This window comes from Enhydra lutris, unplaced genomic scaffold (assembly GCF_002288905.1).
Source record: "Enhydra lutris kenyoni isolate GAN:26980312 unplaced genomic scaffold, ASM228890v2 scaffoldscaffold29, whole genome shotgun sequence".
In the NCBI taxonomy this organism is placed as follows: Eukaryota; Metazoa; Chordata; class Mammalia; order Carnivora; family Mustelidae; genus Enhydra; species Enhydra lutris.
This window is the reverse complement of record NW_019154113.1, coordinates 4,413,185-4,699,625: the sequence shown is the minus strand read 5'-3', so window position 1 is coordinate 4,699,625 and position 286,441 is coordinate 4,413,185. Positions and strand designations below refer to the sequence as shown.

At 49.3% G+C, this 286,441-nt stretch overlaps 3 protein-coding genes across 5 annotated transcripts in view; 2 read left to right on the top strand and 1 right to left on the bottom strand.

Annotated features, from left to right (window-relative positions):
* The first annotated feature begins 26,930 nt into the window (after positions 1-26,930).
* On the top strand, positions 26,931-64,075 carry LOC111152582 (aldehyde dehydrogenase 1 family member A3). Of its 3 annotated transcripts, XM_022511078.1 has the most exons (13): positions 26,931-27,079; positions 33,045-33,149; positions 35,203-35,343; positions 39,978-40,107; positions 40,450-40,511; positions 43,178-43,306; positions 45,070-45,183; positions 47,423-47,525; positions 49,628-49,812; positions 53,176-53,340; positions 54,503-54,660; positions 55,921-55,995; positions 62,215-64,075. In XM_022511078.1, exons 1-13 carry the CDS (start codon positions 26,981-26,983, stop codon positions 62,285-62,287), a joined length of 1,539 nt encoding a protein of 512 aa, XP_022366786.1. In that variant the 5' UTR covers positions 26,931-26,980; the 3' UTR covers positions 62,288-64,075. The 3 variants fall into 3 exon arrangements, with proteins under 3 accessions (XP_022366786.1, XP_022366787.1, XP_022366788.1); XM_022511079.1 differs by lacking the exon at positions 45,070-45,183; XM_022511080.1 differs by lacking the exons at positions 39,978-40,107; positions 40,450-40,511; positions 43,178-43,306 and having other exon boundaries at positions 26,932-27,079.
* Positions 64,076-72,098: 8,023 nt separating this feature from the next.
* LOC111152708 (leucine rich repeat kinase 1) lies at positions 72,099-199,996 on the top strand. The gene is made up of 33 exons (XM_022511281.1): positions 72,099-72,433; positions 106,642-106,805; positions 114,801-114,972; positions 118,181-118,360; positions 118,777-118,925; positions 138,784-139,010; positions 140,057-140,184; positions 140,273-140,436; positions 141,310-141,447; positions 143,389-143,501; positions 144,793-144,869; positions 149,356-149,485; positions 150,050-150,162; positions 150,589-150,803; positions 152,892-153,056; positions 153,550-153,722; positions 154,699-154,819; positions 155,107-155,266; positions 155,687-155,963; positions 159,676-159,847; positions 162,403-162,566; positions 163,807-163,946; positions 165,944-166,193; positions 168,295-168,461; positions 170,377-170,574; positions 171,620-171,897; positions 174,024-174,218; positions 174,757-174,908; positions 180,953-181,070; positions 182,122-182,238; positions 195,448-196,298; positions 196,652-196,753; positions 198,616-199,996. Exons 1-33 carry the CDS (start codon positions 72,337-72,339, stop codon positions 198,791-198,793), a joined length of 6,045 nt encoding a protein of 2,014 aa, XP_022366989.1. The 5' UTR covers positions 72,099-72,336; the 3' UTR covers positions 198,794-199,996.
* Positions 199,997-281,005: 81,009 nt separating this feature from the next.
* Positions 281,006-286,441, bottom strand: part of LOC111152674 (chondroitin sulfate synthase 1) — a 69,494-nt gene continuing 64,058 nt past the window's right edge. Inside the window, exon 3 of the mRNA XM_022511234.1 lies at positions 281,006-283,002. Within this exon, the coding sequence (XP_022366942.1) occupies positions 281,413-283,002 (1,590 nt within the window). The 3' untranslated portion in view covers positions 281,006-281,412. The remainder of the gene's footprint in view (positions 283,003-286,441) is intronic.

Below are 286,441 nucleotides of genomic sequence, written 5' to 3'. Positions count from 1 at the left end.
TTTAGGCAGAAAGCATCACGAAGTCTGCAATTTACTTTCAAATGGTTTACAAGGACACACATACACAGAGACGAGGCAGAAAAGGCAAATACTTGTTAATAACTGTGGGATTCTGGGGCGCCTGGGTGGCTCAGTGGTTAAGCGTCTTCCTTCGGCTCAGGTCATGATCTCAGGGTCCTGGGATCGAGCCCTGGGAGGAAGCCTGCTTCTCCCTCTCCCACTCCCCTGTCTGTATTCCTTCTCTTGCTGTCTCTGTCAAATAAATAAATAAAATCTTGAAAAAAAAATAAAAGTAACTATGGGATCCTGGTGGTAAGTTCATAGTTTTTCATTACACTGCTCTTTCATTCTTTCTGCATATTGAAAACTTTTCATAATTTATTTTGAAAAAAAAAAAAAGATCTGGCTAGACTTATTTTGAAGTGTGTTGCCTAAAAGGACAGCTGCAACCCAAATCTTCGAACATAAAGTTACAATGGAGAAGGAACCTGAGATACAGCACAGTTCCTCTCATCTTAAAGATGAGAAAGGTGGCCACATTGAATAGTCAAAAGCTATTTAAGATACAGTGTTATCAATATTTCCATCAAGTGTTTATTTATCCTTTTAAACATTTTCACAACATTGAAGGTGGAAAAAATTAAAATGTAAATAAACCATGCTAATTTTGCTAATGATTTTTTTTGCTAACAATTTTTAAAATGTCTAACATTTTAATAAATTAGTATTGCTGGAAAATCATGCACGTAAAGGGCAGTGACTTGCATATCTGGCTCATGTCATAAATGAAAGTAAAGAATAGAAAGACCCGGGACTTGACCAGACGGCAGGCAGACCCGGGTTTGGTTCTAGACAACTAGAGTGGAGGAAAAAGGAACATCTTAAAACCTGGGGAGAAGGGTGGAGAGAGGGTGTAATGTGACGATGTTACAAGTACTTCTACTTTGTTTATACCCACCAGGCAACATGTGGTACAATAAATAACCCTAGAAAGCCAAGTCCAATATGAAGGGACCAAAGCACATCTGAGGAGGCATAAGCCAGGTTTTTCCAGATGACAGCTTCGTGATGGGACCACTGCTGCCTTATTGGACCAGGGCAGTATGCATCTGCCTCCAGTAGGGAGTGTGCCCAGCGGGAGGTCCAGGGTCGAGGTGGGAAACCAAGAGCATGGATCTGGAAGTTATCAATAACTCTGTCCCCACATTCATGGTGTTCACCCTCTTCTTCTTCCCTTTTGTTCGCCATCCCCAACCTTAACTGTCTTCTTCCATCCCCCAAATCAGTGACTGCAAGACACCAGGAAGGTCCACCACTCACTTTCTCTTGTTTCCCAACACATGGACTAAAAAAAAAAATTAAAAAAAACACACAATCATTGGAACTGTTGGTTTACTAGAATACCTGTCACCCAGGTGTTTCAAAAATTCTCCAAATTGCTCTGTACCTGAGGAACCGGCCACGGGCACTTGTTGGAATGGGGAGCAAGGGTAAACCTGAGGGCTTTCAGAGCTGCTCCAGAAAAGTTTCTCCTCCTTTGGCATTTTGCTGCCTGGCCCTGGACAGCAAGAACCAACCTCTTAAAGCACGCTCAAACAAATACATCATCAGGTCTGAGAACGGATCAAAATCTTCATCTGATTTCCATCACGATACGCAAGTATTTCTTCATGCTCTCGATCTTGGATAAAATATGTTCCAATAAATTAAAGATTTTAAGCCACTCATACATGTCATGAATTAAATATCCAATTACTTCCATTTCATCTTTGTTAATTGATATGAATCTTTTAAAATTTACACTAACTTGCAGATTTATTTAATTGATCCAGTAGTTCTAGAAATAAACATTCCTGGAAGGTACACATTCGTATAACAGGTTTAGAAAAAATTGTGGCTATTGTTTCAAGTCACCTTGGGTACTTGATAAAATCCTGTTCTCTGGGTACTGAGTACTAGAACACCCCAGCAAATTTGTAGCAATTGACTTTTGACACATCTACCCGTTGGACTCAGTTCTGTGGCATTACGCTATTTGCTTGGGCTGTAGAGCATATTAACAATCACTAGAAAGATGAAGTCAGAGGGAATAATGCGGGTCATGGAAACTGCTTGGGATGTTGTATTAAGAGCAATGCCAGCAAAACTTCATGACCCTGACCTTGAAAGGTGGCTGGGGACCTGGCAACCTATTGTACAAGGTTCGGCTCGGAGGGTGAAACTCTGACCCTGCTGAACGTTGCATTAATGATCTGGGATCTCCTCCCCCGCCAGCTCCCAGCTCCCCGCTTAGAGTTTTCCCAGTTACTACATGAATCAAATTACAAGCACCTCTGCTGGGTTTCCTGTGAAATAACCGATCTTACTGTAACCAAATATTACCATCTCGGAAAAACTTTATGCAACTAGCGAGGACTCTTCATTCTCAGGCAACAGAGAAAAGCTTCTTTGTTTTGAGCTTGAACACCTGGAACAAGTTATCTGTTGGGGGGAGGGGGGGGCGCTCCCTGGACCCACAGTGGAGAGGGGATTCCTAAGACCCAATCACATCCCTGCGTACTGAAGGCCGGCCGCCGGAATCTTCCTGCCGGCTCCGTGTGGCCCAATTTCATTGGAACTTGCAGTTGGCTGGAACCCCGTGGCAGAGGGACCCCAGCATCTATATGGGAGGATGACAAAGTTAAGGACCACAGAACTCCAAGACAACATGCCACAAGACAGAGAGGAGGAAAGAGCTTAGGATCCGGAGATGGGAAGCATGCAACCTCTCCTCCTGCCCCCAGACTGGTCTGCGGTCCCCTCCCACCCCCCAAAGCAATTACCAACTAAGAATCCCAGCTATGCCTCGGAGAGAGCAGGCAGACATCTGGCACGGGATCGGTCAGCCTGCACATCTGTGCGTGGCTGCCCTTGCAAACCAGCGAAACTCAGCGTTTCCACCTTGGCCTCCAACCATTTACTTTCCAGAAGAAAATCTAGGGCTGCTTCTTTTATCTTTACACCATGGCTGGTCCAGCAGCCACAGAAGGGGATCCATCTCGGGCCAGTACGGAGGCAGGAGGAAGGGCTGGTACGGTAGGGGTCAGGATAGAAAACCGTGACCTCACCTGCTGTGAGAACGGGACCGCTCCTCAGTGTGGAGAACCCGGGCGACCGTAGGCAAGCCCCCATCCACACGCTAACGCGACTCTTGGAAGATAATATTCCATCTTGGTTCACACCTTTTAGTCTTAATAAAATGTCAGGCAGGTCCTTGCGGGAAGGGACCGGCTCTTACCCATCTCGGGGCCACTCACCGAAGACGCCTGGATGAGGTGTGCGGTGATCAACACACGTTACGAGAACTGGTCTTTCAAACCATTATGGGCACAGCAGTGCCCTGGGGACTGGGGCGATGCAGAGTCTGAGTCAGTGACAGAGTCCGGCCTGACTTGGCGAATTTTTGAGTGAGTTCCCATGAGATGCTGGGGCTACTGGCTTCAGGTGACACTGAGTTAAGGGACATCCTGATGACAGTTATTTGCCTACCGAACAGGCAACTTCCCACATCTGGTGAAATTACCATCTTTGACTGTGTATCTAAGATGGTTGTATGAACATAGCTTCTCCCCCAACCAAATAACAACAACGTGTAATTGTGTCTCCGTATTAATTCTTGTGTCTTAATTCAGCCATACGAATGGCGAGAACGTATCTAAGCAACTCACAACACTTTCTTCACTTATTTCTAGAGAGAGTGGGGGGTGAGCCAGAGGAGGGGGAGAGAGAGAGAATCTTAAGCAGGCTCTGTGCCCAGTGTGGAGCCCAACACAGGATTCTATCGCATGACCCTGAGATCATGACCAACCCACTGGGCCACCCAGGGCCCCCTAATTCACAGCACTTCACATGAGGATTCAGGAAAACAAAGCTGAGACTTTTTTACGGAGTGGTGGGAACTGTATTACTGTTAAGCTGTTGCTATTTTTAATAATTTTAAATAAATTTTAATCAAATCATTTAAGAAAAAAACCCTGCTAAAGACACAGGTGTGTTTGGACAGGGACAGAAAACCAGTGAAAGCTTCTCTGAAGGCTTTATCCTTTGCACAAAAGTCACTGGGAGTCTATACCTGGTTGATGCTTTAAAAACTCATTCCTTTACTTCTGAACTGTTGATAAAGGACTCTTAGCAGACGATTTCCCTTAAAATGGTAGGGCGACTGTTAATTATTTCCCTCCCAGGGATCTGTTTCAAGGGACCCGGTGTGCTTTTACTCATCCAAGCTGGTCCTTCCAGCAAAATGCAATTCGGCTGCTCCTTCTGGCTTTAAAGCAAGTTTAATTTACTCGATTAAAAGTACGCCTACGTTCGTCGTGTCTCCAAAGAGCCAGGGGAGACATTCATGAAGACTTTCCCTTTGAAATAAAATATACAGATTTTGTTTCCCGTTGTTTCCATGTTGATCTTCCTTGCTTTGTTAGTTTTCATGTAGTATCCAATATCACAGAGGCTGGCAGCAAAATGACATTGAAAGGCTTCTGATGAGGGCCCATTCTCTGGGCTTGTAGGCATAACATATATTTTACAAGAACAATGAGAAATCAGTGAAGGATCCACTTTGCACGTCCCCATAGAAGGAATGTTCTCTGCGCTAGAGTTGGGGGGGGGGGGCGTTGGTGTTTAAGTGACTCTGAAATAAAGCCCTGGCCAGAAAGACAAGCATCCCCCCATTTCTTGGGATTTTTCTATCACTACATTCTCTTCTACAAAGTTCCCCTGTCTAGGCTGTTCACACAAACCATAGAAATTTATAAAAGAAAAAAGGAACCCTATTGACCAGAATGAATTACCCATTGTTTAAAAAAAAATTGAGTGTTTTATATTTATTTGTATATTTTTATCTTTCAGAGGAAAGTATGTGACATACCTTATTTTTACCATCATGTGCAGAAATTCCTTAAGCAAATATGTGATTAGACCATTTAAAATGGAAGGCGTATTTATCCGCAGCTCATACCCACACATTTATTTTTATTTATCCAAAAGATTGAAACTGCACTTTCCTGGCCCTTTCTTTGGTTTCCTGTTAAAATATATAATTAGGCCGATTTTTTAATATACTTAATAGCCCTGAGGAAACTAAGCAGTGATCTTTTTTGAAACTTTAAAAATATCGGTAGGAAGCGGTTCTCTTTTCTTTTTTCCCCCAAGTTCAATAGCTCAGCTATCCGTTTCCTGTTTCCAATAGCCAAGGTAATTAGACCATAATGAGAACTCTTTGCTTGGAAGATGACATCTGAAAATTGAAACTATTTGCTGCGCCAACCTTGACACAAGGGGGAGGGGGCAGGGATCGCCTCCTTAGAGAGAGAAAATTCTGCCACTAGAATGTCAATCCTCCAAAATTATTTCTTCCTGGAAAGACTCTGAAGTCTGGGAGGTAAAGTGACAGGCATACTGTGTTTTGTTGATTTGTTCATTTGTTTTTTACGGAGTGATCACTTCTTCATTGTTAGGGAAACATCTCTAAAATCTTCAGAAAGAGCCAGAACATGCAGGAAACCTGTTCACTACATTAACCGCTTTTCTTTCTAGGCACAGCACCTGTAATGTAAAGTGCATGTGTCTTGAAAGTGTATCTTTTTTTTTTAAAGATTTTATTTATTTATTTGACAGACAGAGATCACAAGTAGGCCAAGAGGCAGGCAGAGAGAGAGGAAAGGAAGCAGGCTCCCCGCTGGGCAGAGACCCCGATGTGGGGTTCGATCCCAGGACCCTGAGATCATGACCTGAGCCAAAGGCGGAGGCTTTAACCCACTGAGCCACCCAGGCGCCCCTTGAAAGTGTATCCTGATGGCACAGCAGAGGGAATACAGTCAATGGTGTTGTAATAGTTGTAACAGTTGTGGTAATAGTTGTAACAGTTGTGGTAATAGTGTTGTGATAGCGCATGAGGTGTGGTGAGGGTGACAGCTACACTTGTGAGCACAGCCTAAGGTATAGACTTGTCCAATGAATACATTGTACACCTAAAACAATGCAAATGTGATTCAACTATATTTCAATATGAAAAGTGTATCTTGATGAAGTTTTCATCTTCCCTGACACACCTGTGCACCTACTACCAGCAATAACAACTGGAAAATATCCAGCCCCTGAAGGCTCTTAACCCCTTCCTGCCAATACCTACTCCCTAAGGGAGCCCCCATCCATCCTGATTCCTATCCCCCAGATCGATTTTGCCTGGCCCTGGATTTCACGTAAATGCAGCCACGAAGTTCATACCATTTCTGTCTGGTTTCTTTCTTTCCATTTTGTGTCAGATTCAGCCCCCTGGTTCTGCATGCGTTGGGTTCCTGCATTTTCATTGCAGTGTGGTGTTTTCTTCGTGTGGATACGCACACTTTAATTGATTCTACCTTTCACGGACATTTGGGGGTGTCCCAGTGCGATGAACATGGGCCACGTCTCTAAGAGGGGATACACACTTGTCCCTTGGGGAGGAGAAGAACTCCTGGGGCATCGAGGGTGTACAGCGTCGGCAGGTTCTGTCCAACCACCTTCCAAGGAGGTTCTAGCCGTCCTCCCTCCCAGCGGGTGCCCACTGAGCACTTTGGGAATGGCAACAGGGGTCTGGTCTCCCTGTTGAAATCAAAGTCCCAACTGTTCCCTAAAGGGATGTCCTAAAGGGAGTCCACTGGGAGTGAGCAAGAGGAGAGGAAGGAAAAAACAATTCACAAAATGAAAACTACTCCCCAGGGAGGAAGCTGGTCCCAACGATGTGGGCTCTGGTCAGTGTTCTAGGGCCTCTCTGGATGAACCATTTCCCACCCACGCTGGTGGGGTAGTGGGGGCCCGTGGCACCGGTCGGGCAGCTCACATCCCCAGGGCTTTCGGTCACATGCACACGGCCAAGGCTCTTCCTGAACAAGTAAGACTGTCTCAGGGAAAGGCTGCCTCTAGCCCTGGCCAGCCTGGTTCCCAGCCCTAGAGAGGGATACTGAGCCTTTCTCAATTCGACCAAATTCCTTATGTTCTCTTTTTCCAGTAATCTTTCTAATGATTGACCAAAGAGTGACTAGTGGGACTATCTAAGGAATAGTCCTTGTGGCCAGGAATCCCCCAACCCGTGTGGGGCCTGCTGCCCTCTATGGGTCCTGCCTGCCTTCTGGGGACAGCACCTCGTCCTCTCCCCTTATACACAGACCCTCAGCAGCCCCAGAGGGGAGACTTCATGCTCTGAGCTTTAAGTAGGTCAGAATCCCAGGGGAGGTGAGAATCCTAACCACCCCCACCCTGCCAACCAGCAATTCTAGAAATAAAGGAGATGGAGGTTCATAAGAGACCATTGCCCCTACTGACAACTTCTCTAAACAGACACTACAATGTCGTTTTAAAAGTTTAATACGCCTGCTGTTCCCTCTCCAAACTGAGAATCCCTCGCTGGCAGGAGCCCTGTGGGTTGTCAAAGGGTGACTTGAGAGACCTTCTACCCGTGGAGGCCAGAGCCTCAGGATCAAGCCCCTGGCTGTACACATCTTGCCTGCCTCTCTCCCCACCACCATCGTTCCATTTGCTGACTTCCTACTGGGTTTCCTCTCAAACCTTCTGCTCTTTCCTCTTGTCTGGAGCCCTGATTGGTTGAAATCTCTGCTGGGAGTTTCACAGGGGCCTGGATGTTCAACAGGCTCTTGGCCTTGAAGTTTCACTTATAACTCAAAGGGTTACACACACGATGGTCTGTCATTTCTCTGTAGCACAGACTTGAACCCAGGCCCTAGGAAGCTTATGTGCTTAGTATATACTGAGCTAGTGAGGGGCCCCAGCCATCTGTGCACCTTCTGCACAAAGGAACATCTCAGAGTGCCTAGGCAGAGACCCCTGACTCCAAAAGGCCAACAGGCCAAAATTCCAACAGTGGCAGAGCAGAGGCTGGCGTAGGCAGAGAAGGGGTAAGAGCAACCTCAAGGACTTAAGTATTTCCCTTCTTTCTCTCTCTTTGGCTTTACTCACCAGGAGACCCTTGAAAGGCTTGTACTCCTCCCCTCTCCCCATCTTCCCAGTTGGAGAGAGAGAGGGATAGGCAGAGAGGCCACAGCTACAACTGAGGGGGGTGCTGAACTGGGGTCAGAATTACTCATAGCTAAGCTTTTCCCAGATTTCTGAGTAAGAAAAATAAATGTCTGTTGGTTGAAGCCACTAAGCTTTGGAGTAATTTGTTATACAGCAATACTTAACTAAAATAGAAAGTTATTGGTACTACTAACTAAATATTTCTGGTCTACCTTCTAGAAACATAAGGAAAGGACATGCCTCCTCACCTTGGAAGTTAGATATGTACGTGTTGATTTTTTTGGTAATGAAATCTCAAAAACTAATGTAGTCACCTCTGTGAAGGCACCTCAAGAACCAGGACACTGTCATCATTTCTTTCTCCCTCTACCAAACCAATGGTCAGTTTTTCCCAATGCTTCATCAGCTTAGAGCCTAGAGTGGAGGTGAGGGCGTGAAGAGCTCTGAGCCAACTCACCGTGGACATGGACATGGTAGCAGGAGAAGAAAAAATTCTTTGCAGGTTTAAACACCTCCATTTTGGGTGTTTGTTACCTCAGCAAGACCGAACTATACTGACTAATGCAGGCAAGGATGCTCAGGGATCCCCTATCCCTCCACCTCCATTTCTTCCTGCCAATACCTCCATTGAGGTCAGCAGGATTCTACCCTTAATGTGGGGTTCCTACCATCTGCACAGGGAACAGTGCTCTCTCCCCACGGGGAGCCTGGTTCAGGAGTGGCTTGGGACCCTGGGCACAGTCCCTGTGACTCCTGTAGGTTAGAACCCAGTGAATGGGAAAAGCTGGTGTGTGAGTTAGAGGAGTTTAAGGTGTTAACGGCCCCTGTGATCTGGTTCTGAAAGTCACAAAGTCAACACTGATTGATCCTTTGCTTTCTTTTCCGGAACCATAGAGAATTTGGGGGAAGTTACTGTCTGGCCACCCAGAAAACAAAGGCCAGTTAGGATTTGTTTTATTTTCTTTTCTTCCCAGATCAATCCCCAGTTCCCCAAGGATCCGGTGTGGTTTTGAGCTTCCTCTATGCCTGTTCTGCTCTTCTCCACACATCCCCTGCTCACCCCTCCCAGCCCCCTCAACCGTTCTCTCCTTCCCCACAGCCTCCTTTCCCCACCCCCCTGCCCCCACGGTCCTTGGGCCGTGGCCTCCTCGTTAGGAAGTGTTAGAAAGTTGCTGGAGTAAGAAATGAGCCTGTGAAAGCTCCTTGTCCTAATTAAACTTCAACGAGCAGAGTGACAGGAGGCGACGGGGAGGAAACGGGTGCCACAGGGGTCTCAGACTGGGTAGGGGCTGGGGAGGGACATTGTCCTGCAGAACAAAAGCTGGTGTTTGCATGTGTTAAACCCCATCAAACTTCATCAGACCCAGGTGCAAAAGCCCACATCCCAAATGCCATCCCGGCTTATGCCACCTTCCAGAGGGCTGCTGGGGCCCCAGCCGTCAGCCCTAATCAGGACAGGGCCCCACATCAAAGCTGGGCTCCCTCCACAGACAGCTTTTGCTCCAAGATGCATTGTTGTTAGGACTCCCTACGCGCAGCCCTTGCCCCACGAATTAGGGCACAGAGCCCCCCGTGGCATGGCTGGTCCCTGCCGGCCTTGTTGTTAATGAGGTAGGAAGGGCGGGTTCCTCCTGGCCTGGGACTGACATAATCACATAAAGCTGTTGCTTTGAAACAGACGGAGCTTCCCCAGAGTCAATTTCCCTGAAAGCAACGCAGAGCAGCGCTTCCTGGGAGAAGACACAATGCTGTCTATTGTCTCTGTCACTTCCTCTGCACCCTCCCGGCCTGGAAGCATCTACTTGGGAGCCACAGCCCTTTGCACAAAGCTGTTTGCTGAGGCCCAGCCGCGGTTTCCAAAACCCCCGTGAGAAGCAGTTTCTCTCCGCAGTCATTGTTTCCAGACTGGCCAAGCCGGCTGGGAAGGAGAAGCCAGACCCAGGGAGACTGTCTTCCTGGCCCTGGGAAGAGGCCTGGCTTGCAAAGACACTGGACCCTGGCGGCTCAGGGCGTCTCAAGATCTCTAGAAGCACCCCGTATCTGGGCAGAGGCCAGGGAGGTCGCCAGACCCAGCCAGAGACCCCTACATGGGCCGGGCCCTGAGTGAGGAGAAAGCGGGGTCCCTTAGGAGGTTCTCAGAATGTTGCTGGGGCTCTGCAAATGCCCTTCCTGCCAGGACTCTGGGCAGCCACCTGGGCCACCACTTATGCACCCCTCCTTCCTAATTCTGGCCCATTCCAGAGGCACAGGCCTGCTCCCAGATGTGGCCCACCTGGGCGGAAGTTCCCCTCACACCCACCGGATATCCCCACATTTCTCTCTGCCCCACCCCCCTGCCCCGCTATGTGTTCCAAAGAACCCAAGCAGAAAGAAGATGGGCCTGGGGGAGCCCAAAATGGGCTGAGGAGGGCCTGGGACAAGACTGGGGTATGGAAAGGGAGCGGAACCTGGATGGAGTGTGGGTGCTGGTTCCTGGATGGGGTGTGGGTGCTGGTCTCCGCTGAGCACTGGCTAGGAGGCGGGATGTTGCCGCTGAAATTAGGTCTCCGCATCTTCCCGGCTCTGTGTTTGGGGGGTTCTGCCGCATTTACTGGGCCACTGAGAACTCTGGAAGGCACCAAGATTCTAGGGGGATCAAGATAGGGCCCTGTCTTACCAGCTGGGAGAGGGACACGTGAATAGCCAAACCTAACCCAAGGCAGAGTTTACTGAGGATGTTTGGAAGGTGGCCTGAACGAGGAGGAAAGAGGATGGTTTGGTGCGGGAGGAAGGGAGCCAGCCCTAGAGGGCTGTCCTCACTCAGGCCTCAGTGGCCCTGGGGGACGGTGCAGAGAAGGAGTGGAGCAGTGGTGAGGGGAAGCCCTGACACGTTGATCACAAAGCGGGCTCAGACACTTTCTTTCCCCCACAGCCCTGCATTAGCCTTGTCTCCAACCAAGTCTTTGGCATTCCTGGAATGGTGACTTTGTTAACCTGCGGCCAGCCCCCCACATCCTCCTCACCTTTCATTTTCAGTCTGGCACATGTGGCGGGCCCCCCGGAGAACACTCGCCCATCCTAGGGGTGAAGCCGTGCTGTGGGGCCCCTGGAAACCGAAAGGGCCCACTTAAGCAGATCACTCTTGGATGCTGGCAAGAGTGAAATCACTAGATAGGTATTTTGTCGTGTGTTTCTTTTTAACTATATATAAAAAAAAAAAAGGGTGGATGTGCAAACCCAGCCCAAGAATACCTTGGCTCAGGCTCAACGAGATGAAACTTTAAAAAATGATTTAATGTTCTGTTAGACTGTTGCATATTAAAGCAATGTAATGCCTTCTAAGAGAGGAGAATCAGATTCTGAAAGCAATGACTTGGACACATTTGAAGAGTTAGAGCTCACTTATTATAAAAGCAACAATAAACATCCCACCACATGCATACAGCAGCCTGGACCTCTAAGCAAGGTACGCAACTGTCCTTTCGTTCCCAGATTATAACGCTCCCACCTTCTACTTCCCTTCCAGAGCTGCACTTTCCCAAACAGCAACCGTGGGTGGGGGTTGCTGAGAAGCTCCCGGGAGAAGGAAGTCTGTGGGGCTGCGTGATTGCCCTTCGCCGGGAAACGCAAGTTTCCGATGGCTCTCTGGCCGGGCTTGGCAGGGGGCAGGCAGCAACGGTGTGCGTCCGTGATGTTGCACCTCGAACAGCGCAGCTGTAGAATCTCACTGCAGAGAGGCATTCATGGAAAATTATTGGGCACTTGGCCCACAGCAGATGTGACGGGAAATCGAGCCAGGAGGAGCTGGGATGAGGCAGGAGAGAAGACATGGAGGGACTTCGAAGTCTTGCAAGGTGACCACAGGCGGAAACCTTAAAAAAAAAAAAAAAGAAGAAGCCATTCCCACCAGTGCCAGAAAATGGGGCTAACTTAAAATGCAGTTCCTTTCCTTGAAGTGGGCTTGGCAGGCCCAGTTGTTGAAAGGCAACAAAAAGGAAAAAAAGAAAAAAAAGAAAAAAATTAAATTAAAAGAAAAAAATCAACATGTTTTACATTTGTCTAGCTTACAGTTCCCTCCAGGCCCCCCTAGCATGCTGAAATGATGTGTGAGATCAGAACAAAAGGAATTTAGAGAAATTCTTGCCACAGGGAGTAGAGCTAAGGAGGCTACACTTTGTAATTTTAAAATATTGTTTCGTGCATTTATGATGTGAAATCGTCCAACAGGTAGCAGCATGCCAGGCCCTCTTGGATGTTTCCAGACTCACAGAGCTGGGGCCTCTCCAGCCATGGCTTAGGAGGGTCACCTGTGCCCTTTGCCCCCAGAGGCCATCTCAGCCTGGAAGCCAGAGGGAAGTGTGCTTGTCCCCTTGCGTTCAGAGTTCTTTTTTCCCCATTCATGTTCCAGGACCTTAGGTCCTCGCCTCACCTACCCCCATCCTCCAACTCTGTTCTTCTGGGAAGAATGGAGACTTGTTTATACTCTAGTGTGAATGACAACCCCGACTTTTTCTTTGGATGGATAGGAAGGCTTCTGTTCTCACTGGTCCTAAGCTAAAGTAAGATTTTTTTTTTAAAGATTTTATTTATTTATTTGACAGATCACAAATAGGCAGAGAGGCAGGCAGGGAAAGAGGAAGGGAAGCAGGCTCCCCGCTGAACAGAAAGCCCGATGCGGGGCTAGATCCCAGGACCCTGGGATCACGACCTGAGCTGAAGGCAGAGGCTTTAACCCACTGAGCCACCCAGATGCCCCAAGCTAAAGTAAGATGTTAAGCAGATGAGGGAATTATATTTAGGGGCAAAATGTCCAAACTGGATTCCTATGAGCCTTCCTTGAAGGCTCCATGAAATTTCGTACCTTTGGGCCTTATGCAGCACTTGGTTCTTTCCATCTGCAATGCTTTCTGCATAATCGATTCATATTTTCTTTCTGCTTAAAGATGACACACTTCCCCAGAATGGTCTTCTGTGATTGCGAGTGTCTCTGTGGCAGAAGCTGCTAGTTGTCTACCAACACCTCTTCCCCTTTCTTCTTGACTAACAGACCCCTATGTTGTTGGGAGCAGCAATGGGGCCAGCCAGAAACAAACAAACAAAATATAAAACAAACAAACAAACAAACAAACAAACAACCCTGCATTTCCTGGGTATACAGATATCTGTGGCTGAGGAGATTTAAGTAGAAGACATCGGGGATAGGGGGAAAGTTCTTCAGAGAAAGTTCTTCAAAGAGGGACTAATTAAACCAGGAAGCCAGTTTTCTTCTTTGCCTTTCTCCTTGGAATATGGCCATGATGGCTGGAGCTCCAGCAGCCATCTTGGGACCAACCTGAGGATGGAATTAATAAGCCAAGGTGGCTGAGCAGAAAGAAAGACCAAGCTGTCAGGCTTTCTAGTGACTCGGTATGGAGCTGTCTCACCAGCCCTTGACGTTTCATCTATGTATTTCTTTTTATTTTTATTTTGTATTTCTGTATTTTTACGTGAAAATGAACTTGCACCTTCTTTAAGTCCAGGTTCTGTTACTAGTTGAACTTAACCTAAGTCCTCCTCTCTCTGCACTTCTTCAGATGGTTGTTTACACTTCCAGTTTCTCGTTCTGAGCCTGTCTTCTCCCCAGTCTGTAAGAGCTATGGGGTCAACCATGTATCTGTCCTGAACTTTCACCTTTGGAGCCTCAGTGCCTGCCTTGGAGTCTGGCGCATAATGGCAGCCCTGTACATGTTTGCTGACCGAGGGGCCCCTGAAATACGGCTCTGCCGTGGGTGGGCCCACTTGGAGCTCCCTTTCCATGAAGTTAACCAAGACTCCAGGATATCGGGAGCCGAGCCCATGAGAAATCAGTATTTAGACTAATTTGGATTCAGAAAAGGGAAAAGCACCTGTTTACATTTATTTATTTTTTTAATAAATTTTATTTATTTGTTTGACAGACAGAGATCACAAGCAGGCAGAGAGGCAGGTAGAGAGAGAGGAAGGGAAGCAGGGTCCCCGCTGAGCAGACAGCCCGATGCGGGGCTCCATCTCAGGACCCTGGGATCATGACCTGAGCTGAAGGCAGAGGCTTTAACCCACTGAGCCACCCAGGCGCCCCAGATTTACATTTATTTATAACAACAAAATAGCTATTTCTGAGCACCTGCTATGTGCTCCAAAAATTGGCTCCCTCTGTCCCCCTTCACCTCCCATTCTTTTAAGATTTCCGCCTGTGCGTCATTATTGCAGATTAAGACATATTCCCACATGTACATTGCCTACCTCACCCTTCCTCTCCTCAGCCAGGAATTTTCCCCAGTGAATCTGTACAGGTGCACCAGGAACCAGGGGCCTCCCTGGGTGGGGTAGTCAGGAAGTGGGGGATGGAAGCTTGACCCCGGAGCCCGGAAGGAGCCCCTGGAGTTCGGTCCCCACAGAGCTTGCAAGTTTTCCTTTGTCCACCCCTGCATCTATTTTGCCCAAACGTGCTTTGGGGCGAACAGTTACCACGGAAGTGCAGGCCAGGCCCCCTGGCCTCAGAGCTCAGCCTTCAGGGTAGGGCAGAAGAAAGAATGTAATCAGAGTTATGGCTTAATGAAGTGAACCGTGATGACCGTAAACAGACAATTTGGGATTTGGTTTGTTATTTTGTACAAGGCAGTACCTTTCAACAGTGACTGGTGTTCGGGTCGGGCTTAAACATTTTCATGTCACCCACCAAAAAAAAAAAACAAAAAAAAACACTGTATTTTTCCACCTTAAAATGGGATTGGTTTTGTGGGTTGGGAAAGTTACCAAAAATAAGTTTCTTCAATCATAGGAGTAGCACAAAGGAAGTTGCTCGATCATTTGAAAGATGGGAGAGGACCGTAGGTAAGAAAGAGCGCTTACCGACAACAGAATGCCAGATCACCTACACTCTAGCTTTTTTATATTTGATGTATATAATAGGTGGTAAATCCAGCATAACTAGAGGAGAAAAAGTAAGTTTGTCTACTAGTTCCTGTAGATGAGATAGAGCCCAAATAGGTATATGGGACAGCTCCTAGCTGTGTGCTATGTTTTACGGAATAGCAAAAAAAAAAAAAAAAAAAAAAAAATTGCCCCCCCCTTGAGAACAACCACCCCAAATGCATCGAGCCCAAAATGGAAGTGCCCAGCAGCATGGTGATGGGGCTTCCTGAGGTCAGGATGAAGGGAGATGGGGGGGGGGGGGGGGCATGGGCAGTAGTGCCTCCCTCTGCTTTGGAAAAGGGCTCTGCTATAATTGGTGGCCTTTATTTTGTGTCCAAACATGTCAGCACTGCCTAGTAATAGCCCAAGTCAGGCCTATTTCTGGCCCTTTCTGAGTTTACAGCCACTCGGGGGTGCCCTGAAGGGGTTGCTCATCTTTTTTTTTTTTTTTTTTTTTTTTTAAGATTTCATTTATTTATTTGACAGACGGAGATCACAAGTAGGCAGAGAGGCAGGCAGAGAGAGAGGGGGAAGCAGGCTCCCTGCTGAGCCGAGAGCCCGATGCGGGGCTCGATCCCAGGACCCTGGGATCATGACCTGAGCCGAAGGCAGAGGCCTTAACCCACTGAGCCACCCAGGCGCCCCTTGAATATATCATCTTAAAAACTTTCCTTCTACCCTAGAGTACCATCTCTTACCTCTATCTCTCTGGGATGGCAAATCAGGCATTATTCTACCTGGACATGTTTTCCCAACTAAATTAGAAACTCCTTGAAAGCAAAAACCATGTCCCATTTCTCTGCGGTCATCATAACCAACTCTTTTAACAAAGCATAAAACTTCACTTGGGATTGACCTTTTTACTTCTTCCAAGATAAAAACCAAGAGAGTACTTTGGCACATGCAAGGGATCATGGTTTCCCACCTGTAGAAGTCACCATAGGTCTGGGAGCCAGGTGGCTGGGGTTTCTAGTCCTGGCTTGGTCACAACTGATGCCCTGACCTGGACAATGCTGGTCCTCCCGAGTCCAGAGCTGATTTGCCTGTGAAATAAGGAAATAGGTTTTGGAGATCTCTGTGGCCTCTTACCAGGTCTACGGCATAGGCTAACCATTGAGAATGGCATCTCATCTAGGAACTTCCCCGGGACAGGTGGGAAAACAAGCGGGACTTACTTGTAGTACTCCAACTCAAGGCTTTTAACTTGTTCTAGAAAGACAATCAATGGCGATGCATTCACTGCAGACCTGCAAATGAACTACCAAATTCACAGTTGATGAAAGTGCGGAATAGGTAAACAACCACTTGCATTTTGAATATTTGGGGTCCTTTTGGAGATCTAGTACCAAGCTGTCCTGGGTCCATGACGCCCCCTGGTGGCCAGTGTGGGTAATGTCTCTGCAGTTACGCATTTGGATTCTGGATGACTTGGTGTCTCTCTTGACTGAGCATCTGCTTTTGGCTCAGGTCATGATCTCATGGTCCTGGGATTGGGCCCTGCATTGGGCTCCCTGCTCAGCAGGGAGTCTGCTTCTCCCTCTCCCTCTGTGCATGCTTTCTCGCACTCTCTCTCTAATAAGTAAAATCTTAAAAAAAAAAAAGAAGAAGAAGCAGCAGCAGCAGCAGACGCAGGAGACCAAACAATAAGCCAACTTGGCAATGGATGGTAAGTGCTATAAGGGCCGTAGGACAGGATGTTGTGAGGGAAGAATGTTGTGTGTGCTAGTCAGGGAGGCTTTTCTGATGAGGCAGCATTTGAGCTGAGACTGTCATGACAGAAGAGGTCACAAAAGAGCATTCCAGGCAGAGGCAACTGCCGGTGCAAAGGCCCTGAGGTAGAAATGAGATGGACGTGTTTTCAGAACAGAAAGACACACTGTGCAGCTGGTGTCTGGTGAGCATGCAGGGGCGCCTGGATGTGGCACAAGATGGAGGACAGACCAGGAGAGGCGTCGCCGGGTGTGAGGAGTTGATTCTGAGTGGGAGGGGTGGGGAACCAGCAGGGAGAGGAATGTGCTACTCCTATGCTGGATGCCTTCCCTTTCTTGCACATTCCTTATACTTCAGTCAATTCTACTTCAGACAGTATTTCTTTCTATTCCAGGCTTTATTCAAGTAAAAAAAAAAAAAAAAGAAAGAAAGAAAAAGAAAATTCTCTTCCCTTAATCAGCCTTCCTTTCCATCCCATTGAGAGCAAAATGACCCTACCTTTGGCCAATGTAGATCCTGTCGTGTTGGAGGACCCCTACTTGAGGAGATGAAGACCAACCACACACGCAGCCTGACCAGACACCCTCACCTGGAAAGGCCCATTTCCAGAACAGTCCAGCACCTGAGCAGCAGCCATCCACAGAACCGTGTGCTACTAAACGGTCCTGTCTTACAGGGTAGAAAGTTGGAGGTTAGAGGTCACCTCAGGTCCCACGGCCAACAACTTCCAGATTCAGGACGCTAGAAACTACTAACTTGGCCTTAGTCCATAGCATAATACGGAAGCAACGCGTGAACTCAAAATTGCGTGATTTTTTTTTTCATATCCACTATGCTAGCCACATATAGACAATGGGGGAGAAACTAGGTAGTGTTCCTGCCCCCAGAGTTCCAGTCTCATAAAGAAGGGATGCCTGGGTGGCTCAGTCGGTTAAGCATCTGACTCTTGAGCTCTACTCAGGTCATGATCTCGGGGTCTTGGGATGGACCACCACATCGGGGTCCCCGCTCGGTGGAGAGTCTGTTTCTCTTCTTCTTCTCCCTTTTCCCTCCCCCTGCTCCTGCATGCACTTTCCCTCTCTCTCCAAAATAAATAAAGTAAATCTTTTCTTAAAAAAGAAGACCCATATCAAATCAGTGACTACACAAAGAGATGTGTAATTATAATTTTGCATATACAAAATCATATGTATATTATAATGTAGCTGCCCCATGAGTCATGGGGAGAGTTACCACTCCTACAAAGACACCTGAGGCTCGGTGCCATCTCCCCGCTCTGGCCTCTCATTTGCTACATTGATTGTCCACTGTCTACACTTGGCTCTTTGCTATCATTACTTGAGCCATTCTGGGCAATCACCTTGTCAGGACCCACCACCCCCAGGGGGAAGGGTGGTCTCATGTCCCAAAATGGGCCCCCTGACCTGATAATATCCACCCCAGCCCCTCCGGTGACACAGAACCTAATCTCCAAAGTGCCCTAAAGTCACTCCCACCTTCCCTGAGTCTGTGTCCTGTTCCATTAAACCTGCCTTCCTCAAGCCCCAGAATTTGACATCAGTCTAAAGAACAATTTTTGTTCCATGTAATGAATATATAACCTCTTCTTCATAGTATTGCCTTGGTGTTCCTGGGCTTTGATTTTGTAAAACCGATTGATTAAAATTCTGCAAAGACATTCCTTTGGGCATAGCTGTAGGGAGTCTCTGAAGACTGGGGGGCAGCTGGCTCTTGGCTGGCATGGGTATTTGATTTTCCTTAGGCTTCTGGTGAAATGTGGGCCTACGGTGGATCTCCACTTTGAAAAGAAACAGAGAGCTGGAGAGAGGAAAAGGACTCGTTTCAGCCATCGGGACTAGTTGGGCTTCAGCTTGGGGGTGGGGGAAGAGCGTCCCTTCATACGGTATTGGCCAAGCAGAGACCAGAGCCTGGTGGGCCTCCTCATGCCATGATATGCATACAGAACTCCTGGGGCTCTGGTTCCAAGAGATTCTATCTCTGTAGGTCTCGAGCAGGGCCTGAGAGTCTGCATTTCTAAAAAGCTCCCAGATGAGATGCTGATGCTGCCGTTCTAGACAGCACACTTCTTAGATACTTGTTAGTAGCTGGTACGTGGTGCGGAATCCGGAGCCCACCTCAGGGATCGAGTCTGTACATTAACAAGATCCCAAGTGATTCCTGTGCTAGGTACAGTGTGAGAAGTCTGGTTTCTAGAGCAGCTCTGTATGTCGTGCCCACGGCAGACATGGCTAATCAATCACTGCACTGATGATGAGTTGAGATCCTTCTCTGCGCGGAGCTGCAAGTGCCCTTCTAATGCCTGAGCATCTGCCTTGGGGCTGGAATGCACTAGAAAGATTGGAAGAATCAGCCCTAACATGAGACACATGAAACAAGGGAGCCAAAAACAAGCTAGGGCAAATTTAGGCTTTTCAAACCAAAATGTTTTTAGAAGGAGCCCAGGAAGTGTCTGCATTGTCAGGATGAAGCATAAATACATATGAAGGGGACGTGTTTCAGAAGGGGTAGGCCTGGAGTCAGCCAGAGTAGGGTCTATGTCCCGTGGTGTCTGCAGCCACTGAAAGCTAGGACATCCATCAGAGAGAAAGCCAGGAAGAAAGTTCTAGAACAGCTGAAAAGCTGCCCACCCGGCTGGATGTTTCTTGGCTGGGGCTGAAGGAAGGGACTAGGGTGTGTCCCACTGGAATGAGAGTCTCAGGTGGCTTACGTGGAACATTCACCACACACCAAGCAGAGACTGGCACTGACACAGCTGTGATGTCACTTAGGTTTCTCTACCTGTGTGGGAGGTCCCAACACCTCCTTCTGACAGATGAGGAAAGTGAAATCCAGGAAGCTTCAAGAATGAGGCTAATAAATGCCTTAATGGGAGTCCTATCCAGTCTGTCTGCCCCCCTGGGCTCATATATATTTATCTTTTGGCATCAAAAAAAAAACAAAAAACAAAAAAAACACAAAAAACTATTTCCTGTAGTCTCTTGGCCAATTTCCATTAGAGGGTCCTTGGCTGTCTTGCCTGTGTGAGGGGAAGGAAAGGATGAAGATCAGGCATCATCCAGAAGGGAGATGCCTGGGAGCTGAGGACAGGCAGGACAGGGCTCTGGTGATGCTGTCAGTCAATTATGATGTGGGCAGCAGTGATGTCTTCCCGTCTCTTTTACCACAGGTGTGCTTGGCATGTCATACCTGTTCTCCTGTTAAGTCCCATGACCTTGCTGGGAAGGAATTGTGACTCTCGTTTTCGGAAGAGGAAGTGGACAAAGGGGTGATACGCGCTTAGCTCATGTGCCAGGTCCAAAGTGCTCCCTGGACAGAGAGTCACACGCACATGGGTCTGATCACAAAGCTAGGACCCCTTTACAGGTTCATGAAGAAGTGAGTGGGATTTTGTGGGCTTGCCTGGGCACGAATCCCCATTTCTAGCATCATGTCTATGATACGGGTAAAGTTTTGGGTACTATCAATAAGCTTTTGGAGCACCATTTATTTGTAAGTTGGGGAATTCCTGTTTCTCACAGTGGAAAAAACATTAGTGGCAACTTCCTACTGAACTTGGTCCCATGACATCTAGTGGCCACCCGAAGGAGTGCAGTGGGACCACACCGGACATTGGTTAGCAGGTGCAAATGCTGATAAAAGATGGGCTGAAATTCACAATAATTGAAGTATCCATGGAATTTAGAAAATGCCTATTTAAGCCATGTGAAATTTGTAATTCTTGTTTTTGTTCCTACTCTTTATGCTTGCTTACTATCACTGGTAGAAGATATAGCTTATCCAACCCATTGTCTTTTAATTGATAAACTATGTTTAATGATTATAATTTATAGTATGGCATACTAAAATATAATAGAAGCTCAATTCTTGCATTATGCTCAATAATGAAAAACAATATAAAGTTGGAGCTGCTAGAGGAGTTCAATTAGTCTATTCCCCTGGGGGAGGGGTGGATATTTTTGGATCACCATAATGCCCTATCAAAAAAGCCTACAGGACAATACACATAAATAGGCCTCCCATCTGTTATGCCTAAACATATTATAAGATCTGAGGGCTTTACAGAGACTTTCTGATTATAGGGGAACTTCTAGGGTACGGCTCGAGTAACTTTCACGCCACAAAGGCACGACAACAGAATCCCCAGGCTATTTCGTGAGAACACAGATTTTAACAGCTCCTCCACTCTCCACCCCCCATCTCTACCCCAGGATGCAAATAGTGGCAAACATCCAAAGGAAGATTCTTCTGTAACCGATGCTCCTTTACAGGGAGTCCTGGCTGAAAGGCAAGAGGAAAGTCTTGTCACTGTGAGGCTAGGATAGATGAGTCCAAGAGTGATTCGCCAAGCTAACACACTCAAATTAGTTTTCAAACATTTTGGGTTTGGCAAACTGCATCTCGCTAAGTCCCCTTTCCCAACATTTTTATACCCATGTGGATTTCAGGGGAAATTTAATATGTATGTTTCTGATTCACTTAGGCTTAACTCAGTGCCATTGTTTAGCAAAAGCCACTTTTGTCCAAGAATCTTCCAGATCCCTTTTATAAGCCCCTTAAATACCTTTCCTTCTAACCAGGAAGTGTGTTTTGCCAGAATCAATTGAGCTCACCGCCCCCCCCACACACAAATAATTCAAATTTTGTTCAAAACTTAGAATCCCTGAATTTCGAAGAGGCTTGCAAATTTGGCAAACAACTCCTCGTGTCACTGAGAAAGTCCAGTGGCAATACTGAGAAGTGTGGGATGTTATGAGAGAGACACGATGATTATATGTAGTGACATTTTGTGTACTTTAAAACCAGAAGTCTGACTTCTTGCTGCAAGGATTGAGGGCTGGCCTGGCCAAGCAGCTTCCAGATCTGGGTGGCCCAGGGACCTGAGCTCTCTAAGCATTGGTACCTTACTCACTCGGTAGGCTGGAAGGTGCAGCTAATTCCCATGGGCAATATAGGATGGTGGGCCACCTGCCCAGCCCTATAAAAATTCTCTTCCCTGGGAAGGACTTTAGCATCCAACTTAGGTAATCAAAGCTGTGGATGAACGAGTGGGTTAGCTTCATTTATTCCATCCCAGGGTTAATTTCATCTTTGTTTTTTAATTTACGAAACACCTGAGCACAGATATTCAGAACATTTAATTAAAACCAGAAAAGGGAGAGATGGTGATAAGATTTCAAACACGTTGCTTATTGCATATAAAGAAAACACAATTATTCTACCAGGGTTTAGAAGTTTGTTTCTTTTAGCCTCAGTGAAATAGTGTGATTTAAGTAGCCGGTTGCATCACTTAGGATTAGATTCAACCTCATATAACAGAAAGCCCAAAAAGCAGGCTGTAGTAGGACAGGGATTTCCACTGTGCTCACATGAAAGAAATCCAAGGGAGGAAATCCAGGGCAGAAAGCCTGGTTCTAGGGTCATAGGGTCTTCTTGTGTGTCTGCTCCAAGTTCCTTATCATATAATTTCCATTCTCAGAATTGCTTTATGGTCATAAGATAGCTGCAAGAGCCCCAGCCCTCACATCTCTGTTCCAGGCAGCAGGAAAGAAGAAGAGCCTCTCAGCTAACTCAGCCCCATGAAAAGAGCTCCTTCAGGAGCCAAAACCAAAGAGTTTGGCTTTGATCTCATTAGCCAGTCTTGTCTGCAAGAGAGACTGGAAAATATGTTTTATCCAAGCACACTGCTGTCCTCAATAATATGAAGTTCTGCTGGCAGGAAGGAAGGGATGAATTGGGTGATCAACCAGCTCTCTCTGCTTTACCTGCCATGCCCTCTCCTGGCCTTGTCACCACTCTTAATCACTGGGGTTACTGGTGGAAGACGGACCCTCAGGGCAAAGTTCCAGCAGCCATGAACTGTCTGAGTGTGTGGAAGGCCTAATCAAGGCCTGACCCACAAATATTTTGATGTATCCTCTTTGCTTTTATGTAGTTGCTTCTCTGCGTCTGCATGGTCTGAACCTGATTTACCTGACCAATACTGTGTGTGAAGATTTTCCCTCAAGTCTAGAAAGGACTGGAGGAGGAAGTAGCTGAAAACAGTGGTGCCGTGGCCCTTTCAGCTTTGACGTGGTTGGCGGGGGGGGGGGGGGGGGCCCGCTGGCTCATCTTCCTCAGGCCCGGATGCTCCTGTCTCTGGTATAATCACTAATGAAAACTCACAGGAAAACAGCTCGGGTGGTGTGTTCCCTGACAGAATGATGAAGAAGCATAGAGCGATCTTCACAGACCTTGACTTATAGTGATTGTGAAAGCCAAGTAGCTCCCTACTCAAGTAAAGTTGAGGCCACATTGAACACTTCACATGAAAGGGGGAAACTACCTTATCGACACCAGCGGGGAGATGCTGGCAGTAACGTTCATCTTCCCTCATTTCTTTTTTTGAGAGTTTACTAATTTATTTATTTATTTGTCAGAGAGAGAGCGCACAAGCAGGCAGAGTGGCAGGCAGAGGCAGAGAGAGAAGCAGGTTCTCTGCTGAGCAAGGAGCCCAATGTGGGACTTGATCCCAGGACCCTGAGATCATGATGTGAGCTGAAGGCACTGGCCTAAATATATTATAGGTGTCCCACCATCTTCCCTCATTTCGAGGGCACCTCTCAGCCCATTTTATAGCCAAGAAAACTGAGGTTAGGTCACCTGCCCTGGGGCACCCTGCTTCCCAACTTCTGAGAACCACTGTCCCCATGAGGAGCCTGGCTTTCCATGAAAGTGTTCTGAACACCCAGGGGTTCCAGAGCCTGGCCTTGACGTCTAGATGCTGAGTGAGGTGAGTGGCCTTCGGGAGGCAGTTCTGCAGCGAACCACCGGCTATGGGGATGCTGAGGACCTTCAGGAGATCTCTGGGCCCCCCTGCTGAGACTTGAAATAAAGTACAACAAAATGTGGGATCCATGACTATCTCCATCATTATTCATTACATTTGCTACAGACTCTCTGTATCTCCCGCAATGTTTTATAAGTTTAAAATGGAATTAGATGGAGCTTTCAATGCTGGGGGAGGAGTGGAGAGGTCATCTAACTTTGATTTTATCTGAGTTCTTTCTTCACGATTCCTTTTACTCAGTGTTCATCAAGCAACCAACCCCTCCACATGCAATGTCTCCGACTCCTAATGAGATATGCCAAGAAGCCAGACCATAGCAGTACCACAGAGCTGAACACGAAATAAAAAGAGTATTTCTACAATGACATTAGTAGAGCGACCGCGGATCAGAGACGTTTCCACAAGTCAGAGAAGCCGGGGAGCTCGTGAACTTCCCAGAAGAAAAGTCTGCAGAGAGAAAATCAGTCTCCGAGAGGAATGGCAAAACGGAGAACCAGCATCTATACGACACTTCACAGTTTAGAAAGCATGCCTTTGCACTGTTCTCTCGCTTGAGTTTCCGCAAACACCGAAGTGGGAAGGAGATCATTTTACAAAGAAAGTACGAGAAGCTCAGAAGGATGAAGTGTCCGACCCAAGAAAACACAGCTGGAATCTAGCCCCGGGATGTGGGCAGAAGGGGCTGGGCCTCTGGTGCCCTGGTGTTCTCTCTGGCATGTGGATACCCAGCAGCGGACTGTGGAAGGAAGGGGTCCTTCCTCCTCCCTTAGCAACAGCGCACACTTCCTCAGAGGTCAGGACCTCAGGGTCTGATCCCTAAGGAAGGCACAGCCTCCTGGGATGTGGCCACCATTTTGCACCAGGACCTTCACTCCGTTCTGTGCTGCTCCAGACACGTAGGGCCACGGGACACAGGTGCTCACCTTGGTGAGAGAAGAAGGGCAGACAGAAGAAGGCGAGAAAAATCCCTCCTCCACAGTCTGCCCCACCCACCCCCACACAGTCTGGCCCTGATTCCTGCACGGCTGCTGCCGTCTGGGGCAAGTGTCTGCATGCCTCTGTTTACTCACCTGTAAAATGGGGAGAAGAGCATCTTGCCTTCATCCCTCCCACTGGGTGGCCAGACGGGAGCAGCGGTAGCCTGCTGGTCTAGACAAGCCTGGCAGCAGGCTCATCCTCCTGACCTGTTCTCTGGGAGTTCCCTGCTCCGGCTGAGGGCCCCACTCCCATCCCAGGCTCCCAGGACCCTGTGGGTGGCTGTCAGGACGATTTGCAGGTGAGGTGGTCGGCATCGTGGCAACTGGTTCGCAAGCCCGGATACAGCAGGTCACAAGTGTGTCTTTGGGTGGCAGTTGAGGTGGCCTCTCTTCCAGATTTCATGACAAGCGAGGCAGCAGCAGTCTACCTTCGAGCAATCAGACTCCGCTCTGTTGGAGAACACAGTTCTAAGTCCCCGCCCTGTCTGCCTCTCCCCATCCATCCAGCGGTTATTAGCAGAATTTCCTCCACAAATCTTCAGACTTGTTTTTAAGCCCGACACAAACGACATAAGTTCAACCACTCGGAATCCTCCAGAAACTCTTGGAAGGAGAGTTCCGCTTAGAAAGCTTGTCCACTTGCAGTCTTTTCCAGCTTGGTGCCCCCACCAGGCTGGGGGCCTGGCGCTCAGGGCAGGGAGAATCTGCTGCGGGACTCCGCAGGCCTTTGTGGGCCCAGACACCCAGACGCTGGGGCTCAGCATCCAGCCAGGAGCCCTGACATGAGACATCCACCCACGTGTTTCCAACAGGGCTGAATGGGGGCCACGGGCCAGTCCGGCAGGGCAGGGAACCCAGGGGACTGGGTAGGAGCCACTGAAGAAAAGAGGCAGCATTGCCCCGGGGACTCATCAGTGTTAGTGAACACGGCAGGCATCCGGAGGCAGACTCACTGATGTGGGTCAGTGCTAAGCAAGGCAGGGGACCTCGTACCCCCTTTCCCTCCCTCACCTGTGTATTCTAACCCATAACAGCATAGGACCCTTTTATCCCCAGCAGTCGGGTGATCTCAGGAAGGGTTTGCAAACGTTTAAAAGCTTACTTACTCCACTATCTAGAAGGACACCCAGTAGCACTGCCGTGAGGAGGGAGAGAGGGGACAGAGGTGGTCACCATGACCGCAAAACCAACAGAAAGAACATCGCGACAGCGAGGAGTGCCTTCGTTTCCGGTCCCGCCAGTTGAGATGACTCACAGAAGGAAACGGGGCCGAGGAGCTGAGCCTAACTGGGGATTAAACCCATGCTTTTGTTGCTCAGTTCGTGCCCCACATCATTGTTCCAGAAACCTGAGGTATGACAAGCACGAGAAGCCACGGCCATATCTCAGATGGGACCCAGTGCAAGTCCCTAGGGTTGGTGTAGTGTTTGCCAAAGGGCAAAAGGAGAGGAGTGGGACAGGCCTCTGCTTCCCCGGGAAAAGATGAGCAGCCTACTGGACAAAAGCTTCAACTCTTAAAACACAAAGCCGCAAAGATCTCCTGTGCTTCCTCTCTTTATTTTGGGTTTTTTTTTTTTTTCATTCTGTTAAATTGACGTATAATTTATTCATTTGGAAGTCGAAATAATTGCGCCCAGGGCCCCTGCTGAAGGGCAGTCTGCGCCTGCTGAGGTCAGAGGCCCAGCGCGGCATAGGAAGGGCCAAACGCTGCCCCCCCCGCCCCCGCCCCGGGCCTTCTGGCCCTCGGCGTCTGAAGCCCCAGGGCCACGGGGAAAGTCGGGCCATCTGGGCTAGCCTGGCCCTGCAGGCGGTCCCAGCCGGGGCCGAGTGGGGCGCTAGGCGGGCGTCTGTCCTGAGAGCTGGGACCCGGCGGCCGGACTCTAGGCCCAGGCACGTGGGCTGCGAAGCGGGGCCGCCCGGGCGGGTTCGGCGACCCCTGATGCGGCTCGGGGTGGGGGGCCCCCCGGCGGGGTAGCGCGCATTCCGGGAGCGCGGGGCGCCGACCAAAGTCCGGCGAGTGCGCGGAGCCGCGTTGGGCAGGGGGCGGCAGGTGCGGCGGGGCGAGCTCGCCTGCCTTCGGGGAGAGAGCCGGGCGCTGTGGCCCCGGCGCCCCCGCTCCCTACCCTGGCCCGCTGCCCGAACCCTGGCACTTCCGGGGCCCGGCGGCGCTTCGGGGGAGCTCCTCCAAGGGCAGCCTCCGGGGGCGGGGGAGCGTGCGGCGCGGTGGCCGGGCGGGGGGTGGCCCGGCTCCCGCAGGGGCGGCGGGCGGGGTGGGGTGAAGCAGGCCGGCCCCCTCCCCTCCCGCCCGCCCTCCCTTCCTCCGGTCCTGCAGCCAATTAGACGGCCCCCTTGGGCGGGAGGCGTGGGTCGCTCCATAAAGCGGCGCGGAGCTGTCACCCCGCGAGCAGGCTGCGCACCATCCAGGCCGGAGCCAGTGCCGCAGACTCGGGCGCCTCGGGCCGGGGAGCGCAGAAGAGCCATGGCCACTACCAACGGGGCCGTGGAGAACGGGCAGCCGGACAGGAAGCCGCCTGCCCTGCCGCGCCCGGTCCGCAACCTGGAGGTCAAGTTCACCCAGGTGAGGCGGGCGCCCAGCCCACCCGACGGTCGCCTGGCTCCGCGCTGGGCTGTCCTGGCCAGGGTGGCGGGGACGAGAAGCCAGCAGGCGGGGAGCCCAGCCGCCCCGCTCCGAGGGTTCGGGGCGCTTCGGGCAGCGCGCCCGCAGCCGAGTTCGTCCCCCCGCTCCGTGACCGGAGCCTCTCAGCCCGAGGCCGGTCCTCTAGAAGCCGTGTCCGGCGGCGCAGGTCGTCCCGGGCGGGAGCGCGTCCGCCGCGCACCCCGAGGGGACTCGGCGATCTGCGCTCCCGGACGGGCTCTCGGGCGGCGGGGCTCAGCGCTTTAAGCTTCCAAGCCTGGCGAGGGCGGCTGCTCAGCGCCCGCGCGGCTCTGGGCTCCCGCCGGCGCGGCCCCGACGTGCCCTTGCCGGGTCCGCTTGCAAGGCGAGCCGAGGTGCGGGCCGCCGTGCCCCTGGCGCGCTGGCCTCCCCGCGGACCCTGCGGCACGGTTTCCGGGGCTCAACGGGTCGGGCCTCGCGAGTGTCAGAAGGTGCCTGAGAACACCGAGTTAGTCTGAGAGCTCGGGCTGCACTGGGGACCTGCGACTTGGAGATTCCAGAACCAGGTGATCGGGAGTACAGGAGGGACGTCGTACCTTCCGTGCTTGGCCTACCTACCTTACCAGTAGAGCCAGGGCGGGTAGGAAGGTGAACACAGATGAAACTGCCCTGGAGCCCCGCGGCCCTGGTGTTAACAGAGACTGCGTTCTCAATGGTCTCCGAACCGGGGCCTGGGAAGCCGTGGGTGGCCAGGCCGCAGTGCGCCGCGCACCATGGAGTCTCTGCTATTTTGCGCTGGGCTGGGAGGCTGGAGCGTCTGGAAAGCGGTGAGATCACCTGCCTAGGGCAGAAAGGAAGATGGCGAGGCCTGGAGCCCAGGCTGAAGAGGGCTGCCGGGGGCGCGTCCCGTGGGAGAACCCTCGGAGGCTCTCCGGAGGCTGCGGACTAGGGCCGGGAGTGCGGCCGGGTCGCCGGCCAGCCGAGAGTCTCGGCTGGCTTCTCTTTCCCCAACTTTCCCTCCTTTTAATTTTTTTTTTTAATTTGCATCTTATCCATAACCCTCCCCACCCCCAACTCCAGCTGACACAGCACTGAGAAAATTTCCCCATCAATTTTACTTTCAAAAAGTAGCAATTATGTCTCTCAAATAGTTTTAATCAGGCGGAGAAAGTTGCCGACCACTATGTGTGGCCTTCAGATTTTGGTCTGTTGGCACTTCATGTCGGCTCTGCCTCTGATCACATGACATTTAAATTAACTGTTTTCAGAGGGCTCCGTAATCAACAGAGACACTTCACCATAAACGCTGGAGATTATTTTTAATGTAGTTTCCGTAGTGGTATCAGCTTCAGAATGAAAATTCCAATCACCAATTCTGGGAACAGGCAGCAGAGTACCTACTTCTTTTCAGGCCGTTATACTGTTGGTGCTGGCCTGTTGTTGGTGGTGGTGGTGGTGCGGTTTTGTTTTATTTTTGTTTTGTAAGGTTTTTGTGGGTTTTTTTTTTTTAATGCTACAGAAGCCAGAAATTACTGTGTTACTGTCCTTTGCCTTTCTACCTTTCTGAGTCCTATCCGAGCAGTGCAGCCACTTATGGGAAGTTTCCTTCTTTCTCTGCAATTCTTTGTGGCCCTTCACAAGTGGATAGAGGGAGGATCTTAACAGATTCACAGAGCCACCAGTGTCTGTGGTCTTGCTGGGTGCCCCCTCTTCTAGTGGAACAGAAGTGGCTGTGTGATTAAGGCTGGGGAGAGGCGATGAGACCTCCAGCCGCTCTGTCCTTTGCTCCCGGCCCTCAAGCCCACCACCGCAGAGGCCTACCTCAGGAGCTGTGGGCCGCAGGCAGCTTGTGTGGTGATGGCTGAGGGACAGGAACCCCAGCCAGCAATGCTTAGGGAGCCTCTGGCCGGAGAGGCAGCAGACAGGGCCTAGGAAAGAGGCAGGAGAGCCAGAACTGCAGAACGGAGACCTGGGGGCAGACAGTGGAGCCGGCAGTGGGGAGAGGTGCAGTGTGTGAGCCCCGTAAAGTCCTGTTAGTTTTCAAACCTGACTCATGGAGCTTCTTGCTAATGGAGAACACGCCAGAAATGGTGGGTCTGAGCCCCAGCCTTGGGGATACCATTTCCCAGCAAAGTCCATTTTTCAGAAGGATGACCTTGTCCCGACTTCTTCATTTCTTCTCATGTTATTTGTTTATGAGAGAGCAAGAGAAAGAGCAAGTGAGCATGGGCGGGGGTGGTGAGGGGCAGAGGGAGAGGGAGAAGCAGGCTCCCCACTAAGCAGGGAGCCCAAAGCGAGGCTGGACCCCAGGACCCTGAAATCATGACATGAGCCGAAGGCAGCCGCTTAACTGACTGAGCCCCGCAGGCACCCCTGTTCTCTCATTTTAACATTGGGCTTTGCTATGTGACTCCAATAGCAGGGGGGCAAGGATCCCCTTTTGTATCCTCCCCTGCCAGATCTCAGAGGATAGCAGCCTCTTTCACTTTGGGGGGTGGGGGGGGGTCCTTTCCTTTCCTTAGAGAATGCCTTCCAGTCACAGAGATTCTCTGTAAGACTTTCTGGTTCACTCAAACACCCGTTTTTCTGATCTCTTTTATAAAAGCTACAAATCGCTCCAATATCCTGTTCTGAAAACATACTCCTTCAGGTTTAGCTGGAGTCCGGTGGAAGTTACTGTAAATGGCATCAGCAGACCTCACTTGTGTGGCCGCCATCTTTACCCCAACCCCCAGGCACCCGGCTCCTCTGAGAGGCTGTGGTTTTCCGGCTCAGCCTGGGTGACATGCCATTCCACTCATTCAGTAAAATGTAAATCCCGGAACCTAATTTTTATACCTCTGTAAGGTTTATCTGAAACCAATTCACAAGTCAAGAAGTACAGTTTTGTTTTGTTTTGTTTTGTTTCTGGACCCATTATCCTGAATCGGGGCTCAGAACAGTCCAGGCAGCATAATTGGTAGGCCACACTTACTGACCCCTTCTTTGTGTTTTTGTTTTGTTTTAGTGGAGAGAAAATCAACAGTAGAAACCACTTACAAGATTACTTACCAGCGTAGTATACAGAGAAAAATTTTTGCAAAATTGGCAGCCTTGCAATGGGAAAATATGGTCAGAGTTGAGAATCTGGTTTTTTGTTTTTTTTTTTTTTAAGTCGCTGGTTAGGAGGGACTATGGATCAATGTCATGACCGACCAAATAATTTTTTTTTTGGAGGAACATGCTTGGAGATGAAGTATAACAGACATCTGATCGTTGCAATCTGTTTCCATCCTCCTTATTTATATTCTCTTCTACCGTCTTCTCACTTTCCCTCCCCCTTGGAATTGATACCAGGAAGGATCTAGAATCAGCAGTTTTCACTGATGGTCTGTATTTTCTAACCCACGAAATTTCATCTTCCGACAAATGGGCCTCTCTCTCTGGCTGCACTTCCCTCCGCACCCTAACTGAACCTCTCCTCTCCACTTATTAATTTCTCGCTGTTACCGAGCGAGTGCTTGCTGGATGGCAAGAGTGAACTCTTGGATTTGGTTTCAGCTGGAAGAATAAACCTGTAATTGTAGCCTGGCCGATTCCACATGCTTCCCTGGGGGCCTGGCCTCATGGTGAAGGCACTGAGCTTCCAGAAGTCGGATGGGCACATCCTACGGGCAAGGGATGCTCTCAGCTCTGGATTCACGGGAGACAGGGTGCCTCTGCCCACCTGCCCCGTAAGAACTGGCCTTCCATGCTTTGTCCCTGCCCGGCTGAGCCATCCCTGCTTTCCAGGGAGAGTGATCAAAACGGTCTCCCCCAGCAGCTTCCCAGAGCGAGTTTCTTTCCTGGGAAGCTTTGGAGTTTTTACAGGAGAGCCCAGGGCGGAGACCGTAACCAAGCCACACTCTCTCATCTGTCATCACTGGGAAGTCAAGTGTTCCAAATGAATAAAATTCACAGTAATTGAAATTAGCCCTTAGAGGGACACGATTCTTACAAAGGACTCAAAAAGAAGCAAATGATATGCATATAGGTACAGAAATGGAATTCGATGAGCTAGGTTTGTGCTTAGAAATTGTTCATGGCATTTTGTTTGAGGGAAATGCTTCTAAAGGATCTTACTCATGTCTGTGACTGGGGTCTCTGTGATGCTATGATGGGGTGTGATGACCAGCCTGTCCCACACCCATACAGCGGCAGATCGGCTGTCTTCTGGGTAGGCAGGACCTCCATGTTGTCAGAACGTGCTTTGTGTATCATCTGTCACCTCTGTTCCTGGTTTTTTTCTGAAGGTCCTCTCTTTGAATGAAGCACTTTTTTTTTTTTTAAAGATTTAATTTATTTATTTGACAGACAGAGATCATGAGTAGGCAGAGAGGCAGGCAGAGAGGCAGGCAGAGAGGGAGGAGAAGCAGGCTCCTTGCTGAGCAGAGAGCCCCATGTGGGGCTAGATCCCAGGACCCTGAGATCATGACCTGAGCCAAAGGCAGAGATTTTTTTTTTTAAGATTTTATTTATTTATTTGACAGACGGAGATCACAAGTAGGCAGAGAGGCAGGCAGAGAGAGAGGAGGAAGCAGGCTCCCTGCTGAGCAGAGAGCCCAACGCAGGGCTCGATCCCAGCACCCTGGGATCATGACCTGAGCCGAAAGCAGAGGCTTTAACCCACTGAGCCACCCAGGCGCCCCCAAAGGCAGAGATTTTAACCCACTGAGCCACCCAGGTGCCCCTAATGAGGCACTTTTTTAGGGCAATTAGCAGTAAGAGTAAACTACGAATAAATAGTACACACTTTTCAGCGTGGGAACTCTGTGAATTCCTTTTAGTTTGCTCATGATATCTTTTTATTTTATTTTATTTTTTAAAAAGATTTTATTTATTTATTTGACACAGAGAGAGAGCACAAGCAGGGGGTAGTGGCAGGGAGAGGGAGAAGCAGGCTCCTGCAGAGCAGGAAGCACTATGTGCAGCTAGATCCCAGGACTCTGGGATCATGATATAAGCGGGAGGCAGATGCTTAATCAACTGAGCCACTCAGGCGCCCCTGTTTTTATTTTTAACGTCCTTCTCAGCTGTGTTCTAGATAATGGAGGCTCCTGATGAAGTGATTTTTGTGGATTAATTCTTTGGTTCTAGATATAAATGGTTATTTGCTACATCTGTTCATACAACCAGAACATTTCCCAGACCAGATAGCTTATCTTTCTTTTCCAACACAAGCTTTTATTAAGCCCAACATGAAAATAAGCATTTTAAAGGGAATGGGGGAGGAGCTAGTTCCTTGGCAATCCAGCTGGGGGTTTCAACAGGGAGGAAAACAGAAGGGAGTGCTCACTACTGACCTATCCTTCAAGGTCAGGAGATCCCTGGGCACTTTGTATATATAAACCTATTTGATCTTCCCCCCAAACTCGATGAGGGTGTAGGATTTAACTTATACTCTTTAACTATTTGACTCGGCTCTTCATGAATCCACGTTAATGATTTAAATGGCTACCTTTGGCTCAGGTAATGATCCCCAGGGTCCTGGGATCAAGCCCCGAAGTGGGCTCTCTGCTCATCGGGGAGCCTGCTTTTCCCTCTCCCTCTGCCGCTCCCCACTGCTTGTGCTGGCTCTCTCTCTGCATCAAATGAATAAGTAAAATCTTTGAAACAAATAAAAAAGAGAGACAAGATATTTAGAAAAATTCTAAATGACTTTAGTTTCATTAGGACAAAAAGTAATTCTCTGAAAACATATTAGAAGTCAGGAGACTTGGATTCTAATTCGGAGTGTGTTCTTGGTTGGGCACATGACTCCATCTCCTCTCCTGGTCCCATCTGTAAAAGAGTGGGGAGGGGGGAGGAAGAGGGTGGGGGAGGACAAGACATTACCTAAGGTCCTCAGCATGTTGGAATGATATGATTTTGATTTAAGCCCTAATGCATTACAACTTCCTTTCCTGGTTAGATATTCATCAACAATGAATGGCACGAATCCAAGAGTGGAAAAAAGTTTGCCACGTATAATCCTTCAACTCTAGAAAAAATATGTGAAGTAGAAGAAGGAGATAAGGTGAGTGCCTCCCCTACCCCCCCCCACCCCCCCAAGTAATTAAATTACAGATAACTAGAGGATAAGGAGGCAGTATGGCTCAGCTCTAAGACAGACCTGGCCCATACTGGGGGTGGGACCTGAGTTTGCTGCTTTTCACACACGTGGCCCAGAATGGGATCAATTAGGGACGAGCCACTGCAGAGTCGTTCTCCTTTGATAGAGTTTCCCCATCTATAAGGATGACCTCAGCGATCCTCATCACGTGGCTAAACGAAAGGTTTTTATCAGTGATTTGAACCTGGAGGCACGAAGCCCTCTTTCCAGAAAGCATTTCCGGCTGGTATGTTTCACCAAATGCCGCATTCTGGCAGGAGACACTTGAAAGAGAAGGGCTGGAAGGGGAAAAGACTTGCTAACCAAATCATGCAAAGTTAACAATGTCATGCCGTCACCAGATTTCTTTTCTATCAGAACCTGAAGGGATCATGGATAGCTATAGTCTTTATAACTATATATGTAGTTGTGTATATATATAACTTCTGGATGTATCCTTGATACATTGCAAAGCCACAAAGTATCTTAAATATACATGCCTTTAGAGGAAAGGTTGAAGGTAAAACTTTTCTAAGGAGGGAAAGGAAATCTAACCCTCTCTTCCACCCCCAGATAATCATCTGACATTCTGAAATGTGTAGGGGTAATGTTGAATGGGGACAAGGTGAAAGACATGTCAAAAAGAGGCTTGAATTGGATCCCACTGGTGAGAGTTCCATGACCGGCAGGAAACACGCAGTGGTTTCACCCATCCAGACCCTCCCATGCACAGTGCTTCAAGCTAAACTCTGTTTGCAAAGATAAGAGCATCAAGGAGCTCATCTTTGTATGGTGTGAGGACGTGGGGCAACTGGGCCGGGGGCAAGATGTGGAGCAGGGTTTCCCGTGGGTGGTTCCCAGGTGCAGGACCCAGGAATCAAAGAGGAGAATGAGATCCCTGCCCCAGGCTCTGGTTTTTCCCTTGGTCTGGGGGACTGCTCTCAGCACCCACAAACAGACAAGGTCCTGTCCCCTGCAGCTAGAGAGGCCCAGGCTTCCCCACCGCCCCAGAGCGTGGGACGAGGAATTCATAGTTGTAATATCTCCTTTGCCAAAGCTTTCACTTGCCTCCAAGCATGCTTTGGAGGCACAGAGTCTTGGTGGGGTGTCTCTCTTGACTCCACTGGGTAGCCCTTGCCTATCGCACTGCCCCAGGGAAGTGAGGCTCAGAGGGGCCTGGGGGAGGGGCCTGGGAGATGAGGCTTTGTTCCTCAGCAACCAGAGCCTCAAACTCATTTTCCTGCAGTAAGAATGGGTGACATTAAACAACTCTCACTTCTTGCCTTTTAAGAAGGTCCCATTGTAATTCTTCTATGGGTGCACAGAAAATCCAGTTCCTTGCTCGTGGAATGGTGCAACCCTTCTGCCTCCAGGCAGGGTTGGGGGGGCAGTAGAGATGAGGCTGAAGACAGAGAAGAAATTCCAGATCCTCCCTGTCTGTAGACTTTTCCAATGTGGTCAGTTCCGAGATCCCCACAAGCGCTCACGCCCCATTCTCACTATGGGACCACAGTCCTCGGCTTGAATAGAATGCCGAGACAGACATGTCCCACCTAACTGATGAACTGTGGGAGTGTGCGTGTGTCCAAACTGGGCGAGCAAGTGGAAAATCTTTTCCTACTTGGGTCACCAAGAAAAATAATTAAGGTCTCTAGTCTTGCAAGCTATTTTAAAATGCTTTTATAAAAAAAAATAAATAAAATAAAAAAATAAAATAAAATGCTTTTATAATCAGAAGAAAAGTTCATACTTGACCATTGTAGAAATGTTGAAAAAGACCCAAGCTATAAAGAAGGAAAAAGTCACTTGAAAGCCCCAAACGGGGGACCCAGCAATCTGGAGCCTAGCTGCTACCTTCCTCTGCTGTGCTGATGGACGCAGGTCTCTGCCGTTCTCTGTAAGTGAAGAAAGACTGAACTCTCCCAAAACACGGTCGCGACACAAGGTGACACACTCTCTCTGGTTTTTGGCCGCTCAGGCCGACGTGGACAAGGCAGTGGAGGCCGCACACGCCGCCTTCCAGAGGGGCTCACCCTGGCGCCGCCTGGATGCCCTGGGCCGGGGCTTGCTGCTGCATCAGTTGGCGGACCTCGTGGAGAGGGACCGCGCCGTTCTGGCTGTGAGTACACGCCCGTGGGCGGACAGGTGCGGAACCGCCCGGTGCCCACGGGACTTGGGGGGAGACCCAGGGCTCTGGTTTTGTGTGGAGCTGTATGGCAGGTGCTTTGAAGTAAAGCTCTCTGGCAGTAAGCATGTGTCCACGCCATCCGGCTCAAACTCTTTCCCTTTAGAAGTCAGACTTTTGTCCTCCGCACTTCATGTTCTTGACCAAGAACTTGCCTAGAGGAAGTTCAGATGCATTGGTGGTTCCCATACTCCAGACGGTCCCAGCCAGGCAGATGAGTTAGGTCATATCCTGGTCCTGCCTGTATGTTTAGGAAATTAACTTTTTTTTTTTTTTTTGATACATGAAATCTCTTTTACTATTAAGTTGAACTTCATCTTAGGTGACAAAATCCATATATATTTTTTTGAATATATATTTTGGTATATATTTTTTTGAATACTTATTAAAATAGATGCCGCCTTTTAGCATTGAAAACATTGATCCCATAGAACTCAGAAATCACCCCTGTTTCACCCCTGAACTGGGCAGTGGTGAGCACATGTGGAGTGATGGTGAGGGCAGGGTAACCTGGTTATGGGGAAAAGCTCAGGCTCTGAGAGACCTCAGTTCGAATCCCAGCTCTGTCACTTACTAGCTGTGTGACTTTGGACAAGTTGCTTTACATCTCTGAGCATGTATTTCTTTATGAGATACCAATAATAATGGATCTTTCAGTGGTGTGAGAATGATCCATTTAAATCCTTAGCAGAGTCCCTGGCATGCAGTAAGCACTAACTAGATGATAGCTATTATTAGGAACACCGGTCCTCATAATAATGCTGCCCACCCAGCCTCATGCCTTCCTGGCCAGTAATTTCTAGGCACCTTAGTCCCCGTGCAGCAGAATAGGCATGGGAATTCAGCCCGCTCCGTGAGGTTGGGTCGCTCCTACCAGACCGGGCTGTGAAGACATTTATAGGTTGTAAATGCATTATTTACAGGGATCCTAAGACCTTCCTCTGGTCTTGCAATGAGTGAGCAGAGGAAATCCCAGGCCCGCCTCCTGCCTTGAGGTCCTTCTCAACCCGCACACGCGGCCCTCCCACGTCTCTCGGGCTCCTGTTTGGAAAAATTGCTCCAAACCTTGTGGCCCAGGGGGTAGGAGGACTAAATCTCCTTTTCAGCCTCCGATTTGAACAAATGGTTCTTTCCTCTCTTGATCTGATGTCTGGAACGAGCCGTAGAGTAGCGACATTCCTGGAGACCGTGCCATCCAGGAGGCTGATACTGTTTTTGTGCCTGAATGTGTGTTTGGGGGCTGGACAGTGGGGGAGCTCTGTATCTGGGAGTTCGTCTGCCCAGGGAGCTCAGCTCTCCTTCCTTCCCGCCCCGCCAGCCAGGCCAGCATGTTTGCCCCCAAGTCCGGGCACAGATGGCTCCATCCCAGGGTCAGCGTTTCTGTCCACGGAGCCTCTGGTTTCTTCCTGCAACGAAAGCCAGCCTCAACTCTCAAGCTGCCAGACTGGCTTTTTCAAAAACATTTCTGTTTTCACCCAGCATGAGCTCATCAGTCTGCAATGTCCGTGGGGACTAATAGGCGGGAGAGGATGTGCCCTGGGCACCCCTCCCCACCCTGTCCTCAAGTGTCAGTATCATCTATGGGAGCTAGTGGCGAGGCTGCCACCTCTGCCTTCAGCCCGCCCCACGGTCCTGGCCAGGACTGGGTCGCGATCACAGATGGAGAGAGTTGCCTCTTGCCATCGGGACCTCACTGCCCACAAGAAATAAGATCCAGCTCTTTGCCACATCATGAAAGGAACAAGAGAATTACTGGCAAATATGGTTTTTCAAACCGGGACCACATCATAGGAGAGCACCCTCGCCCTCCACCTTGATATGGTTTTCCTGCATTTTCATGCTGCGAAGTGCTTCTTTCCATCATGTTCTCTTGCCGGCTCAGTGGTTTTGACAAAGCTCCGTATTTACTTCTGTATTCGATGTTTAGAAACAGATGTGAGGGGATCCAGCAGCCCTAGCTTTCTCCCCCTTCTTGAGGCACCTGGGGTCCAGACTCTGGCTCTGTGGGTGCTCTTTCTGGAAACCCCCAAATAGGGGCCCTTCCTGTTTACTCTCTTTTTGACCCAAACCCCATCTCTGGGCTTCCTCGTTTTAAGATATTGGCACAGTCACTGAGTCCCGGGGCAGGTTCCCTCAGCCCTTGTCTTCACTCTTTCCTATCTGAAGCTTACAGTTTGTTAATTTTTCAGGAGGCATATTTTTTCCTCTTCAAATGTCAAGGGAAGTAAACTGGGGAGCAGCTGTGGTTTGCTCACGGTCCAGCCCCAATAACTGTTAAAAAAAGAATTAAAAAGTCCACATCGGTAGCTAACGATTGATTTCTCGGGTTGAGCCCTATCTGGTCATCTGCGAATCTTTTTTTGTGTTTAAAAAGAATTTCTTGTCTAAATCTATTATGACCCTGATTCGCTTGGATAGCTTCCCATAGAACCAATCTGGCAAATTCGTCTTGTCACTCCGGGAAGCAAATGCACCCAAGTTAATAACGAAAGCTAGCCAACGCTTGCCAAATACTCACCATGGGCCGGGCTTATCATAGCCACTTGGCCTGCACGTTTATTATCCCATTTCAGAGAGGAGGACACTGAGGCCCATAGAGGTTAAGGGACCTAAGGTTATCCAGCCAGAGGAAGTCATCCAGGACTAGAGGCAGGACTGCCGCACAATGCTACGCTAAGGTTCTCTGCCTTTCTCTTCCTCATCTGATCCCAGAAAAGGGCCAAGAATAAACCTCCAGTCCCACAGACAGATCTGCAGATGCTGTCCGGAGTGCCTGGGCCAGGACCTTTCGGCACGATTTGCCACAATTGCGTTTCCCGTGGAAAAATAAGTTTCAGCTTGGAAACAGTAGGAGCCAAAGTACAGTGTTCTAGATGTTACCTTGGCCTGACTTGGTCCCTGAACAGCATCCTGCAGGGGTTAGGATCCATCCCAGACCTAGACCAGCCCTGTCATCTTCAGCAACGCACACTCCTGTCTCCTTGGTGTCCCCAAGTAAGGATCGCCGAAAAGGAAGCTGCCAAAAAGGATAATGAACATAGTCATCCCGCCTAAAAATGTCATCATTAAACAGTTAGCATGGTACTTCCTGGGGGCAGGCCCCGTCCTAGCCCTCACCCCAGCCCCATGAGGCAAGTACCACTCTTAGTATTATTATTCTCCTTTACAGATGAAGAAACCGAGTCAGGGAGGGATTTTTTTGGTGGCCTACCGTTCAGGGAAGTGGTCGTTCCTTCCTAGGAAGGCTCTGCTCCTCCCCGAAGCAAAGTTCTGAGACAGTCACTATGAGCACCCTGGGTAGCCATTCTGCAGTCTTCCCAGATGCAAATGTCCTGGGGCAGCAGCCTAAGGAGTAGTCAGTGTGCTGGCCAGAAGTTAGATGCCACTGAATTCAGTGCCCCTGCTGGGTGACCTTAGGTGACACCTGGCTCTGTTAGCCCTGGTGTGGGCACCTAGAGGTGTCAGGGTCAGAGATGAGGCCGATGCAGGTGCACATGGAGGCGCCTCTCTTCCCCAGTGAGTCACCGTCTCACTACATGGACTCTAAAAGGAGAATCCAGCCCCAGGCTACGTGTCCGGGTGGCCACTTCCTGCAGAGATCCATGACAGGCGGTTTCGGCGCCGGGCTCCACTGGGGCCGCTTGTCTGAGGGACAAAGGGGTCCTCTTAAACCCCAGGCTGGAAATAGAAAAGAATCCCGGCCATTGAGTGGCTGCCCACTCGCCCTGGGTAATCACCTCCCTCACCACCGAGGGCGAGCCCGCTCCCTCCCGACTGCGCATCCGGCTTGGGCAGCCCGGTTGGGGAGGACACTGCCTTTTGTGCTGGTGCCTCTACCCTTCGGGGCTCCGTCGCTCTTTCCACAGGCATGCTGGTCAGCCCAGCCAGGAAGGAAGAACCCGCAGCATCCCCCCTTTTATTAGAGGATGCAAGCCCTCTCTAGAGCCCCCCTGAAAATCAGCTAACCTCCCGAGAGCTTCCCTGGGATGCCACAAGCCCATATGGCCAGGTCCCCCAGCTGGGCTCCAGACAGAAGACCAAATGCCACCGTGCCTTCCTTCCCAGGAGGCTCCAGATCACCCTTCCACCTGCCTTCCTTCGCGGGGATGCCTGCCCATGCCCTGGCCAACCCCTCCCCTCCAAACTGAGCACTTCTTTTCCCCCAAGATTTTATTTATTTATTTGACAGAAAGAGAGAGAGAGAGAGAGAGCGGGAACACAAGCAGGGGGAGTAGGAGTGGGAGAAGCAGGCTTCCTGCCGAGCAGGGAGCCCGATTCGGGACTCGATCCCAGGACCCCGGGATCATGACCTGAGCCGAAGGCAGACGTTTAACGACTGAGCCACCCAGGTGCCCCCCAAACTGAGCACTTTTGAAAGCAGAGTAATCCTTGACAGTCTGAGACAGGCCTGACAGGGGGAAACACAGTGGCCTGATTTTGGAAGGGACACAGGGAACAAGGCAGACGCGGTGTCCTCGGACTGTGTTCTCTTGCTCCACCCCCGGCTTTAACCCCTGATGGCAAAGAAGGAAACTGCGTGTGACACAGATACTGTCTTTTCCCTGCAGACCCTGGAAACGATGGACACGGGGAAGCCGTTCCTTCACGCCTTTTTCATCGACCTGGAGGGCTGTATTAAAACCCTCAGATACTTTGCAGGGTGGGCTGACAAAATACAGGGCAGGACCATCCCCACAGGTGAGCCAACGTGGGACTCGCAGCCTCATTGGGGGGCCCCCCGGGGGCTCTGTCTTCTCATTGTTTCTGGTAGCCTTTCCAGAGCACCCTTGTTCCCCACCACCACCACACCCCTCCCCTCAGGGCCCCCTTCCCTGTTGCAAAAGGAAGTGGGCTTGTGCTGATTTCTCCTTTGGAATTTTACTTTTAACATTGAGTTAAATGTCCCTTCTTTGTGGACTAGACAAGACTTGGAGCTGACACGTTGGTGGGCTTCTGGGTTTCTTTCTTATCTTTTTGCAACATAAAATGCTCAGCCGAGATTAATCCCATATGTTCTACTCCACGAAACCTCTCTTGCAGATGACAACGTGGTATGCTTCACCAGGCATGAGCCCATAGGTGTGTGTGGGGCCATCACTCCTGTAAGTATGGCATCTTCTCTAGAGAGATCCATGTAGATTCCACCCCACTCCCCGGTGGCCTCTAGAACCAGTTTCTGGTGTGTTTCGGTCACACTGGCATTAACTGAGTATTTTCTCTGTGGCATGGGGCTGGGTGCTTCAGAGTTATTGGGGTGGGTTAGCTCCCGTGCCTGCTCTCACGGGGCTGACTCCTGGAGCACAGCAGAAGGCACTGTGGATTCCAGCCGGAGGGCTCAAGAATGCCAGTTTCTCTAAGGCAGGGGTTTTTTAAGAGGGCCTTGAAGGATGAGAAAGAGTCATTCCATAGGAAAATGGGTCTTCTAAGCAGTAGGAATGGCCCCAGTGAGGGTGTCAAGGTGTCTGGGCTCCTGGGGGGTGGCTGTGGGGGAGAGGGAAGCAATAGCAGGACAGCTGGTGAGGCCACACTTAGATAAGGACAAAGTGAGGAAGAGGAGGAGCACATGTCCAGTGGTCCAGGCCGGGCACCCCGTAGGGCGTGGCTGCTGAGGGCCTGGGACTCTATTCACTGGGCAGTGGGGAGCCTGACAGGTAGCAGGGAATGGAGTGATGCTGCCCATCTGTTGGAGAAAGCCTCGGGCCACTGCAGCACCTGGGCAGGAGGCTGTGCAGAGAGGCAGCAGCGTGGAGAGAGGACTGGGAGTGTGCTCCGTGTGTCCCTTCCGCCAGCCGTTGGGAGCCCACTGTGAGCCAGGCACAGTGTCAGGGTCCTAGGTACTGAGGACATGAAGCCAGTGGGCTCAGCCCTCTGAGGGGCCCTGAGGAACTCGCAGGTCAATTAAAAGGCTGAGAAGGGAAGCCCCAAGAAAAATGGTAAGACAGGACCTGTTGGAAGACCAAGGGGAAGCATGGATTTGAAAGCTCCTAAGGAGGTCGAGTTGGTGGAGTTTAGTGTCTCATCAGAGGTCAGGGGTGAGTCATGGCTGGAACTGGGTGGATGGTGTTGCTGGTGGATTTGCAGAAGACTGGGGGAGAAGCGGGTTAGGGTGGAGTGCCATGACAGATGAAGGTCATTCTAGACAGATTGTCATAGAGGGGCTAGTGGAAGAGACAAGCAAAGGGTCCCATCGGACATTTGCATATTTGGCTTGGGGGCTCGAGAGAGGCAAGGCCTGGAGACACCCACAGGCAGTGTCAGGACAGAGGTGTTTCCTGCCCATCAGGTTGGGAGGGGGGGATCATCCAGAGAGGGATGCAGAGTGAGAGAAGAGGGCCCGGGGCCAAATCCCATATGTTGTTAGGGGATCTGACTGAGAAGTCTGAGCAGCTAGGGTCAGGGGCATCCTGGGAATGGAATACATTTCCAGAGGAAGACTATGGTCAATAGGGTCCTCTCCTTCGTAGCAATTAAAAAAGACACAACAGTTAGATTTGCTCACTGACAGCAGTATGGGGAATTTGGGGTGCAGTGGAAGCCCCATTGCTGGGGCTTACAGAAGGGGACCTAAGCCTTCTTAGGACCTTAGGGGACCTAAGCATGTGGGCACAGCTCTTCCAAGAAGCTTCGAGGGGAGAGAAGGGAGCTGCTGGAAGTGGCAGAAGCCAAGGGAAGGTACAGATTTGCTTGTCAGAGAGGAGAGATTGATGGTATTTGTGTGCTAAGGAGTGGGGGTCCAGGAAGAAGAGGGGACCCCAATCATTAGTTGGGGGGGTACCCCCAAACAATGCCTGCCATCATTTAGCCGAGCACATTGGCCCTTGGGAATTGAGATCGTGGATTTGTTGTCTCGTGGTAGGAATTCCAGAGGGAACTGGGAGAGAAATTAGAGTGGCCTGATCACGAGGTGGCTACCTTTTGCCAGCCCCGTGCGTATAGCTTCACAGAAAGCTCCTCTGTTTGGCATCCTTGAAACATAAGGAGCCAAAGGGACTGCTTTGGGATGGGATGGTTGGGGGACAGCTAGAATCAAGCTACCTGCTCTCTTGGAGATGCTCAGTTTCATTGTGCCTCATCAAAGATGATACTCAGAGGGGCAGGGTAGCGGGGGACACAAGGCTCGCTATGAATCCCGGCCTTCACCTGCTAGTTTGTGACCTTGGGCAAGTGACCTCTCCCTTCTGTGTTTCATCTGTAAATGGAGGGGATAATAGGACTAGCTCATATGCATTGATAGGGATCAAATGAGTTAAGTGTTCAGTGACTGGAACAGCACCTGGAACAGAGTAAATGCTCTGTGGCTGTTACCTCTTGTGTTAGGCTTCTTATCACAGTGATTTTGGTATCCTTGCCTCTGTAGTTGAAAGACGACAAGAGACACATTTCCCAACATGATCTCCACCAAACAGCAATCCAGTGGGGGTTCAGTATGTATTCTATAAGAAGAGAAAAAGATCCTGTAATACCTGAGTTTAGCAGAGGTGGGCCTCATTCTTGCAGTATTTTTCAGATCCTTTAACACGCTGATAGCATCATAAACCTCTAAGAGGAGAAGGTAGTGCGCCTACAGCAGAATCCTCTTTGCAAAGACTACTTATGGCAGGAATGCAGGTCTGATCTTTGCACACTCCTATATTACCTCCAACACCCCAAATCTAGACCATCCAAAGCAAATTCCTCCCTGGAGACCTTAATGGGCCTCCAGGACAGGGCAGCGGGGTGGATCGGGCTCCCCCCACCCCCACCAAGCTCCTCTATGTTCTTTCCCCAGTGGAACTTCCCTCTGCTGATGCTGGTGTGGAAATTGGCACCCGCCATCTGCTGTGGGAACACCATCGTTGTGAAGCCGGCGGAGCAGACACCCCTCACTGCCCTTTATCTGGGCTCTCTGATCAAAGAGGTAAGGCATCCGAAAAAGAAAGAAAATATTATGTGTTGTTGATAACATCCCCACCCCACCACTGTCACCAGATAAAGCTGCCCCATCAAGCCGAGGGGTGCGTGGCAGTGCCAGCCGGCTCACAGCTGAGTGGGAAATGGAATGGCTCCCCGTGTTGCCCTTGGCAGGTACGCGCGCCCTCTCTCCTGCTTGTGGTCACTGAGCTAGAAGAAACTCCATTGCTCCCACAGATCCTAATGAGAAGACTTAGCTCTTATTATGGGTTCAGACCTATGGTTTAGGAGCAAATGTTTTGTCTGGAGGGTTTGCAGGAGGGTCCCTCCAAGTGTCAGAGGTTCTTCGGGGCTGGCCTCTGTGGTGTAGGCAATGGCCCGTGCTGTTCTCCTGGAGGGGTCCTCTTGCCAGCTCCCGCTGAAGGGGCTGCGGCAAGCCAGGCTCGTTCACCCGAGCCTCCCTTCCAGTGCTCTGCGCTCGGGCCATTGTCTTATCCCCTCTACTCCCCGCCCCCTGCAGCCGCCATGCTGGGAAACCAGCAGCCGGAAGAAACACCTCCTTCCAGACACACCTGGCATCATGCTTCAACCCTGACGAGCCCAGCTTGTGTGTCGCCGAGAGGTTAAAAAAGAAACAGGAAGGAATGAGGGATGGGAGGAGAGACCCATTCCTTTCACTTCTCAGCTGGCTCGTACGGTTGGGAAGCAGGATCTCTACTACTTAGAAATAATGCTACAGCCGCCAGGAACTGGCCCGTTTCCCACTTTCCTTCGACTGGGGATGTAGGACATGATTACATCATATTAATGAGACGGACAGATTCTAAAATCACAGCCATGAACACACAGCACCTAGGAAAACGAAAGACTCAAGCACTGTGTCCCAAAGTCTTGCCTTTCTAAAATAGTGTGTTTGCGTGAGATGGTAATTGATAAATTGTTCATTAAATAACATCCTCCACCTCATTCATTTGTGGTGTTCCTGGTGAATAAAGAGGCCTGGGAGGAGCAGGGTAGGAGGCATGAATGTGAAAGAACGGACTGTCCCCAGCCTTCGGGATATGCCAACTCGGGGTGTGGCCCAGGTTCAGCAAGGAGGAGCTTTGAGGGCGTGATACCGCATTGCCATTTGGAACATGGAGGGGCAGGTTTAAGAAATGGGAGCTGAAACCCAGCGAGAGGATATTCTTTTTTTAAGATTTTCTATTTATTTATTTGACAGAGAGAGAGAGATCACAAGTAGACAGAGAGACAGACGGGGATGGGGAAGCAGGCTCCCCGCTGAGCAGAGAGCCTGATGGGGGACTCGAACCCAGGACCCTGGGATCATGACCTCAGCTGAAGGCAGAGGCATAACCCACTGAGCCACCCAGGCGCCCAGGAAGAGGATATTTTGCAGGGGCCTCTGAATCTTGGAGGATGTAACCAGGGTGTCTCTCCTCCCTGAGAATACATATGTGTAGACAGAGCCACACACACAAGCACACACACAGAATGGAGCTCAGCTATGGGGGTTCACTGCCATTTTGCTCCAAGTCCCTTTTGGGTTATGAGATACTGCCTGGAAGGAAGGGTGTATGTATGCCTCGCCCGGGCCCAGCCTGCACCCTGCCCACCTCGGTCTGGGTCCTCGGGGTGGCTGTGTGACTCGGGCCCTGGCTTCCCAAAGAGGGAAACATTCTATAGCCCTGGTTCCCTCGGCCTGAGCGTGGTCTGTGGCAGACATCTGTCCATTCTCCTCCACTGATGGCCACCTTGATTTCCATCCAGGTCGGATTCCCTCCAGGAGTGGTCAACATCGTGCCAGGATTTGGGCCCACAGTGGGAGCAGCGATTTCCTCTCACCCTCAGATCAGCAAGATCGCCTTCACGGGGTCCACAGAGGTAACCCTCCTCACCCACGGTCAGCCAGCGTGGCAGCCGCTGTCTGAGCCGAGACCTGGGAACTTTCCCCTTGAGCAGCTGAGCTATGATAATTTCTCCTAAGTGTGGCCACGTTTCAGTGCGTAACAATGAGTTAAAAAAAAAAAAAGCAAATAAATAAAGTCACTGGTCCAGTTTCCAAGCTAAGTAAGTATCTAATAGAACTCAGAAGCCTGAGAAGAAAAGATTGGTAGATAAGATAAAATAAAAATGTAAAACATCCAGAGGACAAACAGTGTCATAATCGAAGTTCACGGATACATGGCAAGCTGGGAGAAGCCCAGTCATGATGTATGCAGCTCTCCAAAGCTTAAAATCCATAATACCCTTAAAAATCAGTGAAAAAGGAAAAACAAACAAACGAACAAAAAACAAGCGCTCTAAGTGGTGGGGCAGTGGGTAACTCAGAGAAGGGAAACACCAAATGTCCAACAAGCTTGACCTGGCTCATTGGTCATCAGGGAAACGCAAATTCCAGTGAAAGTCAGAGTCTTTGTCTGTCAGATGGGTAAAAATTGGAATCTGGCCGTGGGAAACCAACAGACACTCCCCCATGGCAGTCCCCAGGCACAGGGCCGCCTCGTAGTATTGATCCCACATTTGACTCAGAAATTCCATTTCAAAGCCACTGGTCAGAGAGAGGGCTTCTCATGAGCCCTCAAGGACATGTCTTCCCGTATACTGTGTCCATTCTGTACGGGGTGTTACAGCCATTACAGTAAGGAAGACTGTTTGCTGTCTGAGTTTGAAGCACACAAAAAAGTAAACCGTGGGAAAGTAGCTACAGAATGATCCCACGAGGAAAAGTGTGTGTGGAGAGAAATCCGTAAGGATACCCAAGAAGTTCTTCCCGTGGCCACGTCTGTGCAGATCCTGGGGCATAGGGGAGAAGGGAGATGAAAACTTTCCCCCTTTGCCCTGACACACATCTCCTTGTGGAATTATATGTAATATTCTTCTGTCCTTGAGAAAGAAACAAATAAATGCTTCCCAAGCACGAAGTATCCCCCCCTTCTCCGCCATCTCCCCACAAATTTAGTCCAGCCAGGAGCCCAAGCTGTCTTCTCCCCCAATAGCAGATTCGTCCCTTCTCCTGTCCATCCCTGGCTTCTCTGCAGAGACACCCGAACCTCTCTAGGAGCCTTTAGGGCTGCCCCATGGGTCCAGTGGGGTGGTTTTCTCACTGGGCAGCCAAACTCAGGGACAAGAAAGTGGCCTCTGCCAGTGGCCTTACTCGGCTGGCCGGCATCTCCGGAAGGGGGACAGGGGTGCTTTCCCACCCTAGGTCCCCCTGCTGCACCCAGCCATGAAAGCCCACCTCAACCCCACAGGGAATTGCCAGTCCATGGCAGACTGGTGTTACTTCTGTTGCTCTCTAGGGACAATCCCTATCACTGTGGGACTATTCCAAATGTCATTTACTCCATCACCTATGAGCTGGCCAGTATTTAAAATGTACTCACACCTTAGTTTTGGGGGAACAGCCTCTTGCTGGCTGCCTGGTCTAAGTGTCTGTGTGCGGCTCGGTCTCCTGAGAGTCTGTGGGGCCCGCCGTATGATGGTCCGGGCCTCCACTCTGGCAGTGTGTGCTGTGATAGGAGAGACCCTCCGGGTACATGAAGGAGGTTGGTGAGGCGTCCTGTTCCTGCCCCATGTACCGGTTCTCTCCCTTCCCCCTGGGGAAGCCTCGGTCTTGAGTCTGTTGTCAGAGAATTGGCTCTTTCTCCTCCTGAAGGTCAGCTTCCCTATTACCATAAATTTGGAGGTTCCCGCAGATTATACCAAAGAGCCCCGCAGAACCCCGTCCCCCATGAGCGAGAGCTGGAACAGCTACCCCTGGGTCCCCTCGAGCCCTTTTCCAGACGAGCTGGACTGGCCTGCTTCCAGGAGCCGGCTGTGCCAGGAGCTGGCTGTGCCAGGAGCCGGCTGTGCCACTAGCCAGCTGTGTGGCTGTGGGCATATCGCTGGGCCTTCCAGAGGCTCCCGCTCCATCCACCCCTGTAAGTGGAGCAGCTCAGACAGAGTGATGTCAAGGTCTGATCCGTGAGGAGATGCAGGGAGAGGCCGGGGGCTGGGGAGGCAGCCTCAGAGGCCTAAGGCCCCTGGGCAGAGAGGCAGGAGACCCATAGATTTATCTAGAACGTGCGGGCCACGTCTGGCCCCAGCCGAGGTTTCATTTGGTCTGTTTTTCATCCTGAAGGTTGGAAAGTTGGTTAAAGAAGCCGCCTCTCGGAGCAATCTGAAGAGGGTGACCCTGGAGCTTGGGGGGAAGAACCCCTGTATCGTGTGCGCAGATGCCGACCGTGAGTGTCTTCCCTTCTGGACGTTACTGGGGTTTAGTCCTTAAATCTCTCCCAGATTCCTTGTGCAATCTCAGAACCAGCTGAGAGAGAGACACACGTATACACACGAAATGGCGATGTTTATCCATCTTGGGTTGTCCTGTCCTAAGCAGGCAGATGAGATCAAAACACCAGTTTTATTGCTCATGGAAAGGTGCCTTGGGGAAATATGTGTCCTGTGTGGGGGCCAAGGGGCTGCCTGTTTCTGCCCTTCAAGATTATGTTTGTGTTCCCCATCCCTGCAGAGCTGGGGCCGTAAGGAGCCGATCCAGATCCTTCTCCAGACTCTCCTGTGCAGGGAGACGGCCAGGAGAGGGAGGAGCTGGGCAGGTGCTCCCCACTCACAGGCATTAATCACCCCCCACCCCTCTCCGAAACTTGAGATGTTTCTTCCTTCTTTGTCTCAGACCTGACAAATGAGAGGACAGTGGCAGCGGACCCTTAAACATGTCCCCCTAGTCTGGGTCCTATTTGTCTGTCTGTCTCCCGCCACCACCTCTTCTCTGGGCAAGCATCCCCGCCCAGCAGCTTGGGGGCGGTGTGTGTCTTGCTAGAGGTTCCTGAGATGATATGAAACTGTATGCTATTCTTGGCTGCCATGTCCAGAGGAAGGAAGGGCCATGTTGGGCATTCAGTCTCCTGCTGACAGGGTCAGCTGCCAAAAGGTGTGCCTTCCCAGGTACCCCGAAGCACCTTCTAGAAAAGCCTTCCTCACCTGCCCCCTGGAAATTCCTTTCATGGAGAACAAAGCTTTACATTCCACTCTCAGATAAGGTGGGTGCTGCAAATATCCCTGAGAAAAAGGACCCTAGTACAATTTCTTGCTAAAGTGTAAAGGACTGATATCACTTCCTCTCCTTGAAGCTGGCTTTCTGTGGGAGAGCGAGTGGCCTGGGTGAGGCAGCAAGCTTCAGGGAAGGAGAAGGAAGCTGGGCATGAGGACAGATGGCTCCTTTGTCGCCTGGGCTTGTGCTCCCTTGTAGAAGCCTTGGTGGTGTTGGTAATGGTTTCTGGAACCACACAGAGCAGTTCTGGGTGTTGCCACATCTGGGGTCCCAAACTCCAGTCCTGAAGAGCCAGGACCCTTGTTTCTCATTCTTGTGCCACCATATCTGGGCACCCGGTCTCCACCTCAGCTCCTCCTCTCTCCCTGGCACTGAAGAACACTGCAGCTAGAACACAAAACTCCCTCCCGTTCGGGGGTTGGTTTTATAAGGCTCATGAACGCCGAGGGCAGCATTCCCCGGAGCTGCTTCAGAGCGGTGCCGGGATGTCTGGATAGCCTGCCTGTGCCCTGCAGGGGCCATGCGTTTGCCCAGTGCAAAGTGTGCAAAGTGTGCCCAGTGCATTTCCTAAGCAGTAGCGTAGCGTGCATGTTGGAGGGGGGCGGGGGGTGCAGAAAAACCAGCTCACTGTGGAGCGCTGGAGACCACACTGTGAGCTGTAAGCGATACCCCACTGAGCATTCTTCTCCCTGAAGCACGGCCCCGAAGGTTTTCCTTACTAAGCACCCTTCTGGTTTTAACCCGATGCCCGCTCTCGAGTTCGGATACAGACCTCCTCGGGCAGAATCGGTGCTCTCTTTTTAACCCGTATCTGTCCTACATGGAGTTAACATTACTAAGACTTAATAAGCAAAAGAAGCTGACTTCGTAGGACTTGGTAGTGAAGGAACCTCAAGGAGGACTAGCTCTCACCTGTCGGCCTGCATCAGTTCTTACTTATGGAAGACTATTCTAGAACTCTCTAGAATGCCGGTCCTCTAGAAAGGGGGAGGAGTGGGGGTCCGGGAGTGGGTGAACCGGGGAGTGTAAACTCTGTGTGGTCCTTAGAGTAAGGAAGTCCTGCACTCAGGGGACTGATTTCCCCCCACACTTGGGTGCACCCAGAAAATCCTTGTTCCCATCCTCTCTGTTGGGAAATGCCGGGAATAAAATTAATTTCTGCAACTCGGCTGTTCCGGGGCCTCTTTTCTGGTGCGGGCAATTAGCATTGCAGCTGTCACCGGTCCTGCCCTAACGACTTAATCGCTTCCTCCTGCCCCCGCCACCCGCTCCATCCAGTGGACTTGGCAGTGGAGTGCGCCCATCAGGGAGTTTTCTTCAACCAAGGTCAGTGCTGCACGGCCGCCTCCAGGGTGTTCGTGGAGGAGCAGATCTACGCCGAGTTTGTCAGGCGGAGCGTGGAGCACGCCAAGAAGCGTCCGGTGGGAGACCCCTTCGACGTCAGAACGGAACAGGGGCCGCAGGTAACCCACTGATGCGGCAGAACCCGCAGTGTGCCCCTGGGGGCTGAACCAGGCAGCCCCTCTCGCCCTTGGCCCCTTACAGCTCTGGTGCTTTTCCATCGATTCCCGGGTCCCTCCCAAACAGAAGGGAGGCTGCCTTGCCTTCCGCTTGCTTTCGTGTTGACACCATCCCTTGGGGTCTCTGTGGGCTTATAAAGCGGGAGTAGACACACAGAGGTTTTGCTCTTTGTGGCTGATAATGCCAGGCTCAGGGCCCCGGCAAGGAGGAAGGCATTCCCAGTTCATATGGCGCCATGCCTGCACCCTCCAGCCAAGAGGACCGTCCAGTCTCTGAGCCACCAGGATTTCCAGAAGAGAGACTCGGGCAGAGGCTGTGTTACCTGGCTGGTCTCCTTGCAGAAGAGGGGTTATAACCATGGCCAAAAGGCAGCAAAGTATAGGCAGAGGCCAAGTACCTAGAGCCCACGGTCTGAGCCTCCAGGACCTCCCTGGAGCTCACGTGCACTGTAGGACAAGGTCACTGTCAGAAACCAAAGAATCCCAGTGGAGAGGGAGTGCAGAGGGCTCAGGGAACAGGGCTGCGTCTCTGGGCAGGCGGAGCCCGTCTCCGGAGGCCCGGTTTTTGAAACTAACGACGGGATGAAAATGATCATAACCGCAAGGTTTAATAACCTCTTTAAAAGGGCACATCGTGTATCACTTTCTTACTAATTATGCAGTACAGCAGATGGATAAATATTTAAAAGAGGGCAGCCTGACCATCTATGCATTATTGAAATAGAGCTCGACAGCAACCCACTTTGCTGGGAGCCAAAGTCCTGCCCCAGCCACGAAGTTGCAAATCCCATGTCCAGACTCTGTACTTGTGTCTGTCCCGGGAGCTCAGTGCTTCCGCACTGCACTGGCACCGCATGTTTACATGGGAAACCACACAAGTTTGGCTCTGTGACTTTGTGGAAGTCCCAAGCTCTTGCCAAACCTCACTTTCCTCATCTGGAAAATGGAAATAATGGATGAATATTGTGAATATTTCAAGGTACCTAATAAGTCTTTATTTTTTAAAGGTGGAGGCAAGGGGTGTATTCAGTGACAGGCTCCCTGATCCAGGTGGCAAAAGAAGTGTATGACTTCAGGCCATGTCTATCAGGTCTTGCTTAACCATCCCTGGCCGGGGAAGGGGGAGGACCATGTGGAAAAAGGTGCATTTCTGGCCACTGTGCCCATCCTTGCCTTGCCCCAGCCCACATGCATGGCAGCTCCAATGCCACGTGACCCTGGTGGAGAGAAGCATCCCAGTTGTGGCCAAAACTCTCCACCCTGCCAGACCTCAACTCCAAACCTAGTGGCCAGTGACACAGAGTTGTCTAGTGACCTCGGTTGGATTTCAGGTCTGAATGCAAACATGGCCACAAGCCATTATCAAATCCACCGTGATTGTAAAGTTAATCCAGACTCCATGGGAAATATGCGAGCTGATCCCATACTAAGGAAAACCTTTCACCCCATCATTATTCGTAAGTCTCTTTCCAAGGCTCCAGGCTTGACTTCTGAAGCCAGATACAGAAAATCTCTTCCAAGAGAGCAGATTCAAGCAGAATGGGTGTTGATTTCGTCGGTGCTTTTGATGCTGCTGCTAAAAGTCCTTCTGAAAGCTCACTTAAGCTGCCTAACCTCAGCATATTATTTTAGGACGATGTTGGATTTTTTTCTCCCAAAGTGCTTTTTCATCTACGGTAATAAGATTTTTACTCAGAGAGGATTTACAGCTGTCCAAATAGTCCTGTCTTTCTCCTGCCTATTAAAGAGCTAGCTGACCTAGATCAGTGTCCACGGCAGACAGCCAGCCAAATGCTCCAGAATCGTTCAGGTTTATTTGGCAACTGAGCAACGAGGCACATAAACATTGCACAAGACACCTGGTGGGGGTGGGTCTGGTGCCCTCTCCAGCAGAGCCAAGTGTAGCTTCCGACCTGTCCTTTGGGGTCTGCCTGACTCTGTCCCTGGTGTTGTACCCAGCCATGTCCTTTACTTCTGGAAGGTTCTCCTTCCAGCCAGGAATGCACCAGCTGACATTTCTTGGGGGATTATTAGATTGAGACAATGTGTTCACATGGACTCATCAGGAAGAATGGAGTCTGGATATGCAGGCTTTCCACGGGGACCCAGCCCTGCCCCCAGGACAGACAGACAGAAAATGGTCACAGCCATTCAGGACCTGTATTTGGTTAAGCCCTTCAAACCCTCTTGGCCTCTGGGGAGGAGGGAAGAGTATCTTGGAACTTTTAACTCCAAACTTGGTTCACCCAAGAGAAGTTGAGAGAACCTTGAGATACTACTGGAATCACTGGAGTTGTTTGAATTACTTGCTTAGGTGGGAGTACATTCCCAGGGGTTAAAACCTAGAACACATAGAGAGGTCAGTGGAGAAAAGGCTTTCTTTCATCCCCCCCTCTCCATTCATAGGCCTGGTTCTTAACCTTCCTTCTATGGGTATCCTACAGTCTTAGTTTCTCATGTATCCCTCCAGAACTTCTTTATGGATATAGAAGCAAATATGAATATGTGCTCTCATTTCCCCTGTTTTTTTACCCAAAAGGTAACTGATATCTATCCTGATTTTCACCTTGGTTTTTGTGCCCTTGTAAGAAACTTGGAAGGGCTTTCTATATTGGCTGGGGGGTGGGGGTACAGGGTAAGGTGGTCAGCTTTCCTTCTCCCTTCTCCTCTGCACCATGGATGGGCAATTCCAATAACTGTCACCCTCATCCAACATGCCCTGTAAGAAGAGGGCAGGGCTTCCAGATAACCTACATGACACTCAGCTAGACTGGAAGTTTAAATAAGCAAAGAAGACTTTTTTTTTAATCATAAGTATATCCCAAATAAGGAAAGACTTCTTTAGCATAAGCATATCCCAATCATGACTTGGGATATGCTTATGCTAAAAAAGTCTTTCATTGTCATTCAAAAACGCAAATTTAACTGGGTGCCCTGTAATTTTATTTGCGAAATCTAGCAACCCTTGCAGGATGCAAGAAGTTGGGAGAGCAAAGAATGTGACCATTTCAGATCTCGTTTCATTCACAGGTTTGCTTAATAGCATGGAAGGGGTCTGTGGTAGGATAGACGGTGCACGGGAAAGGATGAGGAGAGCCTATTTCCCCATCTCTCCCCTGCTCCAAAAAGCCTAGACTTGTGCATCAGAGGAATATTCGCATACAAGGCACATCTGTCCTGTGAATTATGACTTGGCAAGAACACTTAGGGGTGGGACAGCTGATCATGTGAATGGCCGTTGGACCCATAAGATGGCAGCCGCAGCCCAAAAGGAATTCAAGCCATACCTCTCCTTGTGTTTTGCAGATAGACCAAAAGCAGTTTGACAAAATCCTCGATCTGATCGAGAGTGGGAAGAAGGAGGGAGCCAAGCTGGAATGTGGGGGTTCAGCCATGGAAGATAGGGGGCTCTTCATCAAACCCACCGTCTTCTCGGAAGTTACGGACACCATGCGCATTGCCAAAGAGGAGGTACTGGTGGTGGCAGGAAAATCTTCATCTCAAGGGGACTCTTGTGGGGTGGGAGAGCGAGAGGAGGGAGTCTTACAAACAGAAGTCTTCTCTAGGGCTCAGGGACCCCGGAAGTCATTGTGAGGGGAGAGTTTTCCTTTCTCCTGTGGCTTTCTTCCTCTCCTTTGGTTTCTGAGGGAAGCCATCTTGCCTACCTGCCTTTGGGAACCCCTAGCCCTATATAGCAGCTGAAGAGTTTGTCCTAAACCCCCCATTTTCACATGTCTCTGGGGAGCCGCAGTCCCTCTTCTTTCTTCTAACACATCCTCGAGTTAGCTCATGGTGGAGGGTTCTTGCCCCCTGTGGGTTAAAACAGTGGATTCACAGCCCAAAGCTACCTTCAGCCCCGCTAGACTGAACTAAAATGAAAAGTGTGTTCATTCAAAGAACCATCGGGGCTGGAATTTTCTTTGAAGTTTTCTGTCACGAGCATCCTTGGAAATGGTGGAAATTGAGGAGACCCCCCCCCAGTAAAAGTGGGATTCTAACTTGGTCTTTCAATCTCACTGTGAGTCTGGATGGACACTGGTTCCCACCTAGGGTTCCAGGGGGTCGGACCCTGGGCTGTGTGGTGTTTTGGGATGCAGAGAAAGTGAATCACTGCTGCGCGCTTCCTGTGTGGGTATTTTATAGACTTTCTCCTGGAGGTTTTTATGGGATTTTTATTTTTATTTTACATTGCGAGGAACAGTGTCTTCCTCTGTCCCCTGGGAGTTATTAGGGAGACATTTTATGGTGCCTTTGTTGATGGAAAACGTACCACCAAGAGGCCGGGGCACACAGCCCTACAACCCCCTCAGCAATAACTTTCCACAAAAAACTCGCCAAGTTTTGTCTTGTGGGCATATCAGCAGGCTGGGGCTTCTCAGAAGCCCTGATGACAATAAGAGAGAGAAGCCTGAAACATGCTTTCGGTTGGTATCTTAAGTTCGGCTTAGTCATAATCCTTCCCTTCAGATGTCAACTGTCCAGTAGCTCAAAAGATCTCCGCAGGTTCTTTGCTCTCCAGTCCTTGCTCCTCACACGTGTGAGCGCTCTGGATGAAACGAAGGCCATACTTGCTCAGAACGGATGCCCTTCGTCCGGACGCCCCTCTCACTGCCGTTCTTGTAATTCCACATAGATTTTTGGACCGGTGCAGCCAATCCTGAAGTTCAAAAATATCGAAGAAGTGATAAAAAGGGCCAACAGCCTTGAATATGGACTCACGGCAGCTGTGTTCACAAAAAACCTCGACAAAGCACTGAAGCTGGCTTCCGCCTTGGAGTCTGGAACCGTCTGGTGAGTAGCAGATGCGTGCGTTTCTGTTCTCCGGAGTGGCTGGCTTGCTCGCTTCACCACCCTTCTATGGACAGACAGCTTCTAGTCACATGTTCTGGGCCAAGCACTGTCTTAGAGCTTTGGTCCATCCTCATGACCACGTCTGAGACGGACACCATCATTGTCCCTGTTTAACAGAGGAGGAAATGGAGACACAGAGAGGCTGGGTGATTTGCCTAGGGTCACACAGCGGGTACAGAGCAGAGCAGAGCCCAGAGCCGGCCGGCCAGCTCCGCTGCCCCTGTTGCTGACCACCGTGTTGTGCTGTCCCTCGCACTCCACTCCCTCCACCTTTATTTTTTATTCTGACTCTAAAAGCAGTGCATGGTCTTGTCCAAAATGTGAACCAAAGTCCCTGCTTCCCCAGTCATCTTGCCAATGACATTATCCTCACTGGAATGATGATAATGCTTTGGGGCTCAGAGAGGCTAAGTTACAAGCCCAGAATCCTTACAAGCCAAGAACAGGAGAGCTTTGAGGTCAGGTCTGGCCGATTTCAAAGCTAAATCTTATTCCCCGATGCTGCAGTTTCCCTCTTCTTTCTTCTCGCCTTGACATTCCATTCCTATCTCGGCAAAAAGCTTTATGCTTAGGAATATTCAGATTTTAGGCATGCCTGGGTGGCTCAGTCAGTTAAGCACCTGCCTTCAGCTCAGGTCACGATCCCAGGGTCCCAGAATCGAGTCCCACATCGGGATCCCTGCTCAGTGGGGAGCCTGCTTCTCCCTCTCCCTCCACCTGTTGCCCTCCCCTGCTTGTGCTCTCCCTCTATCTCTCTCTGTGTCAAATAAATAAATTAAAATTTAAAAAATTTTTTTTAAGATTTTATTTATTTATTTGACACAGAGAGAGAGGTCACAGTAGGCAGAAAAGCAGGCAGAGATAGAGGGGGAACCAAGCTCCCCGCTGAGCAGGGAGCCCGATGTGGGGCTCAATCCCGGGACCCTGAGATCATGACCTGAGCTGAAGGCAGAGGCTTAACCCACTGAGCCACCCAGGTGCCCCAAAATTTAAAAAAAATTTAAGGATTATTTAAATTTTAGCTTCTGGTGGGAAGAATGAGAAGGCAGAAGTTGAAAACCCACTGTTGTCATTACTAAAACTTTGACAGCAAGTCATCCTTTAGGCAACGGTCTGTTTCATGCTCCTGAGAGCCGGGACACCCGTGACCCTGGTCGGCCTTCCCCAGGTAATTGTGAGCATCTTTCGTTCTTCCTCTAGGATCAACTGCTATAATGCCATCTACGCACAGGCTCCATTTGGTGGCTTTAAAATGTCAGGAAATGGCAGAGAACTGTAAGTATTTGCTCTCGCACACCTGCCGGCAGGTGAACAAAACACACCCTAGATTCGCGGTGGGCAGGAGTGCGGGCAGGTGCTCTAGTCCACCAGCCTTGCCCCGTGCCCCACTGTGTCAGCCATGTCAGGACGGCTGGTGCCCCTTTCCCTCTGGGACTGCGATGGATCTCTCTCACCCTCTCTGTCCCTCCTGCCTTCCCGCTTCTGCTGTCCTCCACCCTCATCCTCATCCCCTGCTCCTTTGGGCCCCAGGACGAACCTCTAGCCTCAGCTTCTGTGTCCTCCCCGGCACCTACCACACATGGAGATGCCAGTAGAGACTTGGCCCAGGCTCCCCACACGAGGACAGGGGCAGAACTGGAAAAGGGCACTTTTTGCCAGACTCACACAAACCCCAGCCCTCAGCAAGGAAGACAGGCTCTCTCCCAGGCTCCGCAGGCAGACTCGGGGTACTCTGACTCCTTCTCCGTGCCTCTCTGGGAGACATACTGCGGTGCCCTTCGTGGCTCCCTCAAATCCACCACATGCTCCCAAAGGGCTGCTTTCCATCTTGCCCGCTGGGAAGAGGCACTCCGTGGGCAGAGAGTCATGGACAGGCTTTCTTGTGTCTGGCCCAAGATAAAAGGTCCAGGCACAGAGCCGGACAGAGCATTCCAGGAGTGGACACACTGTCGTTTCCAGCTGGACAAGGCCTTCTCTCCCACGTCCTTCTTGGTGGTTTTTATTAGCCTTTGTGGACAAACAGCTTTTGGGATCCATCTTCCCAGGGGGACCATCTGTGACAACAGGCAGGGCTGCTCCTGGAACATTTCAGAGGGCTCAGAGCTCTTACTCTTTGTTAAACAGTTTGTGTTATTTATATACAAATGCATTACCTCGTACTTGTTTGTAGATCTTCCAATGGGAGAACTCAGATGCTTCCCCTCAGCTTGGGCCTTCGTGGGGCCCTTGGGCAGCTCCCCTTCCAGATTCTTCCTAAAGACGTTATGAGAGAACGGGGCTGGCTTCCCTTCCTAAACAAATCCTTTCGACTCTTCTCCACGGAACTGGGGTCCCTCCCCCCATCTTGGTCTTTCTTTTTGATCCATTCCTGAGTCATGGCAAATATGCCAGAAACATCCAAACATCTGAGGAAAACATGTCTACTGGTGTCCCTCTTATGCCTATGACGCGTTTCCCCTTCAGAGAACCTCAGTAAATTCTCAGCCGTGAGAACCCTTTGTAGAAATCATGTTTCATCCCACATGGCTTGTCTGTTTTCTGTTCTATGTGCCTCTGCTTCAGTTTCTTTCCACACCCTCCTGCTTGAGAGAGGCATGGGGCCTGGGCTGGGGTTACCTGGGTCCCTGTCAGGGCCCGCCACCAGCCGCAGTACGGGTGACCGCTGGCCGGTACTGAGCACAGACCGTGCAGGCTCTGTATGAGCACTTTTTCATGTGTGCCTTCACGCCACGCTCACGACAGTCCACAAGATGGTGTGTCTTTGTTCTGCTTGCCATGCCAGAGTACTGTGTAGACGGGGTGGCTTAAACAGGAGATACTGATTGCTCACCATTCTGGAAGCTGGAAGCCTGAGATCCAAGTGCTAGCAGATCTGGGGTCTGGCAAGGGTTCCTCTCCTAGTTGATAGAAGGGTGTCTTCTCACTGTGTCCTCACATGGTGGAGGGGGTGAGGGAGCTCTTGGGGGTCTCCTTTTTAAGGACACTTAACCCTATTCATGAGGGCTTCCAACTCTCCTAACCTAACCACTTCCCAAAGACCCCACCTCCTAATACCTTCCCATTGGGAGTTGGGGCTTCAGTGTAGGAATTTTAGGTGGACACAAACATCGGGTCCATTGTAGATGCCTGCTACTACCACTAACTACCCATGTTTCCGGGTACTACCCCAGGGATGCCAGGGAGGTTCCCTGCCTTTCCCGGGTCACACTGCCAGTAAGGGACAAAGGCAGGGTTGAGCCCTTGGGCCCACCACACCACAATGCCTTGCTCAGCGGGGGTGTCACCTCTGTAAGCCACATGGATTGAAGCCAGACAGGGCATACGTGGTCATTTGTCTCCTCTGATCAGCAGCCTTCAACCAGTCAGGTCATGACTGATGAGGAGGGGACCCAGGACCCCACACGGTCCTCCCCTCAGAGATCAGATGCAGTAAGAATTTGGGTCCCCAAGCAGACGACCTTGGATGTCAAAGCTGCAGGAAGGGTGTGTGGGGCCCTCCTGACTTCTAGTGTGTACTAACTCACACCGACTCTGGCTTATGGCTTTCCTCACCTGTGTCATTTGCGTCTCCACTCCCCTCCAACCCCAGGTTTTAACGGGCTTTCAGGGCCTCAGCACCCCTGTCTGGCTCAGGGCGCAGAGCGCAGCGCGGCTCTCATCCCGCCGCAGCCGGGACTTTTTTCCATGTGTTTTTTTGACCCTTGGCATATATTTTTTCAAGACTTTTGATAAAGCACTTTAACGTAATCCACAAGGGGCCTGGAAACTGACTTGAAAACCAATTTCCATTTGCACTGGTCTCTGATTAATGTCTTCATGTTCCATCGAGTTCTCCTTTTGTGTGTTGGAGCACGGGGAGGGGGATTCCGTGGTTTTCCCCAGCCCCGGCCGCCTGGACCGGGCTGGCTCTCTGCCGCCCACCCACAAGCCCCTCCGGGGATCTGGTCCTGTGCGTGTCTTGGGACGAAGCCTCCAAGTTCTCTTCCTCCTGGGCACTTTTCTTGATGGTTTTGCAATCACAGCAACAACAAGCAACAAAATCCACACAGTCGAGAAGGGTGGAAAGCTAGGCCTCCCTCCGCGGATCCTTAATCCCGTTTGTTAGAGATAAGCACGGTCCCATCACTCATTTTTGCCCCCATTTGTTTACTTAGCCAATATTTAATGAGCACCTTTGGGGCACGTGCTGGGTTCTGAGCCCAGAGCAGCGATCACACCTTCCCCTGCCAACGTTCTGGTGGGGTCCAAGAGGAGAAGGGCCGGGTTCATGATTGGCCTCGAGCGCCAAGACTGTCACGACTGGGCAAGAAACCCATTAGGAGAGGCCACAGGGGGTCCAGAACTTGAACTTTGGCAGGGATTGCAGGAATAGGAAGAATAAGGTGATTCGTGTACTTCATCCTACAGGAATGGTTTAAGACTGGACTTGATTAGTTAATCAGCTAAGTAACTGAATGTGCTTTCATCATTTGGTTTATTACTTTTCTTTACAAAGTCGCTATATCATTAACTATTTCGCGTTTTTAACAACGCAATACTAGATATTCACTTTTAGAATTTACTTGTGTATTTTCTTTGTAGTACATTCTTTTCTGTTTTCTTTTTTTTTTTTTTTAAGATTTTATTTATTTATTTGACAGAGAGATCACAAGTAGGCAGAGAGGCAGGCAGAGAGAGAGGGGAAGAAACAGGCTCCCTGTTGAGCAGAGAGCCCAATGCGGGGCTCCATCCCAGGACCCTGAGTTCATGACCTGAGCTGTAGGCAGAGGCTTTAACCCACTGAGCCACCTAGGCGCTCCATTTTTTCTGTTTTCAAATGAAATGGGAGTGAACTTTTTGGGGGCTTGAGAATGGGCTTTGGATATTCCTCCATTCTTTTTATTAAGGGTCTTCTGTGATGGACTTTTCTGTTATATCCAAGGGCTTTTCCTATTACGAACCATTCTGGAATAAATCTTTATGCACTTGTGGGAGATTATTTTCAGAATAAATTCCTAAAATTGGGTAATCTGCTCCATGAGAAATGAGCTCCCAGTCTTTTGGTTTGTGTGTCTTTAATTGCAAGGGTGTTGAGCATGTTTTTCACACTTACTAGTAATCTGTATTTGTTTTTCTGTGAACTGACTGTTCATGCCCTTTGTTGATTTTTCCATTTGTTTGTGGGCTTTTTAAATTGGGTTTTAAGAGCTCTTTGTATATGAAGGAAAATGGCACGGTTTCCCACACAGGGTTGTGATTGTAATTTTTTTCTAGCTTGTCATTTGTTTGGGGGGGGGTTGAAATGGATTTTCCACTCTGCAAAAATTGAATTCAGCGTTCTGCGTATGGCTTTTATATTTTGTGTTATGTTTAAAAAGGATTACAAAATACTTCACTCATTCTCACGGGTTCTTGAACTATTTGTTTCAGGGAACTACCAAAAAAAAAAAAAATCTCAATGACTTATTCATTAAGAAATAATAATACTTTCTACCCTTTATTTATTTAAAAAATTTTTTTTAAAGATTTATTTATTCGACAGAGACCCAGGGAGAGAGGGAACACAAGCAGGGGGAGCAGGAGGGGAAGAAGCAGGCTTCCTGCCAAGCAGGGAGCCCAATGCCGGGCTCGATCCCAGGACTCTGGGGATCATGACCTGAGCTGAAGGCAGATGCTTAAGGACTGAACCACCCAGGCACCCCTACCCTTTATTTTTTACCTGTACGTAGGAGGTGCTCTATAATAAATCATCTCCAAACAAGATAAGGTCAAGGAGGCGATGGTATGCCCATTTTAAAGATAATGAATTGGAGGCTTAGGAAGGCCTAAGTACCTGCCTGCGTGGGTCTAAGCCAGTAGTTCTCTAGCTTGAGTGTTATCAGAATCTCCTGGCTTGTTACAGATTTCTGGGCCCCACTTCAGTAGGTGTCTTAGTTTTCTATTGCCGCTACAATAAATTATCACAAAATTTGTGGTTTGAACAACCTAAATGTACTATTTTACACAGTTCTGTAGGCTAAACATCAGACGGTCTCACTGAGCTGAAATCAAGGCATGCACGGGGCTGCATTTCTTTCTGGGGACTCCAGGCAGAGAATATGTTTCCTTGTCTTTTTCAGCTTCTAGAGGCTCCCCACATTCCTTGGCTGGTGGCCCCGTCCTCTGTGCTCAAAGGCAACACCGTTGCAGCCCTCTAAACCCTGCTTCTGCAGTCTAATTTCCCTCTGACTCTCTTCTGCCTCCCTTGTACCCTCTTAAGGATCCTGGTGATTATATCGGGCCCACCCAGATAATCCAGAATACCCTTGTATTTTATTTTATTTTTTTAAGATTTTATTTATTCATTTGACAGACACAGATCACAAGTAGGCAGAGAGGCAGACAGAGAGAGAGGAAGGGAAGCAGGCTCCCCGCCGAGCAGAGAGCCTGATGCGGGGCTCGATTCCAGGACCCTGGGATCAGGACCTGAGCCAAAGGCAGAGGCTTTAACCCACTGAGCCATCCAGGCGCTCCTAACCTTATATTTTAAAGCCAGTTAATTGGCAGTTTTAATCCCATCTGCAGCCTTAATCCCCTTTTGCCATGTAACCTAACACCAGTTCCGAGGGTTCAGATAGGGTCACCCCGACTCTGGCGTTATTCTGTCAACCCCTGGGGAAGGGTAGGGGGCCTGGGAATCTGCATTTGGGGCAAGTTCTGAGGTGTCACTGAGGCGCTGAGACCACACTTTGAGAACCACAGATCGAAGAGACGAAATGGGACTCTGCAGACCCTCCAGTGGTCGCCTCAATTTTGAGCTCTTTTCCTCAACAAGGACACATTTGTATCTACCTAACAGCAGAGAAAGTGTCGTAGAGGCATTTAAATCTGTCCAAGGCCACATCTCAGTTCTGGGAAGGGGAGCTACCCTGAGGAAGGTCCATGATACCTGAGAAGGGGCCCCTGGGCTCCGCAAGACGTAGAGAAAGGACACAGAGCAAAGATGCGAACTCAGAGGTTGTGGCCCCCCGCGTGTCTAGTCTGTGCTCACATCTGCTCCCCTCGCTGCTCTGGGCTGGCCTGACTCCTCCTACAGCTGGTCGCCAGCTGTGGGCTCCGAGGTCCACTCTAGGCCCCTCCATGTCCCTCTTCCTTGTGGATCCTCTGGCCACATCCCCCGGTCCCCTCCTTGTCCACCCATGTGGGCCCTCTTCTCACTCTGTACTCCCCACCCAGGGGATCCACCTCTCGCCCCATCCCTTTCATTCATTTAAGGCAAATCTTTCTGAATATTTCCAAAGCATCACACACCAAAAAACCTCATATTTAAACTTAAGTTATACATCGAGTTACTCAAACATACTAATGGTGTGACTGTCCTGGATATTCCCCTATGAAGTCATCACATTCTGACCTTTTGCGCCGACTCCAAACTGCCCAGCCGAGTAATTGGCCAGCCAAGCGTTAGAACACAGTGGCGACAGAATGGCAAGGTGACATACCCGTTTTATATTCTCCTCTTTTCTGTGATCGCAGTGGTGAGTACGCACTGGCTGAGTACACAGAGGTGAAAACTGTCACCATCAAACTCGATGACAAGAGCCCCTGAAGGAAAGGCGGGCTCCTTCCTCAAGCATCTGACAGCTGAATGTGGCAGATCAAATTTTGCCGAAGAAAAAACTGCATTTGCCGCCTTCCCGGGGTTCCTTTGCTCTGGAGACTTTAAATCTACTGGATTTGAATGATTTCCACTTTCCTTTCACACTCCTGTTTTAGTGACCAATCCGTTGTATATGTGGAATTGCAGTCCTGCCTGGGGATGGAGCTCAGGGTCCTTTCCATTTTTCCCTTTCAACCAGGTCCCTTTGGGGACAGTGAAGGGGCTCAGGGCGTGGCCAACAGGAAGTGTTATTTGAAGTCTCCAGCGGTCCCTTAAAAATGTTTGGCCGATTCTGACTTCGGTAAGAACTTGGAAAAACGCCCGGCTTGCTCTACAAACAGGGCCCTGCACCTGCGGCTTCTCGGGGTTACCTGCCCACGACCCGAGACCCTCCTACCAGTTAGCGGAAAAGAAACAGAATGAAGTTCAAAACAAACAAACAGGATTGTGAGGATCCAATGGGGGCCGCTTTGGGGAAGCAGGTGCCATGGAAAGGTACTGAAGGTCTTGGGTGTGAAAGGGTGTGGGTTTTTCAAGGACTGCCTCTTGACATTGACCATGGGACTCCGCTTAAAACAAAAACTCCTTTTGGAATATGACCGAATCAGTGCCCAACATGCTTATCTAAAACTATGTCACGGGCGACCTTAACCAAGGCACTTTCTTAGGCAGAAAACATCGCTAGTGTCACCTTTGCTTCTGATGACCCAATGATGACGGCTTAGCAGCTGCGTTTTACAAACCAGAGCCATAATTCCCTTTTACAAATTCTGAATTTCTGCACCTTGCATTAACGGGTTATGATCCGTCTGTGTAGCTCTCTATGTCTCCAGCTTGGTGATCTATGTTAGATTAGCAAAGCATACACAACTGGAAAGGCTGTTGCTTTAATACCACTTGGTTTTTTAAAGTCCTATTTTGATATTAATGATTAATTAACAAATAACACGGGACTCCGTGGAAGAACTGGGTCCCTCAGTACTAAAGTGGCCTGAGGACTGCACTAACATGTTGTGAATGTTTCTTTTCCTCTTTATATCCGCAAATGCTGTGCAATCCCAAGTTTTAAAGTGTTCCCCGATTGCTTCTAAAAAAACAAAACCAAATGGAATTGTGCTGTTTGGATACTTCCACTGTTACTAATTAGTTACTTTTCTGAGGGTGCTTCTATTTGGGAATTCAATTATGTTTGAGAATTAAACTGGGGGGAGGGCAATAAGATGACAAACGTCAAAACCAGTGTATGGATGAAAGAAAGCCCTGTATGGAATGGGGTTGTCGTTCTTGTCAGAAATAGGCAATAGCAATTCACCTTCTCCGCATCAATAAACACTTACCACTTAAACTGTCAACAACTCGCTAGGTCAGGGGTTGACTTCGTACACTGAATTTTCAGGATTTTATCTCAAGCAACTATAGACACTAACCTTGTTAGTAATCCATTAGAGGGTTCTTATTCTCTCATTGTACAATAATGCCTTTATTATGAAATGCTACGTTATTTATAATTGGTATAGTTAATGTATCTTTTTATAGTTGTAAGTAAACAGAGGTGGTATATTCAACCTTCTGTAATATACTGTATTTAGAAATGGAAATCTATATAGTAATAGATTTCACTTCTTTTAAGGTTTACTCCTGTGGTATGGTTTCAGAAAAATCTATTGGCCTGGGAATTCTGACCCCCAACTACCGATTATGTCCGACAATGCAACAATGATAAAATAAAATCGGATATTTGACAAACATTATTTTTTTTTTCATTTAAGGACCAAACTCATTTTAATTCTGCGGCAGACCTTTCTCTTTCTCAGAGCTAATGTACAAAATGGCTTGTCATTAAGCAGTATCTGTGGCTTAAGATTCAAATTCCATTTGCTCAATCGATCAGGCCTCACATTTAGCCTGAGTGTGAAACCTACTCATCTGTGTTTGCTGGTTGAGCAGACAGGGAGCTCGGCCTCAAAGGCTCCGCGGCTTAGCTGGTGAAGTATAAGCTGTCACCTAAGCTGCCCGAGTTTCCTTTTACTAATGAGCAGGTGAGTCTGGAAAATGGTGGGGAGGATGGCACAGGGGTTTAGAGAAAATACTTCATTCTGCTACTGTCTGCACACGTTTCCATTTTTGTCACGAGGATCTTGGTGTTTGGGTTTAACCCAACCTTGAGTTTCTAACATGCCTCAGTCACCAAGTCGTGAGCTGACACTGAAGTTGGATCAAAAGCTTCCCTTGTACTTGGTTAGGTCCATTGAGTTACATCTGTGTATTTGATGTTGATCATCCAAGGTCACTTTGGCTATGGGGTGACAAGGTGCCACCTTTTTTTTTTTTTTTTAAGAGATTTTATTTATTTATTTGTCACAGAGAGAAATCACAGTAGGCAGAGAGAGAGGGGGAAACAGGTTCCCCACCAAGCAGAGAGCCTGATGTAGGGCTCGATCCCAGACACTGAGATCATGACCTGAGCCGAAGGCAGAGGCTTAACCCACCGAGCCACCTAGGCGACCCCCAAGGTGCCACCTTTTAAGAGAACACTTAAGAGAGGCCTGGATCAGATCTCTCTTAATGTACCCACTTACATAGGTATTCATTTATTTAGAAAACTTTCATTTCTCAATCTCAGTGTGAGCAGAACATTCTAGGAAAATGGCCTTTTCCTTTACTGGTTTATTTATTTTTTCCTTTTTTGGTTTACCTTTCCTTTTTTGGTTTACTTATTTTTCCTTTACTGGTTTACTCTCTGAAGGGAACCATTCTGGGGACACACACTGGCTGTCATGGGTGTGCATGTGGTGGGGGATGCACAGGAGGGGGGCACATTTTCTCAAAGTGGACCTTATGGAATACCCTAGCTTCTCCTGGTAGCGGACAAAGAATTATTGCTGTCCTGCCCCTAGCATGTATCTGACTTGAGCCTAAAATGCAGATGATAAAGGATTTTTTTATAAAGTATCCAGAGAAAAATGTCTGAGGAAACTAAGTTCGCAGCAGAAGAAATGACTAAAAGTCTGTGGGGGTGGGATGGCAAGGTAGCAGTCAGCCACTAGGCCTTCAGGAGGCAGAAATGTGAGGTGGGGGAAGCAGCTTCCACTTGATTACACCTTAGGAGCGGTCATTCCAACTGAGATGCTGAGAACCTGGGTACGCAGAGCAAAAGCTAGAGGACCACGGGTCAGCATTGGCAGGGGAAGTGACCAAGAAGCAGAAGGAAGAGATCTTAACTGACCCGTAATAACCTTCCCGTGCAAACCTGTGACTAACTCATGCCTAATGAATAGAGTTAAATGTTGGGATGTAACCAGCTCAAAACACTCCAGTAGGCTGGTTTTTTTTTTTTGTTTGTTTTTGTTTTGTTTTTTGTTTTTTTTACATTGGAGACATTCCCTAGCCTCTATTCCCAAACTCTTGGAAAAGGGAAGCTGAGTTGCCCCAACCACATTGGCCACAGGAGCTACAGCGTCCGCCCGGCACTGGGCGTGCTCTTCCTCACGGTACCGCTAGATGGCGCGGCCGCGCGCCGTGGAGGCGCCGCGCCGGGATTGTCCCGCTCGCTCAGCACTGCGACGCCACGCCCTGCAAATTATTAGGGACTTTTCGGTAGCAATCCCACTGCTGCCTTTCGAGTTCTGCCGTTAGGACCGAAGTATTGAGGACAGGATTGAAAACCGCATCCACCCTTTTGCAAGGGCGTTCCGTGGCAGGAGAGCTGGGGGTCTCCTGGGAGCAAAGCAAAGCTGCCCGGGGGTGCCCTTGCCAATGGGCCACTGCTCAGAGTGCCCGCGACGTCGTGCGGGGGTCGTGCGGGGGGCCCTGCGTCCGCCCGGCCTTTGTGAAATGGCAGTGAGGGTGGTGGGGATTTGCCTCCGTCTTGCCCTAAATCTCATGTAACCTTACATGAGAAGCGTTTAGGGCGCGGGTCCTGCCAGGCTGCGGAACCATCTGCTTTTTTCTGAGCAGACTTCTCTTTCTGGGGTTGGCACGTGGAGCCAAATCTGAGGGCTGTCGGCAGCCTGGGTGTCCGCCTTCAGAGAGTGGCCTCCGCGGTGTGATGAACATACTTACATTCAGTCGAAACAAAACAAATTGCCAACATTCCACACTGTCTTATCTACTAAAACAGCCCACACCATTTAAAATGATTCACCAAATAGTGACATCTTTATATGTACACCCATAATTAAATAAATTCTTGTGACGGGAGGGGCACAGTTTGCAAAATACAAAAGCATTAAAAATATGTATTTTTATACTGCCCTATACAGAATTGTACATAAATGAATATTTGCCTGACTTTTAAGTATTTACTGCGAGTCTACACCTAGTACAAGTCAGACGTTAGTCGTTGGATTTTGCCCCCAAGCAGAGCCAAGGGGACAGTGAAAGCTGGGCTGAGCTGAGAACCGACCAATCTTGTCGCTGCGCCTGCCCCGCCAGGAGCGGGCAGGGTACCCAAACCTGGAAAAGACCTCGCGCTGCATCTGGGCACCTCCGGCTGGGGAAACTGAGGCGGGCCACCACAGGGACCCCCCCGCCCTGTGCCCGTCGCGGGCCGCAGCAACCTCGGCCGACCCTCGCCGTGCGCGCTCTCCGCGCCTCCAGCCCGCGGGCCGCAGGATTGAGGAAGTGCGTCTGGGCCCGGCCCGGCCCCGGCGCGCGCGGCCGGAGGCGCAGGGGGCGGAGGACAGGGGGACGGCCAGGTCCCGGCCCGCTGTTGTCCGCCCCGCCCGGCCCCGCTTGCCCAGCCCCGCGTCCCAGGCGTCGCGGGTCCTGCCCCGCCGCCGCCGCGGGTCCTGCCCCGCCGCCGCCGCAGCCGCAGGTAAGCACCCGTCCGGCCCGCGCTCCAACCGGGGGCCCTGGCTGCTTCCTGCGGAGGGTCTCGGGGAGCCCCGGGCCCCCACAGTCCAGGCCCGCGCTCCGGGCGGTCGCGTGCTCCGCCGAGGTGGCCCTTGCGGGAGGGGTGGGGGGGGCACCGAGGGCCTGGGCGATCCCCGTCTTGTGGCCCCGCGGCCTCCCCGGCCCGCGGAGTGGGGGAGGGTGCGAGGCCCTGCAGGGCCACCCCGAACTCCCGCGCGGGCCGTGCCCGGGGCCGGAGGAGCAGGGGCAAAAAAACAAGTCAGGAAGAGATACACGGCGTCTCTACAGATGTCTCTACAGACATTTCCTTCAGCCCCGCACGGGCCCAGTGTGAGCGCGCCAGGGTGCGGGTGAGTGTGAGTGCGTGTGCGTGTGCGTGTGTGTATGTGTGTGTGTGTGTGTGTGTGTGAAGGGGAGGGTCTGCCCAGGATCTCTGGCCCCCGGGGCGGGGTCGGGGAGCTGCTTCTGAGGGTCTGCCAAGCGCGCCAGTCCCCCCACCCCGCCCTGCAAAGCCTGGGCTGGGCTTCTGCCCAAGGGACGAGGCTCTGGCAGGTCCCCGTAAAACCCGCCATCTCTGCCACCTTGCCTGGCAGGGGTGCAGAGATGAGTGAGGTCCAGGACAGGGTAAGGAGGGAGCCTGGCAAGGCTGGTGGCCAGAGGGAGATGGTGAGGGAGAATCTAGGGACCTCTGGCCAGCCCACCTTGTCCCTGCATGGTTAGAGGCCAGGAAGTTTTCTCCCCAAACACATTGGCAGGGTTCAGAGAGAGAGAAAACAGGAGCCCGCGGTTAAGTCTTTAGCAAGGCTCTCACTGAATACACTCTTTTTAGAGTTTGCCAGCAAGTCAACATTGTAACTAGGTACCCAGACATTAAACCGTCGACTAGATTGACTAAGTATTTTTGCTTCTGTCTGGGAAGAATAAAAAAATTAAGTTACAAACATACAAACCTCACACCTGACTTGTCCCTAAAGGAGGTTTTGGGGTCAGCCAAACATTCCTGCCCCCAAGCTTCCACATCTCAGGGAATAGGCCCATATTCAACTCAGTTGCTCAGTTGCTGGGAATTTTCCTCTATCCTGTACCCTCATCCCTTGAATTCAGTCTGTTACCAAGTTGAGTTGGGCTTACCTGTGTGTCTGGGTCCAACCCTTCTTTCTCAGTGTCCATCCTAGTCTAAAGTAGGAGCACCCATTTCTGTATGATTACAATCCTCCTCTCCAGTTCTCTATTTGACATCCAGAGTGACTTTTTTTTTTAAATAGGTAAATCAGAATGTGTCAGTCCTCTTCTTAGAACCCTGCAATAATTTCTCCTTGTGACTGGCATGAAATATAGGATACCTCCTTTCCCTCGGTTTGTTTGGAGTCTGGCATCATGAACCACATGATCATTGCCCATGTCACCCCACCACAATCCCCCCGCCCCCGCCACCCTAGCCCATCTCACTCTTCAGCATGTGGTGTCTGCTGTCTTGACCCCTGATTCTTCACAGGGCCAGCCACCCCTCTCTAAACCCAGCCTCTTTTTTACATCCCTTGCTCAGTGTCCATCTGGAGTCCCCACTGGTATTATGGTCTTTCTTCATTTATTAGTTCTCTCCTTTAACTGCCTGGCACTCTCTACTGGACTCCAGGGGTTCGAGACCATTTGTAGGCACCAGCATTGCTCACTGCTGCTCTTCTTTGCCAGAACTAAGAGGTGCCCAGTACATACAGGTGCAGGAATCGAATGGCTAATGGACAGGCATAACTTATTTGTGGTTTCAGACTCATGAAGAACTTCTGTTCCCAAACCTTTGGGTGTTCATCTGGGACTGAGACCTACACATTTCTTGTCTGCAGCTCCTTGGTATTTTGATGTCCATGAATCCATTAAACACATTTTGGAGACAAGCCAGTAACTGATCAGGGGAGGCTAGTAGTGCCAAAGGGATATCGAAGACTTTGGACCAAGCATCTCTACCACCACACTTTTCATTCAAAAAATTACCAGATAATATGAGCATTGCTAACATGCTTCATTTGCAAGCATTTTCCAGCCCTTTGGTACTGGCAATCCTTTCCAAGCCTCCTGAAAAGACAGGTGAGCAGGTCCTGAATCTCCTGCCTTTCTCCTCTGTCAGAAACTTTGTAGCAAGCACTCACTTAACTATACCTTCCCCACAAGCTGTAAAGTTTCCTGAACTCATGGAGTTCCCTTCTCATAGAAAGGGCCCAATAAAAACATTTGCCCAATGAATGTCAGGTTCTCCCCACCTTTTTTTTTTCCATTAAGTATTCAGGTATTGTTCATTAATGCCAGTATAAAGATTTGCAAATGAAAAATTGGTGAGGTTTTAAAAGGTATTAAAATGATCATGACAGAAAACCTCTTGAAGCCCTCTTAAGGATGTGTACACCATAATGAAAACAAGACATGGAAGTTACAACCATGATTTGTTGCACTGGTCTGAACCCAAAGGAAGTAGGAAGAAGCAAAGATCCGTTTGAGGGTGAGGTTAAGCAAAAGTTGAGTTACCTCACTTTAAAACTTCTACCTTAGAGTCTGAGCCGACATACAAATTACAGTTGAAAAACTGCTCCGGTTGTAATATCCTCCATCCTCCATCAGTAAAGAGATTTTCAAAAGGAAACTGAAAATGAAAAGGGGAACAAAATGTGCTGGGCAAGGGTTGGCCTAAAATATTTTAAAGATTTTTTTTTTTTTAACTTAAAAGCGTTCTATGGTAAGACACTTCTGTTTTCAGAAGGAATATCTACTAGCATTTGGATTTTTTTAAGGTGTTGTTGGGTAGATGTGGTAGCTGATTTTAAGAGGTGTTTGAAAGCAGATGGCCACCGTGTTCCTTGGTTTCTGAATGTTACTGTAGGATTCGGAGCTTTTAGTTTAAAACAGAGATGAGATGGTTTGGTGCTTTACTGTGTTCTTGTCTCAAGCTGGTTTTCCTAATCAGGTTTTACAATTTAGAAAGCTTTGATGGTCTCCTACATTTTGTCTAGGTGGATCATTCCTCCTTGGATTATTCAGGCTCCCAGACTCCAAACACAGGTTTTCCTAAATATGGTTTGCTGCAACCTCTCACTCTTTGGTTCAGAAACGTGTGTGGGGGGGTCATAATGGACATGGCTTCTAGGGGAGGAGTTTCCTAGCTCCTTGACCTTCCCCTGCCTATAGGAGTCTAGCCTACCGGGGCCTGATTTCCAGGACCTAAGATGAGAAAGCTCCAGTGCCCTCCTAGCCTTATTCTGTAGTTTGCTCAGTGCCCAGACTGTTCAGGACACCGTCTACAACCTGCTCGGTGGGGAGACCATGTGTCTGCCCTCCAGCATTGATATTGTCTCTGAACTTGGTAATTAGATGGTCTCTCTGTCCTCCCGCTGGTACTGTAGGGGAGGACCACTTCTGTCCCTATTATAGAAAGTGACTGCGGAAAAATTTACCTTATTTGAAATCACACAGCAACCCTGCGAGGTCACCTGGGTGAGAGGGTTCATGTCTATTTTTAACAGATGGGAAAACTGAGACACATGTAAGTAAGTTTCGGCTTGAGGTCATACTGCTGACATGTGACAGAGACGGTCTAAGCCTTTGATGTTCAGATTGTGCTTTATTCCTTTCCATATTGTCTTGGGCATGACTTACATGACCTTGATTTTTTTTTTCTTACTACACTAGATCACTTTCCATTTATGTTATTTGTCTGAAAGGATAGTGGCTAATGACCCCGTGCTTACATATAGATAGACTCTGCAAACACTAATAGAAACATGTGCATTTCACATAGTAATCCCCTCCCATTGTGCAATTTATCCCATGCCAGGCCCTAGCTGGACCTGGGTCTTGCCCTCAAGGCAATTCTGGAGATTTAATCATTATAGCAGGATAGGCACCTGTGTTGGGGGACCCCCCCCCCACCCAGCCCCAGGCTCAGTTGGAGCCCAGCATGAGAGAGCAACACCCTGCTTCAGCAGTTATCACAGCCTGGTTAGTTTGGGGAGATCAAGCTTACTCTAACTCAGGGTTTCTCCAGATAATTGGAACTATTCAGGCTAGATAATTCTCTGTTGTGGGTCGCTGCTCTGTGTATTATAAGATGTTTAGTAATGAACCTGACCTCTACCCGCTAGATGCCTGTAGAACCCCAGACCCCAAGTTGTGACAACCAGAAATGCCTCCAGCCACAGCCAAAGGTACCCAGGCAGGCAAAACATGTGGGGATCCTTTCTGTTATCCCCCAGGGCTCAGTCAGACTTCTCTTCATAACCAGTACCAATGCCTTCTGGACCCCTTCTCTTCGGGATCCTTGCCTACCTGCCTCTTTGCGATTACAATCTCGCCTCTGGGCTTCCGGAAGAGTTTGTTCTGGGCAAAAGGAAGATCTTGTATTGTGTTCAGTTGTGAAGTGCGTCTGCCCTACCCTAACTCAGAGTGTGAACCTCGGAAGGCAGAAGCCTCATTTAGTTTTATTGGTATCACTGTGCTATTGACAACGTTGACGTGTTGTTTGAACAATGACTGAACCCTTTATCAGGGGTGTCTGCAATTGTTGGGGTTTCTTTGGGACTGTTTTGGTTTTTTTTTTTTTTTTTTGGTTTTCGTTTTAGAGAGAGAGAGTACGAGAGAGCATGAGCGGGGAGGGGGGTGTTGGGGAGGAAAAGAGAGAATCTTAGGCAGGCTCCATACCCATTGCAGAGCCCAGTGTGGGGCTCAGTCTCACAACCCTAAGATCATGGCCTGAGCCAAAGTCAAGAGTCGGAGGCTTAACCAACTGAGCCACCCGGGCGCCCCTCGAGATTGTTCTTTAAGTAGCCATGATCCGTGGGGAGCAAGGTTGGGTGGGGGGAGCTCCATCTTTCCCTGCCCCCACCTGACTGGGCGTGGCTAGACAGACAGAATGCAAGGAGGAATGTTGGCAAAGGAGAAGGACACCAAAGGGCGACATAAAATAGTAAATGTATGCAAGGGAGCAGGAAGGGACTTGACAAGAAGAAACTTTCTGATTTTATATTTTTCACCACCAGAACCAGACAGCTTTCTGCTCAGCCATGACTGTGTGTCTGTGCCTTAGTCCATCCTCTGGGCAGCGGTGGCGGCGGTGACCCCGGCCAGGACTGACTTGGAGAGCGGCCACCCAAGAGTCGATGGCTGGCATGTCTCGACGACCGCCCAGCATGTACTGGTGTGTGGGGCCAGAGGGCTCAGCTGTGTGTCCGGAACGTGCCATGGAGACCCGTAATGGTAAGAGCCAGGCCAGCCTGGCGCGGGGTATCACCTGCCGTTGGCGTGCTGTGGGGAGTCCAGAGCAAAGGGTTTTCGACCAAAGGTTAAAAAGGCCAATGACTCGGCGAAAGTCTCATCATAAAGTATATCTTAGGGTTCTCACTTAAATTCTGAACATTGAAGGGCTGGGGGACAAAATTTATTATGGCGCCAAAGACCTTAAGAATCAGGCCATTACATCATGTTGGTTAAAAAGTTTTTTTAATGGGGATTTGGTTTTGTTTTCTCATGATAAAAGTAATGCATGTTTATTAAAGAAAAATTGAAAAAAAAAAGGAAAAAAAATAAAGAGAAGTAGGGGGAAAAAACTCGCTAGGAGTCCCACTGCCCTAAATCCAAGAACTGCTAATAGCTTGGTACGTTCTTGTCCAGTCCTGTTCTCTGGGTGTCAGGGATTTTGTTTTAATTTTATAGTGTATACAGTTTAGTATCCTACTTTTTTCTCCTAACTTTGCCAGTCACCTAGCTCATGTGATCTAGTAAAACACCATTTCATGTGGGAACACTGTATAAAGTGATCGACTTAGTCCTTACTCCCCTGTCGGATGTGTGGGAATATTCAGGTTGCTTCTGTTTACTGACTCTTACCAAAACCATCCCACTACCATCTTTTTCTACATGGTTTGAGACCATTTCCATAAAATACAGGTATAGAAGTGTGATTATTAGGTTTGAACACTTTTAAGCCTCTTTCTGTGGATTGCCAGAGTTCTGCTAGAGTTGTAACACTTTTAACACCATTCACCCAAGTTGAGAGGATGGCATTGACACTGTTTTTTGTTTTTTGTTTTTTAAGATTTTATTTATTTATTTGAGAGAGAATGAATGAGAGAGAGCATGAGAGAGGAGAAGATCAGAGGGAGAAGCAGACTCCCCAAGGAGCTGGGAGCCCGATGTGGGACTCGATCCTGGAAGTCCGGGATCATGACCTGAGCCGAAGGCAGCCACTCAACCGACTGAGCCACCCAGGCGCCCATGTTTTTTGTTTTTTTCTAAGATTTTATTTATTTGACAGAGAGAGAGAGATCACAAGTAGGCAGAGAGGCAGACAGAGGGAGGGGGAAGCAGGCTCCCTCCTGAGCAGAGAGCCCAATGCGGGGCTCGATCCCAGGACCCTGAGATCATGACCTGAGCCTAAGGCAGAGGCTTAACCCCCTGAGTCACCCAGGTGCCTCTGGCATTGACACTGTTAATGAAAAGTATTTGGCCCTGGGTGCATAGCAGGCACTGGATTTGGTGCTTTAGGAAATCGTCTCATTTGATCCTCACAACGACCTAGAAAATGGTCATTTATCCCCATTTTATAGCCGAGGAACTTGAGAGTAAAAGATGCATAGACACTTGGTGGAGGTCAACAATTTGGAAGTGGCAGAACTGCTATTGGAACCCTGTCTTCACTATTGAATTCTCTAGGCCACCGTGTGGAGTTTGAGACGGCCCGTATGTTGGGTTTGAGAGGGCCATGAAGTTAGGGGTGCAGCATCGGGCCTGGCTGGGCAAACACTTTGTTCATTAACTTGAGTGTCTCTCTCCATTGAAAATGCCCCAAAGCTAACTAGGGCGATGTTTCTGGAAGATTGCTTTGCACATAAATCAGATTATGAAAGGGGAGAAGAATTGGTTTCTCAACATCGCCGAGCACTAAATGTTCTCAGAATCTTCTACTCGCATCTTTTGAACAGTTGTTTCTGTCTTAAAAGACTATGTCTTATTTCCATTACTCGTTAGAAAGGCCTCCCCTTGTTAGCATGAGATCAAGGTGACCTGCAGTAGAACATGATATTGGGTTTTTGAGTAGAACCTCTACTTTCCAGTACTTTCCAGTTCCGTTATCCCATCTGTCTCTCCTCTTAGCAATCCTGAGGAATGAGGATGGGGCGGTGACACTGGGGCTTACTGGGTGGGTGACAGTGTCAGCGGAAAAGCCCCAGAGGGGATCTGCCCTGTCCCCTTCCTGGTCAGGAGTTGGTGATCTAATGATCTAAATGAGTAGGTCTTTACCCTGCCAGAAACACTGGGGGTGTCTACACCACCAACGCCCAGGCACCCCCTAGACTCATTTGAGCAACATTTTTGGGGAAGAGCAAGTATGGGCGTTTAAAAAAAATTTTCCACCCCCTTTCCATGATTCTAATGTGCAGAGAATCAACTGGTCTACAGTGTTTGGGTCTCTTAGAACAGAACTTCTCAAACTGCAGTATATACTCGAGTCCCCTGGGAACCTTGGTGAAATGCAGATTCTTACTGTGTCAGTCCGAGGACACCGAGATTCTGTGTTTCTAATAGATGCTCAGGCCATGCTGACCTTCTGTTCTACCCATAGAGTTGCAAGACTGACGTGATGGTTTTCTGAGGGGCCCAGGGATCCTCACTGAGTCTTACAGATCCTTGGGACCTGGGTCAAGGGACACCGAACAGACCTGAAACCAGCCCCACCTTCCAGGCCTGAGATAGGACAGATAACCAGAAAATGTTCAGATGCACTGGGAGGCCGAGCGTTGAGACGCCGCAGCCCCCATTTTTTTTTTTTTTTCTTTCCTTTTGAGCTCTGTCTGGACTTTCCCCTACTCCTACAGTAGGTTCCCCACCAGGCTGGAGGAAGCAGCTCAGAAATGTCTTTTCTGCTACAGGGCCTCTTCCCCAGGGGAATCTCAGGACCCCCCACTACCTTGTTCTGAGAGAACCACGGAACACGCACAAGGGGACAGGAGCCTAGGGGAGTCATGCAGCCCCCACTGGGTGCTGTTCTAGATGCTGGGGTTGGAGGGAGGAGGACCCACATGGGAGGTGATGTCTTGAGAATCCCGGATTGCTGAGGGAAGTGTTTATGTGCAGACAAAACACCTAAACCACAGAGTTGAAGAAGGTAAAAGACAAGTGGCCTGAAATGCACTGGAAAGTTCTGTCCTGTGGCTCAGCTTTATGGAAATTATATTCTCTATTACGGAATTATAAGAGTAACTGAATTCTCATGAGGACTGCATGGAGTGCAAAGGTGCCCATATTCTGAGAGGGGAGAGCGGCCATCAGAGCTGAGGGAGGGGACGAAACCTTTCAGCACTCCCATCCTGCTGGCCATGGACTGTTTACTTGGTGGCCAGACATCAGCCCCACCCCTCCTTCCCCAGCACCTCCCACCCCCTCCCCCCACAGCAGTGGAAGAATGAGGGCAGAGGAGGACCCTCCCCTGTGCTTCCTGCCTGTCTCTTCCTCAGAACAGTATCCCTGCGGGGACCTCCGTAGGACCTCACAGGCATTGAGAAGGTTTAGTCTGTTACCTGTGACTCTGGGTTAAGGAGCTGCTACTAAGCGCATTAGCTAGAGTGATGAGCATTAATGCTAATGACGTCCGTCCCCCACCCCCACCTGCCACCCCCAGGGGCAGAGACTCCTAGTGTAGAAAGCAGAAACACACCATTTCTCTTAAGGCCATGGCCCTGAATGGTGCCCTGTTGCCCTTGGCTAAAGCAAGTCACGTGGGGGAGCCCAAATGAAGAGCTCCAGCCATCCACCAGGAGGCCGTGGCCAGGCTGTGGATGCAGACGGAGGTGCCTGTCATTCCGTCTACCGCGACAGGAGTTGGTGGGCTTCAATTCTTTGAAAAGTACGATGTGTTGTACTTATATATTGTTATTTATCTGGTTAAGCAGCCTGAGGAATTCCTGCCTGGAGCCTGTGTACCAGTGGACCATGGAGTTGCCCTGATGGGCCGTCCTGAGGGGTGGGGTTGGTGAATCCCCCCTGCTGGCCTTCCCCTTCACCCCAAAGCTCTGCAGACCCAATTTTAAAAACGCCCCATGTTTGGATTTTATTTTCACAAAACACAAATCTGCACACCAAGACCACAGCCCGGGGGCAGGGCACATTCCCAGGGTAACACAGTCACTTGGAGATCAGAGCCACTGCTCTTGGCTCATGAGTAGGGTTTATGTTTTCTGCACTGAGCATGTGTTCCCTTTCCGTGTTGTTTTGTTTTGCATTACATTTGCAGCTGGAAGAATAACACTGCCATTTATTTTTAAAAGTGTTGACTCTTTAAATACCGATGTTTTGTGGCACACCTAACTGGCACAGCTCAGTGCTCACTTTGAAGGCCAACGTTGCTCCAACTGGCCTCTTTCCTCCTCGTTTCTTTCTGAAACCAATGGAGGAATATTTGTACCCACCGTCCAGGGCTGTGTCCCCAGCAGAAGAGCCAGATTTGTTCTGCTCACTTTCTCCCCAGACCTCCTGGGATCCCAGGGAGCCCTGCTTCCCCTCCCTCCCCTCCGCACCTCCCCCATCCACCCACCTCCCACATCCCCCCAGGGAAGCTTATCACACAGCCCCCTCCCAGAGCCAAGGAAGGAAAATTGGCCAGGAAGCAAACTGATAAGACTCAAATTATAGTCCATGTAGGAGCAGCTTTCTCTTTTTTAGAAGCTCTCTCTTTTTAAAAAATGCTTGGAAGACGTCATGCTTTGGAAACGATGAAGTTATTATTAGGCTTCCAAACATAGTTTAGAAAAAGATCCAACCATTAATGAAAATCAGGGAAGAACTGGTGTTTTACTTTGGGGTTTTGGGTGATGGCATTTTGTTTGCATACCGATGTATCCTAGGTGTGTTTCTCGCGCCCCTACCTGTTCTGACCCTATAAGTCACCTTGTTCCTGCTTAGAATGGCCAGCCCTTCCAAAGCCCAAGAAGGTGCGAGCACTTCTCCAGTTGCCGGGTGGGGCCAGGGGTCTGGGTGTGCCTGTCCCGTGTTTGTGGGGCACCAGTGTGTCCCAGGAAGGCACGTTGCAACCTTATTGGCACCGTCAGCAGTCAACTGGCTTGTGGTGCAAGAGGAACGTTTAGAAAGCCTGGAGGAGCAGAGAGCAGGAGTTGATAGAACGAGGGTCAGTGAGATAGGGGGCCGGGGCTGTGAGGCAGTCTGTGTGAACAAACACACCCTGACACATTTTCAGTGCCTGACACTCCTCAGAGTGGAAAAACCTGTTCTGCCAGCTGAGGTGAGGCTCCCTGGCAAGTGGAGAGGTGAACAAACTTCTAGATAATTCAGGCCAAGGACTCTTGGCGAGACTTTTCTGGAGGGTTAGGGGAGATGTCACGTTCCCCGGGGCAGGGGTGGCTCAGAGACCCCATCGCTCTTCGAGCAGCCCTGACTTCAGCTGCCTGCCTCTCAGAGCACTGTCCTCCCCTGAACCAGCATGGACTAAAGGAGGACAAGGAACCTTCCAGAAGGTCTTCAAACCCCAGGTTTTTACACAGCTACTTTCAGTGCCCTCTTCTTTTTCTTTTGGCTTTTTCAAATCTGTATTAAAAATGACTTCCCAAGAGTCAGGTGGTTGGCTCAAGTCAGGACTCTTCTTGCCTTCCAGAAAGAGAACCAGGAAAGAGGCTGAAACAGGAAGTGCCCCTCCAGGGGGAGTGTGCTTTCTTGGAGGACCAATGTTAGAAATCCTACCAGGGACAGGGGGCCGGTCTGCGTTGATCCGGGCCTCTCCCAGCAGAACTGCCCACCCACATCTTTAGCAGGTTTCCGGAGCCCGTGTCCCTCCAGGTTCACACTCTGGGAGCCAGGAGGGTAGACAGGGCTTTGCTTGGAAGGAGTCTGTGGTCCATAGAGCAGCCTCACCCTCAGCCTGGCCTCAAAAGCAGCACTAGGCCTTGCGGGGACTATAGCCAGTACCCAGTAAGGAGTCCCTTACTGAGGAAGGTGAAGGGATGAGAGGCCCAGCGGTGGCCTGGGGGGTGGAGAAACGGCTGTGGGCATTCATCCATGAGGGCAGTGGTTAGTACAGCTGTGCCTCGTGCCCACAGAGTCCTGCCCAAACACAGAAGCTCTGGGTTCGATGGGGCCTCTAACATTACCCTTAATCTGAGGCTTAGATCTGGATATTTCTCCAGAATGTACTTGCTTACTCCTAGCGATGGGGAACTGACTCCCTCTCAGATAACGCCAGCCTGGCTGTGGGCAACTCTGTTAGGAAGTTTATGCTACAAGACCAGACCTGCCCTCAGGGTATGTAGCTCCACCCACCCGGGCTGATAAGAATCCCTTAACATGCCCTTTCTTGAAATAACTAGAAGCCTATTCCTTGCCCTCCCTCCCTCCCTGTGGATTCCATTTCAGGCTCAGTAAACCACCCACTGCCTTCAAGAGCGAGCAGGCTTCTACTTGGTTATCACTGAGCTTTTTTTTTTTTTTTTTTTTTTCTGGCTTCTTGGTCTGTGGAGCCATTAGGCCGTGGCCACCTGGGTCCAGGGAAAGAGCTGCTTCCCCTCTTCTCCTGCCACAACCGCCTCTGCCTTGCCTCGGGTGAGCTCTTGGGAACATCTAGAGCCTGAAGCTCACCCAGCCCTCAGCCCTGACCTCCAGCCTCCCCCTGCCCGACATTGGCCCTTACTTGGCTCCACTTTTCAGGGACAGGCAGGACCGACCCACTGGACAGCCTCTGTGCTCGCTGGGGAGTAGCACGGGCCCACCTGACATGTATTCAGTGGCCAAGAGGGGACTTTTTCTTTCCAGCCCTACCCCCAGGCCCCCAAGGAGACTGTGAGCAGGAAGGTATCTGTGTAGACTTCCCCAGGTCCTGGATCAGAAGAACAAGGATTTTCTTCCACCTGTCAGATTTCCTGGTCCCCATGAGTCAGACCTGGAAGCAGCCATATTTAGGGATTTGTATGAAATTCTTGAGTTCTCTGGGAATGGAACCCTTCTCAGCAGTACCTATAAATCTGAACTTCAGTATCTATCTTCTGCACACACTTCCAGGAACCCTGATGAAGGAAAATAGGGCACTCCCAATATGCCTTCGAAGTCCTTCACCAGCCTGGCCTCCCCCTGGGTTCAGTTTATCCAGATTTCACATAGACATCTTGTTATTTATTGACATTTGTCATGAAGAAGAAAAGAGCAAAAGACAAAAAACAAAACTCACTGAGTTTCCTTCCCAACCTCTCCCTGTACTTGTGCTCATGCCCGTGCACGCACACACACACACACACACACACACACACACACACACTTCTCCTGTGTGTATTTCTGGTTTTACCTGCATGATATTCAACTGTACAGACATTGTGCGACGTTTTTCCCCTCCAGTTATCCTGGAGGCTTTTTCTGTGTGAGCCAAATTTGATAGCACGAATAGAAGAATGTTTATCCAATCAGCCGTCTGTTCAAGTCCCTCTAGATGATTTCTCCGTTTTGCTTATTATGGTTAAGAGTTGATTATCACTGCCTATGACCCAGCATGATCGCAGGACCCAAGAATATGCACATGAAATGTTATCAAAGTAATACACACCCCTAGTTAAAGAGGCAGGGGATACAGGGCAGGCTCTAAGGCAAAGCGCCAATGTCAGCTCCCAAAAGGGTCTCTATTTTCTGCATCTGAGTCTAGTTCTTCAGGTCATTACCATTTCTCTACGTGGAGCATATATGCCTGCACATCTGCTCCATTGGCTGAGCCAGTGTCCGTGGCCTGCCTGCCGTGATAAACGATTTCCTTCCCTTCCATGCCACGTCTCCCAGCTGCTCCATCCATGCTGAATTCTGTGGGTGTCCTCTCATCTTTGGGTCGTATTCGTGGTCTTCAGTGATATGTTCCCATCACAGTGATTTGGCCTGAGGACTCCATGTCATCCTTGTCCTGTGGGGACCTGAGGGCGAGGACCCCTTCTTTTCTTTTTACCTCCATCCCACATTGCTGGCTCATACTCAGAAGTCGTCGGCGCCTCTTTTATTGGAAGCACATCAAGAAGACTCCTAGCCCGGGACTTATGCAGGCACACCAAAGAGACTGGGCGTTCCCAGAAACATCTTCTTTTTGCCCTCCCTGGGGTCCCCCTTGGAAATCATCCACTTTCAGACCATGAAGGAGCCCACTCTGTTGTCCTCTAATGTGGTTTGACTCCCACTGCTTTGTGGGTGACCTTTGGGTGTTTGTTTGTTTTTTTTCTCCTCTCTGGAAGCTTCTAGAATCTTCCCTGTATGCTTGGTCTTCTGCAATCCTGGTCTTCGTAACACAAGACCTGGGTGAGGGTCCTTTTTCATTCCTGCTGCTTGGCACTGGTTAGACCAGCTGTTCAGGCCCGGAAAAATTCCTTGTATTTGCTTTGATAATATCTTCCTTCTCTGCTTTTTCCCTTTTGGGTTTGGTTTTATTGGTTTTTCTGGAACTTCTTGTAGTTATGATACATGTTGCTCATCTTTTCTCCCGCGTTTTCCAGTGCCGCTGCTGCTTCTGAAAATTTGAGAGATGTTCTTGACTCATTTTCTGTCCCGTCTCCTGAATGTTTCATCTGTGATTTCCAGAAAGCTCTTTCCTTTTCTTGGTTCTTTCTTTCCGAGCCTTCTGTTCCTGTGTTACGTCTGAGGTGACTTCTTGAATTCTCCTGAGGATCCTGATGGGCATTTATCTTATTTTATTTTAATGTCAGTCTTATTACCTTCTCAGTTGATTTTTAAATTGATTGCTTATGTCAGATTTATTAAGATCAATATTTTTACAGTGAATTTTTACAATGAATTACAGTAAACCAATGATTACATGGTTCAGAGCATTATTAAGGAAATTTGCAGTCAGTTGACTTGATAGGCAGAGCATGTGTATAAATGACCCGGGAAGCAACTTCCCACGATGCCAAGAGAAGCCAGTGAACATGCTGCTAGAAAAGTATTTTTCCATTGTCACTTATTATATGAGTTCTTTTTTTTTTTTAAAGATTTTATTTATTTATTTGACAGAGAGAGAGATCACAAGGAGGCAGAGAGGCAGGCAGAGAGAGAGGAGGAAGCAGGCTCCCTGCCGAGCAGAGAGCCTGATGTGGGGCTCGATCCCAGGACCCTGGGATCATGACCTGAGCCAAAAGCAGAGGCTTTAACACACTGAGCCACCCAGGTGCCCCTTGTGAGTTCTTTTTAATGTCCTGCATTCTCGGTGTTTCTTCTGAGACCTCACTTTCTCACTTTATTCATTCAGCACGTTTCTGTCAACAGTCATTAAGCATCCCTTTGTGGTGGACACTCTTCTAGGTTCTTAGAACAAAACAGGAGCCTCTGCTCTCATAGGGCCTGTAATTCTGGCAGGAATAGACAGCGAAGAACAGGAAAAATCAGAGAGTGATGCTGGACGAGGAGAATATTACAGCAAGAGGAGGGCCTCAAGAGGGACTAGGGGGCTCTCTTTCATTGTTATTGGGTAAGACCTCTCTGAGGAGGGGACTTTGAATTTCAGGTCTGCTCAGTTGAGCAGAAGGAGGGAGCCAAGGGAAGACTGGGAAGAAGAGAGTTTAAAAAAAAAAAAATCCTGAAAAACAAGGCAGGATGATATGCCCAGCTCTCCTTCCTGTGCCCCTTCATTCACCCCACGTTGTTTCCAACCTTCTATAGATTGAGGACCGGGAAAGCCGGAAAATGTCCTCATGATACTTATATTCCAGGGGGAAACCGGAGAAATACACTGTGTGCGAAGGCCACAAAGGAAGCCAACCAGTGTGCAGGGATGGGGTGTGTGGGGCAGAGGGCACTCTTTTAGCTCAGAGGTCAGGGAAGGCGTCTGGGGAGAGCTGGCATTATTGAAGCAGAATTAGGTGAACAGAAGGTGGGAGTCAGCCCCATAAAGGGCTGGGGAAGTAATCTCCCAGCCAAGACTGCCACCCAGGGCAAGAGCAATGACGTGGCGCTGAGCTGGGTGTGTTGGCACAGCCCCAAGATGGCCTGTGTGCTGAGAGCGGGTGCTCGAAGTGTCGGGTGGGGGCTGAATGGGGGGAGGGCTCTGTGGCAGGCCAGGGAAGGGCTCAGATCTTATTCTGAGAGTAGTTAAAGCAGTCAGAGGAGTGACAGGGTGGGATTTAGAAGCTCGTAGGCTCTTGGGGTGGTGGCCCAGGTGGGTGGGGCAGGAGCCAGAAGAGGAGGACAGACCTGGGATCTATTCTGAAGCAAAACCCATCACGACTTTTTAGGTGTTTATTGTTTCGTAGCAAACCACCCTATAACCCACTGGTTCCAAGCAGCAGTGTGTGACTCCCCGGGATTCTGTGGGCCAGGAAGCGGCCGGACACCGGGCCCTTCTTCCATCTCTGGCACATCTGACCCCCTCAGCGCTCCCCCACGTGCCTTCTCCCTCCCCATGTGCTTTCTCCCCATCAAACATCTGCCCCCACTTCCTTGCAGCATAGCAGGTGCATCGAGGGGAATTCAGAAGCTGAAGCTCCCAGGGCTCCCAGGGCTGAAGCTCAGGCCAGGCACTGTCTCCTTATCACCTCTGCTGCCCCCATTGGTCAAAACAGTTGAAAAGGCCAGTCCAGGTGCCAGGTAGGGCCGGGAGAGATGATGCCTCGTAAAGGGAGGGAAAGCAAAAAGTTGTGGCCCTCTTTAATACACCGCAGAACTTGGTAATGGATTACAGGAGGAAGAGAAAGGAGACTCAGATGCAAAACATGACTTTGGACCTCTCCCTGATCATGTGCCCCACTAGCCCCCGAAGGTAACCGTTATTTTTTTTTAAAGATTTCATTTATTTATTTGACAGACAGAGATCACAAGTAGGCAGAGAGACAGGCAGAGAGAGAGGAGGGAAGCAGGCACCCCACTGAGCAGAGAGCCCAATACGGGGCCCGATCCCAGGACCCCGAGATCATGACCCGAGCCGAAGGCAGAGGCTTTAACCCACTGAGCCACCCAGGCACCCCAGGTAACCATTATTTTGAAGATACTTAGAACCCTTTGCCCTAATTTATACCATTGCTAAATATATGGGAATCTTTAGAGTCCAGCAGTCTAGTAATCTTATCTCTGTCCTGCCAGGTGGGTCCCCTTGGGGCTGGGTCAGCATAAATTCCACAACATCTCCTGCCTGGGTTAAGGAAGAGGCTTCACGGAGGAAAAGGAAATCCCAAAGCCTGGCTCTGTCAGATGGAGCACGTGTGGTCCCTAGTCTCTGATCCTCTCTTAGGCAGGCTTGCCAGGGCTTTAAAGAGGTGGGTTCCGGTCCCGCGAAGGGTCCAGCATGGACCTGCCCTCTCGGAAGACTAGCCTATCAATGGTGTGTATGCTGGCTGTGAACAGAGGACATCTTGGAGCCACGAGGTGCCACCGTCCCTCAGCCACTGGACTCAGGAAACCGAGCTTGGGTTCCAACCCTTGAGCTGAGAGAAAGGGGGCACCCCTCTGCTGGCTCACTATCCCCATATACGGAGTGGGGGTGGGGCAGGGGGCTGGCGGTTGGCATCCAAACTCACATTTTGGCAATCCTGCTCCTTTCCGAACAGTTTAAATATTTAAAAATGTAAAAATAAGTATTTTCCTACCGGGCTACTCTTGTTGTAACTTGCTTTTTCAACCCACATGAAGTTTGCACAGGATAAAGGTTGTTATTTTCCAAGAAGCTGGATAAAACCTTTTCCCTATAAAACTATTGAGACCTGGTACTTTTTTTATGGGTCAATATTTTACCATTGCTTCCAGTTCTTTAAAGATTGAAATGTTCCATTTCATCCTGAGTTAATTTGGCAATATATTTTTCTAGATAGGCGTCTGTTTCATTGAGATTTTCAAGTGTATTAGCGTAAAGTTCATAGGGGCATTGGGATTTAAAATATTTTTTTAGTTATCTTATTCATTTGTCACAGATAAATCATATACCTGATATAAAATTCAGAATATATATATATATATATATATATATATATATATATATATATATGAAGGGAATATAATGAAAAGTACTCCCTCCCACCCTGGGCCCCAGTCTTTCAGTTCCTTTCCCAAAAAGTCAGAGAAAAAAGTACCCGGTCTTGGTTGGTTTTTTTTTTTCCTCAGAAACCACAGTTTTTTGGCCTGGATTTAAAACAGCTGTTTTTCTTTTCATAAATCTTTAGCTTAGGCAGAATTTTGAAATGTTATGTTTTTATCTTAGTTATTTTTCATTTTCTATATTATAAAACTTAAAAAAAAGATTTTATTTATTTTATTTATTATTTATTGGAGAGAGAGAGTGAGTGACCGAGAGAGAGAGAGCACAAGCTGGGGGAAGGGGCAGAGGGAGAAGCAAACTCCCCGCTGAGCAGGGAGCCCTCTGTGGGGCTCGATTCCAGGGCCCCGGGATCATGTTATGAGCCGAAGGCAGACGCCCAACTGACTGAGGCACCCAGGCGCCCCTATTTTGAAAATTTTTGAACATATTACAAAAGTAGGGAGAATGGTGTCATGGATCTCTTTGTGTCCATTGCTCTGACTTCCATAATCGTCACCACAGCCAAATCTTGATCTGGTCATATCCCGGTCCCTCTCTTTCGAGATGATTTTAGAACCCAATTCCATGTTAAAAAGACTAAAAAAAACACAAAAAAAACAAAAACAAAAAAAACCAAAAAACAAAAAACAAAAAAACCCAGTATCTTTCACATACATTTTTTTAAAAAATAAAAGTTTCGTTAGTAACATCGGATACCTAGTCAGTGTTCAGATGCCTTTGATTATGCCTGTAATGTGTTCTGTTTTATTTTATTTATCTATCTGAGAGAGAGAGAGAACATAAGCTTGGGGGGGGGGGCAGAATCCCTGCCTGACTCAGGGCCTGATCCCAGGATCCCAGAGATCAGGACCTGAACTGAGTCACACAGTTAATTGACTTGGAGCCACCCAGGCGTCCCTGTGCCCTTCACGTGTTTTTATCACTGTTTTGTCTGAATCCAGTGTTTTGAATCAAGGTCCCTGCGTTCCGTCTGGTGATACGGTTCTTCATTTCTCCCTGTCTCCCTCCTTTACTTTTTCCTTGCGATTTGGTTGTTGCTCAGACCACACTGGCCCGTCTCCCACAGTCTGGATTTTGGTGACTGCATCCGGTGTGTGTTGCTTAACACATTCCTATCTGTGTTTCCAGAGATCCAGAGGCTTCCTGATTCCGTAAGATGCTCTGGCAAGAATGTTAGACAGTTTGTACTTCCTGTTTCATCCGTGGTGGGAGTCAAATGATGTCTAATGGTCTCTCCTTGGTGGGGGGATTTGTCCAGTGATTTCGGATGTTGTCACCCTCATAATCTGCTATAAAGGTCCAAATGTTTTATTAGTCATCGATTCTTGCTTCGACTGGCTGTCTCATTTGGGCTTGCAAAGTGGTGCTATTTTGAGTCTGTCATTTCTCCTTCATCTATTGGCTACGATCTGGCTTCAAAGGGCTTTCTCCCATCACCTCTGTGGTAACTCGAGTTACAGTTTTGGGGGGGAAGTCAGAATGAATGGGTCATTCTTTCCCTTTATTTATTCCTTTTTCTGAAAATGAGTCAATTCCCTAGTATTTTTCAAAGATCACCAGTGACAGGTCTTTCTTGTATCACCATTAGCTCATGGATTTTAACTTACTTCATTTTTGATGCTAAAATTACTCATCTTTGACCAGTAGAAGCTCCTTTGGGTTGGTTCCTCTGTCTTTGGACATGACCCCAGGAGTCTTTGGTGCCCTCCTTGCTTTCTGATGTGACAAGATGTTCCAGGACTAGAACTTACTGTCTAATATCCTGCCATCCACCATTTCTTTAAGGAGGCCCGCTTCCTCTGGTGGTCTCGTGATTTAATTCTCTACTGTGTAGTTTTGTCTCCCTTCTCATTGAAGACACCATTGTTCTCTCTCCCTCCCCACCCCACCCCTCCATCTTCTCTTCTGTCGATCAATCTTCCAGTGAGATTGTATCATGAATCTTTTGAAAGAATCAGTTCTGGATCTTCTTCTTCTTGTTCTTTTTTATCTCTAAGCTTTCACTTTATACAATTTCTGATTTTCTGTTTCTTTTCTCTTGTTTTCTAAACTCACTTTTCCTTTCCAACTTCTGGAGTGCTATCCTCTCACTTCGGGGAACTCATCCTTTATCACCTTGAGAATTTTCCTTATTTATTTGAGGAGACAATTCTGGAATTCTTACCAGACAATGTTTTGCAAAGCATTGAGCATCGTCTCCCGTGTCTCTTAATTTTTTGGTCGGTCCTCTTTGAGTCTGGATGCCACACCTCCTACTTGTCCTTGCAGGTGACGGAGGCGTCCTCCAGCCCCGTCCATTCCACTCTGCCATCCATGCAATGAGCCTTCCTGTGCAACTCTTATAGTTTTCATTTCTGAGCTTTTTAGTCAAGCCTTGTTTGTGGATGCCGTGTCCTCCTATCTCTCTGGAAGACATCATTCATACTCATTCTGAGGTCTTGTTCTCGCTTTACAAATACTGGTTCTGGGTGGAGACGGGCCCCTGAGATGCTGGAAAGCCAGAGCCCAAGATGCTGCTTAGAGAAGCTCAGGCACTGCCTCGTCCTTTCCTCGTGGATGAGGGTGGTAGCTGTTTTATCGGGACTGGGAGAATCCAGGGTTTGCCCATACTCTCTTATCTCAGTGACTGGGTTATGTGTCGAGCCCCCGACCCCCGCCGAACCCCAAACAGTATGTAAGGGTACAGAAAGCAATGCCTGCTCTCAGACCTGGCAAGACCCTGCCTGTGCAAGTCTTGTCACTGTATGCTCCCTTCCCCTTGGGGACACTCGGGCCCAAGGAGGGCTGAGAGGGGATATGCCCCCATCTTCTCCTGCCCCAGGGCCCATGCGCTTCCAGCGGTGCGGGGTCCTCCGCTCTAAGCAGAGAGCTTAATTTCGCCTTACTTCCTATGCATGGGAGTGGAGGGTAGGGAGGCCTCTTCCTGCTAATCTGCCCTCTGCTTGTGGGCTCGGTAGGTGAAACCGTGTGCTTCTCCTTATGGTGTTCATCTTCCTCAAATGTTTGTGCGTGTGGAGGTGGATGCTGATCTCTGGGGCTGGGATTCCCCTTGGTTGTCTGCGAATGTGGCATCAGTCATTGCCGCCTACAGAGAGAAGGGCAGAGAGACTGTGCCGTCTTCCCCGGGAGTGTGCCTGGAGCCTGTCTTCTTGGTGGTGGGGGGTGGGGCTTCATGAGCCTCCCGGGTGTCACTTACCACCAGAAGTGCCACACTTCCCATCTGGCACAGAAGAGGCAGAACCCTGCCCCCTGCCCCACTGCCCAGCAAAGGCTGGGTGGGGGCTCACTGTGGTTCCCCCCTCCCTGCAGTCCCCTGCTGGTGACCTTGGTGGCCCTCCTGCTTCCTCTATGCTCCGAGCACTGCTCAAACCTTCTCCACCTGATATACCATGATATCCTATCCTCTCAGGTATCCTTTTTGTTTTCTTGTGCTAATATTTTTTTTTTAATGATTTACTTATTTATCTGAGAGAGAGAGAGAGCACAAGCTGAGGGGAAGGGGCAGATGGAGAGGGAGATAGAGAATCCCAAGCAGACTCCCCACTGAACCCAGAACCCGGTGTGGAGCTCCATCTCATGGCCCTGAGATCACGACCTGAGCTGAAACCAAGAGTCAGATGCTCAACCAACTGAGCCACCCAGGGGCTCCAGGTAATTTTTTTTCTTTTTTAATAAAATTTCCAAGGATTTGGGGCAGGAGGTAATGACTCTGTCAGGGTTCAGTCTGCTGTCTTAATTCCATCTTCTAGCATCTTTTTGATATCTCTGAGATGTGTAGTTTGTGGGAAAAAGTGGGTGACAATGGCAAGAATGTGGGCTTTGCAGTCAGAAGGAGCTGGTTTCAAATTCTGGTTCCTGGGGCTCCTGGGTAGCTCAGTCGGTTAAGCATCTGTCTTCAGTCAGGTCATGATCTCGGGGTCCTGGGATGGAGCCCCACGTCCAGCCCCATGCTCAGTGGGGAGTCTGCTTCTCCCTCTTCCTCTGCCCCTCCCCTGTTCATGCTCTCTCTCTTGCTCGCTCACTCTCTCTCTCTCTCAAATAAATAAAATCTTAAAAAAAAATCCTAGTCTTTCCACAGCCTAGTCCTTCTCTGTAATATAGACATTGTTAGAATGTGTTTGCAGAATACTTAACACCAGACAGGTGTGAACCCCCGCTTGTGTGATCCGTAGCCCCTCGATTTGTGTCCATTTCTTTCTCTTTCTCTGTGGGGCAAGTTCTCTAGCCTCCCCTGGGCTGGATTTCTGCCAGGGAAAATGATCAATAATACTGCGGATTAAAATGGGAGTTCTTAAATACGGAGGTGTCTTTGATTTTATTCGAAGGCGCAGGATTGAAGATGGGGCCGGTCCTCATGTTCAAATGTGGGTAGAACTAAAAAGCGCAGAGCCCAGATCCAATCCTCAAAATAGAATCGTTTTAATTAAAACTTAATTGAATTAAAAGTCATCGATTAAAGTTTTAAATCCAAAACATTTTCATTAAAGCCAAAATCTTTCCTTCCCTCATGTTCAGAGTCTTTTTTTTTCTTTTCTTTTCTTTTTTCCCCCACTCTTGGCCAAATCAGCAAAATGCAAATGTCTCAGGGAAGAGACAGGCCCTCTTAGTAAGGCTCGAAGTTCTAATAGTCTTGAGTACCAAGAATAATAGCGTTCAGCCTCCCGCCGTCCACAGGGAAAGCCTGGGCCACGGGTCACGGAAGAATGGTGCGGGTTGCCGGAAGGCAGGTTCTGGTGCGCCAAGGGCCATGGTCCGGAGCCCAGGCATTCTTGGGATGTTTGTGGTCGCAGAGAATCGCGGAGCTCCTCGCTTTAATAATCGGGATATCGCTCATAAAAACAAACAGCCCTATTGTCAGGCGGCCGGTGCTAATACTGCGCGGAGAAAGCTTGCACTGCGCGCGTGGACACTGACAAATAGGAAAAGGGGCCATGAAGGCGACAACCGCGGACGGCGGGGTGCACCCCCGTCCCACACTAGAAACCCGGCCCCAGACCAGCACAGCTCCCCGGAATGTCAGCTCCCGCTCAGACGGACGCTCTCCTCCGCGTTTCTGTCTCAGGGCAACGGGGAGAGGCTGCGCGCCTTGGCTTCTGTTAAGCATTATCTCGTAGGCGTCCGTGGCTTTGGCTTTTCACCATTCAGAGGCCACGTTGTCATCCCCCTAATGAGGCGTGGGGCTCCCCTCAAATCCCCATGCAAATGTTATGTGCACGGACTTAGAACTCTGAGAGCCACGCGAGATCCCGGATCCTGCCTTTTTGCTTCTTTCGTGTCGGCTTGCGCTTGGTTTTGGAAAGCAGATGGCGGTCCCAGGATCGAGGAGGATCAGCTGGAGTCAATTTTTGTTGTTTGAACTTGAGGGTGTGGATCTCTGCCTGAAGATACGCAGAGGAAAAGGAAGAGCAAATGACCTCATTTTTTTTTCCCCTTGCCAAGATTCAAAAATTTTAGCCATTTGACTACGGATCTCCAGATCACACTTAGGGTTCCAAAACCCTAAGTATCAATCTACAGTTCTTAGATTTTTACGTCATTCCAGAATTGCTTTGTATGTATGCACACAAGCAAAAATAGATTCTTATTTCTCCCTCCTTTATACAAAATGTAGCTGATCACAGCTACTGGTGTGTACCTTCCCTCTTCCACACGTTTGTACATAAAAGCTATCATCACAGCACAAACCTAGTTAATATAGAGGAGATTAATAAACGCAATTTCGTAACAGTTGGCACTCTTCTGCAGAAAATCCTCCTCTAAGGACAAACAAGCAGGTAAAAATTACTTTCAACATGTACCACAAAGAGCGCTTGCCGATCGATGGGAAAAAGAACAGTCCAATTTCCAAATGAACAACAAAATAGAAGTAGAGAGCCTTGTTCATTGGGAAAGATAGAAATGGTGGGTCTACCAATGAAAATTTGCTAAATGTCATTGATATGGAAAGAAATGCAAACCAGAGCCAACCATGAGATATGTTATTTTGCTTTTCAAATTGGGAAAAATCAGAAAGTTTGATATTATTTAATATAAGCAAGGATATAATTTTTCTTCCATTGTTCATAGTTTTAACTAATCTTGAGTTGATAACTAAGTAAGGCTATAATTGGCGCAACTTATGGAAAAGTAAATTGGCCATCTTTATCAAAAGTAAGGCTCGATAGAGTCTCTTCTCCCACTGCTCTGAATTAATCTGAAGATACAGGTCACAGGTGAGCAGAAATGCACACACGGGCTGTTCAGCACAGCATGAAAGGGAACTACAAAAAAAAAATAATTTAGAAATGCTCTAAGAGTCCACTGGTGAGGACAAAGAACTGCTGTAAAATAAGATGTCTGGGTCTCCATGTGCAGATCCAGAAGAACTTTTAGGTGGGAAAAGCAAGTTGCAGAACAGAATCATGGTATAATCTATTTGTTAAAAAAAAAAAAAAAAGAAGTGGAAGGGGTACTTATGTGGCTCAGTTGGTGAAGCGTTCAAACCTTGATTTTGTCTTAGGTCATGACCTCAAGGTTGTGAGATCGAGCCCCACGTCGGGCTCCATCCTGGGCATGAAGCCTGCTTGACATTTTTTCTCTCCCTCAGCCCCTCCTGCATATGTGCTTGAGCTCTCTCTCTTTCAAATAAATAAATAAATAAATAAATAAATAAAATCTTAAAAAAAAAAAAAAAAGAAGTGGAAGATAAATGAATATTTATGTGAGATCCAGGGGAATCTGAGCCACTTTGTGGCTCTGTCATCACAATACAGCCATGTATTTCAAGGAAACTTCAGCCTGGAATCTTAAAATCACAGAGCAGCTTAAATCTTTACTGAAGTTTCTTGACAAGGCATCCGTGGGGAATTCCACTTAAAGCGCACAGCCAAACCTCAGAACTCCTCCGCTCAGATCTTCCTCAGAAGTTCACAAAATATCGTCTCTGTCCTCAATCTCTAATCTCATTATTCTCTCAAGAGATCCCCAGGTGTTTTCCCCAAAGTCAGCTTGTCCTGGTGTATGTATGTGTCTGGAGGGTAGGTGCATTCAGACTGCCTGGGAGGTGGGGGGATAGGAGTTGGAAGGGGGGACACCTTCTTACAGGTTCTGTCCCTGCTATCATTACTTATGGATGCATGTTTTATCATTTTAACCCTTTGTCTGTGATATAAGTTGCAGGTTTTTTTTCTTGTCATTTGTCTTGTTACCCTGTTTTGTGCGTTTTGGGGCACACAGACTTTTGTGAGGGGGTTTCCTTAACTATTTGAATTTTAAACAAGCCTCAACAAATTTATAAGGATTGAAATCCTACAACATAGGTTCTTTGATTAATGGAATGAAATTAGAAATCAATAACAGAAGGAAGTTTGGGAAATTCACAAATATGTGGAAAAGAAACAACATGCTCATAAGTAATCAGGTTAAAGTAGAAATCACAAGAGAAATTAGAGCATGCTTCAAGGTGAATGAAAACAAAAACACAACATATTAAAATTTAGGGAATGCAGCTAAAGTAGAGCTTAGGAAATCTCTAGCTATGATCATCTGTATTTAAAAAGAAAGATCTCAAATCAATAACCTAACCTTCCATCTTAAGAAACTAGAAAAAGATAAACAGACTAAACCACAAAGCAAGCAGAAGGAATAATGAAGATTAGAGCAGAAGTAAATGAAATAGAGACTAGAAAAACAAGAGAGAAAAATCAATGAGCCCAAAAGTTGGTTTCTTAAAAAAATCAACAATATTGGCAAACTTTCGCTTAAACTGACCAAGAAAAGTAAGAGACAAGGCTGAAATTACTAAGATCAGTAATGAAAAGGGGACATCATGGCCAACTGTACAAAAATAAAAGGAATTATGATAGAATACCAAGCATACTTGTACACCAACAGATTCAGTAACCTAAATGAAGGGCATAAATTCCTGGAAAGATAAATTCCATCTGAACTGGCTCAAGAAGGAATGGAAAATCCAAACAGAATTACAATAAGTAGCTACATTGAGTTAGTAATCCCAAAACTCCCTCAAAGAAAAGCCGGGCCCAGATAGCTTCACTGGTGAGTTTTACCAAACATTTAAAGAATTAACATCAACCTCACAAACACTTCCAAAAAGTAGGAGAGGAGGCAACACTTCCCAGTCCAATCTATGAGCCCAGAATTACCCTAAAACCAAAACCAGAGATACCACAAGAAAACTACAGACCAATATCTCTTTATGAATACAGAGGTAAATCCTCAACAAAATATTAGCAAACCAAATCCAGTAATAGATAAAAACATGACTAACTGGGATTTATCCAAGGATTGCAAGCTTGGTTTAATATCAATCAATGTAATATATCATAGTAGCAGAAAAAAGGAGAAAAAAAACCACATGATCATCTTGACACAGAAAAAGCATTTGACAATATCCAACACCCTTTGATGTTAAAAAAAAAAAAAAATTCAGTCAGCCAGTAATAGAAGGGAACTTCCTCAACCTGATAAGGTACATCTATTAAAAATCCACAGCTAACATCATACTTAATTATAAAAGACTGAATGCTTTCTCTCTCATACCAGGAACAAAACCACAATCTCTAGTGTCACAAATCCAATCAACATTACACTCAAGTGTCTAGCCAGCATAATGAAATAAGAAAAAGAAGTAGAAGGCATCCAGATTGTAAAGAAATATGTAAAACTATCTGTATTTGGAGATGACATAATATTTTCTACAGAACATCCTAGGGAATCTACCAAAACTTAGAACTAATAAGTCAGTTCAGCAAGTTTTCAAGATAACGGGATCAAAATGTAAAAATCAATTGTAGTTACATATACTTTTAATGAACAGTCTGAAAATGAAATTAAAACACATTAGTAGTAACACCAGAAAGAATAAGACAATTGAGAATAAATGTAACAAAAGTACAAGATTGATACACTGAAAACTACAATGCATGGTTGAAAGAAGTTACAGAAACCCTAAATAAGTGGAAAAACCATCCTGTATTCATGGGTTGGAAGACTTAAGTCAGGTTAACATGGCAGTAATCCCAAAATTGGTCTGCGTATGCCGTCCTTATAAGAAATCCCAGCTGAAAGAGTCACAGAAACTGACAAGCTGATCCTAAAATGCATGTGGAAACAAAGGAGACTCGATAGCCAAAACGATCTTGAAAAAGAAGAACAAAGTTGAAGGACTCACACTACCTGATTTCAAAATGTGCTACAGAGTCGTAATAATCAAGACAGTGTGGGATTGGCGGTAAGGGTAGACCTAGAGATCAGTGGAATAGAATTAAGAATCCAGAAATAAACCCCTGCATTTATGGTCAGATGATTTTTGTTAAGAGCACTAATGTAATTCAGAGGGAAGATAATCATTTTTTTCAACAAATGGTACTGGGACAGCTGGATATCTCTGTGCAAAAAAAAAAAAAAAAAAAAAAATTCACACATCGTAAATTTACCATTTTAGGGCACACAGTTCAGTGGTTTTTAGCATATTCTTGGCATCACGCAATAGTCATCAGTCCTCTAAAGGTAAAATACTTTGATCCCTCCAGAAAGAGACCCTGTCCCCAGGAGCAGTCCCTCTCTACCTGTCCCTCTCCCAGCAGATAACAACCACAAATTGACTTTCTGTCTCTGTAGCTTTGCATGTTCAGGACATTTCATGTAAGTGGAATCAGTGGATTTTATGATACGTGAATTATACTTGATAACACTATAGTCAGATTTATTAGTCTTTTATTGCTACTGGGTTTTGAGTCACAGTTAAGAGGCTACACCTTCCTAGGTTAAAAGGGAATTCACCTGTTTTCTTCTATTGCTTCTGTGGTTTCATTTTTTTTTTACTCCGTCTGTCTGATCCATGTGGAACCATCCTGGTTTCTCGGTGAGGAATGGATCTGACCGTGTCTCTCCCATGTGCCCCCACCCCCACAGTTGTACATACACCATTTATTAGCATGCTCTTTTGGGGGAGGGTTGCCCTGACTCCTGTCCTGGGCCACTCTCTTCTCTGAGAAGGGACAGTGAGCATTGGATCCTAGCACCTTTCCTGGGAGAAAGTATCAATTTGCTGGTCAGGCTTTTGATGATAACCAGTTTTTTGTTTTTTTTGTTGCTGTTTGTTTGTTTGCTTGTTTGTTTTTTTAATCACAGTCATTTCCTAACAGAGATTTTGCTGTGATTAACCAAGCAGTTAACTCTGAACACTGCCTCCAGGATTAAAAACTGTATTAAATGTAAGGTTACCTCTTACATGGGAATATTATCGGGCATTTCCCATGCTTTCAAGTAAGATCATTGCCTTGGCCTGAATATTTGTGTCCCCTGAAACCTTCATGCCAAGGTGATGGTATTAGGAGGTGGGTCCTGTGGGCCTTGATTGAGTCACAAGGATGATAGGATTAGTGTTCTGGAAGAAGAGACCCCGCAGAGCCCCCGGGCCCCTTCTGCCATGCAAGGATGTAGTGAGAGGTCAGCCGCCCAGCCTAGGGTTCTCGCTAACCATGCTAGCACCCTGATTTCAGACTTCCCGCCTCCAGAATGGGGAGAAACAAGTTTCTGTTGTTTACAAGTCATCCAGTCTGTGGTATTTGGTTAGAGCATCCCTGATGAACGGAGACAAACTTAAAAGAAGAGCTGTTAATCAAAATGAACTCTAAAGCCCCTTACTTGAACTTGGCTGATCTCATTCAGCAGCGTTTTTAGATAAGGTCACTGCCAGGGTAAACAATGGAGGCCCCTTATGTTGGCCAGTAGCATTTACACGCCTATTTATTGAGCTTCAGCTGGGTGCGAGGCAGTGTGCACGGGTCTGGCTGTGTCCACCGGCATACACCGCCCTATCTGGAATTTGGGGTGCCCAGACATTTGGGGTGCATCCGTACCCCTGCTCCCCCGCAAGCTCAGGGATGCTAGAGGCAAGCCCTTTTCTCCCACTGCTTGGCCCCCACTCATATCTGACCCAGAGTTCAGTAGAGCAGATATAGAAAATCACCAGCTTGTCCATTTGAATTCACGTGATTGACCTCAGATGCCGGAGGACTTAACAAGATTCTTAGACACAGGCCACATTTCACTTAATTTCAAGTGAAGATAGTAAGAGCTAGCATCGATCTAGAGCTCACTAGGGTCAGGTCATGTTCTAGCACTTTCCATGCTGACATACTTCCATTCATTGGACCCTACAAGCACCCTCATGAGGTAGGTGCTGCCGTGACCTCCAGGAGGCACAAGGGGGTGAGGTAGGGATGCTTGCCCAGCTGGGTACAAAAGGAAGGGGCCAAGGCCTTTCCACTCTTCCACTCCTGCATGTGGCTGTGTTTACCCTGGGCCTCCTCCTACCACAGCATGTTTAAGTCCTGGGATACTTTCATGGACTGGAAAGCCCCAGAGTATTATCTTGAAACAGTCTAGATTTTGACCTGACTTGAACCCCGTTGCAGTTCTGCGGGAGCAGGTGGGGCGGGGGGTTCATGCAGGCAAGGCCATCGAGCCAGAATGAAGCCATTCATGGAAAGTAAATCCAGAAGGGCCTAAAGACCTCCTTCTCCTCTTTTACCCAGAGAAGTCGGTGCCCCACCATGCACATGCTGAATGATACTGCCGGCGAGCAAGATTATAGGGGAACCCCTTAATGACAGGAGGAGAGCTCTGGAGGTTCAACAGATTGAGTGCAAGGAGCTCTGGATGAGCACCTACTGTGTGCATGGCACAGTGCTAGGCCCACGTGACTCTGAAGGAGCACCTACTGTGTGCGTGGCACAGTGCTAGGCTCACATGACTCTGAATGAGCACCTACTGTGTGCATGGCACAGTGCTAGGCCCACGTGACTCTGAATGAACACCCACTGTGTGTGTGGCACAGTGCCAGGCCCATGTGACTCTGAGAAAGTAGGCCCCAGGCTGCAGCACTACTGGGCAGAAAGGAGGCGGTTCAGACACTTCACAAGAGGATGGTCTTGGCCAGGCTAAAAAAGGAGAGGGGAGCCCACGGAGAGCGCCCCTCCAAGTCTTCCCTGGGGAGCAGCCAAGCTTGGAAGCAAGAGGAGAATTTTGATAAATGGTGAAGGGGGGGTGGCCTCCTTCCAGGTGGGAGAGACACAGGAGTGAAGGCTGAGGGAGCCCAGAGTCCCCGGTGGGAAGGAGACTTCAGTATAGGGAAGGGAAGGGGGAGAAGGGTAGGCTTCCTGCAAATAACCCCCATTTGTGAGCCCATCTTTTTTTTTTTTTGGTCATGAATTTTACAGTGGTTTTTTAATGTGTCTTTTTGTCATTGTTTTTACAAGAGGTGACAAGATTCAGACATAAATCCTTGTCAACTCCATGCAGCCATTAAGTAGCCAAGAAGCTAGGACTTGAACCCAAGTCTTACCATCCGAGTTGAATGGCATTTCCATTAGCACATTCTAGCATAGTTCATAGCTTTTGGGACACCACTGGAAAAATCTGGGTGCCTCATGCTTCATTTCCCTCTAGGTTGAGATCTTTTCTCCCTTCCCTTGTGCCCATCCTTGTTAAGAGGAAGAAGTTGGATTCACAAGAAGTTCTACTTTGCTAACCTGAAAAGTATATTTTTAAAAACCACTCCTCCATGTCAGCAGTTCCAGAAGTAACTAGAAAATAGAGCAAAGGGGAGGGAGCCCCTCAAATTCCACCACATAAAGAAAAAAGAGAGTTCCATCTTGGGGTCTTTCCTTTCTGTCAGTCTGTCTGACAGAAAGACAGTGTCCCTCCGTGTGCTCAACACCATAAGCGTTTAGAATGCATTAGGTCCTTGGCATAACCACCCTTCTTTGCTCTACAAAACAATCAGTGCCTTCATGCATTTTTTTTTTTTTTTGGCATCGTGTCTTTAAATGTGTGGAATTATTCCCTTGGAAATCAGTTCCCCTGAAGCCGGCCTGGTGTGACAAGGGGTGGCCTTCACCCTCCATGTTTATAAACACAATCCTCTCCCCACGGTGTGACTGATTTCTGTTTCTGTCCTCAGATTCTGCCATCTTATATTATGTGAGTATTAAATAAAGGAACTGTATTACTTCTGTTACTTTTATTTCCCCAGAAAGATGGTTCCTCTTTCTTTTACCAGGGTAGGTCCCAAGTCTCTCGAGCCTGGTTTCTGTGGTAGATGTTTAAAATCTGGGAAGAAGATAGTCTCACACGCTAGCTTTTCCTTCCGTTTCCATCCAGCTGTGTCCCCGGGGTCTAGCTCAGCGTATACTGGGTATATGATATTTCTAGAGTGAAGGAGCAACAAATAAATGAATTTTTGGAAGAGAAACTAAGCAAGGAAAGAATTCGTCTTTGTAGCTTTGTACTCTGTATTTCTGTGTTTCTCTTCCGCTGTCCCAGAAGATTCATGGAGGAGTTGACATCCATCATTTCCTCGGGTTTTTGCATCTAATGAGATAGGATCGTCTCACCTTTTAGCTCCTATGTGTTTGCCAAGCACATAATGTTCTGGATAGGCAGGACATGTTTGGCTGAGAGCGCACAGCCTGGGGAGTTAGGGGTCGGACTTCGGTGGCAGATGTTGGGGACAGGTCCAAGTCCCATCTCCGCTGTGGGGAGCTGAATAGGGGGAGTTTCTCTGATGCCTCAGAACCCTGAGCAGCTCATGGAGGGTGGTGATGACATCTCTTACATCATCAGGCAGAACTCGATAAATGGCACGATTACTGGCATACTAAATATTATTACTAGACCATTTTATTTTATCTTTAAAAATCTGCGATGTGCTTACAGATAGATTATTGTCCCAAGGGGTTTTCTTGTTCTCTTGCTTTTCCTAGAACTGAAACAATTGGTTTCTCCAATAGTTGGTTCCTTCAACTTAGATAAGGCCATCATGAAACCAGGGTAGAAGCAGTCAAACTTGGGCTGGATGTCTTTCATCTTGTAATTTCTTTTTCTTCATTTCAAAGTCAATGCACACTTGGTGAGGAAAAAAAATACCAGAAAGCACAGAAAAACCCAAAATAAAAAAAAAAAATTCCATTCATTGCACTGCTGAAGGCAGGTAACATACATGGGCTGTTAGGCTTTCTTTCTAAACAGAGAGAGAGACAGACTCAGTGTTTATAAACAAAAATAATAGACTCTGCACATTAGAAACCTTTCTTTCTTTTAATCCCATATTATCTACCAACTTGGAGTAAATTCTCTTACTTTGCATATTTTCAAATAGTGTCACCCAACTGTTAGGTATTTCCCCGTGATGCTTCCTTCTGTGCCCATATCTTACACTTTAAGTTAATGTTACGGAAGCATTTTCCGTTATTAGTCTTCATTATTATCTGTTGTAACATCTGCATCCTGGCTTCCCTCATCTGTAAAATGGTAGCCATGCAGAATATCGCCGTGAGCATTAGATTAAATGACAAAAATCAAGCACCAACCAGTCAGCACTGGGGACCTAGACGTTGCCTTTACCATAAGCCATTCCCTAATTCCCTGATATCGGCCATTTCTGGGGTTAGCGGGTTCTTCCCTCCGATGTTGTAGGTAACTCGGCTGGGCTGTGTCATACCTTAGGAATGGCTCTTTCTGGGTGTGCCCTGTTATTTCTTCCTAGAACAATGGGGTCTTGTTAATATTGTCCTATTGCTTTCTGAAACAGCCATGCAATTTGTCCAGCCTCCCACAATGACAAACGTCACCACACTCTAACCAGCAACGAAGGGTTAGAATTTATTAGATTTTTCACTGTGCCCGGTGGGCATCACATAGCATCAGGCAATTAATTGTATATATATTTTTTATTTCTAATGAAAATAGCACTTTTACTTGCGATTCTCCCTTGTGTGAGCTGTTTGTATCTATAACTGCACATCCCCCTTCTATTAACAAAAACCCATTTGGTGAGAAGATCCACAGAGAAGTTGTGCATCTGTGCTGCGAGCCTCCGAGGTACAGGAAGCACTCAGCTTCCCTTGCCGGAGCCCAGCGCTGTTCTGCGTGAGCCATGAGCCAGGATGCCTTCGCTCCCTGCGCTTTCTTTGCTGATGCTGGTCCATCCAGGCAGCCCCTCGTTATGGGGCTGAGCCCCGGCCATCTGGAGCTGCTGAGGAATTATCACTGGGGGTCACCCTGGGGGTCATGTCGCCCTCCACACCCCCAGCCTCTGCCTCTTCCTCGAATAAATAAAGGGTTGGATTTCACCGTAATTCGACCCAGAGATGAAAACCGCTTACTGAGGCTAAAATCCTAGAGTAATAATAGCTGCAGAGAAAGAAGCATCCTTCCAGCTGAAGGCTGGGGAACCTGGGGCTACAGCAGGTGAGCCCCTGCAGAGCCAGGAGGGTATCCCCTCCGGGGAGGGACGGCCCCCGCCCCCGCGCTCTGGCTGCACAGGGACTCGGAGGACGATGGCGCGGCAAGGTCCTTGAGCAATTGTGACCAGGTCAGTAGCATCCTGAAGTTTACTTTTGCTTGCTTTGCTGTGAACTAGAGCTTGGTAGAGATGTTTTTACTTTTTGCTACTCTATTGATAGAGATGAACATAATAAAAAAAAATTCATGGGTATGCAAGTAAAATGTGTCTTTTCTGGGATATACCTAGGATGCAACAGATTTTGAATTGACAGACAACATTGTCTTTCCATCATACGTGTTTTCTTTGGAGGGGAAGAGAGGATTAAGTATAATATATGTTATATATGTCTATAACATAATCTATATAATTATAACATAATTATATAATAGTAATATAATTATATATTGTCACATGATCATATATATGTATATATGTATGTATGTATATATTCTCATATTACCTCTCTATTGTCCTAGATTTGTAGGAAAAAAACAGTAGAGAGAGAATTTTATTCTGATTTTTGGGTCGGGAGGGATGACCTATCAAATGCTGTTCTTAAAGGAAAGGTAAGACTCTCCTTAGGATATAAGGACAGAACAACAACAACACAAAGGGTGTAAGAACGGGACAGACTCTGCACTGACAAACAAAGGAGGACTCTTTAAGGGGGGACGTCCACAAGGAACTGTGCATGTAAGGGACATGGCTTTTATAGTGGACATCACTATAATATTCATGGAATTCTATTTTACTGTTTCTCCAAAATAAGAGAACAATTCCCATTAGTTTTCCTATAGTCAAAATAACCTGTATTTCTAGAACCTGAATTACAGAAATGATATTTAGACACCCAGTCATTGGCAACCAAACCCATTTCTCTTCAAAACGCCCAAATCTAGAGCACATACAGTGTTACTGAAAGTATTTCTTTATAAATAGAATATTAAATGGAAAGTGATTCTCGAGGACTAAATAATGTCCTCATTGCACAGGCTTTTAAATATTGTTTTAACCCAATACTTCTTCACATAATGAACTTTAATTACTGTCCCGGTCCAGCATATTCAAATATTAAATACCATATTAAATACCAGGCTATGTAGATATTAACATTTGTCACCAACTGCGGATGTGTTGTCCACTTACCCCCTCATGGCTGACGGTACATGTTTCTTGTCTTCTTAATAATTCTGTTATTATAGAATAGGGCTGAATCCGTAACCCCAGCCATCCACTGTATTTGCAGTGTCCTCTCACTAACTCCTACTTCTAACTAACAAACTCCTAAAATCAAGCAAGTAACACTACCAAAAAAAAAAAAAAAAAAAAAAAATTGTGCTCTTGGTTTTTTTCCCTTCTGCTCCTTTACTTGGTAACTTACTTCACTAAGCATATTAATTTTGCACTAAAAGCAAGTGAGTTGCCTGTTTGTAGTGTGTGTCTCTATCTGTCTATCTATGGAATGTTTATTGCTATATAAGAAAGTAATGACATTGTAATGGAGAACTGAAAGGAATATTTTTTTTTAATTTTGAAGCTGAGTCATTCTAATGTTCGTGATTGTTTTCCTATGGGTTCTAGTTGCTTCTTTGGCACATTAATATTTTATTGAAACAGAATACATTTTGAGTGTTTATATTTTTTTGAGTGTTTATATTTTTAACATGAGTTGCATATCCATGTGAGAAAAATATTGAGAACTGTCCTATTTTACTGAATACAAGAATTTAATATGGACAATGGTTGAGAAATAGGCACAAATCACTAAATAATCCCTCATAGGATAAATACATCCCTCCACTTTAAGTGTAAACCAGAGGTCACCAGTTGTCAGCTACAAAACTGTACTATTCAGAGGAAAAGTACTATAAAAGTAAATATTTACCTCTAAGAAAAGGTGTATGATGGTGGGGAAGAGAGGTTTCTGCTTTTTCCATGATGTAGTTCTGTATTTTTATTTTCAGTGAGAATGTGTTGTTGTATTACTTGTGTAATCTTTTTAAAATTTAAAATAGTTTTATTTAATTCCATTAAATAAATTCATTTAATTCCATTATGGGGAACTTGGAAAATAAAGAAGAAAAATCTTCTCTAATTCCATTATTAATTCCATCCCAGCCCACCCTTAATACTCACTATTAGCATTGTGGTCTTTTTTTTCCCCCTTTTCAATATAAATATATGTTAACCATTCTCTTTATAATTTCAGAAAATTAAAAGAAGTTGGCGATTAAATTAAATGCATGTGCACAAGATGTTTCCCCATAATGTCCTCCCAACAATTCGATTGCCCTAGAACCCCCAGCTCTCAGTCTCAGTGACGGTACACCTGCGCGGTCCACACAACCTAGGAAAATCAGATTCAAAACTGAAAACACCGCAATATTAAAAAATATATAAATAGAATTGAGCAGAGTCTTGGCTCTGATTACCTCATTTAGTGCACATATGCTGCATTATTTAAAAGTCAAGTGAAAGTAAAATCCCCCATGTAATTGTTTTTTAAGATTTTATTTATTTATTTGACAGAGAGTGCAAGTAGGCAGAGTGGCAGGCAGAGGCAGAGGGAAAAGCAGGCTTCCTGCTGAGCAGGGAGCCCTGTGAGGGGCTGGATCCCAGGACCCCGGGATCATGACCTGAGCTGAAGAAGGCAGACACTTAACTGACTGAGCCACCAGGCACAAGAATTTGACATGCACCCTAATCCCTGGGTTCTGCCTTCTCAGTGTTGCTTAACTGGGACTGAAGGTGAACTGTTTTTATTTACGTTCCTACAGTAAACAGAAGAGGTCACTTCATACTTGCTTGTACACACACGCGTGCGTGCGCGCACACACACACACTTGTATTTTGCAGAGATAAGGGAAATATTTAATTTTTAAAGATGAGCAATGACATAATTAAGTGCCTCTTCTGATGCATGCTGTTGCTTTTGATTCTGCCTCCTCGAAACCTGCCAGCGCCTCCCTCCTTCCAGCCCGCTCTCCGATGTCCCAGGGTCTCTGATGGTGAATAATTAATGGGATCCCTAGCGTGTGATGGGGAGCAAGGCTGCCTTACTCACAAGTGTGGCCACTTACAGACTGAGTCATTTTCTGATTCCTCTTTGCAAAAATACTCAGACACGGCCGTCTTGCGCTGGTGTTTTGTGAATGGTGCAGAGTGTGTGTGATGCATTAGCCACATAAGTGAATGGTTGTAAAGACCCCAAACGGGTTCAAGAGCCTTTACAGTAAGCAGATTGTCTTCGCCTTTCTACAGAGCAGGATTTTTTTCTGCCCCGTTGGTGGAGCTCATTCAGGATGCCATATGGTGAGCCCTGCATTTAGGGTATGACATTTTGATTCACTTCTCTCTACATTTTCTTACGAAAAATGTTAAACATAGAGTTGAAAGACTCGAACCATGTACATCCATTACCCACCACCTAAAGTCTATGATTAACATTTTCTGAAACTGCTCTCTCACGTTCTGTCCATCTGTCCATCCCTCTATTCATCCATCAATCCAATATTTTCAGTGCATTTCAAAGAAAGTGGCAAGTATCTGTATACTTCCCCCTCACAATCTTTGGCATTCATGTTTTTTACTACAGTTCAATATTGTTTATATAGCATTTGGGGATAAAATCCGTATAGAGCAAAATGCACAACTCTTCATTAGACCATTTGGTCAGTTTTGACAAATAACACCAGTGTAATGAAAAAAAAAATCAGTTTCCTTGTGCCCCTTCCCTAGTAAACTTCACGCCTGACCCTGCCTCCAGGAAGCACTATACTGACTTTTTTCCCCCACCCGTCGATTAGAACGCCATATAAATGGAATCATCTTGTGCAGTCATTCTTTCACTCAGCATTATGTTTTGCGATTTCCTGTCACTCATTTCACAGATCAGTATTTCATTCCTTTTTATTGCTGAAGAGTCACTAAACCACAGTCGTCGTTAATCTGGTTTCCTGCCGATGGACACTTGTGCTATTTACAGTTTGGAAATGCTGTGAATGAAACTGCTCTGAAAATTCTTGGATAGGTTTTTTTAGACCTATTTCTCTCGGGTAGATATCTGAAAATAGATGTGCTGGATCGGAGGGTAGCTGTATATTTAGTTTTATAAGAAACCACCAGACTTCTTTCCAAGCGGTTATACCATTTTATACTCCAGCCAATAAGCTATGAGCGTTCTCGTGGCTCCGTATCCTCACCAAATACTGGGAGACTTTTTAAATGTTAGTAATTCTGCTGGGAGTGGACTGGTGTCTCCTTCTGGTTTTAATTCGCATCTCCCTGATGACTAATGATATTGAGCATTTTGTTTTGTTTTGTTTTAAGGTTTTATTTATTTATTTGACAGAGAGAGAAAGTGCACACAAGCAGACAGAGGGGTAGGCAAAGGGAGAAGCAGACTTCCCGCTGAGCAGGGAGCCCCAGGTGGGGCTCAATCCCAGGATCCCAGTATCATGACCTGAGCCAAAGGCAGACGCTTAACTGACTGAGCCACCCAGGTGCCCCGATATTGAACATTTTTAATATCTTCTGTTCCAATCTTTGCCCATTTTGTATTGGGCTGTCCTTTATTATTGAGTCATAGGAGTCCTTTGTGTGTTTTGGATACCATTCTCTCCTTTTGAGAGTGGGGTGGGGGGTTATGTTTTATAAATATTTTCTTCCAGTATATGACTTGCTTATTCATTTTTAAATGGTAGAGCAATCTTTTGATGAGCAGAAATTTTAAATTTTGGTGAAGTCTGATTTAGCAGTTTTTCCTTTCATAGTTATTGTTTTCTCTGTCCCATCTAAGAAACCTTTGCTTCCTCTCAAGGCATAAAGTTATTGTCATTTTTTTTCCCTAGAAGTTCCTTAATTTTAAACTTTATGTAGGTCCATGGTCCATCTCAGGTTAATGCTTGTGTGCGGTAGGAAGTGGGAGTCTGGGTTTCTTTTCACTCCTTGTAGATGTCCAGTTGTTCCAGCGCCGTTTGTGGAAAAGACTGCTTTTCTCATTATATTGCTTTGGCACTCTTGCCCAAAACCAATTGGATGTATAAGTATTACAAGTATGAGTGTATTTCTCAACTCTCTATGCTGTTCCATGGATTTATCTGTCTATACTGGTACCACAATGTTTTGATTACTGTAGGGTTTTTTCTCTCTCTCTGTCTTTTTTTTTTTAAGAGAAAGAGAGCATGAGTTGGGGAGGGGTGGAGGGAGAGGGAAAGAAAGAATCCCAATTAGGCTCCACATCCAGTGCAAAGCCTGACATGGGGCTCGATCCCACAACCCTGAGATCATGACCTGAGCTGAAATCAAGAGTTGGACACTTACCCCACTGAGTCACCCAGGCACCCCTTGATGACTATAGCTTTATAGTAAGTCTTGAAATAGTCAGTCTTGAAATTACCAGTGGTATACATCTTCCAGTTGTATTCTTTCTCAAGATTACTTGGGATATTTAAGATCCTTTGAATTTCCATACAGACTTGAAGATCAGATTGTTAATTCCTATTTTTGTTAAGAGATTTTATTTATTTATTTGAGAGAGAGAGAGAGAAAGATAGCAAGAGAGAGCACAAACAGAAGAGAGAAGGAGAAGCAGACTCCCCACTGAGCAGGGAGCCTGACTCAGGGCTCGATCTCAGGACCCTGGGATCATGACCTGAGTCGAAGGCAGACACTTAACCAGCTGGGCCACCTAGGTGCCCCCAGATAGTTAATTTCTATCCCCAAAAGCCTATGAGAACTATGGTTGGGGCTTTATTGAACCTATAGATAACATTGGGAAAAAATAACATATTAAGAATATTGATTCTTCTAATCCATGAATGTGGGATTTCTTTCCATTTATTTGGGTCTTCCCATCTTTTGTTAAATTTGTTTCTAAGTATGTAGTTTTATGCTATTGTAAATAAATTAATTTTTTTCCCAAAAGTTAGCTGCTATAGTGTGATTTGCTTCTGTGATAGGAATATTTGGAAGCCAGCCTTGCTCAGCATGATTTTCACATGAGAAGAAGCTTCTTTTTTGTTTATTCCTTCAAAGAGGCCACAGAGAGATGGAGGGGGTTCACCCCAGCCTGAGAGCTAGGGGACCAAACTTCTGTTCAGGTTTGCCTTTTACTGACTGTGTGGACCTGGCCAAGAATGGTTAGACTCTCTCCCTATTTCATTCAACATGATAAGGACATAACGCCTCATTCTTTGGAGTCTTTTAAGGAATATTACTTAGCTCAGTGAGTGCGGGAGCTGACTTCCCTTACTTCTGCATCTTCAGTACCCGGTACAGTGCTCGGCCCATCACAGCCACTCAGTAGATGCCCCAGCGTTCTGCCTCTTGGCCTCCTGCAAAGCTGACCCTTCCTGCTAAATAATTCCAGCTGCTCAGTTGTCGTGGAGCAGCCTGTCCCACCTTCCACCCCGTACAGCCAGTGTCCACTATTAGGTTACAGCAAGATACTGACCGATGGCTGAGCCACATTGCAGATAACCCAATGGCAGAGTCAGGAGACATCCTAGGAACACCCTGCGCCAGGGTCCAAGACCCAGAGTTTCAGGGGATTGCCAAGATCATAATGTGGCATACTTGTGCAAGGGCAGGTATGGATGAGGGCTGCTGATTCTAAATCCCCTGCCCTTAGTGGGGTTCTCTACGCAGAGAGGGGCTAGATTTCCAAATCCCTAGTATGAGGCCTTTCTTTCTACCACCACTAGATACTATATCCCCATGAGGGAGACAGCAGGGGGATAGTTTGGCTGGACCACCCATTCTCCCACCAAAATCCCTGCTACTCTGTTCCTGTTAGAGAGATCAGCCTGGCTGTGACCAGCCAGACAACCACCCTAGGTGTCCTGGACCCCCTCCATGACAGTACAGTGTGGCTGTGCAGACAGCTCGGCTGAGCACCAGCCCCACACTGGAAGTACCCCCCATCCCCCCACCCTGGCCCAGGGCTGCAGGGCCCGGGGTCTGCTGTCATCCCTGACACCGGCATTATTTCAGGCCCATCCCTTTCTCTTTCTAAGGCCTCAGATGGATGTCATAGAGAGCGCATGCGGCTCTTCTCCCATGATCCCCATGAGCAGCCCTGGCCAGTGACAGTGACCTGGTGTGTGTGCTTCTATCTACTAGGTGCTGAGGACATGGGCAGCAAACCGTCCACACCAGGCGGTGACCCCACAGCACAGTGCCCCAGGACAGAAGGCATTCATGCTGCATACAAGCAAGGAGACCCCAGCAGGGCCCGGCACCTGCTCCGAGAGGCTTGTGATGAAAGCACATCCCAGCTGGAGAAGGTAGGGTCGATGCTGGCTCCTCAAGCCAGACTGGGGATCTGGCTTGGATGAATGTTACCACTCAGATTATTTCCTTTGTTATCATCATAATCATAATGGGGATCTTTTTAACCTCCTTTCACATGTAAACATATGGTTGCTGGTCCTTTCAAACCAACTTCTGAACCTGCCACCATCCATGCACACCCTTTCACCTTCCCGGAGGACAGAGGAGTAACAAATGTGAACACCGAAAGGCCAATCTGAAGGTTCAACTTACTGTAGTCTTTTCACTTGTCTTCCATTATAAAAATAGCACATGCTCAAAAAAAGAAAACTTAGAAATATGTAAAAGTAGAGAGGAAAAGAAGAAAGTAACCTTATTCTTAATGCATCCAAACAGTCCCACTTAACAGTTTTGTTATATTTTCTCTCTGTCTGCTGATCTGTGCATATGTTGTTGTTTCTGATATAGATACAGTCATATTGTATATATAGATTTGTATGCTGCCTATCCTTACATAATATTATATCAGGCATTTCCCATCCGGTTATAAATTCTGTAGAGGAAGAAAGGTTTTTATACTTCACTTGAATTGATAAAACACTGAACCAGTAGAATTGTTAAGCTATGTATGTAATACCAGGAGCAACCACCTTAACAATACAAAGAAATACACTCAAAAACACCTTTGACCGATCAAAATGGAATTTTAAAAATGTCTCAGACCAAAAAAAAAAAAAAAAATGTCTCAGAAACCACAGAAAGGCAGGGGAAAAAAATCAGAAAAATGAAAGAACAAACAGAAAACAAAACAAAAAAATTGCATGACAGACTTAGATTTAACATATAAATAAATAGCTATATTAACATAATTAGTCCAAATACATAAACTTCAAGAGATTGCAGAGTATATTTTATTTTTTTAAGACTTTATTTATTTGACAGAGAGAGAGAGAGAGATCACAAGTAGGCAGAGAGGCAGGCAGAGAGAGAGAGGGAAGCAGGCTCCCCGCTGAGCAGAGAGCCTGATGCAGGGCTCAATCCCAGGACCCTGAGATCATGACCTGAGCTGAGGGCAGAGGCTTAACCCACTGAGCCACCCAGGAGCCCCTGCAGAGTATATTTTTAAAAAAACATGAGCAACTATAAGATGCCTATGAAAAACTCACTTCAAATAGGATAGATGTAGGTTGAAAGTAAATGGATAGAAAAAGATATACCATGCAGATATTAATCAAAAGAAAGGAGTGGCTAAATATCAGGTAAAGTAGACCTCAGGGTAAAGGAAATTACCATGGACAGGGAGGATATTTCATAATGATGAAGGGGTCCATCCACCAAGAAGACATAGCAATCCTAAATGCGCATGCACCAAACAATAGAGCTGCAAAATAGCAAAACAAAAACTGATATAACAGAAAGGAGAACTAGATAAATCTGTAATAATAGTTGGAGAGTTTGACGCCCTCTCTCCACAAGTGCTAGAACAACCAGGCAGAAAATCAGCAAGGATACAGAACTTACCACCACCAACCAACAGAACTGAACTGACATTTATGAAACATTCCACACAAGAGCAGAATGCATCCTTTTCAAGGGTCCGCAAACCATATCTCAAGATAGACTGCATATTCTAGGCCACAAGGTAAACCTCAGCGCGTTTAAAAGAACTAAAACCAGACGGAATATGTTCTCTAACTTCAGTGGAATCAAATTGGACATTTATAACAAAAAGATAATAGGAAAATCTCCAAGCACCTGGAAACTAATCACAAACTTTGAAATAATCCATGGGTCAAAGAGAAAGTCTCAACAGAAATCCCTAAAGAAAAAAAAAATGAACTAAATGAAAATGAAAATGCATGTCAGAATTAATAGGGTGCAGCTAATTCAGTGCTGAGAGGGAAATTTATAGCACTAAATACGTCCATTAAAAAAGAAGAAAAGTCTCAAAGTAATAATCCAAACTCACACCTGAAGGAACTACAAGAAATCACAAAATGAATCCAAAGCAAGTGGGAGAAATGCCAGAAATAAGAGTAGAAAATTAATGAAATTTAAACAGAAAAACAATAGAGAAAATCAAAGAAACAAAAGGTATTTTTTTTAAAGATCAACAAAATTGACAAACCTCTAGCAAAACTAACAAAGAGAAGGATCACTAATATCAGGAAGGAAAGAGGGAATATCAGTACATACCCGGCAAATATCAAAAGGATTGTAAGGGAACGATATGAACAACTTTACACACATAAATTTGACAACTTAGATGAAATGGACCAATCCTGGAAAAACAGAAACTAAAGCACATCCTGTATAAAATACATAATTTTAATAACCCTTTAATTATTAAGGAAATTCAAGTTACAATTTAAAACTTCCTAAAAAGAAATCCCAGATGGTTTCATGGAAGAAATCTACCAAATGTTTAAAGAAGAATTAATACCAACTCTAAGGATACTTTCCAACACTTCTGTGAGTCCAATCTACCTGATACCTAAAGCAGATAAAGACAGTACAAAAAGAAGTTCAGACCACTGTCCGTCTTGAATATAGATGCAAAAAATCTTAACATATTACAAATAGATTTCATCAGCATATAGAAAGAGTAATACACCGTGACCAAGTGGGATTTATTCCAGAGATATAAGACTGGTTCCGTACTCAATAATCAATCAGTGAAGTCCTCCATTATTAATAGACTGCTATGGACTGAATGTTGATGTCCCCCCAAAAATGTGTATGTTGAATAATGTGATGGTGTTTGGAGCTGGGGCCTTTGGAAGGTGATTAGGTCATAAGGCTGGAGGTCTCCTGAAAGGGGTTAGTGCTCTTGTAAAAGATCCCATAAAGCCCCCAAGCCTTATTCCGCCACATGAGGCTACAACAAGAGATCGGCCATCAGGAAGAAGGCCCTCACCTGAGCAGGCCAGCACCCTAAATCTCAGACTTCCAGCCTCCAAACTGTAAGAAATAAATTTTTGTTGTTTTTATGCCCCTCCATCTATGGTATTTTGTTACAACAATTTGGATGAATTAAGCCATAAACTCAAGAAGAAAAATCACATTATCATAACACTTGATGCAGAAAAAGCATTTGACTAAATGTAATACCCTCATGATAGAAGCTCTTAGACAATTAAGAACAGAGGGGAACTTCTTCAACCTGATGAACAGCTAGAGAAACCTACAACTAACTTTATACTTGATAGTGAAAGACTGCTTTACCCCTAAGATTGGGAATAAGGCAAGGATATCTGCTCTCAATATAATACTAGCAGTTTTATTTTAGAATAATTATACATAATTATATTCGGTCTATTACTGGAAGTTCTGACCAGTGCAGTAAGGCAAGAAAAAGAAATAAAAGGCATACACATCTGAAAGGAAGAAATAAAACTATATTTGCAGATGACATGACAGTCTACATAGAATATCCATAAAAGAGGGACACCTGGGTGGCTTAGTGAGTTAAGCATCCAACTCTTGGTTTCAGCTTAGGTCATGATCTCAGGGTTGTGGGATTGAGCCCCATGTCAGGCTCCATGCTTAATACAGAGTCTGCTTGAGATTCTCTCTCTCCCTCTCCCTCCCCCCACCTTGCTCCTGCCTCCTCTCTCTCTCTAAAATAAATAAATCTTAAAAAAATAAGAATACCCATAACAGAAATTATCCATGAAAAATTGATAAATTGGACCTCATCAAAATTAAAAAGCTTTTGCTTTGAGAAAAGACTGTGTTAAGAGTGAAAAGACAAGCTACAGACTTGGAGAAAATATTTGCAAATCACCTATCTGATGAAGGGCTCATACCTAGTTCATACATAAAAATCTCCCAATACTCGACAACAAGAGCAAACAATCCAATTAAATAATGGATGAAACAGTTGAAGAAACATTTTGTTGAAGAGTAAGCACAGATGGCCGATAAGTACATGAAAAGACTTAATGATTGTTCAACATCTTTAGCCATTAGGGAAATGCAAATTAAGACCAGGATGAAATATCACCTTACATCTATTAGGATGGCCAAGATTTAAAAAAAAAAAATAGTGACAACATGAAATTTTGGTGAGGGTGTAGAGAAACTCTCTCTCATACACCGTGGTGAGAATATAGAATGGAACAACCATTCTGGAAAATAGTTCAACAGTTTCTTAAAAAACAAAAAATACATTTACATTACGACCCAGCATGTGCATTCCTGAACATTTCGCCTAGAGAAATGAAAACTTATGCGCACAAAGAAATCTAAGTGTGATTGTTCATAGCAACTTTACTAGTAATAAGAACTGGACACAGCATAGAATTCCTAGCCGATGAATTATTGAACATACAATGGAAAATAATATAATATAGATGTAAACCGTAAATATGTAAGTATATAAAATATGCAAATATATAAAATATGTAATAAAATATATAAATTTTTAATATGTAATATAAACACTAAAATATGTAAAATACTACAAATATAATATAAATATAATACTAAGCATTATAAAGAAACTCTTTGAGAAGGAGGAACCCTCTTAACAGTGTTGGTGGGCATGCAAGCTGGAAAAGCCATTCTGAAAAACAGTATGGAGGTGCCTCACAAAGTTGAAAATAGAGGTGCTCTGTGACCCAGCAATCGCACTACTAGATATTCACCCCAAATCTACAAATGTAGTGATCTGAAGTGGTACCCGCATTCCAGTGTTTATAGCAGCAATGTCCACAATAGCCGGACTATGGAAGGAGACCAGATGTCCACTGACAGATGAATGGATAAAGAAGATGTGATGTGTGTGTATATACAATAGGATATTACTCAGCCATCAAAAGAAACCCCGAAATCTTGCCATTTGCCATGACGTGGACGGAACTAGAGGGTATTACACTAGGCAAAATAAGTCAAAGGAAGACAATTATCACGTTACCTCACTCATATGTGGAACATAAGAAACAAAACAGGATCACAGGGGAAAGGAGGGGAAAATAAAACAAGACAAAACCAGAGAGGGAGACAAACCATAAGAGGCTCTTAATCATAGGAAACAAACTGAGGGTTGCTGGAGGGGTGGAGGGTGGGGTAATTGGGTGACGAGCGCTAAGGAGGGGACCTGATGTGATGAGCACTGGGTGTTCTCTAACACCAATGGGTGACCGAATGCGACCTCTGAAACAAATAGTACACTATATGTTAGTTAATTGCATCTAAATTTTAAAAACTAAAAAAAATAGAGAAACTCTTTGAAATACACAACCACTCCTATGAATCTCGAGGGCATTATGTTGAGCAGGAAATTAAAAAAAAAAATCCCAAAAGGTCACATTCTGTACGATCCCATTTGTATAACATTCTCAAAATGATGGAAACTATAATCGAGATGGAAAAGAGATTCATGGTTGCTGGGGTTTGTGATGGTGGAGGGCTCAGGAGAGGCTGATCTCTCAATGGAGTAGTTCTACCTGGTGATGATCACTCTAATGGATACACATGTGACAAAATGGCAGAACGAAATACCCACATTGTACTCATGTCAAATTACGGGTCTTAATCTTGAACTACAATTGTGTAAGCTGTCACCACTGGGGGACATGGAGTGACAGAAATATGGATGCCCCTCAGGACCGTCTTTGCTAAGAATCTCTATTTTAGAGCAAAAAAGGGAAAAAAACCCATAAAAAATAAGCAAAGTATAATTCCTCTTTAATAATATATGAAAACTGGCAAAAAGTGATCTATGGTGTCAGAAGTCAAGGTAGTGGTTAGGTCGGGTAGGATGGTGACCAGAACGGGGCAGAAAAGGGACTTCTGGGCACAGATAATCTCGCATCCCTGGTCTGGGTGTTCCCTACCTGAATGTGTTCACTTTGTAACCATTCATGAGACTGAACACACAGTGTGTGCTCTTTTCTGCAGGGCTGTTATATGCCAGTAAAAATTGTCATGGGTGAAGTGAAAAAAAGCGTTTGGTTTCATGTGGGATTACCCATGTGTGGATGCAGATGAACACATTCTGGAAGGCTATGTCAGAGCAGTTGCCTTTGCAAAAGGGCGTTAGGAAGGAGAGGCATGGAGGGAGACCTCCTTTGCATTTTAAACTTTTCTATGCTGTTTGAATGAAAAAACAAATAAACAAACACATGCTATCGAGCCTCTGGGCTGTCTCTACCCAGAGGGCCAGCCTTGACCCTTCCTGCCTTCTGGTTCCTTTTGGCCTCTGGGTTGGCTCCTGTGACATCATCACTTCGTGAGGACGGGGATTTTTAGCCTCTCACCCGTGAGAGTCTAGACAGCTGTTGGTTGTGTGTGGTGAATCATTTAATCAGTCCCTGTGGCTTTTCTCCCTAGTGCAAGTGCTTTCCTGGAATGGCAGGCCTGATGGGCCCCACCCTGGGCAGATTGGCAGGCCAGTGGGTTTTTCTTTTCCTGGCCATATGGAATGCATACCTCACATGACCAGCTCATTCATTCCACTTAGACAACGCGGCCTCCCTCAAAGTCCCACATCTCCTGGGAAGTCTTGGACAGAGTGGAGAGAACATGGGCTTTGGCTAGACCGAGCCCAGTTCAAATCCTGGATAGTTCTGCAGGCGGCAAACTCCCTCCTTCCTCACCCACAAGTTGGAAACACAGTGTGAAAATAAATAAAGGAAACCTTATTTAAAATGGGAGTCTGGAAGCCCTGAAGGGCAAGTTCTCATGCATCACCACTCACCTTAAGAAGCAAACCTTGCATACCCAGGGAGAAGCGGCTTCCTTTCTGTAGCCCAGCAGGAAGAAGGAAGAATTTCTCCCTGCTCAGCAACAGCCCAGCTAATGGGAACTCAGTAAAACACCCTCCCAGCTTCCTCCTTTCTCTTATAAAACCAAGCCCCTCTATTCTGTTCTCCGGACTTGCCTATGGTTCACCGTAGTCTCCTTGTCCTGAATTGCAATTCCTGGCTATTCCCATATTTTTTTTTAATCAACAGTAGATAAGACGGTTAAGACTGTTATCAGGACTAAGTGTGACCATGTAAATAAAACACTCCTTGCAGTATCCCACACATGATAAGAGCCTACCTAATATATCGGTTCTCATCCCTGGGATCCTGTTGACCCATCCCTGCCTGTCTCACCTGAAATTGACTCCTAATACACTTGTATTAGGAGTAAAATATGCTTGCTTGTGTCTGTTTGATGCAGATTCCAGACTCAGATTTATCTGTAAACTCATGAAGGTCATGGAAGGACCCCGGGTATCCTAGACACAGTAGGTCCTCGGGAAATGCCAGCGCTGGCACAGGCTGCCTCATTCCAACGTGGATCAATTCTGCATCCACCTCCTTGAACCCTACAGATGCCCAAATCCATCGGAACTAGCCAGGTTTCAGGAGGACTTAAAGTTTCAGTAACGCAGCCAAACTCTGTACATGCCAATCCAGCATTTTTTTGCAGACCTAGCAAGCCCATGAAAAGTCGGGGCCATTTGTACAGTCCTCCAGAGCCATTTCTAGCTGTGTGATCTTGGGCGAGTCACAACACGTCTCTGAACCCCCATGTCCTTGTCCACGTATTAATACACTGCTGCAGATGGGGGTGCTTACTCCCTGGCCTCGTGAAGCTTAAGGCAAAGAGCAGTGCTGTCCCGAAGAAACAGAATGGGAGCCACATTTATATCGAATGGTCTAGCAGTCACATTCAAAAAGTAAACAGAAACAGGTGAAATATTCATATTTTTTGATCCGAATGTATGAAAGATCGTTTCAACACGTACTCCATAGAAAACTGATCGACGAGATAGTTGACATTTTTGCACTAAATCTTTGAAATTGCATGTGATTGGACGCTTCCGGCCCCTCTCACTTTGCATGAGCCTCATCTCAAGTCCTCCGCAGCCGCCCGTGACCCCATGGTGTGATCCCAGACAGCCCGGCTCCAGGCTCGCCCGTGGGCTTGGGGAAGCAGGTGCAGCTGATTGTCTTGGCTGTTCTAACAGCGCCCACCTCACTGAAGTCCTGTCCCTGCTCTGTGTTGACCAGGGCCAGCTTCTGAGCATCTCGGCGGCCTACGGTGACCTGGAGACTGTCCGGTACCTTCTCACTGAGAGACGGGTGGAGCTGCCCACCGAGCCCACCGATGACAATCCAGCTGTGGTGGCGGCTCATTTTGGGCATACTGACGTCGTGCAGGAGTTGCTCGAATCTTTGCCAGGTAAATCCCAGGCCCTGAGCTCCTTGCCCACCTCTCTGGAGTCACCTCTTCTCAGGAATCAGACACACATTTGCCGGTGGGGGTTGGGGGGCATGGGGATGGGCATGGGCTTTCTTGTTCCTTGACGCTTTCACCAAGCGAGAGAACCAGATTTCTGGGCCATCACACTGACAGTCCACAGTAAAAACTGCCACATCCCATGTCTCATTCCCTTGAGCTCAGGAGGTAAATTTTCTGATGCCATATTTGATAGAGAATATGGACCTATGTCTCTTTTTTAAAAATTTAATAGTTTTTGTCCTTAAAGAAGTTTTAGATTTTCGGAAATGTGGATGTGGAAGTGCAGAGAATCCCCATCTACCTTTTAGGTTCACTTCCTTCACCTGACGACATGCATTGAAAGTTCCTCCGTGCCTTTTTATGGCCCGGTAGCTCATTTCTTCACAAGGCATTATTACCTTAGCGGTTTGGGAGTTAGGGTTTGTTTGGGAGCATGGCCAGCGTCATGGGTGTGCAACGGTGTGGGCCCTGCCCTCAGAAGGCCCGTGCTTGGTTCAACACTCCACGGTCGCCATTTTGAAATTTTTGATATTTTTTAAACAAGGGGCTCACCTTTGTATTTTGCACTGGGCCCCACATATTATGTAGCCGTCCTGTCAGGGGTAGGGGGTTTGTCCCACAGTGTGCTTTGAGTAGATTTGTGCTCGGACTTGGTTCTAAGCCAGTGCCCCCTTCATATGTCTGGAGGGAGAATGAAGTTAAGATAGAAATCAGGATCGTGTTATGGTTCACAGGTGCATACCGGGTCCAGTGAAACACAGGAGGGCAAGGAGGAGCTTGGGTGTCCCTGAGGGCAGACTTCCTCTCTTCAGGGATCCCCAAGATTAGCTCTGTTCTAGCCCCAAAGCATCCATGCCGGCTGGCTCATGACCTAATTGTGCATTTTGAATTTACTGAACATTCATCCTATGAGTCTCTCACTATTGCCTTCCCGGGCATTCTGAAGAACTTAAGAAATACACAGACTTCTTTAAAAAGGTGATCCCAGATCTTTCATAGCTCCTGGCTAAGCAGAGACAATAGAAGCAGAAAGCCCAGTAATTCTATGTAGTGTAACCATGGTGAGGGTGAAGTATTTACACAGTGATCTGGGAGCACACATTGAGAATGGTCTTTTCTGGTCTTCATAAGGAGCTGACGTCTGAGCTGGGTTTTGCAGGGTTCGTAGGAGTTTATTTGGCAGACGAGAGAGGGAAGGGCTTCGGTCACCCACTTTTGCAAAGCAGGGAGCTTGGCTGGACATGAGCATGGTTTTCAGCTGCTTTGGGGCGTCCTATCTTCACCTCAACCAGGGACGGAGTGGCTGAGGACCAAAGGAGTCTAGGGCATCATTCTGGACCCTGCAGGAAGTGCAGAGATGGGCAAAACAGCATGTGTCTCTATGAATTCCCAAACCGGGAGGAAGGCAGCCACTGGATGAAACCAGAAGACACACAAGACACAACTTGAGAACAAGGGAGGGTTTGAGAAGAGGAGAGATGAGAGGCTCATAGGGGTAGGCACATCATTGTGTAGTTGTGGACGTCATTTCAAGTACGTCATTATCTACTGTCTGGTCTCCATAGCTGAGTGGAAATGAAGAAAGGAGGAAGAGGAAGGATGGAGACCCTAATGGGACTCTCCCAGAGTATCATTGGATTTGGGCCTCAGAAGATACGTGTGGGGTTTATACGGTTGAGAGGGCACCCTTTGGTTTTGAGTGTTTAAATCCTTTAGCTTTACAGGGTTTAAGTCTTGACTTTGTCATTTACCAACTGTGGGACTTCTGGCAAATTCCCAAACTCCTCTGAGCTCTGATTTCCTCCTATTAAAATCATGGCTATGAAATATAGCCTTAGACAACCTCCTCGGATCGGTAGACATCCATCCTCAACAGAAGTTAACAGCATGATGACTGGATTTCTCTAGATACAGTTTCAGGAAGCGAGTTGGAGATCACTTGTTAATATCTGTCGGAGTACCACCTCCTTTGAATTGTTAATTCTAGTTATCAGAGGGAGAAGAGGAGGCACTGATTTAGCATCTGCTGCAACCCAGGCACTACGCCAGGCACCCTCTGTGCTGGATTTTCATTTCTTCCATCCCGACCTCCCCCCCTGCTTCCTGATCAGTTTCCTACCATGGAGGGGAGGGTCCCTTTCTCCATGCTTGGGAGCACGTGGGTTCCTAAGGACTCCCAGCCTCTGGAAATGAGACAGGGTTATGATGCAATTGGGAAGTGGCAGCATGGAGGATGAGATCATTTTTCCGTGGCCGCTACATCCAAAAGACATTGCATTTACTTTGAACTTGAAGATACTGTAATACTTCAGCCCACGCTGTCCCTGTTCCTTCAGTGCGCTAAGTGTTATTTCCTCCTGGAATTAAGTAGGTGGTTCTTGCAGGGAGTAATTTGCAAAGTTTTAGGCTGGATAGTTAGATTGATTTCTTTCACCAAAGCCCTTTTTCTTTCATTTTTGAAAGTAATATATGTACTCATGGATAATTTAGAAATGCAGGAAAGTGTTAGTACTCTAAAAACATAATGACAAATAATGAGTTAGAATATTTTGAGCCGGGCACTTGATATACATTATGTCATGCAATCCTCACATTAAACTTGAGAGGACGAGTGCTATTACTCCCATTTTACCAACAGGTAAACTGAGTCAGGGAGAAGTTAAGAAATTTGTTTAAGATTACACAGCTAAAATATTTTAGCCCTAAGCCGCTTGTCTCCAAAGCTCATGTCCCTGTATGTAATGCTATTCTGGACATGAGGTCAGGACTGGGGATGGGGAAAGGGGTGAGGCGAATGGTCACAATCCCCACTACCGAGAGATAATACTGCAACACGGGGTAGTACCTTTTAGTCTTATTTCCACACATGCATTTTTTTACCCAGTTACAATCATACCGTATATGCTGTTGGGAATGCTACTTTTCCTCACTCGGCATTGTATGCTGAGGAGGCGGATTATTATGATATGGGAAAATGGCATATGCAATTCAGAGGGACTGTTCCGGGAAACACTACTGACTTGACAGAAGCGACTTTTGGCTGGAAATGGGACAGCTTAATATTACCAGTGGTCCGAGGTGAGATCAGGGTGGGAACAACCAAAACCCCAGAGTGGCACCTTCCTTTTATCCTGTCCTCTCCTGCCAGGTCCCTGCAGCCCCCAGCGGCTGCTGAACTGGATGCTGGCTTTGGCTTGCCAGCGAGGGCACCTGGGGTTGGTGAAGCTCCTCGTCCTGACCCATGGGGCCGACCCAGAAAGCTACGCAGTCAGGAAGAACGAGTTTCCTGTCATCGTGCGCTTACCGCTGTATGCAGCCATCAAGTCAGGTGGGTTCCCCCGTCTGTCCCGCCCGTGGGAACACTTGCAGGTTGGAGATGTTGGGACCTTGTCTTCCCCCTCCCTTCTAGCTCTTAAAACACCTGTGTAGAGACATTTGCAAATTCCATTATTTGCTCTCTCTCAAAACGTCTGCATCGTCCCTCTTTGGCCCCACTTGCACCTGCAACGGGATTTCAGTGACAGGTACCAACTGTGGCAAATGGGACCATAGTAGGAGACACTCCACAGGGCAGAGTGCCACAAAACATCTCCCACGAACAGGAATTTGCCACCTCAAAGGAAGTCATAGAGAAGGTCCACCAGCACAACGACCCTTTTCATTCCCATTTCACACATCAGCATCTGCCATTTTGGACCAGCTGCAACACACTCGGACATCTGAACGCCATTCTCTGTCCTTTAGGAAATGAAGACATCGCCATATTCCTGCTTCGGCACGGGGCTTTTTTCTGTTCCTACATCTTACTGGACAGTCCTGACCCCAGCAAACATCTCCTCAGGAAGTATTTCATCGAAGCTAGTGCCTTGTCCAGCAGCTGTCCAGGGAAAATGGTGAGTAGCCACTGCCCGTGGATAAATGGATAAAGACCAGGTGGTACATATATACAATGGAGTATTTTTCAGTCATAAGAAGGAAAGACATCCCGTCATTTTCAGCAACGTGGATGGACTTTGAGGGCATTGTGCTAAACGAATAAATCAGACGCAGAAAGACAAATACTGTATGATCTCACCTCCATGTAGAACCAGAAAAAGCCAAACTCCTAGAAACAGAGAATAGATGATTTGCCAGGGGTTAGAGGGTGCAGAAAATGGAGCGATATTGGTCATAGGGTACAAATGCCAGTTACGAGATGGCTAAGTTCTGGAGACCTAATACACAGCTCTGTGATTATAGTTAATAATACTGTGCTCTAGACTTGAAAGTTGCTCAAAGAGTAAATCTTAAAGTGTTCTCACCACTTGAAAAGAGTGGTAATTAGATAACATTATACAGGTGTTAGCTTACACTCTGATGGTAATCATTTTGCGATAAGTGTGTTGAATCAGCAGGTTGTACACCTTCAACTTACCCAATATTTTTTTAAGATTTTTCTTTTGATGTGAGAGAGAGAGAGAGAGCAAAAACAGGGAGGAGGGGCAGAGGAAGACGGAAAAGCAGACCCTCTGCTTAGCAGGGAACCAGATGCACCTGGATCCCAGGATCCTGGGATTATGACCCGAGCTAAAGGCAATTGCTTAACCAACTAAGCCACACAAGCGCCCCACCCCCACCCCACTTACCCACAATTATATGTCAATTATATCTGAATAAAATTGGAAAAATATGCAGGACATAGTTTTAGTTTTCCTTTTAATAATAAAAATAGTGTTGTATTATTCACATTATCTTCAACTTGGTTTTTTAAATTCAGCACTCTCTCATGGACTCCTTCTAGACAGATCACTGTGGCTACAACTCATTCTTTAAATACATGCCCTAAATCTATCCCATTGGTGGACATTTGGATTATTTCTGGGTTTTGCCCTTTGTTATACAACCTGTTTTTCTAGGATATTGGCTTCTGTAGATCAAAGTCCTCAAAGTGGATTTTTTGGGGAATCACTTCCCCCAAAAGCTATGGTGATTCACTTTCACCAGCATTATGTGGGAATCTCTGTTTCCACACCTTGGCCACCATTAGATGTCCAGGAGCCTTTTAATATTATCAGTCTGTTGGATGAAAATGAGATTTCCTTGTTTTGATGTCCAAACTGTTGTTATGAAGAATATCGAGCATCTTCTCCTGTCTTCATGAACTTTTTGCATCTCCCCTCACTTGAGTTGCCTGTTACTGTTTGTTGATTATTTTCCTGAAGGGTTGATCATCTCTTCCTTCTCATTTGAGAGGATCTTTTTTTGTATCTCAGACTTTAAACCTTTTTTTTTTTTAAATTATACATGTTGCCAATATTTTCCCCAATCCCTGCTTTTTCTTTTGTGATAGCAAAGATATGAGAATATGTAATCAAATCTCTTTTTTGTTCTGGTATTTGGGTTATATAAGAAGGTCATTTCCCCATCAATTTTATATAAATATTTTCCTCCTGGAATATCTCACAATTTTTTTTTCTTTTAGTTTTTACATTTTAAGCTTTAATTTTTCTGGTATTTATTTGTATGTGAGGTATGAGGGAGAGAATCTAGCTTTCATCTTTTCTATATGGATGATCAGTTATTCTAGCACAGTTTTTAAAATAAAGCTTCCTCTCCCTTCTGAATTGAGATGTCATCGTTGTTATTTTCCCCAGTATCTATCTGTATGCATTTTGGGATTCTCCGTACTGGTCCAGTGGCCTATTAATCTGTTTCTAGGTAAATGCCATCCGGTTTTGAGAACAGTCATTTCATTTAAGTCTTACAGACTATTAATGCATGTTTTCTACTTGTTTGGTTTTTTTCTTTGAAAATACCTTGACTGTTATTAGACATTTTTTCTTTCTTTTGTGCATTTCCCATGATGACTCTATTTGTGCAGCTTTCAGCTTATTAAAGAACAGCTTTCATGTTCTTTAATAAGGTTTTGTATTTTGTTTATCTTATCTATATTATTTTTTATATTTTTAATGAGATTTTACAACCTGGACCCGCCATGTTTGTGTCTTCTTTCTTGTTTCTGCCACTATATGAATTGAATATGATTCTTTTCCATTTCTATTTCTAATCCAATGTTACTGATATGGAGAAAAGCTCCTTTGTTTATTTATATTTTATCCAGACCCTTTACCAGCTTCTCTTATTAATTCTAATCGTTTTTGGAAGAGTTCCTTGAGACTTTTAGGTATATGATCAAGTCCAAATAGGTTTGTCCCTTCTTTTCTAATATTCATATAACTTATTTTATTTCCTATCTCATGGTATCACTAGGAATTTCAAAAGTTGAATCATCATGAGGATAGCAGACGTATCTCTCTTATTCCTGATTTTAAAGGTCTTGACCTCAGCAATTTATAGGCATTTGCTGTAGATTTTTGGTAAATAGACTGTTGTTAGATTTAGGTAGTTTCCGTGTATTCCTTTTTTGCTTAGGAGTTGTTATTGGGAAAGACTGCTGGATTTTGTCAAATCCCACTTTGGGAGGAGCTATTGATATATTCATGTGGCTTTTCTACTTTAACGTGTTGTTATAATGAATGATGATGATATATTTTCCTTTTCATTTATGACGTCAGACAGTTTTACTTTTTCTCTTTGGAACTTAATCAGACCAGCCAGGGATTGAGATGTTCAAGTGGTTTTGTCAAAGGACTTTTAGATTTTATTTACTTCTTTATGATTTGTTCTGTCTGTTCATTAACTTTAGCTTTTATCTGTACTAAAATCTTCATATTTTCTTCTTCAAGTATTTTATTTGTCTCTGAGTATTTTGGGGTGTTGTAGTTAAGGTAAGGGCACAGCATTGAGACTTCATGGTCTGATCTGGGTTCCGGATCTTCATCTGATAACTTTACCACTCTGTGTTTTGGTTTCCTCATCTGAGAAGTAGGAAAAAGAGAGAGAAAGTATCTATCTTGGAAGGATACTTGACAATTAAATGCGGTAATAGTTACAACATTCTAAAACCAATGCCTGGCACTTGGTAAGTATCTAACAGATGATATCTAGTACTATTGGAGTTCTTTTATTAGATTTATCGGCTTAAATATTTTTCTTTTTTCCTCTAATTTTATCTTGTCAGTTGTAGATGCAAGTCTTTCATGTGCTGTCGATTATGCTAGCTTTCTTTATCAGAATCTGAACTACACACACACGTGACATGTGACATGTACACATTTACATATTTATAAATATACATATGTATGTATATATATACATATGTATTTCCTACTTGTGATTTTTTTCTAGTTCTTCACATTATTCTACAAGTTATTGGTCTACAGGCCCGTTTAATGGCTTTATGCCCCCTTTTGACTTATTTCATGATGTCAAACAGCTGCTTTCATCCTGTTCGTGCTTCTGTCCTTAAAATTGGGATTTGTGTCTTCTTCGCTCTTCACATGGCCACCCTGCCTTCTTTTTCTTTGCATCAGGGTTGTACAAGTTTTCCCAGACATTCATCTTCAGTTTTTTCATTGTCTTAGGTGTATTTCTTTCTTTTTTTTTTAGGTTTTTTTTTTTAATTTATGTATTTGACAGACAGAGATCACAAGTAGGCAGAGAGGCTGGCAGAGGTGAGGATGGGGGGGGAAGCAGACTTCCTGCCGAGCAAAGAGCCCGATGTGGAGCTCGATCCCAGGACCCTGAGATCATGACCTGAGCCGAAGACAGAGGCTTTAACCCCCTGAGCCACCCAGGCGCCCCCTTAGGTGTATTTCTTATAGACAGCATTTAGTTTTCATCCCATCTGAGAGTGTGTCTTTGAGGAGTCCACTCGATTCACATTTGTGTGGGACCTGACATAGTCATCTATTACTCACATCTTTTTAATTATATTTATTATATTTACTGCTATTAATAATATCAATGATATTTATTATATTAATATAATATTATTTATATTAAATATGTTATTTAATATATTTATTATACTTATTTATGATATTATATTTATTGCTATTTCCTTTTAACTGTTCTCTTGTTCTTGCTGGTTTCCTAGTTTTTAAAGAATGTCAACATTCTTATCAATAGTAAACGTACAATAAATATTTAATATTCGCCTCACCTAGTAAAAGGAAATAGGGACCATGCAGCCCTTTCCTTTATATTGTGCTTGATGTTTTTCCCAACACTTTCCTACTTGATCGCTACAACACCTCGGTAAGAACTGTGGGGAACAGAATGTTTTCCTGATGAAAATATTGTGGTTTAGAGACCTCCTGTTACTTGTCCAAGGACAGCAACTACAACACAGTTATACTCAGCCCAGAACCTGAGTCTCCTGAACTCTGGGCTTTTCCCATTTCATGATTCCTGGACTATCCCTCCCATGTACATCAGTGGTTGTCACACTTTTCTGTACACTGACTCCCTGGGAACTTTTAAAAACCCCAGCGCTCAGATCACACCTGACACTAATTGAATCTAAATCGCTAATGGGACCTGCCTCAGTTTCATTTAAAAAATTCCCCAGGTGATTTCAGTGTGCAGCCGGGCTCGAGAGCCAGCGACTTTGATTTTCTTGGCTAAAGGTTAAAAGCAGAAGTGATTGGCAGCTCCGTCTGCCGTCGTTTCCACTGAGCAACATTTGCCGAGATAGAGCATGAAAGTGATCATTGCATTTTAGAAGGAGAAGACAAAGAAAAGACAATGTTACTTTTCTTCTCCTCGACCTAGAAGAGAAAATGAAATTACACTGCAGGCTGAGTCAGGAGGCTTTTTTGGGGGCTTCCCCAAAGCAGGTGGTATTCTGATTATTCATGTGAACTTCAAAGGCCAAGGGCCTTGCAGTGGGTGTGTCTGGTTGCCTGTGATCCAGAACCTGCGATAGCACATTCCTTCAGTGCTGCTGGCAGAAGACAGGGAGGCAGGCTGCCCAGAGGGACCGGGCCATCAGGAACAATGACTCAGGAACCGCAGGTGAGCCCTCTTACCTTCCCAGGTGTGCAGTGGGTCTGACTTGGCATTTTTGGTTCCAAAGAGTAGACAAGGGCGGCCATGCAAAGGGCGCTTTGCTGCCCTGAGTACGCGGCCTGAGAGCTCCCTTGGCCTTACTGGCATTCGTGACAGTGACCTTGCTGCATTAGTCATGTTGTCTTTCGTGTGTTTACGCTCTGCCTTCTCCACCGGCTAGGAGGGTTTTATTTTGTTTTGTTTTATATAATTGCTGCTTTGGTGGAAGCCACCACCAGGCAAGGTTCAGAGCCTTCCTGTGTGCCTCTGGGTCAGGCGTTCCCTCGTTCCCAGGCTGCCGCAGGAGGGGGGGAGGGGACTGCAGAGAACCCCATGTTGATGTCCCATTGGCAGGAGCAGGCCATTTCAGTTTTGTGGGCGTTCGGTAAGCCAGGCCCGAGAGCCCACACCACGTGGTCTGGACATACTTTCAGAAGAGCAAACCCAAAGCCATGTCGGACCTGGCCAGAGCTGTTTCTTGGCTCGGTTGGCCGGCGCCCCTCTTGAAAGCTGCCAAACTCTTGCCTGAACATGGAACGAGACGGCTGTGCTCGTGGCAAGAGCCCGGTCGCCGTTTGCTTTGTTTCCATGAGAAACAGCAACATTTTGAGGTTGGCATGCCCAGGAAAACTCCGAAATGCCAGGAAAGGCCGGCCCAGCAGGTCCTGGAATAACCGTGGTGTTTGTCCCCATGCAGCAGTGAGAGGGTTTTCTGGGGGTGTTCTGAGTGTTGCAAGGGGACAGAGCTGGACTGAATTTTGAAACAACCCAATGGAGAAATTACTAATTGCCTCTTAAAAGTCCCTAATGTTTTAAATCTGGTAGCTCACCTAGAGAGGAACAGGTATCATTATGACCGTCATGGTGGCTTCTTGGACCAGCTCTGGGCTTGTGTACTTTAAAAATGCCCGGTGGCCCCACCATTCAGATGCCTGTGTCTGTGCTCAGTAGGAAACATCCTGGCTGCACATTTGCACAGCTGAACCAGCCTTTCTCCACCCAGGTGACCGGCTGGGTCTGAGGACTTTTGTTCGCAGGATGCTCGGAAAGGATAGGAAGCAGCAAGCAAATATGGCCTCGCGGCTGCTGTCGGGGTGTAGGGGACCTTCATGCAGAGTCGGCTGAGTGGGGGCTGCATGCTCCCGAGAGCCCCTGAGGCACCGTACAGGCAAGCAGCCTTTCCTGGGGGACCCCAAGTCCTCTGGGGAGCACCTTTGTTTTGGGTTAGGCCTACTGCTTGGCGCAAAGAGTCTTTATTCCAGAGCTGTATGCTTTTCCAGAACACTTGGATGTACGCACATCCCCACCTTCTTGGTCCTTCGTGCCTCACAGCTCACAGCTGCCAGCCTAGTGGGGTTGGAACCCGTGTCCCCAGAAGTCAGCCTCTGGAGGAGTAGCAGTGCCCCGCGGGTGAGGGACAGCACGAGGTTCCGACCCACTGCCCGGACCCTGGCCCTTTCACCCCTCACTGGTGGGAGAGGAAGAGCAAGCCTTTCACCAGCTCCTCAAAAGTTGTAAAAGCAAACTCGGGACTGTTCGGCCTCTGTCCGTCAATTCGGCTTCTCTTGTGTCCTGTTCCGCACACGTCTGTTTCCTCTGGTTTCCAAATACTGACTCTTCCCTGTCCCTTGTGCCTTCCTCGTTTGGGTGCCCTCCCCGTGGCTCCTGGCCACGCTGTTAGTTTTCCCTCAGAGCCTGAAATCGGGCAGCAGGTGACACAGCAGAGCCAAGGAGCAGAGCCAAGGAGCAACCATTCCTGCCACTGGCGACAGGCTTCCTGCTGAATCTTAAAACAATACTACACGGCGGGGGGCGAAACCCCTTGCACTTAGTTCAAATGGGGAAAATCATGGATGAAACAGAGACACAGGAAGAGTAAAACTATTCTTTGAGCTTAAATGACAAACCGGAAAATACAGTCGGGGAAGTATGAGAACGGGGTCCAATGTTGGCACAACCGTGGATATCCGTGTAGACAGTTGCCTCTCATTATACTGGTAATGATACAGATCAATTTCAAACAGGTAAGGGGTAAACACTGGAAAGTCATCAGAATATATTTTTAAAAGGGCGTTTATCCCAGTTGTAAAAGGGAGATGATTATATCATTATTTTTTTTTTTTTACAAATTTACAAATAGATATAAAGGTACATTGTCAGAAATAAGATGAATGCTTTATATATTAAAGCAAAAAACTTGAAGGAAAATATAGTTTTAAAAAGAAATATAGGGACATCCGGGTGGTTCAGCCAGTTAAGATGTTCCTTCAACTCAGGTCATGATCCCGGGGTTCTGGGATCGAGCCCCACATCAGGCTCCTTGCTCGGTGGGGAGTCTGCTTCTCCCTCTCCCTCCACCTGCCTCTCCCCCTGCTTGTGCTCTCTCTCTCAATCTGACAAATAAGTAAATAAAGTCTTAAAAAAAAAGGAAATATAAAAGAGCAATGGAAGATTTTTGAACTCACCAAAACACAAATAGATCATGGATACAATGTACATTTCAGTCGATCATTGAATTTCATTCAGCCAATGTTTATAGATCACCCACTAGATGCCCAAGACTCAGCAGTGACCAAGCCAGGACCATGACCTTTGCCACCACATTGCTCACAAATTCTACCAGGCAGGAAGAGAAATGAGGAGTTAATTTACCCAGAAGCGGACCAAGGCAGTACATCATGGCATGAACACAGATACAACTTCATTGACAATTACAGAAATTCACATTAAAGCAACTCGAGAGTACTGACACAAGCCTGTGGAATGAGCAAAGATAAACATGAATGCTGAGTAAGACACTTGGCACGATGGTCGAGAAATGGGCACACCGATGCCTTTGCTGGCACAGTCTGTTCCATATGTGCGGAAAGTCACTGGCATCATGTGACAAAAGCCATAAAACTCTTTTCTCCCAGGGAACTGTTCTGAATGTGTATTTCCTTTCTGAGAGATACCTCTAGGACATAATTTGAAGGGGAAAAAAGAATTCCCACAAACATGGTCAAAACACTGCTATTCATAATAAGAAGAAATTAGGGGAGGGGCGCCTGGGTGGCTCAGTGGGTGAAGCGTCTGTCTTCAGCTCAGGTCATGAACGCAGGGTCCTAGGATCGAGCCCTATGTCGGGCTCTCTGCTCAGTGGGGATCGTGTTTCTCCCTCTGCCTCTGCATTCCCCCTGCTTGTGCTCTATCTGTCGAATAAATAAATAAAATATTTAAAAGAAGAAGAGGAAACTAGGGGACGGAAACAGAAATGTCCAGCTGCAGGAAGAAACTGTACCATCCATGTTGTACCTTCAGAGTGGATGGCACATAGCCAGGATCAACCCTGCCTATGTCCTCAGCACTCAGCACACCCCTGCTCCTTGACCAGGACACCCTTGAACTCTGAACCCCACACAACATCCTCAGGAAGCCTTCTTTGACCCACATGCTTGGTCGGATCCCCCTTATATCTCCCAGAGCTTCCTGTCCATTTTATTTATAGCAATTAACAAAGTTGGAGGTTGTCTGGGTGACATTCTCATCTAATGTCAACTCTCCCATTTGAGAGGAAGCTTCTCAAAAGCAGGGGATTTAGCCAGGTTTGCTTACCCTGTGTTTGAACCCCCGACCCCACCCCGGTATAGGGCTGGAACAGGATGATTAGCATGGATGGACAAATGGATGGTTGAAACTTTATATATGCAGTAAATCTCCCATTTACGCAAAACTTATGAGCAAGGACTGTGCCAATGACTTTAATCACCTACACAGTCCAATGAGGTAAAATTTTTACCTTTATTTAAAAGTTGAGGAAACTGATGTTTCTCTCAATAGTATGCTAAGTAGTTTAGTTAACTGCAGACATTTTATTTCCTGCCCCCCCCCTTTCTCAAATAGATGTTGTCAATATTAACTTGGAACTAGTGATGGAATATTTCTTGTAAGCTTCCTATTTTTAAAAGGAATGACTGAAATACTACAGGGGGAAAAAAAACATAGTGCTTTTTAAAAAAGATTTTATTTATTTGACACACAGAGAGAGAGAGAGCGAGAGCGCACAAGCAGGGGGAGCAGTAGAGGGAGAGGGAGGAACAGGCTCCCCGCTGAGCAGGGAGCCCGATGCAGGACTGGATCCCAGGACCCAGGGATCATGACTTGAGCCGAAGGCAGACCCTTAACCAACTGAGCTACCCAGGCACCCTGTGTTTTTTTTTTTTTTTAAGGGAAAAAACCTATCTATTTTTAAAAAATTTTAGTGAAGAAAAGGTGATCAGTTTTATTAACACTTTTTGGCATTCAGATATTCTTAACTATACAGACCAAACTGATGGTTACCAGAGGGGAGGTGGGTGGAGAGTGAGGGAAATTGGTGACAGGGATTCTGGAGGGCATTTGTGTGATGAACACCGGGTGATGTGTGGAAATCCCGAGTCACTATCTTATACATCTGAAACTACTATAGCACTGTAAGCTCCACTGAAATTTAGAGAAAATAATTAAAAACTCAAGAAAAACTTTGGGATACAATACTAAAAAAGATTTATATTGAATTAGGAGCCTCGGGGGAGTAAGTCTCTAGTTATTTTCCTTATTTGTCTTTTATACATTATTTTGTTTTTCTCTTTTTATGTCACTTTGAGAATTTTTGTAAGTAAATCTTGCATTTCAACATCGTTATTTGGTTTGTTATCAGCTGTGGCCAAGGACAACCCCTCCCATAACTTAAACATTGTTTTTACATTGGTCGTCAGAATGTCATTTCATTCTTAGATTATTAAAGTTACATTTAAGTCTTTTTTTCATTTGGTCAATTGTCAACTGTTATTTTTTTCAAAGACCCTTGAATTGGCTTTGTTTATCGACTTCCTTGTCTTGACTTCCCTCTGGTTTCTCTATGCTTGGTCTAATTGTTTTAACTTTCCTGTTTTCTTTCAGCTTGCTACTCTAAGTAGGGCGGGGTTGCTTTATTATGTCTCATTTTTTCTGTTTGTAACAGCGATCAGAGTTGTGCGTTGTCTTTTCCATTACTTGTAATACTTTTGTTGTTCTAAAAATATCTTCTGTTGTGACTTGGTTTTCCTCTCCTACACGAGCATGAACTAAAAGGTCATGTTTTCACGCTCAAAGGATTGACCACCTTCTAATTCTGCTTCTCTCGTTGGTTCTGCCTCTAGTTTGCCTTTGTCCTCAAATAAGATAGAGCGGATGTTTGCCTCTCCCTGCACTTTTTCTTGCTCCCTTTCCCTCTTTACTTTTCCTTCATACTCAGAATTTAATTAAAAATAACGTGCAAATTCATATCTATTTGAACACAGGATTCATTCTCCTGCCCCCCCCTTTGGTGATCGCTCATTTTTATGACAGTGCGTAACTCTTGAATTTCTCTATTCATTGCATCTTTGATCTATCGTAGTGTGCCAGCATTTTTCTTGAATTTGCATTAGTTCTTCTTTTACCTTATATTGCCCTGGGTTGGAACGTAAAGATTTAACATGGTTATATTTTGGGGTTATGACCATTTGAGCATCTTGATTACTATCAAGGAGCCTTGGTTATTTCTCCGAATGCCTTTGATACTGTGTCTGCTTTTCCCCAGCCATGGGAAGGGAACATGTTGGTCGGGTAAGAAGGCACCTGAGCGTCAGGCACCTGAATCACCATCTTGGTTCTGCTACCTTTGAGCAAGTGGTCTCTTTGAGGTTCTATTTTATTTTCAAGATTTTTTTTTTTATTTATTTGACAGAGAGAGAGATCACAAGTAGGTAGAGAGACAGGCAGAGAGGGAAGGGGAAGCAGGCTGCCTGCTCAGCAGGGATGCAGGGCTCGATCCCAGGACCCTGAGATCATGACCTGAGCCAAAGGCAGAGGCTTAACCCACTGAGCCACCCAGGTGCCTCTCTCTGAGGTTCTTCACCTGCTAGACCTTACAGGGTTACTGTGAGGGTGAGCTGAAAAAGTGGCCATGGAAGTCTGCGTGTGCGTTGCGAAGGGTCAGCGAGATGGTGTCATCATGAAATCACAGCTCAATTTCCCTACAGAGGGTTTCCCTACAGTCTGACCTTGAGTGTGCCTTTGGAGGCAATAGACTGTTGCATGTTGACGGTTTAAAATGCCATCCTAGGGGCGCCTGGGTGGCTCAGTGGTTAAAGCCTCTGCCTTCGGCTCAGGTCATGATCTCAGGGTCCTGGGATCGAGTCCCGCATCAGGCTCTCTGCTCAGCAGGGAGCCTGTCTCCTCCTCCTGTCTCTCTCTGCCTGCCTCTCTGCCTACTTGTGATCTGTCTGTCAAAAAAAAAAAAAAAAATCTTAAAAAAAAAAATGCCATCCTAGCTTTGCTTCTAAGTTATTTTTGTGCTTCTATTTCCCATTGATCTGGTTTCTACGGTAATATTTCCTTCTGTTTGTTCGCCTTAAATCATAGTGGCAGCTAACCACTACTAATTCTGATATTTACAGTATTTTGAGCAGATGTGCTTTTTCAGCACTGATTACCCCTTTTTTCTCATTTGGTCATTCATTAACTAAATCATTGAATTCATCTTCTTCCTGAATCTGGGAGGAAGGCTGACCTCCCCCTTTCTCTTATCTCTCCCTTCCTTTACTCCCTGTAATCATTCTCCGGTCATTTTTGAAGCTCTCCTTTACACTATGGAGACTTCACAGGCTTTTTGGCCTGTTGAATGACCAATCTTACCGTTCTTTTCCTACCTGTTCACTATATTTCTAATCTACTTGTCTCAACAGGCATCCTTTTGGCCTTTAAGAATCTATTCCTTTCGTTTCCTTTCTTTAATGCGTGGACCTCTGTCCATGGGATGTTCTGGGTTCTCAGGTCTTGACTTCTCCCATCTTTATTTGACTTGTTACCACTGTATCAGTGCTATAGTAACAAAGTAACAAAAATCGGTTGGCTTAAAATAACAGAGATTTACTGTCTCAAGTTCTGGAGGCTAGAAGTCTGACATCAAGGTGGCAGTAGCAGCAAGCTTCTCTCTTCCTTCTGAGCTCCAGGAAAGAGAGCTCCTTTCCCTAGCTTCCGGTGGTGGCTGGCTGTCCTTGGCGTTCTTGGGTCATAGACACATGACTCCACCCACATGCTGTCTTGTCATTGCACAACTTCACATCATCCTGTCTCTGCACTTACCTGCCTTTGTGACCAAATTTCCCCTCTTTATAAGGACACCAGTCATATTACTTGGGGACCTACCTTAATGACCTCATTTTAACTTTATCTCTCCAAAGACTCTGTCCAATGAGGGCCACATTCAGAGGTACTAGAGGTTAGGGCTTCAACATATCTTTTATGGGGAACACATTTCAGCCCATAACACCATCCTTGTGGCCACTGCTCCATTGCCCATGGCCTGGGTCGCCTGGTCATGGTCACCTCCTATGCACGGGTGGATGTCTGATCTCCTGCTTGTCCTTACATCCTGAATGTCCCATCTCTTCTTGAGAGCCTTTCCCTGTCAGAGCACAAAGACTTGAGCAGCAGGTGTTTTGAAGTGTCACACCAAGGGATTCCCCCCAGGGGGCAAGGAGGCGCCGTCGGTCGGGTCTTGTCCATTGTAGCCCTCACCTGCACAAGGAGGCTGGGACAGAACACTGTCTCCAATGTGCTGATCCTTTGTCTAGCCAAATCCCTGTCCTCCCTGGCCTCCTCGGGCAGTCGGGGTTCCCGGAGAACATTTGCAGACGTCTTCATTTGCAGGGTTTCTTTTGACTTGTTCTTCAGGCTCTTTGCCAAGTTCATTCTATTTCAATTAGATCTGTGGTTTCTGCCGTGTCTCCAGCCATCTGGGTGCTCTGACTGCTGCTTCCCATGTCAGAAGGTGGCTCTTGGCTCTCTGGCTGGCCCAGCGAGGAAAAGGCACCCTCTGTCATCATCCCAGGAATTTTTGTTTAACCACTAAAAGGAAGGCTTGGGTTTTATGTTGCCAAGGATTCACAGATACATTTTATTTATTTATTTATTTATTTATTTATTTATTTAAGATTTTATTTATTTATTTGACAGACAGAGATTACAAGTAGGCAGAGAGGCAGGCAGAGAGAGAGAGAGGAGGAAGCAGGCTCCCTGCTGAGCAGAGAGCCTGATGTGGGGCTCCATCTTAGGACCCTGGAATCATGACCTGAGCCGAAGGCAGAGGCTTTAACCCACTGAGCCACCCAGGCACCCCTCACAAATACATTTTAGAAGATTCTGTCTCCCCCACCCCCTTTGAACATGTGTGTCTTGATAGAATGGACTGATTCTATAAGCTGCCTTTTCGTGTCATGCCCTCGTGTCCTGGAGCTTGAATTGGTCCCCTCACGGGATTTACAGCCTCAAGGAGGGAAGGTTCTTACAGAGTTAGCCATAGGCCAAGGTCAAACACAGACCAACTGATAGGAACCATGAAGTGGCAACACAGAGAGAAGACTGAGTTCCGCTCTGCTGGGCTCTGTAGAGACCGGGAGGAGGTGAAACTGACTCTCCACTTTGGTGAGGCTATTCCCCACCTAACCAGTGGCAGAGGCACACAGCTCCCTACCAACCCCCAACTATCAAGGTCAAAATCCAGGCTGAAAGCTTCGTAGACCCTAGCCCTTCGCTTACCAATCATCTTTCTTCGACCAGTGAGGGTTGCACTGATGTAAAAGCAAACGTAAGTGATATAATTGTGGCGTTCTGGCTCTTCCACTGTGATGGTTTAGGTCCGGTGGCTCCAAGTAAGTTTGTGTAAAGTCCGGTAATCGCCGTTCCCTCCCCCACCAGATTGCAGCCCCCATCGCAGGACAAGGAGGTCTTTGGTACACAGAAGCACACCAAGTGTCACTCTGTGCTGAGCCATGCCCTTCCATACATCTAAGCGTTCCCTGATTCGGTCCTAATGGTTACCACGGCCTCAGGAAGCATGTGTCTAGGTCAGCCCCTGTGCCTTCTGGAAGAGCAGTACTTCCTTCTCTGTTGCCTAACATTCAGAGGGCTCATGCTTGAGGACAAACATGAGTGTGTTTCCGTCTGTTTGCTCCAGAGCGGGAGTGGGGGGTGCCTTAGCCACAGCACTGGTGAATGGGGGCGGGGGGTGGAGGGGTCCTCCGCATCCAGCTGTCTTTGATTTTGCAATTCGGCGTGCATGGCTTTCATTATGCAAGCACTTGGCTTCTGTCCCTCGGAAACTTGTTTATTGTGATCCTTCCCCCGGCTAAACACAAATAAGTAACAAGGGCTTCGTGGCTTGCCCTGCTTGGTTTCCACGTCAAGTGTCCTGTCATCTGCTGAACTGTGCGCCTGTTGACTTCCCTTCCGCCGCTTTGTAAACACTCAGACACCCTGTCATGTTTGGGCACCAACAGGAAAATCACTTTTGTCAATGAAAATTTTCAAACCAACCCAAGACGAGGTAGAAATCTCACACACATTTTTTTTTTTCAACCGCCAAGCCCAGAAGTCCTTTCCCAAGGATGTCTAGACTCCGAGTGTATTGTTCTGTGTTCAGACTTCTGCTTTTGACTCATTCTTCTGGGGCGTGAGTTTAACAGATTTCCACCCTGCAGAACCTCTGGTTGGGGGGTGGGTAAGACCTAGAAAGAACTCTCAATTTTAGGAAATGGCGGCATCTGCTTCCTCCACTTCCCCGCGTCTGGCAAATTCGGCGGTGCGCACAGCCACTCTCTTCTTCTCGATTTTCTTCTGCTAGAACAGTGCTCTCCAAATGAAGCAAGATGGCATCGCCATGACACAGACCCTCGTGGGAGACGAGGAGGCAGTCCAGGCACCCAAGCTTGCAGGATTGACAGGATTTAGACAGGAGGCAGAAGGGCTGTGAATTCCAGGGGAGACAACCCAGAGCAGGGTGCAGAGCCAATGCAGGGACAGACCTGGGTGTGAAAGCAGAGGCCAGCCAGGCCTGCAGAAGCTCGGACCCTCGAGAGACCTCATGACACCCCCCGTCAAAACGAGGCTGGTTTTCAGGAATAGCTCTCTTAGCTCCAGGCCCACCAGCCTTGTGCTTCCCACAGTGTCCAAGCATTGCCAAACCACACACATTCCCGGGGGAAGGTTGGCAGCTCCCCAGCCAGCCCCCCTGGCAGATGGGCCGGTCAGTTGCTGACGGTGAGGCCACACTCCCTGGGTCCCCACAGCCTACCTGAGAATCTCAGCGTCGGGTCCGCATTCTGAGGCCTGTGTTTCCTTCATGAACAGGCAGTTTCTGTGTTTCATTGACATTTTTTCCTTGGCCTTGACTCCTCTGCTCTTGGCAGCTCACCCATCCCCCAGTCACTTCTACCTACAATGAATTAACTCTGCAAGCCCTCTGCCAGCGGGGACGCAGAGGGCAAGCAGAGGGCAGGGAGGAGACGGTGAGGCAGACAGCTGGAAAGTGGCTGGGGAGACTGGCGGTGTGGGGGCTCCCCAGGGAAGGAATTCGGGAGCCCTGCTGCAGGCAGCCTAGGTGGGGGAGGTGGGGAAAGGCTGAAGGGTTGTGACATTTTCCGGCGATCGATTGGGTTGGAGGTGTGAATGGACGGATCGAGGTTCTCAGTGGTTGGATTCTGGGCCAGTGCACAAGCATTTATTTAGTGTCTGCCGCACGCAGGGCACGCTGCTGACCACCTGAGACTGTCGGTCAAGGCTCTGTGCAGCAGGTGCCCACTGGCTGGGCTCTGGACTGCCTCCTGGGGCACAGGGGATGAGCCCCAAGTCTGAGTTAATGCGGAGCAAAATCAGCAGGTGGGATCCTATAAGGGGGGACGAGCCAGACAGAGCCCGAGAAGGTGTCCACGTCTGCTACAACTTACCCGAGGACCCACGTAGAGCTAGGCAGGCAGACGCCGGGCTCAGGGCTCCTGAGGTCGAGCCCTTGCTCTTAATGGGATTATAGGCTGCAGGTCAGGGTTCCCAGAACATGACAGAAATGCAGGAGAGAGACCGCAATCGGGCTCATTTCCGGTTTGTTAGGATTTTTGATGGTCCTGTCATTTGATTTATAAGACTTTCCGTAGACATCTAAGATGTGTCTTAAAAATCAAAATCAAAACCAGCCTCCTTTTCAGCTTCCTTTCGGCTGCTGGGTCAGTCCAAGACAGATCCCCTTGGTGTTGAATGACCAGAAATGGGCACACAGGGTGAGTGGAGAGTCAGACTGTGATCTGGGCCTCTTGGCTTTGTGCCCAGCTCTCTAGACCTGGGCCCGGGACCGGTGTGTGTCTCCAAGAACCCAGGAAGAGGAGGCCACCAGGCCCTTGGAGGGCCTTCCTTGACTGGACATTGCAGAGCCTGGAACCTTCCTCTCAGCCCGCCCCTGGGTCGGCCATCATGCTGATCCCAAGGCTCCCTCCAGGGGAACACTGTCCTTCTCAGCACACAAGCCAGGGACAATCCTGGGTCCAGAAGTGACCTAGACATCATCTGGCCCCAACCACTTCTTTGACAAATGAAAACCAACAATAACCAGACCAAGGGTGATGCAATTATGAATTATAGAAAGATTAGGAAGAAGCCCATGTGTCTGGATTTGAACTTCAGGCATCAGGATTCACTCCTGTGGAATACAGAGCTGTGTCGGATCCGCTGAGAAGCAGCGACACCCCAGCAGCAGTGGGCACACCTAGCACCCAGATTCTAGTTTCTAAATACCATTTTCTGCTCAAGGGAATCAGGGCAGATTCTGGGGGCTGGGGCTTGGAAAGCAACAGAAACGGGGGTGTCCGATGTTGCCAGGAAGTAAGGAAATATCCCAAACAGGTAGGAATATGTCAAAGGAACACAGGAGCCCCCTTGATGGGACTCCCACTGGCCAAACTGGGGGTGACCAGAGCGGCAAAAGACATAATGATAATAATAATTGTAACACTTAGAATAAAGAAAGAATCCATGACTCCATAGCAATACTTAAAAGGAGCAGGGAGCCCCCCTTCTGTACAGAAGAATGCCAGGTAACAAATGCAGAAGGAATGGTAGTTTTAGGAAAATCACTGCTTTGTAACCATCAACGTACTGACTGAGCCAGGCTAGGCTCAACAATGGCCACTGAAACCACTGGGTGAAATGATGTAGGAACACAAGACAGAATATCACTCAGAATATCACTCTACCCGTGCTTACGAATCACAGAGTAAAATGCACCTTTACAAAGGTCGGCGGGGGGGGGGTCCGACGGACACTACCTTCAACAAGGGAGCGGACTTGGCATCATCAGTAGCAGAACAAGCTGACAGCAGGTGACCTATGGTGACGTTCTGTTGAGAGGACTCAGGGTTGTCTGAGATGCTTGCCAAAAATGCTTCCCTTGAATCTGAACACGAAGGGAAACAACTGAGTGAATTCAGATTCTGGGGCAGTCTACAAGGCCGCTGGAATGACTTGAAAAACTGCATTGCCAGTGTTGAAAAAGACATAAGAAGCCACAAAGACTCAGGGCACCTGGGTGGCTCAGTGGGTTAAGCCTCTGCCTTCGGCTCAGGTCATGATCTCAGGGTCCTGGGATCGAGCCAACATCGGGCTCTTTGCTCAGCGGGGAGCCTGCTTCCCCCTCTCTCTCTGCCTGCTCTCTGCCTACTTGTGATCTCTCTCCCTGCCAAATAAATAAATAAAATCTTTAAGAAGCCACGAGGACTCTTCTAGGTTAAAGTAGAGGGACATGCAATGTGTGCTTCTGGATGGGATCCTGAATCAGGACACAAAATAGTCAAAAAAGACCCTTTGGGATAACTGGGACTATGTGGACATGGACGGTGGATTTGATAATATTGTATTGATTTCATTTCTTGAAAATGATCAGTATATGGCAGTCAAGTAGGAAAATATTCTTGTTCTGTAGAGACACATGCTGAAGTATTCTGGGGTGAAGTGCCACAATAGCTATGATTTACTTGGAAACGATGCAGCAAAAAAGGAAGAGTATGGGGAACCCCAGGGGGTACAGCTAGTTAAGCATCTGAGCCTTGGTTTTGGCTCAGGTCATGATCTCATAGGTTACGGGGTCGAGCCCTGTGCAGGCTCCATGCTCAGCATGGACTCTGCTTGGGACTCTCTCCCTCTGCCCCTCCCCCTCTAAAATAAGTAAATCTTAAAAAAAAAAGTGGTGTGTATGGAGGAAAAAGAGAGAAAGCAAATGTGATGTCAGGTTAACAGTGGAATCTAAATGAAGGGCATTTCATGTATATTCACAAAGTTCAGCTCTTCCGCAGTTCTGAAATTTTTCAAAATAAAAAAGTGTGGGGAAAACCGTAATGACAAGGGAAGCAGCAGTAGAGTGACCTTGTCTTTTTTAAAAAAATCAGCTGAGGCTAAAACTTCATTCTCTTGACTCCAAATCCAACAGAGCCTCACCTGTCCGTCTCCATCCAGGTGAATGGGGAGACAAGACAGAGTCCTTCACCTCCTGGGTCCGAGACCAGAGTTTGGAGACGGTGTCCCAGACCCACGCATTCCAATCCGGGCAGCGTTGCTAAGGAGATAAAGACCAGGCACACATCGCCATCTAGTGGCCACATAAGGAAGCGTGCCTGCTGCTGCCTATTCTGAACCCAAAACTTAACCCACGTTATTGGTCCCGGCTCCGCCCCCCGCCCCCCCCCCCCCCCCCCCCCCCCCCGCCCCGCCAGGCCCCTGGCTTGGTTGTTACAATGGTTGTAACATTTTCCCTTTGGCCAAGCACTGATTTTTTGTTTCATATGGACTTCCAGTTGCTTTGGAGAAACAAGCCAAAAAGCTGATTTCCTGCCCCCAGAAACCGAATTGAGACCCAATCCTTTGAGAATACAGAAAAAAGAGAAAAACCCTGCTCATGTGTATTTAACCACCACACCCCACCACACTGGCCTTTCTGACTCCCTCTTGTGGAAATAAACGAAGGCCAACCAAATGAGAAAAGCAAAGGCAATTTATTCCAAGTTTGCTGTAGCAAGGGAGTCAGCTACCCTCTCCTGCGTTTTGGCAGAGCCGTGGGAACACTTTCTGGTAGGAGAAAAGGGAAGCCTCAGGTTGGCCCCCCCCCACCCTGGGGGGCCATCAATGGGGAAGCTGGAGACAGCTCACGAGAAGGGAGGTTGTCCTGTGTGATTGGTTGGGGGAGCACTTTGGCTTCCTCTGGCTCATTTAAGTGGGATGTGGGGACAAAGACTGGGGAATCTGCCTGTGATTCCTGGCCCTTTGGGGCTGATTGTTACAGAAGTTACTGGATCGGTGCTAGCCATGGTGGTGTGGCTCCCTACAAGTCTGGCTCAGAGCGGGCTGGCTTCCTGGGCTCATTATTGTAGAGAAGGGGGTTAGTTTCCCAGGCAGGTTGCCACACGTGGCGTGTCAAAGTTCTGTTTTTTATATACGGCCTGGCCACTGTCTGTGTATTTGGTTCTTCTCACTCTGGAAGCAGCCCATCCACAAGCTCCCAGTGTGGGATCCGCCGTATTGCAAGCGGCAGCCCCTCTCAGGGGGGTTGGGAGACCCAAGTTGGGTCTTCTGTCTTTTTCTCCAGTCTGAGGGAAACCCCTCCAAGCATGGGTGGCTCTGTACAAAACAGGTGTCATTCCCGCGGATTCCGGCCCTGGAAGAGGGAACATTCATGGACCCCCCCACCCCCACAAATGGGTTCCCCCTAGAGGCTGGAGAGTTGGGGGGCGAAGTTTTGCAGAGGTCACTTGTGAGATGCAGGTGCGGATGGAAATAGGTTACACACACCCCCCCCCCCCAGTGCCAGCCACAAGGTGGCCAAGGTCCTGACACCCTGGGACTCCAGCTGAGATGAACAGAAACAGACGCACAGTCGAATAAATCATTGCTCTATTCTAAGGCGACACTGGCCCCTGGGCTTCCCGCCCAAGGGGGCTTTTCCCCTTTCTCCAAACCCAGGCTCTCCGTGTGAAGTGGGCCCACCTCAAGCTGCCCTGGGTAGATCTCGACTGGCTCATAGACATCTCCTGCCAGATCACGGAGCTGGACCTTTCTGCCAACTGCCTGGCTTCCCTCCCCTCCGTCATCCCCTGGGGACTCATCAACCTCCGGAAGCTGAACCTCTCCAAGAACCACCTGGGGGAGCTGCCTGCCGTGCAGTCATCGGACGAAATCATCTGCTCCAGGTGGGCACCCGCCCCCTCGCAGGCCCCTCGGGGTGTGCACGGGGACCTCCGAACCCAGCACGACCCCCCGCTCCTCCCAGTCCTCCTGCTACGTACTCCTGAATCAGAGTTTGTGGTTGGAAATCCAGTTCTCCGTAAAAGGAGGGGAATTCTGCTGCCCTTACACAGTTCCGAGGAATACGGTCCCCCCTCCTTTCGAGGAGGATGCAGAGACGTCTGGGGGGGACGGTTTGTCGCGGCCCAACCTTATACTGTGCATGGTGGCCGTGCCCGCTGCTCACCCAAGATGTCCCCTCTTGGTCCTACAGACGGAAATCCAAGGAGGCTGGACGTCGCCTGCCTGGGGGACACAGTGAGGCCCAGGGGCGCCCGTTTTTATTTGACCTCCCAGGGACAGTGGGAAGGGCCTCCCAGAAAGAGTTACCCTGAAAGCGCTCTGGCAGCGGGTGGATGGCGTGGGCAGCTCCTAGTTTCCTTTCTCGGGAGGCCTTGGGAGGAAGCCTGAGCATGGACCCTGGAGCTCCATGAGAAGGGGAAGGGCCTTACCTTTGCTGACGGGCGGTGATCCTCACTCTGTAAGGATTTGAGCCAAGTTCAAAAGCTAAGGCTTCACTTAGAGTGAGCTAAGAGAGAATGCTGCACAGGGCACAGGGTCAGGAAGTAAGCCATGGGGAAGAAGGCCCCACCCCACACAAACATTTCAAGAACAAGGGCCTTCTGTGTGGGGTCCTCAGCCAGGGCAAGCCGTGGGGGTCCAGGTGGCTCGAAACACAGCCCTGTGTCCTTCCAGCAGCTTCGAGGGCACCAGCTGACTTTGCTATCATCTCCTGAGAAAGGTTTGCATCCCTACTGGTCAGTGAGACCAGGGCCCACCAAAGACACATGTGATTTTCTTTGTCTCTGCGGGACATGGTAACAGTTAATGGGATGAAAAGACATTTTCAGTGCACGCTCTTCAGCACTGCATGAGGGGAAATACAGAGAAACATGTCGCAGGGATGCCTTTCCTCTTTCTTCTGATGCCCTGCCTCCCTCCCCAACCACAGGCTCCTCGAGATTGACATTTCCAGCAACAAATTACCGTACCTCCCGCCGGGATTCCTGCACCTCTCCAAACTCCAAAAACTGACAGCTTCCAAAAACTACTTAGAGAAACTGTTTGAAGAAGAAGGTGGTACGTTGTATCATCGGCACCGACCTCAGTCGTCGTTTTGTTCTTGGCCGTCGTCTTCTTACCGCGTTACGATTTTCTTTCTCCCCAGCCACTAACTGGATCGGTTTGCGGAAGCTGCAGGAACTCGATATTTCTGACAATAAATTGACGGAACTCCCTGCACTTTTCCTCCACTGCTTCAAGTCCCTCAGTTTTCTGAACGTCTCCAGAAATAACCTGAAGGTGTTTCCAGACGCCTGGGCCTGCCCTTTGGTGAGTATTGTACCAGAAATCAGGAAAGGCCGGTCAAGCCAGCATCTCAGGTGCACCGGAGCTCTGGTCAGGGCTCTGTCTCACTTCCTCCTCTTGGTGACCAGGTTGGGTAGCAGCACTGCTGTTCCCTTGTTACCACTCAGAGGTGTCACTGGGCATCGAGCCCCTGAGTGTCTTAGGCGACTCACCTGAAAGCCAGCCCTGCCTCCTCTCCTCCCCCCACCCCAGGCCCAGCTCCCGGCTTGAGATTCCTGCCGTAACCCCCATAGAACTTTCCACCATTACAGCCTGCCCATCTGGCATAGGAGGAGTTCTGCCCCAAGGGTGGGGGGGGTTGTGTGGTTCCTTTCCACGAGCTGTGAAATAAGAACAAAGAAGAGAAGAAGAAATAATTCGCCTCCACCTCCCTGCCAATTAAATGGTGTTTTTGTTTCTGGGGAAGTTTGCTTGTTAAAACAGATGGGCCGGCATAAAGAATATTTATGTGTTATTGCTGTTGGTTTCAAACCAAGAAACTCTCCATCGCTCGCATGTGCTTTCTGGCTTCAACAGATGTGTGTGGGAAACCCGCTCGTCCCTAGAGCTTGATCCTGAATGATGCCGTTATTTCCAAGGACAATGGGCCAGATGTTCTGGAATGAAGGGATAGGAGCAGGAGCCACCTTGGTCCCCCTCAGGAAACCGTTCCCGTCCCTTCCTTGGAGCAAGGACAGGAACACGGGACATGACAGTTTGTAGCCTCGTAACCGTGTTGTATTTATGACAGAGCCTTAGCTGTCGAGTTCTGATTTTTTACGTCAGTTTTGGAAAAGGTCTTTCACTGCACTTCAAAAGCAAATTAATATCTCCTTCTCTTTCTCGTCAAACTCCTAGAAATGTTGTAAAGCATCCAGAAATGCCCTGGAATCTCTACCGGACAAGATGGCTGTCTTCTGGAAAAACCACCTGCGGGATGTGGATTTCTCAGAAAATGCTCTCAAGGAAGTTCCCCTGGGGCTTTTCCAGCTTGACGTAAGCCTCATGGCCCTCTCTTTCTCATTGTCGGCTTTTGTGAGGAAATCAGTCCACGTCGCAGTACAATCTGTTGGCTTTTCCTGAGCTGCTGAGACCAAAAAAAAAAAAAAGAAAGAAAGAAAAAAAGAAAGAAAGAAAGAAAAAAAAAAGGTTCAACTCTCAAAATTGTGCTTGTTTATGAGCACAGATTGGGAGGAAGTGAGCAGCATGAAAACAGCTCTGTGAGGGAAAGGTAGAGCATAGGTTTTCATCCTCTAGGACTCTTCGTTGTTGAAAAGCATGAGCATAGCTCCGCAGCCATGTCTGGCCTTCTCCGGCCTCTGTCTTTCACACCCGGGTCCCACCCCTCCCCCACCCCCTCAAGGCCTACCGGTGTGCAAAGCTGAGGGAGCACTGTGGGGCAGGAGCTTCTTGCCCACCTCCCTCCCCAGAGGTGACAGAACTGGAATTCCTGGGGCTCAGAATCTTCCTTGGCTGTGAGCTCAAGAAAGTGCCTTTTTCCAGAACCCCATGTCCCCCCAACCCATCCACCTGGGACTGCTTTCCTGTCTCAGGTGCTTTGCTGATCCGTCTGTTTTCCCCACTCAGACGGGAGCCCCTGAAGGCGAGCATAGCTCCTGTTCATCTCTTGGCACCCAGGGCCGCCCCGGCTCAGGGCCTGACCAGCGTTGGCTGAAGGCACCCGAGCACACCTCAGCCCCCCGTCCTGCCATGCCAGCCTCATGGGTCCCCACAGGTTCTCGTGCAGGGAGAAGCACAGCTTCCCCTCGTGTTCAGGGACCCCTAAAGGGCCAGGAAGGTACCTTCCATCTGTGTGTTCTCAGGAAGCAGGGCAATTGAGTCTCAGGCCCCGAGGCGTGCACACATCAGGTGGGGCCCTGGTAGGTGAGGGCATAGGTCACTGCTACCCTCAGAGGCCCCCCTGGCCATGAGTTGAGTCCTCTGCTCTGGGTCGGTTTCCTCATTTCACGCCAGCCGTGTGCTGACTGGGTTTTCTGGTTTCCACTGAGGCCAGAAGCAGGAGATCCTGAGGGAAAGAATGTTGTCCAGGACTTTACCACTTGGCCCTGTGGGACCTTGTGTTTGCTCATGGGCCTCCCCCTTCGAATGGGGGTGCTGGGAGGCCCTGCACGACCCCAGGGTTCTGGAGCCTGGCGCGTGCACGGCCCTGTGAGACATTGGGTGACAAACTGGTTGTGACGGTGGGGAAGGCCTGGACCCCCCCCTTGACAGGGGAGAGGCGAGGGCATGGGTAAGGAGTACAAAGTGGTGGGGGGAATCCATTCGCACTCCTGAGCCACGGCCACCGAGGACAGGAGAGTCCGTGTCCCTAGGGAAGGTGTTGAGAAAGGTTGCAGGGTGCCCCCTATGCACCCACTAAGGTAAAATATGTGACAAGTCCAAGGACGGAGCTTGTCCCCCGCAGTCCCTGGTGGGTGGACAGAGGGCCAGTGGCCAGGGAGTCAGCAGGGGGCACCAGGCCAGCAGGGGACACCAGGTGTCCCCGCCACCCTCCCCTGCCCAGGGTATCACCTGAGGAGGTTATGGGAGGCAGGGGCGCCCCACAGTGTGCTGCAGTCCCTCCCCCGTGTGATACCTCGGCCCCCAGGACCCTCAGCATTAGCTGCTGCTCCCCGGACAGGCCCGGGCATAATTGTCACTCTTCAGAGGGCCCAACACTGAGACGTACTTGTCCTCCTTTCATTCTGGAATAACTGCCTCGCATTGATCGGGAGGGAAGGATTGTGTACAGACGGTCCTGTTTGCTGCGTTGGGTATAATCTCGCGAGTTCTAAAAGGCTCTTGAGCTCAACGCTGTTGGAATCTTCACGAAGGTGAATCGGTTGTCATCATTTTGCTGCATTGTCTCAGGGAGCTGACCCTTCTCCCTGTGGTGTTTGATGGTGTCTCTGCGTCTCTCTCTCTCTCTCTCTCCAGGCCCTCATGTTCCTGAGGTTACAGGGAAACCAGCTCGTGGCACTGCCACCTCAAGAGAAGTGGACCTGCAGGCAACTCAAAACCCTGGATCTTTCCAGAAACCAATTTGGCAAGTAAGCATGGAGGCTCTGGCAAGTTCCAGAATGCATGTGTGACCTCAGTCCGGCAGCCCCGTGGGCCGGTGTCTCTGTCAGTTTGTCAGGGCGACTATTAACAGAGCACCGCAGGCCCGGGAGGGGCAGGGGGACTTCAAGAGGAGACATTTATTCCCCCCGCATGCCCAGAGGCGGGAAATCCGAGGTTAAGGTGACAGCATGGCTGGTTTCCCCTGAGGCCTCTCCCTTGGGCTTGCATAGAACTGGCTTTTCCCCATGTCTCCCGTGGTCTTCCCGCTGTGCATGCCTGTGTCCAAATCTCTTCTTAGAAGGACACTAGTCAGACTAGCTTAGAGCCCACTCACATGGCCTCATTTTAACTTGTTTACCTCTTTAAAGACCTGCCTCCAATTACAGTCACATTCGGAGCTCCTGGGGGTCAGGACTTCAAAACATAGGGGCGCCTGGGTGGCTCAGTCAGTTAAGCGTCTGCCTTGGGCTCAGATCATGATCCTAGGATCTTGGCATCGAGCCCCACATCTGGCTCCTTGCTCAGCAGGGACTCTGCTTCTCCCTCTCCTGCCCCTCCACTTGTGTGCTCTCTCTCTCTCTGACAAATAAATAAATAAATAAAATCTTAAAAAAAAAAAAGACTTCAAAACATAAATTGGAAGGGGAGTCACAATTCACCAGTAACAACATCCTTCCATTTCTAATTTTTAAGGGCTCCTGGAAGATCTTCTCACATCACCCTAACCTGTCATTCTGTTCTAAAGTTTTGGCCAAAAAATGCACCTCCTTAAATAAGTCAGTCCCAGAGCCGTCTAATAAAAGATGAAAATCTGAGGATGAGCACAGCTTGCCTTTGGGGTCCTGGAGACCAGCCTCCCTATTTCACTTGCTGAAGCCCACTTCTTAGCAGGACTTGACCCCCAAAAGGGAACCCCCACCCCCACCCCCAGGTGAGAGTGTGTGATGTGGAGCAGCGACTGGAATGGGCCTTCTTGCCAGGCACAGAAATGCTGCCACCTGCCTGTAATGGAAAGCTCAAGAATGGAAATCACCATTGGCCATGCCAGCATTAGATCACCTCCTCTGGACATTTTTTTTTCCCCAAAGACTTCAGAGCATAATCAGTGCAATTAGTAGGCAAGGGCTGTGCTGACATAGTAGCTGCAGGGACCCAGACACCTTCCTGGTGGAATGTTCTCCCTTATCTCCGCATGGCTCGGCATTATATAGTCACAGCAAAAATTGTCACGGTCTCCTCAAAATCTGATTTTTTTTTTTTTTTTTCTTGCTCCTGCAGAAATGAAGACGGACTGAAAACAAAGCGTATTTCCTTTTTCACCACCAGAGGGCGCCAGCGTTCTGGGACCGAGACAGGTGTGTGTCCATGGGGGCAGATGAGACAGCCGGTTGGGCAGTTCCCTGCTCCACCACCGGGGGTCGCCCTCGCACGGCGTTTCCCCGGAAAAACCTGGGCGTGCCCTGTGCCTCATCAGACAGGTTTGGCCTGCATGTACCCTGAAACTTCTTTCCTGTTTGCAGTCTGATGAGACTGGTATATAAATGTGTGGATAGCTCTGTTGTGAGTGAGCACCGCCTAGAGATGGTACACCTGTTAGTACCTTTCTATAAGGGTCATGGCATGGGGTGTGGCTTGGGGTTCCCCCATTTTGCAGATGAGGAAGCGGAGGCTAGGGGTTGCAGTCAGCTCAGGCTCCCGTAACAGAGAACCACAGACTGGGCAGCTGAGATGCTGAAAATGTATGCTTTCACAGTTCTGGAGGCTGGAAGTCTGCGATCAGGCTCCTCGTGAGGGTCTTCTTGCTGTGTTCTCAGAGGGAGACAGACAGACGGACAGAGCAAGCTCTCTGGTATCTCTTCTAAAGACACTAGTGCCCTCATGGGGACCCTCCCTTCATGACCTCATCTAAACCTAATTACCCCCCAAAGCCTCCAACTCCAATTATCACTTTGGGTAGGCTAGGGCTTTGGGGGGGACACAGTCCAGTCTGCAGCACAGGGGCTGACTCACTTGCCCAGGTCATGTGGCTGCTCGGTTACAGAACCAGGTGTCAGCCCAGCACTGTGGGACCCCAGCACAGTGGGACCCCAACTCCAAGGTTGGGGAGAGCAGCACCATGAAGTCCTCACGGCCACACTATAGCAGCTGGTGAAGGCCTCGTGGAAACACAGCCCCACTGTCCTGGCCAGCCTGAGGGGCTTGGCCTCTTCCCCCAAACTCATCAGAAACGGGTCTGTTGCTAGAATGTTCTGACTGGTCTCACAACCAGGCCAGATCAGCCAACGGTATTCCAGGAAAACCACTTCTTCTCATTCATCGTCTTCTGGGAGGTACGGGGGAAGGTGTGGACCTGTCCCTCGAGCTCCTCAGCCAGCCCTCTTTTTTAACCCAAAAGTGAAGACTTGTAAAGCCAGCTATGCTCACAGAAATATTCCTCAAGACGCTGTCCCGGAGAACAGGAACCAGTATTTAGGTCATCCTCAGTGTAACATAACTTTCTTCTTTGGCTCCATTTCTGTTGGCCAAGCACTCTTTTAGTACAGGTGGTGTAAGACGGGGACGAGAAATGCCAGAGGCCAAGACCCATTTGCAGGAGGTGGACCTAAATAGTCTGTCCACCTGTTACTCTTCTTAATGACCTGATATGTGTGTTTATACATACGATATCCATACGCATCAGTCATGAATGAGTGCGTATGTTTTTTTACGTGTGATTTAAAAATAACATGGAACAGACCTAAGTAAATAATAGGAATTTAGTATATGACAAAGGGGGCATTTCAGTTTAGTGGGGGAAACACGCTTAATTGTTTTAATAAATACTGTGGTGTACCTGCCTGTCCAGTGGGAAGGAGAAAGTCACCACACTGGATTCCCTACTTTACTTCTACTGCAAAAATGTGCATGTAGGTTTCAGATTTAAACAAAGAAGAAAAAGAAAACCATAAACATTTAAGAGAATATAGGTATAATTTGTGGATGGAGAAGTCCTTTAAAACCTAGGTGGGAAATCCAGAAGTCACTAGAAAAAGACCAAAACCTTAGGCTTTGTAAAAATTGAAAAGTCTTGTTCAGTAAAAGGCATCATAAACTGAGCCATGATGTAGACAGACTGCGAAGGAATATTTTCAACACAAATCATTGCAACACAAATTGGCTTAAGTCCCTGATACACAAAGACTGCTTACAAATTAATTTTTTGAAAAGGACAACTCAATTGGAAAAAAAAAAAAAATAGGGGAGGGCAGTGGGTATAAACAGTTGGCAGGAAAGGAAATCCAGATGGCCCAGAAACTGATGAGAAGGCCCCAAACCACACTCATGGGGACATATCATGAGGAATTTCATAACTCATCCTTTTTAAAATGCGGGGCCTTAGGACTTTGGAAACTGAGTCCAAACATAGGGATTTGACTTGGAAGGAAGGACAAACTCTTTCTTCTCATTGACGCTGAAAGGGTATACTGTCCGTGGAAAGGGTAGCTGGGGAATGGATCTCGGTCAGGCTTCTGTTACTGTTGGTTGAGGCTTGTGAACTCGAGTGGGTCAGAAAGGTGTCTCCAGGATGGAAATGCAGAAGGGCAAGAGGAGGTAGGGCCCAGCACTCACAGGGACCAGAAGCTTCCTTGCGAAGCCGCCAGAGTGCCAGGCCAAAGGCACACCACGAAGAAACATGACAGGAGCATGTACTAATGTTCTGGAAAACGGCTTTGCCAGTGGCCGGCTGGAGCCCGTCTGGGGAGCCAGGTGAGGAGGCTGCGCCCCTTGGAAGTCTCCCTGGCAGAGTTGGGTGGTGGCTTTGGCCCTTGACAAAGGCCTCTTGAGTTTGTCCATTTCGTCTCAAAAGTTGAGGCCCACCCCAGCATGAAAAGAAGGAGACCCGTTGCAAATTCTCCCCACCGTGGGGCTTATCCTCCGGGCGGGCCGCTGATCCTCGGGTAAGGAATGACCTGTAAAAGCTAACTTGTGTGCCGATGGATAGTAAAATTCCAAGGAGATTTGTGTACAATGAAGTAGTCCTACTTGCGCGGTGGCCTTGTCCAAAAATAATTTGGACAGCCGTTTTTACGGTAAAACTCAGACCAGCAGAGTCATAAATAACTTAGGAAAGATTACAGTTCATAAATACTTCGAGCTGTGCTCTCCCAGGCCCGTCGCCACTTGGGGCAGTGGCTCTGTGACAGGTGCTGCTCCTGCAATAGTAATTCCTTATTCCATCCGCCTGCTGCTTACAGGGGCTTCGTAAACACCGAGGGACGACCTGAAAATCAGAAAACACAGGGGCCAGGTGTTCTGAGTGTGTTCTCGGGGAAGAAAGTGAGCCTTTCTTCCTTCCCGTGCATGTTCCTTCGGTGTGTGTCGGCGCAGGCTAAAGTGAATCGTTCTTTATCATTGGGGAGAAAGCAGTCCTTTTGAACATTTTTCTTACGTTCAAAGCCGTCTTTAAAAGTCTGTGGCACCTTCCTTACACTCCAGAAGGCACTGCACTGACCCCCCCCTCCATTCCCACGGGGGCCCGCTGGGCTGGTTTTCCGGGCGCCGATTTCGGGATTCCATTATCGCCTCTTCTGGAACATTCTCGGATGCCAGGTTACCCCATTAGCATTGATACCGCGGGTGACACGTGTGGAGAAGAGCCAGAGCAAAGGGAGGAAGTTGTGATCAAGGGCAGGAAAGTGGCTCCAGCCCAACAAAAGAATCCTGCTTCTCTATCTTGCTGGGCTGGCAGAGGGCCGGGGAGAGGGCTTTGGGGCAGTCTTTTATCTTGAGTTCTGGGAGCTGAGGCTGAAAGGCACCCTTGCAGGCATGGAGTCCTGCCCCCCCTTACCAGGGAGGATAAGGCACTTTGGAGATTTTGCTGAAACCTAAGCCTCTGATCCCCATCAGTGTGTGAGTCCAAGCTCCCGGCCCCAGTCGCTCTCGGCTCCCACGCTCTGGTGCCCGAGGAAGGAACACATATGACACGATCTCCATAGGAATCCCATAACTAACCCCATTCACGAAGTCACTTAAACACGAGAGAGTTGGCTGGCTTTTCAGAGAGTGGCATCTTAGGAAGCATAAAAACCAAGCCCGTTGTATTATTTGCTAATGGATTGGCTTTTTTTTTTTTAATTGAAGATGTGTCCGCCGTAAACAGAATTTTTAAATGGTGTCAGATGGTGTGGCATGAATATCCAGTCTCCTAGTCACTCCCCTCCCCAGAGACAGTGGTGGGGTGTGCGTTACCGTTATGTTTGTGTCTAACATCCGTGTACACGCATGTGTGCCTGTGTGTGCTCACATGCCTGTAGCGGCATGTAACATGCACACACGTGTGGTGCGTGTGCACACACCTGTGATGTCGTATGCCTGTGGCCCGCATCGCGTAATATCTTTATGCCTGTAAAATATATATGTGAAATGTACATAGTGCACGGGCTGTGCGTTTGCTCCCACGCCTGCACACACCCGTTTTCGCTCACCAGTAGCTGTCCAATGTTGCTTCACCCCTGCGTGTAGACCTGCCTCGTGCTTTGCAATAATTATATATTATCCCTGTCGCTCATCAGCTGCCTCCCTGCGGGGGGAGGGCTGTCTTCTGTCTTTGCTGTTACAAACAGTGTGCCTGGGAGTGTCCTGCCCTTACAACCTGGTCACACACGTGCAGGGACATCTGCAGGACCAACCCCTGGAATTAGAACCCCTCGGTCAGGAAGACAAGCACCTTACTCAGGTCGACTTGCCGAAATGCCCCCCAGAGGCTGCTGCCAGCTCGCACACCCGGGTACCTTCCAGGCCATGCCGGGATGGTCTAGAATCCTCTGCCAACATTCCCTCTGCTTTGGCATCTCTTTGCAGCGGGGGTGCTGGAATTTCCAGCCTTCCTAAGTGAGTGTTTGGAAGTCCTTTGTCTGAACGACAATCACCTGGACGCCATCCCTCCTTCGGTTTGCCTCCTGAAGAGTTTATCAGAGCTCTACCTGGGAAAGTGAGTACCCAGCCGGCAGGGGGAGACTGAGTGTGCTTCTGTCTCCCATCTGAGGACGCAGACCCCGGGGCGGGGGAAGGAAGCCATCTATGTACGGGGAGGCAGCAGGGGGACTTTGAGAACCGGGCTTCGTCAAAGAGGTGGGAAAGGGAAAGGCAGAGGCCATGATGCCTGACGCCTTCTGTCCTAATGAGAACTGCTCAGTCCTTCATCCTTCCATTCGCCGTATCCCTACCACTGGCCACCGCTGGGGAGTGCAGTGTGAGAAACAATGAAAATATCAATTCGGTTATGTTGCCTTTTTGAGAAGAGACACTGATAATCTTTATGGCGTCCTAATCGATAGAAGAGAGAGGATGTTGGGGGAGGAAATCTGGTTCTAAGCCACGGGGCTCTGCAGAAGGCAGAGCTGTCTTTCCAGCGAGGAAGGCTTCGGAGATAACTGTCTCGACGGAACGCTCGAGATGTTGGGCTGGGGGTGCAGGGCCCAGAGGCTGACAGCCTGCCACGTGCACGCATGCGTGTAGTTCTTTGTGTCCTCCCACGGTGTGTGTGTCCCCTCAGCAATCCTGGCCTCCGTGAGCTCCCGGCGGAGCTGGGGCAGCTGAGCAACCTCTGGCAGTTGGACATCGAAGACCTGAACATCACCAACGTGCCCGCGGAGATCAAAAAAGAAGGTAGGCTTTCCGAGGCAGCACCCCTCCCCACCCCAACCGCCCCGGGAAAAGAGGACTCGAGTCCAGTCGTTAAGGACCTGGGCCGGAAGCAGCTTAGGCTCCCGTGGTTGGGCAGGTGCAGAGAGATGACCCAGAAAGTGATGGTGTCTGAGCGCCATTGTACTGCAATTAACCACGTGATGAAACTATGATTTTGTGGGCGGGAAGGATACCGTCTTTAGGTCCTTGACTTTTGGACTCCACTGTTGGGATAATTATGACTACAGCTTCCCTGCACCGTCCAACCCAATCTCCCTCTCCACATCCCCCATTAGAACATGGGGAAAGTGTTCCTTCAAGACAGGATTTTGTTTCCCAAGAGCTGCGAGCGTGTTCTCGTCCATACGTCAGCGGCGTCTACCTTCCCTGCTCTGTGATTTTGCCCAGGCCCCAAAGCGATGCTGTCTTACCTGCGCGCTCAGCTACGGAAAGCAGAGAAGTGCAAGCTGATGAAAATGATCATCGTGGGTCCTCCGCGCCAGGGCAAGTCCACCCTCCTGGAGATCTTACAGACGGGGAGGGCCCCCCAGGTGGTGCACAGCGAGGCCACCATCAGGACCACCAAGTGGGAGCTCCAGAGGCCAGCTGGCTCAAGAGCCAAGGTCAAGGATGGTCGGCGTGCTGAGTCCCCGTGGGCGGGAGGGAGATTCCCGGGCCCCTTCTCTCTCCCCTCTCCAGAGAGCCTGGGATTTTCACAGCCTGGAGCCTCAGGCCCCGAATATTTATAAGAGCCACTGTCTGCTGTCTCAGACCAGCTCCTGTCAAGGGTGGTGAATAGTTTCTTAATAATTTCTTCACATGACTTCGTGGTTGTTCTGTTATAGTTAAGTGGAGGCTTCGGGCCAGTGGTTCTTAGTCTTGGCTGTCCATTAGATTTCTCTGATGGGCTTCTAAAGATAGCAGTGGCCAGGCCTTGCCACTCCTGGCCCTAAGGATGGCATTTCAAAGCGTCCAGAGTAGCTGTCCCCGAGAGCAGAGAGCAAACTGCTACCATAGGCAGCAAGACACAGCTCACCTGCCCCTGATGGGGAGGCTGAGGGCGCCCCTGGAATGAATGTCCATCCCCGCTGACACCGGCTCCCATCCCAGGTTCTGAAAAGTCCAGTTCTTAAGCCCTATTTAAAACGAATCCTCTGGCGACCCCATTAATCATCTTGTTTTCTGTTCAGTATGAGCCAAAGGAAAAGGAACACGGGCTCGCCCTGGAATCGGGGGAAAGAGCCTGCAGAAGAGTTGGGGGGATAGAGCACAGCACGAGTGCTTAGCTCTTTCTTCCAGCTCAGGGAAGGAACGCACCCCTATCACGCCTCCCTTAGCTGTTGCCGTATTTGTGGTTACACGGAACCACACCAGGACCCGGGTGCGAGGAGGCTGTTGAGGGCAAAACAGACAGGTCTTGGGGCCAGAGGCTGCACGATGGCCCCCCACGGCCCCCAGCACAGGGCCGACTAGAGACAGCTTCCCTTGCAGAGTCTTCTGCACAAGATCACTTGCCAAGTCAGGTTTTCTAAGTTCGGGTCATTAAGCATTTAAGTTATATATTTTAACAGACTCAGACACTGGTTCTCTAGAGAGCAGAGTTCCGCCTGGTAGTAGTATCAGAACCACCACCCCTGCCCCCCCAGGACTCCCCAGGAGTGAATCTCACTAACTCATGTCCGGAGGCTCTTAAAAACCACCCAGGATCTCTGGATTCTCTCCTGTTTCGTTTTGTTGGGTTTTGTTTGTTTGTTCTGTTTTGTTTTTGTTTTTTGAGTAATTACTCAGTATCACTTTCTTCCAGCCGGTCTTCAGCAAATGATTGTCCGAGGTCCGAGGGGTGAATTGCCATTTCCATCTTTCCTGTCCCTCGGCCCCCACTTCCTTTCAGCCGGCGCTATAATTTCCCCTCCTTTGTCAAGGGACCACCAGCACCTGATCTCTCGAACGCGGAGGCCCGTCCCTGCCCGTGTGTCTGGGCCCTCAGCCAGTTGAGAACAGCTGTCCGTTTTCATTCCTTTGCAAAAGCAGGTCAGCACGCCTTGTCTCGGCGGCCAGCGGGCTACGTCGTGGAAACGACCCTTTGGTGCCGAAGGCTGCCGTCTTTCTGCTCGGGCCAGACTCTGAGCTCACAGGATGACAGAGAAACCACCGTTTACACAGACTTTCCCGGCAACACAACAGCTAATCTTTTGTTTGGTTCCCACGACGGGACGGCTTCCCATCACCCTCGGGGGGCGCCTTCCCTCATTGGGCGCTGCGCTCTGCCCGTGTCCTCGGCCGTGCCCTCGCATGGATGGAGGTTAAGCCTTGGCATGAGCATCGATGTCAGCCCCGGGGGTTCCCTCCAGTAGGAGGTCTAACCATCTGCTGCAGAGACAGAGACACAACCGTGTCCCCAGTGTTCCACAGACATAGGTGGACACAAACACCCCAGCCCATGGGCACCCGCCTTCCAGCGCCTGGCCCTGTGCTCTGTGAGCGGTAGATAGAAGCTTCCAGAAGTCCCACCTTGGCACTGCTGGGTCCCTTTCCCTCGCTTGGGTTCCTTGATTCCCAAGAGAGACAGCAGGACTGGCCGAGCCCTTCCATGGCTGTGCCTTTCTTAGGCCCCACGCACAGCACCGGAAGCCGTCGGTGACCTCAGTGTGGCTGTGACTATGGCTGTGGTCCTAAATGCCTCCTAAATGCGGCTCTTGTTGCTCAAGCAGGTGGAGTCTGTGGAATTCACTGTCTGGGACATTGGTGGCCCCGCGAGCATGGCCACCGTCAACCAGTGCTTCTTCACAGACAAGGCCCTGTATGTGGTGGTCTGGAACTTGGCTCTGGGCGAGGAGGCCGTGGCCAGCCTCCAGTTCTGGCTGCTCAACATCGAGGTGAGGAGACGCCAGACCCTCAGGTTGCGGGCCTCGGAGCCTCATGGGGGGCCCACCACTTCTCCGAAGCATCCCCCTTTATGCGGTGGTGGGGAAGGAAATGGTCAGGGAGAAACGCTGGGCATCATGGCGGGTGTTAGGAGGGCCCCTGATTCATAGGTCACCGTGGAGCCCTTAAAACCCTCCTCAGCCAGATGGTTGTCCGCGCCCTCGTCATTTTCTTCTACCTTAAATTTAAGAGCCTACCCCCACCTTGGACCCAAAAAGAAGACAGAGCCCCCCGCCCTTTCATAGGTAAAGATGGTAAGAGCCTGGATGCAGGCCAGGTCACAGGTGGCAGACACACTGGCTGAGGGGACAGAGATCCAGCCCATCTGGGATGCCTCTCCTGGAACCTCTTCGTGCACAACATGCCCTCGAGGTTTCCGGAGGTTTCCCGGGAGCTGTTTCCCAGTCCCGCATCTGTGCTCAGCTGTGGGGCTGTCTTCGGCAGGCCAAGGCCCCAAACGCAGTGGTGCTGGTGGTCGGGACGCACCTGGACTTGATCGAAACCAAATTCCGAGTGGAGAGAATCGCAACGCTGCGCGCCTACGTGCTGGCACTATGCCGCTCACCCTCCGGGTCCCGGGCCACAGGCTTCCCCGACATCACCTTCAAACACTTGCAGTGAGTGTCCTGCTCTCTCGCACCTGGTGCCCAGCGGTTGCTGGGGCTGCGGCGCCCTCACGTGTCCGTCTTCCCCGCCCCGGGTAGGACAAGCTCCCGCTCGTGGATTGGCAGGGCAGAGCGCGGACACCCCCTCCCCAGGTGTGTGGGTCCTCCCTACCCCATGGGTCCCCTCCTCAGGGTCCCCTCCTTGCCTGTGGCCTGTGTTGAGCGTGCACGGCCCCCGTGAGACCCAGATGTAGAAAGTCGTGTACCACCTGTCCCATTTGCTGATCTTGGACGGATCACAGGCCCCCCATGTGGTCCTGGTCCTCACTTTGGGTCTGAGTGGTCCGAGCCGGTGCCAGTGGGATCGAGGCCCTGAACTTGTTGATTCTCCCCTCCTGTCCCTGGGCTCCTGACGGTCCCGTGGGTTATGGGGACCATTGTGCCCTCTTCACAGATGGTGGAAGGAGCTCAGCGAGTTAAGCACGACTTCTGTCGTAGGAAGCAAGTGTGGGTTGCTATGCTGTGCTGGGGGCTCTTGGGTCCCCCCCCCTTTGGGTGGGGTGCTGCAGTCCTGGTGCAGGGATGAGCCGGGGTCACTTCCGCTTGCCTCAGAGCACAGGATCGCACGGACCCTGATGCAGAGCTTCAGGACTCCCTCATGTGCCCTTGAGAACACCCCTGAGGCCTGCGATAACAGGACCTGTCCAACCTGCCTCTGCCTTTCCAGCTTGTGTCCTTGGGGGTCACCTTGCACCTTCGGGCCTCACGTTCCTCCTCTGTAAAATGGGTGCACTCGGGACACAGTGCATCGCTCCCCGCACAGAGCGTTGCACCAAGTGGGCCCTTAATGCGTGTCTCTGCGCTCACCTTTCCCGGGTCCTTTTAACATGCCCGCGTGAGGGACAAAACCCAGGGACACAGAGATGCTGCCCAGCTTGTCGGAGAGGAGCCGTGTGGCGAGGGATCACGTTCTGTTTTGCTCTCACAGCGAGCTCTCCTGTAAGAGTCTGGAAGGCCACGAGGGGCTGCGGCAGCTGATTTTCCATGTCACGTGCAACATGAAGGACGTGGGCAGCACCATCGGCTGTCAGAGACTTGCGGGGAGGCTGGTGCGTGCTCAGGCCTCCGGCTGCAACCCGGGGTGGGGGGGTGGCGCTCCCTTTCTGTCGGGAATCCCAGCACCTATGCTGCGTGCTCAGTCGCGCTGGTCCCCATGCAAGCAGTTTTGGGGGAGGGGTGTGCAAGGGTGCAAGGTTGAGGGGGTGCAGGGGTGAGCGGGTGAGAGGAGAAGGTCACCCGCTCAGGCCTCCGGGGAGTGGGGGGCAGCAGGTGGGGCCAGGTAGGCGGGGCGCAGCTCGGGAGCTTCGGGGGCCCAGCCAGCCCGCCTGTCGCCCAGATCCCCAGAAGCTACCTGAGCCTCCGGGAGGCCATGCTGGCCGAGCAGCAGCGCCGCAGCCTGGGCGACGACGTGCAGTACCTGACGGACCGGCAGCTGGAGCAGCTGGTAGAGCAGATGCCCGACAAGGACATCAAGGACTACGAGGACCTGCAGTCCGGTGAGCGGAACCCCAGAGGGCGGCGGGGGGGTGGGGGCAGGGGGAGCCCTGGGAAGGGGCAGTCCCGTGTTTCACTGCTGGCACCTGTCTGCAAGTGACCGTCAGAGCACTTGGTGTGGTTGTGACACGAAGGGGGGTCCGTGGTTTAAAGAGTAGGGACGTTTGCAAAGATGGGATCTGCGAATGCTGGAGGTGGGCGGGCTGGAGCTCCCCAGCGGGCCATCAGATCAGCAGGTTGGCAAGAGTTCCGGGGTGCCACTAGGGCACCCGGGACGGGGCAGCAGAGCCATCTGCAGGGCCACGTGTGCTGGGGGCATTGCTTGCTTCCCAAGAAGAACCAGTGACCCGGACCCCTAGGGACTAGTTCACCCTAGAGTCCCTGTCACCCTTTGTCTGACGCTGCTCCCCTTCCCTGGGTAGCCATCAGCTTCCTCATAGAAACCGGCACCCTGCTCCACTTCCCGGACACCAGCCACGGCCTGAGGAACCTCTACTTCCTTGACCCCATCTGGCTGTCCGAATGTCTGCAGAGGATTTTCAACATCAAGGGCTCCCGGTCGGTGGCCAAGAACGGGGTGATCCGGGCAGAAGACCTCAGGATGCTGCTGGTGGGGACCGGCTTCACACAGCAGACAGAGGAACAGTATTTCCAGTTCCTGGCCAAGTTTGAGATCGCCCTGCCTGTGGCCAACGACAGGTGAGGCCACGACCGGGCCGCTCATGCTGCGCCCCCAGGGAAGGAGTGGGGTTTGGGGTCACTGGGGGCTTGACCAAGAGCTCCAGACACGGGCCGTGGGGACGGATGACCTGCCCGCCTGGGCTGTCCTCTCCTTTTTGGGCCCCGGGGGGGTCTCTTTTCAGGGGCTTCAAAGAAACGCATTCACTGAAAAAAAAATACAAGAAAACATGCATGAATGGCATTAAAAATATCTTGCAGGGTGGGGGGGCTCATATTTTAGAGAGTGGATTGTTTGGTTATTTGGTGAATGCAAATGGGATAAGTGACAAGGGGACACTAATTATATAGCCTGGTTTCCAAATGCAGGGGGGCAGGGCCCGGGGTGGGGGTGGGTACGTGTGGGTCCCATCCAGTGATGCTGCCTTTGAGCTGGCTGGGCACACAGGGCCTCCGTGTTCCAATTTCAGTTTCAGCTGCTTCCTGGGTCTGATATTGATGTCGCCCACGAGGCAGTAACCAGGACCCCAAACCCGCAGACCTTTTCCACGCACGTACCGTAGACTGTGTCACCACCTGCTTCCCTAGAGCTAGAGCTAGTCCTAGACCTCTGGGGTCATGCCCACTTGAGACTCTTGGGAAGCTGGCCTGGACCCTGTGTGGCCAGCCCAGAGACTCCACCTGCATAGACTGGGCCTCTAGGAGCCAGAGCTGGGCCACCGTGCCCGAGGCACCCCGCAGATTTCCACTCAATCGTGTAACTGTGGGAGAGGGCCTCTTGTCCCTCCAGCCCCCTGGGAGCCACGAGGGGATCCTAAAAGGAGAAACCCCAAGGAGGGATTGAAAGTCTGCATGATCCCTCATACCGTGAACAAGGGATGTCTTTGACTTTGGTCCATGCAAAATGAGGCAGCCTCTAAGTTTACAGTATTGCCGAAATCAGAGAATTTTCCAGTTATTTTACCAACAGGTAAGAGGAATGAGGGGTTACCAGGACTCAATAAAAGCAAGTCGGTTCTGCACACACATATGACCGGTTGAACCATAAAATTACCCAGGTTATGGCCGAGTCTTCTGGAAGGCTTATAGTCCAGTGGGTGAGACCACAGGGCCAGAATGCTTGCATACGAATCCCAGCTGCCTTTCTTGTCTCATCTGTACAACAGGAATAAGACTATCGTCAACTGGTATTATAATTATTGTGAGGATTAAATCAGATAATACATGTAGAATATGAGAAGTGTCTCTTACCCTTAAAAGCTCCAAAGATGGGCTGCCTGGGCGGTTCAGTCGTTTAAGTGTCTGACTGCTGGTTGCAGCTCGGGTCGCAATATCTGGGTCTTGAGATCAAGTCCCAAGTCGGGCTCCTTGCTCAGCACAGGGTCTGCTTGAAATTCTCTCTCTCCTTCTCCCCCTCCCACTGCTAGTGCATGTGCACACATGCCTGCTCTCTCGCGCTCTCTCGCTCTCTCTCTAAAATAAATAAATCTTAAAAAAAAAAAACCTCCAAAGACATGAGGTGTCATAAGCATTATTATTATTACCCTCCCTCTATGTTAAGTCATCAAAGCCAGTGGTATCTAGTTCCCTAGAAAGTCACAAATGTCCGGGTATTTTCCATTTTAGCACAGGTGTAATGGTTCCCTTGTGCCCTAGGCAAGTTCCCTCTCCTTGCACATGAATGTGTATTTGGTTAACAGTGCTGCCCTGCGTCTCTGAAAGCTCCTGTCCCACGGAGCTCCTGGCAGTCACGGTGGTGTAGCGTGGGCTCGCTCCTCCGTAGAGACACGGTCGTTCCCCCCCACACCCCGCACCGACCAAGGTTTTGTTCAGCAGACACAGGAAGAATTTGCCTCTTCCATGCCCATCTTGCTGACCGTCTGGTCATCCCCCAGTTCATCCTTTCGCCACGAGCGATCACTTTCCAGCAGGTGAGCCGGTGTCGGTGGTCTGGAGCAGAGCAGCCGTGGCCCGTCGGCTGGCATCTCTCCTCTCCCACGCTGGCTTCGGAGCGGTCTCTGCCTTTGGCCACGTGGAGCAGCTGCTCAGTGTGGGCTGCGCCGGTGCCCCTGGCCGCAGAGCCCACTCCCTCCCCCCCAACTCGGCACCACCCGGGAGAGAGGGAAGCTGCGGGACGTGGCCGGTGTGAGCTCCACGCTGAGTGTGGTGTGGGCGGAGGAAGTGGCGTAAATCATGGCAAGGCACTGATGAGGACCTCTGGATTGGGGAGGGACGGGGAGCAGATGTACAAGGACTTTTCAGAACGTGAAGGACTAAGTCAGGCTTGGGTAAAGGCCAGTGGGTGGAGGGAGAGACACTCTAGCTGGGGTGAATGAGAAGGTCCTCTTACCCCAGACCCGAAGTGGCTGAAAAGGACCTGAAACCTCACTGGCTTGCCCTGTCGGGCCCCCCCCGCCCCCCGCAACCAACCCTCTGGGGCAGGTGTCCTTTCTCTTCCCATGTCAGGAAAGGAGAGTCTGCACGGGGTTGCAGGGTTGAAGGCACAGAGCTGGAATGGACGCTTCTACGATATTTTCAGAGTAGAATCCAGAACATTCTAAAGACACTTTATTGGCGCTAAACTGATATATTTAAAAGCTTCAGGGGATGGGGCGCCTGGGTGGCTCAGTGGGTTAAGCCGCTGCCTTTGGCTCGGGTCATGATCTCAGAGTCCTGGGATCGAGCCCCGCATCGGGCTCTCTGCTCTCTAGGGGAGCCTGCTTCTTCCTCTCTCTCTGCCTGCCTCTCTGCCTGCTTGTGATCTCTCTGTCAAATAAATGAATAAAATCTTTAAAAAAATAAAAAAATAAAATAAAAGCTTCAGGGGAGCTGAAGGCACAGTCTTTGTTCAGAAAAGAACCCACAAAAGGCCACCCCATGGCTGCTCCCGCAGCTCCCTGCACACAGAAGATTCTGGGTTTCAGGCACGCTCTTGGAGGGGCCTCCCCAGTTTCGGCTGTTGTCAGCTGACTCGGTGACTCAGCACTTTTATGCTGAGCAAGAGGGCTCTCATAAAACATCCCTCCGTGCACAAACAGCCTCATTCTAACTTTTAAGGCGATGGTGTTATCTCAGCCGTCCAAGAACAATAAATAGCTTCGAAGGCCAGAAACATGACTCTGACCCCAATGTCTCCATGGCCCTTGGAACTGTGCGGCTGTATTTGTGTTTCCTTCGCCATCCAAAGTTAATTTTAAGCGATTCCCCAGTCACAGCCCCCTTTGCAGTGAACAGACTGAGACTTACTATGTCTGATGTGTTTATGACCACAGACATTCTCCTGTCTTACCTTAACATATTCTAGTCGCTGTCCTAGAGGTCTTTCAAGAGGTACCTTTGCTGTCCCCTTCTTCATTTCCTCTTGGACCATTTATTCTCAAACACAGAAACTACCCTGTCTGTCTAAAAGTAGAATTCCAGGGGCACTTGGGTGGCTCAGTTGGCTAAGCATCTGCCTTTGGCTCAGGTCATGATCCCAGGGTTCTGGGATCAAGCCCTGAGACGGGCTCCCTGCTGAGCAGGGAGTCTGCTTCTCCCTCTGCCTCTGCCTGCTGCTCTGCCTACTTGTGATCCCACTTTCTCTCTCTGTCAAATACATAAATAAAATCTTTAAAACAAACTTTTATTTAAAAAATAAAAGTAGAATTCCAGAGGCTCTGCGAGGGGGAAGGCACTGGGGCAGGGGTCCCAGGCCAGGCCACGCCGTTCACCTGTCCCCATTGATGTGTTCCAGCTACCTTCTGCCACACCTCCTTCCATCCAAACCCGGCCTGGACACTCACGGCATGCGGCACCCCAAGGCCAACACCATTCAGAGAGTGTTTAAGATGAGTTTTGTTCCCGTCGGCTTCTGGCAAAGGTTTATAGCACGGATGTTGATCAGCCTAGCGGAGATGGACCTGCAGGTAGAGGCCATTTCTACCCCGAGGGGGGATGGGGTGGAGGGAAGGGGAATGCACGCAGGGCACCCAGAGCTGAGCTCTCCCGGGAAGGAGAGGCCCTTTGCTGGAAGGGGTTGACTGAAACCCCTTTTTCTGTAGCAAAGCTGCTGCCTTAAGCCCAGGAGGCCAACATGAGCACAGCTGCCTTCTCTTCTGTGGCTGGCAGACCCCTTTGCGCCCTTCTGTGAATAAGAAACCAGCCCCTAGCTGGCTCAGAGTCCACATTTTAGGAGCTGTGGTTGTAAACCAGTCCACATCAGAAATCCCCTTGTTAGAACAGAGATGTCCGGGCGCCCTCCGAGGTTCCAATGCAGTGAGTGAGGACTGGGAACCGGCCTTTTGCGTATATAACCATGGTCCCCCGCGATGCCCCGGGTTTGGAGACCACACTTAGAGAACCGTGGCTTTGCCGCTCAGGCAGTGGCCTGAGCTCACCTGGGGAGTTTCTGACAGACACGGACAGAGGGCAGGCTGCCTAAATCAGACTCTCTCGGGGCGCCACCCAGGCATTGGGAGTTTTTAGAACTTGCCAGGTGATTTCACCGTCAAGTCTGAGAACCACTGGTGTGGATCTTTAACTTGGGCTGGAAGCAATGAAGACCTGACCCAAGCAGTTCCTTTCCGTGGATTCACCCGGTAGGGGGTCAAAAGGAGTGCTGGCTTTCCGCCACCCTTAATGCAAAACAGTAACACGGAAGTAGTATTTGTCTAGAATGGCGTTTCTCAAAGTGGGATTCCAGAAACTCACCTGGGAACTTGTTAGAAATGATGGGTATTAAGGAGAGCACGTATTGCCTGGAGCCCTGGGTATAGTGCTTAAACAATGAATCTTGGAACACTGAAAAAATATAATTAAATTAAAAAATAATGAAATACAATGGTAAGGAAACAAATAAATATTTAAGATTTCTCTAAAAAAAAGAAATGCAAATCCATGCCCCCCACACACATACCCACTATGTCAGAAACTCCAGGACAGAGCCCAGTGCTCTGATTTTCACAGGCCTTCTAGAGGATTCTGACCCAGTATGAGCACCCCTGGCAAAAACTTGGAATATTTGATGCTAAATTCACTATGAATAATTGTTGAATAATTGATGCTAAATTCACTATGAGTTTTATTTTTGCCACATTCTAATGAAAAAGGCCCTTATGGAATTAACAACCCCATGGCTGACTAAAGATGTTCTTTGATCTTCTGAACATTTTACTGAAATGTTAAAAAATCAATACAAGAGCCTGAAAATCATAACTGCTGTGGCCCATGTTGCGGGGGGTGGGGGAAGGGCTTGCTTACAAGGCTTGGGGGGCCCAGTGATGATGGGAAAAGTGGGTACAGGAGCTGGCTGGTCTACAGTTCTGATTCGGTCACTCTGCCCTCCCTTTGAACTGTCCTCCTGCCGCGTTCTAAGTGGGAGGTCACAGAACACAGCGTTGCTGTCATCGTGGGAGGCCTGAGCTCCCAAGTGGGCTCCTTGAGGGAGGGTGGGGGGCCCAGCTGGGCGTGGGGGCGGGCGCCCTTCCAGGCGGCAGCCCTCCCTCCAAATGAGAGGAGAAGTCCCATTAAAATTCAGATGAGGAGGAGTTCAGTCTCAAAAGTAGTCAGAGGCATACAAATTCAAGCAACAGATGAAATGTTGACCACTTTGCACGTCTCAAGCCCCAGACTGAAGCCATAGTGGCAGCCCCAGAAGCAGGACACATTCCCATGCCGTGGCTCGTGTATATACGGTCGAATTCTTCCCACAGCGGCTCCTCGGTCCATATCCAGAGCCTAAAAACCGTTCAGACCCTTGGGCGCAATAATCCTACCGCTAAAAACGTGAGCGAAGGAAATCACTTGGAATCAGAGAACGCTTTGTGACTTTTCCTGGATCATTGGCCTGGCTTGCTTGAGGGAGTGGACGATGGGAACAATCCAGACATTCCAAGAAATGAATGATCGGGAAGTCACTATATTTCACAAAACACTGGGCTTTAGAAAAATGACTGTTATGTGAGTTTTTTAGTGGCCTAGGGGAAATGAAGTTTTTGAAAGCATCCAAAATGAGAAATTTAGAAAATTAGAAATACAAAATTAGAAAATATGGCTTCGGCCATTTCCCAAACATATACGTAGACAGAAAAAAAAAAAAATCTTGGAATAAAAGACACCAAAATCTCTCTGCTTAGTGTTAAGTTGTTTTGGGGTTTTTGTTTTTGTTTTTTGTATGTTTTCCTGTATTTTCTACATTTTTCTAACATGAATTTTTGCTTGTCAAATCAGGGAGGGAAAAGGTTTGAAAAAGAAGAGCCTATTATCAGTCCTTTGGGAAAACTGTGCTCCCAGAGTGTTGTGAGGACCCCTCCAGATCGTGCAGTGTTTAATTTGGCAATGGGATGTGCGGTGTGGGAGGAGGGAGTGGGGAGGACGGGCGTCATTTATCACGATGGGACCAGGCCGGCCTCTTCAGAGCTCTGTCCGGCACCGGCGAGGAGGCTGGAATGCGTAAGCAGGGTCTTTTCTCTCTGTCTTTCAGCTCTTCGAAAACAGGAAGAATACTAAAAGCAGACACAGGAAAGTCACCATTTATAGTTTTACAGGAAGCCAGAGAAATCGCTGCAGCACATTCAGAGTGAAAAGAAATCAGACCATATATTGGCAGGAAGGGCTCCTGGTCACTTTTGATGGGGGCTACCTCAGGTAGGAATGGTCGGAAACGTGCCTGACTGGGTCACCATGGTGCTGTGGGAGCAGCCCCCGTGGTGGCCTCCTCCAGGGGACCATCTGCTTGGTGTCCAAAGTTCTTCCAAGAGCAGCTTATCATGGCAGCCTGCTAGAAAGAGGAGACCCTCCCCAGCAGCTGTCCCAAGCTCCCCCATCTCCTCACCCCTCTTCCTCTCCCCTGGCAGGACAGGAAAGGTGAAGGGAGGTATAGTGACCACAGCCCAGGACTTGAGGGAAGTGGGTAGCCACTGAGCTCTGGGGTAAGAGATGCTGGCAACCCCGTGGTCACTTAGGAGACACCTTCAGGAGCCTTGCTGCCATCTGGCCCTGTCCCCTGGTCCTAAGCGATGATGGCCCAAAGGACACCATGGATCCCTCACGTGACATAACAAGATACATAACTTAGCTCCCTTTTCCTGGTTTCTTTCCATTTTTGAGATACAGAAAGACAAAGCCAGCTCGAGAGGTTTGATAAATGACTTTTAATCAGCTTTAATAAACACACAAGATGGTTTCGTATTTACACTGAGTTTTTCAAAATACTCTTCAGCTCCATGAGAAGAGAGGGAGAAAGGATCTTCTCTTGAGAGCCTGACTTGAACCTTTCTCGGTGGCTGGTGCTTTCATATAGATGTTCCCAGGGGCGCCTGGATGGCTTAGTCATTGGGCATCTGCCTTCAGCCCAGGTCATGATCCCAGGGTCCTGGGATCAAGCCCCACGTGCGTTGGGCTCCCTGTTCAGTGGAAAGCCTGCTTCTCCCTTTCCCACTCCCCCTGCTGGTGTTCCCTCTCTCCCTGTCTCTGTCTCTGTCAAATAAATAAATAAAATCTTTTAAAAACTTTTTAAAAAAATGGATGTTCCTACTTAAAGCTCACAGCTGCCACCTGGCAAATGAGTGTCTTGTAGTTTAGAGAAGGCGAGAACCTTCCCCAAGGTCACCCCTAGGGGTCGATCCCTGCCTGAACATACCTTCCTGCAAAGTCCCCGTGATGTCTGCATCACTGGACTGGGAAGTGGTGGGCGGACAAGGCAGGGTCACACACACAAGTACACAAACACAGGGGTCCCCCTGACTGTCCTGCCTGGGCACAGGTTCCTGGGGTCAGGGTAGGGGTGAGGTGTTCCCTGGGGTTCGGGTCTCAGCCTGGAGGCAAGGAGACCATCCCAGGGCCCTCCACGGCGAGATCACAGTGGGCTCTCCCTTTTGGGTTGCAGCGTGGAATCATCCGATGTGAACTGGAAAAAGAAGAAAAGCGGAGGAATAAAAATCATTTGCCAGTCAGAAGTGAGGGACTTCTCTGCCATGGCGTTTATCACAGACCATGTCAACTCCCTGATCGATCAGTGGTTTCCCGGTAAGAGAACATTCTGGAACCAAGTCTTTGTTCAGTTAATATTTCTTTACAAATCAGGGTGGGGCTCATTCTTCGGGGAGCAGAAGTCTCCCTGGGATTCAGCCCATGGAAACCAGAGAGGTCCTAATGGCTCTTTGGCAGAATCCTGATCCCTGGCAGAGCTCGGCTGTGACATAGGTTTGGGCACTATGGGGAAGATGTGGGCCCAGACCCCACAGGGCGTGTGCAGGCCTTGGCTTCCTGGCTGCCCACAGTGTTTGGGAAGACAGACAGGCCTGGGTGTCCTGCCTGGTCCAAGGAGACCCTCAACGGATGCTTCACACAAGTCCTGTTTACACAGAGAGGACGGTGCTGAAATCTGGGGGGACCCAATGGATGGGGTGGGACGGCAAGGGAGCCACACCTGTCAAGGACCCCCATTTTCCTTTCCTGCCAGCTCCCACCCCCAAATCTCAGAGGTGACCAACCACCACATGGTCCTTTGATCCACTTCTTCATTGACAATCCACCCAAAGAAAATACTGTTTGAAGTGAAGCTTCTGAGGCCCTCTGTTTGTTTTGCTACCAGAGTAGAGACAAACCAGCGGGATGTCCTGCGGGTGGAGGCTGCGTGGGGCAGACCTGGCAGCCTCTCCCCACGAGCCCCCAGCCTCTGAAGGCTGGTGTGCAAGAGAGTGGAGAATGGGTTTGGATGCCAAGACCTGCTTGGCCAGTGCCCTCGCCTCTCTGAGCTGGTGTGTCTCCTGCAGCCATCGCTGCGTCCCAGGCCAGCCTCAGGAGAGGAGCATGGCAGGCCATGCTTCAGATGCATGGTCTGGACACTGGGGCCTGGGGGCCTTCCGGGGCTGATGGAAAAGCTGACCTATAAGGAAAAAAGCTTAGAAAGGGGCCCACGAGGGATACCTGGGTGGCTCAGTCAGTTAAGCATCTGACTCTTGGTTTCGACTGGGGTCATGATCTCGGGGTCCTGGGATCGAGCCCCATGTCAGGCTCCGTGCTCAGCGGGGAGTCTGCCTGCGATCTCTCTCCCCTTCCCCCCTTCTCTCTCACTCTCTAAAATATATAAATAAGTCTTTTTAAAAAATGAAAGAAAGAAAGGGGCCCAAGAGAAGGCATTTGGTGTGTGACTTGTGACAGTTTGGGTGTCCTTGGTCATCCAAGGAAGCCTCTAGACCCATATGAGCCTCACTGGGCTTTGGGGATGCCCCGCCAACCAGTGACACCCCCCCCCCACAGCTGGTCCCGGGGGAGATTTAACAGCTGGGGTGGGGGAGGGGCATTCCATTATCACCTGTGACAGGGCTGCTCAGGAGACAGCACCACAAGCCAGCGGGCAGGATGTGTTACAACCAGGCCTGCAGATATAAGATGTGCCCAGAAAGTTCTAGAAGTCCCCCCTCCTACCCTGCGCAAGGCAGGCCATCAGTTCTCCCTGAGGCGCCTTGGAGGCTACTTCTTTGCACCTCCTTTCAGAGGCGTGTGGAAAAGCTGTGTGTCTCCTGCCCCAGGGACCCCAGGTAAAATGACGGGGTTCTGTCTGTTATAATTTGTACTCATTTCTCTCCTGCATTGCCCTTCTAGGAGGGATCATAGTAATTGCAAGCCTTATGTTTCTAATTTTAAGAATGGCTCCTTATTGGTTGTGGTTCAGTTGCCGGAGCATGGCATAGCTCAGACACAGCCCGCAGCATCCTGTCGGGGCCCAGCTGTGCAGGAGGGATCCCCGACCTCTCAGCCCCTCCCTAGCCAGCCTGCTGAGGGTCTAGACCACCCACTGTCTTGTCCAGTGCATCCCTGACCTTTCCCGATGCTGAGCTTTCAGGATCTCACTCTCCAAGAAAGAACCCAAGGACACAGTCATGGTTCAGCCACTCCCTAGGTCCAGGCAGGGGCACCCAGATCCCCTCCTATGAAAAGCCCACCCAACCTGGACACTGCTTGGGGACCCACCTGTGGCCGCCTTCATGTAAACTGTCTCCTGCTCTGTCTGCACTTAGCCCTGACAGCCACAGAGAGTGATGGGACCCCGCTCATGGAACAGTATGTCCCCTGCCCGGTGTGTGAGACCTCCTGGGCCCAGCACACGGACCCGAGTGAGAAGGCGGAGGGTGTGCAGTACTTTGACATGGAAGACTGCGTGCTCACGGCCATTGAGCAGGACTTCATCTCCTGCCCCAGACACCCCGACCTGCCCGTGCCTCTCCAGGAGCTGGTCCCCGAGCTGTTCATGACCGACTTCCCGGCCAGGTAGGGCCACAGCGCTGCTCCCCTGATCCCTACTCTCCTGCCAGCTTTAGGAATAGAAGGAAAATTCTCCTTGGCCTTCGAGAAGGGGGCGCTCCCAGACCTACAGACTCGCTTTCCTTTCTTGGCAAATGCAGACTCCTACCGGCTGCCCCGAGGCTGGGCGTTTGGGTCCCCTACCTCTCTGTTCCTGCAGTTAAGTCAACCTATAACCTCAGATAATTACTTCGGAGAGAAGGCTGGAGAAATAGAGAAGGCTTTTTGGTCCCACCCAACAGGAAAGGGTCACAAAATCCAAGTGCTGGGTCAGAGAGTGGCTGTTCTCTAGTCGTGGAAACCGGAAGCTATGACTCGGTCTCCCTGGAGATAATTTGACATTGGCGGTGACCCACTATTTTGCAATTATGAAGTCCCGTTGTTGCCTTAGTCAAAAGATGGCTATACCTGGCTTCTTTAAAGAAAAGTAAACTTTTGGGTGGTGGGGGTAAGAATATTTATATTCTCATTTTTCCAAATTGCCCCTATCCCAGAGAATCCATGTGCAGCAGTCTGAGATAGTGCAGGATATGGGTCGGTGTATCGAATTAAGAAATTGCTTCCTACATTGGATGATGTCACCCCATAACCCTTTCCAGGTGCCCCAGTTACCTCGCTGGTTGAAATGATAATTCTGCAAAACGAGCTCCCTTTATTCCTAGAACCCTAACGTGAGGATTATCTTTTCTCGGAGACCATATCCAGAGTCATATAGAAGCATGGATCAGGTTTTGGGGGGGCGCCCAATGGGGCAGCTCCAAATGTTAGGATTTTCATTTATTTGCTGAACCTTGTTGGGTTTTTTGCCCACACTGAATCTGGGCTGGGGCGTCTACTGTATGAGATCAGGAAAGCCTGCTGGGTTTGGATCGAATGGCAGACATAGCCTGGTCCTTCACTGAAGGTACTTGGCGACTAGTTGAAAAGCCTGACAATGTGGACGGGATTCCCAGCCCAGCAGAGGCTCCCTGGAAATTTGAGCTGGGGCCCAGCCCGGGCGCTGAGGCATCGCACCCCCGACACCAGGAGTTTGGGCGAGTCGGGGTTGGGGGAGGGGATTACCAGGCATCCGGGGAGCCCTGTCTGGTGGCCCCGAGTTTACAGGAGTCCTAACAGAATGCCCCAAGGGGATTCCCCAGCATTGCTGCTGCTCCCCACAAACCCACACGGCCCATGCTGGCCGTTTTGGGGAGAGAGCACTCGGAGAAGAGCCCGGCTTCTCTGCGGGAACCCCCCCCTCCCCCCCACCGCACCGAACTGCCTGGTGGGCTCCCTGGTGCGGCCTGGATGGCTCCAAGGGAGACACCTGGCTTAGGCAGCCTGTGAGGGACCCGGACAGACTTCAGCAGAGCAGGGCGAGGCCCCGAAGTCGGAGGGCCTCTGGGCTGCCTCCCCGTCCCTCCCTGCCTCCTGTCATCCCTCTCTGTCTCTCTCCCTCCCTTCCAGGAGTGACTTACAGTCTTCCCAAAAGCCCAGAAGGAATCTCCCCTTTATCTAGAATTAGAACACACCGACCAGGGGGGGTCTAAACTCCCTGCCCTTGGGTGAAACCCTAACCAGCGACTGCACACACAGCTCTTGCCCCTCAGAAGCCCTCCGTGGCCACTTGCATCATGCTCCGCTTAATAAAAAGAAGAAATAAGGAAACGATCAACCTAGCAGTGAATAAATGTATTTTGTCTGATGGGTGCTAGCCCTCAAAGCCCAGAATCTTTGGGAAGGAAACACCCAAAGAATTTTCTTTCCATGTGGGCCACTCTGCAAGACATCCCCTGTGCTATCCACCTGTGCCACCAACACGCTACGAGGCAGTTTCCATTACAAGCCCACTTTATGCAGGAGAACTAGGCTTGCTGAGGCTACGTAACCTGCCCGCGGCCATGGCTTATCCTGGCTCTGACCCCATGGGTGGCTTTGAACTATGACTCCCTGCTGTGGGAGAAATGACCAAGGCTGTCCTCGCATCCACCTATCCCAGGGCTGCCCCCGCCTCAGTAGGCCCCTCTGGAGGGCGGTAAGGGACCAGCTGGGGTGATGCGCTCTGACCCATGTGCTGTGCTTCTGGCAGACTCTTCCTGGAGAACAGCAAGCTGGAGCACAGCGAGGACGACAGCAGTGTCCTGGGCCAGGGCGGGAGCGGTACTGTCATCTACCGGGCCCGGTACCAAGGCCAGCCTGTGGCGGTGAAACGGTTCCAGATCAAGAAATTCAAGAACTTGGCCAATGCCCCAGCGGGTAAACAGGGCCCCGTGTCGTTTCTTTCGAGACCCGTGCTCCCTTGGTCCAAACTTGCGACCACCTCGGGAAGACTGGAGGAGGAGGGTGGACGAGGCCGGTGGAGGTCCCTGGGCAGCCGACCTGCCTTGTTCCTGGCAGGATGTGGGACAGGCTTAAAGGTTGGGCTGAGCCACGCTTGGAAATTGGGAGATTATTTTCTCGTCTAGAGGCAAGACCCCAAGAGCATGAGCCATCCTTACAGTTTCCATCGGCTCCGTGGCCGGCACAAGCCTGGTACATGATGAGTACACACTCAGACGTCAGGTGGACCCTCATCCTGCAGGACCCCTCTCAGCCATGTCCACTAAAGGAGGGAAGGTGGGAGGCCAGGTCCGGGTGAATGGATGGGGAAGCCAGCGGGGGACGGCTTCTCCGCCACCCACAGCAAGGAGGAAACCATCTCTTGCTTTGGCACATCCAGGCCCAGACTCTGTGTGCAGCTCAGAGATGTCCTCTACCTAGAGCAACCCATCACCACTCTACACCCGGCTGGCACGGGTACTGGGTGAGCCCCTCACTCCCAGCCGGCAGGATATCATGTGTCTCACCCCGCCTCCCGGCCCGGCTCAGCGTGTTCATCCTTACGATCATTCAGGTCATTTACACACTTGGTAGGAAAATCAGAATCAGAGCAATATAAAAAAAAAAAGAGAGAAAGATCAGAAAGGAAGAGACCAATTGTTACCATAGGAAGAGAATGACTTCCTGCACAGAAAAATCCCAGAGAGTCTGCTGACAAATGTGAGAGCCAGTAAAAGTTTCCCAGAGTTGCCAGACGTGAGCTCAACCTCAGAATTCTGCAGCGTTCTCACAGACGACGAAGGCAGCAATAAAGCGTCAAGTGTGGAGGGATAACTACTGCATATCGTTCAGTTCTCATTTAAATCCTAGTGAGGATGTGCGTGCCTGTGTGTATGTGAGAGAGAGAAGGAGGTCTTACTCACTGAGTCTAAATGCCTATAAAATGGCAAAATACCCCAGAACAGCTGAGAGTCCTAGAGAGGGAGACGAAGGAAAGAGACCTGCCCAGCAGGATATCTGATTTTGAGATTGAACGTAGGGGAGGTACAGATGGGGACGAAGGAGGACAAGCAAGGCCTGGTTGAGCCCACTTGGTGACCTCAGGGCCAGCCACAGACCAGTGGGTAGCATCTTGCCCACCCCCCCATTTGGCAGAAGAGGCCCTTTGTGGGGAAGAAGGAGAGCCCTTGGGCAGCCACCTTCCAGGGGTTACAGCACAGGCTGGAAATTGGCCACTCCTGCTGATAGATGTTTCTCCTCTGGCCTGAGATGATGTGTCACAGGTCCACGGCGGCCCCGGGTCTCTCTCTGGCTAAGGAGAGAAAGCTGGCTCTTTCTTGCCTTTGGAGGTCCAGGCTACCAGCGGGGAGTCAGGTGGACCCGCCCTCAGCATCCCTGTGGACGAGCAGCCGGGGCTCGGTTACCTGCCCGTCCTGGGGCTGGAGCCAGGCTCCAGGTGACATTCAGGGAGGCAGAACCAGAATAAGCCACGGCTGTGACCCTCCGGAGGCCAGCAAGGGGGTGGGGTGAGGGCTCCGAGAGTGACAGGATGACAGGGACACACGCAGGAGCAGGGGCAGGAACAGCCCACTGTGTTGGGATGAGTCTGGCACCTGAGGAGGAAGGCGCCCCGTACCAGCCTGAATGCCTCAGGAACACCACCGTCTGGGGCCGAATTTTGGGGGACAGTTTCGCACCCCTGATGTGTCAGTGCCTTAAAATGTGAGTGCTGCCCCCTCAGCCCCTCCGGTCCCCGGTCCCCGCGGGGCAGCTCTGAGTGTGGCAGGACCCCCCCTGAGTGGCCCTAGAGGGGCTCCCCGGACAGCCCTGACGGCCGCGCCCTCCCTCACAGACACCATGCTGCGGCACCTGCGGGCCACCGATGCCATGAAGAACTTCTCGGAGTTCCGGCAGGAGGCCAGCATGCTGCACGCCCTGCAGCACCCCTGCATCGTGTCGCTCATCGGCATCAGCATCCACCCGCTCTGCTTCGCCCTGGAGCTCGCCCCGCTCGGCAGCCTCAACACCGTGCTGTCGGAGAACGCCAAAGGTACCAGTCATGCTCCGGAACATTCCCGGGGCATTGCCTGGGGCCCGGCCAGATAACAGCCCAAACACCACCCCCCGCCCCCTGTGGGAGGCTGGTAGCCCAGACCCCAGGGAAGCTGGATCCCCGGGGGTTCCCTCCTCCTGCCCGGCCTGGCTGTCGGGGGCAGAGCACCGACTCCCTGTGGGCCAAGAAAGGCACTTCCCCGGGTCTATACCCTGAGTGGTGGTGGTGGTCGTGGGGCTGCAGAAGCTTATGGTTTAGAGTTGGAAGGAGCCACCTTCCAAGTCCTGGTTCTCTGCTGTACTCCTGTAAGTGCCTCATGTGCTGGCCTATAAAAGGAGGGTGATAATAGTCCCACTAAGGGGTGGGGGCAGTTGAGGGTCTCAAACGAGGCAGCCCAGGGCAGCCTGAGCAGCAGCCTGGTGCTCACACGCCCACCAGCCACGTAAAGCTCTCCTTTCTCCAGAACACGCAACGCATATCCATCATCGCTCAAAACCAACAAAAAACAAAACAAACAAACAAACAAAACAAACAAAAAACTGAGGTCAGGTTTTTTTTGTTATTTTTTAATGAATTTTTACAATAATTTTCCTCAGGACATGAATAGGGAACTAAGTTCCAAAGAGCGGACAGAAGGAGAGAGGTTGTGGTCTCGTGACTCAGGCAGAAGAAACACAATTAAACTCAAATCATGTCTCCCTCAGTGGAGGAGAACTTTTTTTAAATGAAACTCTTACTCCCGCAGTCTACCCCTTGACCGTAGCACGAGCTTGGCCTGCGATGAACTCTAGGAATTTTGAATCCTTGCCCTTTTCATTAAAAACACCAACAATTCCAGGCATGAAGTAGCATGTATGACGCTGTAGAAATAAGCATCTCTCTCCTAAATACCGTTTTATTTCAGAAGGTCCCTCTCTGTCTCCGTGGGCCTCCAGCATGGAGAATGAGAAGTGTCCATAGGATACAAAGTATCTGGGGAGAGAGAAGGTGAGGAAAGACTGTTGTCATAATGGTAGTTTGGTATTTTTTTTTCTTTGCAAAGATTCTTCCTTTATGCCCCTGGGACACATGCTCACCCAGAAAATAGCCTACCAGATCGCATCCGGCCTAGCCTACCTGCACAAGAAGAATATCATCTTCTGTGACCTGAAGTCGGACAACATTCTGGTCTGGTCTCTGGACGTCAAGGACCACATCAACATCAAGCTGTCAGACTACGGGATCTCACGACAGTCATTTCACGAGGGTGCCCTCGGCGTGGAGGGCACCCCCGGCTACCAGGCCCCAGAGATCAGGCCTCGCATCGTGTATGACGAGAAGGTACCCACACCCCGGCCCACTGCCGGCCCCCCGGCCTCTGGGAGGCCAGCCAGGCAGACCTCATGCAGCCTCTGAGCTCTGTTTCCCCAGGCACAGTCCTCTCCCTCTCCCGTGCTTCACCAGGGGGCTCTGGCTTGGACCAGAAATGCACAGGGGTCTGTGCCCACTAGGAAGGTCAAGTTTAACTTCTCCTTAGTTTCAGGAACAGTGAAGTCTCTCACCTCTGAAGTCTCTAACCTTGACTCAGAGACATAGTCAAGGTGAGTCCAGGACAGAAACGGGTCTGGATTTGGCTCCCCGCTCTGCCATTTAGACATATACAGTGGGGACAGTGGACCAGCCTTGTGGGGCTCATATGGAGCAGTCAGAAGAAGGACGGCAAAGGCTCCTGGCCCATAGGTGCTGTCCCCAAGGTGTTCCCCAAGGTCAGTGCTGAGGCAGCATCGCCAAAGCCAGGAGAAGAGAGTGAATTCTAACAGGACAAGCATGGCCTCCCCGAGCTGCTGCCTGGCCAGCCTCAGCCAAGATGTTAGCTGAAGGTTTACTTTCTTCCCTGAAAGCCACTTGGTAGCGGCAGGCACAGAGACAACTTACACCCATGTTCTAGCTAGTGCCAGCCCTGGTTCATCAGTCGCCCAGCACTGAAACTCCCCTGATCTACAGTTTTTCATTATTTGGTGATTTTTTTTTAATTTATTTATTTGACAGACAGAGATCACAAGTAGGCAGAGAGGCAGACAGAGAGAGAGGAGGAAGCAGGCTCCCCGCTGAGCAGAGAGCCCGATACGGGGCTCGATCCCAGGACCCTGGGATCATGACCCAAGCTGAAGGCAGAGGCTTTAACCCACTGAGCCACCCAGGTGCCCCCATTATTTGGTGATTTACAGATGAGTCATTGCCTGATTGCTTCAGGAATGACCTAAACAGGCCTGTAGTCCCCATGCTGTATGTTACATCCCCATGATATTTTATAAGTGGAAGTTTGTACCTTTTGGCCACCTTCAGATAAAAAAAAAAAGGAGAAAAGAATGACCTTAGTGGGGCACCTGCAGGGCTAAGTCAGTTAACTGTCCAACTCTTGGTTTCGGCTCAGGTCACGATCTCAGGGTCACAAGATTGAGCCCCACTGAGCTTGGGATCTCTTTCTCCCTCTCCCTCTGCCCCTCCTCCATCCCTCTAAAAAAAGGAATGACCTTAGCGTGTGTGGGTTAACTCATCACCTGTGGCTATTAACCAAAATAGAAAAGGCAAATCACAGTGATAAAAATAAGAGCTTCTTAAGTGGCAGGTGACACAGTCCAGGCACCTTGAAACTAAGATTATAACAGGAACCTTCACATCGAAAACTCTCAGGTCCACCTCACCCATCCTCCTGCTAAAATGTTATCTACCTCTCGGCCCTCATGGAGGCCTAAACTAACTTCTCCTTTTGGGGCCCTTTGAGGACATTAAACTTAGAGGAGTCAACATTTCGTGACTTAGGAGATATTCCCCCTTTATGATTTGCATACACTGCCCTTCTGGTGCCAAGCACATTTAGCTGAGGGTCCGTGTTCTCTTGCCTTTTCTTGATTCTCAAGGATGAGGAGTGTAGCATCCTTGGAGCCCTTAACCTGATGGCTAGCATGGTCCCCGTGTGTATTTATTGGATGGATGGATGAGTGGATGGGTGGATGGTTGGATGGAAGGAAGTATGGGAGGATGGATAGGTATGTGGACAGCAGAACAGATCACCAGATGGATGAATGGGTAGACAGAAATATAGATAGATAAATACACAGAAGGATAAGCCGTCAAGGTGGATGGATGGATGGATGGATGGATGGATGGATGGATGGATGGATGGATGGTTTGATGGTTGGATAATGGATGAAAAGAAGAAAAGGAAGGAAGGAGGGAAGGATTGGAAGATGGATGGCTAAAGGGACAGAATGATGGTCAAATGGTTGGTTGGAGGTTTGGACAGGTGGGGAGTGAGGGATGCATTGATGGATGGATCGATGACTGTGTCCCTTTGGGCAGGATCCCTGGTCCGATTGGTCTTCTGCTCCCTCCGTCTCAGGGCCAGCTTGTGAAAACTGCTGGGCCTGGGCTGGGGACCTGACTTGGCTTGCCTCTTTGCCCAGGTAGACATGTTCTCCTATGGAATGGTGCTCTACGAGTTGCTGTCGGGACAACGGCCAGCACTGGGCCACCACCAGCTTCAGATTGCCAAGAAGCTGTCCAAGGGCATCCGCCCTGTCCTGGGGCAGCCAGAGGAAGTCCAGTTCCATCGGCTCCAGGCGCTCATGATGGAGTGCTGGGACACGAAGCCTGAGAAGGTACCCGATGGCCTGGGGTCTGGGGGCCTGGCCGCTCGTGCCCCTGTGGTAGTGGAGGCTCTGGATGTCCAGAGCCCACATGTATGTCTACTTGCCCATCCTTTGCTAAGGGTCTAGAACAAATGGGGCAACCCTTCTCTGCAGGAGTCATAATATTTTAAAGCTTAGCTGTTTGGGGTAAGAGGCCAGGGGTTTCAAGGTTAAATAAAATGCATTTATCAAATTAGACAGTATGGATTTGATGTATTGGGAGTAAAATAAGGTCTGAGGAAAATTCTCCACAAGATAGCATGTCTGTGGGCATGGGGGTCGGAATATCAAGTTTAAGCTGATGGGACTGCCTAAGTTCAAGTTCCCATGGAGAGTGAGGACCCAGGCCACCAGACACTCTGGCATCTGGAGTTGTCTTGGCTTCTTCTTCTGAGCAGTTTCTAGTCCTTCCTTCCTTGTTCAAGACCATCGATTTCATGGGCAGGGTAGGCGTCCATCTGGCCACAAGAGACCCTTGCTCACGGCTCTGGTGGCCTCTCTCCCTCAGCGACCGCTGGCCCTGTCGGTGGTGAGCCAGATGAAGGACCCAACTTTTGCCACGTTCATGTACCAGCTACCCTGTGGGAAGCAGACATCCTTCTTCTCCTCCCAAGGCCAGGAGTACATGGTGGTGTTCTGGGACGGGAAAGAGGAGTCCAGGTAATGTCCCGAGGCTGGCCGCACCCTGCTAGTATCGGAGGGGGGGACTATGGAATTGGGGAGCAGTCAGGGATGACCATGCTGAGAGGAGTCTAGTGGACAGTGGGTTGAAAGCCTGGCGGCGTTCGCTCCAGAGAGAAAACTGAGTCCCCACAAATAGAAAGGCATGTAGGCGTTCGTGGTTGAGAGGGGCAAAGAGAAGGGGTGCGTGGGGTCAACAGAGGCCTTTGCTCTTGTACTTATTTTTTCCTTCTTCATTCCCATCCCCTATTTCACCCACCCTCATCCCCCTCCCCTCTTGCAAACAACAGTTTGTTCTCTGTGTTTAGGAGTCTGTTTCTGTTTTATTTTTTCTTTTGTTTTTTAGATTCCACATGTAATTGAAATCATATGGTGTTTGTCTTTCTCTGACTTATTTCACTTAGCATAATGCCTCCAGGTCCAGCCGTGTTGTTGCAAAGGTCAAGATGTCATTCTTTTTAATGGCTGAGTAATATTCCGTGTGTGTGTGTGTGTGTGTGTGTGTGTGTGTGTGTGTGTGTGTGTACCACATCTTTATCCATGCGTCTGTGGATGGACGCTTAGGTTGCTTCCATATTTGGCTACTGTAAAAAATGTTGCAGTGAACAGAGATGCACATATCTTTTCTTTTTTTGTTGTTTTAAATTTATTTGAGAGAGAGCACAAGCACAAACAGGGCCATGGGGGTGGCAGAGGAAAAGGGAGAGGGAGAAGCAGACTTCCCACTAAGCAGAGAACCCAATGCGGGGCTCGATCCTAGAATCCTGGGATCATGACCTGAGCCACAGGCAGCCGCTTAACTGAGCCACCCAGACACCCTGCGAAGCACATATCTTTTCAAATTAGTGTTTTCGGGGCGCCTGGGTGGCTCAGTGGGTTAAGCCGCTGCCTTCAGCTCAGGTCATGATCTCAGGGTCCTGGGATCGAGCCCCACATTGGGCTCTCTGCTCAGCGGGGAGCCTGCTTCCCCCACTCTCTCTGCCTGCTTGTGATCTCTGTCTGTCAAATAAATAAATAAAATCTTAAAAAAAAAAAAAGAACAAATTAGTGTTTTCATATTCTTCAGGTAAATACCCAGAAGTGGAGTTATTGGATCCTATGCTATTTCTATTTTTAATATTTTGAGGAACCTCCATACTGTTTTTCCAGTTCATACCCCCACCAACAGTGCACGAGGGTTCCCTTTCCTCTGCAGTCTCTCCAACACTTGTTGGTTCTCGCCTTTTTTTTTTTTTTTTTTTTTGGTTCTTGTCTTTCTGACACTGCCCTTCTGATAGGTTGAGGTGATACCTCATCATGGGTTTGATTCACAGTCCCCTGATGATCAGTGATGTTGAGCATCTTTTCATATGTCTGTTGGCCCTCTGGATGTCTTCTTTTAAAAAAAAATGTCTATTGAGGTCTTCTGCTTATACTTTATTTTTTTTAAAGATTTTATTTATTTATTTGACAGACAGAGATCACAAGTAGGCAGAGAGGGAGGCAGAGTGGGAGTGGGAAGCAGGCTCCCTGCTAAGCAGAGAGCCCCATGCGGGGCTCAATCCCAGGACCCTAGGATCATGACCTGAGCTGAAGGCAAAGGCTTTAACCCACTGAGCCACCCAGGTGCCCCTTCTGCTCATTTTTTAATCCAATTATTTGTTTTCTTGGTGCTAAATTGTATAAGCTCTTTATATATTTTGGGTGTTAACCCCTTATGTTAACCCATTAATCAAATGATCAGATTTATCATTTGCAAATATCTCCCATTCAGTAGCTTGCCCTTCCGTTTTGCTGATGGTTTCCTTCGCTGTGCCAAAGCTTTTTAGTTTGCTGTGGTCCCAGTTTATGTTTGCTTTTGTTGCCCTTGATTCAGGAGACAGATCCAAAAAATATTGCTAAGCTTGATGTCCCAAGGGTTTACTGCCTCTGTTTTCTCTTAGAAGTTTTATGGTTTCTGGGGCACCTGGGTGGCTCAGTGGGTTAAGCCTCTGCCTTCGGCTCAGGTCATGATCCCAGGGTCCTGGGATTGAGCCCCACATCGGGCTCTCTGCTCAGCAGGACCCTGCTTCCTCCTCTCTTTTTCTCTGCCTGCCTCTCTGTGATCTCTGTCTGTCAAATAAATAAATAAAATCTTTAAAAAAAAAAAAAAAAGAAGAAGAAGAAGTTTTATGGTTTCATGTCCCCCCTTTAGGTCTTCGAGTTTATTTTGTGTATTGTGTAAGAAAGTGGCCGGTTTCATTCTTTTGCATGTGGCTGTCAAGTTCTGATTGAACAACACTGATTGAAGAAACTGTCTTCCCACCCATTGTATATTCTTGCCTCCTTTGTTGTGGAGGAACTGACCACATAAGTATGGGTTTATTTCTGGGATCTCTATTCAGTTCTGTTGATCTCTGTGTGTTTTGGGGCCCGTACCATTCTGTTTTGATTACTACGGCTTTGTCATTATGGTTCAAAACCAGGGATTGTGATACTTCCAGCTTTAGTCTTCTGTCTCAAGATTTCTTTGGCTTTTCCAGTCTTTTGTGGCCTCCATACAAATTTTAAGATTATGTGTTCTCGCTCTATGAAAAATGCTGATGCTCTTTTGATAGGGAGAGCATTGAATCTGTAGATGACTTTGGGTAGTATGGACGTTTGAATAATAGTGACTCAACCAGTCCATAAACATGTGTCCCTTTATTTATGTCCTCTTCAGTTTGTTTTATCAATGTCTTTCGCCTCCTGGATTAACTGTATTCCTAGGTATTTTATTCTTTTTGGTGCAACTGTAAATGGAATCATTTTCTTAACTTTTCTTTCTGCTAATGTGCAGAAACACAACAGATTCCTGTGTATTAATTTTGTACCCTGCATCTTTACCCAGGTCACCTATTAGTTGTAATAGTTCTCCCATCCTGGGTGGATTTTAAGATGGGTGCTATTTGCAGCTTGGTGGCAGAAGGAGCAAATAATGCCGGGGGTCAGGGAGAGAGGACAGTGACTGGGGTGGGGTTGTCGAGTAGCGAGAGGGGCAGGGGACCCAGAACCAAGCAGGACTGGTGCCCTTGCATAAGCAATTTGTGGGCCTTCCCTTCTAGTCGCATCTTTTTCTCAGTGAGGTGACAGGAAGGACGAAGCATCGGGATAGGTTTTGAATATTCGAGAAGACCACAACATGTGACATGAGCATGGACACATGAGACCAGGGTGGTGACAGGGCAGCCCTGAGGCCCTCTGGGGGATGGAGGTCATGTGTTGGAAATAAGGCTCATGCACAGGGTTCTGTGCCCCCAGCATGCTTTGCTGCCCCCAGATTGCAAGCTGGGTAACAGTTGGTTTTAAGCAGAGTTGGGTTTTTGGCAGGAGGGAGAGGATAAGATCCCTCTGCTCATGCTCTCTAAATAAATTAAGTCTTAAACAAAATTAAGTCTTAAACATGGGCAGTGCAGGTATTTTCAAAAGGGTCATGATAGAGATGGGTCATAAAATGATGGGGCCATAAAATGGATAAGGAATCATGGAAAGTACCAGAGAGTCCTAGATCTTAGCAGAGTGTAAACAAAACCAAAAACTCTGTGATGTTATGGTAGTGGGTGGAATGTTCTGGAAAACTCAGGGGTAGAGGTCAGAAAATAGATCCTTGACACTGAGTGGGTGGGAGGGGTGCAAATATTAGCAAAGACGGGATGCAACATGCAACTTTGGGAGAAGGTGGCTGGGGTAAGCTGAGAATAAGATCACTGGGAAACGAACAGGAGGTCACAGGACCAAGATGCCAGGTATTGGAAAGATCAACTTTGTAGTCTCCAAAACCCACCATCTGGTGTGAGATCCTCCAGTCCTGGTCAGGGTATGAGGTGTTTCCACCCCCTCATGGGACATCTTCAGAGTCACAAGAGCATTTCATGGCCTGAATAATCTTCTAAGCCTCATAGCAAACATAGGCAATAATGCTTAGATAAAGTGGAGCTTGAGACACGAGGAGAAAAATGGAAGAACTTTGCCATTTTCCCAAGATCTGTCCAGGTGACGTTTGCGCCACGATGAATGCCGTGGGGACTGAGCACTCTGACATAAGACATGGTCTAAGAAACCATGCCCTAAAGAAATATGTATATTGGTGTGTGTGTATATTTATTTATTTTTACTAATATTTATATATGCAAATATATATTTTTTCAGTAATTAAATCACCGGGCATTACACATTGTGATATTCAGCAAGCAAAGTATGAAAGATAGATTAAATTAAAAAAAAAAAAAAACAGTACTTCTGAATTTAAATTTTTGGATTCATGATAGATTTTATCTTTAAGAAAAATAAACTCATGTTTCCTAGCCCTGCCCATTGATAAGGCCTACCAGTAATGACCACCTAGCAATGATGACCTCCGGGACCCAGATGGTGGGTCTAAACACCCTAGTACTTAGTACTCTAAGTATCATAGGGAACCAGGGCTTATTGGAGGGGTGGCTGACTCCAGGTCTGGGACAGGAAGATGGCCGGAACATCTGACACACCAGAATCAAGGATGCCATCAGATACTCGTGAGGAGAGATTAAAGGGATTTAGGAGTCAACCCAGAGTGGTTCCTGCTGGCCAAGGATAGGGCAGTTGGCCATTAGTAAGAAGAATTGCTGTGGGATGAGACACGTCAAATTTTTTAATTCATGTGTTTCTAATGCTACTTAATAAAAACAAAAATAAATAAATAAAAACAGACAAACTGCGGTTCCTGGGTAGCTCTAGTCAGTTAAGTGTCCAGTTCTTGATTTCAGCTCAGGTCATGACTTCGTGGTCTTTAGATCAAGCCCCACATCGGGCTTCATGTTCAGCAGGGAGTCTGCCTAAAACTCTCTCTCTTTCCCTCTCCCTGTGCCCTCCCTCTGCTCATGCTCTCTAAATAAATTAAGTCTTAAACAAAAGCCCCTCATTGATGACCATTGGAGGCTCTGACCCATTATTTTGAAAACTAGTATATTCAGAAAGAATCAAGGTTTTATTCTGCCTTTCCTATGTGAACTCTACCCCAGGGTAGCAAAAGAGAGAAAAGGAGGAAGTTTCTCTTTTTAGAATAAATGAGGCTAATACATAAATAAAGAATGCCGGAAATAAAATGTCAGCCTTTTGCAATCTCTATTGAAATAATGGATATAAGGCAGTGATCATTCATGATTACAGAAGGAGTGAGAACAGGACATTCCCAACAGAAATCCACACCCCCACTGAGGAAATGTTCTTGCCTAAAAAAAAGCAGACAGAATCTGATCAAGACTCGAGACTTGGGGGAGAAGGGAGACAGATGACACCCCAGGGATGTGGGGACTGCACAGGACACCCCCAGCATTCTCAGCACATAACCTGCCAGAGAAAAAAGAGAAAGGGGAGGGGAAGCCAGTCTATAGACTGAGAGACATAAATGTGCAAAAGATGTGTGTGACCTTGGTCAATAACCTCAGTCTCCACTTCAGACAGTGAGGACACTGGATGCCCATGAAGAATAGTGGGGAGACGGAAATGCGAGGGGCAGGTCAGCTCCAGTGAGCAAACAGTAGCCCTCATAAATGACAGCTTATTAGTTCTCAGAGCACTCGTGTTGGGGGACGTGTTTCAAGGACCCCCAGCTTACTCTGAAATGTACCCATCTGTCTTTAGCCTTGACTTTGTCTGCTCTGATATGGAGGGGCTCCCCTGTTCCTGAGTTGTAGCAGGTAGGGCCAGCGGGAGGGGTGAGTGGCTTTGATGGAAATGCGGCCACCTGTGTCCCTTCTTCACACCGGGGGGCAACTTCTCGGACCCTCCAACATCACAGACAGAAGACAGCCTTTCTTCCCATGGGGAATGCCCTCCCACAGCCCGAACGTTCAAACAAGGGAAGCAGAATCCACCTGCACCCAACGCCGTGAACGGTCCTGGATTCTTTCTGAACGTGGCCAAATTCAACCCTGGGTTGGAGGGGCTGGAGGAGGCAGCTGACGTCCTCCCCCCAAGGCTGCTCAGGCCAAGCCAAGAGAAGGGAGGCCACCACGTGCTGACCCCACAATTGACCCGGATTCTAGGAACTACACGGTGGTGAACACGGAGAAGGGCCTTATGGAAGTACAGAGGATGAGCTGTGCGGGAATGAAGCTGAGCTGCCAGCTCAAGGTCCAGAACTCTCTGTGGACGGCCACCGAGGTAAGTGACCCCACGCAGGGCTCTCATCCAGCTGGGCAACACAGGGCGCAGTCCATGCCGTGTTTATTTTGAGGGGGGGGGGCGATTTAGCAAAGAGGATCACAGGATGCCCAGGTACGTGGGATTACCAGATAACCCCAGCCCGCACGTGTGAGACCCCCAGAGCAGTGCCAGCAGCCCTGGGAAGAAGCAGCAGCGCAGCGTGTCCCCAAAGGTAACGACCGGCCTTGTCCCTGCGCGAGACCTGGACTCAGTCGAGAGAAGTCTCAGGGGCGGGATCCCCGCGAAAGGAGAACTCCATTAGGCTGGTGAAGTCACCGGGTTTCTTATAGCACTGCAGGGTCTCCCCAGCCAATCCTCCACTCAGCCCTGAAGGCATTTTGCCTTCACATCAAGGAAGTCAGCCGAAGGCCCTGGGAGCTGTCTTCTGAGAAATCCAGAGGGACAGGCCCCAGTGAATGCTCTGACGCTCTAGAGCTGTGTGGGGCGTGGCGAGGGGGCGGGGCATTGGTGCCTCCCGCCCCGCCTCTCAGAGGACAGACACATGTGTCTGCCAGAAGGCTCATCCCAGTGTAAGTCCCGGTAGTGAAAACTTGGGAACAGACCGAGCTCTGACAGCAGGTTAGGCTGTGCCGCCCCCCCCCCGCCCCCCGCCCCCCGGCGATGGGCAGTACGCTCACACACGCTTCCCTCCACCTGCCATGAGTTGTAACGGGAAAGGTGAGGGAACAGCACAGTCAGGCAGTCCCACTTGGGCCGGGAATGCGGAGACACACACACAGACACTCAGGGGAAACGAAGTCTGGGCCCCAAGTCCCCGTGGTGGTTTTCTCCAGGTAACAGGGTAGGGGCGATTCTATATTTCTTCTTTAAACTCGTGTCATTTTCAAGATCCCTGCAAAGCACAGGAAGATGCAACCAGCCAACCAGAAAGGCCTGGTCAAGGTTGCTTCCTAAGGCACAAAGGGATTCCCAAGGCAGAAGGGACCCTGAGAGAAAATGGCAGGCATGTTCCCACTGGGGTCTTACATTGGCTTGTCTACCTCTATAGGACCAGAAGATCTACATCTATAGCCTCAAGGGCATGTGCCCCTTAAACACACCCCAACGGGCTTTGGACACCCCGGCGGTCGTCACCTGCTTGTTGGCAGTGCCTGTTATTAAAAAGGTGAGGTCGGGCGGGGGGGAGGTGGATGCCCTTCTGTTGGGGTGTCCCCCCTAGGCTTGGGGGTGGGGGTATGAGAAGCGGGAGCAAAGCCAGTTCCTCTTGGTCCACCGAGCCCGGGGTCAGGTCCCAGTCAGCCTCAGAGAGACAGACCATCATGAGTGCCTTTTCAGGACCCCATGGCACTCGCAGAGCAGAACTCAGGGCTGAGGGGAAAGCTTGCATTCCACCTGCAAATACCACAGTCCCAGATTCAGGTGAAGCGCTTTTGGGGTACAGATGGTATAAATAGCCATTGCACGTGTGCCCTTCCCCTTCGGGTAGCAGTGGACATGTGCAGGCAGCCCTGCCCACACCCCTGGGGAGCAGCCAGCTCCACGTGCCTCTGGAGTTCCCACAGTCAGCCCTACACCTTGGGTCCCTCTTTGTCTTTGATCTTCTAGCCCCCACCTCTCTGAAATGGAGCCCCAGGTGGTCAATCCCCACAGCCTGGGTCTCCGGCACCTCTGCAGGGTGGACAAGCCTCCCCGCCCATCCAGCACCGCACTCTGGGGTGACCCTTCTTGCTAGGAATGCACCTCTGCCACACCACCTTTTATTCAGTTCTCAAGGTCAGGGACCACCGAGCCTGCTCTGAGAAGCTGCCCCAGCCCTTCAGTGGTGCCATCTGGCTTCTCGGGCCTCCGACCCCAGGCACTGCTCTTCTGCCTTCGCCCCCTACCCTGCCGCCCCATCCCCTGCTGGTCCTCCCTGCTCCTCGTCAACGCTCAGGGTGTCATTATTAGTGGTGTTTGGTTAAAACATGTTGGCTGTCATCATCCAATTTCAGTTTTCCCATCTGGAAAACAAGGATAAGAAGAGGTTGAAAAGGGTTCTCCGAGCATAACATCCTCCAAGCTCTGGACCTGTGCACTTGGATAAATGTGAGAGCATTATTATGACTTCTTAACAGTCGTGAAATAGATATGCTCTTTGCCCAACTACAGTCTATTTCTTTAAAAAAAATTTTTTTAAAAGTCTGAAATGAACCCTAGAATCATTTACGACCATGCCCCATGGGCGAGGCTGGGCAGCTCGGGACCCCGTCTGCCCAGAGCCCAGGAGGACATGACACAAAGCGTTATTTAAGGCCACTGCTGGCCAGAGCCCCCGAACCAGGGCACCACCACCCGCACAACCAAGGGGAATAAAGCGGGCTCTGTGCGGAGCCTCCCTGTCAGCATGCCTGTGCCTCGGAGGCTGTGCTGCCCGTGGCCACGACGGCAGGCCCCTGCATTCTTGCACGCGCACATTCACACCCAGCCGGACCGTGGGGCTCACCGCCCTGACTGGGGCCCAGAGCTGGGATTCAGATAGAGACACTGCTCCTATTTGCTTTGGCTGCCTTCTTCCCGAAATTTCTGAGGATGGATTTTGATAAATGTTCTTAGGGCTCATTGACCTTGCTGTTGTGCTTTCGTTACCTTGGACAGCCTGGCCTCCCCAGTTCCCAGGTAGCTCCAGGTCCCAGAAAGGGGACTTTCTGTTGCCCACCCGTGCTGGCACGAAGCCTGGGTCCCTGCTCTGTGGTGGCTTTGGCTTTGTTCTCCTGAACTCCTCCCTCCCACCTCAGCCCTTGCCAGGCATCTGGGCTCAGCAGCTGCCCTCTGTTCCCAGCTCTGCAGAGATGCTCCAGGGAGGCCTGGGGTGGGCCCAGCGTCCAGCACTGTCCCTGCACCTTTGGCTATAGAAGATGGCACGCTTCACTGTGGGGGCAGAGGGCAACCCCAGGACCCTAGCACGGCCATCTAGGCGTTTCAGAATAGGTGTGGGAAGTGGGGGGTGTAGGCATAGGGTCCGAGAAGTGCCTCCATGAGAAGGTTGAGCTGGAAGCGATTTCTTCAAGGGTAGGCTCAGCTGCACACATCATCTGCTGGGGCAGAACGCCAGGTGGATTCACAGAGATGGTCGAGACTCAGTCCTTCCACGTGGCAGGCCCATACCGAGGAGGCAGTGGCGGGCACGCCGAGCCTGCTGTCATGGAGCCCCCATCTTGTGGGGCAGATGGCAGGAGGTCGCAAGCACACCCACATGCTGCCCATGACTGCTGTCACATCGTTAACAAGCAGAGCTCATGGGAAGGAGGGAACCATGTCCTGCCTCTGAAGGAGGCCCGTGTGACCCGATGGATGGATGGATGGATGGATGGATGGATGGATGGATGGATGGATGGATGGTTTGATGGTTGGATAATGGATGAAAAGAAGAAAAGGAAGGAAGGAGGGAAGGATTGGAAGATGGATGGCTAAAGGGACAGAATGATGGTCAAATGGTTGGTTGGAGGTTTGGACAGGTGGGGAGTGAGGGATGCATTGATGGATGGATCGATGACTGTGTCCCTTTGGGCAGGATCCCTGGTCCGATTGGTCTTCTGCTCCCTCCGTCTCAGGGCCAGCTTGTGAAAACTGCTGGGCCTGGGCTGGGGACCTGACTTGGCTTGCCTCTTTGCCCAGGTAGACATGTTCTCCTATGGAATGGTGCTCTACGAGTTGCTGTCGGGACAACGGCCAGCACTGGGCCACCACCAGCTTCAGATTGCCAAGAAGCTGTCCAAGGGCATCCGCCCTGTCCTGGGGCAGCCAGAGGAAGTCCAGTTCCATCGGCTCCAGGCGCTCATGATGGAGTGCTGGGACACGAAGCCTGAGAAGGTACCCGATGGCCTGGGGTCTGGGGGCCTGGCCGCTCGTGCCCCTGTGGTAGTGGAGGCTCTGGATGTCCAGAGCCCACATGTATGTCTACTTGCCCATCCTTTGCTAAGGGTCTAGAACAAATGGGGCAACCCTTCTCTGCAGGAGTCATAATATTTTAAAGCTTAGCTGTTTGGGGTAAGAGGCCAGGGGTTTCAAGGTTAAATAAAATGCATTTATCAAATTAGACAGTATGGATTTGATGTATTGGGAGTAAAATAAGGTCTGAGGAAAATTCTCCACAAGATAGCATGTCTGTGGGCATGGGGGTCGGAATATCAAGTTTAAGCTGATGGGACTGCCTAAGTTCAAGTTCCCATGGAGAGTGAGGACCCAGGCCACCAGACACTCTGGCATCTGGAGTTGTCTTGGCTTCTTCTTCTGAGCAGTTTCTAGTCCTTCCTTCCTTGTTCAAGACCATCGATTTCATGGGCAGGGTAGGCGTCCATCTGGCCACAAGAGACCCTTGCTCACGGCTCTGGTGGCCTCTCTCCCTCAGCGACCGCTGGCCCTGTCGGTGGTGAGCCAGATGAAGGACCCAACTTTTGCCACGTTCATGTACCAGCTACCCTGTGGGAAGCAGACATCCTTCTTCTCCTCCCAAGGCCAGGAGTACATGGTGGTGTTCTGGGACGGGAAAGAGGAGTCCAGGTAATGTCCCGAGGCTGGCCGCACCCTGCTAGTATCGGAGGGGGGGACTATGGAATTGGGGAGCAGTCAGGGATGACCATGCTGAGAGGAGTCTAGTGGACAGTGGGTTGAAAGCCTGGCGGCGTTCGCTCCAGAGAGAAAACTGAGTCCCCACAAATAGAAAGGCATGTAGGCGTTCGTGGTTGAGAGGGGCAAAGAGAAGGGGTGCGTGGGGTCAACAGAGGCCTTTGCTCTTGTACTTATTTTTTCCTTCTTCATTCCCATCCCCTATTTCACCCACCCTCATCCCCCTCCCCTCTTGCAAACAACAGTTTGTTCTCTGTGTTTAGGAGTCTGTTTCTGTTTTATTTTTTCTTTTGTTTTTTAGATTCCACATGTAATTGAAATCATATGGTGTTTGTCTTTCTCTGACTTATTTCACTTAGCATAATGCCTCCAGGTCCAGCCGTGTTGTTGCAAAGGTCAAGATGTCATTCTTTTTAATGGCTGAGTAATATTCCGTGTGTGTGTGTGTGTGTGTGTGTGTGTGTGTGTGTGTGTGTGTGTACCACATCTTTATCCATGCGTCTGTGGATGGACGCTTAGGTTGCTTCCATATTTGGCTACTGTAAAAAATGTTGCAGTGAACAGAGATGCACATATCTTTTCTTTTTTTGTTGTTTTAAATTTATTTGAGAGAGAGCACAAGCACAAACAGGGCCATGGGGGTGGCAGAGGAAAAGGGAGAGGGAGAAGCAGACTTCCCACTAAGCAGAGAACCCAATGCGGGGCTCGATCCTAGAATCCTGGGATCATGACCTGAGCCACAGGCAGCCGCTTAACTGAGCCACCCAGACACCCTGCGAAGCACATATCTTTTCAAATTAGTGTTTTCGGGGCGCCTGGGTGGCTCAGTGGGTTAAGCCGCTGCCTTCAGCTCAGGTCATGATCTCAGGGTCCTGGGATCGAGCCCCACATTGGGCTCTCTGCTCAGCGGGGAGCCTGCTTCCCCCACTCTCTCTGCCTGCTTGTGATCTCTGTCTGTCAAATAAATAAATAAAATCTTAAAAAAAAAAAAAGAACAAATTAGTGTTTTCATATTCTTCAGGTAAATACCCAGAAGTGGAGTTATTGGATCCTATGCTATTTCTATTTTTAATATTTTGAGGAACCTCCATACTGTTTTTCCAGTTCATACCCCCACCAACAGTGCACGAGGGTTCCCTTTCCTCTGCAGTCTCTCCAACACTTGTTGGTTCTCGCCTTTTTTTTTTTTTTTTTTTTTGGTTCTTGTCTTTCTGACACTGCCCTTCTGATAGGTTGAGGTGATACCTCATCATGGGTTTGATTCACAGTCCCCTGATGATCAGTGATGTTGAGCATCTTTTCATATGTCTGTTGGCCCTCTGGATGTCTTCTTTTAAAAAAAAATGTCTATTGAGGTCTTCTGCTTATACTTTATTTTTTTTAAAGATTTTATTTATTTATTTGACAGACAGAGATCACAAGTAGGCAGAGAGGGAGGCAGAGTGGGAGTGGGAAGCAGGCTCCCTGCTAAGCAGAGAGCCCCATGCGGGGCTCAATCCCAGGACCCTAGGATCATGACCTGAGCTGAAGGCAAAGGCTTTAACCCACTGAGCCACCCAGGTGCCCCTTCTGCTCATTTTTTAATCCAATTATTTGTTTTCTTGGTGCTAAATTGTATAAGCTCTTTATATATTTTGGGTGTTAACCCCTTATGTTAACCCATTAATCAAATGATCAGATTTATCATTTGCAAATATCTCCCATTCAGTAGCTTGCCCTTCCGTTTTGCTGATGGTTTCCTTCGCTGTGCCAAAGCTTTTTAGTTTGCTGTGGTCCCAGTTTATGTTTGCTTTTGTTGCCCTTGATTCAGGAGACAGATCCAAAAAATATTGCTAAGCTTGATGTCCCAAGGGTTTACTGCCTCTGTTTTCTCTTAGAAGTTTTATGGTTTCTGGGGCACCTGGGTGGCTCAGTGGGTTAAGCCTCTGCCTTCGGCTCAGGTCATGATCCCAGGGTCCTGGGATTGAGCCCCACATCGGGCTCTCTGCTCAGCAGGACCCTGCTTCCTCCTCTCTTTTTCTCTGCCTGCCTCTCTGTGATCTCTGTCTGTCAAATAAATAAATAAAATCTTTAAAAAAAAAAAAAAAGAAGAAGAAGAAGTTTTATGGTTTCATGTCCCCCCTTTAGGTCTTCGAGTTTATTTTGTGTATTGTGTAAGAAAGTGGCCGGTTTCATTCTTTTGCATGTGGCTGTCAAGTTCTGATTGAACAACACTGATTGAAGAAACTGTCTTCCCACCCATTGTATATTCTTGCCTCCTTTGTTGTGGAGGAACTGACCACATAAGTATGGGTTTATTTCTGGGATCTCTATTCAGTTCTGTTGATCTCTGTGTGTTTTGGGGCCCGTACCATTCTGTTTTGATTACTACGGCTTTGTCATTATGGTTCAAAACCAGGGATTGTGATACTTCCAGCTTTAGTCTTCTGTCTCAAGATTTCTTTGGCTTTTCCAGTCTTTTGTGGCCTCCATACAAATTTTAAGATTATGTGTTCTCGCTCTATGAAAAATGCTGATGCTCTTTTGATAGGGAGAGCATTGAATCTGTAGATGACTTTGGGTAGTATGGACGTTTGAATAATAGTGACTCAACCAGTCCATAAACATGTGTCCCTTTATTTATGTCCTCTTCAGTTTGTTTTATCAATGTCTTTCGCCTCCTGGATTAACTGTATTCCTAGGTATTTTATTCTTTTTGGTGCAACTGTAAATGGAATCATTTTCTTAACTTTTCTTTCTGCTAATGTGCAGAAACACAACAGATTCCTGTGTATTAATTTTGTACCCTGCATCTTTACCCAGGTCACCTATTAGTTGTAATAGTTCTCCCATCCTGGGTGGATTTTAAGATGGGTGCTATTTGCAGCTTGGTGGCAGAAGGAGCAAATAATGCCGGGGGTCAGGGAGAGAGGACAGTGACTGGGGTGGGGTTGTCGAGTAGCGAGAGGGGCAGGGGACCCAGAACCAAGCAGGACTGGTGCCCTTGCATAAGCAATTTGTGGGCCTTCCCTTCTAGTCGCATCTTTTTCTCAGTGAGGTGACAGGAAGGACGAAGCATCGGGATAGGTTTTGAATATTCGAGAAGACCACAACATGTGACATGAGCATGGACACATGAGACCAGGGTGGTGACAGGGCAGCCCTGAGGCCCTCTGGGGGATGGAGGTCATGTGTTGGAAATAAGGCTCATGCACAGGGTTCTGTGCCCCCAGCATGCTTTGCTGCCCCCAGATTGCAAGCTGGGTAACAGTTGGTTTTAAGCAGAGTTGGGTTTTTGGCAGGAGGGAGAGGATAAGATCCCTCTGCTCATGCTCTCTAAATAAATTAAGTCTTAAACAAAATTAAGTCTTAAACATGGGCAGTGCAGGTATTTTCAAAAGGGTCATGATAGAGATGGGTCATAAAATGATGGGGCCATAAAATGGATAAGGAATCATGGAAAGTACCAGAGAGTCCTAGATCTTAGCAGAGTGTAAACAAAACCAAAAACTCTGTGATGTTATGGTAGTGGGTGGAATGTTCTGGAAAACTCAGGGGTAGAGGTCAGAAAATAGATCCTTGACACTGAGTGGGTGGGAGGGGTGCAAATATTAGCAAAGACGGGATGCAACATGCAACTTTGGGAGAAGGTGGCTGGGGTAAGCTGAGAATAAGATCACTGGGAAACGAACAGGAGGTCACAGGACCAAGATGCCAGGTATTGGAAAGATCAACTTTGTAGTCTCCAAAACCCACCATCTGGTGTGAGATCCTCCAGTCCTGGTCAGGGTATGAGGTGTTTCCACCCCCTCATGGGACATCTTCAGAGTCACAAGAGCATTTCATGGCCTGAATAATCTTCTAAGCCTCATAGCAAACATAGGCAATAATGCTTAGATAAAGTGGAGCTTGAGACACGAGGAGAAAAATGGAAGAACTTTGCCATTTTCCCAAGATCTGTCCAGGTGACGTTTGCGCCACGATGAATGCCGTGGGGACTGAGCACTCTGACATAAGACATGGTCTAAGAAACCATGCCCTAAAGAAATATGTATATTGGTGTGTGTGTATATTTATTTATTTTTACTAATATTTATATATGCAAATATATATTTTTTCAGTAATTAAATCACCGGGCATTACACATTGTGATATTCAGCAAGCAAAGTATGAAAGATAGATTAAATTAAAAAAAAAAAAAAAACAGTACTTCTGAATTTAAATTTTTGGATTCATGATAGATTTTATCTTTAAGAAAAATAAACTCATGTTTCCTAGCCCTGCCCATTGATAAGGCCTACCAGTAATGACCACCTAGCAATGATGACCTCCGGGACCCAGATGGTGGGTCTAAACACCCTAGTACTTAGTACTCTAAGTATCATAGGGAACCAGGGCTTATTGGAGGGGTGGCTGACTCCAGGTCTGGGACAGGAAGATGGCCGGAACATCTGACACACCAGAATCAAGGATGCCATCAGATACTCGTGAGGAGAGATTAAAGGGATTTAGGAGTCAACCCAGAGTGGTTCCTGCTGGCCAAGGATAGGGCAGTTGGCCATTAGTAAGAAGAATTGCTGTGGGATGAGACACGTCAAATTTTTTAATTCATGTGTTTCTAATGCTACTTAATAAAAACAAAAATAAATAAATAAAAACAGACAAACTGCGGTTCCTGGGTAGCTCTAGTCAGTTAAGTGTCCAGTTCTTGATTTCAGCTCAGGTCATGACTTCGTGGTCTTTAGATCAAGCCCCACATCGGGCTTCATGTTCAGCAGGGAGTCTGCCTAAAACTCTCTCTCTTTCCCTCTCCCTGTGCCCTCCCTCTGCTCATGCTCTCTAAATAAATTAAGTCTTAAACAAAAGCCCCTCATTGATGACCATTGGAGGCTCTGACCCATTATTTTGAAAACTAGTATATTCAGAAAGAATCAAGGTTTTATTCTGCCTTTCCTATGTGAACTCTACCCCAGGGTAGCAAAAGAGAGAAAAGGAGGAAGTTTCTCTTTTTAGAATAAATGAGGCTAATACATAAATAAAGAATGCCGGAAATAAAATGTCAGCCTTTTGCAATCTCTATTGAAATAATGGATATAAGGCAGTGATCATTCATGATTACAGAAGGAGTGAGAACAGGACATTCCCAACAGAAATCCACACCCCCACTGAGGAAATGTTCTTGCCTAAAAAAAAGCAGACAGAATCTGATCAAGACTCGAGACTTGGGGGAGAAGGGAGACAGATGACACCCCAGGGATGTGGGGACTGCACAGGACACCCCCAGCATTCTCAGCACATAACCTGCCAGAGAAAAAAGAGAAAGGGGAGGGGAAGCCAGTCTATAGACTGAGAGACATAAATGTGCAAAAGATGTGTGTGACCTTGGTCAATAACCTCAGTCTCCACTTCAGACAGTGAGGACACTGGATGCCCATGAAGAATAGTGGGGAGACGGAAATGCGAGGGGCAGGTCAGCTCCAGTGAGCAAACAGTAGCCCTCATAAATGACAGCTTATTAGTTCTCAGAGCACTCGTGTTGGGGGACGTGTTTCAAGGACCCCCAGCTTACTCTGAAATGTACCCATCTGTCTTTAGCCTTGACTTTGTCTGCTCTGATATGGAGGGGCTCCCCTGTTCCTGAGTTGTAGCAGGTAGGGCCAGCGGGAGGGGTGAGTGGCTTTGATGGAAATGCGGCCACCTGTGTCCCTTCTTCACACCGGGGGGCAACTTCTCGGACCCTCCAACATCACAGACAGAAGACAGCCTTTCTTCCCATGGGGAATGCCCTCCCACAGCCCGAACGTTCAAACAAGGGAAGCAGAATCCACCTGCACCCAACGCCGTGAACGGTCCTGGATTCTTTCTGAACGTGGCCAAATTCAACCCTGGGTTGGAGGGGCTGGAGGAGGCAGCTGACGTCCTCCCCCCAAGGCTGCTCAGGCCAAGCCAAGAGAAGGGAGGCCACCACGTGCTGACCCCACAATTGACCCGGATTCTAGGAACTACACGGTGGTGAACACGGAGAAGGGCCTTATGGAAGTACAGAGGATGAGCTGTGCGGGAATGAAGCTGAGCTGCCAGCTCAAGGTCCAGAACTCTCTGTGGACGGCCACCGAGGTAAGTGACCCCACGCAGGGCTCTCATCCAGCTGGGCAACACAGGGCGCAGTCCATGCCGTGTTTATTTTGAGGGGGGGGGGCGATTTAGCAAAGAGGATCACAGGATGCCCAGGTACGTGGGATTACCAGATAACCCCAGCCCGCACGTGTGAGACCCCCAGAGCAGTGCCAGCAGCCCTGGGAAGAAGCAGCAGCGCAGCGTGTCCCCAAAGGTAACGACCGGCCTTGTCCCTGCGCGAGACCTGGACTCAGTCGAGAGAAGTCTCAGGGGCGGGATCCCCGCGAAAGGAGAACTCCATTAGGCTGGTGAAGTCACCGGGTTTCTTATAGCACTGCAGGGTCTCCCCAGCCAATCCTCCACTCAGCCCTGAAGGCATTTTGCCTTCACATCAAGGAAGTCAGCCGAAGGCCCTGGGAGCTGTCTTCTGAGAAATCCAGAGGGACAGGCCCCAGTGAATGCTCTGACGCTCTAGAGCTGTGTGGGGCGTGGCGAGGGGGCGGGGCATTGGTGCCTCCCGCCCCGCCTCTCAGAGGACAGACACATGTGTCTGCCAGAAGGCTCATCCCAGTGTAAGTCCCGGTAGTGAAAACTTGGGAACAGACCGAGCTCTGACAGCAGGTTAGGCTGTGCCGCCCCCCCCCCGCCCCCCGCCCCCCGGCGATGGGCAGTACGCTCACACACGCTTCCCTCCACCTGCCATGAGTTGTAACGGGAAAGGTGAGGGAACAGCACAGTCAGGCAGTCCCACTTGGGCCGGGAATGCGGAGACACACACACAGACACTCAGGGGAAACGAAGTCTGGGCCCCAAGTCCCCGTGGTGGTTTTCTCCAGGTAACAGGGTAGGGGCGATTCTATATTTCTTCTTTAAACTCGTGTCATTTTCAAGATCCCTGCAAAGCACAGGAAGATGCAACCAGCCAACCAGAAAGGCCTGGTCAAGGTTGCTTCCTAAGGCACAAAGGGATTCCCAAGGCAGAAGGGACCCTGAGAGAAAATGGCAGGCATGTTCCCACTGGGGTCTTACATTGGCTTGTCTACCTCTATAGGACCAGAAGATCTACATCTATAGCCTCAAGGGCATGTGCCCCTTAAACACACCCCAACGGGCTTTGGACACCCCGGCGGTCGTCACCTGCTTGTTGGCAGTGCCTGTTATTAAAAAGGTGAGGTCGGGCGGGGGGGAGGTGGATGCCCTTCTGTTGGGGTGTCCCCCCTAGGCTTGGGGGTGGGGGTATGAGAAGCGGGAGCAAAGCCAGTTCCTCTTGGTCCACCGAGCCCGGGGTCAGGTCCCAGTCAGCCTCAGAGAGACAGACCATCATGAGTGCCTTTTCAGGACCCCATGGCACTCGCAGAGCAGAACTCAGGGCTGAGGGGAAAGCTTGCATTCCACCTGCAAATACCACAGTCCCAGATTCAGGTGAAGCGCTTTTGGGGTACAGATGGTATAAATAGCCATTGCACGTGTGCCCTTCCCCTTCGGGTAGCAGTGGACATGTGCAGGCAGCCCTGCCCACACCCCTGGGGAGCAGCCAGCTCCACGTGCCTCTGGAGTTCCCACAGTCAGCCCTACACCTTGGGTCCCTCTTTGTCTTTGATCTTCTAGCCCCCACCTCTCTGAAATGGAGCCCCAGGTGGTCAATCCCCACAGCCTGGGTCTCCGGCACCTCTGCAGGGTGGACAAGCCTCCCCGCCCATCCAGCACCGCACTCTGGGGTGACCCTTCTTGCTAGGAATGCACCTCTGCCACACCACCTTTTATTCAGTTCTCAAGGTCAGGGACCACCGAGCCTGCTCTGAGAAGCTGCCCCAGCCCTTCAGTGGTGCCATCTGGCTTCTCGGGCCTCCGACCCCAGGCACTGCTCTTCTGCCTTCGCCCCCTACCCTGCCGCCCCATCCCCTGCTGGTCCTCCCTGCTCCTCGTCAACGCTCAGGGTGTCATTATTAGTGGTGTTTGGTTAAAACATGTTGGCTGTCATCATCCAATTTCAGTTTTCCCATCTGGAAAACAAGGATAAGAAGAGGTTGAAAAGGGTTCTCCGAGCATAACATCCTCCAAGCTCTGGACCTGTGCACTTGGATAAATGTGAGAGCATTATTATGACTTCTTAACAGTCGTGAAATAGATATGCTCTTTGCCCAACTACAGTCTATTTCTTTAAAAAAAATTTTTTTAAAAGTCTGAAATGAACCCTAGAATCATTTACGACCATGCCCCATGGGCGAGGCTGGGCAGCTCGGGACCCCGTCTGCCCAGAGCCCAGGAGGACATGACACAAAGCGTTATTTAAGGCCACTGCTGGCCAGAGCCCCCGAACCAGGGCACCACCACCCGCACAACCAAGGGGAATAAAGCGGGCTCTGTGCGGAGCCTCCCTGTCAGCATGCCTGTGCCTCGGAGGCTGTGCTGCCCGTGGCCACGACGGCAGGCCCCTGCATTCTTGCACGCGCACATTCACACCCAGCCGGACCGTGGGGCTCACCGCCCTGACTGGGGCCCAGAGCTGGGATTCAGATAGAGACACTGCTCCTATTTGCTTTGGCTGCCTTCTTCCCGAAATTTCTGAGGATGGATTTTGATAAATGTTCTTAGGGCTCATTGACCTTGCTGTTGTGCTTTCGTTACCTTGGACAGCCTGGCCTCCCCAGTTCCCAGGTAGCTCCAGGTCCCAGAAAGGGGACTTTCTGTTGCCCACCCGTGCTGGCACGAAGCCTGGGTCCCTGCTCTGTGGTGGCTTTGGCTTTGTTCTCCTGAACTCCTCCCTCCCACCTCAGCCCTTGCCAGGCATCTGGGCTCAGCAGCTGCCCTCTGTTCCCAGCTCTGCAGAGATGCTCCAGGGAGGCCTGGGGTGGGCCCAGCGTCCAGCACTGTCCCTGCACCTTTGGCTATAGAAGATGGCACGCTTCACTGTGGGGGCAGAGGGCAACCCCAGGACCCTAGCACGGCCATCTAGGCGTTTCAGAATAGGTGTGGGAAGTGGGGGGTGTAGGCATAGGGTCCGAGAAGTGCCTCCATGAGAAGGTTGAGCTGGAAGCGATTTCTTCAAGGGTAGGCTCAGCTGCACACATCATCTGCTGGGGCAGAACGCCAGGTGGATTCACAGAGATGGTCGAGACTCAGTCCTTCCACGTGGCAGGCCCATACCGAGGAGGCAGTGGCGGGCACGCCGAGCCTGCTGTCATGGAGCCCCCATCTGGTGGGGCAGATGGCAGGAGGTCGCAAGTACACCCACATGCTGCCCATGACTGCTGTCACATCGTTAACAAGCAGAGCTCATGGGAAGGAGGGAACCATGTCCTGCCTCTGAAGGAGGCCCGTGTGACCCGAGGCAGAAGGCAGTCCCCTCCCGCTCACACTGCCGGAAGCCAGCCTGCAGGCAGGCCCCTTGATTCAGGACACACCCGCCCTTCCCCCATGTGCCAGGGACCACGCTCTTCCCCTGCACGCTCCTCTCCTGCTCCTGGCAGGGAGGGTGGGTGTGGCTCTTCTGGGCCTGAGTTGCACCTGCTCTGGGAGCATGCCCGTAAGCTCCTGCTGGCGGCTCTCTGCCTTTCTGGGAACATCACTCCTCTGAGGGTGCTGGGGTCAGTGCAAAGAGGAGTTTTGTGCCCACTCCGCTTCTCTCCCGGCCTGCGGGAGGCTCACGGGCAGTCCTGTCTTCTCCTCGCAGAATTCCTACCTGGTGCTGGCAGGCCTGGATGACGGGCTTGTGGCAGTGTTTCCTGTGGTGCGGGGTGCCCCGGACAACAGCTGCTCCTACCTGTGCTCACACACGGCCAACAGGTCCAAGTTCAGCATCCCAGATGAAGACACGCGGCAGAACCCCTACCCCGTGAAGGCCATGGAGGTGGTCAACAGCGGTTCCGAGGTCTGGTACAGCAACGGGCCAGGCCTACTGGTCATTGACTGTGCGGCCCTGGAGATCAGCAGGAGGCTGGAGCCCTACTTGGCCCCTTCGGTGGTCACCTCGGTCGTGTGCAGCTCCGAGTGCCGTGGGGAGGAGGTCGTCTGGTGCCTGGATGACAGGGCCAACTCGCTGGTGATGTACCATGCGGCCACCTACCAGCTGTGTGCCTGGTACTTCTGTGGGGACCCCAGCCCGCTCAGAGACATGTTTCCAGTGCGCCCTCTGGGTCCGGAGTCCCCGGGCAGCCACGCAGCCGGCTCCAAAGAGCCCGAGGGGGACTCCATCGCGGACGTGAGCATCATGTACAGCGAGGAGCTAGGCACACAGATCCTGACGCACCAGGACTCACTGACTGACTACTGCTCCATGTCCTCCTACTCCTCATCCTCTCCCCACCGGGCCCCCGCATCCTCCTCCAGCCTGCCCTGCTCTCCGGCCAGCTCTTCCAGCGTGCCTTTCTCCACCGACTGTGAGGACTCCGACCGGCTGCATGAGCCCGCCGCGGGCTCCGACAGGTCTGAGCACGACCTGACGCCCGTGGACGGGGACGCCTTCAGCCAGCACCTGCAGGCCGTGAGGATCCTAGCCGTGAAAGACGTCATCTGGGTCCCCAGGTACGTTTCCCCGCGAGTGGGGCAACTCTCCCGTACTGCCCACGGGAGCTTGCCGAGGCCACCATGCTCCCTGTGTTCTGGAGCCTGGAGGGATCTCTTTAGGAAACCTGAGAAGGGCCCCCACAAGTGCTCATCTGCCCCCCGAGGACCGCCAGGCAGAGCCCTGGTCTGCAGCGATTCGGTTTCCCGCTGGGAAAGGCCTCCTGGGCCCGGCCGCGGCGCCCTCGCGGTAACCCAATCCGTTCTCAGAGACGGCGCATTTGTTGCCTCGCCTCTGTGCGCGCTGGCTCAGTTTCCCCCCGAGAGCACGGCCCTGGACAAAACGCTTCCCCTTCTGGGGTTTGGTTTCGCAGGCGCGGCGGCGATGTCATTGTCATAGGCCTGGAGAAGGACGCCGGGGGCCAGCGGGGCCGCGTCCTCGCCGTCTTAAAAGCCCGGGAGCTGACTCCGCACGGGTAAGCCTGAAGGTGCCTCCTTTAGGCCCCCCAGCTGTGGTGCGGGGAATCAGGACCCCTCTGCCAGCACCCCCTACACACGCAGCGGCTTCTCACCCTTCTGTCCTCTACCAATAAATACCACGGTGGCCAGAAGGCAGAGAAGGAACAAGATGAGGTCCTCCATGCAGCTCCTCGGAGCCTGATCAGCAAATACTAGCTGAACCGGGCATCACGGGTCATGGGTCCACAGATCATGGCTGGCTGTTTCTGGGGTTCCCAGTGCACCTGCGGACTGAGGGTCCTGCCTGGGGTCCATAGGTCCAGGGATGGAGTTCAGCTGCCATTGAAACGAGGAGCTGACTGATTCACTGTTCTTCCCACCAAGTAGGAGGGCTCTTTCCGGGGTCTCCACCTGCCCAGACAGCCCCTAGGGGAGGCACAGACCTGGCACACACAACCTCTCCCTGTGCCCAAGCCCAGGCTCTGCCTTGGCTCCATACCCATCTGTCAGGGGGCCCTACCAGGAGGCAGACCAGACTCCACTGTGAGGGCTGTTCTGGGGCAAGACAGCCTATCCGGATGCAGTGTGCATGGCTATGGGCGTGGGAGGCTGGCACTGGCCAGTATCCCCAGAGTCCCCTGCCAGCCGGCAGTATGCACACCTCACTTTGTCTACTGAGCCCCATCCCGCGAACCTCCTTGATGGAGAAATGTCATGTGGCCTGTTTGCCCCAGAGCAGGGTAATGGTGAAAGAGGAAACATCTGTGGCAGGTCCCTTTCCTTGCCTGAAAGCACAGGGCATCCTCAAGGACCCACCAGATCCACTGACGCCTGGTCTGCCAATGATTCCAGAAACAAGATCTAGGATGTGTTCTGTGTGTGTGTGTGTGTGTGTGTGTGCGCGCGCGCGCGCGCACGCTGAGCCGCAGCTGAGTTTGTGGGTGAAGTAGTGACGACATCACAGGTCGGGGGGTCGGGGGGCTTCTGGGGAAGCAGGCATGTCTGTAGAGCCCAGGCCTGTGGACCTCACCTTGCCCATCATTATGTCCCGAAGTTTTTCACTGCTGGTGTTCTCCTGTGCAGCCCCCAAAGGCAGGTTTACTCTCTGTAGGGAGAAAGCAGCCCAGGCAGCCAGCTGACACTGAGGGGCATAGCCCGATCCCACCAGCCTTTTGCCATGCATCTGAGACATCGATTCTCTTAGCAGATAACTAGTGAATTCCTGTAGCGTGCACGGCCCTGAGGTGGCCAGAGGTCCTGCATGTCATACCGGTTTGCACACTGGCCACAGGGTAAGGCGGTGAGCGCTGGGACATGGGCTGCCCGCTCCGGCTGAGGCCCAGCAGGAAACCTGTGGTGTGTGCACAGATCGGCAAAACAATCCACAGCCTCCGAAAACAAATGTGTATAGTTAGGGCATGTTGGCACGGGTTTCTGTCGGTTACACCGCCCTGGATTTCCTAAGCACCGAGAACTTAGCGTGGGAGGAAGAGCTGGGCCTGAGCTGACAGCAAGGAGAACCGAGTCAGTGCTTCAAATCCGTTAGTGTCCGCTGACAAGCAGCAGTCGGAGGTGATGGTGCTTTCTGGACACTTGCGGGTCTCAGTCCAGTGACAGAGGCTCTCTGGGGAGTGAGTCCCTTGCAGACGGTCCCCATGCACACGAAGGGATGCCCTAGGCTCTTCTTTAGTTAGGAAGCCTCCGCCCATGGGCCAGACCCCCGGGGGAAGCAGGTGCAACAGAGCACAGCCTGCCACCGGGCTAGGATGTGCAGATGCCCCTCCTCAGCCAGGCTTCCAAGAAGTTGCACACTGAGGGTCCTGGCCCCAACCAAGTGGGGACCCCTGTAGATTTTCTCAGACCCTTCCTTTCTCTGTAGGGTGCTTGTGGATGCAGCTGTGGTGGCAAAGGACACAGTCGTGTGTGGCTTCGAGAACGAAAACACGGAGTGGTGCCTCGCTGTCTGGAGGGGCTGGGGCACCAGGGAGTTTGACATTTTCTACCAGTCCTATGAGGAGCTGGGCAGGCTGGAGGCTTGCACGCGGAAGAGGAGGTGATTCCTATGGAATGACAGTCATGGAGACCTGGCTGCCCTGGGCCACCCCTCCACCTGCCGCCTGCTGCCCCCTGAGGACCCAGAAGACCCTGAAACATTTGCTGCTAGAAGTGCTGAGGAGTCACCACCTTGGCCGTGGTCTGGGGGGCTCCCCGGTTCTCCAGGGCAGAGCTAGCTGCCTACCTCCATTCTCCCATTACGGGTTTTACAACCCAAGAGAAGACGGTGGGGCCTGGTTGGGAGCCACTGCCCCTGCTTCCTCCCTGGAAGTCCAGGAGCGGGGGAGGGGGGCCAGGCTCCGGCCTGGGTCACACAAAGCAGGGCTGGGTCTTCCCAGTCCCTCCCCAGGTCTCAGATGGAATTACACTAGATGCTCTCAGCTGGGGAGCAGTTTGGGGCAGGGGCGGGAGGGTGCCGTGACCTCTGCCCCTTCCCCCAGTGGTCTCCAGGCTCTCAGCCCATTTCACAAGTCCCTGGGGCCCTGGGGCCCCACTTGGGCAAGCTGAGATCAGATGTCTCCTGCTCAGGAAAGTCTCTGTGTGAGAAGCCCTCAGAAGGACGTCGGGGAGGAGCACTGCCCAATCTGGGGGATGAATGAGTTCATTTAAGTGACACAGCCAGAAAGCCAAGAGCTCGAGCAGGGCCCAGAGCACCCACTCGGCCCCTACATTCTTCTCCTGCCGACAAAAGGCCGGGGAAACTCAATCAGTGGGACTTAAGAAAGGGCCGTGTGTTTATAGCTTCATAAAGTAAACTCGGACGCAGCTGGAGCACAAGCCCTGTTTGTTTGCACGTAATAGTCTTGTTTATCACTTTAACAAATTAAGTAATAGCTCGGTGGTTAGGCTCCGGTTGTAAAATCACTTCGTTCGGAGCTTCCACCAAATTAGGCGTTGGCTCAGCATTGACGGCAGTCATGGACAGCGAAGTCCAAGGAGCAAAATGGTTAATGGGGGATTTATGGGTCTGAGAGCCACCGTTTGTATAAATTAATGCACACACATGTGCCCACGGATCATGTGGCTCCCGAAAGTAATCATCGGAGGCCACTGGACCCGGAACGGTGGTGTGAACGTGAGCTCATCCTCTGGTTCAAGTTGTAGACCTTTTTCTAAAATTAAGTTATGCAGATCAGACTTAAGATTGGCTGGGATATGTGGGCAAAGGTGGTTCCTTTTATTTGAAAATAAACCAGTTCTCTTGAGAATGATGTCAGCCTCTGTAGAATGTGTTGGAAGGACCCAGGCCCACTTGCTGCCAGGGTGGAATGGGCAGCACCCCCCTACTGGCGCACAGCTGTCCCCATCCAAGCAGCCCCATGGCAGCCCCCCACACCCCCAGTGCACAGCTGTCCCCATGCAATCAGCCCCATCGCAGCTTCCGTGAGCAGAGACAGCCGCTGCATCAGCCTCAGCCCACCCACTTCCTTTCGCTGCTGGCCTGGGCATCGAGTCCAATGGGGACTGCAGGCCTATGCCTCCCACATCCTGCTGTGGTCCCTCAGCTCGGCCTTGGTGCTCATCACTCTCCTTCCTTGCCATCCCGGTACCCCACAGCTGCCCACTGCTCCCCACATGCAAACCGGGTCCCATCCTTCCCCCACCCCCATTCCATGCTCTACCACCTACAGCCAGACTGCTAGGCCAATGCTCAGGGCCCCCACCATCCAGTCCTAACCCACTTTCTGACCTGGCCTCCTCCCAGCCTGAGGCCCAAAGCTGCCGCGAGGACAGGCCGGGTGTTTAGGCCATGGCCTCCCGGAGCCAGCTTAGGGCACCTCTGCACAAAAGTCAGAAACCTGTGCAGAAATGGTTTCACTACATAAAAATTAGAAACAGAAAAACTACCACAGAGTCAAAAGACAGTCAACTGGAGAAAAAAATGTTGGTGACAAATGAGAGCCAAATAGCTAATTTATCTTATATGCAAAGAGTTGGTACTATCGACAAGAAAGAGAAAACACAAAAGGAAAACAGGAAGAGGACATAAATAGCACTCACCCTCCCCCAACAGTTGGGAAGTAGTCATGAGGACAACAACAAAATGTCCTTTACCCCTCATGTTGGCATTCCTGTGGGGATCCAAGGATGCCATGTTGAAAGGTCCACCCGTGCAAAGGCCCTGTGGTGGGAATGAGCTGCTGTGCCAGAAGGACAGATGAAGAGCTGGTGGGGCTGGAGTATTTGTAAGAAGGGGGAGCTCAGAGGCCTGCTAGGCATGGCTTTGTAGGCATAGCTATCCATCAAAGCTGCTGGTAGTTTTAAGCAGGGATGTTTGGTGACCTAATTGTCTTTAACTCTTTGCTGAGTGGCAAGTGGGCTAAAGGGGAGCTAATTGACAGTCAGGCCACCCCTTAGAGGGCATTTTGGCCATACCCATCAAAATTTCAAATGCACATACCCTTTGGCGTAACAGTCCCACTTCAACATTTGATCCTAAACCTTCCGTGAAAGGGCCCGATGCTACAGAACAAGAGTGTCATGGTGCATCACCTGTAGTGGCCCCAAACAGGAGACGACCTAAACCTCTAGCAGGAGGAAAGGAAAAAATGTCTGACCGGCCAACCCTGCCGTCCTCTGCAGCTGGTCAGAGAACGGAACGGGGCGGTGCCAGAGGTCCTGCTCTGCCATGTTCTCCGGGGTGTCATAAATGCATTGTTTTCCTAAAAAGCGACTCACAGTGTGGTGTGTATATAGTTACTCTTTGAGTGAAAAAAGTAAAGCTCCATGGGCATGCGCAGGGGAAATATCCCGAAAGGTGCCCAGGAGTCTGGCAGACATTGGCTGCCCCTGGGGAGGAGAGTCGAGGCTGGCATAGAGCAGGAGGTCTCCAGGTTTTGTTTTATACTTCCTCACTGCACTGTTTAAATCATAGATAAGCCTTTCCGTGACGGTAAGCCAGGCTGGGAGGGACTTCTCCCCAGGGCCCCAGGAAGGACACTCCTCGACCTTGGTGTCCAGAGGTCACAGGAAGTTCCCAAGGAGAATATCAGGTCCCAGGGACGGGGCCAGTAATCTATCACATCCACCTGACCCCATGGCTTGGCTCAAACAGAAACCACGCCCCCTCGCCCGGCTGTCCTTGGCTGAGAGTCCCAGGCTGAGGAGGACAGGTGGGAGGGACTGGGAACAGTTGACAAAGGCCAATGGACTCTGTCCCCAGTCTGCCCTTGCCCTGGTGTTGTGGACACGTGCAGCCCAGCTGCAGGGTCAACACCCACCACACCCACCAGATGAGCACCCAGCCTCCTCCCAACTCCCGCCACCGCCCTGCACCAGGGAACACAGCAGCCTTTCTGATGACCAGTCGTCAGCTGGTCACCACTTGCCAGGGCCACTGGTCACTCGGAGTCTCTGCAATGGCCCTACCTGGGGGGGCCCTAGATCCCACCTCCCTGCACAGCCCCTCAGACTGTCTGCACCTCTTGCAGACAGTATCTGCTGACCCCCCAGAGGAGGCATGGGGATGCAGAACCCCCCCACCAAGGGTACAGAAAGACATCATGGTGAACCCCCTCCTCTAGATGCCAGCAGACCGATGCCCCAGAAGAAGCCACAGTGTCTGACATGTCAGGGCCCCGGGGCCTCAAAACCTCTGCCTCCCTGAGCATCCAGTGGTATTTCCCATCCTGGGCTGAATGGAGCAGCCTTGAAGGAAATAGGGGCAGGAAGGTGGGGGTGGTTAGTTAAAATAGCACTTGGAGAGCCACTGGCAGAAACTGCTCAGTAATAGACCCTGCTTTTGTTGGCACATCGTTTCTCAGCCTCCCACCCCAGGGAGGGGTGAGGCTGGGATGGAGCTCAGCTGGGGATGGTGCGGAGATGGCTGAGGAGGACTTCAGGGAAGCACTATCGGATGGCTGACTCAGTGGGAGCCCTTCAACCCCATCCTTCCCCCGCAACCCGGTCCTCAACAGAGCTTGAGGGCAGGGCCCTCTAGGGATACCAGGAAGACCTGGGGACAGCGATGGGGAGACAGCCCACCACTCCAGCCCGGGATGCCGACCTCCAGCCTCCTCATTACCTCATGGACCAGGAAATCACTTCCTGGTTTAAACCAGTATTTTCCAACTCTCCACTACCAGCGGCCCAGTGCAATTCCTAAAATTGAAGGTACATTTTCCACTAGCACAACCCAAGCCCCGAGGCAAACAAGGGATGCTCTCAGGCTGGTCTTCACAAGTCTCTGTTTAAGCTCAAGCAGAGGGACCTGAGCAATGATGAACTGGAACATTCCGTGGCCAGAACTGCCCCAAGAGCTTACTTCTGCATCGTGAGAGCTGGACCTGGACTATAGTTCTTTTCCTTGGAACAACCACAATCACAAAGAGGTTCAGGGTTGCACCCTAGTCACCCAAAGGCCAGCTTTGATGTCCTGCAAATCTAAACCCTCGACTCTGAGCACGCTACCCCACTTCTGTGGCCCTGGTTTCTTCTTTATGAAATGGCATGAAAATTCTCACCCTGTTGGGATCAGGAGAGGCAGTGTACATGACAGCCCCAACCCAGCCCCCTACCCAGGACCAGGACGCCCTCCCCTGCCTCCCGGTTGTGACCACCCTCTCTCCTGTCATTACAACCTAGGAAGGCTCAGAAATGCTTGGAAGAACTATGGCTATGAGTAAGAAGGGGGCTCATCTGGAACAAGGAAGGTGTGAAGCTAAGGCAGTAGTTGTTGAGTCTGTTTTATAGTAGTACTCAGTTTTATAATAGATGTAGCATTTTATGTATGTTTTATCTGATTCTTGGGGTCTTTAAAGCATTGAAGGTCAATACCCCCTTTTCAACAATGGACAGATCACCCAGACAGAAAGTCATTACAGAAACACTGGACTTGAACTACACTTTGGACTAAATGGACCTAACAGACATACACAGAATATTTCATCCACCACCATCAGAATACACATTCTTCTCAAGTCCATACAGAACATTGTCCAGGATAGATCATATGTTAGGACACAAAATAAATTATAAGAAATGTAAGAAGATTGAAGTCACATCAGTATCTTTTCTTACCACAATAGTAAGAAACTAACGTTAAAATCAGGAAGAAAACTGGAAAAACCACAAATATGTGGAAATTAAGCAAAACACACTTGAACAACCATTGCATCAAAAAAGAAATTGAAAGAGAAATCAAAGAATATCTTGAAACAAGCAAAAATGGAAATACTACATGACAAAAGTTACACAGCAAAAGCTTTCTAAGGGGGGAGTTTACAGAGATAATGTCAACAATAAGAAGGGAAAAAAAGATTTTAAATAAACAATGTAATTTTACACCTCAAAGAACTGGAAAAAGAATAAACTAAAAAATAAAGTTTACATAAAGGAGGAAATAACAAAGATCAGAGCAGAAATAAATGAAACAGAGACTAGAAAAATAATAGAAAACCTCAATGAAAGTGAACTTGCTTTTTGAAAAAATAAAATTGGCAAGCATTTAGCTAGACTAGGAAAAAAATACTCAAATATATAAAATTAGAAACAAAAGGGTAGTTACAGATTACAACTGATACCACAGAAATAGAAAGGGTCTTGAGAACCTACAAGGAACAATTATATCCTAACAAATAGGATAACCTTGAAAAAATGGATAAATCCCTAGAAGCATACAAGCTACCAAGATGAATCATGAAGAAATAGAAAATCTGAACAGATCAATAATGGGTAGAGATTGAATCAGTAGTCAAAAATCTCCCAACAAAGAAAAGTCATTCACTAGTGAATTCTACCAAACATTTAAAGAAGAATTAATACCAATCCTCAAATTCTTCCAAAACATTCAGGAGAAGAGAGCACTTCCAAACTCATTTTTTGAGGCCAGCAACGATCCTTATACCAAAGCCAGACAAGTACACTACAAGAAAATAACATTACAGGTCAATATCTCTGGTGGACACAACTGCAAAAATCCCCAACAAAACATAACAACCCTAATTTAGAAACACATTAAAGGGATGGTACACCACGATCTAGTGGAATTTATTACTGGAATGCAAGGATGTTTCAACATATGCAATGTCAATAGATTACATTTAACAGAATAAAGGACAAGTATCATATGATCATCTCAATAGAAGCATTTGACAAAGTTGAGCATTCTTTCACAATATAAAGATATTCTCAACAAATAAGACATATAAGGAATATACCTTAACATAATAAAGATCATGTATGATAAGCCCACAGTTAATATCATACTCATCAGTGAAAAGCTAAAAACTTTTTCTCAAAGACTGTGAACAAAACAAGGATCCCACTTTCACCACTTCTATCCAACATAGTACTGGAAATCCCAGCCAAAACAATTAGGCAAGAAAAATAAATGGAGAGATCCAAATAGTAAAGGAAGCAGTCAAATTGTCTTTGCAGGTAACATGATGTTATATAAAGAAAACCCTAAAGACTCCATATATAGACAAAAACTGTTAAAACTAACAAATTCAGTGAGATTTTAGGATACAAAATCAACATGCAAATATCAGTTGTGTTTCTATACAATGAAAATGAACTACCCCAAGAAGGAATTAAGAAAACCATCTTATTTACAATAGCATTAAAAAAAAAAATACTTTAGGAGTAAATTTAAGCCAAGAGGTGAAATATCTGTACACTAAAAACCAGAAACACAGGTGGCAGAAATTGAAGAAGACATGAATAAATGGAAAGATACCCCTTCATACATTAGAAGAATTAATATTATAAATACTATACAAAGTGATCTATATAAATGCAACTCCTCTCAAAATTCAAATGGCATTTTTCACAGAAATAGGAAAAACAATCCTAAATTTGTTTGGAACCACAAAAGGTCCCAAATAGCCAAAGCACTCTTGAACAAGAAGAATGAAGCTGGAGTTATCTTCCTGGTATCAAACTTCTTGATATTACCAAGCTATGCTAATTGAAACAGTATGGTACTGGCATAAAAACAGGCAGATGGACCAATGGGATACAGTCAAAATCCTAGACATAAACCCACCCATATATGGTCAACTAGTCTTCAAAAAAAAAAAGCCCCAAGAATACACAATGGGGAAAACATCACCGCTTCAGTAAATAGTGTTGGAAAAATTGAATATCCACACATAAGGAATGAAATTGGACTTTGTCTTACACAATACACACAAATCAATTCAAAATGGATTTAGACTTAAATATGAGACCTGAAACAATGAAACTCCTAGAAGAAAACAAAAGGGAAAACTCTTTGACATTGGTCTTGGCGATGGTTTCTTGGATTTGACTTCAAAGGCAACAAAAGCAAACACAAACAAGTGAGACTACATCAAAGTAAAAAGCTTCTTCATAGGAAAGGAAGCAGTAAGAAAGTGAAAAAACTAGCTATGGAATGGGAGAAAATATCTGCAGACCATGTATCCACTAAGGGGTTAATATACAAAATATATATAAGGAAATTGTACCACTTAATAGCAAGCAAACAAACAAGAAGAAAGGAAAAAAAAAACCCTCCAAACAACCTGATTTATAAATGGGCAAAAAAGAAGACGTACAAATGGCCAACAGATCTATGAAAATACACTCAATGTCATTAATCATTAGCGAGTCCAATCCAAACAATAATGGCATAGCACCTCATTAACTGTTAGGACGGCCATTATAAAAAAGTCAAAAGATAATAAATATTGGTGAGAATGTGGAGAAGAAGGAGGTCTTATACATACTTCTGGTGGAAATTTCGATTGGTATAGCCATTGTGGAAAACAGTATGGAGGTTCCTCGAAATACTAAAAATAGAACTACCATCGTATACAGCAATCCCACTTCCAGGTATGTATCCAAAAGAAACAAAATCTCTATCTCCAAGAGATACCTGTCCTCTCACGTTCATTGCAGCGTTACTCACAGCCACCTAGATACGGAAAGAGCGTGTCTGTCAACAGATGAATGGACAAAGATGTGGTGTGGATACATATATACAGAAAATTAGTTGGCCTTTAAAAGGAAACAAATCCTGGCATTTCCCACGCTACGGATGAACCTGGAGGACATTAGGCCAAGTGAAATAAGCCAGATACGGAAAGACAAATACTGGTTGGTTTCACACACGGAATCTGATAAAGTCAAAGTCAGTAACAAGAGAGTAGAATGGTAGTTACCATGGGCTGGGGGACAGATGGAAACTCCTTTCAGGTTCAGGTGCTGATCACATGGTACAAACTAACTTTCTTTCTTTTCTTTATTTCTCTCTCTCTCTCTCTCTTTCTTTTCTTTTCTTTCTTTCTTTTTATTTTTTAGATTTTATTTTTAATAATCTCTACACCCAACGTGGGGCCCGAACTCAGAAACCCGAGATCAAGAGTCACATGCTCCTCGGACCAAGCCGGTCAGGAGCCGCAGGACAAACTTTCAATAACAAGTTCTGGAAACCTCATGTACAGCATTGCAATTGTACTCAATAGTAATAGACTGGGGCGCCTGGGTGGCTCAGTGGGTTAAAGCCTCTGCCTTCGGCTCGGGTCATGATCCCAGGGTCCTGGGATCGAGCCCCGCATCGGGCTCTCTGCTCCGTGGAGGGCCTGCTTCCTCCTCTCTTTCTGCCTGCCTCCCTGCCTACTTGTGATCTCTCTCTCTGTCGAATGAATAAATAAAATCTTAAAAAAAAAATAGTAATAGACTGCATGCTTCAAATCTGCTAAAAGAGTAAATCTTAAGAGTTTTCACCACACAGAAAAAGTGGTAAGTCTCGGGTCATGGGTGGTGATTAGCTTGATTACAGTATTCAGTTCACAATGGACACACCTGTATCAAAACGTCACACGGGGCGCCTGGGTGGCCCTGTGGTTTGGGTGTCTTCCTTCGGCTCAGGTCATGATCCCAGGGTCCTGGGATCGAGCCCCGCACCGGGCTTCCTGCTCGGCAGGGAGTCTGTTTCTCCCTCTCCCTCTGCTTCTGCTCCTGTTCATGCTCTCTCTCTCTCAAATAAATAAATAAAATGTTTTTAAAAGTCACACTGTACACTTTAAATACACACAATTCTTACTTGCCAATGATACTTCAGTAATGTTGGGGAAAATATAACATCAGAGTAGGGGACGGCCCCAGAGAGCCTGTCCTGCCCACTCCACCAAGTACACACTGGTCCCTCGGGAGCTCTGCCTGATGGCCGGACTTCCGCTGCAGCCGGACATGGAGCCAGCTTCTTCACTTCCTCCTCAGGTGGCCTCCCAGATGTGCTGTGTGCTGCACGGGGCAAGGTGACATCTTTCCTATGGGCCCCAAATAGATCCTTTGTCTTCAAGGCCAGCCAAGGTCAGCCTGTGTCAACCCTGCTCTCAGAGCTGTCTACTTCTCCCCAGGTATGGCAGAGATGAGGGAGGGGGAAAGAGGAGGGTGGGGTGGAAGCTTCCACAGAGGAGACAGTCTATGCCTGGGAGCTAGAAGGTTCCTCCACCTCTGTGATAGCTGGGACGCGACACTGAGGCCTCCAACCAAACCCAGCTCGAGAAATGAAAGTGAATTCACATTTAAGCTCAATTTCATTTATTAAAATATTTTTACACGCTAGGTGTTTGTCACCTTCTGTAGAGCAGAGTATGGGCTGGGGCTGAGCCTGTGCATCAGTGAGGAAGACCTCCTTCCATGGGGGTCTGCTGGGCGGGGACCTCTTCCAGCCCTTGGGCCTCCCATCCCCCAAACTCCTGACCTTGACGCTGCCTGCTAGCAGTTTGCTTTGCATTCACAGCCATGTTCAGAGGTCGGAATTGAGAGAGCAGAGAGAGTCACACTGAATTATGCCGCGTGGTGAGCAGCAGCTGGGCGGGAGTCAGGAAACTCGGGCTTCCCTCCGTCTACCCCCGCCTGGCCCCGCCACAGCAGCCCCCTTCTCCTGGGACCTCCAGCTCCTGTGCCACCCACCTCCTGGGCGGTGACCCAAACCCCATAGTGAGCGCTCAGTACACCCCTCAGCCCCAGCATGGGGGCAGGGTGGTCCTCGGAACAGAGAAGTCCTGATAAGGGGTGGCCTGAGGTCTCTGACAGGTCCTGTAGTCAGCCTCTCTAAACCCCCAAAGCCAAATGCCCGAACTTTCACCCCAAACTTCCCTCTCAGGGTTGGCGAGGTCTAAAGGAGTAGCTGTTCCCCAAAGAGGTGGCGAGCGAGGGGTTGGAGACCCAGGTTCAGGTACTGCCACTGCCCACCGCCCTGAAAGGCCCAGGAGAGTGTCTCAGCACTGTGGCTCCTGTTTCCTCATTCACGGAATGCAAGGGCCACTTGGGGACCAGGATAGGCATTCGACAGAGTCAGAGTGAATGTCTCTGACCCAGCAGCATGCCCATTGGGGGGTGTGTGTGTGTGTCCCTGGAGCAGTGGCCGGGTTTGGGGGGCTCACACAGGCCTGGCACAACAGGTTGTGAGGGTATGTTCATAGGCCGACCTTCCTGAATACTCCCTTCAGGACCAGGACCCCCAGTCCTCCCAGAGGACCTACGAGTTAATGGGTGACAGTCAGGTGGACCCTGAGCCAGACAGTGGAGGGGGTGGGGGCAGACGCTTCCTCTGCACCCCAGCAAGTGTGCCACAGCTATGGGGTCCTCTCAGAAAACCAGTCGGCCCCGGTTAGGAGAAGCTTCTAGATGGTGCCAGTAACACCATGGGCAAGGCCAGAGGTGGAGACCCGCCTCTCACAGCACAGAGGTGACTTGGCAGAACTTGGTGGCCAGCTGCTGGGTGCTCAGCCAAAGGATATGCTGTTTCCCAAAACAGAAGAGCCCTTCTCCCTCCCTGGAGCCCAGGGCAGGAAGGAAGGGGATGCGGCCTCTCCACCCCGAGTCCTCACAGCCACCGGCTCCCCCAGCAAGTTCAAGACTCCCCGCGGTTGTTCCCCCACCCGCAGCCAGGGGGCGCCCTGCTCCCGGAAGCCCGGCCCTTGCCCTCCCCGCCTCGATGGGGTCTGCGGAGAAATGGATGTCTCCGGGCTCCTGGCCCTCTGAGGAGGGTTTGTGGGCTTGATGAGTTTACTTTACCAAGTATTCCCAAGTATGAGCCCATCTGGGGAAGAAGGAACCCTGTGGCTGCGTGTGGACCTATGTAAATAGAGCCGCCCGAGCTGGGGGGGCGAGCGGAGGCCCGGAGGAGGCCTGGAGGGCCTGGGGTCCTGGCGGGCCCGCTGCGGGAGAGGGGCGCCCGTCTTCTCCTCCGGACTCCTTGGAACTTTCTGACTGACAGCTTGCGTTCTCCGTGTAATAGAAATTTTTAAGAATGTAACTTGGCTTTTCTGCATACGCTGCAGGCTGGTGTGGAGTCTTTGCTCTGTGTATGCAGGGTGCATGGGCATGTGTGCAGAGGGCGTGGTGTGTGTGTGGTGTGTAGTGTGAGTCCCCATGTGAGGGAGTGTCTGGTGTACGTGTGTGTGCATACATGCGTGGTGTGTATGTGTGTATGGTGTGGTATGCGTGTACATGTGCACGTGTGGTATGTGTCTGCACACATGGGTACGGTGTGTGCATGTGTGTGTCCATGTGTGTGGTGTGGCATGTGTGTGCATGTGTGTGGTGTGTGTGTACATGAGCACATGTAGTCTGTGCACGCATGGGTACGGTGTGTGCATGTGTGCGTGTGAAGGGTGTGGGTGTGCATGTAGTGTATAGTGTGTCCTTGCATGATATGTGTCCTTGTATATACATAGGTATGTCTAGCGTACGTGTGTGGTCTGTAAGTGTGCATGTGTAGCACATGCAGGTGAATGTGTGTGTGCTGTGTCTGGTGTCTGTGTGCAGGTATGGGTCTGGTTTGTGGATGTGTGTCTATCTGGGGGGTGTGGTATGGGTTATATATGATAAAGGGGTGCGTGTGTGTGTGATGTGAGTGTGGAAGTGTACGTGTGTATGTGGCCTGTGGTGTGTGGTACAGATATGTGTGGTATTTGGGGGGGTGTGGTATATGATGTGTGAGGAGTGCATAGTGTGGGTGTGTGTAGAATGTGGTGTGTGCATGTGTGTGTGTGTGGTGGTTGTGTATGGTATACCTATGGTGTGGGTGTGTGTGGTATGTGGCATGAGGTATGTGTGGTGTCATAGATGGTAGATACGTGCATTTGTGTGTGTGTGTGTGTGTGTGTGTGTGCACAGACACACAGGCTTCCATCCCTGGCATGTTGCCCGTAGCCAGGTGCAGGCCTGAGTCAGGCCCATGTCCACTCTGGGGATTGCTCGGGTCGGAGGGTGAGCAGCACATGGGCAACAGATAGAGAGTGGAGGGGGGGGTTTGGAAAATCCAGAGAAAACTATTCCTGTGAGAGTCTCTGGAAAAAGTAGCTTCTGGAACTACAAAGATGCCACAATTCTCACAGCTGGGACTTACTCTCCTTTCCCGGTCTACAGCTTCTGCCCCAAAGGCCACAGGAAGCGCTTTGGCAGCTCACTCTGTCTCAGCCCCACAGACACTGCATTCCACAGAAAACGACCTCTACACAAATAGGAAAGGGCTCTGTCCCAACACCCCTGAACCACAGCTACAGAGGGGACCACCATCCACAGAGAAACCTCTGGACCACTGGGGGGGCTCCTGGGCCCCCAAAGTGAGGCTTTGCCTGCCTCCCCTCATTCCAGAGCCTCAGGTTAATAGCCAAGAAACACAGAACCCAAAGCTACATGAACAGCCACAGATACTGAGGGAGGCAGGCAAGCCCAGGCCTCCCGGGATCCTTCTCGAAACCAAGTGGCCCTCTGAGCTCCCATGAACCCTGAATGTGCCCCTTTAGCGCAGCCACGGTGAGAAAGGCAGAGATGCAGGGACCTCCCCCATCCTGTGAGGCCCGGCTCACTAATGGGCCTGTGGAGGACCTGCCCGATCGCTGGTCAGGAAGAAGAGAAGGCATGGGAGAGGCCTGCTCAAGGCCGCCTGTGCAGCTGGACCATGGCTGGGGCCGAGTGAGAGGAAAACCAATGAGTGCTTTCCAAAGATGGCCACGACAGCCTCCCCTCTTACTCCCACTGGCCTTGACATCATTCCTGTGAAAGAATACAGTAGACATGATGCCAGGAGACTTCCAAAACTCAGGCAGAAGAGGCAGTGAAGCTGGGTGCTCGCCTCTGGGCCCGGAGCCACCATGTGAGAAGTGTGGCGATGACAAGGCCGCCATGCTGTGAGGAAGCTCGAGCTACATGGTGACACCACACAGAGCTGCCCTGACCTCAGCCCCCACCAGCAGTCAGCACCATGTGGGGGAAACATGAGGGAAGGTGCCTGCAGATGACTGTCCGCTGTTTGGTCATGCTTAGCTGTTGCCTGAGGCCTCAGTCATCACAGGGTAGAGGCAAGCCAGCCTCCTGTGCCCTGTCCAAATTCCAGACCCACAGAACTGTGAGCGTTGGACAATCGTTGTACGCAGTGACGTTCGGGGGTAGCTGGTTATTTTCTGACAGAACCTGGAACAGGTGGCCAAGGAGGGCATTCCGAAAGCTGGGCCAATCCACCCTCCTGTCCTTTTCCCATTTTGTGAATGCCACCAGGCTGCAAGAGGCCACGGGTCCCTTGGAGGGTTGCCCCTCGCCCTCTCTAGCAGCTGATGACCTGGGTTCTGGGCCATGGGAGCTGCCTCCTATGACACAGCTTAACCACAAGCCCCCGAGGCCTCAGGCCCAGGGAACCAGAGTAAGCAGGTCCCATCAGGCAGAGCTGGCCTGTGTCCTCCAGGCCCAAGGAAGGCACTGGTAGCCGAGAAGTGGCCGTTGACTCTGGCAGAGCTCCAGGGCTGGACCTGCCGGGCTGTGCTCAGTGTTTCTGAGCCTGACAGATGAATGCAGCACCTGAGTCCTCACAAGTGGAGAGCAAACCCCTGTCACCACTGACTGGTGAACTTAGGGAACAGGCCTTCCCTCTGCCCCTTGCTGTAGGCCTGGGCTCTGCCCTCCTCTCCCTCAACTACTCTCACTGCTTGGGAGTGGACAGATGAACGGAGGTTTCCAGGAAAGGGAAAAAAAATGTCATGTCCCCGGGGCTGCAGAGGTGGGGCTGAGCAGAGGGTTGGGTCTTCTGGACAAGGGCTCCCAGTTCCAGGGACCCCAGGGGTCCACAGCACTCAGGGCCCCAAGATGGCCGCCTTTGTTAGCCACAGATGATCTGCTCCCCCCAGGCCTCTGGGAAACCAGCAACACAGATGTCTTTATTCTGCCTGCTCGGTTGCCCACCAGGGAGCCAGGAGGTAAGTGAGAGGCTCCAAGGTATGGGTTTGACTTCCCACAATGTGCGGCAGGAAACGACCTTGACCTTCTCCCACCACATTGTGCAAAGGAGAAACAAAGGCCCAGAAGAGCAGCCAACCCAAAATGTGTCGTCACCAGGGGCAACCTGGCCGAGGGGCTTGCTGCTCCCCAGCCTGGGAAAGAGTTGTTGTCCCGGCCCAGTGGGGGTGGGTATTTGTTTTGTTTTGATTTTTTTAAAAGCTTGAACCAAATCAACTTTTTAAAATTCTGCTCCAGGACCCAGTCCCACTGCAGACAGCCCGTAGGGGCTGATCCAGGCAGAGCACAGACACATTCCAACAGAAACCCTTGCAGATTCCCAGACACCCGTGTGCGGCTCCTGCCCAAGACCAAAGTTTTCCTCTGGGTATTTGTCCCTTTCATTCCCACCAGCAACTTTTATGCACGAAGGAAGTTAAAAGATTCAGTTCTTTGCTCGTGATCTGATGCAGTTGCCATATTTTCTCTTCTCTGAACAGTGAGAACTCTCCAAGTGGAAGGGCCATTTGTCATGATTTCATGTTGTCACACACATTCGATTAATTGTCACATCAGACCAAAGAGCAGCGCTAATCCAGCTGCGTGGGACATGACTCCAGATTTCTCTGTGAGTCATGGAGATAATTAGTGGCAGAATTCCAGCTCCCCTCGTTTCAAAAGAAATCAAGTTAGCATCGCCCGGCTGGAGGTTCCTTCCACTCATTACATCCTGAGCATTTTGCTGGGACAAACCTGGAAGCCAGCCAGACTGTCCAGAGCTGACCTCCTTCTCTTGACTCCCAGCCATCGCCCCAGGCCCCCATTCCTTCTCACAGGGCTGCCCTGCCCTCCTTCTCCAAATGCTCCTGAGACATCTCAGGTCTGAAGGAGGATCACAGCGCAGCTCCTGGACACCCATCTGCAGGGCTGAGTGAGGGGAGACAGGGCAGCCAAGCAGAGGGGAAGGGGGCTGGTACAACATGACTGTGCTGTTTCCTGTCCTTTCCAAGGGCTGACCACAGGGACCCAAGAGACATCTAACAACAAGACCTTGGAAATCTCGTTACCCGCCACATTTTCCCCCATTGATTGTCAAGTTTTTAAAAAATGAATAATATTAAATATCAATGAGGCTGTGAGGAAACTTTACCTTTTGGATACTGTCGACAGAAAGGTATGTAAGAACAGCCGCCTTGGAGAGCAATTTGACAGTAGCCTTTAAACATTCCAATCCGTGTACCCTTAGACACAACTCTTCCATTTCCTCAAAGGTTTTTCTTCCTTTTTTTTTTCTTTTTAAGATTTGTTATTTTATTTTATTGTTATTTTTATTTTATCATTATTTTTATTTTATCATTTTTTAAATTTTATTTTTAGAGAGAGATAGAGATCACGTGAGCAGGGAGAGACAGCAGGAGAGGGAGAATCCCAAGCAGTCTCCACACCCAGCACAGAGGCTGACACAGGGCTCGATCCAATGACCCCAAGACTGTGACCTGAGCTGAAATCAAAAGCCTAAATGACTGTGCCATCTGGTGCCCCTTCATATTTTTTTTCCAAAGAATATGTTCAGGTATTGCATATGTAATAAAAAATATTATAATGAATAAGGTAAAACAGGGCAGACAATTTTTTTTTAATTGGGCATGAGGTTTCCAGAAAGTTAAGAGGCACACACCTTTAGGATAGCTATTGTTAAAAAAAAAAAACAGAAAACAAAAAACCTGAAAATAACAAGTTTTGGCAAGGATGCGGAGAGAAGGGAACCCTCAAGCAGTGTGTGTGGGTAGGAGTGTAAAAATGGTTCAGCCGCTGTGGAAAAAAATATAGCAGTTCCCCAAAACATTAAATTTAGAATTCCTCATGATCCAGCAATTCCACTCCTAGGTATACGCCCCAAGATCTGAAAGCACAGACTCGAACAGGTGTCTGTACAACCCTGTTCATAACAACATTATTCACAATAGGTAAAAGGTGGGAACAACTCAAGTGTTCATTGATAGATGAATAGATGCACAAAATGTGATAAAAAGTGAAATATTATTCAGCCTTTAAAAGGAGAAATTCTGATACAGGCTGCCATGTGGATAAACCTGTGGGGCCTGATGCTCAATGAAATAAGCCAGTCATAAAAGGACAAATACTGTATGATTCCTCCTCTATGAGGCACCTCAAGTAGGTAGATTCATAAAGAAGGAACATGGGAGGTGCCTGGGTGGCTCCGTCAGTTAAGCATCTGCCTTCAGCTCGGGTCATGATCCGAGGGTCCTGGAATCGAGCCCCACATCGGGTTCCCTGCTCAGTGGGGAGTCTGATTCTCCCTTTCCCTCTGCCTGCCACTCCCCCTGCTTGTGCTCTCTCTCTGTCAAATAAATAAATAAAATATTAAAAAAGAGAAAGAAAGAAAAAGAAAAGAAAAGAAAGAAAGGAAGAGAGGAAGGAAGAAAGAACATGGATTAAATATTACCAGGGCCTGGGGAGAGAGGTAAATGGGAGATAAGTGTTTAATAGTTTGCGGGTCCTGGGGACAGATGGTGGGGATGGTTTGCAACATTGGGAATGCATGCATAATTGCAAATTTTGCCATGAGATTGTACACTTTTTAAGTGAAATGGTTAAAAAGGGAAGTTTGGCGTTACATATATTTTACCATAATAAAAAAAAATTAAGTTATGAGGCAATCTCACCTCTGTGAATAAACTTTCTGGGAACCCCAGAGGAAGACAAAACGAAATAGTGTGGTTTTTGCAGAATGCAGCACCTGGAGGGTCAAGGGGCTAAGAGGTGACAGACCGAGCTTGGCCCAGCCACCCCTCGCTGCTTCCTCGGGCGACTCTGAGGTTGGGGCCGAGTCAGTCAGGGTGGAGGAGTCTCCATGCGCTCCCTGGGAAGGCCTGGATGCCAGTCCTTCATCCCCACAACCAATGGGAGACATGAGACATCTGCCAGCACCTTCTTCAGACTCGGGTCTGGGGTTCATTATTTCCCTGCTAGACCATGATTCTACTTTGTAATGGTCTACCAGATGTCTATCTGTGGGCAGACGGACAGACATGCAAAGAACACCATGTGAGGGGTCAGACTCCATACAAGTCCTACCCCTCCTCCTTACGTATTGACCAATCTTGACCAAGCCTGAGCTTCCTCCATTTCTTCACCAGTAAAATGGGAAATGGTACCTCACAGGACTAGTGTGAAGATCACAGGAAAAAATGTATGTAAATCACTGGGCACAGTAGGTGTTTGGTAAAATGCTACTTATTTTCTCTTGTTGATTCATGAGTTCATGAAAACTTCATTTTACGTGTGAACGCCGGAAGTCCACTCCCTCCCAATTAACACTCATCCTTGCAACGTCTAGTCAGGAACCTTCCGTGTGGTAGTCACAGGGCTGAGGGCCTGGAATGGAAGACACAATCTCTGCAGTCGAGGGGCTGGGGACTTTGTGCCAGAAGAAAAAGAGTAGGTCACCCAATGGGGCCAGTCAGTGGCCCCCGGGACAGTCGCCGCCTGTGAGGCAGCCATGATGCTCGTGACCAGCACCAGAGGTGTCCAGAGGTGTCCAGAAACTACTCAGCATACGGGTGCTTCCTACTGCCTACCGTGCAAACAAGAAAACCCAAACTCGCAGAGGTTGGGTGGCTCGCCTGTGATCACGCAGTGAGTGGCGGCCTCCAAGCTCAGGCCTCTCTCCAAATTCCACTGGAAGAGAATCCACATGAGAACGGGATCCTACATTCAGAGCTGGACGCAAAGGGTCTTTCTCTCGGGATTCAGTAAAGTGCTTCAACAAGCCCGATTTGGCTGCAGCTTCCGAAAAGAAAACTGGGCTCTTTCTCCCTGTCATGCCGGTCCCTGGCTGTGCCAAGAGCCTTTCTAAGTGGATGGCATGGGGAACTGCAGACTGTCCCGCAGCTGGGCTTTGGCACGGCTTCCGCGGCGGAGCAGGGAAGACTGATGAGCAGCTGGAAGCCCTCTTAGCCACTGTTGGGCCTCAGGACGCCCCTGTCCCCTCAAACTAAGTGGTCACGCTTTTTAGGAGGACCGATGGGGTCCACTCAACTCATACCGGGTCTGACACAGACTCCAAGGAATACTGGTGGCTGTCACAGCCTCTCCTCGTGAGGGGAGGCCGTCTGGCATGGACCCCTTGGCTTCTCTGTCGGCCAGGTCCTACCACCAACGTTGGCTCTGGAGCCCCACTCCACCCTGATGGCCACGGGCCCTGGTACCACGGGACATGGGACAGAGACAAAAACTCTGGTCCTCTGGAGTCCAGCCAGAATCAGCAGCCACCCCAGGATGAGGACGTGTAAGACAAGATATCATTCATTCCAGGCCAGGGTGCCTCTGAGGGGTGAGGGCAGATAGCGGGGACAGTGGGGGCCATCTGAATATTGTAGAAGTGTCCTCTGGCACACCAGGACAATCGATTTCACATTCCAGCGGAAAGCGTGACGGTACCTAAACTCCTCACCCACACTGAGGGTCAAAAGCCCCAGGGATCACAGGGGATGGGGAGCAGAGTTTTGGAAAGAGTCACTGATGTCCTGTGAGTCCCCCCTCTATTCCCTGCAAAAGAGAAGAAGAGTCAAGGGTATTTCCCCCTTCCCCTTAAATCTCATAAGCAGAGCCCCGAGAAGAACCCTCCGAATGTTCATATTGTCCCCTGCAGCACAAGACACACAATCGGTCGACACCTCCTGGACAATCAGAAACATGCAGTGGGCCGGCCCACCGCTCAGATGGCAGAGTGAGGGTGAGGGGGGACCACACCCCCGAAGTCAGTCCAAAGGGTAAGTCCCGCAGGCCACGTGTTATGGAAAGCCGCTGAAGGGCCCGGCTAGAGACAGGCTGGGCATGCCAATCCTCGAGGAAACATGCTTACTGAGGCCAAGGGCACTCAGCAGAGCCTACCCCAGGGAGGATGGGGGTAGGGTTCCCTGGAGAACTCAGTGCTCAGGAAAGCAAGTTCTTAAAACAAAAAACAAAAAACAAAAAAACCCAGCTACCTGGTCCAGGGGGACCCCATGTGAGATCACAGTGACGATACCAGCCAAACGATGGCTTCCTGACTGGCTTCCCCCTCATCTCCCTTCTGCCTTCTGAGCAGGAGGACATCAGAACCTGAGCTGGATGAGGAGCTGGAAGAAGAGAAGATGCCAGAAACAAGCACCTTGCTGAACCAGGCCGGATACCCAGGGCTACCGAGGGCCACCTGGGCGGAGGGTGTCAGAAAGGGCAGAGGGCCTCGCTTGTGCGGTGGCTCTGGGGCCGACCCAAGAAAGCCGGACGTGGCTCTAGATTGGCTATGTTCAGGCAGCAGATGCAGTGTGGTGAAGAGTGTCCCAATAAATTAATGTTGTCTGCCGGGAGGGCAGCCTAGAGCAAGGTGAGGGAGCAGCGGTCACCCGTTTTAATTGAGAGAGGACATTTGCTGTGTTGTGACATGCACAGCAACCCTGTTAGCGTCTGCGCTTAGACACGGTTAGGAAGTGGCCTTGTTCTGTTGTACTCCATCATGGCCTGGGGGATGTCTTGCCTGGCACGGGTGCTCCATGAGGTTGTTTGGGCCCACAGGACACCGGGGCTGGGCTGGGAGAGCCAGGCCAGGCTACTCCAAAGCCAAGGTCCCCGCTCTGGGGGCCAAGCCAGCTCCTGGGGATCAGGGGCTGCTTTTCACTTTCTCCATGAAGACAATCATTCTCAATGTGGCCTTCAAGGCCATGCGGCCTGGTCCTCCCAGCTCTCCAGAGTCATAGCCTGTCTGCTATGGCTACCCACGCTTTTCTGTGCCCTGGACAAGCCTTCCTCCTCCAGCTACTACCTACCAATCCTCCAGAACTCAACTGTCCCTCCTCAGTGTCCCCAGGATAAGATGTTCTAGAACCACTCCTCCTTCCCTGTACGGTTGGTGTCATTGTGCGTGTTTTCCTGGGGACCCCTCACCCCACCAGTCCCTTCTTAGATTGTAAACTGTGCCAGAGCAAGGACTTCATCTCTTCTGCTCCACGCTGAGTGCTGCCTGAGCAACCATGTCCGGAAGGGTCTGTGAGCCAGGCAGAGGGGCTGTGATCAATTGGTGATGTTTGCCCCAGGCGTGATGCTGGGAGGAGGTGGCCCAGATGTCTGCCCCGAGAGTCCTCCTGGAGCCACCATCTTCAAACCAAAAAGCCCAGAACATTCTCCCCATTGGATACAGAGGGGCCAGACCCCAGGGGGCTATTCCCCATACCCACAAATTGTGTTCATCTGTTTGAACGGTGCCCTAATAAATTTAAAGGGTGCGATATTACTCTCCCAAAGAAGTTTGAGAGAGGAAATCCACACTGATTTTACTGGGACAGGAGGTTTTTCTTGGAAATGGCTGTCTGCTCTGAATGCTAATTAGAACATTGATTTCTCGCCAGCATTAGGGGATTTATTAAGCTCCTTTCAAAGCCCCACATGCTAATAGGAACTGAGGAGGCATGCTCCGTCAATTCCAAATTAAAGGCAACTTCACTCTCAGACCTACTTTGGAGTTGCCAACCAATCTCAAGGCCAAATGCACAAGCTGCTACAGGACACCCTCCCCCCACCCCCCACACACAGCCTTCAGAGCTCTGAGTGCACTTACGGGGGTGGCTCCCTTTCCAGGTGTTAAAAGAAGCAAACGTTGTCATTGCCAGAAAGGTAGAAGAGAACCTGCAGATAGCCCAGCCTTTTTTAAATGCATGGTTTCTGTTTGTTTGCTTGCTTTTTTGTCATGATCCAGGAGGTAGGCTGCCCAGGGTCATTACCCGTCCACAGTCTGATTTCATTTAGAGTCTGTCCCTGCAGGGGAACCTCATGGATAAGCACAGGACTCCCTCCCTGGATGCCCAGAAACATGCCCACCCCTCACCCCAGCTCCTTGAGAGACATAGTTTGGGATGAGATTAGCAGACATCCAAGCTTCAACCAAAAACCCTCCTCTAAGGGACTCAGCCACTGTTCTCAGACACTTGGACACAGAAACTCTTCCAAGGCTCTAGACACACTAGAAAGCCTCCCTCAAGACCCGTGCCACAGATCAAAGACCCCGAGTGGCTGCCAAGCATCCATGAAGAAGAACCATGACATTCAGGCTGGGATAATGGGGGACAGCTCCCCATGGGCAGAGTGTCTCCAGAGTGTCCCACGCCCCACAAATCCTTGTCTGGTGGTGTTCTGCCTGAAGTTGGGTGTCTTGCACCAGAGTGTACCACTCTCGACCAACTAATGCTAACCCCTCTGTTGTTTACCATCTGATTCCACTTGGACAAAAGTTGGCAAGAGCTGGTGATGACCTGGGTTTTCACCAGGAAACCCCAGCGTGGCCTTCTACAGGCAAATGGCCCATGGTTCTTGGCTGGCCCAGGATCTTGTCCATGTGTTGCAACTAGACGACTTGCAGAAGCCAACTCTTGATGAAACAGAACAGCCAAGTGATCACTCACACTGATGGGATGCTCTTTTCAAGGGGTTGACATTAATTGATGGCCCAGAAGGATTTCTGGCTGGAATTTCTAGAAAGCCAAATTGTAAGAATGGCGGCACTAGTGTGCACAGGGGTGAGGAATTGTGGGAGATCCTGCCTCCGGACCAAGGGTCTGACTCTCAGTTTCGGCTCAGGTCATGATCTCAGGGCTGTGTGAAGAAGCCCCACATCGGGCTCTACACACAGCAGGGAGTCTGCTTGTCCCTCTCCCTCTCCATCTGCTTCTCTGCTCTATCCTTCTCTCAATCTCTCAAATAAATAAATAAAATCTTTAAAAAAAATAATCCATGTGGAGGTTTTAGTAAAAATTGCTAGGGACCAGATTCTTAAATGTTTTGGAAGATGTGAATCAAGTTGGAAATTACGATCTGGGTTGTGTTTCTTTCAGTACAAGCAAGACACAGCTTTGGGTCTGGATGCAATTAAAAATCGAAGGTTATGGTTGATGGCTCCTTATCAGCCTTGTTTTCCAATTCTTTTTTTTTTTTTTTCCTGGCTATAGAATTTTAAGGAAATTCTGATTCACAAAGACAATTAGTTGCAAATGGTAACTGTTGTTAATAAGTTTGTCAGAGACATAGCAGAGCTTTATTTTAAGGTTTACATGAAATCAAGTGAACCCAAAAGTACAGGTCAATGTGTTGGTGGCCACTGGTGTGTAAATAGCTGGTCACACTGAACGAGTGTGCATGTGTGTGCGAGAAAGTGAAGGAAGGAGGGAGAGGAGGAGGAAGGGAGGCAGGGAGGGAGAGAGGGAGAGATTTTCAAGACAATTTACAAATACAAGGGTTAACCCTCGAATAACACAGTTTAGAGGCACCGACTGTCTTGCCCAGTGTCAAAAATCCACATAAAACTTTTGACTCCCCTAAAACTTAATTACTAATAGCCACTGTTGACCGGAAGCCTTACCAATAACAGAAACAATAGATTAACACAGATTTTGTGTATTTTAGGTGTTCTATACTGTATTCTTACAATAAGATCAGCTGGAGAAAATAAAATGCTATTAAAAAAATCATAAGGGAGGGGCGCCTGGATGGTTCAGTCTTTAAGTGCCCGCCTTCAGCTCAGGTCATGATCTCGGAGTCCTGGGCTGGAGCCCCATGTCAGCCTCCCTGCTCAGCGGGGAGTCCGCTTCTCCCTCTGCCTCTGCCCTTCCCCCTGCTTGTGCTCTCTCTCTCTCACTCTCTCTCTCTCTCAAATAAATAAAGTCTTAAAAAAATAATAGCAATAATAAAAAAATCATAAGGGAGAGAAAATACATTTATGGGACTGTACTTTAAAAAAACCCACATATAAGTGGACCCACACAGTTTGAACCCTCACTGTTCAAAGGTCATCTGTAGTTAGAAATACCTGATAAATGAAATTCGAATCCAACATTTGGGCCATTTCCCACAGAGCCTCAGGATTCTATAACCCACCTCATGCAGAATGACCACCACTTCGTTCCGCAAACCTCCTTCCAACCCCCCATCTTTCTCCTGTCCTGCCTCACCCAGCCCAAGTGCTGGCTGATGTCAAACCAACAGATAATCCCAGAATTCGCTTTAATTAAACCACTCCCCCCTTGTCAGCAGATTTTAATGATTCCATTAAATGGAATTCCATTAAATGGAATTTGCTTGTCAGCAGATTTTAATGATTCCATTTTCAACTGGTTTCCTGGGGCTGCCATGATAATTCCTACAAACTTGGTTAACACCAAGTGGCTTAACACCACAGAAATTTCTTCTCTAACAGTTTTGGAGCCCGAAGTCCCAAGTTAAAGGGTCCCAGGGTCATGCTCACCAACAGAGGTTCTAGGGATGACCTGGTGACTTGGTCACCCTAGTCTTGGCCTCCCTGATCACATGACCTGTGTCTCCTCTGTCTCTTATAAGGCACCTGTCGCTGGATGAGGGCTACAGAATCATCCAGAATGATCTCATCTTAAGACCTGTAACAGAATTACATCTGCGAAGACCCTTTTTTCAAACAAGATCGTATTCACAGGTTTCTAGGGATCTGGATGGAGACAGATGTTTTGGGGAGTCACCATTCAACCAGATGCAGAGGCCAACCTTTCCCCCATTGTTACTGTTTGTTTGAGAAGCAATCCCCACAACTCCTGGCACTCAGTGTTGGCTCAAAGATGGCAGATCTTACATGCCCCATCGCCACATCCCATATTCTCAGAGTCGCTCCAAACCCTACCCGTGCATCCCTTCCATGGAGACAGAAACTCCTCGGGAAGTTAGTCGCTCATTCTCTGTTTGGCTGACTACATTTTCACGCAGGGCTGTTTTTCAAAACCCGTCTCTTTGTTTAATGTCAGTTGCCAACTGGCTACTTTGCTTGCAACCAACATCAGCCAAGTGATACTGTCATGATCCATTTGCAGACAGTGGATCTAACATCTCGAGAGCAGAGTTCCCCAACCCTTGACACACTCCACACTCTCGAGCCAGGACCAGACTCAAGCCACGAACTCATGGCACCATCTTTCCTGATTTGATGCCCCTTCGGAAGTGCTGCTCAGCATGTATCCACCCCTCCCTGACCTTCTCCGCTCCACCTCCTGCTGCCCGCAGCAGCCAGACACCAGGAAGGAAAATATTCATGATACGATCTTTTTTCCCCCAAAAGCAGCACACCCATGTTCACAGCAACATTATTCACAATAGCCAAGAAGTGGCCAAGACTCGTGTCCACTGACGAATAAAAGCATAAACTAAATGTGGCCGATCCATCGATGGAATATTACTCGGTCCTGAAAAGGGAGGAGATTCTGGTACCTGCTACGATGTGGATGGACCCCTCCCGCTCCCTCCTCCCTCCCTCCCCGCCTGGGAGGCCCTGCCCACCTGAGCCATCCTGGGAGGCTCAGAACACAGAGGAAGCCCCTGAGAGGTAACCATGAGGGCAAAAGGAGCAGAGACCAAGTTGGGGTCCCCCGCTTCTGCTGGGAAGCAGGCCCCCTAGCCAGGTCCCAACCTCAAGACCTGTTCCAGGTGCTGGTCCTCTCTTGATTGCCAGCTTCCGCACTGCCCAACCCCCCCCCCCACCTGTGAGGCAGCACCAGCTACACTAGAGGGACGTGGCTGTCCCGTGTCAGTGGGTTCCAGGGAACTGAGCCAGTTCGCAAGAAGCCTCTGGGCTGTTTATTCATTCAGCTGGCAATCTGTGAACAGTGCCAGGAAGCAGCAAAGGCAGTGTGGGGACCCCAGGACCTGCCGTGGAGAGGAGCCTACTCAGCACTATCCTCTCCCAGCGAGGCCAGGAGCGAGGGGCTGCAAGGGATTGGCCCACACAAAGCCCACGCCCCAGAGCCCAGAATCCCCCACCCTATCCTCGTGGGCCTGCTTGGGCCTCTTGCCAGATCTATCCATTCTAGGGAGGCCACACCACTAACGGTGTGCACGCTTGGGCTGCACACCACAGGGATGCCAGATAAAGCTCGAACCTGCGGGTTCGTGACCCCTCACAGACAGAGCCTGGTGTGGGAGGAGGAGAAGGGGACAGGCCATGGCCGGGCTCCAGGGCTCTCCTCTCTATCCCATTCTCATGCAGCAAGATTTATAAAGCATTACAATCTCTAATGTGAACCAGGCCTTTCATATCGTTACAAAAATATATCTACCCAGGTGGGAGGGAAGAAAATATTTCCTCAAAAAAAAAAAATAATAATAATGGAATGGGACACCTGGGTGGCTCAGTCGTTAAGTGTCTGCCTTTGGCTCAGGTCATGATCCCCGGGCCCAGCATCAAGGCCAGAGATCGGGCTCCCTGTTCGGTGGGAAGCCTGCTTCTCCCTCTCCCATTCCCCCTGCTTGTATTCCCTCTCTCGCTGTCCCTCTCTGTCAAATAAATCTCTCTGTCAAATAAATGTCTCTCCCTCTGTCAAATAAATAAAATCTAAAAAAAAAAAAAATGGAAGTTATAACTTGTCAATGGTTTTGCATATCGTATGTGGATGTCCCTTTGTGCCCTTGCCTCGGAGCCTGGAAATATTCCGGGCAGGCCCAAGGGAGCTGAGGCCACTAGGGGAACAATGTAGCGTGCTCCCACCTTGTGTGACCTCCTTGGGTCATTTTCTCTGATAAGCAAGGAATGCCACCAGGCAACAGCGGGCACATGGCCTGGTGTAGAGTCTCAGAAGGGTGGATGGAGGTACAATGGGGAAGGGTCTGCACCCCCCCCAGCCCTAGCCCAGGAGCCTGCCCCTCACAGAGTCCATCTCCTGGCTGCCCTTATGACATCCATCCACGGCCCTGTGACCCACAGGTTAATCTGAAGAAAAGAGAATTTCAGCCTAACCAGGCTATGAGAGCTGGGGGGGAAGTTTCCGTTTCAAACTTTCAAATGTCCCCTTCACAGACTCATTCTTGGCAATGTTCCCAACGTTTGCTCATATCATGTCATTCTTGTGGTTTTGTTGACTGGGTAACAAAGCATACTTTGATTTTATGCCTTTGTTTTTTGGCAAATCATAAATTTGTGAAAATGATTTTGCAATATTTAGACCTAATTTACAAATCTGAAAAAAATATATATATTTTTTGTCAGATAAGGATGTCATGTATTTGTCCTGAAAATAGGACCCTTCCTCATGTATTTGTTTATGATGTATCTGCCTGAGATCTCAAGGAGGAAAGGCACACAATGGTTGCTGGTGTTGTGGCTTCAACTTGTTGGGGGTGGGGGTGATCTTTACCACACAAAGGATATTATGACAATAATGACAGAAATATTTGAGGTACTTATCGCCTTCATGACATGCTGTGATGTTGTTTATGTAATTTTTTAAAAATATTTTATTTATTTGAGAGAGAGAACAAGCAGGGGGAGAGGCAGAGGTATAGGGAGAAGCAGGCTCCCCGCTGAGCAAGGAGTCTGACCTGGGACTCGATCCCAGGATCCTGAGATCATGACCTGAGCTGAAGGCAGAGGCTTAACTGACTGAGCCACCCAGGCACCCCTCATTTATGTAATTCTTAAACATCTCGGCATTGCTTCCAGTCCAGGGAAATCAGAAGCCAAGGTACTAGTTGTTATAGTCCAAGAAAATAATATTGGTGGGTAACACGGGACTTAACAGGGTAACAGGGTAACAGGGGACTTAAAACAGGGTAATAGGGTAACAGGGTCCAACTCACCCCCCAGGATGCCAAAGGAGAGGACTCCTTCACAAAAACCGACTTTTTCTAACATTTGGGTGGCACCCAGGTCATTCCTAACTATGGTGCGGGGGTGGGGGGACGTGGCGGGAAAGGAGCAGATGTCCCTGTTCTATTTCACCTGTGAACTAAAACTTTAATGTGTTCTGCCTCCATCGGGGGCTCTCCCAGGATGAACCACCTGCCTCTGATTTCTACGCTTCTACTCTATTAGCCCTTGGCACCTGCTTAGAATGCAGCCTGCTCCCTTCCAGAACCTACATACCTTCCATCTTGGCTCAATCCCCATCCCCTATCATGGCCTCCCCAAGCCCCTCTCACCCATCCTTGGGGTCCCGAGGACTGGCTTAGTCACCAAGGGTCTTTGTGGCTCAGAAGGCCCTGGGACCTCTAAGAGTCCCTGACACCCAGGCCACACCCCAGAATCTCTGGGCCTGGAGTCCAGACATGGCCCTTTTGGGGAGTTCCCCAGGGAATAGTTAGGGAAAGCTTTCGGGGAGCAGCACAGGAAGGTAGCAAAGCCCCGCAGGGGGAGGGTGGGTGAGACCTTTAGGGTCAAATAGGTCTGAGTTTCAACCCTAGCTCGCTAAGCACAACTCACTTGACTGCTCAGACCCTCAGTTTCTGATCTGTCAAAGGGGTAGATACCCACAGTGCAGCTGTGGGGAGAGTATTAAAGAGGAAACGCACAGCATAGCGTCTGCTCCCCACGAGGCAGCGTGAACTGGGAGCACCCCGGGATTGGAGCAAGCAGACCCTAATCCTAAATTCTCCTGACTTGCTGACCTTGGTTTTCCCCAGGTAAAACGTGGGGAGAATCCCGATCCGTCCTCTGGTTAGATGACAGCAGATCCCGGGGCAAGCCCGCCCGAGTATCCTGCCTCCCACGGGGACTTGTGTCTGGGGTGGCGAGGGTCCCACGATTGCGGAGAGTTCCCTGCACCCCCACCACTGGCCTCTTGTTCGATGTGGAAGCCGTTACTGCAAAACCTCGCTTTTCTGCCTGATGGTGTGAGCGGAGGGGCCTCCCCTGAGATGTGGTTTCCGCAGAGTAACTCTAGCTTGCCCAGAAGGTCACCAGGGCCCGACGGCTCGACAGCCAGAGCTGGTGTTTATCAGGGAATGCAACGGCTGGAAGCGGAGACAGGACACCTAGGGAGGCCGTTCGGGAGCTACGGGAAGTGCCATTTCTGCAAAGCCCCCACCCAGCCTTGGAAAGGGCCCCTGTATCAGCCTCCATCTGGGCCTGACTTCTGCTCTGAAATGCCCTGAAAGCAGGGCTCTGGAAAGATCTGGAATCTTGGAGCCAGACGGGGGAGCTCTGAGAGACCCTCCTCCTCCTAGCTTTGTAAGACTCACACAGGGGCCTCCTCTCCCTGCGGGCACAGGGAGCCCAGAGTCTCTTCCCACAGGCCCAGAGGGAGGTTTTGTTTTCCTAAAGCCCCTCCTGTTTCTGCCGGCAGTTCCCTGCTCTGTCCCAGCGAGACCCTTGAGCGGCAGAAACACATCGAAACACATCAGTGACCTCCCAAAGGAGGCTCTGGCTCCTGGCAGAGGGGCAGGTAGGTGTCCCCACTGTCATCCCACTAGCCCCCACTCTGGGATGGAGAAAACCCTACGGTCAGGACGGGTACCTGGGACCCACCACTGTGCCCCTTCCCCATCCCCAAATTCCGAGGCTGTTGTTCCTGGAACAAAACGTGGGGTGTTGTGAGCGGCAGGCTACGGACAGGCCGGCAGGGGATGGCAGGGTGGGGAGGCTCCACTGGGGGCAGGTCCCAGGGAGTGGGTCTGAGGTCTGAGGGTGTGGTCTGGGCCACAGCCACTGCCTCAAAGACTCCCAACCACACATGGGTCCCGGGCCAGCTCTCTAGCCAAGGATGCCAGCATAGTCCCTGAGGGCCTCCGTGGGCCTGCTGTGTCCTAAGACCCCAACGATGCTGGCAACCGAGAGCCCTGTGGTTTGGCTTCCTCCTCGGGACCACCATGGTCGGGGTGGAGGGGGTTGGGCAGCTGAGCCGAGGTTCTGGACATGCTACTACTCAGTTTCCTCCAGGATGCTGGGAATGAGCCCCCCACTGTAAGAAGCATTGTGTAGGACTGTCCCCTTAGGATGAAAGCCAGAGTCCCAGCCCAGGGCCCACAGTGCTGAGCCCCTGCCCCTCCTGCTCTCAGTGAGGGCCACACCGTGGTGGTGGGCCTACGTTAGGCGAGGAGCAGGTGCTCTGAGAAGGCTCTGTGACCTTCAAAAGTCTGGTTCAGTGAAGCAGTGGGTGCCCACCTCTGTACCTCTGAGCCAGTGGTCCCCAGCCCTGGGGTCCACTCCCATCAGACGACTGTGACTCCACTTTCCAAAGGGACAGACAAGGCCCAGAAAGGTAAGCTACCCTGCTCAAGGCTGCACAGGATCCTGGGCTCTGAGCCTCCTAACCCCACGATCTCCTGGCGCCCAGCATCTCCTAGGCCTAAAGGGCACCCAGGTCAGCCCTTGGCAAACTTTCTTTGAAAAAGTCTTCTCCCTTAAAGCTTGACCTGGACATTCATTCAATCAGTCCAAGCTTTGGAAGGGTTGTAGCGGCGTGGGTACCCAGAGACCTGCCCACCCTCTTATGAGACCCTCTTAACAGCCCCAGAAGGTCCAGGAACTGAACAAAACCCTCTGATTTACTTCTAGTCTGGGGTATGAGGACCCTCACGCTCTGGGTGGGGAAAGCCAGGCAGTGGAGGCAGAGTGTGGACCATGGCCGCCGGGGGGCAGCCACTGTGGGCTGCCCCCTGCAGCCTGCCTTCGGCTCACACTGGAAATCCATTCACACGGGCTCCTGCGGCCAGCAGACCGCACTCGCCCTGGCGTCCCACATTTCTGGTCGGACGGCCAGTAAAACTCAGTCTCCTCCTTGTAATCGCCAATCCGTTTCCCATTGGAGAAGCTGACTTTGAACTTGCAAAGAACAAAGACCCCTTTGTGAGTGGCTTTTGGGAAGGGAGATGGGGGAACATGGCATAACTAATATGTGGAGCTGCAGCCCCAATTCTATTTTGTAACCTCCCTGGTGAACACGAAATAAAAACCACTTATTCGGAGAGTTGCGGCAGAGCCAAGTTTCTCCCTGCCTGGACGCGGGGGCCTCCGGGCCAGCGGGACAGTCGCGGGGCTCTTATGGAGGGCGGCAGAGCTGGCCGTGAGCACACCGGGCTGCTGGGGGGCCCCCATCCTGCCAGGTGACACGTCGTCAAACACAGCATTAATATCTATTTTCCAGCTGCAGAGGAAGTCCCACTTGTACAGGAGGGAAGTCATTTCTTTACCATGAAGAGCCGGAAAGAAAGTGACTACATCCCTCCCTCTCCCAGCCATTCGTGTCCCCAGGCTTCCTGCGGTCTCTTCCTGCCAGTGCTGCAGGCAGGGACTGAGTCGAGGGCTGGCCCCGGGAGCCCCCGCAGAAGCCGGGCGGAGGCTGCAGCTGTCTTCCCACCCTTCCCGGCTCAGTGAACACCAGCTGCCAGCTCCCGGCCTGGGGTTTCTGCACATACTCCGTGTTCTGTCAGCTCCTTGGTCTGTGCCCACAGGTCCTCCTCTCTGTCTAGCAAAACGCTATCTCTCCCTCAAGTTTGAGGCACATGTCGCCTCCTCAGGGAAGCCCTCTTAGATTGACTTCTTCTCCCCGCTCCTTCTTTCCTCTAACGCTCAGCACTGGGTGGTGTGGATTCATCTCACATCTGCCCCCTCAGCCAACCAAGGTGCTAACTGAAGATCTAATTTGTCTCTGTGCCCCTGGCTCCTATCCCAGGGCCTGGCACAATGGTAGCCTGTGAGTGGATGCGTGAGCAGGTCCACATACTTCTTACTGCCTAATGGTACTGGTGGGTGGTCAGGATGCTTTTGGCTAAAACCACCTCTGTAAGAAAAGATGAGGGGGCAGGGATGGGGTTGCTGATGGGAAGGAAAGTTCATATAACAGATATCTGCATATGTGCCTTCAGGCATGGCTTGATCCAGGATCTCCTCTTCATCTCTCCATCTCAACCTTATCCCAGGCAGGCCTCCCTCTTATGAGGGGAGCTAGAAATGTATATCCTGCCAGCTTAGCAACCCCATGGAAGGACAGCCCCTCGGTCCTCATGGTTGGGCTGTCAATGCTCCATCCCCATCCAGATCTGAAAACAGGCTCTTTCCTGGGAAAGTAAAAGTTCTGGCAGCTCTGATAAAACAGAGCTCGAAAGAGGCAAGTTTCAGAGATGTGGAAGACTATCCTCTGTCACTCACTGTGCTCCCCAGGACAGTTCTGGGCATGAAAACCTTTGATATAATATTTTGCATCTTCTTAATAATAATTTACATGTCATCTACTTCCAAAAGAGATCCAAAAACACCATGTATCTTTGGCTTATTTGCAGTCCTTGCAAAGGGCTTCCATTGGGTGCCCATGGTGAGCGATGGAAGCCAAAAAAGTGGGGGCCCCAGTGAGCAGAACCTCCTGCCTGAGGTGCCCTGTGACCCGACCGAGGTCAACTAAAGTTGAGTTGCTTTTCTTCCCCTGCTCCCCGATGAAACCAGGAACAGACACAACGAAAGTGCTGTTGTGTTGTTGGGTTGCTCCTGAGGTGGCCATTTTGCTCCAGCTCCTTCCTCCTGGGGTCACACGGCTTTGGGTCTCCTAGGGAGGCAAAGCCTGGTGCCCCAGGCCCCTGGAGAGAAGCTCACAGTTATTTTCGTTGCTGCTGTTTTTAGCTTGCTTATAAAAGAATATCCATGTCTATACACATATGTGTAATTGTACACACATACATGTTACAGGTATGTCTAGGTGAGTTAGAATCTAGAGCAGAAGATCCTTATTACCTCGTGGAATTCACACATGGACCCATTTCACAGACTGAGAAACTGCAGCCCAGAGAGATCGACTGACAAACCCAAAGGCTGTCGGCTAGTAAGTGGAGAGGCTTTAAACAGAAGGCCCAAGAGACAAAGGGTCTCACACTTGTTGGCAGCCCCGTTCCGTCTGAGAGGGGGCTGAAGAGGGTAACTGAGAGCAGAGATGGAACAAAGTCCGTCCCTCGGTGTGGGGTTCAGATCTGTGAGCCAGCCGCTCGTGACCTGCCATTCCCAGGTTGAGAACAGGGACTCCCTACCCCATCTGCCGGTCATTTCCTGGGATCTGCTCTATGCTGCGCTGACCCTACATTCTCAGAGACACAGGGACTGGTCGGGGGCAGTGAGAGCCCAACAGGACAGTAGTGGTAGGTGGCCCAAGTGGCCCATTCCTGGGGGCCCAGGCCAGGCAACAGCCACAGGGGAGACCTGCCTAGGAGGAGGTTTCTAGAACTGCTAATGGGCAGGAAGCTCATTCTGATTCCCCCACTCACATGTACCTACAGGTTGGAAGCCTTGAGATTGTCCTGCCACCTTTCCTCTAGCCAAAAGTTGTCGCCTCCTGTCCTCTGCTCCAAGCCCAGGACTCCCCCGTCCACCCTGGGCGCTGAGGTCCCCTGCTCCAGTCCTGCTCCAGTACCGCCCTGGCCAGCACCATGTGTCTCTGGGGCTTTGCTCAGTGACCAGGGCGCAGACCCCAGCCTCACCCCCATGGTGTTCTGTGCCGTGGACCAGTTCCTGGAGAGTGAGGAGGCTCCTGCCATTATCATGCAGAGGACGAAGGAACTCCACCCTGTGACATGCTCCAACGGGTTTCCCAGCTCAAGTACAGGCACTAGGGGGAGCCGCCACAGACCGGGTGGGTGTCGCCCTACCTCAGAGGTTGATGGCCATAGTCGGAGTCTCTTTCTTCTTTTCATTTTGTCTGTGCTTGGTGAATGGTCTTGGGGGGTCTGGGTCCAGAACAGCTACAAGCATAAGAGTTATGCCCATTTTCGTGGGTGTTTTTTAATGTATTTAAGTAACGTTATAATGAAAATAATTTAGATCAGTCCTAGGAAGCCAAGATAATGCTTTTCCTCCAAAAGGCGGGTTGCTGCGGGGAGGGTCCTAAATTATTTGGGTTTAAGAAACACTGTGATAAAATAATCAATCTCGTCTGCAATAGGGACAAGGGACAATAAGCCAATGAGAAAGTAGCCTGGGAAAGGGTCAAAAACCCAGAGATAGTTTTGGGTATGAGCTCTGGGAAAAGGGACTTGGTGGCTCTGGGCCAGTTTTCACAGCTGAAAACCAGAACATGGGTAAAGATTAGGTGGTCCCTGACCTTGGGGTATCACCCTATCCAAGGTGGACCGGGTGCACCCAGACGCCTTTGGAGAAATATCTTGAACCAAGAAAAACCCTTTTCCGGCGGAGATGCCAGGCCCCTGACAAACAGGATAGGAGATGGCTTGGCTGTGGGCTCTGGGGCAGTGTCCCCCAAGACCCACCAGGGCCAGCCGCCCTTTCTGCTGGGGGGCAAGGATCCCCCCCACCTGACACTCTCAAATCCAAACCCAAGGGTGAACTCAGCCTCACCTGAGCCTTCCAGTGCTTTAGCACAAGAGAAGCTACCATAGCCCTTGACCTCCAAAGCCAGCTTCAGTTGGAACAATCAGAAGGGCTCTGGCCGGTATGACCCCGAGAGCTGGTGCTGTTGGGTTCATACAGATTTCCAGAACATCTAAGCCAACAGACTCTCATGTGTCTCTCCAAGCATGTAGGACCTCCTGACCTGAGCCAAGGTCAGAGAGGTCAGCTAGTGCTCGCAGGAAACCCAAGCCCCCAGTCATGGTCTACAGCCTGCCAGGTTCTACAGGGCCCATGTGGGGCAGGTGAACTGGGTGCGGGCCAGGAGGCTGGGGAGAGAAGGTCCGTGGTCTTCCCAGTGAGGGGCTGTGGTCACCACTGGCCTGGCTCCTGAGGGGCCCTCAAATCACGAGACTTGATGGCTGCCCTGGACATTTGGGGACTGGGCTCAGGGTCCACCCAGCAGGGACCGGTAGTACTTCCTGACAAGGCAAAGGTTTCATTTATTTTTACTTTTTAGGGTTGCCCCCATCAAAGGGAAGGCTCTATTTAACTAGTGGCCACTAAAAATAAATACTGAAACACCACATTTGTGTGGCTGAACCAGGCTGTTCCGGGCCTCAGAGGCACGCCGTTGCCCTCGGCCAGCTGGGACAATGACACACTCGTGCCTCCAGCACTGGAGGGGCCGGGCAGGGCCAAGAAAGAGGACAAACCCTCTGATGTCCACACACATCCCTACTTCCCGGCATCTGGGAAAAATAGTGACTGCTGAGCAAAGAAGGTCAGAAGGAGACCAAGAGAGAAAGGCCTCTCCAGAACATTCTCCCTCACACTGGAGTGTGGGCAGGCCTGAGAGAAACGCCCTCACGGTCCACCGCATCCTTGATCTGCTCCAGCCTTGTGGGCCCCACTGAGACACCAGACACCAGGGCCCTGGCCACAGCCCAGGCCAGAAACCACACACGGCAGGGGGTCCTGGGGGCAGGGCCGGCTGGGCCCTCCAGCTGGACGAAGGCCAGCCTGGAGAGAAGAAATTCCCTAGCTTGCCAGCAACCTTCTGCTATTTTCCGAGGCTGGGATGTCCAAAGGCAGCTTTACCGTTAGGAGGCCTGGTGGTGGGGAGGGGAAGGCCCCTGCGTCAGCAGCTAGAATGAGAGAGAGAGAGAGAGAGAGAGAGAAACAGAGACAGAGCAAAGAAAGACACACAAAGAAGAGAGAGACAGAGACACGGGGAGAGAGAACTTCTAACTCTCAGACAGGATAAGGGCAGCTGGAAATCATGGTGAGGTGGGGCAGCTCTCTCCTGAACACCTGGGTTCCTGACCCGCCCTCCTGCTGGACTGACTCCCCAACCAGCATGTGAGCAGAGCTCCCCGCTTCCAAGGCCCGGCTCCCCTCTCCTCGACTGACCTCCTTCCCTCCCTCTCCCCCTCCTTCCCCCCATTCTCTCCTTCCTTCCTTCCTTTTTTCCTTCCAACCTTCCTTCCTTCCTTCCTCCCTTCCCTCTCTTTTCTTAATATATTGAAAGCCTCCAAAAGCAAGAGCGGCCAAGACTTGCCTCCACCTGAGGTCACCTGGAAGGCTAGTGTGGCTCTGGAGATGCCCCAGCTGAGAGCATGACCGGCTTCCTGTGGATTCCATCACTTGCTCCAGGCCCTAGAGCAGCCCCAGGGAAAGCCCTGTACTGCTAAATGCTAAGACCTTTGAACCCTCTTGCCCCTTAGAAGTCACTGAAATCAGGGACCCTGAAAGGCAGGGGAGCCTGGGGAGCCAGCTGGCACATGAGAGGTCCACCTAGCTGGGGCTGAGCAGCCAGGAATAAAGGGGATCCAAAGCAGGTGCTCAAGCCCACCAGAATGGACTGGCCCAGGTTCCCAATACAGAGCCCGTTTTGGGTAGCGGGAGTTGGACACTAAGGGAAATGTGGCATTCTTTTTCTTTCTTTCTTTCTTTCTTTTTTTTTTTTTTTTTACTTATTTGTCAGAGAGAAAGAGAAATAGAGAGCATGCACAAGGAGGGGGTGGGGAAGAGAGAGAAGCAGGCTCCCCGCTGAGCAGGGAGACTGATGTGGGACTTGATCCCAGGACCCCAAGATCATGACCTGAGCCAAAGGCAGACGCTTAACCAACTGAGCCACCCAGGTGCCTTGAATGTGGCATTCCTGATGCTTCTCCCTGGCCCTGATACAGCTGGATATTATTACTAAAGGCGTGTTTGGTTTGGGTTTTGTTGTTGTTGTTGTTTTCTGTCTTCTCTCACCCTCTGGAAACATCTTGAGAGAATTGCAATGATAGGCAATAGTACACCTCTCCCATCCCATAATATAACATGATTACATATTTTATTCCATTTGATGTTCAACAGCCCCACTTCTCTCCTGTCACACTGGTCTTTGTGCTATTCCTTGAACACACCAAATGCTTTCCTGCCCCGGGACCTTTGCACATGCTCTCCCTCCTGCTTTTAGCACTCTTCCCCATGTTGTATTCCCTTCCTTTGGGCCTCTATTAAATGTCTTTTCCCCTGAAAAGGCTGGCTGTACAACCATGTGTAATCCATATGTAATCCACAATTTCCTTGTTCTTAGAAAATACACAGGTGTGTTTAGAGATTGTTGTGAATTAAAAACGGCCACAGATTCTTTGAAGGTTCTTTGCAGCTTCTACCAAAAGGCACAGTCTATTTCCACACCCTTCTAATAGATGCCAACTTGTAAATTTGCTTTGAGCAGTAGAGTGTAGCACAAGTGAAGCCATGTGACTCCAAGCAAGAACTCAAGGGACCTTGCAGCTTCCACTTGCATTCGTTTGGAACTCTCTAGGAGGAAAACTGAGTCAGCCTGCTGCAGGGAGCATGTGGAGGACAACAGAGGCACCAAGCCAGGAAGCCAACCAACCACCAGGGTTGTGAATGGGGCCACCTGTTGACCGATTTAGGAAGAATTTTTAACTGAAACAAGAGGGAAGAGTCAAGGTCTGCAACTTACATTTTTCAAGATAAGAAGAGGGAGTCCAACAGAAATGAGACATTAAATAGCTACATATGGTCAATAGATGCTTTACCAATGGGGCCAACATAAATCAATGGGGGAGAAAAAGTCTTCAAAAAATAATTTTGGGACAACTGTATATTCACCAGCAAAGAAATGAAATGGGACACCCAACTCACACAATATAAAAAATTAGCTGAACATGGATCAAAAACCCAAATGTGAGAGCTAAAACTGAAATACTCTTGGAAGCAAACATAGACATAAATCTTGATCTTGTATTGGGCAAGAGTTTCTTAGACATGATACCATAAGCAACAAAGTAAAACAATAAATCAATTGGACATCACCAAAATTAAATTATTTTGTGTTTTAAAGCACACCATCAAGAAAGTGAAAAGACCTAAAGAAAGGGAAAAAAATATTTGCAAATTATATGCCTGATAAGGGGCTTGTTTCTGGACTACACAAAGAATTCTAAAAACTCAGTAACCTGATTTTAAAATGGCAAAGAATTTGAATAGACATTTTCCCAAAGAAGACATACAACTGGCTAATGAGTATTCGCACAAAACATGTACAAAATGATACTTGACATGGTTGATTATTAGGGAAATGCAATGAAAACCACATGAGATTCCACTTCAAATGCATTAGAATTGCTATAATTTTAAAAAATGCTGGGGCTCCTGGCTGGCTCAGTTGGTGGAGTGTGAGACGCTAGATCTTGGGGTCATAGGTTCAAGCCCCATTGGATATAGAGGTTACTTAAAAATAAAATCTTTAATAAATGAGTAAACAAAACATAAAAGGCAAATAATAAATGTTTGCAAGGACATAGAGAAAGTGGAACACTTACACTGCTAATGGGAATGGGAAATGATGCAGCCACCTTGAAAAGCAATTTGGTGATTCCTCAAAAAGTCAAACACAGAATTACTATACGAACCTGCAATTCCATTCCTAGGTGTATGCCCAAGAGAAATGAAAACATTTCCCCACAAAACCTATGGATCTTCATAGCCACATTACTCATAATAACCAAAACGTAGGAACAACTCAAATATCCATCACCTAATGAATGTATAAACAAATATGATAGTTCCATAAATGGAAAATCATTCGGCCATAAAAAGGAAGGAAGTGTTGTTACATGCTACAGTGTAGACGCGTCTTGAAAATATGCTAAGTGAAAAAGCCAGACACAAAAAGTCATATATTACATTATTCCATTTATATTAAATGCTCAGAATAGGCAAATCCTTAGAGACCCAGACTAGCAGTTGTCAGAGATTTGGAAGGGGAGGAATGAGAAGTGACAGCTAATAAATGGGGTATTTTTCAGGTAATTAAAACATTCTAGGGGCACCGGGGTGGCTCAGTCAGATAAGCATCCAACTCCTGATTTCAGCTCAGGTCATGATCTCAGGGTCGTGAGAGTGAGCCCCGCATTGGGCTCCACAGTCAGTGTGGAGTCTGAGATTCTCTCCCTCTCCCTCTGCCTCTGTCCTTTCCCTGCTCATGCTCTCTCTCTCTCAAAATAAATAAATAAAATCTTTCCTAAAATGTTCTAGAATTAAATAATTGTGATGACTATTAAACCTTGTGAATAATACTGAAAACCACTGAATTGTAGACTTTAAAATGGTGAGTTTTATGGTGTGTAAATTATATCTTGGCAGAAGACCCCAAAACATCTGAACCAGATAAAACTTGGGCAACTACTACATTTTTGGTAATATTTAACTTTCTTGATTTGTTCTTCAGTTTTATTTCTTCCTTCCCAGTTTATATACTTTTATTTCCTTTTCTTGTCTTATTACATGAGCTAATACTACCAATATGATGTTGAAAAGGAGTAGTGAGAAGGGACATCTTTGTCTTGTTCTTGACCTTAGTGGGAAAGCTTCTAGTTTCTCACCATTAAGTATGACATTAGTGATAGGTTTTTGTAAATGTTTTTTATCAGGTTGAGGAAGTTCCCTTCTATTCATAGTTTACTACGTTTTTATCATGAATAATTGTTGGGTTTTGTCAAATGCTTGTTCTTCATATAATCAAGTGATTTCCCGTTTTAGCCTATTGGTGTGATGGGTTATAATAATTTGCAAGTCTTGAAGCAGGCTTGCTTCCCTGGGATAAATCCCACTTGGCCATGTTGTATAATTCTTTTTACATATTGTTGGGTGTAATTTCCTAATAGTTTATTAAGGAATTCTGCATCTCTGTTCATGAGACGTATTGGTCTGTAGTCTTCTTCTCTTGTAATGCCTTTGCTGGTATGCCTTTGTCATTTTTCTTGGTAGTTGAGTATGATGTACCAGGTAAAAGGAATTGCCATAAGTAACCTTTAGTAATGTGGTCAGATGTGTGGGGAGGGGAAGTGTTCTACAGTCCTAGAATTATGTCTCAATCTTTTAGTGAGACTGTTTCTCTGGATTGTGAACCTCACAGGAGTGTCTCGGGTTTTTTCTCCCCTTAAGTTGGGACAGGATGGCTATAGTTTCCTGGAGTTTATTACCCGTCTTCCCCCAGAACAGTTAGGTTCTGATAATACTCCAACAGCATAGGTCTGGTTAACGGTTTTCCCTGACAGTAGGCCTCGTGAAAGCCTAGAGTTGATGAAGGGCCTCAGTAGGGCCTGGAGAGGAGGATGGGGAAGGACAGAGCCTTACACAGTCTGGAAACGGGTCCTGTCCTTCTCAGTGCCCTCAGCTGCTTCCCTCCAGACTGGCCAGATTTACCAAGCTTAACATGTGCCGATTTTTTATCATCGTTCTCCAAGACCTCACGACTCATTATGATCCTTCTGCACAGACAGATGAGGGAATGGGCTTGAGGGATATGTATATCTGTTTAAAAAAAAAAAAAAAGGTTTCAGATTCCACTTGATATCATCCAGGGTTTACTTGCAGGAAATAGAAACCACTCAAACACTTTGAAGCAAAAGGGGATTTAGACAGGAAATTATGGGCTTACAGTTTTATTGAAAGGGCTGGAGGAGCAGGCCTATTGGAGAGATGCCCAGAACGATGCCTGGGGACCAGGCGGCCAGATGCTGCTGCCTCAACCCTGCCAGCCAGGTGGGGTCAGGAGGTCACCACCGCTGGTGACTGCACCTGCTTCCAGACCTCACAAAAGGACCAAGTGGACCCTGGGCTGCCGCTGTCGCAGAAACATCCAGCACAACTCTGCTTGCCAGCAGGAACAGCCAAAAGCAGAGGGGGAGATGCTCTTGGCCTTGAACCATAGTAGCGTGCCCCTAAGTGGCAGAATTGGGCATGTGCTGGAGCCAGCTCCCCCGACAAGGGTCAGTGGTACACAGCATCCCAAGTTCACGTTCAGTGGCATCATACAAATAGCTAAATCGAAATAGACCACGCTGGGAGTATTTACACCATGAAAATCAGCAAGAACTACAACAAGCCTGAGTGTACTTTATTTATTTATATGTTTGGTTTTTGGAGAGCTGGTTGTTAAGTATTTACCGGCACACCACCTAGCTGCAAGGGAAGCAGGAAATGCAGCTGCTCACTTTCCAGCCTTTGAAAGAACACTAAGGGAAGGTGGAAAGGACGCTGGCTACCAAGCCACCACCCATCACCCACACTCCCGGGAATACACTTTACAGTAGACTCGCACACGTGCAAAATGACATATGACCGATGATGTTGCGGGGTTGTTTGTAGTGGCGTTGAAGCAAAATTTCCTAGCACAAATGGTTTCAGGCCTATGTCAAAGTTTATTCACGTCCCAGCCAGGGAATTGGCAAGGTGACAAAGCAGTGTGTTGGTTCAGAGAGGGTTTTTGTCGATGTGGATCTCCAGTGGGGAAAGAAGGCTTGCATAAGCAGCTCATTAGGAAAAGAGGTGGCTAATAAGGGCAAGATTACGGTTTCATTTACCACAATCATCAACTCTTCTGTATCAGCTACAACCAATGAAATTCCAGGCCCAATAATCCTAGAGGCCATTTCCGGAAAGACCTGCTGTTCATCAGAAATAACAAGAGACACATCCAAGACACCCTCCATCTGTGGCTGTTCATTAAACACATAGCATGTCGAGCAGAGGTCGGACCAGAACACCAGGCAATCAGGTCCTACATTGTCTCTTTGGCCAACACGACCTTCTCGTTCCGAGATGCAGAATGTGCATGTTGCCTAATCCTCAGTTTTGTCTTTTATTTGATCATAATTGAATATGGAAACAAGCTACATGGACTGACTTGCATTCCCCCTGAAATTCTTATATTTATAATTCTTATATTCTTAGAATTCTTATTCTTATATTCCTCTTATTATTATTCTATATTCTTATTCTTATAATTCTTATAATTCTTTATCTCCAGTGTGACTGTATTTGGAGACGGACCTTTAAAGTGGCAATTAGGGTTAACTGAGGTCATAAGGGCGAGGTCCTCAGCCAGTAGGATTGGTGGCCTGATAAGGAGAGAAAGGGACTCGAGCTCACTCACTCTCTGCCATGTGAGGACACAGTGAGAAGGTAGCTGCCTGCAAGCCAGGAAGAGAGCCCTCCCTGGGCACCAACCCAAGCCACCTAGATCTCAGACTTTCAGGCTCCGGAACTGAGAGGAAATCGATGAGTGTTGCTCCAGCCTCCCAGTCTATGGTGTTTTGCTACAGCAATTGGAGCAGATGAATCATGGGCTAAAAGCCCATTAATAGGGAATGGGTCAAATAAATTATAGCATATCTCTCCAGGGTTACCCTGAATACCACACAGGTACCTCCCTGGAGTTGTGCAAAGAACAATACTGTCTGCTACATTGAAATACCAGGCAACCATTAAAACGAAAGAGGCAATTCTACAAGCACAAGGAAGAATCTCCATTGTATGGTAAATGGAAAAACAGAAGGGACAAATCATGATGCTTATGGTAGGCTGCTATTCAGGTTGAACGTGGTCAAAGGAATCTATAAATGTATTTACTTAAGTAAGTTAAATTATCTTTAGAAAGACACCTAAGAAAATGAATCCAAGAAAAGGGTTGGCCTCCAGGGGAGAGGAGCTGGAAGCAAGGATGGGAAAGGAGATTTTCACTATGTGCCTTTTGATGCATTTTGAATTTTGTACCAATGAACAACTACTGTCAATTCAGAAATTTTTTTTAAAAAATGGTTACAGAAATATAATACACTGGCCATGGGAATGGCGCTTGGCCAGGGAAGAGCAGAGGTTGGGCTGGAAGAATCAGAACACCACCCTCCGTGCCTGTTTTCCTATGGGAATTAACGTTGGACTTCGTGGCACTCAGGAGCCTGGGGCCTGTTCCGACTTTGAGAGAGTCACTCATCCCCATGACTCAGTGTCTTTCTGTGTGAACACCCAGCCTGGGAAACACACGGAACCTACACGTGAATGCACAAACCCAGGTGTGGGGTGAGCTCTCTTCCCAAGTGAGGCAATGGTGCAGGTGCTCCTTGTAGCACAGCCCAGATTGGACCCCAAACCAGACACATCTATAACCACCATCACCCCTGGGCATCCACAGGAAGGCCACTTCTGATCTCCACGGGGAGGAAAACCGGGCCAGTGGTATGAGTGGTTAGTAAGAGTGGAGGCAAGTGTGGGCTTTGGCCCATCCCTTGACTTTGTCTCACCTTGGCCCGACGGACAAACCTGGTTCCGTTCAGTCCCACTCCAGTGGGGACTGGAGGGACATGGCCCTTGGAGGGGAGGGCATGGGGCCGCACAGAGAGACTCATAAATGCTGACCACTGCAATTCCTCGGCCTCAGCTCTGGCAAGGAGAGGCCACCACAGCTGCTTGGTGGAGCCCCTGTGACTAAAACATGGTACAAACGTAAAGGCTCGTTCAAGGGAAGAGATGGCTTAGCCTCGGGAGTGCTCAAGTCTCTGTGAAACGTGTATGGAGAGGCCCGTGGCTGGCCTTGCTGGGCCCGGATAGGGAGGCCCGACTCAGCTGCAGTTCCCACAATGGCCCCTCTTCCTTTCTTCCCATCTTTCCCCACTCAGAGCCTGTCCTCCTTCCCTTGTGGTCCCCACTCCACACCCAGGTAGAAGCTCCCCTTGCTCCTGAGCTCCTGTAGCCGCCTGGAGGGTGAAGGGTAGTGAGTACCGCCAGCTAGAGGGGAGGGGAGAAATGCAGTGTCTTCACCCAGCCTGTTCCAGGAGGCCCATTGGCTCCACCCCTTTCCCCCTCATCGGGCCATGTCATTCCATGATAGCCCCTCGTAGAAGGTGAGTGTTGTGACTGTGCCTTGTCCATCAAGGAAAGGCCACCGAGCTTCTCTCACCTAAGTAACCCCTCCCCACCGAGATAGGAGCAAAGTGATGAGTCATGGCTTCTAGAGTCTGAGCTGATCCCAGACCCCAACCCTCACCGTCCCTCACCTCCCACCACCTTGCCTGACTTGGTCTTCACTTGAGGTCAAGGATAAGGACACTAAAGATAAAGGCCATGGGTCCAAGTGACATGGGGGGAGAGCATAGACCCCCACGCTTGGGCCTATTGAGGGGTTGACTCTCTACATCCCAGCAGCCCAAATCTGGCCACTATGTTCTAGAAAGAGGCTCTGGCCAGCCCCACCAGAAAGCAGCCAAGCTGTCCAGCCCGGCCCAGGCCCAGCTCAGCACCACAGAGGCCCTTCTCGACCAGCAGCAACTCTTCCTTTATTTATGAAATATTCTCCATTTGCTCTTTTCAACGTCCTTGTGCTCCCTGACCTTTCCCCTCTGCCGTCCTGCACCCCGGCCTCATGCTTCCGCTTGACAGGCCCCCGGGGTCCCAGGGTCTGGGTCTGGCTGGGCCACAGCTGCTGGGGGCCTCTGACACCTCCCCATCTGCCAGAGCATCTCAGCCACATGTTTCTAATTCCCTGACACTCGGGCCATGAGGTGGGAGGGGACAGCCCATGCCCACGGGCTCCCAGGCCACTGGTGGTGGGGGAGGGGGTGGGAACAAGGAGGGGCTGCCCACTCAGGCCTGGCCTGCCCCCAGGGAGCTCCTGCCAGGGTGCCCAGAGCCACCAGAGGAGCAAGGAGTGTCCAGCAGGGCTGGGGCTGGAAGGGGTCCTTCCTAGGCTGGATGCTTCTAGAATCTGGCTTTGAAAGGTCCTGACACAATCCTTCCCCAGAGATAGCCTGCCCAGTGTTCCTTTAAGGGAGGCCCAATGACCAAGCCATTTCCCCAGAGCCTGCGAGACAGAGCTGGATCTTTTCTATGAATGTGATTCTCATTGCTGGCTCTCCACTGTGGCCTCCTCAATTGTGGAATCTGTAAGGGAGGCCTTTACCGACTGGCATGGCCTGATCATATGGGGAGGAGGGGCCCTTCAGGTTGAACTTTTTTTAAAAAGAGTCTATTTATTTATTTATTTATTTGAGAGAGAGAGAGAGAGAGAGAGAGAGAGAGAGAACGTGAGCAGGGGGAAGGCGGAGGGAGAGGGAGAGAGAATCCCAAGCAGACTCCACACTGAGCATGGAGCCCATCACGGGGCTCAATCTCACGACCCTGAGATCACGAGCTGGGCCAAAACCAGAAGTCGGATACTCAACCTACTGAACCGCCCAGGTGCCCCCAGGTTGAACTATTTTTAAATCAAATTTTTGAGGTGTACTTTACCTACGATAAAATTTGGCTTTTTAGGCGTACAACCTGATGCTCTGGGACAAGTGGCTAGTCATGCAACCACCACCACAATCTAAATAAAGAATATCTCCATCACCTTGTCGTGTTCTGGTCACTCTCCTTCCCCCATCCCCAAACCTGGCAACAGCTGATCTCTTTTCCATCCCCAGAGTTTTGCCTTTTCCGGAGGTCATCATATTGGAACCCTCAAAGTTGTGGCTCTAATTTCTTTTATTCATGTTTTTGAGCTTCCGCCATATCACTGCGAGCTTCAGAGTGTAACTCTGTTACCTACACCGGGTAGTGCCCGCGTGTGAGGCTACACCGTGCTGTGTTCATTCGTTCACCAGCGGATGCACGTTTGGGTTTTTCCGCTCTGTAGCCGCGGCGAATAATGCTGCTGTGAACAATTGCAGACATGTTTTTGTGAGCGCACGCGTTTTCAACTCCAGGGTGAATACCTAGGGGTAGGACTACCAGTCGTAGGTTATCTGCCTACCTTTGTAGGGAGCAGCCGCACTGGTTTCTAGCGTGGCTTTACGGCTCCCCATGCCCACCGGCAGTGCACAGAAGTTCCAGTTCCTCCAAGTCCTCATGAGCTCCGAGTGCTGTGAGTGTTTTTCATTTTAGCTGTTCTAACAGTCATATGGTGGCGTCTTATCCTCAATTTATTTGCGTTTCCCTAACAATTAATGACGTTCCGTCTTTCCATGTGCTGATTGGCTATCTGTGTATCTTCTTTGATGAAGTATCTGTTCAAATCTTCCCCCCCAATCCCCCTACCCCACTCTTTAAAAGGCTCATGAAAATGTTGAAAGGGTTCTCTAGCATTTGGGGAAATGAGTACATGCATGTCATGAACACAGCTCTGAACCCTGGCCAGGGAAGGGCCCATTTATCCGGCAGGGGGCTCTCAACTCAGGGCTGTGAAGTGTCCACATGTCATGCTCTCTCCTGACCCGTGGACTCACCTCACAGGCTGTACTAAAGTGAGAGCTTGACGCAGGTTATGCCCTGCCCTTCTGGTGGGCAATGCCCACAGGGGCCCAGAGGGGGAGGAATGCAGTTTCCTGAAAAAGTAAATAATAGGACCTATAAAGACAAAATAGGATAGGGGGCACCTGGGTAGCTCAGGCAATTAAACATCCAACACTTGGTTTCAGTTCAGGTCATGATCTCAGGGTCCTGGGATAGAGCCCAGGGTCAGCCTTGCCCTTAGCAGAGAGTCAGCTTCCCTTCTCCCCCTTCCTCTGCCACTCCCTCTGCTCATGCGCTCTCTCTCTCTCTAAAATAAATAAATAAGTAAATAAATAAATAAGTAAATAAATAAATCTTTTTTTTTTTAATTTTTATTTATTTGACAGAGAGCTAGAGAGAGAGCATAAGTAGGCACAACAGCAGGCAGAGGGAGAGGGAGAAGCAGGTTCTCTGATGAGCAGGGAGCCCAGTGCAGGGCTCTATCTCAGGAGCCCGGGATCATGACCCAAGCTGAAGACGGTCACCTAACAGACTGAGCCACCCAGGTGCCCCAAAATAATTTTTTTTTAAAGTTGAAGACATACATATAAACATTGAGTCAGTGCCAAGCAACCTGCGAGTGCTCATTGTCAACGTTTATCATTATTATAATCTGCTAATTCAGGATTTCATTGAACCTGAAGTCCAGGCTCCCAAGTTAGAGACCAGCACTGGGCGGAGGTCATCCAGGTGTCACAGGCCCCCTCCAGACCTGTCCGTCTCTGCAGAACTGGGCTCAGCTCCCATGCACTGCCCGCAGGACACAATCCCCACACCCACAGGGGGACTCTGAGGGTTTCTGTTGGTGTCGTTTGCTGTCGCCTGCCCTCTTCTAGAGGTCTCAAGCAGTCCTCATCTTGCATACACACAGACTAACCTCATGCGTCTGTCCCACCAGGAGGAACATCTCATTCCAGATGCAATGCGTCTTCCAGGAAGACTGTCATTCCTCTGAATCTAGGTCCAGCATCTCCTGGGTAGTGTTTGTGGGCCATGGTGGCGGGGCAGAGACCAAGGTCTGGGCACTCCAGGAGGAGGGAGCAGCCGTCATAGCTGGCACCAGGCAGTGTGGGTAACAATGCCCTTGGGATTAAGGACACAGGGAGGGCAGGGCTGGACCACTAAGAAGAGGACTTGGGTCTCTTTCTGGGCCGGAACAGGAGGATACGTGAACAGGGAGCTGGGTGTCAGTGCAGGAGTGGAGTGGAGGGGCAGCGTGGGGCCTGGAGTAGGGTGTGGAAAGAATGTGGGTTTAGGAGAAGCCGCTCCCAGCTGTGGGACCTTGAGCAAATCCCCCACGCTCTCTGAGCCTTGCTTTTCTCTTCTGTGAAGTGTGGCTCACAAGCCAAACTGCTGGAAGTCAAGCCCACAGCTGTGACAAGCTGTGTGAGCCGGGAGGTGACGCAATGTGGAGAGTCCCCCGGTTTGCGCCAGCGAGGACAGAAGGGAAGGTGCTGGCACCAAGGTGGCTGTGTGGCTTCCTGAGAAGGGATGTGATGGAGACTGATCTGGACACAGACATCTAACACCCTGGGACACATAGCACCTCCTCCATATGATTCCCGGCTCCACACACATTCCAGATTGCTGGGCTTCCTGTTTTATGTTTCTGATTCTGCAGGTAACATACAAGGACAGACCAAGCCAGGGACTTACAGGTGTGCATGTGTGCACAGGTGAGCGCACGCGCGCGCACACACACACACACCAAACCCTTGCTTCCTCTCCCCATCAGTACCAGAGTGGGCTGGGTCCGGTTCTTCTACACTTAGTACCCATACGCTCGGCACCCCAAATGAGGAGTGTGTGTGTGTGTGTGTGTGTGTGTGTGTGTGTGCGTGTGTGCGAGCACGTGCACATACGCATGCGCTCATGCACCTGGGAGATCTGTTCGTAGCATATGTGTTGCTCCAACTTGCTTTTGTCACTTAACACCAGGACTTAGGGATGTCTTTGTTCTGACGGCACATCAGAACGTCCTCTGTAGGCAGGTGCCCCTGCTGAGCGGTGTTTGGATTATCTCAGAACTCACTCAAGACAAAGAATGACCGAGAAACAATAATGATAGATTGCTATCGTATCTTTATTTCTTAAACTGTCCAAAACTGGCAGGGGTGTTTTTCCAGGTTCAGAGACCGAGAGGTCCAGAAGCCACACAGTGGCCAGAGGGTAGAGTCAGAACCCAAGGGTCCTGCCCACCACGCTCAAAGGAAGCATCAGCTCAGAGCATCTGTCAGGAGCACAGCCCCTGACACTGTGGACAGTGGACCCTGGAGCCCCTGACCCCTGAGCCACACACATGACCAGACTCACTGCCCTCCACTCCTGAGGACCCACGGAGGGGTCTGGGAAGCTGGGGCAGGGACCCTCACCCAGGGCAGCTCTTCGTCAGCTCAGAGAGGGCTCGCTCTCTTTCCCAAAGGGCGGGTGTACTTCTGTGATGCCAAGTTATCCATAGGGTGATATTTTGGTGCCCTGTGAATGCCCCAGTCCCCAGCAACCTCTCACTAAATGGTTTCAGCCTCCACAGACAGCCCCGGCCTGAATCAGTTACACACTGAGGGTTGCAGATCCCTGACTTCCTGATTTTCTCCTTTCTGCCTCGGGCATCCTCCTATGAAGATCTTTCCTTACTCCCTGGGAGGGACAAGCGTTTCTCTGAAAAAGGTGTCAGGCTCACCCCCAATGGTGGGAAATGGGCTTCTCTTCCTTCCCTCCCTCTCTCCCTTCCTTGTCTTTTTTCTTTTTTTCTTTTTTTTTTTTAAAGATTTTATTTATTTATTTGACAGACAGAGATGGCAAGTAGGCAGAGAGGCAGGCAGAGAGAGAGGAGGAAGCAGGCTCCCTGCTGAGCAGAGAGCCCGATGCGGGACTCAATCCCAGAACCCTGAGATCATGACCTGAGCCGAAGGCAGAGGCTTTAACCCCTGTCATTTTTCTTTTTCTTTTTCTTTTTTTTTTCCAATGATCACAATAGGCCTATGATTTGTATGTATTGTTCTTTGTGCTCAATTATGGTCATTATGATTTTTGATGTCCCAGTTATCCCAGAAATCTCTCGGCACTTGCTTGCTTTCTGGCGCAAGATGTCCCAGGCCTGCCTCGTGTTGCTCCTGGCCCAGGCCTAGTACCAGCTGGCCTCCCAAAAAGCCACAGGGCCCCCACATGGGAGAAGGACTTAGAACCCAAGATCGTCCCGTCCCTGTGCTCACTGCTGCAAAGGTGACCCACTTCCCTTTACAGAAGAAAGATCCAACAGCAGAGAGGGGCTGGGGCCCGCCAGTTCCCACAGGCCGCTGGGGCGGAGTGGGGACTAAGCTTCCAGCCTCCCGACTCCCCAAGACTCTCTGGGGTGGGGAGAGGTTGCTAAGCTGCTCCGTTCTAGGCATACAGCCTGGAGCTCATGGTCATCCCGAGAGGCCTCATGAAGGTCCTCTTCATATATTTGGTCTCAGCCCTGCCGTCAGGGCCTTAAACCCAGACGATGAGTAATTTCAAGGGTACCGGGAAAGGCCAGACACCAAAATCGAGCTGTCCACTCATTAGCTGATGCCTGAAATTCCACCATTCATTCTTAAACATGGAGTAGATCCCTGTTTATGCACAACCTCCCTGAGGAGCTCACTTTAAGGGTTCCGGTGTTCCCAAGAGCAGACGTCACCGATGGGACAGACACCTTGAGGTGCCTGGGCCCTGAGGTTGGAAAGAGGGGGCCCCCCCTGCATTGGGGAGGAGCCTGGGGACTTAGACAGACTTTGGGGACCGTCTAGGCCTAGGCCCCACCTCACAGACATGTGTCACAATCTGGCAGGCCCAGTCCCCCGCCCACCCACTGCTCTAGGAAAAAAATACATCATCCCCCCAGGGCTCCTAGGGCTAGCTGCAGAACCCCCAGCTTCTGCTGGGGCACAGACGCCCTCTATGGCTCCAATATGTTGAACTCATGATGGTCAATGAAGAATTCCATGCGTTTCCTTTTCCCTGGTAACCCCTTAGTCTCCTACCCAAAAAATGGCAATGGAAATCTTTGAGGAGTTGAGAGGCAGGGAGTGAAAACATCAAACCAGCCAAGAGTGGTGGTCGGCAGTATGTGCGTGCGTGCGTGCGTGCGTGCATGCGTGTGTGTAGGGGGCAGTCATGGGGCCTGACTCAGGCTCCTCAATCTGCTTTGAGGAGTAGTTTTCTTTTCTGGCCCCATCCCTCAACTCTGCCCTTCCCACCTGCTCCCTGTGGGATCCAAGCACATTTCAGGCCAAGAAGTTTCTTCCTCCTTGACAGAATGAGGGAAAGGGTTCTTTTCGATTCACACGGAGCTATTTCTGTTTGTGACGGGATACTACTCTGACCTATTCATCTAAGGGCTTTGTTTCCTGGCTGGGGGGTTTTGGTACTTCATGCTACTCCATCATTCAGCCCATTCAGACGGGGGTTATTTCAGACCGGAGGTCCTCAGGGTGGGGGGGTCAGGCAGCAGAGAACAGAGCATGCGCGGGGAGGTTTTGGGGTCCACTGCAGGCTCTGAGACTCGGGGAAGAGGAACAGGAGGCGCCAAAGCTTAATGTTCGAAGAGCCCAGATCTTTCGAGAAGGAAAGTTTTGGTTTTGTGTTTTGGCTTTGGTCCAAAAAAAACCCCCAGAGGACAAGGGTTAGACCATAGAAAAGAAAGAATGCGTTCAAAGCCAGTGCTGCCTCCTGGAAGAAGCTGGTCCAGGAGGGCAGGAGGAGGGGGAGGGTGGGAAGGAGGAGCGGCGACCACTCTGAGCCCCTCAGTCCAGGTCTAGATGGTGCGCATGCGTGATGGGGGCACATGGCCACGGCTTCGTGGAGTCCGGACAGGACAGAAGAGAGTCAGGCCCTGTAAGCCGGGTCCTGCCAGGATTGCCCACCATGGGGGGTGAGCTCGTATGCTTAAACATGGGGCCGAGGCCACTTGGGCTTTCTCCTCCATCATCCCTGGCTGGGGAGGGGGGTGAGGGGAGACCCCTGGTTCTCATTACAGGTGGTGGAATTCTTGCCATCACATCCATGCTCTAAGCAGCAGAGGGAGAAAAGGGGAAGGAGAGCAAAGGCCATCCCACAGATGTGTCTTCACAATATTTAGCAATCCCTGCCCAGCAACACTTCTACTTTTACCCTTTCCATGAGGACAGATACCCACCGAGTGTCAGAGAGGCTAAGCCCAAGTGCGGTCTTATTTCAGGAGGCCATGAGCCAGCAGGAGATGCTCGGAGCCTGCCCTGTAAGACTCCAGCTTCTGCTGCACAGCAAAGGGCATCCGAGAGCCCAAGACTGTGCCTGCCAACATCGCTGTAGCAACATCTCTCCCCCTTGTCTGTTCTGGGTTCTTAGGCTCTGGAGGCAGGGATTCTCTCTGGCCTAGGACTCTTCGGATGAGGTCATTTTACTAGTAAGAGCTGATCTAGCCCACCAGAGCTGGGCCTCCTCAAATGGTCAGCCACTCCTCGTCTTTGGCTGTTGACATAGAAACTTAAAATGAATTAAAATCAAATAAATTTTGGCGCTCAACATCACGAATCATCAGGAAAATGCAAACCCAAACCACAATGAGATGTCACCTCTCAGACATGAGAATGGCTGTCGTCAATATGACGGGAATTAACCAGTGTCCACGAGGAGGTGGAGAAAAGGAAATCCTTGTGCACTCTGGGTGGGAATACAGATTGGCACCGCTGATATGGAAAACAGGGGGGAGACTCCTTGAACAACTAAACACAGAATTACCACATGACCCAGCGATCCTTCTTCTGGGTATTTACCTAAAGGCAGGGAAATCATTAACTCCAAAAGGTATCTGTACCCGCATATTCCCTGTAGCCTTATTTACAAGAACCAAGACATGGAAGCAACCTATGTGTCCATCAAGAGATGAATGGGTAAAGAAAATATGGCAAATAAGTGAAAGGAGTCAGGGAAAGACAAATACCATATGATCTCACTTATGCGTGGAATCTAAAAAACAAAGCAAGCAAACAAAAAACCCAAACTCATAGATAACAGAGAACTGATTGGTTATTGCTGGGGTAGGGGGTGGGGGTGGGTGAAATGGGGGAAGGAGGTCAAAAGAGACAAACTTCCAGTTATAAAACAAGTCCTGTGGATGTAATTCGCAGCATGGAGGCTACAATTAATAATATTACGTTGCATATTTGAAAGTTGCTATGACAGTCAGTCTTAAAACTTTTCATCACAAGGGTTGCCTGGGTGGCTCAGTGGGTTCAAGCCTCTGCCTTTGGCTCAGGTCATGATCCCAGGGTCCTGGGATCAAGCCCCGCATTGGGATCTCTGCTCAGCGGGGAGCCTGCTTCCCTTCCTCTCTCTGCCTGCCTTTCTGCCTACTTATGATCTTTGTCTGTCAAATAAATAAAATATTTTTTTTGTTTTTTAAGATTTTATTTATTTATTTGTCAGAGAGAGAGAGAGGGAGAGAGAGCAAGCACAGGCAGACAGAATGGCAGGCAGAGGCAGAGGGAGAAGCAGGCTCCCTGATGAGCAAGGAGCCCGATGTGGGACTCGATCCCAGGACGCTGGGATCAGGACCTGAGCCGAAGGCAGCTGCTTAACCAACTGAGCCACCCAGGCGTCCCTAAATAAAATATTTTAAAAAAAACTTTTCATCATGAGAAAATAATATTTTAAGTACGTGTGGTGATGGATATTAATTAGACGCACTGCGGTGGTCATTTCACAGTATAGACAAATATTGAATTATTATGTTGTACACCTAAAACTAATATAATGTTATATATAATTATATCTCAGTAAAAAAATTACAGGAAATTTAAATAAAAAGTCAGCTCCTCTATCACACTAATATTTCAACATTTTAAGTGTTCAATAGCCGCATGGGGCTGGTGGTTACCATATTGGGCAGCACAGACAAAGAACAGTCCATCATTGAAGAAGGTTCTGGTGGCAACACTGCCTCAGAAGGATGAGGTTCAGAGTCCTCACGTTTCCACTTGGGGAGCTATAGTGGTGGCCCCCATTCACCCACCCCCTTGCTTCTTCCCTTACCAGAGTCACACTCTGGCCCCATCACACCAACAATGGGATGGTGCGGGGGCCCAAAGGGAGAAGAGACCAGCAGAGAGAGGAGGAAGATGGTTGAGGAGGATGGGGGTACCGTTGGCCTCTGTGTTGGCTGACGGGGCAAGTGGAAACAAATCCTCTATCTGCTCTCAACTTCCTCATCTACCCACCCACTCATCCATCCACCGGAACATCCACCCACCCACCCACCCCTCCATCTATGCACCCATCCATCCACGCACGTAACCATCCATTAATCCATCCACCCACCACTCATCTGCCCATCCACTCACACATCCAACCACCTCTCTACCCACCATCCATCTAACCACCCACCCACCAGCCACACACCATTCGTTTAACTCATCCACCCACCACTCGTCCACCCATCCATTCATCCATCCTTGTGTACTGCTTTCCATCGGGTCCGTACTCCTGCCTTCCAAGCATTGTGGGCACAAAAACAAATGAGCCAGTCTCCCACCTCAGTATGAAAACCACTAGCAAAATAATAATAATAACAACGACAATGGCACAGCAGCTGTCAGTGGTGGGACAAGTGCTCTGACAGATGTGGAATGAAGGCCACATGGAGACACCGTAAATGGTAAAAACTGATGAGCACCAAGGAGCCTCTCCAGGCCCCTCCTCCCCTAGGAGAGGGTGCTCCCCCGGGGTGGGCTGACGCTATCGATCCACATGCTGGGACTGGGCCCGACACCCTAAGGGAAGCTTGTGGGAGGCTGAGTGACCTCCCAGGACCTGTTTTGGCCAGGCCACTGGGCCAAGGCAGGACCCTGGCCAGCCCCCTACCTGCCCGCCCTGTGGCTCCCACTTCCAGGCTGCCAAGTCTCCACCCCCACCAGGGGAACAAACCCAGGAACCCCCAAGGGGTGACCTCACCTGCAGAGGAGCCTGGCCAAGGCTGCCTTTTTGGCTTCAGCTTCCCTGCAGAGGGTTTAGAAAAGGTGGGCCTGGCCACAGTCCCAGCTTTCCCACCCTTGAGCTGTGGGAGCTGCTCAGAGCTCGAGAGGCTCTGACTACAAAATGCAGACCCACCGGCCTCGCAGAACAGTGTGAAGACTGCACACAATGTGGACAACGGCCTCCCTGAGGACTGGCATACAGCTGGCGCCTAGCAAGTGCTACGCATGGTTACCATTCGAGAAGGGCCCCCTTTCCACTCTCACATACTCTACTGCTCTCAGCTAGTGACTCGAGGCCCACAGGATTGCTCCTATAACTTCACAAGCCTGAACAAAACCATCCTGCTCACCGTCTCTGGCCTGTACCCAACAGGAAAGGGCAACACGTCATAAATCAAAACACCTTTGACCTGCCTGGGAGATCTGCCCCCCCACATGCTTCACCTGAGTCTTTGGAGAATTTTCATCGCTCACGTCAACATGCCAAACAACCAGGAGGTCTGAGGCCTCCGGGGAGCCACCTTTTACAAGCCTGTGAACAGCCACGGAGCCTCGACTCGCAGTGGGCGGGAGACGGGGCCTGTACCCCCCTGAGGGCCAGCTGATTGGCCGCATTTCACTGCTGGGCAATTCCTCGTAAATGCCGTTTGAGAGCCGAGTGGGCCACAGGGTTGGCCAAACCCTGTTTTCCCCACAGAAACACCTGCTACAGGCAACATCTGCCTAAGCAATCCAGCCAGATGAGTTGAGAGAGATTTCTGGAGCACCAGGGACCGGGCTAGGTTTGAGAGACAGAGAAATCATATTCAAACAAGATGAGTTTATGGAGTGCCTACTTTTGCAGGGACTCCGCCGGTCAGTGAGTAAGACAGGGCCGGTCTCCCCTTCATGGGCCTGGTATTCAATCTGAGGAGGAGATAAGGAGACAGTCAAATAAATAAGACTATTACAGACCAGTAAATGTTCAAGTATTGTAAAGAAAATAAACATACTGAGACCACAGTAACACTAGGCGATCAGAGTCCTCTCTGACAGCATGCCATTTCAACCAAGATAGGGAGAATGGGGAGTGAGCCCGTGGTGGAAAGAATGCAAGGGAAAACATGACAGATAGCAACTAGCATGTGCAAATGCCCTGGGGCAGAGAAGAAGTTGCCGTGCCCAGTGCCCTGAAAGACTAAGGCAGCTGGAGCAGGATAAGAGAAGTAGGCACAGAGAGCTGAGGCCACATAAGCCATAAGGAGTGTGGATTTTATTCTTAGCTATGTAGGAAGCTGTTGGAAGCTCTTGGAAGCACAGGGCTCCCACGTAAGCTTGAGGAATGGCACTCTTCTGTTGCTGTGTGGAGAATGGACTGGAAGAGACACAAGTGGAGCAGAGAGACCTATTCGTGAGAACTGAGGCCTAGCTAGATGATAGTAATGATAGCAGGACAGAGGGGAGGGGAGAGAATTGGGCTATTTTTGAACACTGAGCCCAAGGCAACTTGCAGCTGGGGTTGATCTGAGATTGAAAGGAAAGAAGGAGCCTGTGTGGCAGTTCCTGCTTGTGGCCTCTCCAGGACCCATCCCACCCTACCTTTCCTGCTAACAGTGTCCTGGTGTAGAAGGAAGTGTAAGGGTTTCCTAAATACTCGTCTTCTCTGTTAGAGGTGACCACGGACGCAGGTCTGGCCATTGAAATGTGGCTTTCTGGGGAGAAGAACCCTTTTTAGGTAACAAATTGAAGCTTTGCTAGAAGAAAAACTACCCTCGTTCCTTTGCCTCTCCCTCCCCTCTCCTCTTCCAGCACAGAAAGGCGAGGTGATGCTGGTGCGGCAGCAGCCATCTTGGGACGATGCGGTGTGAAGGGAGGTCATCAACCAGTGTGAGGAAGCCAGAGAGATGTGGGAGGTTAGCAGAGAGGGGAGAGGCCGGAAATGGTGGTGAGCGGGAGAGCAAGCCTGCCAAGAGCATCAGATACGACCCCACTCTCAAGGAACCAAGGCAGGAAGTGCCAGGAGAGGAGCACGCAGCGCGCTGGGAACATAAAAGGGAGATGGACAAGGAGGGGAAGGGAGAGTGCAGCCCAGAGGAGTAAACAAGCTTGCTAAGCATTTTCTAATACCATCTATTATCTAAGACAGGAACAACAGTTCGGTGATATTCACGGGGCAGCGATCTACACACTGGGAATTCTCCCAATCTATTTAAGTGGAATCGAAAAGCCAAACCAAAATCTAAATCAACATTAAATTTTTATGGCATTCATAAATATTTCACTCTTGCTTTGGCCAGGCAGGCTGACTTTTCCTGTAGAACAGGGAGGTCAGCAAGATGTGTAAATTCCCCGAAGGCCCTTTTGGGAATTCGGAGGTGACTCTGGAAGGAGAAACTGATTACTGCACAGGGGCATGTGCCCTGGGCTTGCAGGCTGGCTCGTCCCCCGTAGCCATCTGATGAAATGATGAGACCGAGAGCGGGACGTCAGGCAGCTAAACCACAGGTCCTTCTGGTGGGCAGGGAAGTGTGGGGAAAGCATTATCCTTCCCTCAGCACCTTAGAGAATTCCAGAAGGCTCCAACCTTGTGCCATAGAGTCTTATGGTGCTGAGTGTCTTTGCCTCTTCCAACAGCCTCATGTGGCAGCAGGCATAGAGCCGTCACTGTTTTGTGTTGCACCCAGGACAGCTCAGGGACCCTCCGCAAACAGAAGGAAGAGGACTGGGGCTGGGAGCCCATGCTTCCTAGATGTCCGCCACAGCCAGGGGGCTCCAGTGCTTCTCAGAGTCACGGATGTGATCTCATTTAATCCTTCCAGCCTCCCCGTGACGGGGGAATTATACCCATTTTACAGATAAAGTAGCAGGTTAAGAGAAACAGAGTCATTAGACAACATTGCCTAGCTGGTGAGCCCCGGTGCTCGCAGGCAGCCCCAGCGCAGGTCTGGAAGCCAGCACCGTACCCTACACCCAGCTGCGGCCACTCTGCATTTCCTTGGAGGCGTGCATGTGTGTGCATTTGTCCTCTTCCAAAACTGAAGGTGAGTAAACTCATAGGCTGGCAAGATGGCCAGTCTCGACGCGGCTCCTGGTTCCCCTGCTCACCGGCTGAGTGACCCGGGGCAAGTTTCTTAACCTCTCTGTGCTTCAGTTCCCTGATCTGGAGGATGGGGGTCAGGAGAGTTGCATCAGGCACACAGCTAGACCCTGTAAGGTGCTCAGAGCTGTGGCTGGCAGGTGGGCTGACTACCTGCATTTGCTCTTTTATGATTTCTGGTGTTCTGGAGAAAGCCAGGGTGGGTGGAGGAGCCCCGGAAACCATGGGGCTGGGGCAGTAAAGGGCGAAGGCGGCCAGGACCCACCCGACCCTAGAAGCCCCACAAGCCCACTGGGGCCCCAATGCCCCAGGCATTGCACACCCTCCCCACACATACGCAGGAAGTGGTTTGGTTTTGTATGATACTTGTTCTAAGTGTGCAGACTTCTCGGGTTCCTGTCCCCACTGAGCTTCCCACCCCACTCCCCGAGGGGAAGTGAACTGTGGCCGTAGTTTTGTCCTGAGCAGACCCCTGCTGAGGCTTTGGCCTCTCTTTGGGGGTGGCCAGAAGAGGGGGTTTGGGGTCACACCAGGCACCTGCAAGAAGATCGGCCGTATCTGAAGGAGGACGCATGTGGGTCTCCGGCTCGGCCAGTGTCGGGCCATTTGCCCTTCATCCTTGCGCTGTGGGTCCCAGTCAGTCCTGAGAAGGCCCAGTCACCAAAGGCAAATGTTCTGGCTGACTAGCCTGCGCCGCTTGCCTTCCAGGTCCCCAGCCTGGAGCCCCACACAGCAGGCACTTACACTGGCCAGAATAGTCCTCAAAGAATCTTATCAGTCCAGATAGCCCCAGAGCCTTCCTGTCCCCACAGCCAGGCCACTCAAAAATAGCACCACTGATTAGAACCTTCCCAAAGCACTAAGGCCAGTGCCCCCTGGGGTGCCAGAGAGACAGGCTGGTGAGCTTTTCCTGCCTCGCTCGAGCTTTACAAAAATTGTAAGAAACTCATCTGCAGTTTTGCAAATTAGCACAGCATCTTTGAAAAGAAATTTGCCACCATCTGTCAAAGGCCATAAAGAGTCCATCCCGTTTTACCCAGCAATCTCATTTGCTGAGATGTAGCTTAAGGGAATAATTAAAAGGAAGGAGAAAAAAAAAAGGCATAGTTTAAGCTACCCGCTGCAGGGTTTGACTGAACTTCTAAGGTGACTCTGGAAATGGCCTTGTGTCTGTCCAGCACCAGGAGGATGGCTGTGTTTGTGCACAGCTGTCAACTCCATGGAGCCCTGGGGGGCTGTTACAGATGACGTCTGTTTCACAAGGATAAACAGAGGAACACAAATCAGCTGGTGGAGTAACTGACATGAAATGCACCCACCGCCAGCGACCTGGAAGGAGGTTGCGTGCTGGGATGTCGGGATGTCGGGATTGCAGGGGACACTCCCTCCCTCCTTCGTTCTTTCCTTCTTTGCTTCCACTCCCTCTTCTTGCCTTTAAAGGAGGCCATTGGGGTTTTCTGCCTGTCCTCAAGAGGCAGAGACCAGAGCCTGCTGCCTGGGTGCCTCCTGGTAAAGATAGGGGGACCTCCTTGCTCTACCTCTCAGCCCGTGTACGATCCACATAGCAAAAGGGCATCGTCATCAGCACTGCCCTTGTCATCAAAGCCAGAACCATGCTAAACCACATTTGCCCCCAATAAATCTGTATTTTCAGAGACTCCAGCCCCAGAGAGACCACCCCTGGAAGGCACCATGTAGCGGTCACAGAGATGGATCCTGGATTGTATCCCAAGGAATACAGGCCAGTCCCACTATGTGGAAGCCTGTTAGAAAAATCAAACTCTAAGCCCAAAGGAAGGGATGATTATGGTGTGTGAAGATGGGGAGACCCACCTAGGGTGGTCAGCAGAGGAGACAGCATCAACATGTCCCTGGCAGGTCTGGGGACTCACAGGTACCTCCCAGACTCGCTCTGGCCTTGGGTGACCAGTTTGAGCTGGCAACGCCTCAAGGGGAACAGGCTAGGTCAGAACCTGGGCACCAATTCTTGGCCCGCAACTCGTTACCCAAATATCTGAAAGACTGTCTGCACCCAGGCAGTGCCAGGACTGAGACTTCAGCCTGGGAAGCTTTCTCAAGCCGGAAACAAAAAAGCACCAGCCTTAAGGGAAATACTTATTTGACCACACAGCAACAGAACGTCCGTTCTCCAAAGGCACCATGAAGAGGGTAAACACAAGCCCCGAACCGACAGGATCTTCAGCGATTCGAACTGACAAAGAGTTCGTAGGCAAAGTATAGAAAGAACTCCTCCGATCCATGGCAGGAGTCCAGTGGAAAAATGAAAAGACAGGAGTCCAATGGAAAAATGAGCGAAAGCCACAAAGAGGCATTTGCAAATGTAGGAGCTCACATCGCAAAGAAAGGAAACATTGTTTAACCTCAAATGGCAAAGAAAGCCAATTTCCAGATGGGAATCTGTTAAATGGGAGAGTGTTTCAGCACCATGGTCCCAGGGGACAGTCTGGCAGCGTCTAATGAGGGGCTACCCACCTGCCTGTGATGGGGTAAGAGGTCCAAAGCTCAGAACACTGGCAATGATGCAGGTCATCCCCAAATGTAGACTACATCATTTTTTAAATGTGTCACATTCACCCAATGGCACCCAACATTCATTACATGGCTAACTCTCAAAAACATTTTAGGCAGGGCGCCTGGGTGGCTCAGTGGGTTAAAGCCTCTGCCTTCGGCTCAGGTCATGATCCCAGGGTCCTGGGATCGAGTCCCGCATCGGGCTCTCTGCTCAGCAGGAGCCTGCTTCCTCCTCTCTCTCTGCCTGCCTCTGTGCCTGCTTGTGATCTCTTTCAAATAAATAAATAAAATCTTTTAAAAAAATTTTTAGGCAGAAATGGAGAAAGAGTTGCAGAATTTTAAAAGGGTATATTTAATCTGATCTTATTTCCAGAAAACACAAAATGAGAGAAAACCCTCCAATGCATTCATTTGAGATGCCCACATACGAGGGTGCTAACCGCCTTGGCGTTCATTTTACGACTATTGAAGGTGTCCCTAAAATGATGTTTGCACCGCATGACTCGCACGACTGTTTGCAAGAGTGAACGATTGAAACAACTCGTGTCCATCCATCGGGACTGGCTCAGTAGATCGAGGTTCACCACGTGTCATGGTGGCAAAGCTAGAAAGCAACCATCCAAAAAGGGATCTCTGCATGAAAGATCTCCGGGATATTGCAGAGGAGGAGAAATAAAACCAGGGAGTAGAAAAGGCAGTGCGCCATGGCTTCCTTTTTTGTTTTGTTTTGTTTTTTATTTTTTTTTGTAGAAAACAAGGAAAATAAGAAAACATATTTTCGTTTGCTTGCCTTTGCTTGCTCTTGCTCCCGGAAATCAAACGACCTTTCATCCCCATTCTAGTTTGTCCTGTTGTCCTGGCGTCCCATGGTGACATCTTTCCCTGGTGGTAAGGTCCCAGTTTGAACTGTACATCCCACGGGTCACCTTGATCCAAATCCGGAGCCGTTTCTTCTTTGTCCTGGGCACACGGCTGGACTGTATCTCTCAGTCTCTAGTGCGGTCAGGTTTGGCCATGAGAGCGACTTCTAGCCTGTGAAGCAGAAGTGGAACTTGTGTCATGACCTTTAGGCCTGGCCTGTAAAACTTTGCCATGAGAGTTCCCTTGCCAGCCGGCTGGGTGTCAATGCCAAGGGCAGCCTCCGAAACCCTGAGCTGAAAATAGCAGAGCCCTCCCCAGCCAGGATCCCTGAGTGACAGCCCACCCTCTTCCCCTTGGCTCCACTGCCCCTGGACTGCTCTGGTGAGTAGAACTCAGAGTCTTCGTGGTTTAGTCATTAGACATGTGGGGAGTCCCTGTGTTCTAGTAGTCACCCTAATGAATGCAATTAATTTCTAATTAAAAAAGAACAAAATAAACATACAAATATATTGCACCTGCTTCTTTCCCTGTGTATATCTTACAGGGAAAATTATTTAAGACAAAGATCCTTAACCACAGGATTCTTGTAAGAATTTTTTTAAAAATGGGGCACCTGCGTGGCTCAGTGGGTTAAAGCCTCTGCCTTCAGCAGAGACTTTCTGTCTCTATGAATTTGCCCACCCCAGGAACCTCACGTAAGTGGGATCGCGCAGGATTTGTGCTTTCGTGACTGGCTTCTTTCGTTCAGCCTCACGTCCTCAAGGTTCATCCCTGTTGTGGCAGGTGTCACAATCTCCTCCTTTGTCTGAGACGAAATCCTAGTCGCCTGTATGGATAGACCGTATTTAGTTTATCCATTCATCCAAACACTGAGTGTCTTCTACGGACTTTTCTCCCCTCCGCGCTTACGGGTGTCCTGAGGGCCATGTCCCTCTCCCAGCTCAGGACAGAGTCTCCAAGGAAGTGCGAGAGCAAGAAACAGAAATATGTGGGGACATGCTCGCAGGGTCAGGTGAGATGTCGTCTCCCGGACACTGGGAGAAGGGAGAGGTGAAGGTCAGCAGGGGTCATCACAGGGACAGGGACTCTCCCGTGACCTGAGCCCGGAAGGGACCTGCTGGAGGAGTGGGAGTGGGCAGTGAAGGAAAGGCCCTGCTCTGACAAGGGGACGGGAAACAAAGCGGGGAGTGTCTCAGGAATCTTCCTAAGAAAGACGGGGTGGACACGTGACCTCTCTTCCACACTTGGACACATGGTGGGTAGCCAAACCCACCGACCAGCCACAGGTGGGTGGGCTACCTGAGAAAGATGGTTAGAGTGGGGAATCATAAGACCACTCTTTCCAATTTAAAGCTTCTAACTGAAAACACACTCCATAAGTGCACCTTGCTCCAGCTCCCAAATCCAAAATAGATTTGACAACGAGCCCCGGGGTAGAATTCCACGTCTGCTTTTGGTGTTTTGCATACATCATAACGGTAATGTTTCTATGACTTTCAGCTCTTGTTTCCTCCAAAGTGGAGCCAGAACTTACAAGGCCCATGAAGCAAGCTACTTGCGGGCAGGGGCCCTATGACTGGGTTTCTCTGGTCTCTCGCAGCTGTCTTGCCCACATCTCGTTGGACAAGCATTTTTTACAAGGTGACTCACCTTTATCGACTGTTTCAACCTACATATCATAAAAAAAACAATCCATTCTTCTTACCCTCATATCTCATTAATTCATCATATTTAATTAGATTGCTTCCTTATTATGACACGTGCAGCCGGCAGGAATAACCCTCAGGCTCTCGAGCTGGCTCAGCGTGCTTTCCAGAGGGGAGGGTGAGCCCTGGCTCCGGGGGTGAGGGGGGGGGTGGGTGTCGGGCGCAGCCCGTGCCCACCTGCAGAGATCACAAAATCCCTCTGAGCCCCCACTATTTGTGAACGAATACTTACAAAGTGTTTATTAAACTAGTCCCTGGGCTGCATGAGCGGCTTAGTTGGTTAAACATCTGCCTTCGGCTCAGGTCATGATCCCGGGGTTCTGGGATCGAGCCCCGCATCAGGCTCCCTGTTCAGTGAGGAGTCTGCTTCTCCCTCTACCCCGCCCTCCTGCCTGTGTGCGCTCTCGCTCTCTCTCTCTCTCCCGTGATCTCTCTGTCTCCAATAAATAAAGAAAGTCTTTAAAAAAAACCTCATACATGAACTAGCCCCTGACGCACACAAAGCCGACCATAAATGTTATTAGCGATTACTATTATTGCTAATTTCACCCTCTTCGAGCACTTCTCCCAGGCCGGACTCTCGATGCCCTGGGCAAGTCAGAGCAGCAGAAGCAGGACTCAAAAAGCACGACCGGGAAGATGGGACAGAAACAACCTCGAGTTAATGGCCCAAGTATGCTGCCAGTGGTCACAACAGCACTAGCGACAACAGTGAAGACGCCACGTGATGTACAGACCTATGAATGTGTGGCATCTCAGAACGTGCTCCGTAATACCTGGGTGCTAGAGACATTTTTTTGTGCTTCAAATAAAAAGTTTTACACTTAAAAATAAGAATTGTCTTTGAGCAAGTCATACTGGAATCCGTTCACAGGGTTAAAGCCCCAAACTACGTAAGTGTGGGGACTTGTTCCCCCTGTGCCCCCACAGCCCAGAGGAAATGTTGTCTGGGGAGGTGTTGTTCAGGGTGCTGGACTCACCCTTAAATAAGACTCCGATATCCGTCTCCTTCCCCTCTCTCAGGGTGGCCAGGACATTCCCCAAAACCTCCGACCCAAAGCATCATCCTCCATGCCGTTCCAACCCTCCACGGGACTGAACCATAAAGACCAGTGGTTCCCCATGGGAGTGGCCCAGCCCTTTCTGACACCCGGGGGTGGTTTCCCCTTCCTGGGCTGGAGGTGGGAAACCCTCTGGGGAGAGCACAGCTGCAAAAAGAAAAAGCCACACACTTGAAACCCACAATAAGGAGACACCAGCTCATGTTTTCCGCAATTACTCACCTTTTCACACCCGCCCTCCGTAAGTCCCTGTGGAGGACACGTTCCTTGGCTGGGGCTGGACCCTGCCCAAGGCTGCCCCAAGGTGTGGGTGGGGAATGTGGAGATGCTGGTTGTCTCCCTCCCAAGTGCACACCAGCCACCACAAGGATTGCTTTTCTCGTAAAGCCTCACCCTCTGACACAAGGCACAGATGGCAAGTGTATGATACAGAAGGTCTCTCAGGGATAGGGTAGGCAGAGAGTTGAAAATCGAACACTTACAAAGCCATCTCCTTACCCCTTGACTGCTGGAGATCCTAGAAGAAGCAGCCTTTCACCCAGACACAAAGGAGAAGAATGCAGATCTGAGCTGGGTGGGAACGCTAGTGGGTGGGCACACTGTGGGACAGACAGAAGAACTGGTGAGGGGGCTCTGTATTCCTCAGAACGTGCTGTTGCCAGTGACAAAAATTGCATTCACACCAGCTTAGGCAAAGAGGGAATCTATTGGCTTATGGATTTGAAATATCAAGAGGGTGCAAGTTTCAGGTATGGCTGGATCCAGGGACTCAAATAATATCATTCTCTCTCTTATTCACATTCTCTCTTCACTTTCCTCGTCTTGACTCATTTTACATTGTGTGTTGACTTTTTCTTTCTTCCTACAGAGAAGCCACTAGGGGCCCAGGCTTATACCATCCCGGCTTGGCAAGCCAAGGAGAAAAAGACACTTCTCTACTAGTACATTTGCTCTCCAATGGTCTCTCACTTTACCCTCCATCAAAATCACCAATAGATACAACTTGGGGGCACCTGGGGGCTCAGTCGCTTGAGTGACCAACTCTTCTTGATTTTGACTCTGGTCATGATCTTGGGGTCATGAGATTGAGCCCCATGTCAGGCCATACTCAGTGCAAGTCTTCTTGGGATTCTCTCTCTCCCTGTCCACTCTGCTTCTGCCCCTGCTCTCTCTCTCTAAATAAATAAATAAGTATAGTTTTTAAAAATCAGCTATAGATACCACTCAACAACAAAATCTGATTTTTAAAATGGGCAAGAAACTTGAGTAGACATTTCTCCAAAGAAAATACACAATGGGGGCTCCTGTATAGTTTGGTCTGTTAAGCCTTTGCCTTTGGCTCAGGTCATGATCCCAGGGTCCTGGGCTTGAGCCCTGCATCGGGCTCCTTGCTCAGCGGGAGCCTGCTTCTCCCGCCCCCTCTGTCAATCCCCTTTCTCATGTTCTCTCTCTTTCTCTTTCTCAAATAAATAAATAAAATCTTAAAAAGAAAAGAAAATACACAAATGAACAGTAAACCCATGAAAAAGTTCTCAAGATCACTCATCATCAGGAAAATGTAAGTCAAATCCACGGTGAAGTATCACCTCATACATTGGGAGGGCTACTACCAAAAAAAAAGAGAAAGAAAGAAAGAAAGAAAGAAAGAAAGAAAGAAAGAAAGAAAACCCAAAAAAATTAACCAACTAACCAACCAAACAAACGAAACAGAAAATAACAAGTAACGGTGAGGATGTGGGGACATTGGAACCCTCACACACCGTGGGTGGGAATGCAAAATGGCCCAGCCACTGTGGTATGACAGTTCGTTGGAAACATTAAAACAGAATTACCATAAGATCCAACAATTCCACGTCTGATATCTACCCGAAAGAACTGAAGGCAGGGTCTAGAAGAACCGTTTGTATACCCGTGTTTACAGCAGCATTATTTCCAATAGCCAAAAGCAGCCCAAGTACCATCGTCTGATGACTGGATAAACAAAATGTGGTTTCTACAAAAAATGGAAGGCTACTCAGTTTTAAAAAGAAAGATCACTGGGACACAGGCTACAGCACGGGTGAACCGGGAGAACTCGAGGATATGTGAAAGCAACCAGTCACAGAGGACAAATATTGTATGGTTCTACTTATGTGAGGTCCCTCGAGTTGTCAAATTCAGAGACAGAAAGGAAAAAGGGCAGAGGGAGGTGTGGGGAGTGAGGCTTTGCTAGGCGCAGAGTTTCCAATGGAGGGAGATGAAAAGTTCCGGGAACCGGAGATGGCTGGTCATGATGGTGGCACAACAGTGTGGGCGTGCCTGTCTCAGGCCCTCGGGCTGCTGTTCCAGAATACCGATGGGCTGGCCCAGCTGCCAGACCCTTACTTTCTCAGCTCTGAAGGATGGAAATCCAAGAGCACGTGTCAGAGCGGACAGGGTTGGGTGAAAGTGGTCACACGTGGCCTTTCTTTGGTGGGCGCTCACAGAGTGACAGCCACTCTTCTCTGAAGGACACTAATCTCATCACGAGATCCCCACCCTCCTGACCTCATTTAAACCTAAGCACCTGCCAAGGTCCCCACCTCCAAATACCATGACAACGGAGGTTGGGTCTCCAACATAACGATTCGGAGAGGATATGAGGATTCGGTCCATAATTGTACTTAAGTCCTCTGAACTGTACCCTTAAAAAATGGCTAAAATGGTAAATTTCACATTATGTGTGTTTTACCACAATATTTTTAAATATACATATACAACTTTAAGACAAAAGTCACCCAAGGGAAGATTGGGTGAGCCTGGTGGTGGGTATTATGGAGGGCACGTAGTGCACGGAGCACTGTGTGTGGTGCATAAACAACGAACTCTTGAAACACTGAAAAGAAATTTAAAAAAATAAATAATTTTTTTTTAAAAAGTCACCCAAGAAGCGAGTTAAAGTCCTTGGGTTCCCCCACTGGAGATCTGACTGCTGGGTCTGGGAGGGGAGCTGGGAGGGGCTGAGCTTTTTGGAGCTACAAACACATGTGAGGCACACAGTCGGGCACTAGGGAGCCATCGAAGGTTTTGGAGCAGGGCTGCGCAGGAGGCAAATGGAAGGCTGTGTGGCTGTGTCCATATGGCTGGGAGGAGGAAGGGGCAGGAAGAGAGAGAAGCAAAGCATGGAGGGAACAGGGTGTACGATCCCCAGAGAGGTGACGAACAATTCCCCACTCACCCCAAGGCCATTTCCACTGCAGCCAGCAGCACCTCTCCAAGGAAGGGGAACGTCCGCTCATTCCAGCTTGCCCTTCTAGAACCACCCCGACTGCAGTACTTGCAACAGGACCTCTGCAGACACAGAAAGAACAGCTTCTTCCGCTGGAGAAAACCAGCCAGCGTCTCTGGGGCCGGGTTAGGGATGGAATCCAAGTTCTGGAGCAACCAGCAGGGACAAAGGCATTCGTGCTGTCCCGGCCAACACCCGCTGGAAGGGAAACACGAAACTCTTGCTGGGAGCCACAAGGCTCTGCTCCGACCCGCTGGCCAGGGATGACCGCTTATCACTCAAGGGCATGATCCCAGCGGGGTGGAGGGAGCCCGGGCCCTTCCGAGGCTGGCCTCTCGGGAGCCATTTCCACTGCCCCTGGAGCAGTGACACTGCAGCAGCTCCGTGAGGAAGGCAGACCCGTGTCCCCACTCCGAGGCCGGGTCTCTGCCAGATCAGATGGAGGATGCAGGATTCTCACAGGCCCTCTGCCGGCTCTCACGAAGCTTTCCCAGGCTCAACGCCAGACCCAGAATAATAAAGGGGAGTGGGAGCTCGGGGCCCCAGGGATTGGACCCTTCTTCCCCCTCCAAGGTGAGTCCAGCCAGATGACAGCTGGATTCTACCAGAGAAGGTAAAAAGAGACGGGACAGACAGTGTAGGGGGTCCTCCCACACAAGATAAAACCCCTCGCTGGTGCAGAAGGCAGATGGGGTTTTCGGTCAGTTCCTGCCTTCTGCTGCGGACAAAGTGATCACCTGGAAGAACATTCTCCGAAGGATGACATCTGTGGCCTTTGGCCTCGCGCATTTCCCCAGCGTCCCAGCCACCACAAAGCCCGTCCCAGAGCAATGCATTGTCAACGTCTCCACGAGCCATCTGCAGAGAATCCTGGGTTTCCCTTTTCCCTCCATTAGATGTGCTTTTTGTAAGAAACTTGAATGTATGGTTATGGGCTGAATTGTGTCCCCCTCCCTGACTCTGGTGTCCTGATCCCCAGAATGTCAGAGTGTGAGCTGATGTGGAAACAGGGTCTTTGTAGGTGTCATTAGTCAAGAGGAGGTCACACCGGAGTGAGCGGCTGCTGATTCAGAGGACCAGTGTCCTTATAAAACAGGAAGTGTGGACGCAGATATACGCACAGTAGAAAGACCCTGCGAGGACACAGCCATCTATAATCCAATGAGAGAGGCTTGGAACAGAGTCTCCCTATGGCTTCAGAAAGGACCAAAGCTGCTGAGATACCTTGATCTTGGACTTAAAGCTTCCAGGGCTGAGATGATACATTTCTGTTGGTTAAGCTGCCCAGTCTCTATAGTGGGGAGCCCTGACTTTACATCCACAGGGTATAAAGTACAAAGGGAAAGCTGGCTCTCTCAGCCACCTCTGTTCCAACCCCCTTGAGCGGAACCCCCAGACTCCTACCCCTGGGCTCACTGATGAGAAGCATCTACATGCAATCTATGAGGTGGGACTGAGATGGAGGCCAGCATGGGGCTGCTCTTGCTGCTAGCAGACACGAGGCTGTAGCTGTCTGTGGCCCCCGGCAACCCACGGCAGTATCCCGAGATGCTTCATGCATGTGGGACGTGCACGTGGCTGTGGTGGCCTGGACATGACTTTGGCATCCAAGCCACAGTGGTGTGCCCTCCCACAAATCCATCTGGGGTGAGCCTCCAGCTCCTCTTGCCTTCCCAGAACACAGCAGACACCTAATCCCCTCTATTCAATACCTTTCCCGGAAGTGCCTTGAAGGGCTTCTGTTTCCCACACTAGATCCCGACTGATAGAAGTAACACGGTCAGTCACATGTCAGACACTTCTGCAGAGAATTTACACAACATATATTGGTTTTCTAAAACTAGAAAATTAACACCTGTTCATTGTGAAAATTTGGGTATCACTAAGGGCATACAAAGGAAAGGAATCGCTGATCTCATTTTCTTTGAGGTTTTCCCATTAGATCTTTTCTCTGGGAATATATACACTCCCCCTCTAAGCTGCGCTCATGTGGTACATATGGTTTTGTAACTTGCTTCCTATTCTTATTAATTATGAACCATGTCCCGTGTTGTGGAAGATGAGGGGTTTTTTTTAAGATTTTATTTATTTATTTAAGAGAGAGAGAGAGCACAAGTAGGCAGAGCAGCAGGCAGAGGGAGAAGGAGAAGCAGACTCCCCGCTGAGCAGGGAGCCCAATGAGGGGCTCCATCCCAGGACCCTCGGATCATGACCCAAGCCGAAGGCAGCCGCTTCACTGACTGAGCCACCCAGGCCCCTCAGAAGATGAGTTTTAATGGATACAACATATAGGGCCATGGGTCATTTCTTCTTTTCACTATTTCTTTTGTGAGATGGTTAATAAATATAAAAGAAGCCATTAGCATATATACATTTAAATAGTAATTATAATTTGAATACTCAGAATAAAGCATCAGAATCTGTACAGCACCCCAGAGATCCTTAACAGAATCAACAACCAGCCTATCTTTATGGTAATTCTTTCCCTTTTATGCTTAGTAGTTTTACCATGTTTGGATTCATCTCCAGACAACATTGTTTAATTTGGCCATTTTTTGAGTTTTATGTGAATGGAAACATACAGTAATATCCTCGTGCTGACTTTTCATTCCTTGGTGGATTTGTCTAGGGTTGCACGTGACAATAGTTTATTAGCTTTTGTTGCTGGATAGTATTCCTTATCTCCATATATACTACTCTCTTCATCTACGTTTATTGTTTGGAAACCTTGGAGTTATTTCCAATATTGACTACCGTGAACAATGAACATTATAGCGAGCATTCTTGTATATGAATCCTAGTGCGCACACGCATTTCTTCTGGGTACGGAGCTATGAGAAGAATTGCTCCTAAGACAATATGTGTGTCATCAACTTGATGAGATAATGCCAGACTTGTTTCCAACGTGTTTGTCCCAATATACATTCCTGTCGACGGTGGCTCAGCCCTCATTCCTCCCTGTGTTCACCAACACTGGGTATCATTCATTAGATTTGAAAATGTTTTTTTTCCTGTAACAGTGTGTAAGAGTATCTCATTGTGGCTTTAGTTTGGGTGCTCCTGATTACTGACTAACTGGGTGTCTTTTCATGTTTATTGGCCCTTTGAATTCCCTTCGTGGTAGAATTAATTCCTGTTGAGATCTTTCTCCCATTTGCTATGGGTTGCCTGTCTTGTTCTTATTGGCTTATAGGAGTGCTTTATGTATTCTAATATAAGTATTTTATCATTTACATGTTGCAAATATCCTCTCTTGGTCTATGGCTTATCTTTTTGTTCCTTTTATCATGCTTTTTGATTTGAATGAGTTTATTAGGCTTTGCCTTTATGGTAAGTATGTTCTTAGGATCTTGTTTAAGAAACCCTTCTTAGCCCCAAGATCCAGAAGATATTCTCCCATGTTACTTTCTTTAAAAGTTGTATGGTCTCACTTTTCACATTCAGGTTTTTAATCCATTCTGCCTAGAACATAAGTTTGGGGTCTCATTCTACTCAACTGTCCTGGCACCATTTGTTGTGAAATCAGTCCTTTCCCGCAGATCCACAGGTCACCCTGTAACAATTCCTGTGTCCATGTGCGAGACCTGCTTCTGAGCTGTTTAGTCCATCCCAATGATCTATCTGTCTGCCCAGGCTTTACTTAAACAGTCCCTATTGCAGAAAAGTATGGCAGAATCATGTGCTGAAGACAAGTGTTTCCTCCTACACCACTATTTCTGGTCACCCCAAGTTGTTCCCTCATTCAAACAGCAGGCCTATGAGACATCCATTTCCTCAAAGGATGGTTGTTGCAGCAGAACATAGATGATAAACAGCCAAGGCTCTTGACTTTTTGTTTTGGAAAGGATGCAGATAAGTCAGAGCCAGTATCTCATGCCCATGGGATGACATAAAGATGCCTTAGATGAGGAAGAGGAGAAGCAAGGGGCAGAGCAGACATTGGAGTGGGCTTCCTGCCTGAGCACCCTCTCTCTTGAACCCTTAATTTCTTGGGACTCTAAGAGCAGAGGGAACAAATGCCCCCATCCCGAGTAGGACTGGAGATATTAGCAATAGCCTTCTACCTGGCAATGTTGGAACAGTGAAGCTGAGAGGCTCGGGGTGGTGCAGTTGGTTGAGCAGCGTCCAACTCTTGATTTTGGCTCAGGTCATGATCAGGAGGTTGTGAGATATGCCCCGAGTGCAGAGTCTGCTTGAGGCTCTACCTCTCCCTCTGCCCCGTCCCCCCCACACACACACTCTCTCTCTAAAATGAATAAATATGGGGTGCCTGAGTGGCTCAGTGGGTTAAAGCCTCTGCCTTCAGCTCAAGTCATGATCCCTGGGTCCTGGGATCGAGCTCCACATCAGACTCTCTGCTCAGTGGGGAGCCTGCTTCCCTTCCTCTCTCTCTGCCTGCCTCTCTGCCTGCTTGTGATCTCTGTCTGTCAAATAAATAAAAAGAAAAAACAAAAATAAAAAAAACCTTTAAAAAAGTAAATAAAATGAAAAAATACATTTTTTAAAAGAAGAGGCCCAGAAGGTCACAAATATGTGACCTGAATATGGTTTCCAGAATATGGCAAGTGGCACAATCAGACTGAGAAAGGGTGTCCCATGAAGGGAGGCCTCACAGTGAAGGACACAAGAGGGGGGCCCACAGCCAGAGTCCAGTGGCCGGGACACCTCAGGGGACATTCTGCGCTACAAAACTTCCTATATCTTTGTCAGGTTTTGGTATGGGGGTTATGCTGGCCTTAAAAATGAAATCGGGTTCCTCCTCTCTCCTAATAGTTTCTGTGAGGTTGGTTATCATTGCATTTTTTTAAATGCTTATCAACAGGCTTTATTTTTTTTAATTTTATAAATTTTTCTTTATTTATTTTCTTTATTTTTTAAAACATATAATGTAGGGGCACCTGGGTGGCTCAGTGGGTTAAAGCCTCTGCCTTCGGCTCAGGTCACTGGGATCGAGCCCCGCATCAGGCTCTCTGCTCGATGGGGAGCCTGCTTCCTCCTCTCTCTCTCTGCCTGCCTCTCTGCCTGCCTGTACTTGTGATCTCTGTCTGTCAAATAAATAAAATTTAAAAAAAAACATATAATGTATTATTTGTTTTAGGGGAACAGGTCTGTGATTCATCAGGCTTACACCATTCACATCGTGGTTATCATTTCTTTATAAAATATTGATATAATTCACCAGGGAAGTCATCTGGCCTGGAGTTTTTCCTCTGGCCAGGTTTTTAGTTACAAACTAAATTTCCTATGGGATGAAAGACTATTCATCTCACATCAATTTTGGTTGTGTTTTTAAATGTGTCCATTTCATCTTTGTTATTGGATTTATTAGCATAAAGTTACTATTCTCTTATTCCTCTTTTAATAGCTGTAGGATCTGTAGTGACAGCCTCTGTTTCATTTCTGATATTGGTAAATTGTGTTTTGTTCTCTTGTTTTCTTGATCAGTTTTGCAGTGGTTTGTTAATTTCTTTAATCTTAAAAAAAAAAAAACCAAAACTTTTTGTAATTTTCAATATGCTATAACATCTATCCAGTGAATTCTTCCTTCAGATGTTGTATTTTTCAGCATACCTATGAAATTCTTTTTTCTATTTTCTATTTCTCAATTAAGATTCTCCATATAGTCATTCCTTTAATATTTTATACTTGCTGTATTAAAGACATATCTGATAATATGCCAGATATAAAATATCTGGCTTATCTCAGGGCTGTTTGTACAGCCTGAATTTTCTCTTGACCATAGGTCACTTTTCTCTGTTTTGTTCACATATATCTCCTAATCAAAAGTTACCAGTCTGGTGTGGCAGCCAGACAACCATTAGGTCTTGATAAGAAGCTCCCAGTTCAGTATTAGAACTCAGCAGGGTGTGGTGCAAAGGGGGTTCAGAATGGGAATGGGGAGCCAGACCTAAAACTCTGCCCAAGGCACTAGGAAAGATTTGACTGAGAGCGAAATTCTAGACCTCATATATGTCGTTGTACAAACTCTGGAGTCTGTTATCTTCCTCTGAAGAGTATTGATCTTTTTGAATACCTGACTGTTACATTCCTCGTTGATTATCTCGATTTTGTAGAGGCTTGATTTTCACACTTATTGGGAGAAATCTGTTTTGATTTTGCCACTGGTCTTGGGATAACTCTGAGACAGTCTTTGCTCCGAATACACAGCCCCATTTGGGGGTTTGATGAAAATACCCAGGCGTTTGTGAGGCTCCTTCAATAAGTGGATTCTAACTCCAAACTCTGCCTCCACTGCAGTGAGAAGCAGCTGAAATTTTCCGATTAGCTTTTCCTGCCTGACAACTGTCGCCCTACACCGTGTTCCACTGCAAGCACAGTCCAGGAGGAGTTAACTCTGGGAACAGAGTCAATGCGTGGATTTGGGGCTTCCCTCCTCCACATCTCCCTGCTTCCTGGGATTTCCTTCTTCCAGTGCCAGCGGTTCTGTCAACTCTAAACTCCATCCTCTGACACCTCAAGCCAATAACAGCTGAACATTCTGAATCCCTATCCCACCTCCCCTCTTCCCTCCCCCAGGCCATGGCCAGAGGATGCCCTCCAGAAAGAGCAGGATAAAATAACATATGTAATTATAACAATATGTAGTTCTCGTCATTTAAGAGGCAAATCTCTTCTGGTATCTGCCTGATTTTTGTCACTCTAGTGCCTTCAAATCTTTAAATATTTTTTCTGCGTGTGTGCATGTGTGTGTACGTGTGTGTGTGTGTGTGTGTGTGTGTGTGTTTGCTACTTTGTCCATAGTTTATCATCACTATCCCTGGGAAAGTGAGTCTGATTCAAGGCATTCCACCATTACTGGACCTTTCATTCTTCTGAATACTGTGTATTTTGAAAAAAAAAAAAAGAGAGAGAGAGAGAGAAGTTTTTACTGTATCTATGTTGAATTGTGTATTTGGGGAATCTTTAAAAAAATTCAGCATTTAAAAAGGTAGAGAAAAAGCAAAAGATAAAGTATTTATGCATTCTGTCCTTTTTTGTGGTTCTGAAAACACCCTCATTCAGTGGGTTCCCACATCCTGGTACTCTAAATTGAGCACCGTACATTCCCTGACAAGGAGATACACTGCCTTCCCCTCCCTCCCCACCCCCTGAGATGTGGCTTTTGAAAAAAAAAAGGCTGATCTGGTGTGAATTTTGGATCTGCCATTTATTAGCTCGGTGACCTTGGGCATGTCCCCTAAACTCTCTGAGCTTCCATTCCTCCCCTATAAACTGAGGTCAGAATACTGAATCACAGGGATTGAGGGAACAGCCAAGGAAGTAACATATAAAGTGCCTGGCACTTAGTAACTCTTCCATAAATGTCCGTTTCATGATTCAAGAGGGAAAGCATTCCACATCTCTGAAGTAAGGTTCTTGTTCTTACAGTTCTTACTGAAAGTTGTTTGATTGTTTTCACCTAAAAACTGAATGTTCCAGGCTGTCTGCATAGAAATACTTCATCTTGGTTGTTAATTCCCTTTGGCCAATAAGCCAGCCAAGAGCCTATAATAGAAGTCAAGGGAAACCTTCGCTGGCTACACGGCACGACCAGCCAGACCCCTGGTGACTCACAAAGGTGAGCGAGCCTCGGTCTGGGCCAGTCTGCTGCGGGAGCCAGACACCCGGCAGCGGCAGACCAGAAGCCCCCAGCAAGGAGCCAGGGCCTACAAAGGTGGGTAAAGGGGGCCTCGGATGGGTGCAGGGGCAGGAGGGAGCTCCACCTAAGGGGACCAGACAGGCCCGAGCCGCAGGGCCACACCATCACAGAACCCGCACATTTGCCAGAGACAGGGCAGGACTTCCAAGCTCGGAAAGCCATTTGGGCCAACTGGCCCTTTTAAGAGCAATTTCCTGTCTCCTCTTGGGTAGGGAGGCGTGGTGATGGGGGCAGGGGTTGCTGGGCTCAGAAAAAGCTGGAAAGACAGAGGAGAGGCCAGCCAGGCACAGCTGCTACTGTGAGGCAATCAGGCCTCGATGTTTGGACCGGAACCGGGGTCGCCTCCAAGCAGAAGAGGACAGATACGGTTTGTCTTTTTTTTTTTTTTTTTAAAGATTTTATTTATTTATTTGACAGACAGAGATCACAAATAGGCAGAGAGGCAGGCAGAGAGAGAGGGGGAAGTAGGCTCCCCACTGATCAGGGAGCCCGATGCAGGGCTCGATCCCAGGACCTGAGCCGAAGGCAGAGGCTTTAACCCACTGAGCCACCCAAGTGCCCCCGGTTTGTCTTTTTTTAAGAAGAGTCTGCTAGCCGAAAAGCTGCCGGACTGGAGGAGCAGGAAATGGGTAGGACCTGCCCGATCCCGGCAGCTTTGTGGGGAGACGATGGGGCTGGGGAGGCCACCCTGGTGACCTTAGCTCCAGGAAGGATTGTGGGTTTTGATGAATCACTGGATACGGGTCTGGAAGGAGTTTGGAGCAAGTGCAATTTCTAGGTGGGGACACAGTGTGTGTGTGCACTGGGGTGGTAGCGGGGGACATGTTAACTGAAACAGAATGACAGGTGCTGAATGAACCAGGTTCTGTGAATTCTCTCATCAGGCTCAAGAGGTCATCCTAAGTGCCCGCTTCAGAGCAGGAAGCTGGGTCCTGGCCCTGGGGACATGCCCGAGGTCACGTGGTGACTGGCAGAGGCACCCATCGTCTGTGGGCCTGACCCCAACCAGTGCAAACCAGTTGCTGTGCTGGGAAGGCCAACTCCAAACAGACATGGAAAGGAAAGAAGTCCTGACGTGCACCTTTCACATCTCTGGGGATATAAATACTCCCACCTCGGATTGATCACAGGCTCCTGGACCCATGTTGGGTCACCGAATGTGGGCTTGGGGAGAGCTGCCCGCTCCAGCCCACCGCGCACCCAAACCCAGCTCTGCCTGGTTCTGAGACCGCGCCTCTCCCCACAGTGTGCCAAACCAAACACCTCACCATGAGCCCAATTCTTTGTATTTTTATGCCCTGCCCTTCATCCCGAACTCTCCCAGGTTTAGAGCGGGTCATCCGCTGGGTTATAAGGAACAGTGTGGTGGCATCACTGTCCCACATCTGTCCCCACCACCAGCTGCGAATCTAGCTCCCGCAGAGAGACATTTTGCTGAGCGAGCCCAGGGTATAGTGCAGGGCACCCCTCGAATCTGGTTCCCGTGTTGCCTGAGGAGCCCTGCTCGGGGCACCCCTACCTACATTGGCAGGACGGAGGGGCAGCTCGCCATTCGGAATGCTACCACGGTGACATCTCGTCCCCAGCAGGAACAGTGTTGCTAATGTCCCAGGTCACACGTGGGTTTGGTTTGCACAGCGCCGGTCCCCAAGGCTGGCAACTCTGTATCCTTTCCGACAAGTCATTCTAAGACAGCCTGTGGCCTCGGAGCGCCAAGCCTGTGAACGTCGGTACGTGTCACATGTTCTCCCCAGTCTTGCAGTTTGTGGCCATTTTTCTCCTAATTTGGGACTGTGTGGAGGCAGAAAAAGGCAAACGCACGGAGCCAGAAATAGAGCAAGCAAAGCCCCCACCCTCCACCCTGACCATGTACTTCTGTGGGTGATGAGGGGACAGGCCACAGTGATTCTGTGATAAACTCACCTCCCAAAGCAACCTGGGAGCAGCTGTTTGCCGCAGCCATGACTGGGCGGGGAGGGCATCGTTGGGCCCTCAGCCAGGAGGTGAGAAGGGGTGACATGACCCTGTAGGGCGTGAGCTAACTGGAGGGTCCCCAGTGGGGTGGGTAGTGGAAGCCAAGCATCCTCCCAGCTCGGGGAAGACCTGGCAGCTAAGACCAAGCTCCTGGGCAGGACCAGTGGCCAAGATGGCCCAGCAACTCCCCACAGGCCCATGGGACGCCGTCTGGGGCTGGACAGGGCTCTCCCATCCTGCCCGGAGGGCGGGCCGTAAACGTCCCATCCTCCTGAGGCTGTGGCCCCGCCAGGGACAGCCCTGATCACCCGCTCAGGGAAACTGGACCTGACGAGTTTTTGCCGAAAGGCACGACCTTTGGGGAGCAGGAAAGGCCCATCCCCAAATCTAATTTTAAAGAAGGCCCATGAATCACGACCTCAACTGCTCATTGCCAATGACTGTATGGCGAGCCACCTCAGCCCTCTGTCCTCCCCAGCCTGGGGACAAGCCTTCCTTGAGCCTAAGACCGGTTCTCAGAGATCTCTGGCTCACTGGGACCCCTCACAGAAAGGGGTCTCCTGCTCTCCTTTGCTAACTAGGAGACGCCACATGCACAACTCCCTTCATCTCCGGCTCTCCAAGCCCAGGCCCTAAACCAGCCCATGGCCAGCACCACCTTCAAATCTAGTTGTGAACTTTGGCTTCCAAGCACCCTAGTTGCCAAGTGACAATAAATTATAATTATGACAATACATAACGAGTGCTCCGAACCTGCTCAGAACATGGGAGAGTGCTTGGTGGCTTCATCATTGAACACTGAAACTGATTCAAACGCACACGTTGCCCCCTCCCCAAGATGCAGACTCCCTTCTGGCCGCACGTGCAGAGGGAGGTTTGGTGCCTCGGGTCACGTCCACACCTCACCCGGCACGCCCACCGGCTTGTGAAGTCTTCAAAGAGCCGCTCTTATCACAAGCCAGCCAGGCCCCCTCCTGACCCCTGCCCTCCGGTCCCCTGGGAGGAAAGCCTGTGGCCTGGGAGATAGAGAAATGTACCCTGTTCCCAAACAGGCCATCCGTCTGGGGCTCGCCTCCCTTCAGCCGCTGATTCATCCCTAAATCCGTCTGCCTTTTCTCTCACTTTGGAGTGACTCAGTGGGGCAGTCACCAAGTTGGGTTTGTGGTCCTGCTGTTCTCACAGGATGGTGTAACCAAGATTCCGGGTGCGACGTTCCCTTAGTCTTTCCTGAAGGTCATTTTGCTGAGTTCAAGTTTTTTTTTTTTTTTTTTTAAGGTTTTATTGGAATTGCTAGTAGGCACAAAATGTCAAGGTTGACCACGTCCAATACCAAATAGGTTCGTGTTAAGTCAGAAATAGCCAAACACCTGGTCCCTGGCCCCTACAGGTAGATGACCCACTTCTGGAAATCTGCAAGTCTGATGGTCCAAGGACAAAACGGGCTGTGTGCCAGGAACACTGCCTGCATTGTTTGTTATTCGGGATAGAATACGGGGCACTCGGGGCGCCTGGGTGGCACAGTGGGTTAAAGCCTCTGCTTTTGGCTCAGGTAACGGTCCCAGGGTCCTGGGATCGAGCCCCGCATCGGGCTCTCAGCTCAGCAGGGAGCCTGCTTCCTCCTCTCTCTTTGCCTGCTTGCAATCTCTATCTGTCAAATAAATAAGTAAAATCTTTTTAAAAAATTAAAAAAAAAAAAGAATACGGGGCATTTGATGTGGTCGACATTGGGAAAGTTCTCAACTCTACCGGAGACGGCAGCCATTAATGATGATTTCCAAGGACCAAAAGAGGGGTTTTAAGGGTGTGGTGGAGGAGCAGGGAGCAAGTTGCTACACTGCATGTACACCGTGGCCTCAAAGTCTATGTTACAAAAACCCCAGAGGAATTTGGGGAACAGGGAACAGGATGGTGGAGGAGGGTCTTTCCTTCTTGACTCAACTTCTCAGTATGCATATTTTCATACAGTGATTAATGACACGGTTATTCACAAAGGGAGATGGACTTAAAAAATACAAAATGCTTCCTTTCCAGCTCCTTGAATGTGCAATTTAGGAAATGTCTAGCTTTCAGAGGGCATTTGGAGACTGTGAGTCAGAGTTCCCCTTGAGTTTTGTAACAGGAAGTGAGCCTTTGCCTATACACCTGAACTTCATTCCGAATTATATAAACGGAAAGGTCACTTTGAGATTTGGCTAAAAGTGTTTTCCTTTCTCCAGTGGGAATGTGTGGGCCGCATCGAGGTAGGCACGAGGTAGGCTGTGGCCCAATTCGGGTGGTGATCGCCGGTAAATCAGCAAGAGGAGAGGAAAGGTGGTAGCCCAGAGGTGTCGCTGGCTTAACTGTGACAAGCTGCTGGATGGAGAGAAATTCATCACACATGCCTCGGCCCCCTTTAAACAGATTCCAGAGCTTGTCTAATTTGCATTATTAAATGACTTGATGGATTTCTTGTTACATTTTCTCATTAGAAATCAGTCAGGCATAACTTATCGTTTTAAAGGAAATGCAGCTAGAACGTTCTTTAAAGGACAAAATTTGGGTTTTGATTGTCGTAGTTAAGACAGGAAAACCGTCATAACCGGAATATAATAAATGGCAAATTAATGCACTGAAAAAGTATCTGACCACAGGCAGTAAGTGGTTTCGCTGCCCTGATGAGAAATCAGCCCCTAATCTCACTGGCCTTTTGGTTTCCGGTTGGAGATGTTTCCATTCCCACTTCCCTATCCCTCCACCAGCCCCATGCATCCCTGCGAAAAGCTCCAAACCCTGAAGCACAGCAAAACTAACAGGAGGTTTTCACCTACTGGAAGTCATAGACAACGAGTTGTTGTAATCTGATCTGACGCATTGCAACATTTACACTTTCGCTGCATTTATAACCAGTTTGACTAAGCAGGTTTGGTAGGAGCAGCCTTTTCCTTCCAGTGGAACAGAAGCCCATCCTTTGAGGGCTTGGGAAAGCATAGCGGGACCCACCGAGGTACGCAGAGAGCCCTGTGCAGCCACGTTAGCAGACAGATCCCCTCCCCGCAGGCCCCCAGTCACTGGGGCACATAAGCTCCTTTGCAGCAGAGATTACAGCAATTTGTACGCAGTGACACAGCCTAATCCCCCAGGGCGGACGCCGGCGCAGGTGCAGGAGAGCTGGCCCTCATTTCCCTCCATGACAAGAAAGCACAAGGAGAGAGGCGGAAATCTGGGGCCAGCGCAGCGCCCCTGGGCAGCTGAGAGAGTCCGGCGGGCAGGCAGTCCCGTAGGCGTTCGCCTTCCTGGAGGACAGATGCTGGCATCAGAATGCCTCTGAAAACCCACCATTCCCCTTCCCTGTTGTCCTCCTCCAGCTGACCCTTCAAGGGCACAGGACTGAGGCAAACTGTGACTGTCATCGTGCTCGATCACACACAGCAAAGGGTCCACGTCCCTAGTCTGTGGGGACTGAAGACTCATGTTAGCTGTGTCCCCTGCACCTGCGGTCCGAGTGGCAGACAAAGCACAAGCCCACTGAGCCGGCACTGAGCTTGGTGGAGAGGACAGGTCAAAAGGCTGGGCAGGAAGGGGGCACAGAGATGGAGAACTTGACCCACTGGGCTGGTGGAGCTCAGGGAGACTAAAGAAAGCCGTTTTGGAGGGTCAGGGCTACTTCTGTGCCCTGAACTCAGGAAGGGTCCCAGCCGTGGTGCGCCAGCAGCACCTGCCCCTTCTGCTCTCAGCACTTGGCAAGAGGGAACGCACCTCCCTCACTCCCAGGCTGCCAGCTTTGCAGTCAAAGGGGGACTGTCCCATGACATGTACTTTGTGACTGCAGCCCTGTCTCCAAACATCAAAGTCCTGGAATGCTAGGGTCCGTGTGCATATTGTGGCCTCATGTTGGCCCAGAAGAACAGTGCTGGAAAAAAACAATCCCATCTCCCAGAGGAGAGGTGCACTCCACATCTATCTACTCTGCGAGACAGGGCTCTCCTACTCCCATCAGGCAGGGCTCCCACGCCACGCGCACACCCACAAGGCTTGGGAAGCCCAATCGGCCCCACCTTGCCCTCCAGAAACATGTCCGCCAGGTCATCAGAGCTCCAGGTCCCTCTGTCCAGCAGCAAGAGGCTCACTGGGGCCCTTCTGTCCAAGCAAACAAGCATGTGGTTCTCATTTGCATACATGAATTATTTAAAATGCTACCGACCTAGCTCGTCTAGGGTTTACCTTGCCCCTTCCCCACCAGGCCACACAGACCTGGTAGTTCTTTGTGGGAGGGCCCCCGGGTCTGGATGGCTGGAGGGAGGAGGAAGGCTCCATTTCGCGCCTCTGCACCCGTGTGGCCTTCCCCCTTCCAGCCATGCTCCCCAGGAGTCTTCTTTTTTAAGGACTGTTGAAACAAGTTATCTGGTTTGTGGGGTTATGGGCCCTTTCAATACTTTTCTGTATTTAAAATACAGTAATGTGCACGAAGTATAAAGTAACAAGTGAATCAAAGAGTACAACCGGAAAGCCTTCAGAGCTTTGGGAGAAGCAGCCATTATTTCCAGGTCACAAGTGTGCGTGGGCCACATGGCCACAGTGAATGCAGTGGAGGGGAGGTGGGCCACGTGGACTTTCCACAGCAAGGAACACACAAGATGGAGAGGTGTGCGTGAATGGCAAGGCTGGGGACAGTGGAGGACACGGTCATCCTAGACAAGAGGGCTCGACATGCCTGGGGACCAGGGGAAGAGTCCAGTGATGAAGACGTGATCACATGACCACAGAATTAAGTCCTGCCGTGTCATCTCTGCACTGTAAGGGTGCGCGGAGGCACCAGCGTGGATGATGGGAGAGTTTCAGTTGGCTCCTGGAGTGTCAGTCCAGTTGGCCAGCAGAGTGGTGTGCAGGGAGAGTTCCAGACTGAGGTCTGAGTAGGAAAGACCCTGATGTCCCCACGAACTCGGGAACCTGGTTTGATTGGAGGGGGTTCCTGAGGAGGGGGCCTCCAGGGCCCGCTCTCTGGGCAGGAAGGCATTCAGGGACCCTGGCCCAGCTGAATGAGGACAGGCCAGGAGGAAAGGGAACCAGGATAACAGTGGGCGCAGAGCCCAGGTATGGCAGGACCAGGAGAGGGGACCAGAAGGAAAGGGTTCAGCAGCCTTTCTACTTTTTTTTTTTTTTTTAAGATTCCATTTATTTATTTGAGAGAGGGGAGAGAGAGAGGGAGCATGCAGGGGTGAAAGGTAGAGGGAGAAGAACAAGCAGACTGCCCACTGAGCGGGGAGCCCAATGTGAGGCTCAACCCCGAGATCATGACCTTAGCTGAAGGCAGATGCTTAACCGAATGAACCACCCCGGTGCCCCTCAGCGGAATCTTGAGGAAGGGAGGGCAGCACCTCCATAAATATCCACATGGCATCAGGAAGAGGAACGGACTTGAGCAAGAGTGGGAGTAGGAAGGAAATGATGAACTTTAACATAGTGTCACCAAGATGCTGGACAGACATTCAAGCCCGACAAGGCCACAGCACATACACACCCCGTCCTAAATCCCGACGGCTGGCTATTATGATAGAGGATTTAAATTACTTTGTCATCAAGGTGTATACTGTGCTCTTCCTTACTGAGGAATAAAAATGTGCTTCTTTACAAAGAAAAACTAAACAGTCCCACCAAGTAAATGACAATTAGGCTGAATGACAGCAATCCCTACTGAGAGCACGATGTTATTATACTGGGTCTCAACTGTCATTACACAGTAAGTAGCTGTCCTGGGAGGGGGACTGGCTTCCACAAAGCCTGCTACCTTGACATCAAAGGTCTTACTTTTTTTGATTCTTGGATTATATACCAACTGTACACAATTTATCCGGTAGTTAGATCTACCCTAAAGCCCCGAGAGCGTTCGCGCACACAGCCTCACGTGGGCGGCTGTTACGATGCCGGCTCTAGTGGGCCCAGCCGGGCCCACCCTGGGGGCAGGAAGGTGCGCGCGTACAAAGAAGCCAGATGAGGCTGAGAATGGGTTTGAAGACCCTTGTTCTAGGGAACACAGATTCGGCAAGCTGAGGAGGAACATGGGACAAATTCATTCCACGGGGAAACAGAGGAAGAGGCGCTTGGAAGTTTCATTTCATGCCCAAGCTTCAGTCTACACAAAATATTCCCCTCAAATAACTTGGAAACCTTTAGAAATCAGTGTTTCAGTTTTTTACTCTCCAAATGTAATACAATTTTTTAGCTAAAACGGGAGTAATGAGACAAAATGGTCCTGAAAAGTACAATAGAAAAATACTGTTCACTGGTTTATTTTCCCGAATGAGAATAGACTATTTACAAATGAGCAGATCTCCAACGATGTGCATTAAAATGGCAAGTCTATTACTAACTGAAATCTAAATGAAAAAAAAAAAAATTTATTAAGGCACATTTGATCCGTGAGTTGAAAACAAACAAAAGGTTCTGGTGTCATGACAGACTTCATTTCACTTTTGTCCCCAAAACATGCGAGCACCGAAATTGTCAAAGAACACTTAGTATTTAGTAAAACAGGAAGGAATGTAAAAATTGAGGAGGGAAAAAGCGTTTTCGAAAGGAAATCTTTGGAGATCAGTTTACTGCAAATAAAAGAACACTAGACACACTCCTGATACACATACTGGAGAAATGACAGAGCTCTAAACAATGGATATTAAATAAATTAAAGGTATTTCGGATACAAAGAATAAAACAAAACAGTAATTAAAGAATGAAACAACCATCTCCACCAATAATGTAACACAGACAAGATGAAGTGAACAAAACCAAAATACATTTTCCCCCCAATGCTTCCATTAGGGCGGGTTTTTGTTTCTGTTTTAGCTTGTGTACGTTAGATTTATTACAATAATTCTTCTTTGTCATTCTAAATATTAATAATAGTTTACCCTTTAAAGAGAAGGGTCAGGAGGAGGAAAAAAAACAAAACAAAAAGACAACAAATCCTTCTTGGAATTGAAATCCGTTAAGCCACACGAACGACCACAAGAACAGCCACACATCTAACTGTGCCGCTCCTTCTCCCCCTGCTTTTAAAACAATATGTGACCTTAATGAGCACAAGTTTGGGGGAAAGAATCAATTTTGGAACGCTCTCCCAACAGTGATGATACGGCTATTAATCACATTTCATTATTTTACAACTGGAACACAAAACGGCTTGGGGAAAAAAAAAATTGTCGTAAAAAAAAAAAAAGACAAAAGGTAGAATCTGTGCAATGTTAACAGTTACAACAAAACTTTTACCAGAGTTACAGTGTTCTGTTACAATAATACTTTGCAGAACTGTCATGTTTTCTGCCAGAGGACTGGCGGGAGGGGGGTCGTCTGAAAAGGAAATGCGTAAAAGAACAAAACCAAGTAAGTTTTGTTCATCAGGTACATTTCAAGTCATCATTAAGCAGGTCTGCTACACAACGTTCAGCAAAAAAATGTGTTCAAAGGCAAACATGATCACATTTTTGTTCAAAAAGCTCAATCATCAAGGAGTCCTTTGTAAGAAAATCATGTGTAAAATATATCCTTGTATGGACTTCAAAAACTGATCATACAAAAAAATTTTTGAAAAATAAATTAGATAATTAAAAACGTCTCTTCCAGCAGAGCTAGACGTTAGGCTGTCCTCATGGAGCCATTATTGCTGTTTTTACTGTAACTTGGGTCATGTTTTTCCAGCCACATCTCAGCTAGCTGCTGCGTGGACCCATATGTGGACGCTTTGGACCCCAAGCACATTTTGTACTGTTTGGGATCGAGATTGGGATCACAAAAGACAGGATGGTGGACGTGGACCACTCCTACTTCTTGGCTTCTGAACGTCTTCAAACCTGCCTGGACAACCTTGTTGAAAAGGTCCACGTCCTCGAGCCCCCAGCCCTGGATGGAAATGTCAAAGCCACCGACTCGGACAAGGTCACCCTTGTAAATGCAAGTAACGCCAAACCCATAGTTTCTCCAGAAGCCGGTTTTCTGAGTGAAGGCAAAATGGTTATCGCTGGGAGCCTTCCCACTATAAACAATCTTTGGATCGTACTGGCTAAAGATGATTGGAAAATATATTTGTTGGCCCAGAACTGTATTTGCTCGACACCGCTGAAGGAACTCTGTAGTAAACACGAGGTCAACGTCACAGAAAAACAGCAAAGATTCGTTCTTGAACTGGGAAGACCCCACTTCAAGGGCCAGAGCTCTCGAAAACTCTCCAGACACGGGCAGAATCTGCATGTCCGCTTTGGGGTACTTGATGCGATAATCTCTCATGAGTTCAACTTGTTTGGCCTTGTCGGGGTTGGAGTCAGAGTTGAAAAGCAGAACCACGAGCTTGACGTTCTGACTGGGAATGAGACACGTCTTCTCAAAGTTCCCCATAAACCTCACAAACATGTCGAAACGCCCAGACAACGGAATCAAGATATTTATCTTTTTCTCTTTGGGTTCTTTGTGCTCGTTCTTTGACCCAGAGAGCTGAAAGGGCACGAGCTTCTTGAGGGAATTGGAGAGAAAGGACAAGGACCCGGACTCCTGATTGATCTTGCGGGCCAGCTCCGCGGCGTCCAGCTCCTCGTGCTCCACGAACTGGATCCTGCTGAAGGTCTGCTGCAGGTACGCGTGTCTCCGCACGGGCACGGTCATCTTCTTCCCCTTGTGCTTCCTGTAGAGGAGCAGCAGGTCCAGGACATACTCGGCCCCATACATGGGGTTCACCCGGCGGTAGCCGTACTGTATCTCCTTGAAGTCGATGATGCGCCCTCTGGTCTTGGCGTTGGCGTTGATCATCTCCATGACCTGCATGACGATGTCATCCAGGGCCTCCCGCTGGGCGGAGTCCATGCCTCTGCGAGGGGGCTGGCCCTCGGCCGCCGAGTACAAGTACTTGCCGGTCAGAAACTCCCACTCCAGAATCTCCTCCCGCTGGCGGGGCTGGAAGCGCATGAAGGAAGGCGGGATCCCCAGCTGGAGGTCCTCCTTGGGAACCTGGGTGTTGCTGTACCGGCCCATGAGCACGACCTCCCGGTGCAGCTGGACCGTGCGGTGGCGCAGCTCGGCGATCCTGCGGCTCAGCACGTAACTGTGCAGCCGATACTGGTAGGGCGGGCTTTTGTTGGGGTGCAGGGTGATGGCTCGGTGGATTTTACTGTTATGGAGATCCCGAATGTAGCCCTTCTTGTTCTGTTCGTAATTCTCATAAAAAAGCTGCTGCATCTGTTAAGAGAATAAACACAGAAATATGGCTATTTTAGTGTTATGTGACTCTGTCCTTCTATTTCTGCTATTCCTTACACACCTGCATGGTCTTTAAAAAAAAAAACCAAAAGTCTAAATATGAGAAATCTTTGCAAATGAGCCACAGCATACCGGAGGCCTGAGGTAAAAGCCCAGTCTCCCGCAGTCCAATGAGATGAGAAGAAGAAGAAATGCAAACTGCTTCAAGAAAGAAGGCTCATCGATAAGCAGAGCTGGCCGACAGAATTCTGCGGGCAAACAGAAGTGTGAGAAAGTTTTCTTACAGGAAAAGGGTGATCCTGAGACCGCAGGGCACCGAGTGCGCACACCTGGAGGAAAGGCCCTCTGCGTCCCCACCAAGCCCCTGTAAGGAACCCAAGCGCCAAGGCCCCCTCCCCTCACTGAAGGCTGGCATCCAATGAGAGCCGCCGTCCTTCTGGAACAGCAGACCCTGCAGCGACGTGGTCTAGGAATAAACTGCACTGACAGAGTGAAAAGGAAAGCTCCAGGAGTATGACCTGACCCAGGATTAATGCCGCTGCCAGTGAGCTAAAGAGAAGGAAAGGGAAGAGGCCGGCCATCGGGAGGGGCACGCCATCTGTGACACCAAGACGCTGCTCACTGGAAGTGCACGTGCTGAAAATCCTTTCAAATGCCTGCCAGTTCCTGTGTCAAGTGCGCCCCTCCCCCACAGCCTCTGTGCAGGCATTGGGGGAGGGTTGGGGTGGGGGGCGAGGGGTGTGTCCTCTGTGCTCAGCACCAGCACAGCGACAGGCTCAGAAATGTTGAGGTAAGAGGCGGGCAATTCCACCAACTTGCCCCCGTCCTATGATACAGGTTTGGGGGCAGGGAGGACAAAGGGTGGCGGTCCATCAGCCCCAACGGGGCCATGTTCCCTCAAGTTAGACAGGGAATGTACTTAATTCCCTTGAACAACCGAGCAACAAGATGATTGGTGAGTGTCTACAACACCTTCTGGAACAAAGAATAAAAACCTACAAAAATCATTACAATGAGTCCCGTTGTATTTGTGGTTCATTTTTGGGTTTTGTTCACATTGCTAAATACTAACTCTTGATAGGGTGATATGTATTTGAACCAGGCAGTTTACTTATTTACGTTTGGAAAGTCGTATTTTTTACTTTTTTCTTTCCCGACACACAGCAATCACCGTAACAGAAAAGCGCAGGTTAGCATTTTTACATCCCATTTTCTTCTATGCAATACCTCAGGCTACCACTAAATAAAGCCAGTAAGAGTAAAAAGAAGGGAAACACTTCAAAGAATGAGAGAGACAGAGGAATGCAAGCCAGGTTCTGTGCGAGGCCTCCAGCCACATCCACTTGCTCGCTTAATTCTCAGGGACCTGAGAGTCTGGTGAACGATGACCTTCTCAAGGTCAGCTCTCTCCTCTCCTGGACACCTGCGAGGTCTGTCCGCAGACTAGGACTTGGCATGGAATGCCAACATCTCAGAAGGGCCCTCACTCTTTTCAACTTTGCTTCCCACATGGTCTGTGATCAACACAGGACATGGAGACATGGAATCAGCCACTCAAATCACTTCTAAATTTTACAATTAATTAGAAAAGGCAGTCAAAGTTTAAAAGAAGAACGGAAGCGCAGCACATCCAGCTCTGGAGAGCAGCCCCGCCTCTCAGCGTGCCAGGAGGCAATGGGCAAACGCAGGATGCTCACGACCCACGTGCAGGGGCTGCTCTCGGCAGCCAACACAGGCGGCGCCTCCCCACACCTCTGATCTACGGTAAGCTGCGGGACAGTCCGAAGCAAAGCAGCAGTCTGGGGTTTGCTTAGTTGGGAAAGCGTGAAGCAAGGGAGGTCTGAGCTCCTCCAAGGCCTGGCTGTAAGGCCACAGACTTGAGCACGGAGAAAAACTACAGTAACATAAACACCCCATGACAGGGGCTGGGCAAGAACCTGATCATTTGCCTTTCTTTTTATGTGGGTGACAACAAAAGAGGTTTCAGGAACTTCCGCCCCAGGAGTTCACATTCATCTTCCAGCCGGACTGCCTCCTGGGTGCCAACTGTAGGGCTGCAAGGGGACAAGTGAGTGTCCCGTGAGGTTGCCAAGCCAGGAGAAATGAAATCTGCCCGCAGGTTCTAAGGTCCCACCCTTTACCCCCGCGTGCCCCAACAGGAGCCTGGAGGCCCTTCTTCCAGTTTTCGCAAGGTCAGCCTTCAGGACATGCATCCCACAGAGGGTGTGCTATATGATCCCCAAACCTGCCTGAGGACACTGCCTGGGTGCGGGGCGGGGAGGGGGTGCGGCGAACAGACTATGCAAAGGCCACAGCCAAGAAATCAGCACCAGCTCAAGGCCCTTCCACCTTCCATCACAGCCAAGAAATCAGCACCAGCTCAAGGCTCCACGACTAGAACCAATAAAATAACTACTGCATGCAAGATTATGGAGGGCTATGTAATAGTTTTATAGACATTTGTTATAATTACATATTATTTTCATTTTGTCTGCTTATAATTTCCAAATTTCTAACAGTGAGCATGAAGAACCATGACTTGTTTTAAAGGTCCCTCCATTTCCAAGAATGTGAACACACTGAACCTTATAGGTTGCTTTTCAAAATTAGGTCAGAACAGCCCACCCAGCCCAGCTGGGCTCGGGGGAGGGGAGTCCCAGGTCCTGCTCTTCCCAGCAGGGCTTCCCTGTGGGGCTCCCTGCAGAATTTTGTCCTTCCCTCAGGGCCCTTCGACACAGTAGCAAGAATGGTCTTCTTAAAGTACGAATCAGAAGCCTATGGCTAAAAATGAAGTGGTAGAACCCACGATCCTCTCTTCCCAAATACCTTCAGAGAGAAGAAAGAAAAGGAAGGAATAAACTCACAAGGACCAAGAGAATGGGAGAGGAGACACGGGGGGTGGGGGTAAGAGATGACCCCAGATTCAGAGGAAATGAGCTTGAGTGAAGGAAGAGGACATCTTTCTCCCTTTAAAACCCCAGGAAAGATGCTGCGAAAGGCAGGGGTGAAGCCCAGTACCGCACCCAGTGGGACTGGACAAACATGGAAGCCCTGACACCCCCATCCCCTCCCAACATGGCCGGGAGACACTCCCCTCTCCCCACCACAGGAGTGGGGGAAGGAGGGTGGGGGCACATGTCCAGCATCTTCAAAGACAGGCTCCGAGTTACTCTGCCATTTAGACGATGGGGGTGTTGCCAAAACTCACGCAGGACCGCCTCCCAATTGTTGTAACTAAATCAGGACAGGCAAGGAGCAAATATCATATCATTTACAGCAGTTATTCCTGAACATAACTGTCTACAGGTCCTTTCCCCTACTCTTCTTGGGTTAGTTCACTGGTAAGCACGTGAACGTGAACTTCAATTTCTCCTGCAATCTGAAACCTGGACAGGGTGATCAAGGCTGACAACCTGGA

Excerpts from the sequence above, each read along its gene's own strand:
- LOC111152582 (XM_022511078.1), top strand. The coding sequence starts at position 26,981 with ATGGCCACTACCAACGGGGCCGTGGAGAACGGGCAGCCGGACAGGAAG. Across the intron at positions 45,184-47,422 it reads CCTTCACGGGGTCCACAGAG|GTTGGAAAGTTGGTTAAAGA; the intron begins GTAACCCTCCTC and ends TTCATCCTGAAG. Across the intron at positions 55,996-62,214 it reads TCAGGAAATGGCAGAGAACT|TGGTGAGTACGCACTGGCTG; the intron begins GTAAGTATTTGC and ends CTGTGATCGCAG.
- LOC111152708 (XM_022511281.1), top strand. The coding sequence starts at position 72,337 with ATGGCTGGCATGTCTCGACGACCGCCCAGCATGTACTGGTGTGTGGGG. Across the intron at positions 171,898-174,023 it reads GCATCGTGTATGACGAGAAG|GTAGACATGTTCTCCTATGG; the intron begins GTACCCACACCC and ends CTCTTTGCCCAG. Across the intron at positions 196,754-198,615 it reads CGGGAGCTGACTCCGCACGG|GGTGCTTGTGGATGCAGCTG; the intron begins GTAAGCCTGAAG and ends CTTTCTCTGTAG.